This window comes from Balaenoptera ricei, chromosome X (assembly GCF_028023285.1).
Source record: "Balaenoptera ricei isolate mBalRic1 chromosome X, mBalRic1.hap2, whole genome shotgun sequence".
In the NCBI taxonomy this organism is placed as follows: domain Eukaryota; kingdom Metazoa; phylum Chordata; class Mammalia; order Artiodactyla; family Balaenopteridae; genus Balaenoptera; species Balaenoptera ricei.
In genome coordinates this window covers 34,391,692-34,680,049 of record NC_082660.1, presented here as the reverse complement: position 1 = coordinate 34,680,049, position 288,358 = coordinate 34,391,692, and the positions used below count along the sequence as shown (strand labels likewise).

Sequence of the window (288,358 nt, the reverse complement as noted above, 5' to 3'; positions counted from 1 at the left end):
AGCTACATTCACAGATTCACTTTTTTGTTATCTGAAAGGAGAAAATGAATGCAGTAGTGCAGTTAAGAGCTCACATGTTAGGTATGAAAAGGAAAAGTGCCGATGGTGATATTTGATTTGTTGCATGTGTGGGAGAATGTTTGATTTTATTTCTGAGAATAGAGTTTAAATAGTAAGGTTGGTCATTTCATTTCATAATTATGTGATTTTTTACATGGGTTTGGGCATCTACATTAAGAATCTCAAAGCATTTTTTAAAATATATTTTCTTGGCTGCTGCGCCGCTCAGCACGTGCAGTCTTAGCTCCCCGACCAGGGATCCAACCTACGCCCCTTGCGTTGGAAGCACGGAGTCTTAACCACTGGACCACCAGGGAAGTCCCTCAAAGCATTTTAAAAAGTGGGTTCATTGGCTCATTCATATTGGGGAACGAATTAGGGACAACCAGTTGTCAACCATCACCTGCAAAAGCTGTTCACATAAAAATAGCAAAAATTGGGAACTCCCTGGCGCCCCAGTGGTTAGGACTCAGTGGTTTCACTGCCGAGGGCGTGAGTTCAGTCCCTGGTCGGGGAACTAAGGTCCCACAAGGCACACACAGCAAGGCCGGGAAAAAAAAAAAAAAAGCAGAAATTGTAGAAGAGGGAAAAGCCTAAAGAAAACACACAGTGACTGCGGAGGGGACAAAGATGTAAAAAACTGGGGTATTGTGTGATGTTGGGACAATGCAAATCACTGGACTTTTGTATCCCATTTATTTTATCACAGGTCCCTTGGTTAAGAAACTCTTTGCACACGGTCACTTCTATCTCAGTGTGCGTTCTTCAGACAGTGACCAACCACCAGGCAAGTCTTGAAAGGAGCAGTTGCACAAATTAGTTACATTCAAGGACTTTCATTTCTTCAGTTTAGCCCAAGGCTCTTAATCTCAGCAACAAAGTATATCTGAGACTGGCGCACTCAAGGAGTGTGTCATCTCAAGACAAAAAAGCAGAGTGCCATTCATCCATTGCTTTCTGTGCCACTGCCCACCTTCTAGGTCTTAATACCTTTGGCCCATGGCCAGGGCTCCTTATCTGGTTGACTTCCCTTTAGTCTCTTTCTCACCCCTCCAATAAATCCTCCATACTGACTCTAATTGTGCATCTTTCCAGAACCAAGACCCAGCATGGCATTCTTCCTTCATTGGATTTCTGCAGCTAGAAAAAAACCCAGCTTCTCAGCTGGCCATTTGAAAGCTTCCCCAGTCTTCTCCTGACCTGCCTTTTCTACTTTGTCTTCTTTACTCCCTGCGTCCTGTACAACTCCACGCTGTTGTAGCTACGGTTTCTGAATGCATCCTGCCCGCATCCACCTTCTGGGTCAAGCTCAAGCTTGCTTCTCAGCCTTGCTGCTAACCGCATCCCTTTACTGCCATTCTGGCAATGGAGTCCTACCCGTCCTCCATGACCTTGTTCAAATAGTTCCCTAGAGAACCCTCCTAGATGTCTGCAGTTGGAAGCAACCTACCTTTTGCTTATATTCCCAGAACACTTTGCACCTTTTTCAGAAAACTCTTCAACAGCTGGCCTTTTTGTCAATTACTACCACTGCCTCCCTCTCGCTAGATGATGAGCGCCTTTGGGGCAAAGCCTGTGCTCTAATCATCATTGTGTCCCTGATAGTACCTAGCACAGTATGAATATTTGATGGGCATTCAGGAAACATTTGGTGACAACCTAAGATAAGATTACAGTATGAATATTTGTTGGGCATTCAGGAAACATTTGCTGGCAACCTAAGATAAGATTACAGCAAGAATATCACACAAGTAATATCCAGGAGGTAATACTGAACATCCTGTTAGTTTTAATGGTAACTTTATCTCTGGCCCTATTTGTAAAGACTGTTAGGCAATAAAGAACTTGGTAGATAAAACATTTCTATCCCCTTTACTGAAGATTGTCATTCTGTCTATTTATGCTAAATCTTTATTAGAGGGGTCAAAGTCAAATAGCAGAAACAGTTGAGATTGGCATTTTAAATAGAATTTGGTGTTACCCAGGTGTAACGAAAATTTCTAGTGTATGATTATTGAAAGTCAGTTCTCCTGCCATTGTGTAATATATTTTTTAGCTCATTGGTCAAGTGTTCTTCCTTGTTTGTTTTTAGAACCCTCTCCCTCCCGTGTACCGTGGCAGACAGACCAGAGAGAGTTCGTAAAGAGTACTGATAACTATCACTTATATATCTTTTTATCATGTTCTGAGCACTTTACTGTATTTTAGGTTATTTAAACTTTCTAAAATCTCTTCAAGGAAGGACTTGTTTCCTTTCTATGAATGATGAATATTAGGCTCAAAGAGCTTAAAATTTCTTGTCTCAGATCTAACAGTCAGCAAATGGCAGAACCAGGTTCCGGTCCAGATTTTCTGACTCAGGATAGCCTACTCGACCTTGGACGAGAGAACGAAGAAGAGTTGGTCTATAGAAATATCATTTGCAGTCCATCCCCAGACCCAGCCAATATTCCCAGAATATATCTAACCTCGAAAAAATCCTTGTAATGACTAGATTTCCCTGTATAACCAAGCTTATCTATTTGTGTTTCAGCAATACCTGTATTACACTAAAAAATATCTGTGACCATTTTCCAAGATGAGTGTGGTTTGTTCTCTGAAAGAAAGAAAAAGTTATACCAGAGCTTATTAGAGCTCCAAAATGGGGAAGATGGGGTTAATGCAAGTCTTTTTTGTAAATTATCAAATTGTCTTGACCTTCAAGAAAAGTTCAGAAGGAGCTTCCTTCATTCTCTCTTTCTCTTATTTTACATTTTCACCTTTTTCTCAATACCAAAGAAGTGTTCCTAAGGAGCTCCACTCTTGAGAACAGCCTGTCCAGGTCCTTTTGCTCCGTCTTCTCCTGTATTCAGAGCCATCCATATCTTTGCCTTCATGATGCTCAAATTCAGTATTTCTTCAGTATTTCTCTCTTTTTGTTCTTCTCCTGACGGGACCAGCAGGTCATTAGATGCCCTCTCTGTGTGTCTGCCAACCTAGCTGTATTTCCCAAGTCAGAATTGGGCTGTGTGGGTTGACAAATACAAGCGTGCTCTTCGAGATAAGGGAAAAGGATATTAAAATTGAGATTGTCCCAAATCCTTTGGATGTATGGCACCATACCTATCTATGTATATTTTGTGTTCCTTTATTCTGTAGCTGTAACTTACCTTCACATGAGAGCAGAGAGGGACTTGGATACCTCCATTCCTGACTAGATGTGCGATTTAATTCTGTTATTTCTTCTAATTTGCAACACCTCTCCACAGATTCCCTTGGAAAATAGAGACTGGCTAATTTAGAAGTGTTTCACGGATATGTCATCCCTCTCTCTAGAGTGATCTTACTCCAAATTCTTGCACATAGCATTCAATAAATATTGTTGAATGAATGAATGAACGAATTGAAATGAAACTGAGTTTATTTTAACTGTGGCACACAGGTACTCTTTGTGGTTAACATTCTCCTGTTGTCCATTCTCTGATTCTTGGCATGTGCCGCAAAGGTGAGGCAAAAGCTAAGCCAGACTCTGAATTTTCCTGATAGTGTCTCTGATAAGGTTGGACTACTTAGTGACATTAGTGAGATGTAAAAATCTCAGATGCTTCTGATCTGCATACCTCTCCCTCATCACCACAGATGATTCAGCCCCAGTTTTATTTGATCGAGACCCCTTGGATGTTGGGAATTTCCCCACTATGCATCTTTATCACTGCAGACTTACACCAAGACTCAAGGTGCTTTTGTTTTATGACTTAAATCTGTAATATCCAGCTCCTGACATATTCTTCTCTGCACTAAGTGAGCTCAGACTTGCCCTGAAACTCAAGATATGACCCTAGAAATGTAAAAGAGCCTTTATGAGAGGCAAAAACACATCTTCATTCTGCTGCCTGCCCATCAAATTCATTAGCTTGTTCCCAAGTCTAAAAGGAGGGTAAATGCTGAAGGCAGATGATTCACTGTGAAGCGTGAAGTTAATCGAAGTCGTTGGTAGATGTTATATGACAACAGGGGACTCTGTGGAGTCTTAGTACCTACTCAGTACCTTTCATGTGTCTTGTGGTTGGGTGACCAGACATGATGCAGCCGAAACTTGAGTTGTCTCTTGCTCCTTTTCATTTCTTCCCATGGTCATGCAAGATGGTTAATGTTGTTTTCAAAGAAATTCTAGATCGGTTACTTATACCACTGAATTAAACTAGCTGGAGATCATGATCCTTTTGCTTTCCCTCGTCAGCGATGTTACGACTGGGCCCGAGGCTCACAGTTTTCAGTCTTCGCCGTCTCAGGACGTCTTTATGCCACGTTCCTTCCTTAGGTGTTTGTGTGAGCCTCACGTGATGGTGAGGAGATGGCCAAGATGAAGGGAAGCCGAAGGGGGTCAGGAGTGGGCATTCTAAGCTAAGCGAGGAGCATAAACAAAGGTGTCAGGGAGGAACAGCACAGGATGCTTGGGAAACTGCAAACAGTTGCGTGACTTCTGTAATAAGTCAAGAAATGGGAGGAGATGAAGCCGGACAGGTCGGCAAAGCCAGGTGGGGAGGGACAAGGCCAGGTGGGGAGGGACAAGGACGCAATGCGGTGCTGCGTTGGGGCCTCCGCACCTGGTACAGGAGCCCCCCAGGGGTGAGCCAGGAGCGATGGTGTTAGACTTACACTTACAAAAAAAAATTAATTAATTAATTAAAAAAACAGGGAATTCCCTGGCTGTCCAGTGGTTAGGACTCTGTGCTCCCACTGCAGGGGGCCCCGGGTTCTATTCCTGGTCGGGGAGCTAAGATCCCGCAAGCCGCGCGGTGCAGCAAAAAAAGAAAAAAAAACATTACACTTACATGTGTGACTCGGGCAGCTGTGTGTGTGGGGGGACTTTGAAAAGCACAGGCCTGGAAGAAGGAAGTCAGATTGGGAGGGAGCATGGAAGCCCAGGAAAGAGATGATAAGGGCCTACAGGAGGGTAGTAGAAATGGGGAGGATGGGCTGAATCTGAGCGATATTGTAGGGGAGGGGCGGGGCTGTCTGGCTGGCTGGTGGGGTGGATCTGGGGAGGGAAGGAGTGAACCCCAGTTCTGGCGGGTGCAGGGCGAGGCCACGGTTGTTGGCAGCTGGGACTGACAGCTCAGGAGGAGCGGCAGCTGGGTCGCCCTTCAGTTCAGCAGGATTGACAGGGGGCCTTCCTCAAGGTCAGGCAGCTGGAAGATGGTGAGTGGGGTGCAGGGGACGTTGGGTTTGAGGTTCTGGTGACATTCCCACGGACAAACGTCTGACGGTGGGAAATGGAACTCTGAAGCTCGAAGGAGGGGTGTGGGCCAGAGATGACAGATCTGGGAGTCACCAGCTCATAACTGGTAGTTGAAACTGAGAGTCAATTTATCTACCCAGGGAGCACGTGGCAGAAGGAGAACACGGGGCTTGGTAAAACTCTAGAAGATGTAAACATTAAAATGTCTATACAGTTCCCTTTATTGTTTAGTAGGTAATCCATGCACATTGTATGAAATCCAAAGGGTCCGAAAGGCACGTAGAGAAAAGTGAGTCTCCGACCTTGTCCCCTGGCTGTAGTGCTCCCAGCGCTGGGGGCTGCCACCTTTATTGGTTTCTTGTGTATCGTTTCAAAGATATTCTCTACATATGCAAATATTTGCAAATGTGTTTGTGGTTGTTGGGATTATTTCACACAGTGCCGTCTAGTGTTCAGTCTGGTCGAGCTGCGGTCCTGGGGACCCACCCGTGTGCAGATGTCTAACAGTTAGTGAGAAATAGACCTTCGAGGCTTGCAGGAGAGGTGTCAGCCAGAGATAACAGACTTACAAGTCATCAGCTCACAGGTGGTAGTTGAAACAGTGAGAGTGGATTATCTAGTCACGGAGTGTTTATTTCCTCCTAGAAATGCAACAGAGAGGGGAAGAGAGGAGTGAGCAATAGAAAGAAAAAGGGGGAGAGAAAGGGTGTGAACCTGAGGAGAAGGGAAGACGAGGAGGGACGTTATTGCTTTTCAGAAAATAAATTATTAGAGGAAAAAAGAGAACAGTTCAAGTTGTGTTTTGTTCCAGGTAGGTAAGGGGGTGGGAGAAATAAAGCATTATGATAAAACGGAAAGCATAGGGCTTTTGGAAGAGGTGGAGGGACACCCCAGAGACACACTTTCTCTGCTTGTTTAATTTCCTTAAGACTTACATTCTGGGAAGTCTCGCGAAGCCTTAAAAACTAGAGGCCTCTGAGTAGTATGCACTGAAAATACATGGGACGTTTTCCTTCTAGAAACATTCTAGCAGCGTCTTCCTCCTTTTGAACGAACCGGCCTCGTGATGTCAGAAGCAGCGCACTCCAGCTCGGAGGTTCTCGGCTGTGGCTTGCTGGCCTCTAGTGGCCAGGAAGGAACCTCGCCGCTCCGGCTCCGCCTGGCTTCACTGTGACTTCAGCGAGGAGGGGGGGATGTGGACAGGGGTTTATGCTAAGGGTCTTAGTTACTAACCACGTGGAGGGCTTCCTGGGAATACTGGAGACTATTGGCTTCTTTATCCAAACCCCCATTTACCTGGATAACAAACTTGCTTTGGCCCAGAACAGAGGCAGCATTTAGGCCCAGACTCGAATTCCTTGTTTCTAAGATGTAGATAATATTCTAAAGGTAGTGCTTTCCAGTTTCTCTGGTGAAAGGTGCCAAAGTAGATGGCAGGTAAGATAGGTTTGGAGCAGACTCGTGAGCATGTGAGGAGGAAAATCAAATGGAAATAACGTAAAGCAAACAAGTGTGTAAACACCAGAGGAGGATATACATAGACAGCATTATTCTGGGGAAAGCTCAGTGATCACGTGGCCTCCGTAATAGTTTCTTGAGCAACCTTTGCAACTTCTCCGAGCTTCAGCTTGCCCATCTGGGAATAACGGTCCATCCCGCGTGTATGCGTAGCCGAGATGACACGAGTCAGAATGTGAAGGGCTTACTTTACCTTTCACTGTGCACGAGTGACACTTATTAAAGTTCTAATAAATTTAGCTATCATCATTATTTTACTGTTTTAGTCTTATTATTCTCTAAGGGATACAGTCCCATCTTCAGTTCTATGACAGACCGGGAGAATCTTTCCCTAAATTGAAATTCTGCTTGACAGTTTATACAGGTCTTCAAGTACATGTTGATCCCACTTAATTAAGGCAGCGCCTAAAATTCCTCATAAAGTTCTCCTCAAATAGATGGAATGCTCCTTCTTCTGAGGGGAAAGATGCACTTGAATGGCCTCTTGATATGAAGATAGTACAGAAGGGATCTAAGTGGACTTTGAGGGGGTTGACAAAATGGACTTCAAAGCCCTTGCAGGCCTAACATTTTAAATCACATGACTCTCTGACCTGCTTATTGCCTGCAAATTCATGAGCGGAGGTAGACAGCAGAGGAGACCGAGAGACACATCTCCGCACAAGCCCGTGGTTGACCCCGCCCTCCACTCTGGAGGGAAACTCCATTCTTTCCTCCTCAGAGACGGGCACCCCGGTCCCTCCCAGGCACACAGGGATGCTCCTGCAATGGCACAGAGGATGCCCGTGACAGCAGCCCCCCTCCCAGCGTCACGCGCCAAGCATGCTTTCCAAGTGGAGGAAAGATGGGCGTCAGGCTGAAGTAAATCAAAATAGTAAGACTTTGCAGGATGACTGGAAAAACGAAGAGACCTAAGTAAATAACTGATAGTAGAAACTGGCAAGGATGATTTAGATGTCAGTCTGATCTTTGCATGATATAAACATTATAACTTCTAGTGTCTTGGCAGAAAACAATACCAATAATGTCGCATAATTTGTCAGTTCTGTCTGATGGCAATAGCGGTAATAGAACGCTGTGATTAGTGTGCACAGGGAGAAACTATACGTGCTTGTATTGTGACATAGAACCCACATATACCTCATTCTTCTTTATGGAAGGGTAGACTAACAAGTTGGTGAATTGACTGTAGTAAACAATAATAATGGACTATGAGTTCCTAAGGAGAATCCATCACTGTAAATCAGCAAACATTTCAATATAGAAGATATTAGAGGCTGGAATTACAGGGCAGAATCATAATGATATCAAAAGAGCTCATATTATTGAGCATTTACTGAACACCGGATGCTGTGCCAAGTGCTTTCCATGCATTATCTCATTTACTCCTTGAGACTTAGAGCACATTTTCATATTTTACAGATGTGGATACTGGGGTTCTTTAGAGAATGTCTTTCTTTCCCTTCCTATAATTTAGCACAGTTCATAACTGTATATTTATTTGTTTGGGTATTTGATTGGCGTCCAACATTATAATGGCGATGTAAGTGAAGCCTTTTCGTGTGCCATGTAGCTGGGTCCATTTTCCTGGCTGGGGAGGTGGGGGAAGCAACACAGGTGTTTGCACCAAGTTTGACCCCTGCTCAGAGCAGCGCTGGCCTGGGTTTTGCTGTCCGCAGGCTGAGGACTGTCTGCCCCTCCCGGTTCCCAAGTGCTGCCTCTGAACACTAACTGCACTGCAGTCTAATGGCCTCTCCCTCCCCCACCTCTACCCTCGCCCTCAAGAAGAACAGAAGAGCTTCCTCTTCAGCAGCCATTCTTCTCATACGGTCAAGTCCAAGAAGAACATCCCTGAAGGAGCTCATCAGTACGAACACTTAAAACCTGCAGAAGCACCGTAGGAAGTGGGAACATGAAGGGAGCTGTCATGTTGTCCTCAGGAAGAGGACCTGAGTCAGTGGATGACAGTTAACACTGTGGATTTCTTCAGCCAGATCAGAACTGCACTGAAACAAGCTGTCTAGTCACGGCTGCAGGTCCAAGATCGGAATGTCATTAGGAAGATGGTACTAATTTTGACACCAGGCACATGTTCTGCTCCAAAATATATCGACCCTTTGATGATTTGAGTTCAGGATGAACTTGATTGTGCAGCTCTTTTTCCTTCTAAGATTGGTGTCGCATTTCCCCCAAGTCTTGTATCGGTGGTAAAGACTATTCTAAAGCATCTGTTCAAAGTTTACTACCCATCTTTCTTACCAGCACTGTGATTCTGTGATGCAGCTGCCTGAAAAGGCCCACCATAACGTGTCCTTTAAGTACTTTATTTTATTGGTTCAAGAGTTCAATTTGATTGATAGATGAGAGTTGGCACCACTTCAGCAATTCATTGAGAAGCTTGCATTGAAAGACAGATTTCTTTAACACAGTTACCCTCTTGCTTCATGTACTGCTAGAGTTACCTTATTGTCAATCTGTCCTAGACTTGTGTTAGAGGTTGAATTGCATCCCCCCCCTCCCCCCGCAAAAGCACATGTTGCAGTCCTAACCCCCAGTAGCTCAGAATGTGACCTTATTTGCAAATAGGGTACTTGCAGATGTAATTGAGTTAAGATGAGGTCATTAGGACAGGTCCTAGTCCAGTACGACTCGTGTCACGTAAAGGGGAAATTTGGACATATAGACGTGCACAAAGGGAGACTATCCTGTGGCCATGAAGACGGAGAACAGGGTGATGTGTCTACAAGTCCAGGAGGGAAGCCATAACAGATCCTTCCCTCACAGCTCTCAGAAGGAACCAACCCGGCCCATACCTCGATTTTGAACTTCCAGCCTCCAGAATTGTGAGACGATGCATTTCTGTTTTTCTAAGCCATCTGGTTTGTGGTACTTTGTGTCCTGGCAGCCCTAGCTAATACAACTGGTGATACAGACTTTGAGAAAACAAAGACACCCATTGTCTGTGTTTACTGATAAAAGTATTCCCAAGGCAGGTTGGCTTCAAAGCAAGAACTGAAGAGCATAGCTAACTTTGACGTACTCTAAGACCTGTTATTTCACGAAATCACACTTGGTTGTAATACGTGGTGACTAACCTGTACTTTATTCGTTTACCCGTTGTTCCTTTGCTGAAGAAATTGATTGACTCTGTTTCAGGTGACAACATAATGGATAATGAGCATTTCGGCCAGTAATTTATTAGTTTCCAAAAGTTTCCAAACCAAATTTCCTAACAATGCAGTCACACAATCAGATAGGTTTTTATTGCACTTCAATTTAGACATTAAAAAAGAGACATTTTTAGGTTTTCTTAACATTTAGAACATTTGTATTATTTTGTATTTTACTTTCAAGTTTGTATGGCAGTGCTTTTATAGATAAGAATCTACCTATTTATCTCTGTCTCTCTAGTATCTATCTTAAAAAAAAAAATCCATGCTTGCCATTTTTTTTTAACATCTTTATTGGAGTATAATTGCTTTACAATGGTGTGTCAGTTTCTGCTTTATAACAAAGTGAATCAGTTCTACATATACATATGTTCCCATATCTCTTCCCTCTAATAATCATCCTATGGCATGTATGGTGTAGGAGCAACCAAAATTTTTTCCTAAAATTCCTTTTTTATTTTATAATCTTTATTTGAGATTTGTATCAATATAAACCTATCTAAATTGTTAGGAGGCCGTATATGTATATATCAGAAATGCTATCTTTTACGTCTTCTAAGGATCATCTTATAGATTTTTATTTTGAAATGCCTCGTTCAAATTAATTTTAACATATGAAGAGTTTGGTTAAGAAAAAAAATCTTCCAAAAAATTATCACAAACATAGTTTGTCAAACAATAGCTTGTCATAGCGTCAAAGCTACTATTTTCATTCATGTTGTAGTGTGGGAGTCCACAAGCTTTATCCCAATAAAGATAAATTAAGGAAAACCACAGGAAAAGTCATGAAGGTGTGCAAAACTCATAGCACAGCTAAAGTGTTTATTTATAGAAGAAGAATAAGTAAAATATCTTCCTTCATGTTGGTAATATAAAAAGGCTGAATTGAGCCCTCATAGGAGGGTTCTTCTTTTCTAACTGTTTTTTGTATCCAGAGCCAACTTACTTTATTTCAGTTGAGATGAAAAGGATCTTCCCCTTTAATAAGAAAACACCTACTTTTCATTTGGGTCCTAGGACTTGGTAAACTCCAGCTAACTGTTTCGAATATATTGAGGCACAGCAAGTGTACTGGAAGATGTGCCAGACGGAAGAAGCTTTAAATTCCCCTACGTTCTCTATTTCAGAGCTGTGATTTTTGTATTCACTCACGGACCTCCTTGATGGCTTTGGTGAAGATTAGATTTGATAGTATTTTTTGTTATTTATTTTTATTATCCCACTAGACTATAAAGAAAATGGTTGTTTAGAAAACTCCATTTTTAATAACTCAATTTTAATAAATTCTCAAATACATATGGACTTTAAAGGAAAAACTTTTCATCTAACTTATATCGTTATTTGTGGAGGTAAAGAGTGGGTTATCAATTGTGAAAAAAGAGAAAAGCCCTACCTGAAACATTCCACGATGAACGTTGAAGCTAATCCAAGGTTCCCTGTCAGCCATTCTGTAGGGTTCCTTTGGTCACTTAGGAGCAAGAAAGCGAGTGTCTGGATACTGTTTAGAATGTTACTGCCTTTCGGGACTTCCCTGGCGGTCCAGTGGTTAAGACTCCGCCCTTCCAACGCAGGGGGCGTGGGTTCGCTCGCTGGTTGGGGAACTAGGATCCTGTATGCTGTGTGGCGTGGCCAAAAAATAAAAAATAACTAAAAGAAGAATGCTACTGCCTCTCAACTTTAAATAAAGCTTGTTAATTACCTTTATTTTTCCAGAAGAAATTAACTTATATTTTTCAACTAGCGTTGCATTTTCATCTTCATTTCTAATATTTCCGGTATTCTCAAACACAAGGGTCCTCACTTTTCTGCATGTCTTTTCAGAATAGAAATCCTCTCTCTCCTCATGACTAAGCTTCAAACGACACGTCATCATATCCCAAAGACAGATTCATTCCTAGTTAGACACAAATCAAAGGTTTGTTAGTAATTTGACACTTATAATGTCCTTAATTATTTTTAATAAGTACATTATCACCAGGTACACCGAAACACTGATATTAACGTTACTTGCTTGCATTCAAGGCCACGGGACCAAGAGTAGGACGAAAACTGGAAGTGGAGAGAATGGGAGAGGATGACATCTTCCTGACTTGGCTAAGGAGCCAAACTTGGAGGAGTCGCCAGAAATGCGGCTGTCTTTGACTCCTGTCTCACTTTCCATGTATCTCCCAGTGCCCTAAGCCAGAGTTTCTTGTTCCCCAACTCACACTCCCCTGCCCCCTTCAAATCAGAAGTCCTCTGGTCTCAGTATCTGCGATCTTTGCTCCTTGTACCTAATCACACGCGTGGGGTGGATAGTGCTTGCTACACTGTGCAGTTAATCTATGGTGCTTTAATCTTCAGGCCTTTAGAAGAAAAACAAAAACTTGTGGGTAATGATGCCATCGTGGATCTTTGTTTGAACCTGGGCAATTCCTTGTGCTACAGTGTTTGTTTTGGCAGCCAAATGTATCTTATTCTTCTTCAGACTGTGAATAACTCTGGAGCTTTTGCAGGGCTGCTAGCTCACGAAGTGTTTCACGTTAGACTTGTAGAGTCCTCGCTCAGGTAACTTCCTAGTTACCCTAGAAAAGCAAATCTGCGCTCACAGTGACTTTCATGACAACAAAGGGAAAGTTTTTCTAGTATGGCAGAGGCCACAGGGACAATTCTACTGGTGATTTTAAGTTTTCCGAACAAGCACTGTTGAGTTTTCCTTATTATTCTCTTGGCCTTCTCTCTGAGTGGTGAGGTTAAACTAGAAGTGGAGCTTCTTAATCATAACCTCACTGCCTCATTAGCAGAAACAAATCAGGCCCAAAGAGTGTAAGTCCTAGGAACTTGTTTCCAAGCCGCCTCGGTAGTGGTGCCGCTGCTCCTGCGTCTCCGTGTAGAAGCCCAGCCGGAGAAGTCCTGGCCTGGACGGGAAATTAAACCAGGAGGCCACTGGGCTGAGGGGGCTCTAAGGCCACTCTCAGTAAGGTTCACTTCTAAGGAAGTGAACTAAAGTCTAAGCCTGCCTATGCCTCAAGGCTACTAAATTGAGACCTAAGGGCAACCAATCACAACAAGCCAGCTAGGCTTTAAGCTGTAACCCATCGAAGCATTTCCTTTCTTTGCTTCCACACTTCTCTGTATAATCTTTCAGCAGAGCACCCCTAACAACTTCCGGTTTGGCACTGTGCCACTGGAATCAATTTTTGCTCAGGTAAGCTCTTAAAATTTTTAATATACCTCAGTTTATCTTTTGACAACCCCAAACACTGAACACCTTCAGACAGCGACATTTATTTCCTCCCAAACATTCAGTTCAGTGAGCAGATTTGATTTCTGCTACGGTTCAATTCAGGCAAACAGGGAGAATAATCATCCTCTGTTATCAGTCTTTCTATGTTTTGCATTATATTTTGATATACCCAGGGCGTAGAAGTCTTCCAACAGTAATAGGGACATTACATGAGGTGGCAGTAATTTTACTGAAGCAAGTGCATTGAAATTCACTTGAGGTTTTTCTCATTATCAAATTCTATGCTAAATGAATATTCCATAACTCCAAATGGATTACCAGTGGGATAGACACTTGTTATAGAACAACATTGCATATTTGGTCTACATCAGAAATAGTAAGCCTTGTTTGCCATCGAAAATATCTTTAAATGTTCTTTTTTAAACTTTTTAAACCATTTTTAATTGAAGTATAGTTAATTTACAATGTTGTGCTAGTTTCAAGTGTACAGCAGAGTGATTCAGTTATTCATATATATATACATATACTTTTTCAGATTCTTTTCCCTTATAGGTTATTACAAGATATTGAGTATAGTTCCCTGTGCTGTACAGTCGGTCCTTGTTCGTTATCTATTTGATACATAGTAGTGTATGTATGTTAATCCCAACCTCCTAATTTATCTCGCCCCCCCACCCCCCCATCCCCTTTGGTAACCATAAGTTTGTTTTCTATGTCTGTGAGTTTATTTCTGTTTTGTAAATAAGTTCATTTGTATCATTTTTGTAGATTCCACGTATAAGTGATATCATATGATAGTTGTCTTTCTTTGTCTGACTTACTTAATATGATAATCTCTAGGTCCATCCATGTTGCTGCAGATGGCATCATTTCATTCTTTTCTGTGGCTGAGTGGTGTTCCACTGTGTGTGTGTATGTATATATCTACATACACACATACACACATACCACATCTGCTTTATCCATTCCTCTGTCGATGAACATTTAGTTTGCTTCCATGTCTTGGCTGTTGTAAATAGTGCAGCTCTGAACATTGGGGTGCATGTATCTTTTCAAGTTAGGGTTTTGCCTGGATATATGCCCAGGAGTGGGATTGCTGGATCATATGGCAACTCTATTTTCAGTTTTTTTGAGGAACCTCCATACTGTTTTCCATAGTGGCTGCACCAATTTACGTTCCCACCCACAGTGCAAGAGGGTTCCCTTTTCTACACATCCTCTCCAGCATTTGTTATTTGTACACTTTTTAATGATGGCCATTCTGACTGGTGTGAGGTGGTACCTCATTGTAGTTTTGATTTGCATTTCTCTAATAATTAGCGATGTTGATCATCTTTTCATGTGCCTGTTGGTCACCTGTATGTCTTGTTTGGAGAAATGTCTATTTAGGTCTGTTCTTCCCGAGATGTGCGTCTTAACTATCTAGGGCCCATTTTTCCAAAGCGCACAATGCCTCATCCTGTTTTCTCATCCTGAATTCCCCTCAGGGTGCGCTGTCGGTGGGCGACTGCAGTGCGTTGTGTGTTAAACCTGGTATAATGGATGATGAGCTACACTCTTTGTTCTTTTTTGTTGTTCACGGTCTCTTCACCAGAATAAAATACACTGTAAGAAAAAGCTTGCTAATATATGCTTCTTGAGAACAGCGGCTATTACTGTTTTGCTAATCTACGTACTCAGCGCATAGCAATAAATACTTATTGAGTGAATGAGACTCGGAGAATCAAGTGAAGTGCTCATCGTGGACCCGAATTTGCCACCCGAAAATGTGCCTCTTTAGCATAAGGATTATCTTGAGCTGATTATTTTTAAGAAATGGCAGGCACAGGAGAATCTCAGAAAACAGAGTAGAAGTTATCCTTTTGTAACAGACATTTCCGTTTGTAAGGGAAACGTCCATTTCTAGGGGTGTCTCCCTCACTGTACCAGGAAGAGGAGGATAGCTAAACCTCTAGAAACTCTCATGAAAGGAGACGGCATGGACTGAAGTCTGCATGACAACCTTACCCTGGTTTACTGTGCTTTTCCTGATAGCCTCCAGAAACTGGCTCCCCTGCCCCTCCAGTAACTTCTTTTGTCTCTAGCTGGAGATGCTATTTAAGGTGGTGGCTTGGGCCATTTCAGGGAGCTGTTCAGTTCTCCTGGGTCTCTCCCATGTATACAGGAGGTATCCATGTTATTAAACTTCTGTTTTGTTTGTCTCCTGTTAATCTGTCTTTTATTATATGGCGGTTCTCAGCCAAGAACCTAAAAGGGTAGAGGGGAGATTAATTTCCTCCCCTACGTCACTTAGCTTTGAGAAACCTTGTCTTGGGAACCATTAACTTTTGGATCCTCTCTTTATACCACCTTGGGTCAGCAAAATATGTGGAGCTGGGGCACCATCTTATCATCACAGGAGTCGACCAGGAGCAAAAAGTCAAATGAGTACGGGAGGCTGGTTCTGAAATTGTCCAGTTTCTGGATCAAGGCCAGCAGTTACATACCTTCAGACTCTCTGTCATGGGAGAAAAATAAACTTCATCTTTGTTTAAGCCACTGTAAGACAGGCTTTGTGCTGCTTGCAGCTTGACGTACCGATGGACTCGCCTTTCCCCAGGCGAGCCGCAGCTCTCGCTCGTTTAGCTGCTCACACGGAGAGAAGGAGTCCGGAGCGCTGGCTTGGAACAACCATACCGTTCCTACGTGGTCAGGACAAAATGGTTTCACGTGACAGGGAACTAGAGGGCTCCTTGCTCTGTGTGCTTTTAAGATCAGGAGGCAGGGAGGGAGGAGGGAAGGGATGGAGATATTCTAGATCAAGGTTTAGGACTCATCTCTAAAGACTGAGACGTAAAACTCCCAGGTGTATTCCAAAATCTCCAGTGCAGCGCTAGATTGACCAAGTGTTGACTCAACACAGAGCCGGGAGGAGTACGGAGAAAAAGAGACGTGAGGGAGGTACATACAAGGGGACGTGGAATTTGCCTGGAGATGAGGCATTTACTGTCCAGCTGAGTGGCTTGATTGGCGTGGGCGCCATCGGGGGTCGAGACAGTGAGGGGTGATGTCCCAGTGCCGGTCAGAAACAGGAAGGAGTGCGAGCGGTGAGCCAGACGAGCCGGTGTCCCTTGGCGCCTGAGCCCCAGGAAGCCGGCTTCATCATTTGTACGCGTGAGGTGTGTCCACGTGCGTGTGCGCGTCGCGCTGAGGACTGGCTCCACCTGGAACCGCACAGACTTTCAAAGGGATCTGGGACCCAAAACGTGGTGCAGACTCCTGATCTGGTCAGCCCGACGGACTACAGAACGCAGGGGCGCGGTCATTTCAGCCACAAGGGGGTGCCGCCCAGAAAACACAATCAAGGCTCAATTATGGAACTACCACCAGTCGCAGACGACCGTAACCTTTTGGTGTACGTGAAGCTTTGGATTCCTACCCTGCTCTTATACCTGTGTCACTTGAACTTGGGATTTGTGTCTGCAGGGTGGTCAACGTGTTAACTAGGTGCTGGTTAGGATTGCTCCTGCCTCCTGTTTTAACCGGAATTGGGGGTGTTCAGGGTCCCTCCTCCGTTTCTGCGGTCAATAAAGTGTGGATTCTGTGGTACCGGCAGAGCTCACATGGACCCAGAGCCACAGGTTGAGAGAAGACCTTAAAGGCAAATCTCCCGTTTCCCACGTGAATAAACTGAGGCCCAGAATTGTTACAAAGCTAATTTGAGTGCAGACCAACAGCGTGTGTCTCTGCAGCGCTGTGCTTATATCACATTCTGCCTCTCCTGGCAGGAAATGATCCCTGTTCAGCGTTGTCTAAGAGGCCCCTTATTGGATTGCACCAACCCACGGTTGTAGGAAGCTTTGGTGACATATGGGATTGTCATGCTCCTTGTCACTGCAAGTGACCCCTTGGGAGGCAGCAGTGACGGGAATCAGTCAGTTAGCTGAAAGGAGGTGGCTTGGCAGTGCAGTCATTTGGAAAGCCATTTCATTTCACTTGCTGCTAACTTCAGATAAGAAGCACGTACACAATCACCTAAGACAGGAGTACCGCTTAATATGTTTTCCAAGTGTTTAAATATCACCACTGAGTGGTGATGACCTCTTTGTCATGTTTGTGAGAAAACACACAATCAGATGTGTTACTGAGCTATTAAATGGGATTGTGTTATAAGGGTTTTAAAATAAATTGGATATTTTAGTGTATCAATTATGTTGTTTCTCTTCAGTTTTCAAATATGATTGTTTAAAACAATAATAGGTTTGTGATCATTGTTTTGATTAATAGCAAAATCACTAAAGTACTGAAAGAAAATGATTTCCCGCAAAATAAAATTTTTATTTAACTAATTAAATAATTTCCCATGTTATACTAAGAGAAGAAAAGAGAGGTAGAAAATAGCTTTGAGGTTTGTAACATGAGCAACTCAGAAGATGAGTTCCTATAATTAGAAATACCATAATAGTTATGGAAGATTACAGGCATACCTCATTTTCTTGTGTTCTCTTTTTATGGGGCTTCTCAGATACTGCATTTTTTACAAATTGAAGTGATGTGACAACCCTGCATCGAGCACGTCTGTCGGCGCCATTTTTCCAACAGCGTTTGCTCACTTCCTGTCTCTGTGTCATCTCTTGGTAATTCTGACAATCTTTCATACTTTTTCATTATTATATTTGTGATAACTGATCTGTGATCAGTGATCTTTGATGTTGCTACTGTGACCTGCTGAAGGTTCAGTTGACGGTTGGCAGTTTTTAGCAGTAAAGTATTTTTAATTAAGGTATGTACACTGCTTTTTAGACGTAATGCTGTTGCATACTTGGTAGACGCCAGCATAGCGTAAACGTAACTTTCGTATGCGTGGGGAAACCAAAAAATGTGTGTGACTGACTCTATTGCAATATTGGCTTCATTGCAGAGGTCTGGAACTGAACCTGCAACATCTTCGAGGTATGCCTGTGTTTGTAAAAAAGACTGCAGTAATAGCCTCCCACTGTCCATACCCATGAGCACTTCCCTCCCACACTGGCTCTGTGCTTGCCCGCGTGACTTAACTTTGGTTAAGGGGACAATAGCAAATGTGACCTAAACGGAGACTTGAAAAGTGCTTGCCCTCTTTTGCTGCTCTTGGGAACCCTGTAATCACCACCATGGAACAGGCCCAGACTAGCCTGCTGGATGATGAGGGACACATGGCCAAGTCATCCCCTGCCTCACCTGACATAGAGCCAACAATCAGACACGTGAAGGAGGCCATCTGGAACTAACCAGAGAAAGAAAAGTTAAGATAAGATCTGAAGCCTAATAGGAGTTAGCCAGCAAGTCTCTCTGTGCCAACCAGTGCCCAGTGTCAAGCCAGGAACTGCCTCTCCAATCAGGTGGGCTGGTGTCAGACGTGTAACAAGACCCTCCTCAGGAGGATAATAGTTATGTATAATGCCTGCACTAAAAGATCCTGGTAGATAACCTTTGATCAAGTGGCCGCCTGGCACAGTCATGTGTGTAATACTCATGTGATAAACTGTATTCAGCATTTGAAGCTGTAGTAAAATGATAGCCCCAAATTAACTTAAATTTGACATACTTTATTTATTCTTTAATAAAAACACAGGATCATGCTATAAAGAATTTAAATATGCGTGAATCTGAACAATTTCTTTTATCACAGTGAGCATGCAAGTGTCTACAGGATGAGCACTCTTAAAATTAGGGCCAGATGATGGCTTCAATTAGCTGGTTCCAAGTTTCTTTTAACTCTTAATGTCTTGGAATAGAATCTCGAGGGAAGAAGTCCTATATTTGGCCATATCTTAACACATTTATTTCTATCCCAAGAGATCTAGTTACTACTACAGATGTGAATAATTCTAAACAGCAGTACATGATTTACTTAGCTTCTGTACTTGTAAACTGGGAAAGGGAAGAAAAACAAAAAATATGGAATCATTTTAACATCATTAATTGTTGGTTCTTAGTAAAATATGGCCAGAAATATGCATGGGATACAAGAACAGTAAGAAAAAGACCTGCATCTTATTCCACTTAATCATCACACACGTAACAAATAATTGTAACTTTTATTGATATTTCATAAAACCAACTCTTTCACTCCCTTTTAAGTCCTCAACTTCATTTTCTTTTTTTTTTTTTTTAAGGGAACTTTATTTATTTATTTATAAACATCTTTATTGGAGTATAATTGCTTTACAATGGTGTGTTAGTTTCTGCTATATAACAAAGTGAATCAGCTCTACGCATACATATATCCCCATATCCCTTCCCTCTTGAGCCTCCCTCCCCCCTCCCCCATCCCACCCCTCTAGGTGGACACAAAGCATCGAGCTGATCTCCCTGTGCTATGTGGCTGCTTCCCACTAGCTATCTATTTTACATTTGGTAGTGTATATATGGAACTTTATTTTTATTTATTTATTTATTTTTGGCTGCGTTGGGTCTTCGTTGCTGCACGCAGGCTTTCTCTAGTTACGGCGAGCAGGGGCTACTCTTCGTGGCAGTGTGCGGGCTTCACATTGCGGTCGGTGGCTTCTCTTGTTGTGGAGCACGGGCTCTCGGCGCGCGGGCTGCAGTAGTTGTGGCTCGCGGGCTCTAGAGCACAGGCTCACTAGTTGTGGCGCACGGGCTTAGTTGCTCCACGGCATGTGGGATCTTCCCGGACCAGGGCTCGAACCCGTGTCCCCTGCATCGGCAGGCACATTCGTAACCACTGAGCCACCAGGGAAGCCGTCAACTTTATTTTCAATCCCTGCTGTTAGCTTCATGCTTGGGACTTGCCAGGTTAATAACTTTATAACCATAATCTTCTCAGAATGAATTGTGATTAATTTTGGTAGATTGTATAGTGGATTACCACCATCTTTATTTCCTCTCCCCTACCGTTTAATTTCAGTTAGGCCATAAAGCTTGTGAAGGATATGTTTGCTATTTCTTTTTTGGCCTCTTCAGCGCTTAATACAGTGTTTGGTAGGAGCTTAGTAAATGATTGTTGAATACTCAGATGAAGTACCTAATCTGTCCCTTCTTTTCCCTGACTTCCTCTTAGTCCTCAGTAAGTTTTGGCGAATATGACTAAGACATGCTCAGAATCTGCGAGGGGTTTTAAATAGGGATGCTTTAATGTCTCTGCACTTTGTCTCCATATTTTACTGGCTGTAATTCCATGACTAGTGATACTCCCCTAGAGATCTGGACAGTATGCTTTCGTCTTGCTATTTCTCATGCTCTCTCTGTGAATCCCCATCCATCGCATGCACCAGGGCCAGGGCTGAATAACGTGTGTATCTTTACCTGGGTCGATTTTGCAAATGGTAAGGAATTTGTTGCTTCAGTGATTTGGACCAATCAATTCAGGTGGTTTCATGCACACATTCGAAACTGTGCCCAAGTAATCATTGGAAAGGGTTAGCAAGGAAGGAGGCAAGCCTGGGAGAGATGGAATGCACTTAAATTTCTCATTTCCCTCGGCATAAATACATTTCATAAATACATTTTCTAAAATTTCTCTTGAGACTTCCTCTTTCACTGGATTGTTTAGAAGTGTGGTGTTTAACTTCCAAATGATTGGAGATTTTCCTTTCTGTTAATGATTTCTAGTTCAATTCCATTACGGTCAGAGATTTTAATTCTTTTAAATTTGTTTATGTTTTATTTATGACCCAGGATGTGGCCTATCTTAGTGAATATTCCCTGTGTGCTTGAGAGGAATGGGTATTCTGTTGTTATTGGGTAGAATGTTCTGTAGATGTCAGGTGGATCCCATTTGTTGATGTTGTTCGGTTCTTTTATATACTGGCTGGTTTTTTATCTAGTAGTTCTATCAGTTACTGAAAGAGAGGTGTTGAAATTGTCAGCTATAATGTGGATTTGCCTATTTCTCTTTCAGTCATGTCAGTTTTGGTTTTGTGTATTTTGCAGCTCTGTTGTTTGGGGTATGCATATATGTAGGATTGTATATCCTCCTGGTACACTGATCTTTTTATCATTATATAATGTCCCACTTTATCCCTGGTGATTTTTTTTTCCTCTGAAGTCTACTTTGTCTGATATTAGTAGGTCACTTCTGCTTTCTTTTGAATGGTGTTTGTATGATATATCATTTTGCATCCTTGTATTTTTAACCTACCTATATCATTATATTTGAAGTGAATTTCTTGTAGACAGCATGTATTTGGGTTTGGGGAAATTTTAATTATTCTTTATTCTGCTCTTCCTTCCTGTTCATAATCTCTCAATCTCCTGTTTTCCCATTGTACTTTATTTGTACTTATGGTATAGCAGTTTATCACATTTTGTCTTATGTACGTATTCGAATGTGATTATAGAAGCAGTTTCTTATGTACGTGAATGCGATTATAGAAGCAGTTTCTTATATCTTTGATCCCCCATATGGAAGACAGGCAAATTTTGGTGACTAGAGTTCTGTATAGTACTATTTTGAAATTCGCTGTGCTCTATTACCTGGTTTTCCTTCATTGAAGTGCAGTTGATTTACAATGTTGTGTTAGTTTCTGGTGTACAGCAAAGTGATTCAGTTATACATATATATATATATACATTCTTTTTCATATTCATTTCCATTATGGTTTATCACAGGATGTTGAATATAGTTCGGTGTGCTATACATCAGGACCTTGTTGTTTATCTCTCTTACCTGTTAATGGTAAACTTAAAGTGTAAAATCCATGAAAGAAATGAGATTTTACATTTTGAAAAATCTCATCCTTAGTTTACTTTAGGAGGGCATATTGATGTCTGGTTGCTACACATAAAAATGCTTATGTAAAAGATTTAAAACTTTATTTTTAATTCCATCAAAGGGAAATATTATATCAGAGAGTCATAGTCTCGAATTCTGAAATCTGGGAAATCTAAATTTAAGAAAATACAAACTAGAGTGTATTTGACATGAGAACTTCTTGGGTGAAGTAACGTAAGATTGTTAGAGGATGAAGAACTGTGGTGAAGGAGGGGAGTAGGTGGGAAGAAGCAAGTGAAAACTCCTTTCATTGCCAATTCATACCCATTCTCTGCAGCAAATCAAATATTCTTACTCCCTAATTTAATGTCAATGCTAACATTGCCCCTCATATATTTAAAAAAAACTTTTTTTTGGAGTGTAGTTGACTTACAATGCTGTGTTAGTTTCAGGTGTACAGCCCTCATATATTAATAATAGCGAAATATAGGGATTTCTGTTGGCTCATAAAATAATAGCCTCATTGATGAGAATTAATAATTTTCGCAGAAGTGTCTTAGCAACATGTAGACTATGGTTACATCAGGGAACATTTTGCTTTTAGTTCAAGGGTTACAAACTCCACCGCCCACCTGGGTCAGGGAGGTCATTTAAATGTGTGAAATGGGTCAAGGGTTTACCAAGGAATGTCGAGGACTGTGGTAAAGTAGCAAGCGCACGCCCATTATAAAGGCATTCCACTTAAAACATTTAAAAAATATTATGAAGGACATACAAAACATGTCTCCTGGCCAAGGCACCTTGGTGCGACCTCCAGTTAAATTACTTAGCCATTTCAATGGAGAAGAAAACTAGTCTGTCTTTATCACGTTCAGGGTGCCTTTACCTCACCTGTAACTCTCTCGTTTTGGAGTCATGTGGAATCTCTGAATATGGAATCATCATATGGGGAGATTTTACAGTACGCAGTGACTATAAGACATGATGCTATGCCTCAGGAATTTCTGACCCCTAGAATCTTAAAATCAAGAGGCAGATTTAAAAAATCAGGGTTCCAAAAAGGTCTAAATAAATAGTCATTTTTACTTTAAAACTTATTTTGTATATGAACATGTATAACCTTTCTTTAAAATTAAGAATGGGACTTCCCTGGCGGTCCAGTGGTTAAGACTCCATGCTCCCCCTGCAGGGGGTACACATTTGATCCCTGATCAGAGAACTAAGATCCCACATGCTGCGTGATGCGGTCAAAAAAAAAAAAAAAAAAAAAAAAAAAAAACACCTTAGGCTAAAACAGCAGATAATTAAAACACTTAGCAAAACAAACAAGCAAACAAGAGAATAACAATTATTTTTAAAAATTAAATTAAATTAAGAATGGCATCACTAATTCAATATATATTTTGCTCTAGATCAGGGGCCAGCAAAATTTTTCTGTAAAGGTCCAGATAGTAAATATTTTAGGCTTGCAGGCCACATGATCTCTGTCACGAATAGTAAATTCTCTCATGGTAGTACAGAAGTAGCCACAGACAATATATGTGTGTGACTGTGTTCCAATAAAAGTTACTCATGGATTTTGTGATAGTTTCAAAGAAAAAAATTGGGGAACTAGTTTTTTAAAAACAAATGGGTAAAGCCATTAATAGTTACCCAGACCTTTAATGCTCAGCCACCATTAAGTTGATACGAATCTTGTTTCTGCACTCTAAAGTGAGCTCAATTTACTATCAAAATCGCACAGGATATTTTCCAGTTGTTTTGGAAAGAAGGCAATATCATGTCTCAGAGCCAGCCCAGTGGCGTACACTGACCAGGCAGTGGGAGTGTCTGCCCACATGGGAAGGCTTATGACTTGCACTGTTTTGCTGTGCATAGTGATAATAAAGTGCAGACAGATTTTAGTCAGGTCTTTTATTATTCTTGAAATTGTCTGTAGTCAGTGAACCCTATTGTTGGCTGTACTCATTGCCTGCACCGAGGGGCAGACCGCATCCACTGGCCCATCCTTGGACTGCCACATGGGGCCAGCCTACATGATGTTTGCCCACGTGGTATCATTGGAGGGCTGTAGGAAAGCCTCAGACAAGTCTACCATAAAACACCTGAAATTCTGCCATTCATAACAGAAATAATAATGATAGAAGTGGAGAATTGCCATTCATTGACTGTCTACCATGTGCCAGAAATTATGTGTTAAATGCTTTATTTATATTTGAAAGATGAGGAAATGGAGTTTCTGAGAGGCGAAATAACTTATCCAAGGCCACAGAAGGGGGCCAGATTCGGGGGGATTCGGGACTGGGTGCAGGGAGTGAGTAGGGTGGAGAAGGCGATGTGAGAAACCTCAGGAAAGAGGATGCGTAAAGTCATGAGAAGAAATGGTTCTGAAGGACCTAGGGGCAGGACAGGAATAAAGACGCAGACGTAGAGAACGGACTTGAGGACACGGGGAGGGGGAAGGGTAACCTGGGACGAAGTGAGAGAGCGGCATGGACACATATACACTACCAAATGTAAAATAGATAGCTAGTGGGAAGCAGCCGCATGGCACAGGGAGATCAGCTCGGTGCTTTGTGACCACCTAGAGGGGTGGGATAGGGAGGGTGGGAGGGAGGGAGGGAGACGCAAGAGGGAGGGGATATGGGGATATATGTATACATATAGCTGATTCACTTTGTTATAAAGCAGAAACTACACACCACTGTAAAGCAGTTATACTCCAATAAAGACGTTAAAAAAGAAAAAAAGAAGTGTATGTGAACAAACAGCTCATGAGACGGGAACTTGAAGTGGCTATTAAAAATTTGGGGGAAAAAAAAAGAAAAAAAGTCATGAGAAGAGAGAGTTGCATGAAAGGAGAAAAATATGAAAGGATAGGGTTGAAATGAACGAGTGTGTCACAAGTTTCCCATGGCTGCCTTTGTTCCCCAGTGTGTCCTTTCTCCTCATCTTGAGCAGTTTATTTACAGCTAACAATATGCAGAATGCTTCCAGATTGCTGCTGTCGCAGGAGCCAGAGTTTTCTGTGTCAGCTGAGCCTGCGGAATGCTCACTTGTTCAGTTTGTCAGCTATGCTGCAAACAAAGACTATGAATCATGAGACCAATCGTCATATAGAATTGCTCGAAAAGACAACTTACTCCATACACATTTGTAAAGAAGCTTAAGTAATCATTCAAGCCTTCTTCCTAGCACGTTGACACAATATTAAAAAAAACAAACAAAAAAACAACGACACTGAAACAGCATTCACAAGCATCACCATATTGTAGAATAATTAATTACCATAGTTTGATTGTTATATAAGATCACCTTTTCTAACCCCTGAAAACTATTTAACACCTTTTGAAAAGTGAGGTGATTGCGTAAGATGTAAAGGTAGTTTTGGTCTCATAGAAAGATCTCAGCATTGAACAGGCTCAGGGCCTTCCTCGTTCAAAAGAGGTGTGTCTTGTTTTGGCAACCCAGATCTTTTTCCCACGGCTCTGTAAACATTTTAAGTATGGCCATAGCTGTCATGTAGTAAAAGACCTCAACTAAGATGAATACTAAAAGCACCTCTAGTGAGAAAAAGAAAAAGAAAAGAACAGAAAAAATAAGATGAAAAGCATGCCTACAATTGGTAGAAAAGGAAGGGAGAGACAGGGAAGTTCTCATCCTATTCCCCGAAATTGAAAGCTAATGTAAAATGGTTAGAAAGTTTTAAAGTTAGGAGACTAAAAGTGGTCCTGCGACTTCCGTGTGCATCTCTATCACCTGGAGGGTTTGTTAAAACACAGATCACAAGTCCTCACCCTGAAAGTCTCTGATTCAGAAGGTCTGAGGTGAGGCCTGATAATCTGCATTTTTAGCAAGTTTCCAGGTAATGCTGATGATGCAGGTGTGGGGACCACCCTTTAAGAACGTTTGGACCAGAGCAATGCTGCTTACTCTTTCCAAACTAACTACTCCTGATAGCAGAGGAGAGCAGGCAACCACGGGCTGCACGTGTGAATCCTGTATCTACCGTTCACCAATTGTATGACCTTGGCCTAGGTACTTGACCGCTCTGTGAATTTTGCATTCTACTCTGTGACATATCCCTGTTTCTTTTCGTATAAGAATGGCACCCCCTTAATTCTTCCGAGTAAAATGTTAAGTTCTAGGGTAAGGCACTGATCTTCAAACCCCACAGCACGCTAGAATCACCATGGAGACTCGAAAAAATACCGATGGCTGGTACCCATCCCCAGAGACTCTAACGTAGTAAGTATAGGGTTAGCTTGGGAAGAGGCATTTTAAGAAAGTGGTTGGTGTAGTTATAACAGTTCACGGTATATAGATCAGTGAAAATATATAAGCCGAGGCTACATGCATCTACGTGGAGAAATAAACCCTCAAAAAAGCAACAGGAAATAATCACATTATAACCCAATAATACTTCTGTAAGGATCAAACACATTTAAAACAATTCCACATACATAGATGGTAAAAGTGTGAGAACTTGGACAGGAAACATAACCTACACCCCCAAGGTAATATTTACCTCTTGTTAGGAAGGGGCTTGGAGGATGCCACTGAAGCGGCATACAAAAGAAACTTCTGGTGCAAAAATATTTAGTTACTTTTAAAAAAAGAACGGGAGCCAGTGTGACAAAATGTTAACATCTAATACGTCTAGGTGGGAGTTAGATGAGTAATTTTTATATCGTTATATACATTTCTGTTGTGTACTTGCAAGTCCTAGAAAGGGAAGCTACATCTTCTATGCTCAGGGGGTGTGTCAGTTGTGGACCCTGCTGTGTGGTACTGAAAAAGACAGAGGGGAATCCATTGCACTGAGAATTCTCAAAAGTACTTGACGTGGGGCCCTTTTATTCAAGGAGAGTCTTGTAGGATGAGAGCTGTCAGAACACATTTGGGAAGCGCTGCTTTATTGAACGGTGGACGCCATCATCCAACATTCGGTGTCATTATATGTCACCCCCAATGAGTGAAGACACAGACTTAAGCTTGTAAAGGATGGGCTGTCATAGTCATGCTTGAGCTCCCACCCCTGCTTGACAGTAGGAACCCGGCAATTTAGATCTGCAAGTAGTTCAGAGTCAGGAGGTAGGTCACGGGTCCTCAGTGTTGCACCCACGTTCAGAGATTCACTAGGATTCCTGGAAAAGGATTCTTGGGAATCAGCATATAGTTGCAGTCGGGGCTGAGATTTACCACAGCCATGTGGTTAAGGATACAGAGCCAGATCCTAAGGGGACAAACACAGGCGGAGTCTGGAGGAATCCACGTGTACGCCTCCCATGAGGGGCCACACACAACGTCCTCTTCCCCCAGAAATTAAAATGCAGCATCATGTGCGCAATGCTTTTGCCCAGCGAAGCCCTTTGAGACTCAGTTTAGGGTTGTTTTTTGTTTTTTCACTGGAGGCTGGTCACATAGGTACCCTCTGCCTATCATGTAGCAGAAGCCCAGACTTCCAGAAGGAAAGTAGGTGTCAGAATAAAAGACGTTGTTTGTATACAGTCCAGGCACAGTAAAAATTCGTATCGATTAGGGAGTATTAAGTACCCCCGCCCCGAAATCGAAGCTCCCAGACACCAGCCAAGGGCCAAGTTTGCAAACAGGCCTTTCTGAGGGTACCAGTCTCAGGACTGCTACGTTCTTGTTTCTGCAGAGGACAGTTGGCGGAAAACCCAGATACTACCATCGGTAGTATTAAGGAACCCTACAGGATAGAATGATGGGGTGAAACCAACAAGGTGAAGCCTATTAAGGGAAAACAAGAGCTTTGCCTTAAAGTCCAAAAGATCAATTCCGAGTACTGGCTGGAGGAGACCCAGCTTGACAGCAATTAATGTGAAAAACCCCCAGGGGGTTTTGCTGCTCAATATCAATTAACAGTGTTGACTGAGCCATTGGAAAAACTAATTGAAAGTTATTCTAAATTAATGGGCGTGTCACGTCCAGAGCAATGGATGTAGAACTCCCATGGTATTCTGAAACGACCAAACATCAATTGGAAGATGTGTGCACTTCTAAGGCTTTTATTCTAATACATGGATGAATAAATAAAAGATGTGCAGTAGGTAGTGCGGGCCGCTAGAGTGACACTGATATATGAGCAGCCTTATCATTTTTGAAATGAGGTTTTGAAAATTTTGAAATGAGTCTGGGAGATTCTCTTTTGCTCCATTTGGCAGAATTGAGACCAGTGGAGGCAGCTTTAGGAGACAGATACGGAGACAATATAAAAAGGGATGAGAACAGCCCAGCTACGGAATTAGCTGACTTGGGCAAGAATGTCTTCCCCAGTAATGGAAGCATACACACAGCTGGATGAACATGTGTCTCTCGACTGGATGAGGCATTGAAACTGAAGATCTATAGAATCGCTTTCTATTCTAAAATGCTTGACCCTGCGGTCCTGTTAATTTAGACGTTTCCACTGTGCCCGTGGCTGAGAGGCTGCTGAATGGACGGTCGAAGGAAGAACAGGAGTCATGACCTTTGCCCGCTGTCGCAATCTCATTTTGAGGGTTGCCGCAGGAACCCCGGGGATGCTGCCAGGCCCTGGGGGCTCATTTCATAACATTGCCTCACACAGGCAGGCCCGAAATTTGGAGACAAAACTTTTCACTGGCAAGACTCATGCCTGAAATTCCCACCTCTAGGATTAATCTTCTAAGGATTCTGTGACAGACATCAAGACACTACCTCAGTGAAGGACTCTGTTAAATTTTAGATGCAATTTCAGCGTACACCAGGAAGTTCCTTAGTCCCAACTGACCAGAGCGCCTCACGTTATACCATTAAACATTCATTTTTCTGCATCTTACTAATATGTCAACTTTCACAAAACACCCACTAAAAATAAATACCCCTGGGTGAAGTAGTGCTTTCGCTAATCTCATGTAAATCAGGGTTCTCTAAATGTTTCGTATTATGTAAAAAATACTGATTTCTATCAGGAAAAATTCAGTTGTATCAGAAAAAAAAAAAAAAAAAAAAAAAAAATTGTGTCCCCACCATGCCTATATCTATTTTATTTCCTCACATACTTGACTCCCTGGGCTCAGTCTCATTCAAACATACTTCCTTGAAACAAGCAGAACCCTAGTCACAGCCAGCTCTCTGCCTGCCCTGCAGCTGTATGTACCCTGCTAGTGCCTTTGGCTGGAGTAAAACTCACCGCCATGCAGACGGGTCTCTCTTGAAATTCAGAGTGCAAACCTCACGTGGGCCCTTAATGCAGCCGGACCCTCAGACTCTTCTTCCCCAACCTAGTCGCTCTCCCGAAAGTATATCTCAAACTTGAGTGTGCTGTCAGTCACCCGGGGGCCTTGATAAATACACTTCCTGATCTTGCCATTGAGTATGAGAGCCTGTGTTTCTAACAGGCCTCCAGGTAAGGTGCAACACTGGTGCCCCTCGAGTAGCAAAGTCCTAGATGACTATTTCATACTGTATTATCTCTCTTCAAGCTTCTAGCACTTGCTCCCCGACCCCTACAACCAGCTAGTGACCTGCTTCTTACCGTACCGAGAAAGGGGTAGGAATCAGAAGAGGGCATCACAGACTCTGTCACGTCACCTACTGACCCGCCAGCACCTGGACCCACACCTTCTGCCTTCCCGTCTGTTAACAGACATCTCAGACATACCTTGCTCAAGAGTGAACTTCTGATGTTGTCCCTACTATCTCTTCTACCAAGTTCCAGGCACCCATCTCTCCGGATGTCCTTGTCATTTCTCCAGTTGCTGAAATCAAAAGCCTTGAAGTAATCCTTTCTCATGTTTCTTTCCTTCATACCCTGTATCCAGTCCTATTTGCTTTACCTTCAAAATACATCCATAGTCTGACCACTTCTCACTACCTGTACTGTTACCACCCCCTCCGGGATATCTGGATCACCATAATCATCTGGCAAATGGCCTCCCTGCTTCTAACCTTGCCCCATTAGGGTCTATTTCAAACTAAGCAGTGAGAGTGATCTTATTAAACTTACCATATGTTATTGAATCTAAGATGCCATCCATTGTAGGAAGCAGCCTTATTTTATGTATAAGTAAGTAAAGTAAGGGACATTGCCATGAACTAAACTATGACGCTTTGCCTTAATAATAATCTTGTGCAGAACATCACTTAGTCTCACCAGAATCTGTCTGCTTTGAAGATACTTCGCAATTCCAGGATATTTGACACTTTTTACTGCATCCAGATTCATTCGTTGCTTGATGGAATGGTAGGCAATCCTTTCGGATGTATATCACGAACAAAAGAAAACCCAAGTCCATCTACTCACTGATACATTTTTAAAGCACTTACTTGGTAATTGCTTTGCGAGAAATTATGGACTTTCAATCATTCCTCCAACAATGAACATTCATTTCACTAGTATCCAATTTTTACGCTGCTGCTGTGTTTCCCTGACTTTCTGTTGCACCTTAACTTTTTGTTTCAGTCCCAAATCATCATATAATCTTTTGGAAGGCACTTGAGAAAGCAATTAGACTCAACATGGGTAGTACGGATAATGCACAGAACTCGCCTAAAGGGAGGAAAATGAGAACTTTCCTGAACAAGTTCCTCTGTGCAGGCAATGACAGCTATGCCTGAACTGCCACTTGCCAGACAAGTATTCTAATACAGTTTCTACAAGGATAATCCCGATAACCCCAGTGATAAAATGTAGGGGGAAAGTGATAAAATTCAGTACGTCAGATCATGTCCCTCCTATACTCAAAACTATCAAAGGCTGTCCATTGCATTTACCAGCATCCGTACCGTACCCTACAGGGTGTTATGCGTGAGCTCCCTGGCCCCCGCCGCAAGCACCTGGGTCTTTGCCCTCGAGGGGGTTTGCCATTAGAGTAACCAGGTGGGTGTTGGGAATCTAGCCACGAGGATACTGAGTTGAGGATATATTTAGTTTGGATTTCTGAGCTGTATTTCACTGGTTCACAGTCCTACCTAGAGGTAAGCTACTGCTAGCTTTCCCACGTACGGAACGGCTTCCAGAAATTCTCCTCATGTGCCCTGTGCTGACTCACCTGTGTTGGGACATGAGGATGCGAGGCCAAAGGCTGTTGGGTAACCTAACCACGTGCTCTGGCTCCTGGCACCTGGAAGAAGGGACGGACTGGCAGAGAAACAATTATTGAAATGGACGGTGCCAGAAGCTAGACCGTGGGAAACTCTTCTAATCACTAGCATATAAAATTGTAGGCAGAGTGGTTTACTCACATCAATGCTTGTCGAAACAGAAGTTCTCTCCTACCAGGAGCATACATGAAACTGCAGCCATAAACGCCACCCCATACTTCAGGATTCTCCATGTGTGTGGTGTTGGTTGGCTTTTTAAGGTCTGTAATATATTGCAGTTTCCTTTTTCATTCTACATAAATCTTTGATTTTGTGCCTAATTTTGTATTTCTGCCTTTGAATTCTTTTTTTTTTCTAACACCTTTATTGGAGTATAATTGCTTTACAATGGTGTGTTAGTTTCTGCTTTATAACAAAGTGAATCAGCTATACATACATACACATATATCCCCATATCCCCTCCATCTTGCGTCTCCCTCCCACCCTCCCTATCCCACCCCTCTAGGTGGTCACAAAGCACCGAGCTGATCTCCCTGTGCTATGTGGCTGCTTCCCACTACCTATGTATTTTACATTTGGTAGTATACATAAGTCCATGCCACTCTCTCACTTTGTCCCAGCTTACCCTTCCCACTCCCTGTGTCCTCAAGTCCATTCTCTAGTAGGTCTGCATCTTTAGGATTCTCTGTGTATAACATCATGTCATCTGCAAACAGTGACAGCTTTACTTCTTCTTTTCCAATTTGGATTCCTTTTATTTCTTTTTCTTCTCTGATTGCTGTGGCTAAAACTTCCAAAAGTATGTTGAATAATAGTGGTGAGAGTGGGCAACCTTGTCTTGTTCCTGATCTTAGTGGAAATGGTTTCAGTTTTTCACCATTGAGCACGATGTTGGCTGTGGGTTTGTCATACATGGCCTTTATTATTGTTGAGGTAAGTTCCCTCTCTGCCTACTTTCTGCAGGGCTTTTATCATAAATGGGTGTTGAATTTTGTCGAAAGCTTTTTCTGCATCTATTGAGATGATCATTTGGTTTTTATCCTTCAGTTTGTTACTATCGTGTATCAGATTGATTGATTTGTGTATATTGAAGAATCCTTGCATTCCTGGGATAAACCCCACTTGTTCATGGTGTATGATCCTTTTAATGTGCTGTTGGATTCTGTTTGCTAGTATTTTGTTGAGGATCTTTGCATGTATGTTCATCAGTGATATTGGCCTGTAGTTTTCTTTCTTTGTGACATCTTTGTCTGGTTTTGGTATCAGGGTGATGTTGGCCTCGTAGAATGAGTTTAGGTGTGTTCCTCCCTCTGCATATTTTGGAAGAGTCTGAGAAGGATAGGTGTTAGCTCTTCTCTAAATGTTTGATAGAATTCGCCTGTGAAGCCATCCGGTCCTGGGCTTCTGTTTCTTGGAAGATTTTTAATCACAGTTTCAATTTCAGTGCTTCTGATTGGTCTGTTTATATTTTCTGTTTCTTCCTGGTTCCGTCTCAGAAGGTTGTGCTTTTCTAAGAATTTGTCCATTTCTTCCAGGTTGTCCATTTTATTGGCATAGAGTTGCTTGTAGTAATCTCTCATGATCCTTTGTACTTCTGCAGTGTCAGTTGTTACTTCTCCTTTTTCATTTCTAATTCCATTGATTTGAGTCTTCTCCCTTTTTCTCTTGTTGAGTCTGGCTAATGGTTTATCAATTTTCTTTATCTTCTCAAAGAACCAGCTTTTAAGTTTTACTGATCTTTGCTATTGTTTCTTTCATTTCTTTTTCATTGATTTCTGATCTGATCTTTATGATTTCTTTCCTTCTGCTAACTTTGGGGTTTTTTTGTTCTTCTTTCTCTAATTGTTTTAGGTGTAAGGTTAGGTTATTTATTTGAGATGTTTCTTGTTTCTGAGGTAAGATTGTATTGGTATAAACTTCCCTCTTAGAACTGCTTTTGCTGCATCCCATAGGTTTTGGGTCGTCGTGTTTTCATTTTCGTTTGTTTCTAGGTATTTTTTGATTTCCTCTTTGATTTCTTCATGATCTCTTGGTTATTTAGTAGCGTATTGTTTAGCCTCCATGTGTTTGTATTTTTACGGTATTTTTCCTGGAACTGATATCTAGTCTCGTAGCATTGTGGTCTGAAAAGATACTTGATGTGAACAACCAAACCAAAAAAGAAATCCACCAATGATAACAAGTGCTAAAAACTATACTAAGAAGAGAAAAAAAAAGAAAAAAGGACAGACAGAACCCTAGGACAAATGGTAAAAGCAAAGCTATACAGACAAAATCACACAAAGAAGCATAAACTTACACACTCACAAAAAGAGAAAAAGGAAAAAAATAAAATATATATAAAAGGAAGAGAGCAACCAAAGCAATAAACAAATGTACCAATGATAATAAGCTCTAAATACTAAACTAAAATAAACATAAAACCAGAAACAAATTAGATGCAGAAAGCAAACCCCAAGTGTACAGTTGCTCCCAAAGTCTACTGCCTCAATTTGGGGATGATTCGTTGTCTATTCAGGTATTCCACAGATGCAGGGTACATCAAGGTGATTGTGTAGATTTAATCTGCTGCTGCTGAGGCTGCTGGGAGAGATTTCCCTTTCTCGTCTTTGTTCGCACAGCTCCCGGGGTTCAGCTTTGGATTAGCCCCGCCTCTGCGTGTAGGTCACCTGTGGGCATCTTTCGGGAAGTCTGAGGTCTTCTGCCCACATTCAGTAGGTGTTCTGTAGGAGTTGTTCCACACATAGATGTATTTTTGATGTATTTGTGGGGAGGAAGGTGATCTCCACGTCTTACTCCTCCACCATCTTGAAGGTCCCTCCCAATTCTTTCTTTTAATTGTGCAAGATTCAGGCCCCACGAAACCTAGATCTGTCCATGCTCTGACATGTATACCATTACCCTTGGGCCCCAGTCCCCACACACTTGCCCTGAGCTCCTGCCATGCTGGCCTTCTCACCATTCCTCAGACAATTCTGTCATTCCCTGGTCTCTGCACTGGTCCCCCTGCCTGGAGCCCTCTTCCTCCAAACATCCACATTGCTTGCTTCTTCCCCTTTCAGAAGTCTTTTCTCAAGATTCTCATTCCCAGGGAACTATATTCAATATCCTGAGGTAAACTGTAATGGAAAAGAGTATTTTTAAAATGTATATGTATAACTGAATCACTTTGCTGTACAGCAGAAACTAACAAAACATTGTAAATCAACTATACTTCAGTGAAGATGAAAGAAAAAATATTCACCTTCTCCGTAAGGCCCTCCCTGTCCTGTCCTCCTCTCCTTTTGGATATGAAGTCCATATCTATACACACTCCTGAAACTTCTTATTCCACTTTTGTTGTCTCCTTTTTGTAGCATCTTTCACACTCTAAAGTAGATAGATTGGTAATGATTGATCAAGGAATAGATAGATGATAGACACTATCAACAAACAATCAGGTTATTATGCTTCAAGCTAATTGCCTGCCCCTCCACAAGAATGTACTCAATAAATATTTGTTAAATGAATGAAACACTCCTTATATCAAAACCTGTGAATCATTTACTTAGGTCACACACACACACACACACACACACACACACACACTGCTCTTCTAAACCAAAAGGATAACAACTTCTAGGACCTTAAGTGAAATGAAAATCAAGATGGAGTCACTATTGGTAAGAGAGCTCTCTATAATGGAGCCGGGAGGCCATTAAGGAAGTGTGACTTATGCATTTCTCAGCCTGGATGGAATCTGATCTTTTGACCTGATGAAGCCTCCCAGAACACCTGCCAGAAACTCAAGATACTTATCCGACCGTGACCCTAAAATAACTCGTGACGGTCTGTCTATTAACGGACCCCTACCCTAAAACAACTTGTGTTCCTTAAGGACAAATATTTTCTGGCTCAAGTCAGAGTCAGTCACCGTTCTCTCCAGGCAACTTTTAACCAACCATCGTGTGGCTTTTTGTCTCTATAAGCCCCTGACTCTTTCTCTTCCCCAGAACATTCTTTAGGGGTTACCCGAATGTGGGGGTCTCCCAAATTGCAACTCTTAAGACCCCAGATAAACACTTTTCTTATCTGCAGCCTCCTGCATTATTATTATTACTTTTTTTGGTTGACACCCTTTACTGTGCCTTGTAGAGACTTAATATCAACATGATCCTCTGTGCCCCAAAATGTGAAAGTGTGGAGAAAATGTGACTGTTTGATTGAAAAGGCCCAGGGAAATATTGTAGGGTCTAGTTGTAGTTGGTGGACGCATATTCTTCTTTTTGGATTGTGTGAGGATTTTTCTTTTAAGACGATTTTTTTAGAGCAGTTTTAGGTTCGCAGAAAAATTGAGAAAGGTACAGACTTTTCCCATATACCCCCTGCCCAGAGGTTGCAGGTTCTTCCTACAGAAAAAGGACAGGATGATTTTTATAGTTGAATGACTGCAGGACAAAAGACAAAAGCTGCCTTTGAAATAAAGCTTCTCAGACGCATGGCTCTCGGTTCAGGGAACCAGAGAATTCTATGGTGGTCATTATTTAGAACAGTGAGGAAAATGAGTACAGCAGAAAATGTGGAATGCTGTGAGCATTGGATAGAAGCCAAACGTTTGAAATGATTATTTATTAACTTCTTTTCTGCCTGAATTTGTTTAGCTATTTTTTTTCTTTTTCTTCTTTTCTCACCTGAGAAGTGAGGATCATTTTTCCACACCTGCATGATAGGGTAGCACCCAGGGCTCCATTTCCATCACGGTGCAGGAGGGGATGGCGGCAGGATCCTGACAGATGTTAATTTCGCTTCTGTCTCAGAACTTCACGTTTCAGGAAAAATCTTCCTCCTTGTCAACAGCAAATTAAGTTAGAGTTAATAGCTATGTTTCTTGTGTCTTCCCCCGGCTGTGGGCGGCTTCGAGCAACTTCTGTCACTGTGTGAGAGGCTGGATGAGAGGTCACGCTTCTCCTTCTCGCTGAAACAAAAGAAAGATTCAGTCATGATGTTTTCTGCTTGGCTTAGCACGTACCCTGGGATGCTTACATATTTTGCACGGCAATTCTAGGGAAATTTTAATGTCCAGAGTAGGTATCCCCTGTGAGGATCAGCTGTCGGGGTGGTTAACCATGTTTGTTCTTCATTTATATTTTACAGACCTATTTGTAGCTTTGGTTCATGTCTGATACTGAGCCTTGCCAGTTGTCAGAGAGCTGTAGCTTTCTGTTCACAGCGTGCTGAACTGGCAGGAGGGGGCCTCCAATGGGCGCTGATGGCTTGTGGGGGCCGAGGGAGGGGCCACACGTGCCAGGGCCTATGAGGGCTTATGAGGTTTGTTACTTTGTTATCCAAGTGAATAAGACACTAGTCTTACTGCCTTTGTCCTGGCGCCCACACAGCAGGCCGAGGGACCCTGTTGAAACCGGAATCAGATCATGTCACGCCACGGCTTCGCACGTTCCGTTGGGTTCTCATTTCACTCAGAGGAAAGACAGAGTCTTCACAATGGCCCCCAAAGCCCTCCTCGATCGGACCCATGCCCGCCTCTTACCTCTCCAGCCTCTTCTATTACTCTCCACCCCCCTCGCTCCATCCACTTGGACCACACTGGTCTTCTTGCTGGGCCTAGGACACACCAAGCCCATACCCTCCTCTGGTCCCTTGCATTGGCTGTCTCTTCTGCCTGGAATTCTCTTCCCCCAGATTTCCTCAAGGCACCCTCCCTCGTCTTCCACAAATCTCTGCTAGAAGTCACCTTCTCACGGAGGCTTACCCTGACTGCTACATTTTAATTAGCACCCTCCAGACACCGCACTCACACATATATACCTATATATATGCACTCACACATGTATGCCTATGTATAACTTTTCTCTGCTTTCATTGTCCCATAGCCCTCTGTCATCATTTAACATTCTAGATTATCTTTCTTGATTGTCGTATCGTCTGTCTTTCCTACTGTGTACAACGTAAGCTCCAAGAAGGCATTGAGTTTTACCTTGATATGCTGTTCACCGCTCGAGTCCAAGCCCCTGGAATAGCACTTGGAATATAGCCAGGTTGAGCATCCATTACTGGTTTGCCAGGACCGTCCCAGTTATGCCTGAGGTCCTGGTGTGATTATTAACGGCACTCCCTTCACTGTGCAAAGTGTTAGATGATTAGATTTATGGTCACTGTACACAGAGGAGAGGCTCAGTAACTGTATCTTAATTGAGAGGCTGCTCCCTCACGGGTAGAACCTTTTCTAGTTGTGGTTCAGGCAAATCGTCAGGACTGGGGAAAAAATCAGAGCGCTCACCAGGATAAAGCAGCTGAGGCTCAGAAATGGTGGTATAGAAGAGCAGCTGGCAGCTGGAAGGTCAGTCTTTGGGCTACAGTCCATCAGTCTCTGATATGCAGGAGCAGGGTACCAGTTTCCTACAAAGAGCACAGTGGAGTCACTGCTCCTGCAAGAAGCCTTGGGGACTAGAAAGTTGACCAGAGCAGAAATGTTGAATAGCATCCAAAACAGAAATCTAGCTTTAGAAACTGGGGTAGCAGCCAGGTAATCACACGTTCAGTTAAAAACTCAGCTAATGAAAAGGATCCTTGGGACTTCCCTGGCGGTCCAGCGGTTAAGACTTCATCTTCCCACGCAGGGGGTGCGGCTTCGATCCCTGGTCGGGGAGCTAAGATCCCACATGCCTCGTGGTCAAAAAACATAAAACAGAAGCAATATTGTAACAAATTCAATAAAGACTTTATTTTTTTAGTATTTATTTACTTATTTAATTTTATTTATTTTTGGCCGCGTTGGGTCTTCGTTGCTGCACGTGGGCTCTTCTCTAGTTGCGACGAGCGGGGGCTACTCTTCGTTGCGGTGCGCGGGCTTCTCACTGCGGTGGTTTCTCTTGTTGCGGAGCAGGGGCTCTTGGCAAGTGGGCTTCAGTAGCTGTGGCACGTGGGCTCAGTAGTTGTGGCTTGTGGGCTCAGTAGTTGTGGCTCGTGGGCTCTAGAGCACAGGCTCAGTAGTTGTGGCGCACGGGCTTGGTTGCTCCATGGCATGTGTGATCTTCCCGGACCAGAGCTCGAACCTGTGTCTCCTGCAGTGGCGGGCGGATTCTTAACCACTGCGCCACCAGGGAAGCCCTCAGTAAAGACTTTTAAAATGGTCCACATCAAAAAAAAAAAAAAAAAAAGGATCCTTAATGCTTTACTCTCTTGAATGAACCCTTTGAAGCCTTTACGTATATTCAGAATCATCCTTTTCTTAATGGAGACTGTGGCTCCCCTTCTCTTTGCCTTGTTAATCTGTGACTTTCCCTTGTTTCAGAATATATTCTTGAATATCTTTTTAAATATATCTTTCACTTTGATTTCTCTTATTCCCTGTATTAGTTTTCTATTGCTGACCTAGCAGCTGGCCACAAGCTTAGCAGCTCAAAACAACACAAATTCATCATCTCACAGTTCTGCAGGTCAAAAGTATGGGTTGGATCAGCGGGTTTTTCTACTCTGGGTCCCACAAAGCTGAAATCAAAGTATTGGCTGGCCTGGGCACTTAGGTGGAGGCTCTGAGAGCTATTCCCCTGCCAGGCACATTCAGGTTTTTAGAGGGATTCAGTTCCATGCTGCTTTAGGACTGACGCCCCCATTTCCTTGCCGGCTGTTGTCTGGGAGTCGTTTACAGCTCCTGGAAGCTGCCCGCATTCCTTGGTTTGTGGTCCCTTTTTACCTTCAAAGCCAGCAAGAGTGGGTCGACTTCCTCTCCCAATTGGAATCTCCCTGACCTGTCCCTCCCTAGCGTCTCTCCTCCATTCTCCTCTGCTGCTGCACCTGTCTGACTGACTTTTCAGCCTTCCTCTTTTGTTTCTCTGGATTCATTTGTTTATAATGGGCCCACGGAGATAGCCCAGCATATTCTCCGTATTGTAATCGCTGTTAATCAGTTATTGACGAAGTGGTAATTGTAATAAACTGTAATAACTGTAATAAGCAGGTTAACTACATCTGCAAAGCCCCTTCACGGCAGCACCTAGATTAGTATTGGGTTGAATAACCAGGCAAGGGGACTCTTGGGGGAGTCACCTGTAAGAATTCTGCCTGTCACACTCCTCCTGCTTTTGAAAGTGTATATTTGAATCTCTCTTCAAAATGTTTACTGTCAGGCACTTGAGGTGTTTTTACTTGTGAGTATGAGGGCCTCCCTGCCCTGCAGCTCCCCAAATGATGCCTGCGAAGGTGGTAGAATGGGTGGGCAGAACCTTGGGCTGGACTTAAAAAGTAAACTCATTTGGTGAGAACTGATTTGTGAGGGGCCTCCGGCTCCTGGCTGGTACACAGTAGCTTCATTCCTTCCTACCAGCAGAGTGTTTAGTAAATAGCAAAATTCGATGTCAACAGTATGTCTCCAAGTCTCTGATTTGCAAGACGGGGGAAATGGGTAGGAGGACGTGCACAGGGCTTAGAAAACTCCCGCACGGGAGCATAATTATCGAAACGGTGCACCCGGGAAGTGGAGGTGGGAGGATCCCACGTAACTGAGGCCCGCCAGATAGATGTGAATTGTGACAAGGGACATGTGGGTGATGATTCTGAAACTGCCGCAGTAACTCCTCTCTGGAGCTAGGATAGGTCAAAGGCGGTGGTTCTCCAAGTGTGAGTCCTAGGCCCATCAGCGTCACCTGGGAACTTGTTAGAAGCGTCAGTTCTTGGGCCCCATTCCCGACCTATTGAATCAGAAACGCTAGGGATAGGGCCCAGGTGTGTCCGTGTTTTAACATGCCCTCCAGGTGATTCTGATGCAGGCTGGAAGGAGTCCAAAAGGGATTTCAAAGGGATTCCAAGTGGTTCCCCTTTCTGAAGATTAGGCTGCTCTCAAGATAATGGAGAGAAAGGAAACGGGCTTGCTCCCTGGTTGGGGTCCCCTTCTGTTTAGCCATCACACTGCACAAGAAACGGAAAGAGACGCATTATCTGCAGGAGGTAAGGGCGTAAGGTTGAAATATCACGGACGTTCTCAATTACCTTTCACGCATAACACCGTGATTTTCTAAGAAGACGTGAGCACAGAATTGTTTCCTCTGGAAATTTATACGCAAGACGCAGTTCCTTAACACATCATACTTGAACATTTCCTCTAGAATGGGAGTTTTTGTTGCCCGGAACCTCTGGGAACATTTTCCAACTTCAGTAATCTAGGGCTATACTTAGTGCCCAGGGGCAAGAATATTTAAAATTTGAAAAGCATTCCCCAAGAGATTCTGATCAAGTTCAGCGTTTCTCTGGTCCTGGTGAAAGCCACGGAGGAAAGAGCGTTCACTTCACGGTCCCAGCCTGAGCTGAATGTATTCCTAAGTCGTTCAGCTGAAGCCCTTCAGGTCTGTCAGCGTTTCACTCATGACCCAGGGTGTGGAGGGCCGAGTTACCAATTTGGCTGCTAAATGGCTGGTGCTGAATAAGAGTAAGGGTCTAAACAGCCACAGTGAGCCCTGTCTCTCTACAGTGAGCTTCTCCTTTGATTGAACTTGGATGTGGGGCTGGCAAGTGGCCCAGACCATCAGAGAGTGAAAGAATTTATTGTGAGTAAATGCTTGAGGCGGAGGGAGTGGAAAAGGTCAAGGACACGGTTGAACTCAGACATTGGCTGGGCTTCATAAAGAGAGGCGTGGGCCCTGTTAAAGGAATTGAGGCTTTGTCCTCTTTTTCTTTCTTTGCTAAATGCTGATTGACTCCCTTTTCACCGAGGCGGTATGCTTTGGCTTTTGTTTTCCTTTGTTTTGTTCTTTGGTTGGCCTGGAAGCCCCATGACCAAAAGAAATGGCTTTTCTTGATGTTTTGTCTTCAAGTTTTGACATACCCAAGTAGCAACTCCTGAAACTTGTTCCTTGAGAGCTGCCTGCCCGCCCAGCTCTGCCGTTTCCAGACTCTGTAAGCTTGGGCAGGTCGCTTAGCACCTCAGCGTCTCATCTGCAACATACAGATATAATAGTCCTTAGCTCACTGGGTGGCTCTAAGGGCTGACTGAGTTCGTAAATGGCAAGTGCTTACAACCGCGCCCCACCTAGAAGAGGCACACAGCAGATATGAAAATTCTTATTGCTGTTGTGGTGGCTGTTTGCCCTGCCCTGGATCTCTTACTTCTCACACTTCCCGTCCTTCACCCAGTATGTACCACATGCCTGGTGGCCATAACTAGGGGAGAAGACAGACGCCATGGATCGGAGGTGAAGTAGTTCCCCAGAGGCCACATCCCATCTGCATTCATAGTGTACCTCCTTGTCTTCTCTGACTGACCGTGAGTTCCTTAATGAAATGGTAGGAGAGTGAAAGAATAGCAAAGAATTACCTTAATGACCTGAAAATGTGGCCTTTTAGCATCTAGAAATGTAAACAGTAGAAACCAGCACAAACAAATTTTAAATCATTCCAACATAACGTACAGACCGTGTCAGTCAGTTAGGCAACGTCTTGTGCAGGGAAGCCCAGCATTGTAAGAATGTATGACAACAAGGCCTTATTCCTTGCTCACATAACCAGTCTGTCCTGGGGAAGCTGGGTCCTTCCTCCATAGCTCTCTTCTCTGGCCGACTTGGGCTGTGAGGGCAGCCAGCATCTGGAGGGTTGCTGTATTGTCACTATGGCACATGAAGAAGGTCACGAGGGACTTCCCTGGGGGTCCAGTGGTTAAGACTCCGGGCTCCCAATGCAGGGGGCCTGGGTTTGATCCCACATGCTGGGAACTAGATCCCACATACTGCAACTAAGAGCCCACACACACGCTGCAAATAAAGATCCCTCCTGCCGCAACGAAGATCCCATGTGCCGCGCTAAGACCTGGCACAGCCAAATAAATAAATAGATAAAATAAATATTAAAAGAAAAAAAAAGAAAAGTAAAGCTTAAAAATAGGATAAACAAAATAAAGAAAAAGGTCAGGAGGCAAATCATGTACTCGCTCTTAAAGCTGCAGCCCAGAAATCAGCCACTTCTCCTCACATTCCTTTGGCTAAAGCAAGTCAGCTGTCTATGTTTAACTTCCACAGGGTACATTTAATCTTTGAAGTAATATCCTAAAAACTATAAACATTGTAAACTATTGCTTCAAAAGAAATAATGAAAAATATTTCATATTTAACAGTACAAGTACACAAATCAACCCGAAGTGAATCATCTCAACCCCAAGTGCAAGTTATATCAAGTCAGTTTTTTCAGTCTTAACTCCCTTTTTTTTTGGCCGCACCGTGTGGCATGCGGGACCTCAGTTCTTCGACCAGGGATCAGACATGTGCCCCTGCATTGGGAGCATGCAGTCTTAACCACTGGACCACCGGGGAAGTCCTTCATGTAATATTTACATGATTAGTATACTTTTTCAAAACCGTCACCATAAGCAGAATGATACAATTTTCAGACACTTCAATTGTCTAAGAAAGAACTGCATAGAAAGATCAGTCTTGGGCTCCCCTGGTGGCGCAGTGGTTGAGAATCTGCCTGCCAATGCAGGGGACACGGATTCGAGTCCTGGTCTGGGAAGACCCCACATGCCACGGAGCAACTGGGCCCGTGAGCCACAACTACTTAGCCTGCGCGTCTGGAGCCTGTGCTCCGCAACGGGAGAGGCCGCGATAGTGAGAGGCCCACGCACCGCGATGAAGAGTGGCCCCCGCTCGCCGCAACTAGAGAAAGCCCTTGCGCGGAAACGAAGACCCAACACAGCCAAAAAAAAAAAAAAAAAAAGTCTCATTTTGATTTTAGGACAATAGATAAGTGGAATTTTTCTCCCTGAGTTATTTGTATTATCCTACATTTGTAGATATATAATTCCTAAAGTGTATTTTTCTGTAATGTCTTTTGTTCCTGGTGTTCAGTGTATGCATATATGTATTCCAATTGCTTTAATTCAAAGTAACTACTTAAAATTTAACTAAGGAAATATATTTTTGAGAAAGTCTATCAAGTTTACTAGGTGGTAAGCATGGACTACAGTCGTTTTTCTTTTAAGTTAACCTTGGTAATTCCAGCTGTATAATTCAGTGTTTGCATTTAAAGCCAACTCTGAATTATCCACAGCCATGAAATGAGAATAATAATAAACAATATCTTAAGTTACTAAGTTTTGTATACTTATTTAATCCTTTCAATGCTCAGAAGGAGGTGCTATTATCCCCCGCCACCCCGCATTTTACAATTTTAGAGATTGAGGAGAGGCTAAGAGACTTAACCAGGGTCACACAGTAAGTGGCAGAGAGAGCATGCAAATCCTAGTCTCCCTGGGCACCAGAGTCGGTGCTCCTAATACCACTCTATGCTCAGGTGCTGACCAAGCCCCCCCAAAGTGAAATAAGACCATTTTGATTATCGAACTGAACCTATCCACATGGAATCCCTGAATATATAAAACAAAAACAGGATTACTTAGGGCCAGATAAAAATACATCCCAATGAGTTAAGAGTAGGTATAATTTACCCAAAAGCATAATGATCACCTACCCGCACTAGTAGAATGAGTCCAATACGACGATATCTATGTTTAAAGTATATAAGTAGGGAGTAGCAGGCTTCTGTAGGCTAAACGGATGAAGAAAACAGTTGTGCTTGTAGATAAGCAGCTGAATTCTTAATATTAAAGGAAAAACAACTATTTAAAAAATTGGGTTAAACTGGTAGGTATGTCAAAGGCTTCTTTAGTAAAAGTAGAGATGAACAGCAAGGAATGTGCAATAGCTTCAACTCACCTATTAACACATGAACCTCCAGGCCTGCCGAGAGACTTAGAGTGGCCAAACGTGTCATAATAGGCTTTTAGTTTTCAACAGGATCAGAGAGAAATCCCATTTTAACTCTGATTAATTCCAACATCCTGTTAATTGAATACCTTGACAAGCTGGTTGATGAGACCGTGGACGGGAGAATGTAAGATCACTTGTTTCTTATTGTGGCTTTTCAGTTTACATTTCCTTCATAAAGAAAGGCTGATAAATTACATTGGAAAATCTATATTTGTAACCAGAAAATAAATTGCTATTACAGTAACTTTGCTGCGGTAGGTAGGCTACAGTATAAAGGGCATTTATTTTTAGGTAGGTTGCTGGTGTTCAAAAATGTTCTATTTGCAAGGCTAGCTTGGTTAGCCACTATGCAGAAAAGAGTTAAGATAACATGCCTGAGACTGCTTTCCTAAGAATGGTCTGTTAGTAAGGTTGGACCTTGCCTGGCATCTGGGAACGTGGATTTTGGGAGGGTTCCCACCAGTCGCAGAACTGATAAGGGTGACTCACTGTGTCTAAGTGGTTTGTGCAGTGTAGTTCCTGCTGAACTCTGCTTTCCTTCTGGGGGGAATTTTGATATATGATTGACAGAGGGTACCTATGTGACCAGCCCCCAGTGAAAAGCCCAAATGCTAAGTCTCTAATGGGCGTCCCAGGGCAGTAACATCACACACGTGTTGCTGCATTTTTGTTGCTGGGGGAAGAGTGCGCTCTGAGTGACCCGTCGTGGGAGGAATGAAACCAAGTAGGACCCTGTGGGCGCTCCCTGGTAGAAAAGCCTCTCTGTGTCCCCCATTTCTTGTCTGTAGAAAAAGGCTTTAGCCTCCTAGACCCTTCTTGAGTTCCAAAGAGCAGACTCAAACATTTGCTAATTAGTGAAGTGAGGGAATGCAGAAACAAAGGAAAAGTAGTCAAGCAAGAAAAGTAATGACAGCTTAAGCAGTAGTTCAGCAATAAAACAGAGTCTTAGTTCCTCCTCAAGAGATCCACATAATAATAATCTGACGTATACGTTTGAGTTGTTCTGCGAAAACTAAGACTCCCCACCCAGGCGGAGGATGGTGACTACACGCTGACCACAAGCAAGTAGACCTCAGACTGACTGGAACCAGAAGTTTGATGATTGATTAAGGTTACCGAAACATCACCCTGTTACCTCACCGCCAACCAATCAGAAGAAAGTCTTGCATCCTGCAGCCCTCACCCCAAATGTTGCCTTCAAAAACCCTCCCCTGAAAGCCACCAAGGAGTTCTGGTCTTTTGAGCATGAGCTGCCCATTCTCCTTGCTTGGTGTCCTGCAAATAAATGCTGTACTTTCCTTTACCACAGCTGGTGTCAGTAGACTGGCTTTGCTGCTCAGTGGGCACGCGGACCCAAATTTGGTTTAGTAACAGGAAGAGAGTAAAAGGAAGCCTGCATGTGGATTCCTCTAGACTCTGCTTGTGTCTTTTCCCCTCGTGATCTGGCTGTATATCCATACTGTATCAGCGTAATAAATCTTAGCCACGTGTGCCACTATATGCTGAGTCCCGTGAGCCCTTCTAGTGAAACTCTGAATGTGGGGATGGTCTTGGAAACCTTTCAGCACAGCTACTTTCTACAGGCATTTTACATCCACAGGCTTTAGTTTGAAAAGCAGTACTAAGTACATGTGTTTCATCAGAAGGTTGTAGAAAGATGATGTCTTGCCCCTGTTCTGACCAGATAAATAAAACTCCAAATGTATTTGCAATCTTTGATTTCAATACATCAGCCCGCAACAAACATTTTACACAGTAAGAAGCTCTGGAAGAGAATCAGGAAGGCAGTGAATGCACACAGCAGAAACAATAGTTCACTTTTAAAGAAAAGTAAGCAGAAATGTCATTGTTCCTTTAGCCTTGGGGCACAATTATTCTTTGTTCTGAGATTTGTGACAAAAAGAAAAAAAAAATCCAAGAAGCCATATGACGATCTCCTGTGGACTTTTAAAAATATCAGCCAAGGGAGAAAGTGGGCAGAGATAGAGGGATCATGTTATTAACAAATGTTGTCTTTTTTGCTTGTTTGTTATTTTTTAATGGTTTTTTCTTCTTTTAAAAATTTTTTGCGCTTTGTGCTTTGTGAATGTTGTCTTTTAAAATTACAATAACATTACCTTCACTACAATAACAGTATGTGTTTTATCTACTCTTCTTTTTAGGTACTGGAGGGCTGTTAAATATTTGTGAACAAAGGAAGAAAAAACATTCACACAGTATGTTTTGAAATGGAATTGAAAACAAAAGAAAAGAACAAAGCAGAGCGTTCACTGAGATCATCACATGAAAAGAAAAGATGCCTGACAGGATTAAAATGCCAATGCCTGGCATCAGGTACGATTGAAATGTCAATTTCATAATAAATATGTCATGAAGAGATCCTGTAACACAGTATGAAATGTTAGAAAACGACAACGCAGTGCCATGTACATCTTCTAAGCATCACTGTAGTTTTTTTCCTCATCCTTTAAAGCAGTGTGATTTTTCAGAATGCATGAAATACAATGTTAAGACAGCGTTTAACACGTTTCATATAGTTTCACAGGGTATTTCCAGAATATGAGTAATAATTTAAGAAAGATATTTCATCTATTGAGAGTATGGTTTGAAACGCTCTTCCTTTCCGCTACGATTCCTGTAACATTTATGCATCTTCAGCATCGGCCTCCCTTGTTTTCCCGCTTGCCACCCACTGACTACTTTGTAATTAACTTTACTTTTTTCTCCACAAACTGAAGATTTCTTAATGGAAGAAATGGTAAAAGACTGGCCTTAAGGGGCAATGGGTTTTGCCAGAAAGTTGCAAGAGGATAAGGTTAAACAGAAGAAAGAGAGTGAGAGTAATGAACAGTTTGAGGACTAGAGATGGCATGGAGTTACTCTCATTGCAACGTGAAGCCTATTGAAATGATCTGTCATTAAAATAGAAGTGATGTGACAAGTAACTATGTCTATCAAAGAACTTTAATATTGTCTCAAAAAGGATTATTTTCCAATACTCTCGGTCCAGTTAGAGTATATAAATCATTTGTAACAAAGGTATTTTTATTTCTGTTACATTCCTCATGATAAAGGTGAGTAGATTTGGCTTCACAAAATTATTTCTAAGACTATAAACTCCTTTAAGGAAGGGAAGTGAATCCATTATTCCTTACTTATATTTTTCTCCCCACACCCTCAGGCTCTTCTCAATGCTTACTTCATAAAAGGAATTTGGAGAAAAGTGGAGGGGGTGATGGGGGCACTTTGCTCCTTTTGTTGATAGGCCGACTTGAAGAAAAATGCACCATATAAGGGTTGTGAGTTTGGTGTTTGTTTTTAACTTTTTATTTTATACTGGGGTATAGTTGATTAACAATGTTGTGTTAGTTTCAGGTGTACAACAGAGTGATTCAGTTATAGATATTACGTGTATCTGTTCTTTTTCAAATTTTTCTTCCCAATTAGGTTGTTACAAAATATTGAGCAGAGTTCCCTGTGCTACAGAGCAGGTCCTTGTTGGTTATCCATTTTAAATATAGCAGTGTGTACATGTCAAGACCTTACTGGGGACGGTTGCCCAGGAGACAGCCTCTCAGTAGTTCTGAGGGAACTGCTCTGAAGAGGAAGAGGAAGAAGCCTAGTTTATATATGATTTTTGGCTAGGGAATCTGTGCAGTCAAGCATGCATCTTGGTAAGAGATGACTGCTATTCACAAAGAACAGGTATCTCAGGTTAATGATTTTAGTGCTTTTCTATGTATGGGTCTAACTATCTAAGGGGCTTGGTTTTTTCCAAAGCACAGACTGCCTCATCCTGTTTTTCATCCTGAATTCTCCTCAGGGTACACTGTCAGGCAGTAACGACTTGGAGCTGGGTGCTGAGCAATGCTCTTTGTTCTTCTTTGTTTACAGCTGTGTTATAAAAAATTAATTTTACTTTGTAATTCGTAATGGAGAGGTGGACTGCAACTCTATCTGATTTCAGTTCTAGAATTTCCACTGGGTTCTATTTATAGTTCGTACTTCTTTGCTGAGAGTCCCTGTCTGTATATTCATTGTGAGGGTATTTTTATTTACTTCCCTGAGCATAATGAAAATAGCTCCTTTAATATCCTTGCCTAATAATTTGGACAGCTGAGTCATCGCAGGATTGATCTCTGTTGATTATCTGTTCTCCTAAAAATTGGGCCACGTTCTCCTGTTTTGTTGTGTAATTTTGGATTTTACCCTGGATATTGTGAATGTTATATCATGGAGTCTCTGGATTCTGCTATAGTCTCCTGAAGAGTTGATTTTGATATTTTGCTTGTTTGTTTTTAAGTCGGGTATGTCATTTGGTTGGTTTCAGACTTCATGGTCTGAATCTCCTGAGGTGGCAACATCTCAGATTTCAGCTCTCTTAGATATAGCTGTGTTAATTTGAGCCTACCCTAGCACCTGTGCAGTTCAGGGGTCAGCCGCAGAACTGAGCAAAATTTGTAGAGAGAAATCGATGCACCGCCCCCCCCTTGTCTCCTTTATTTTTTATTTTATTTTTTTAAACATCTTTATTGGAGTATAATTGCTTTACAATGGTGTGCCAGTTTCTGCTTTATAACAAAGTGAATCAGTTATACATATACATATGTTCCCATATCTCTTCCCTCTTGCATCTCCCTCCGTCCCACCCTCCCTATCCCACCCCTCTAGGTGGTCACAAAGCACGGAGCTGATCTCCCTGTGCCATGCGGTTGCTTCCCACTAGCTATCTATTTTACGTTTGGTAGTGTATATATGTACATGCCACTCTCTCACTTTGTCACAGCTTACCCTTCCCCCTCCCCATATCCTCAAGTCCATTCTCTAGCAGGTCTGTGTCTTTATTCCCGTCTTGCCACTAGGTTCTTCATGACCTTTTTTTTTTTTTTTCCCCTTAGATTCCATATATATGTGTTAGCATACTGTATTTGTTTTTCTCTTTCTGACTTACTTCACTCTGTATGACGGACTCTAACTCCATCCACCTCACTACAAATAACTCAATTTCGTTTCTTTTTCTCCTTTACATTGTCACTCCCTTGCTTTCCAGTGGCTGTGGTTGCCCTGGATTCTATCCTCTATTTCTTCAGGCCAGAAATTCTGCAGATTTTCTGAGTTTTAGCCACTCCAGGTAGAGATATCTTTGTTTTTTCCTCAGTCTAATGGATGGAAAACTGGTACTGTGCTCTGTTCCTTCTTCCGAGTTTTGAATTCCCTCCAGGATCTACTGTTTTTGTTTATTCTCCTATGCCTCCCAGTCACTGTTTGTCTTATATTATTTTTGGTATTTTTTTTCCAGCATCTTATATTGTTTCCTGTGGCAGGGTTGGATCTAGTAGGGCTACTCAGCTGTACTAATAGCAAAACTGATAGCTCTATGTGATTTCAAATATGACAACTATAAAATGAACTTTGTGACTGTAAAAGTTTCTATGGTGTTTTTGCTAGTGGGATATTATAATAAAAATAGTCGGCCTAGCTTTTAAAAGTGGGCCTACCAAATATAACTTTTCTATAAGCTATTTAAATATTTTAAAAAGAGAATTTTCAAAAGAAAGCAAAATAAAACTAAGAAGTAAATAGAACAATAATTACTTGGAAATTCATATTATAAATTAAGGATATTTGAAGGAAGAATAAGTGGCATAACAGAAGACATAAGGTGAGAAGTAAACACAAAGGCTGTGACCTTGATTCTAAGTCATTATAGATAAAGACATTGGACTACAGTATAGGTTTTCTCCCTCAAAGTCTGGTGTGGGTTGGCAGGGGCTCTCGTCCATTTAGTGACTCAGGGATCCGGGTTCCCACCATCTTGTGATGTTGCCATGTAAACACGTGGCTTGCATGACCTCTGCTATAAGGAGAGAAAGAGCCAGAGAGTCGCTTGCACACAGGCTTTTTATAGCCGGACTTGGAAATGGCGTGCCATTTTTGTCTCCATTCCATTGGCAAGAACTCAGTGAAATGCTCCCCATCCATCTGCAAGGGAGGTTGGGAATGTTGTCTTTCTGTGTGTGTCCAAGAAGAGGAAATGGTACGGTGAACACATGGCACCGTATGTGCGACGCTCTCCTTTTAATCGAGGCTACAAGAGGGAAAAAAGAGATACGGTTTTTAGTCCACATTTCTCTTCTTAATGGGCAAGAAAGTTGCTACTTCTTGCATATTACAAGAATACTGATAGGATCAAGATTACCTCAGAAAAGTATTTATGCAGTTGATCCAAAAGGAGCAAAGGGGCCCACTTACAGTAAAGAGTGATATCTTTAGTTATAGACAGACTGGTATTTGCGTGCGGGGGCGGTGTTTTAGAAGATGTTCTTTCTGCTCCCTCTTCTCAGTAGTTTTAGCAACCTGCTCTATATTATAAGGGCAATACGGAGTCTGTAGTTCTTGTACGATAAGAGATATAGGATATGTAGCTTTTATATACAAGAAGGTAGTCTACGGCCTATATGGAGGGTAGGAGCACTGAGAGCTTGCCACTGAGGGTTGGTGCAGCTGGGGCTACCCTCATGCTGATTGTCCTTCAACCCCAGGGAGGCCGGTGGGCTGGGCTTTGACCTTTCTCTCGTGGGGCTCTCTGCCCTGACATGTGGGAGTGGCCTACATGTAATCCATTCAGGAATCCCAAAGCTTGAAAAGTTCTCCATTGATTACTGATTGTCCCTTCAAAAGTATTCCCTATGTCAGATTTGGGACTTACTGTGCATGGTTTGTTTCATTGTTACAGTTGGGTTTTAATTTTTTTTTTTTTAACTTAGACTATCTTAGCTGATCTTTCATAGTTTCTCTGGTGGGGTTCTTTGTATTATTGTAACGAACTTTAACCTCTTTCCTCAGTTTTACTGAGTAAATGTTTGACACAGGTTTTTTTAGCTCCTTTCATACCTATATACAGAGAGGGAGAGAAGTGGAGCGAGGAGCCAAAAGATATAGGAATAGATGGCAATTTCTGTATACGATACAGGATTTTTGTGCAGAAATGATCAAAAACTATTTTCTGAAAGAGCCAATATCTCTGTCACAATCATTTCATGAAGAAATTATTTTATTATTTTAATACAGTACATAATATTTTCTGGAATTTATAATATATATTATAATAATATATTTCTAGAATTATAATACATTAATATATTATTGTATACTAGTATATTATATATCATATTTTCTAGAATTTATACAACATAAAGTGTACGGAAAATGCCCCAAAAGATCAAAAAGAAAAACGCTGCTCAGCCCCATCATTCAGTCACTGTTTACAATTTAGAAAATGCATGCACTGAAAACTTGATGATATTTGTAAGGAGATAGAGGGCAAACCCGTTACAAAATCATGAACAGCTGGTTAGCTGAGGAGGCAGTCTGTAGACATGGAGAGAATGGAAGATTTGAGACAGTGATATTAGAAGAGCATGAAGCAACTAAATGAATGAAGAGGCGTCAGAGAGGAAAAATTTTTCCTCTACCCTTCTGAGTTCTTCTGGCTGGTCTAAGAATTAATCTGACATGAGACAGATTAGCAGCAGAAAGTCAAACAAAAATTGAGTAACATGTAGACATGGGAGAGACCCAGGAAAATTGAGTAACTTGCCGACATGTCTGAAGCCCTCGCCTTAACTACCATCTTCAGCTAAAGACAAAAGAGGATGTTGGGGGCAGTGGTTTGGAACTTCAACGGGGAGGAAGGCAATTCACACAGGGATGGAAAAGCAAATGTTTGCTAAACAAATGTTTGCTGGGCCTTGCAGAGATGATGCAGAAACAGAGTGGACCCTGATCTCTAGGCCCTGCTGAGTTTCCCCACTACATCTAGCCTGTGTTCTTTAGATATCTCTAGTGATAGCTCTATTCTGGGAACAGGACTTCTGTCTAAATTCTTCTAGGCAGTGAGGTGGAAGGTCAAAGATTCTTCCTGAGTCTTTTGGGCCTTGATGGTTTTCAGCTTGAAATAATCCGCATGTCAAAGAGACACATTTTGGTGTGGGGAATTTTGTTCCCCTATAGAGTAAAAGTGTTAAAAAGGTATAGTGTTAATATTTTTAAGGGAAAGAAAGCAAGTGATAAGCCATAAGCAGAAATCTCTTAGAGCAAGAAAAATCCCAAATGCTAGTTCCCTGATAGAAAAAAAAGCTAGAGATAGCTCATAAGCCCCCAATGTAGAAAAACTAATGTCACCCCAAAGACTGATAACATTAGCCCTAAAAGCCCTGTGGGACTTCAGAGTAGCCAAAATGCTCCAGAAATAAACAGGATGAGGTGAAACTAATTAATCTAATGTATGGCCCACGTTGGGAAAGAGCAATCTGGCAACTTCCTCACTGGATGCAAGAAAAATAAATTATTCTGTTTATATTTATTTTGGTTATATATTTTATATGTAAGTCTAGCATCTTTTTTCAAGTAAGTACTGCCCTTCCATTTAGGACTGATAACAGAGTAAATCAAGCTGGGGCTTTATTTCTTATTGAGTTCAAACCTGAACAAGAAATGACTATAAAAGCTCAAGAACTTACAGTATAGACTCATGAAATAAGTTACAGAGGCGTGTAACTGAGAAAAGGAAGGGGAGAAGAGTGAGAAGAAGATAAGAGCAAGGAGGGAAAGAGGGAAGGCAGAAGAGAGGGAGGATTGTTTTCTTAAGTTTTAAATAGATTTTGTTTTTAAAAGAAATGAGCCACATACGCTACAAGTTCTCGAGTTCAATCTGAGACTCTCCGTTACCAAAATTCTTAAATTGCTTTTAAAAGTTAAATTAGCTGTTTAATTCTTCACAGCTTAGGCGTTCTAGACATCCCTGTTGAGAACATTGACCTGATTAGTTTTTCAGTTTACTTTTGGAAATTAGTTCTTTAGTCTGTAATTAAGCCACGTGTCGTAGACTGAATAAAGAACCCCAAAGGTATTCACATCGCAATCCCTGGAACCCGTGAACATATGACCTAACATAGTGAAAGGGTCTTCGCAGACGTGATTACTTTCAGGACCTTGAGGAGGGGACATGAGCCTGTGTTATTTAAGTGGGGCCTTAAATGTGATCGCAAGGGTTCTTACGGGGGAGAGGCGGCGGGAGGTGTGGCAACAGAAGAGGGAATGCAACAATGGAAGCAAAAGGTTGGAGTGATGTGAGGAAGGGGATGAAAGGGACCACTAGCCAAGTGATACAGGAGACTTCTGAAGATTGGAGAAAGCAAGGAGACAAATTCTCCCCTGAAGTCTCCAGAAAGAACACACCCTTGCCAACACCTTGATTTTAGACTTTTGCAGATTTTAGACATTTCTGACCCTCCAGAACTATAAGAAAATAAGTATATGTTGTTTTCAGTCAGTAAATTGTGGTACTTTGTTACAGCAACAATAGGAAACTAATATAGCAAGCTGGTTTGAATGGATCTGAAAGTAAAAAACAAAACAAAGAAAAACAAGGCTCTATATAATGTATATATATGTGTGTGTGCGTGTATACATGCATATATATGTTCATATTCATATATACATATATAAACTTACATATTAAAAAGCTATTGATATATATCCATATATAAAAGGCTATTCATATACACACACACACACACACACACACACACACACACACACACATGTATGGAATCAAGTATCTGACATGTTAGACTTTTAATAAAAATGGAAAATACAACACATTCCTCTGGAATCATGTGAAGGTGATGTGCATAATCACTGTACCACTTTTACTACACTTCATCTCAGCCAAACAACCGAGAAGCAATTACTATACTGCTTGTGACTGTAGTGAAGCACAGATGAGATTTAAATATGGCAGAAACTCTCTTCACTGACCTCCTCCCGAAGGAGTTGTGGATGAATTGATGACCATTTTAACTGTAAAACATACTAACCCACGTCCACAGCACAATGAATACTCTTGGGCAATAATACTCATGCCTACTTCTATCCCACCAGTTAAGTGGTCTGCTCTTCGTTGGGTTTGTTCCCAAACCTATTTATTTCAAGTACACATCCGTAACTTGATCCCAAATATTGTAATTCTGTATGTACAATTTAAATTCCAGAATTTGACTAAACATTTCATAAAACGGATGAAATATAAATTGGAATTCATGAAATTCCAATTGTTGTTTCCATGAAAGTACTTTGGAAAGATTTAGTGCAGATGAAGAGCTCATAAAATTGCTGTTAAAATATGCATGGGGGAGACAACTTAAAAGTTTTGGATAAAAATCATAAAAGTCTAGGATTCTGTACTTAGACTGCTTCACAAATGCCTTTAGTTTCTTAAAAGCTCTTCTCTAAGGACACCCAGAAGTGGAAATTAGAGACGATGTTGTGCTGGTTAAGAGTGTAAACTTGGAAGACAGACAACATGTGTTTTAATCTCATCTCTACCATTTACTGACTGCGTAATCTTAGGCAAGTTTCTTAACCTCAAATGTAAAATGAGGATGATAATAATTGCTACCTCAGAAAGATACTGGGAGGACTAAAAGTACATGACACGTTGTAAGTGCTCAAATGTTATTATTAATACTGTTACTGCTACTATGTATATGGTCTATTCAAGAATGACTACGGGGACCGTCTATTGATGGAGCCATACTCAAAGAAGACCCCTGGGCTTTAAGTCAAAAGACTGATAAATAAATGTACATATAGCTGTATGTTAAAACGAAGTTTCCAGTTCTCCACTTTAGCCAGCTTTGCCAATTACCAAACCAATTCCAATCCTAACTGCTTTTGATGAGGGAATTCTCCTACAAGTTGGTTTATTTGTCTGCAAATTATTAGCTTGAAAACACAAAAATAAGACCCAAATCCTATGAAAATACAAAGCTCCCATGACAGGTACGTATCACTTCACTCAACCCTTCCTTCCATAGTTTTTTAAAGATTCAGAGTTTAAAACAGTAAAGCCGTGTGCCTGTGGCCCGTGGCATCCTGTACCAGTCCGGCTCCACCCTTCTGTCCCTATGCAACATTCATCTTATAAAACAAGGGCCAAGGTCTTTTCAAGCTGAGGTTGCCTTCTGTAGCTGGTGCAGGATTCCCGTTGCACCTTGCTTTCGAACATTTCAATGTTGCATCTCTCTTGTTACCTTACCTTAACAAAAGTCATATTGAAGTAAATGGTGTCAGAACCATCCTGAGACCTAGCCTGTTGTATTGCCCTAGGTCACCCAGAGGGGTCTACCCACGAGAAATGAGGGAAATTAATCACTACCTCCTGACAAAATAAACAGAATTTCCTTTTTCTCATTCAGGATCATAGTAATAACTACTTCTGGTTAGACTATAAAGGGCTCAAGTGAAGAGGGCAATGGAATCCCAGGTTGCTTCTGATAGAATCATCTCAATGTTTTAGTAATTAGCAATTGGGCTTTTCTCAAATGTCTTATATGGAAAATTTGTAATTATTTGGGGGAAAAATGTTCCCTATTTTGGGGGTCAGATTGGGAAAAGATACCCCAAAGTCTACAGCTATTGATCCAAAGGGAAGACAAATAAGAAGGAAGCAAATATCATTCAGTAATATTTATTAAGGTAGGGCTCTGTTGGGCTTCTTCCCAAAGGTAAAAAGAGACTCGGCCCCTCTTCTCCCGGTGATAATAGATTTAAGAAAATCAACTCAGATTGTGATGAATTAAAAGACGTATTAGAGCTGAAGACAAAATGGCCAACAAACACTCAGACCAAACAGAGAGCAAATACAGAATCACTGGATTTTTCTGTCTGAAAGCTGGATATGTGTTTGACTATAGGGTTTCAGAATTCAATCAAACGTCTTAGATTAAGAATCGTAACTTTTCGCCTTAAAAGGGATACTCATGATTTAGAGGCAAGAGCACAAAATGAGGTTTCAGAAGACCTGAATTCTAGTCCCAACTCCATTCTGTATTTAGGTGAAGACACTTAACCTCTCAGAGCTGAGTGAATTAAGATCAGACACTTATTGGATTCTAGTCTAGTCCTTGACCCTTAGCAGCCATGACCTTGGGCACAGGGCTTAACCTTCCCTAGCCTTGGATGGGCTATTTGCAAAACAGGGATAATAATAGAACTACACTGTAGTAGGTAGAAGTGATGATTACATGGAATAAACATACGTAAAGAGCATAGCACTGTGGCCAGCATAAAAGTGCTCAACAAATATTAGCTGGGATTTACTTATTCACTTGTCTGGGAGGTGGTTAGAGAGACTGGCAGGAAGGAATGAGTGTCAGAATCGGGGGCGTTAGCTCATTGAAAGGGAGCTATTTTTTTTTCTTAATTATTTACAATTTTTCAGCCTCTAAAGAAATGCTGGTACCCTAAGGCATAGTCCTGGGTGACCACACCCTAGTCAAATCTCTCATAACAGATCTTGCTCTTTTGCATGAAGATCCAGGGTCTGTGAATGCCTTCTGTGCAGTACTCATTCTGTTTAACCAGAAACTAGACAATTAGCCTGGGGAATAAAAGAGTATGCAGAAGTACAATTTATATTTATAGTAATTATTTTAGCTCTTATGCCAGTATTGACAATGCCATATTAATAGTATCCTTTTCCAACAATTGAGAACTGTTTAGCCACCAAAAAGATGATCCAAATTTAATGCACTTAGGGCTTAGAGAGCGCCTGTTTGGGACCTCCAGGAAGTCAACTCTGAGACAATCAGGATTAAAAGAGGTTTGGGGGAAGGATGGAGAAGTAACATCTCTGAAAGGCAAATGGCGGGGGAAGGCTTGGGCAGAGAAAACCTTGATCCTGAGATGCTGATTTGACACTCCTGAAAGGAAAGCTGAGGAGCTTCAGACCAAAATGCAGATGTGATCGGGTTTCAGCCAACCCAAGAGGGAGCTCCAGAACGAAGATTGCTCCTGAGAGGAGCCCCACGTTGGGCAGGAAGGGCCAGGTACCAGTGACCCACCATGCTCATTCACATGGTGGGGATTGCCCATCAAGCATGCGTAGCCTCTGCCCCCACCTCCAAAGTTGAGGCGCATCCTGAAGGTGATATAGCTGGAGGCTGCCCGCTCAGCCAACTGTTTGTAGCTGAGCAACAGTTTTCTTTCTTGAAGGAAGATCTGAGAGGCATACCTGAATGGCTGCCAAAGAGAGTTCCCATAATATACACACACCTCAATATATTTTATTAGAATACAAATTTTCCCTATTTTTATACCTTACATCATTTCATGTTTTGTAACTTAAATCTTTATATTTTTTCTCGAAAAATTTTTACCAAATTCTTGAGTAGTTAAATTGAAATAGCAAATTACAAATTATAGTAAAGGACTTTAAAATATCTATTTAAAAATTGATTTATTTTATTTTTAGAGGCAACTAAGTGCATATTCATTCCTGTGTTCCCAAGTATACCGATAGAGTTGGCATTTAAAATGCTGAGGTACCTAACCCTAAAATTCCATTTATATTTTGTATTGAATTAAAATTTATACTTTTGAAGTCATATTTTTGATATTACAAGCACATGTTAGATGCAAAAACAGCATTCTCTTTTAGTCTTCAGGTTCTTTGAGGATAGGCATTGTATCCATATTGCCAAGTATTTTCCAGGAGGTTCTGTAGCTCAATTATAATGAACAGAGAATCACCTCACTTCTTGAATGTGATGAAGGATTATTTAAAATAGACCTTTAACATTTGTGAGATATATTAAAACATTCATTGAGGATGAAATATGTTTTTTACGTAACCTTACCTTTTACTGAATTCAGGAGGATGATGGACTATGCTTTTGGATTACTCTGTGATACAATGAAAGTTGTAAACAAAATGAGCCATGGACATTAGAAATGAAAAGCCGTACTCTCTCCATCATGACAGTAAACCAGAGGATATTCTTTCATATATATTTTTACAGACATGTATGGACAGACAGATTGAATTCTGTAGATATACGTTGGAATTTCCAATGTACTTTAAGACCTTTTAAAAAATGTGAATATTGGCTCCCTGGATTATCTAAAGATTTAAATAAGTTAACCTGTACATATATGGCAGTCATAATTATTATGTAACTAACTTTTGTATTCTGCAGCCAAAAGAAATTCCTGTATTCTGATGAGACTCAGTAAATATGGATAGAAAAAAATGTTTATTTATTTAACATCTCCTAATTATATCACATTTTGCTGAGTATTTTTCCAATATTTTACTATAAAAATTTTCAATGATACAGAAAAGTGGGAAGGATTGTACAGTGAACACTCACCAAATAGATTCTACAAATAACATTTAACTTTACTTGCGTTTATCTGTCCATCTATCCAGTACTTCGTCCTTGCATCAGTCCAAATGATTTTCAACACATTTGAAAGTAGATCGTACACGTCAGTATATTCCCCCTAAAATACATTAGAATTCATTAGAGTTTAATATTTGGTTGTATTTTTTTCTTTTGAGGTAAAATTTCGATACAATGTAATGCAAATGTCTTGAGTGTGCCATTCAGTGAGGTTCCACAGATGCACAGATCTGTGCACCCAGAATACAGAATGTTAATATCATCCCATAAAGTTTTCTCATGCCCGCGTACCACTTCCCAGTCAATCTCCCAACACCCCACAGGGAAATACCATTGTCTTTTTTTTCCACCATAGATGAGTTTTGCCTGCTCTAGAAATTCATGTCAATGGTATCATACACATTCTTTCCTTTCTTTTCTTTTCTTTTCTTTTTTTTTGGTTTGGTTTTGTATTTTTTAAATTAATTTTTATTGGCGTATAGTTGATTTACAATGTTGTGTTGGTTTCTGCTGTACAGCAAAGTGAATCAGTTATACATATACATGTGTTCACTCTTTTTTTAGATTTTATTCCCCTATAGGTCATTGCAGAGTATTGAGTAGAGTTCCCTGTGCTATACAATAGGTTCTTATTAGTTTTCTATTTTATATATAGTAGTGTATATATGTCAATCCCAGTCTCCCAACTGATCCACCCCCCCCCCCTTCCCCCTTGGTAACCATAAGTTTGTTTTCTACATCTGTGACTATTTCTGTTTTGTAAATAGGTACGTTTGTACCGTGTTTTTAGATTCCACATGTAAGCAATATCATATGATATTTGTCTTTCTCTGTCTGACTTACTTCACTCAGTATGATAATCTCCAGGTCCATCCATGTTGCTGCAAATGGCATTATTTCATTCTTTTTAATGGCTGAGTAATATTCCATTGTATATATGTATATATGAGGAGTACAGGGTGGCAGTGCCGACCTTCTGTGCAGGTTACTCTCTGTTTTGCCTTCCGCAAACCAGTTGCTGTACTCTCCTCCTAGGCTCTGAAGCTCCCCCTCTGTCTAGGCTGATCTCCCTGCTGGTGAGGAGACTTCCCAGAGTGCAGGAACCTTTCCTCCTTCACAGCTCCCTCCCTGGGGCACAGGGCCCGTCCCAATTCCTTTATTTTTCTTTTTCCTTTGTCCTACCCAGTTACATGGAGGTTTTCTTGCCCTTTCAGAAGTCTGAGGTCTTCTGTCGGCATTCAGTAGATGTTCTGTGTGAATCGTTCTACTTGTAGATGTATTTTTAATGTTTTTATAGGAGAAGGTGAGTTCCACATTCCTACTCCTCCACCATCTTGATCCCCTTCAGCATTAATTTTTTAAATGTCTGGTAAAATTCAACTGTGAAGCCATCTCGTCCTGGGCTTTTCTTCTCTGGGAGATTTTTGATTACTGATCCAGTCTCCTTACTAGTAATTGGATTGTTCAGTTTCTATTTTCTTCCTGATTCAGTCATGGTAGATTTTATTTTTCCAAGAATTTTTCCATTTCTTCTAGGTTGTCCTGTTTGTTGGCATATAGTTACAGTAGCTTCTTAACATTCTTTGTATTTCTGTGGTATCTGTTGTAATGTCTACATTTTCATTTATAATTTTGTTGATTTAGATCTTCTCTCTTTTTTCCTTGTTTAGTCTAGCTAAAGGTATGCCAATTTTGTTTATACTTTTAAAAAAACTACTCTTAGTTTGCTTAATTGTTTGTATTGTTTTCCTGTTCTTAATTTCATTTATTTCTTCTCTAATATTATTTTCCATTGTCTGCAAACTTTGGGCTTAGCTTTCTTCTTCTTCTAGTTCCTTAAGGCATAGAGTTAGGTTGTTTATTTGAAATTTTTCTAGTTTCTTAATGTAGGTATTTATTGCTATGAACATCCTCTTAGAACTGCTTTTGCTATATCCCACAAATTTTGATATGCTGTGTTTCCATTTTCATTTGTCTCAAGTTACTTTTTATTTCCTCTGTAATTTCTTTGATCCATTGGATGTTCAGGAAAATGTTTTTAAACTTCCATGTATTTGTGAATTTTCCAGTTTTCCTCCTGTTATTAATTTCTAGTTTCATACAGTTGTGGTCAGAGAAGATATTTGGTATGATTTCAATCTTCTTGAATTTTCTAAGACAGCTAAACATATGGTATGTCCTAGAAAATGTTCCATGCATGCTTGAGAAGAATGTGTATTCTGCTGTTGTCAGATAGAATGTTCTGTTTTTATCTGTTAGGTTCATTTGCTGTATGTTGTTCTCATCCAGTGGTTCCTTATTGATTCTCTGTTTGGACGATCTATCCATTGTTGAGAGTGGATAATTAAAGTCGCAATTATTATATTGTTGTTTATTTCTTCTTTTAACTTTGTTAGTTCTTGCTTTATATACTTGGGTACACCAATGTTGGATGTATAAATACTTAAAATTGTTATATGTTCTTTGTCTCTTTTTACCATTTTTAGTGTAAAGTCAATTAGGTATTCTTGCTTTTTCTGGATACCATTTGCTGAAATATCTTCTTCTATCCCTTCACTCTTAGTGTGTTTGTAAGGCTAAAGTGAGTCTCTTGTAAGCAGCATATCACTGGATCTTGTTTTTCTTTTTATCGTTCTATGGATTTTTTAAAATTTTAACATCTTTATTAGAGTATAATTGCTTTACAATGGTGTGTCAGTTTCTACTTTATAAAAAAGTGAATCAGTTATGCATATACATATGTGGCCATATCTCTTCCCTCTTGCATCTCCCTCCCTCCCACCCTCCCTATCCCACCCCTCTAGGTGGTCACAAAGCACCGAGCTGATCTCCCTGTGCTATGCGGCTGCTTCCCACTAGCTACCTATTTTACGTTTGGTAGTGTGTATATGTCCATGCCATTCTCTCACTTTGTGCCTGTTTACCCTTCCCCCTCCCCGTATCCTCAAGTCCATTCTCTCCTAGGTCTGCATCTTTATTCCCATCTTGCCCCTATGTTCTTCTGACCATTTTCTTTTCTTTTTTTTTTTTTTTTAGATTCCATATATATGTGTTAGCATACGGTATTTGTTTTTCTCTTTCTGACTTACTTCACTCTGTATGATAGTCTCTAGGTCCATCCACCTCACTACAAATAACTCAATTTCATTCCTTTTTATGGCTAATATTCCATTGTATATATGTGCCACATCTTCTTTATCCATTCATCTGTCGATGGACACTTAGGTTGCTTCCATGTCCTGGCTATTGTAAATAGAGCTGCAATGAACATTGTGGTCCATGACTCTGTTTGAATTATGGTTTTCTCAGGGTATATGCCGAGTAGTGGGATTGCTGGATCATATGGTAGTTCTATTTTTAGTTTTTTAAGGAACCTCCATACTGTTCTCCATAGTGGCTGTATCAGTTTACATTCCCATCAACAGTGCAAGAGGGTTCCCTTTTCTCCACACCCTCTCCAGCATTTATTGTTTGTAGATTTTTTGATGATGGCCATTCTGACTGGTGTGAGATAATATCTCATTGTAGTTTTGATTTGCATTTCTCTAATGATTAATGATGTTGAGCATTCTTTCATGTGTTTGTTGGCAATCTGTATATCTTCTTTGGAGAAATGTCTATTTAGGTCTTCTGCCCATTTTTGGATTGGGTTGTTTGTTTTCTTGATATTGAGCTGCATGAGTTGCTTGTATGTTTTGGAGATTAATCCTTTGTCAGTTGCTTCATTTGCAAATATTTTCTCCCATTCTGAGGGTTGTCTTTTCGTCTTGTTTATGGTTTCCTTTCCTGTGCAAAAGCTTTTAAGTTTCATTAGGTCCCATTTATTTATTTTTGTTTTTATTTCCATTTCTCTAGGAGGTGGGTCAAAAACGATCTTGCTGTGATTTATGTCATAGAGTGTTCTGCCTATGTTTTCCTCTAACAGTTTGATGGTGTCTGGACTTACATTTAGGTCTTTAATCCACTCTGAGTTTATTTTTGTGTATGGTGTTAGGGAGTGTTCTAATTTCATTCTTTTACATGTAGCTGTCCAGTTTTCCCAGCACCACTTATTGAAGAGGCTGTCTTTTCTCCACTGTATATTCTTGCCTCCTTTATCAAAGATAAGGTGACCATAGGTGCGTGGGTTTATCTCTGGGCTTTCTATCCTGTTCCATTGATCTATATTTCTGTTTTTGTGCCAGTACCATACTATCTTGATTACTGTAGCTCTGTAGTATAGTCTGAAGTCAGAGAGCCTGATGCCTTGAGCTCCATTTTTCTTTTTCAAGATTGCTTTGGCTATTCGGGGTCTTTTGTGTTTCCATACAAATTGTGAATTTTTTTATTCTAGTTCTGTGAAAAATGCCATTAGTAGTTTGATAGGGATTGCATTGAATCTATAGATTGCTTTGGGTAGTAGAGTCATTTTCACAGTGTTGATTCTTCCAATCCAAGAACATGGTATATCTCTCCATCTGTTTGTATCATCTTTAATTTCTTTCATCAGTGTCTTATAATTTTCTGCATACAGGTCTTTTGTCTCCTTAGGTAGGTTTATTCCTAGATATTTTATTCTTTTTGTTGCAGTGGTAAACGGGAGTGTTTCCTTAATTTCTCTTTCAGATTTTTCATCATTAGTGTATAGGAATGCAAGAGATTTCTGTGCATTAATTTTGTATCCTGCTACTTTACCAAATTCATTGAATAGCTCTAGTAGTTTTCTGGTGCCAGTTTTAGGATTCTCTATGTATAGTATCGTGTCATCTGCAAACAGTGACAGCTTTACTTCTTCTTTTCTGATTTGGATTCCTTTTATTTCTTTTTCTTCTCTGATTGTTGTGGCTAAAACTTCCAAAACTAGGTTGAATAATAGTGGTGAGAGTGGGGAACCTTGTCTTATTCCTGATCTTAGTGGAAATGGTTTCAGTTTTTCACCATTGAGGACGATGTTGGCTGTGGGTTTGTCATATATGGCCTTTATTATTTTGAGGAAAGTTCCCTCTATGCCTACTTTCTGGAGGGTTTTTATCATAAATGGGTGTTGAATTTTGTCGAAAGCTTTCTCTGCATCTATTGAGATGATCATATGGTTTTTCTCCTTCAATTTGTTAATATGGTTTATCACGTTGATTGATTTGCATATATTGAAGAATCCTTGCATTCCTGGAATAAACCCCACTTGATCATGGTGTATGATCCTTTTAATGTGCTGTTGGATTCTGTTTGCTAGTATTTTATTGAGGATTTTTGCATCTATGTTCATCAGTGATATTGGCCTGTAGTTTTCTTTCTTTGTGACATCTTTGTCTGGTTTTGGTATCAGAGTGATGGTGGCCTCGTAGAATGAGTTTGGGAGTGTTCCTCCCTCTGCTATATTTTGGAAGAGTTTGAGAAGGATAGGTGTTAACTCTTCTCTAAATGTTTGATAGAATTCGCCTGTTAAGCCATCTGGTCCTGGGCTTTTGTTTGTTGGAAGATTTTTAATCACAGTTTCAATTTCAGTGCTTGTGATTGGTCTGTTCATATTTTCTATTTCTTCCTGGTTCAGTCTCGGAAGGGTGTGCATTTCTAAGAATCTGTCCATTTCTTCCAGGTTGTCCATTTTATTGGCATATAGTTGCTTGTAGTAATCTCTCATGATCCTTTGTATTTCTGCAGTGTCAGTTGTTACTTCTCCTTTTTCATTTCTAATTCTATTGATTTGAGTCTTCTCCCTTTTTTTCTTGATACGTCTGGCCAATGGTTTATCAATTTTGTTTATCTTCTCAAAGAACCAGCTTTTAGTTTTATTTATCTTTGCTATCGTTCCTTCATTTCTTTTTCATTTATTTCTGATCTGATCTTTATGATTTCTTTCCTTCTGCTAACTTTGGGGTTTTTTTTGTCTTCTTTCTCTAATTGCTTTAGGTGTAAGATTAGGTTGTTTATTTGAGATGTTTCTTGCTTCTTAAGGTAGGCTTGTATAGCTATAAACTTCCCTCTAAGAACTGCTTTTGCTGCATCCCATAGGTTTTGGGTCATTGTGTTTTCATTGTCATTTGTTTCTAGGTATTTTTTGATTTCCTCTTTGATTTCTTCAGTGATCTCTTGGTTATTAAGTAGTGTGTTGTTTAGCCTCCATGTGTTTGTATTTCTTACCAATTTTTTCCTGTAATTGATATCTAGTCTCATAGCGTTGTGGTCGGAAAAGACACTTGATAAGATTTCAATTTTCTTAAGTTTACCAAGGCTTGATTTGTGACCCAAGATATGATCTATCCTGGAGAATGTTCCATGAGCACTTGGGAAGAAAGTGTATTATGTTATTTTTGCATGGAATGCCCTATAAATATCAATTAAGTCCATCTTGTTTAATGTATCATTTAAAGCTTGTGTGTCCTTATTTATTTTCATTTTGGATGATCTGTCCATTGGTGAAAGTGGGGTGTTAAAGTCCCCTACTATGATTGTGTTACTGTCGATTTCCCCTTTTACGGCTGTTAGTACTTGCCTTATGTATTGAGGTGCTCATATGTTGGCTGCATAAATATTTACAATTGTTATATCTTCTTCTTGGATTGATTCCTTGATCATTATGTAGTGTCCTTCTTTGTCTCTTGTAATAGTTTTGGTTTTAAAGTCTATTTCGTCTGATTTGAGAATTGCTGCTCCAGCTTTCTTTGATTTCCATTTGCATGGAATATCTTTTTCCATCCCCTGACTTTCAGTCTGTATGTGTCTCTAGGTCTGAAGTGGGTCTCTTCTAGACTGCATATATACAGGTCTTGTTTTTGTATCCATTCAGCCAGTCTGTGTCTTTTGGTTGGAGCATTTAATCCATTTACATTTAAGGTAATTATCGATATGTATGTTCCTATTCCCATTTTCTTAATTGTTTTGGGTTTGTTATTGTAGGTCTTTTCCTTCTCCTGTGTTTCCTGCCTAGAGACGTTCCTTTAGCATTTGTTGTAAAGCTGGTTTGGTGGTGCTGAACTCTCTCAGCTTTTGCTTGTCTGTAAAGGTTTTAATTTCTCCATCAAATCTGCATGAGATCCTTGCTGGGTAGAGTAATCTTGGTTGTAGGTTTTTCACTTTGATCGCTTTACATATGTCCTGCCACTCCCTTCTGGCTTGCAGAATTTCTGCTGAAAGATCAGCTGTTAACCTTATGGGGATTCCCTTATGTGTTACTTGTTTTTCCCTTACTGCTTTTAATATTGGTTCTTTGTATTTAATTTTTGGTAGTTTGATTAATATGTGTCTTGGCGTGTTTCTCCTTGGATTTATCCTGTATGGGACTCTCTGTGCTTCCTGGACTTGATTAACTATTTCCTTTCCCATATTAGGGAAGTTTCCAACTATAATCTCTTGAAATATTTTCTCAGTCCCTTTCTTTTTCTCTCCTTCTTCTTGGACCCCTATAATTCGAATGTTGGTGAGTTTAATGTTGTCCCAGAGGTATCTGAGACTGTCCTCAATTCTTTTCATTCTGTTTTCTTTATTCTGCTCTGCAGTAGTTATTTCCACTATTTTATCTTCCAGGTCACTTATCCGTTCTTCTGCCTCAGTTATTCTGCTACTGATCCCTTCTAGAGAATTTTTAATTTCATTTATTGTGTTGTTCATCATTGTTTGTTTGCTCTTTATTTCTTCTAGGTCCTTGTTAAACGTTTCTTGTATTTTCTCCATTCTATTTCCAAGATTTTGGATCATCTTTACTATCATTATTCTGAATTCTTTTTCAGGTAGACTGCCTATTTCCTCTTCATTTGTTAGGTCTGGTGGGTTTTTACCTTGCTCCTTCATCTGCTGTGTGTTTCTCTGTCTTCTCATTTTGCTTAACTTACTGTGTTTGGGGTGTCCTTTTCGTAGGCTGCAGGTTTGTAGTTTCCGTTGCTTTTGGTGTCTGTCCCCAGTGGCTAAGGTTGGTTCAGTGGGTTGTGTAGGCTTCCTGGTGGAGGGAGCTAGTGCCTGTGTTCTGGTGGATGAGGCTGGATCTTGTCTTTCTGGTGGGCAGGTCCACTTCTGGTGGTGTGTTTTGGGGTGTCTGTGGCTTTATTATGATTTTAGGCAGCCTCTGTGCTAATGGATGGGGTTGTGTTCCTGTCTTGCTAGTTGTTTGGCATAGGGTGTCCTTCCCTGTAGCTTGCTGGTCGTTGAGTAGAGCTGGGTCTTGGCGTTGAGATGGAGATCTCTGGGAGATTTTCACCGTTTGATATTATGTGGAGCTGGGAGGTCTCTAGTGGACCAGTGTCCTGAACTTGGCTCTCCCACCTCAGTGACACAGCCCTGACGCCTGGCTGGAGCACCAAGAGCCTGTCCTCCACATGGCTCAGAATAAAAGGGAGAAAAAAAAGAAAGAAAGAAAGAAAGAAAGAAGAAGGTAAAGTAAAATAAAATAAAGTTATTAAAATAAAAAATAATTATTAAGAAAAAAAATTTTTCAAGTAATAAAAAAAAAAAGACAGAACCCTAGGACAAATGGTAAAAGCAAAGCTATACAGGCAAAATCACACACAGAAGCATACACATACACCCTCACACAAAGAAGAGAAGGGAAAATATATATATATATATATATCATTGCTCCCAAAGTCTACTTCCTCAATTTGTGATGATTCGTTGTCTATTCAGGTATTCCACAGATGCAGGGTACATCAAGTCGATTGTGGAGATTTAATCTGCTGCTCCTGGAGCTGCTGGGAGAGATTTTCCTTTCTCTTCTTTGTTCACACAGCTCCTGGGGTTCACCTTTGGATTTTGACCCGCCTCTGCGTGTAGGTCGCCTGAGGGCATCTGTTCTTCACTCAGACACGCTGCGGTTAAAGGTGCAGCTGATTCGGGGGCTCTGGCTCACTCAGGCTGGCGGGGAGGGAGGGGTACGGATTCGGGGCGAGCCTGCGGCGGCAGAGGCCAGCATGACGTTGCACCAGCCTGAGGCGCGCTGTGCGTTCTCCCGGGGAAGTTGTCCCTGGATCACGGGACCCTGGCAGTGGCAGGCTGCACAGGCTCCCAGGAGGGGAGGTGTGGATAGTGAGCTGTGCTTGCACACAGGCTTCTTGGTGGCGGCAGCAGCAGCCTTAGCGTCTCATGCCCGTCTCTGGGGTCCGCGCTGATCGCCGCGGCTCGTGCCCGTCTCTGGAGCTCCTTTAAGCGGCACTCTTAATCCCCTCTCCTCGTGCACCAAGAAACAACGAGGCAAGAAAAAGTCTGTTGTCTCTTTGGCAGTTCCAGACTTTTTCCCGGACTCCCTCCCGGCTAGCTGTGGTGCACTAGCCCCCTTCAGGCTGTGTTCACGCAGCCAACCCTAGTCCTCTCCCTGGGATCCGACTGCAGCCTGAGCCTCAGCTCCCAGCCCCCGCCCGCCCCGGCTGGGGAGCAGACAAGCCTCTCGGGCTGGTGAGTGCTGCTCGGCGCCGAGCCTCTGTGCGGGAATCTCTCCGCTTTGCCCTCCGCATCCCTGTTGCTGTGCTCTCCTCCGTGGCTCTGAAGCTCCCCCCTCCGCCCCCCGCAGTTTCCACCTGCGAAGGGGGTTCCTTGTTTGTGGAAACCTTTCCTCCTTCACGGCTCCCTCCCACTGGTGCATGTCACGTCCCTATTCTTTGCCTCTGTTTTTTCTTTTTTCTTTTACCCTACTGGGGTACATGGGGAGTTTCTTGCCTTTTGGGAGGTCTGAGGTCTTCTGCCAGCGTTCAGTAGGTGTTCTGTAGGAGTTGTTCCACATGTAGATGTATTTCTGATGTATTTGTGGGGAGGAAGGTGATCTCCACGTCTTACTCTTCCGCCATCTTGAAGCTCCTCTCTGGATCTTGTTTTTTAATCCATTCATTTATTTTATGTCTTGTGATTGGAGAATTTAATCCATTTACATTTAAAGTAATTATTGATAGGTAAAGACTTGCTATTGTCATTTTTTAAATTGTTTTCTGGCTGTTATGTAGATCCATTGTTCCTGCTGTCTTTTTGTGTGTGTGTGTTTTGATGTCTTTTGGTATCTATGCTTTGAATTCTTTATCATCTTCTTTTGTGTAACTCTAAAGGTTTTTTCCTTGTCACCATGAGGCTCACATGAAATAGCTTAAAATTATAACACCCTGTGTTACACTGATAACAACTTAACTTCAACTGAATTTCTAAGCTTTACATTTTTACTTCTCCTTCCCCTTACATTTTTGGTTATTGATATTACAGTTTACATATTATTGTGTAACTAATAACAGAGTATTATAGTTATGGTAATTTTTACATTTGCTTTTTAACTTTTAAACTAGAGTTGTAAGTGAATTATGCACCACCATTATCATATTAAAGAGTCTAACTTTGACTATATATTTGCCATGATCAGTGAGTTTTACTCTACCTTCTTACGTTTTTATGATGTTTATTATTGTCCTTTTACTTCCACTCAGAGAACTCCCTTTAGCATTTCTTGTAAGGCAGGTCTAGTGGTGATGAACTCCCTCAGCTTTTGTTTGTTTGAGAAAGTCTTTATCCCTCCTTCATTTCTGAAGGACAGCTTTGCTGGGTATAGGAATCTTGGTAAACAGGTATTTTTTTTCCTTACAATATTTTGAATATATCATGCTAATCTCTCCTGACCTGAAACGTTTCTGTTGAGAAATCCATTGATAGTGTTATGGGGGTTCCCTTGTACATAACTTCTCTTCTTTTGCTGCTTTCAAAATTCCGCCTTTGTGTCTGACGTTTGACAATTTAATTATAATGTATTTTGGAGTAGCTCTCTTTGAGTTCAAGCTATTTGGGATCCTTTAAAGACTCATGGATCTGGATGTCAATTTCTCTCCCCTGGTTTGGGAATTTTTTCAGCCATTATTGCTTTAAATATACTTTCTGGCCCTTTGTCTTTTTCTTCCCCTTCTGAAATTCCTATAACGTGGATATCGTTTCTTTTCATCGTGTCCCATATGTCCCATCAACTTTCTTTACTCTTTTTATTCTTTTTTCTCCTCTGACTGGATAATTTCAATACTCCTGTCTTCTCAGTCACTGATTCCTTCTTTGGTATGGTTGAGTCTGCTTTTGAAGCTCCCTACTGAATTCTTCAGTTTACTCATTATATTTTTATATTTTTTAGCTCTAGGATTTGTTTTTATTTTTTGTTTTTGATGGTTTTTATTTCTTTGAAGTTTTATTTTTGTTCATGTATTGTTTTACTGATTTCATTGAGTTGTCTGTGTGTTCTTGTAGTTCACTAAACTTCTTTGAAAGGATTTTTCTGAATTCTTTGTCTGACAGTTCGTAATTTATTTCTTTAGGGTTAGTAATTGGAGTTTTCTTAGTTTCCTTTGGTTTCATATTTACTTGGTTTTTTATGATCTTTGATTCCTTACATTGGTATCTGCACATTTGAGTAAGTGGTTGGTTTCCTCTTCCAGACTTAACAGGTTTGCTTTGTCAGAGACAGTTCTTCACCAGTCAGCTGTTGGGTTCCTGTACATGTGTGCTGGTAACATCCTTGGGCCACTGGGGCTTGCTGGGTCTATTTTGGGGTGAGGCCACTACATGAGCTCAAAGGTTGGGGGTGTGTGTTGCTGGCTGAGAACTGTTGGATAGGACTGTTGGCTTTGTACCCTGCCCACATGAGGCTGTAGGAAGGGCTCCACAGTTGCCTGAGTTTTCTCGTCAGGCTTCCTAGATGGTGGGGACTGGGTACTATAGTGAGCAGTAAGGTGGAGCTATGAATTAATATTAAAGGATAGCAACTCTGGAAATCAGATTCTTCCCCCTCCTCAGGGTTTGTTTTTGCTACTTGTTTTAGTTGTTGTTTGTTGTTTTAGTAACATTTTAAACTCATTTTGTAAAGTCTGTATTCTTTGTCATATGTGGTTGAAGTCGTATGTGGCTGAAGTCTGTACTCTTTGTCATGTGATAGAAGTCTTGTTTCTGTTATTGTAGTGGTCAGCTAGTGACTTGACAGAGTTCCCTAAATGCCTAGAATGCCCCCCCCCCCAAAAAAAGTGTCCTAGTTTTGGCAGATTGGCTCTTTGTGTTGGAGGAAACCTTCAACTGTCAGCCAAATAATATACAACTCTATCATAACCTTCACTTCTTGCTTATGGAGAACCTGAAGATCAGACAAAGGTGAGAGTTTAAAGCCTCTCAGATTTTGTTTTAATTGATTGATTGATTGATTGATTTTTGGCTGTGTTGGGTCTTTGTTGCTGTTCGCGGGCTTTCTTTATAGTTGTGGTGAGTGGGGGCCACTCTTTTGCAGTGTGCAGGCTTCTCATTGTGGTGGCTTCTCTTGTTGTGGAGCACAGGCTCTAGGTGCTCAGGCTTCAGTAGTTGTGGCATGTGGGCTCAGTAGTGGTGGCTCATGGGCTCTAGAGCGCAGGCTCAGTAGTTGTGGCACATGGGCTTAGTTGCTCTGCGGCATGTGGGATCTTCCTGGACCAGGGCTCGAACCCATGTCCCCTGCATTGGCAGGCGGATTCTTAACCACTGCGCCACCAGGGAAGCCCCAGCCTCTCAGATTTTTTAGAGCATGTACTCAGCTTTGGATATGTGCTTGGCCTTCTATTAATAGATTCCTAAGACTATGTGGGAGTTTTTCAAAGTCCTTATTCTCTTCATTCCCTAGCCTTTCCTCCCAAGTTTTTCAGTTTGTCTCTTGTTTATCCCAACTGTTACTCCTTGTCCAGCAGGTAGCAGCTAATGCTTTTACCTTTTAAGTATTTTTGAATGTCCCCACCCGACCCTGGTAGCTGCTCCATCTTGGGAAAGTTCCAAATGAGGTGAAATAAACATAAGCCCTTTGAGCTGGTACTTCAGGAAGCCAAAATAAAGGGCTAAACAACCAATCTCAATTCTTTGAGAATAAGGTTCATTTTTCTCCTTCTGGTACTAGGAACCTATACCTGGAATGTGAGCTGTTGTCTTCCAAGATGCCACCGAGAAGGGAAGCAGGGGATAAGGGCAGGGTAAGTTAAAGTTTTTTTCTTGATTGGTTGCTATAAACTTTATTTCCAGAGTTCTAATGAAGTTGATTCTGACAGTTTTTGGCAGTTTATTTGCTGCTTTTGTGGAAGAACAGGCTTTTGGAGTACCCTGTCCATACTATTTTCATTGACATTACTCTGTGCTTATTTAAAGATATGGTCTGTGGATACAATCAAACTGTCATTTCCACAAATACAAAAGGACTGAGTATTGAAAATGTGGCAAAAAGTATGGTGATGATGGAAATGATGTAACCAAAGAATCAGAACTATTAACATTACATGGTGCTCTCCTCTGACAAAATTTTGATAGTGTTTGTTGGTGGCCAGTGCAGTATGCTAGGAACAGTTGGACCAGAAAGAACATTTTGAACCCTAAGCAGTGTGTTAGTGGAGGAGATTCTGTAGATTGCTTTTTTGCGTGTGTGGAAAAATGAGGGACTAAGAAATTGGACATCAATAGGAGACGTTATAGTGGTTTTCCAAGGAGATGTTATAGTGGTTTTCCAGTTATGTTCATCAAATTCTAATGTTTGCAGAGGGAACTTGGACTGACTTGAAGTAAGGGGGATTGACAAGGAAGGTCACAGATGGTGAGGTTCCAAGCTTCCCACTTCTGTAGTCAACCACAATAGTCTCATCTGTTTAATATATTAGGGCTCTATGAAAAAAAATTTCAAACTTAGTTTCCATTGTTAAAAACTTATAAAAATCACAACATAGCCTGATATAAAGGACTACATGATAAAGATGACTGATTATAAATACCATAGAACTTTGGGCAAAAAGAATCTCTGTGAGATGGGGTAGAATTAGGGTTGCACTAAATTAGAAGATTAGAAAGTTAGCTCAGTCTAATCCCCAGGGAGAAGGGCTATAGGCACCATTGCCTTCTAATCCCATTAGTGTCTAACACAAGGTAGGTACTTTTGTAAATATCTATCATCTGAGCTATGGAAGGAAATAAGGTTGGATAAGCCTGTGGGGCCAGATTATAGCAGGTTTTGATCTAAAGGAAAAAAAAGCAGTAGATAAATAAAATTCCTGAGAACAAAATGTCATCATACAAAGTTTAAGGAAATGGCATGTGATAAGAATTTTAGGACGAAGACAAGCATTAAGGGGACCAGCCAGAAAGGTACTGATGGTTTGGTCAATTTATAGTGTTAGAAGAGTCCTCACTTTTAGGTATTTGGTGTATTTGTGGAAGGGAGTTAAAAGCATTAAACATAATTTTGGCCCTCAAAGAGCTTCAGGGATGTAGAAAAGGCTGAGAATGAGTAGGTGATTTCAAGGAGGGCCAAGAGATGGAAGAGCAGCTCTGGAACTTCTAGCTTGAAGTTTTTGGAAATTCTTTAAAAAAGGAAAAGGGGCAAGTCCATATGGCCACAGACAAGTATGAAATTTTAAAAACTGATCTTTTATGATCAAAGTGAGAATAGCGTTCTCTTTGAGGAGGGGGCGGGGTAAGAGGGAGCCTTCTGGGGTGCTGGAAATGTCTGGATCCAGGTGTTGGGTTTCATGGATGTGTTAAGATGTAAGTTATGTAATTTTTAGAAATTGCTATATGTTTTTAAAAGTACCTTTCTATGACATTTTGGACAATTCTCTGAAAACTTATGCTTATAAAATGTATATTTAGACTTATAATTTATACTTAAAATTCTTCCTTGGCTATAAGTAAATAGTTTAAATTTTTTTATACCATAAAGCTTGGTTAATGACATGGCACATCAGCTTTTAGTCTTTGAGGTAACTGCACTTAGGGAGATGCCCTGTGGTCACATATGTTTCTACCCTTTGCTTTCCTTTCTCATTTTCTCCTGTCAAATGCAAGCTATTCTGCTAAGGAGGAAAACCCAGCTCCTTTGTATCTGCAGACAACACTATTCCCAGTAATTGACAAACTACACTATAGCAGGGAACTCAGTGTATCCCTTTGGAGCAAGTGTTCCCATTTTGTATCATTCCAGCATCATTCACAACTAGTACAGATGGTTCTTTCTTATGCTGAGAACAGCCTGAAGTTTTCACCAGGTAATTTTTGATTTCTTTACTGACCAATATTCCCTAAATTCATAAGAAAAAATGTAATAATTTTACCATGTTAAAAAGATCACAATTAATAAGAGCTTATACAGCATGTTTATCACCTAACCATAATATAGTTAACACATGGCAGAAGAAATTGCTTGGGTTTAAAAATAGCTTTATTTAGCATACCAAAAACACAGAAACATAAGAAAAACCTTACCTAGAATAAACATAAAAATAGTTAAATACCATAATTTAATGTAAACCAAGTGTTTAAAAATGTGTAATATTATAAAATACATGCTATTTACACAGAACCAAGTTAAAGCTACCTCCACAGTTAATCCTATCAGATCATCAATCTTGAAGTCATCAGTAACAATGAATCAAACACAGCATCTGTATTTGTACTGGTCAATAGGAAAACAAGAAATCATTTAATTTACTTTAAACAGATACAGTTCATTGTAACATTCAAAGCAGGGAGGCAGAAAAGTGCCAGTTCTAGAATTCCAGACACAAGCAGTACATGTGGAGGCCTGGAAACGGGTCCACTGGAAGACCCGGAAGCCCATTCTTTCATTTAAATGCACATTGGTTGATTCAGTTTAGTTACTGCTTAAGGAAAGTACTAAATATATCTGTAAAAATAAACCTTTATTAAAAATAATCAAAGGTGAATGTAATAGTCAGGTAAGAAAGGCCAAAGCATAAAAAATGTTATTCCAGATAAGCCCCTTTAATTATAACAAATGTTAAGAAACGCAGTTTATAAAACCAGATGGGGTAGCAAAAGGGTTTCTAAAAATGTCAAACCCAAACCAATAGCAAACAAAACAAAGTAACCGAAGAGACTGTTTCTTGAAGAAAGTATTTATTCTGTTTATCTTAAAAATTTACTTATCTTGTCATTATCACCTGAATGCTGCCAGGAGACCTGTGGCTGATGCCAGTTATCACTGTGGAGTAGTGTGGTCTGTGACCAACAGTCTAAAAAGCTGTAGTCATTGATCAGTTTAATCATTTGGCTTTTCCTTCAAGGATCAACATTCATTCTTATACTGAAATTCGGGTATCTCTAAGAGGCAGCATTAAGTCCAATACCAGGAGTTTAGAATGTAAAATAAAATTGCAAGAATACATACTTAGTAATAGAACATCCTGCTTCTTTGTCTAATCCTGTAATTCTCAAACTTTTGGTCTCCAAACCCTTTTATACTCAACATTTGTTGGGGATCCGGACACCAAAGAGCTTTTGTTTATGGAGTTTATATCTACCAGTATTTGCCATCTATGAAAGTAAAACAAAAAATTTTTAAGTATTTATTCATTTAAAAAGTAAAAAGTCCATTACATGCTAACATAAATAACACTTTAAAGAAAATAGTTATATTTTCTAAAACAAAAAAAAATTCATGGGAAGATGGCTTTTACATTTTTAACTACTTTTTGAGAGAGAGAGAGTGGAAAGACAATTAATGTCTTGGTTATTATTATGAGAATACTTTTGATCCCACAGATCCCCTCAAAGGTGTCTCAAGGACACCCAGGGGTTCATTGGCCACACTTTGAAAACTGCTGGTTTAATCTAAGGCCTGTTATTAATGACAAAAAAGAAGTCCACACAAAAGGAGCCTTACTTTTGCTTTAAAAATAAACCAAAATACATACCTACACACATGCACACAAATCACTGGCTCAAACACTCCCACTCTCAGCTTTAAATAGAAGCCACAGATCACCATGTACTCATGACCAAATTCAAAATAATATTGTCATTTCTGCTGAGACCAGGTTCAAGATTTATTCATTTTTAGTCCATGAAAGCTATAAAACCTATTATCTAAACATAGACATCTTAGTTCCCTTTCCAACATTTGCTTAATCCTGTTTGTGCTGAGCTGGCAGTCGTCATTAAGTAGGCCCAGCATTGGTAGAGACCAGAGAATGACAGGTGTTTAACTAAGAGCCCACAGACTCAGATTAGGAGCACGTTAGCCATTTACGGAGCCGCCTACTCTACTTCCTCACTATGTGAAAACACATACATTTTAGGGAAACGGGGAGAAAATTCTCCCTTCACAGGAGCAATGGGGACAATGCTATGACCTTTCACCTAGAGAGCTCTTCACGTCTTACAAATGACTTTCATGCACACCATCTCATTAGATACTTTTAAAGCCCCAGGAGAAAGGCAGGGCACACCATACTATTGCTGTTTCAGAGGGGAGGAATTTGAGGGTCAGATGTGGGTCTTTGCCAAGTTAGCCTGGCAAGTGTATGGCAGAGCGGAATTCGAATTCAGGTCATCTGACTCCTTAGTTCAGGGTCCTCCTTCCTTTGGTTTGGGGGAGTCTGGGTGGGCTGGAGATGGAGGCAGCAGGGTATGACACTTCCGAAACCTGCATTCCTTCTGCCTGCTCAACCATTTTATCCAACACTACGCAGTCATGGGAGTGGCACAGACATTTCCCTGACCGATATAATGAATTTTCCATCAGTGCATGTATAAGTTTTATTTTTCCTTTCTGAGCCAGTTTATGTTGGCAGTTCATTCACAGCCTGTTCCCCCTGCTCCAAGGGAAAAGTAAAAATCCTGCAGTTAAAAAAAAAATCTGATGAAAATACAAAATGAAATAGCAACAATGAATGAGGTCTGTGTGCAGGTATCACTAGATTTATTGTGCACCTGGCACAGCACAGACTTTGCAATCTTCCTCCACCAACTGGAGAACAATATAAAAATCACAGCTCTTAATTTAATGGAAAATTGCCTCCTAAACATCTTGAGACAAAGGCTTCACTCTATATAAAAACATTAAGAAAATAATTTCAGGAATTTTAACTAAATTCTTAGGTGCTTGAAGATTCTGTGGTGGTAGGAGAAGGAGAGTAAGGTAGAGTAAAGGGCAATGAAACAACGAGAAAAAAATACTGTCGCCAATGGGCAAAGGAGAAATCTGCATCTGTTCCCTGTCATTAATACGTGTATCTACTTGAGAAATTATTCTTTTGCCAGGAAATCCACTCCATCAAGATGTTAATACAAATAGCATGAGACATGCAAAGATACTGAGCAAATACTGTTTTTTTTTTTTTTAGAATTTTTTTTTTTTTAAGGCATTGTTTTACTTTGTTTATTTATTTATTTTTGGCTGTGTTGGGTCTTCGTTTCTCTGCGAGGGCTTTCTCTAGTTGTGGCAAGCGGGGGCCACTCTTCATCGCGGTGCGCGGGCCTCTCACCATCGCGGCCCCTCCCGTTGCGGGGCACAGGCTCCAGACGCGCAGGCTCAGTAATTGTGGCTCACGGGCCTAGTTGCTCCGTGGCATGTGGGATCTTCCCAGACCAGGGCTCGAACCCGTGTGCCCTGCATTGGCAAGCAGATTCTCAACCACTGCGCCACCAGGGAAGCCCGCAAATACTGTTTAATTTTTGTGGGGGAGGCAGTCAATAACAAACAGCAACAAAAATCCCTCCTACAAAACTAGCCCAATGCCACTAAGGACCCATGATTTTCTTGCTGTCCACTGTTAATAAGCAAGGTATTATTTATTGTACCTTCCTTCTCTGTCGCCTTCTGAGATGTTCCTAAAGTCAAGATTGACTACATGCATTTTTTTTTTCCTTTTAAGGTAGTTGAAGAAGGTTAACAAAAGCCTGTAAGAATTAGAAAACATGCTAAGTTCATCTTATTTTCAAAATTCAACAGCATGTTGCTACCTGTTACACAACTTGTTGGTGCCTTCTCCCCTACCCCGATTTTGGTGAGTAATGTTCTAACTTTACAGGTGATTTAGATAGATGTTAATGACTTTTTAAGACAGTTGCCCATATACTGGGCTGATGTACAAACACATATATGTGCATGTACATATATACATAAACATATATGCGTACACACATGTACATCTCCTCACATGAAGACCTCCACTAGTATTTTTCCCTCAACATATTTCCATTAGCAAAAATGAGCATAGATAATGAATTTATAGTAGGAAACAAAACTAATGAAAATCAAATCAGAGGATGTGAAGTGGTATGCTGTCAGAATCCAATAAGTCAAATGCACATTTATGTAGTGGTAAAGTGCTAGAAAGTTCTTTCATTAGTATTTTAAAAATGATTATAATAAAAAGAAGTGTGCAGTTTCATTTGATGGTGGTGACCACAGGCACCATAGCAATGGCACTGGCTGAGTTGGAGTTGATGATGTCCTCATACTCCGGGGGTGGATCTAAATGAGGTTCTGTTTCACTCCTCCGCAGGTTCACCTGACCAGTGGCTTCCTCGTAGGTCGGTGGGGGATCGCAGTTGGACAGGCGAGTGGAGACGGAATCTGAGCGCCCAACTACATATTCCAGAAAGCCTGGCGACAATCCGCTGCTATCAAAGACTTCATCTGGTGGGGGAGGCGGAGTGATAATATTGAGGTGCTGAGGGAAAGGAATATGGCCTTCAGTCACCGTCTGTCTGCGAGTTTTGTTTCTTAGGAAGCATCTCCAGATGAGGAAAATGACAAGGAGGATAATGAAGAGGCCAAAGATTAATGGAAAGGTAAGGTAAAACTGAAACCAGTCACTTCCTCTGTTACTCTCTCCTTGTTGTGCTTTTGTGTAAGTGTTCCAAAACTCCTTCTGAAAATACAAGACAAAATGAATTGAAAATCAGTGTAATCAAAAGATAGGAGATAGCAAATGAACACATATCTGGGTTCTATTAACATGATGAAAACAAAACCCAAAACCAGACTCGCTGGTTCAGATGACCTACAGCCTATATTTTCCCTGACAAGAAATTACAAATCATGGTGCTCACTCTGGATCCTCCCCTTAAAATGGTCAGTCAGAACCAAAAGTCTTCAAGACTTGGTGTTATTTGTATTTTCAGTTATGACATATTAGAAGGGGAAAAAAAGCATAAGGGATTTTCCTTTTTCCAAATATACCACATAATCTTCCCTTTAAAATATAAGTTAAATACCATTTTCCATGTACCAATTACGAGGTTCTCATTCATGGATCCCATCATCATTGTGCTATTTCAGGCTGTTGTAGGCTCTTAGTATTCAAATGCTTCACAGATGAATGCCCTGTTTTCTAATGGTTCTGTTTGTTTGGGATCCTCTTCTACCAGATATTCCTCCCCAGCCCCAAAGTACACAGCTCTAATGCATCTAAGTAAGTCCCTAGCGTATAAACATTCAATAAGTAGTAGTGATTATAATGAATTCTTGTATATCATAATCAAGCCTCTGCTTCAAATTGACTGATTAATCTATATCCCAAACCTTGGTACAAACACCACCCCCAGTGCTATTGACTTTGTTTTCAAGGCTTAAACTTAGCCAATAATAGCTTTTTTTTTTTGTTAAACAATATTTGCAGGCACTACAGGTCACTGATACTATTTAAATATCTGGCAGAAAGTAAGACGGTGGGCACTATAAAGCTGCTTGTTTTATAGTACTATATTTTATTAGTCATAAAGGCTTTTAAAATACTCTGTGGGTATAACAAATGACCCACAGTCATCAATGTTCCACCCCTAAACTCAGTCTCCTATAAGGTACATTATTATTCCAACATTCTGTGATTCTAAGATAAAATATGCTATAAGAAATATGGTATTTACTAAAGGCTATGTACAGATGAAAATACACAAGGTGCAATATTAAAACAAGCCAAGAGTAGAGGCAGTATAATCCCAAATCATACAGCATTTATTTTTATTAGTGAAACAATCACTTGATAATCACAGGTTGAAAACTCATGAAACACAGATACATGAAGCTTTTTTAAACAATAAAACTGTACACTATTAACTTTTTGTATAACCGTTACTTTTAGGATTGCCAACTTTATTACAGAAAATATATACTACGTAAAAATTTACTAATGCAGAAACATCTAAAAAAGAAAACCAGTCATCTGCAATTAATTACATTGCAAAGATATAATCACTATTAACATTTTTGGTTTACATCTACTCTTACTTCCAACTCATGTTCGAATCCTTACACACATACACATTCTTTAGAAATTTGGAATCAAACTGTACTAAACCACAATAAACTTTTTAATAATGTACTTATAGAGACCTACCAAGTATCTGATTTGTAGTCGATTTTCTTTACCTATATAGATGAGGATTTCTCCTCTCTTCCTAATCTCTCAGATCACCATCTCCTTCCCCTCTCCCCCGCCCTGCATTTAATCTTAACCACAAAACACAATAAATATGTGATTTCAGATAATTATCTAATGCTAATCTTAGATAAACACAATAAAATGTGGCTTTTTAATCTTGTCCAGTCACTTTGGGATAATCAAGCATCAATGATGCACATGAAAATGATTCTTTTTTTTCATGCTTGGCTTGTGCGATTCAATTTCTGTGGTTTCTTTGGCATGCTCAGAAATCTACAGACTAGTAATTTTTTTTCTTTGGGAGAAAAAAACTTTAAAACAAAGTCACACTTTTACTTTCCAGGGTTAAAAATAAAGCTTAGTCAAAAATGGAATTACAACACTGATTTTTACTTTACCTATAGCAACTCAATTCTTAAGCCACATCCAATAATGAAGGTATAATTATCATCCCTACTTGCAGATGAGGAAATGGAGGCTCAGAGATGTTACCGAATAATAAAACCAAGGTCATTTAACACACAAATGTTGGGGCTGGGATTTGAATGCCACAGGCCTGGTGACAGAGCAAACCAAGAAGCAATCTGCCCTGATGTATAAGGTATTTTAAACCTGGACACTTTCCTGGTAAATTCAATCTTCTCATCATGTTAAATGTGGAGTTGAAAGCAAGTAACATTGATCTGAATGAAAGGTACTGACAGATTTATTTCTTGGGAAACTAGCCTTACTTTGTCTTTGAGGCAAGAGAATTGGAGAAATAGTCACATGGAATCAAGTAAAATACTATAACTGCCATTCAAACAAGTAAAATATTATAACTAACTGTCATTCAAACAAATAAACCCAGTTTATGTCTTTCTAAGCTCTTTAGATTAGATTATTCTCTATCTACCTTACTGAAAACAGCCAGAAGATATTCAGAAAGAGCAAATAAATGATTTCAAGACTTGGTAAAAACCCTTAATCTTTACTGCAGAAGGTATTCACATGGATTAAGACTTGCCCACCAGGTGAGTGGCAAGCAGCCTGCTTTATGAAGAAGATATTATTGATCTCCAACGTGAGGTAACACAGGTTTTGTTGTTACTGATGCTTCTGTTTTGTTTTGTTCCTTCTTTCCATGATGGCTTTTACTTTTGTCATTTCTTAACCCTGGGTCTGGATCGTTCAGATTACATGTAAGGATCAAATTTAACTTGCATGGAAAATAATTTATAACTAAATGTAATATAATAATAATGATATATTACAATGTGATATTATAACTAATAAAAATATAATAATATAAAAAAAGACTTGGTAAAACAATGCTTTAGAGGGAATGAAAATTTGTTTAATGAAGAAAAAATTTTAATGAAAAAGATTAAAGGGATTCAGTAGTTTTAGATAAGGCTAAAATTACACAGATAATAAATGTAATCTGAAGGGACCAGACAGGTCTGACAATCATTTCAGATACGGAAAAACCCTTGCATCCCTGGGATAAATCCCACTTGATGGTGGTGTATGATCCTTTTAATGTATTGTTGGACTCAGTTTGCCAGTATTTTGTTGAGGATTTTTGCATCTGTATTCATCAGTGATATTGGTCTGTAATTTTCTTTTTTTGTAGTATCTTTGTCTGGTTTTGGTATCAGGGTGATGGTGGCCTCATAGAATGAGTTTGGGAGTGTTCCTCCCTCTGCTATATTTTGGAAGAGTTTGAGAAGGATAGGTATTAGCTCTTCTCTAAATGTTTGATAGAAGTTGACTGTGAAGCCATCTGGTCCTGGACTTTTGTTTCTTGGGAGTTTTTAAATCACAGTTTCAATTTCAGTACTTATGATTGGTCTGTTCGTTATTTTCTACTTCTTCCTGGTTCAGTCATGTCAGATTGTGCCTTTCTAAGAATCTGTCCATCTTATTGGCATAGAGTTGCTTGTAGTAATCTTTCATGATCCTTTGTATTTCTGTGGCATGTGCTGTAACTTCTCCTTTTTCATTTCTAATTTTATTGATTTGAGCCCTCTCCCTTTTTTTCTTGATGAATCTGGCTAAAGGTTTATCAATTTTGTTTGTCTTCTCAAAGAACCAGTTTTAGTTTCATTGATCTTTTCTCGTTTTCTTCATCTCTATTTCATTTATTTCTACTCTGATATCTATGATTTCTTTCCTTCTAATAACTTTGGGTTTTGTTTCTTCTTTCTCTATTTGCTTTAGGCATAAGGTTAGGTTGTTTATTTGAGATTTTTCCTGTTTCCTGAGGTAAGATTGTATTGCTATAAACTTCCTTCTTAGAACTGCTTTTGCTGCATCCCATAGGTTTTGGATTGTCATGCTTTCATTTGTCTCTAGGTATTGATTTCTTCAGTGATCCATTGGTTATTTAGTAGCATATTTTTTAGCCTCCATGTGCTTGTGTTTTTTTACACATTTTTCCTTGTAGTTGATTTCTAATCTCATAGCATTGTGGTTGGAAAAGATGCTTGATATGATTTCAATTTTCTTAATTTTAAACCGAGGTTTGCTTTGTGGCCCAGAATGTGATCTATTCTGGAGAATGTTCCATGTGCACTTGAGAAGAATGTGTATTCTGCTGCTTTTGGATGGAATGCTCTATAAATTTCAATTAAGTCCATCTGGTCTAGTGTGTCATTTAAGGCCTGTGTTTCCTTATTGATTTTTCTATCATCTGGATGATGTCTACTGATGAAAGTGGGGTGTTAATTTCCCCTTTTATGGCTGTTAGTATTTATTTGCCTTATATATTGAGATGCTCCTATGTTGGGTGCATATATATTTACAATTGTTATATCTTCTTCTTGGATCGAGCCCTTGATCATTATGTAGTGTCCTTCTTTGTCTCTTGTAACAGTCTTTAAAGTCTATTTTGTCTGATATGAGTATTGCTACTGCAGCTGTCTTTTGACTTCCACCCCCTCACTTTCAGTCTGAATGTGTCCCTAGATCTGAGGTGGGTCTCTTGTAGACAGCATATATACAGGTCTTGTTTTTGGATCCATTCAGCTAGTCTGTGTCTTTTGGTTGGAGCATTTAGTCCTTTACATTTAAGGTAATTATCGATATGTATGTTCTTATTGCCATTTTGTTAATTGTTTTGGATTTTGTGGTGAAGGTCTTTTTTTCTTCCCTTCCTCTTTTGGTCTCTCCTCTTGTGATTTGATGACTGTCTATCTATCTATCTTCAGTGTTGTGTTAGGATTCCTTTTTCTTTTTTTGTGTGTGTATCCATCTATCTATCTATTGTACATTTTTGGTTTGTGGTTCCCATGAGGTTTTGATATAGCAGTCTATATATAAACAAGATTGTTTTAAAAGTTACTGGTCTTTAATTTCAAATGCATTTCCAATATCCTGCATTTGTACTCTCCTCATGATTGCTGGTTGTGATATCACATTTGTGTGGTTTGAGAGACAGACAACCAAGAGCTAGGGCAGGGTTGAATGATAAGGTTCATCTCCTACATGAGGCTACTCCTTCAAGACTGAGAGAGGTGGTTGTTTCATCTACTGTATAGAAACCAATACAAAGAGTCAAGGAAAATGAAGAAACAAACAGAGGAATGTGTTGCAAATGAAACGATAAAACCTCAGAAAAAAATCCTTAATGAAACTGAGGTAAGTGACTTACTTATCTGATAAAGAGTTCAAAATAAATAATGGTCATAAAGATGTTGCTGTAGTCAGGAACATCAGGAAAGGAATGGATAAACTCAGTGATGATAACTTCAAAAGGAAGTCAGTCAGTCACAGAGCTGCAGGATACAGTAACTGTACTGAAGAATACACTAGTGGGGTTCAACAGCAGCCTAGATGAAGCAAAAAAGGTCAGTGAAACTCACCCAGTCAGAGCAGCAAAAAGAAAAAAAGAATGAAGATGATAGCTTAAGGGACTGTGGGGACAACATCAAGCTGACTTAACATTCACATTTTAGGGAGGTGCCAGGAGGAGGAAAGAGAGAGAAAGGGATGGAAAGATATTTTGAAGACATAATGGCTCAAACTTCCCTAACCTGGGGAAAGAAACAGGCCTCCAGATTGGGAAGCCTAGGGAGTTCCAAACTAACAAGATGAACCCAAAGAGACGCACAACAAGACACATTATAATTAAAAAGTTAGTTAGTTAGTTAAGGAGAGACTTTTAAAAGCAGCAAGAGAAAAACAATTTGTAACATACAAGGGAACCCCCATAAGACCATCAGGTTTTTTAGCTGAAATGCTGCAGGCCAGAAGGGAGTGGCATGATATAGTCAAAGCACTGAAAGAAAAACTTCCAACCAAGAATACTCTCCCCATCTCAAAGTATTGATGATAGTTATTCAGAGTTGGAGACAGAAAGAGTTTTCTGGACAAGCAAAAGGTAAAGGAGTTCATCATCAGCCTTACAAGAAATGTTAAAGGAATTTCTTTAAGCTGAAAAAAAAAGGGTACTAAGTAGTAACAAGAAAACAAACATGAAAGGATAAATCTCACTGGTAAATATATAGTAAAATGGTGGATTAAAGCTAGTATGAATGTTAAAGGACAAAAGTAGTAAAAATAACTAACTACAGACATTATAGTTGACCCTTGAACAACACAGGGGTTAAGTGTGCTGACCCTCCTCCCACTTGAAAATTCGCATATACCAGTTCCACATCTGTGGAGTCAACCAACTGTACATTGTGTAGTACTATAGTACATATTTAGTGGAAAAAAATCCATGTGTAAGTGGACCTGGGCAGTTCAAACCCATGTTATTCAAGGGTCAACGGTATGTAAGGGATATACAAGATAGAGAGACGTAAAATGTGATATGAAAAAATAACGTGGAGGGGGGAGGAGTAAGAATGTAGAACTTCAGAATGTGCTCAAAGTTTAAATATAGACTGTTAAGATGTTATAAGTTGATAAGTTGCTATATGTAAGCCTCATGGTAGACACAAAGCAAAAACCTATAGTAGACACACAAAATGAAGAAAATCACAAAGGAAAAGAACAACAGAAGAAATGAATAGAGAACTATAAAACGGTAAGAAAACAACAAAACAGCAATAAGTATATACCTATAATTCATTACTTTAAATGTAAATGGACTAAAGTCTGTAATCAAAAGACACAGAGTGGCTGCATGCATTAAAAAAAATAAAAGACCTATCTATCTATATGCTTGCCTTCAAGAGACTCACCTTGCATGTAAGGACACACAGATTGGTGAAGGGATGGAAAAAGATACTTCATGCAAATAGGAACCAAAAGAAAGCTGGGGTAGCTATACTTAAACCAGACAAAATAGACTTTAAAACAAAGACTGTAATTAATAAGAGAGAAAGAAGGGCATTACATAAAGGGGTCAGTCCAACAAGAGTACATACCATTTGTAAATATTTATGCACCCAACATAGGAGGACCTCAATATATAAAGCAAAGATTAACAGCCCTAAAGGGAGAAATAGCAGTACCATGATAGTAGGGGACTTTTATACCTCACTTTCATCAATGGATAGATCAACCAGACAGAACATCAATAAGGAAACATCAGCCTTAAATGATACATTAGAACAGATGGACTTAAGAGATATATACATACAGATCATTCCATCCAAAAACAGTAGACTACACATTCTTGTTAAATGCACATATAATTAATTTCTTCCAGAATAGTTCATAGGTTAGGCCACAAAACAAACCTTAATATATTAAGAAGATTGAAAGCTGCTATCAAGCATCTTTTCCAACCACAGTGGGATGAAACCAGAAGTCCGTTACAAGAAGAAAACTGGAAAATTCAGAAATAGGTAGAGATTAAACAAACAACATATGAACAACCAATGGGTCAACGAAGAAATCAAAGAGAAAAAAAATTCCTGGGACAAATGAAATGGTAATAAAACATACCAAAACATATGGGATGCAGCAAAAGCAGTTCTAAAGGGAAGTTCATTGCAATAAATTCCTACATCAAGAAACAAAAATTGTAAACAATCTAATTTTATACCTCAGTGAACTAGAAAAAGAAGGAAAAACTAAGGCCAAAGTTAGTAGAAGGAAGGACATAACAAAGATCAGAGTGGAAATACATGAAATAGGGACTAAAGAGACAATAGAAAAATCAGTGAAACTGAGAGCTGGTTCTTTGAAAAGATAAAGTTGACAAGCCTTTAGACTCACCAAGAAAAAGGGAGGACTAAAATAAAATCAGAAATGAAACAGGAGACATAACAACTGGTACCACAGAAACACAAAGTATGTAAGAGACTACTATGAACAATTACCTGCCAACAAATTTGACAACCTAGAAGAAATGGATAAATTCCTAGAAACGTACAACCACCAAGACAGGATCATAAAGAAATAGAAAATCTGAACAGACCAATTACTAGTAATTAAATTAGAGATTATTAAATTAGAGATTATTAAACAAAAAACCTCCCAGCAAAAGACAAGGACCAGACAGTTTCACTGGTGAAGTATACAAAACATTCAAAGAAGAGTCAGTACCAATCCTTCTCAAAGGCTTCCAAAAAAGGAGAGGGAACACTTTCAAACTCATTTTACAAGGTGAGCATAACCCTGACTCCAAAACCAGACAAGGATGCTACAAGAAAAGAAAGTTACAGGCCAATATCCCTGATGAACACAGATGCAAAAATCCTCGACAAAATACGAGCAAACTGATTTCAACAATATATTATAAAAGGATCACACACCATGATCTAACCAACTCAGGTGGGTAACTCCATCTGAGAAAGGGCACTGCTTACCTGAGGTCTGTTGAGCTGCTATGTGCTTTCACATACTGCCTCTGTTGCATGTTGCTTGCGTATCATGGCTGCTATAATAACTCAACAATATACCCAGAGCAGTGTGATCAAGGGCATATGGTCTAATAGGGTGATTAGACCACTAACTAACTGTAGAGGCTTTAATTGACTATGAATGTGTGTGAGGGTACTCCATACCTCAAGGCCAAGGAGAACTTAGGAAGGTGGACTGGATCACCAGGCTATTGTCACTGACCAAGGAGAGGCTCTGGGTTAAAGGCAGGATGAAAAGATTCCTATAGGTAAGGACGATAGGAGACTTCTTGTGAAAACTGAGTTGGTGGGTCATGCTTAGACTGTGAGCCTTAACCCAGAACAGTGAAATAGCCTCCTGACAGGAAACTGATGGCACCACAAAAGGGAAAATACAACAGAGGCCTACAGTCTCTGTGTCACTGCTTCACTCACTACTACTGCTCTTTGCCTCCCAGACCTGATGAGATAATCATCCCTGCCATGATGTTGCTAAACAATTAATGGACAAATATTTATAAATGTCCTGTCCTGAACACCTGGTGCCAGCACCTCCTAACAACTCTAAGGAGGTGTACCAGCTCCTTGATAAATGTAAAACCCCATGGAAGCTTCCAGGGCATTACTCAGTGCCAGCATACCAACACGCCAAGATTGTGGTATTTTGCTCCGGAGGCTTTTTCCAAAGACCTTGTGCATATCATGCTAGTGGAGGCACACCCTGGAAAGGAAAGCAGCTGCCCACAACAAGGGCTCACAGTGATGTCATTCAAAATTTTCCAATAATAATACTTAAGACTGAGGCAATAGGAAAAAATCAAGAAGTACAATAGAAACAAACAGATCAGAAACTATACCTTAACTAAATTCAAACCTTTCTTAAAGATTTTACGCAGCAGGAAGAAGAAGGGGAAGCTAACTGGCCATTGCAGGTTTTCGTGTTTTTTTGGGGGGGGGAAAGCTCTGAATTGTTACTCATGGCTGCCAAAACGTGTTAACTGGTTGGTATCTCTGAAGATCCTAAAATCTATAACCTGCTCCTCTCCTCTATGATACCACAGATCCTGAGCCCCTCAGCTTTCCCCTGAATGAGGCAGAATGGAGAAACATGCCTCATGAGACATTGCTGCCACCAAAAGAAAAGCTGACGAGATTATCAGGGCCTCTATTGAGGAGGAGGAGGGAGAAAGGAAGGCAAAGTTTCCTAGAGCCACCAATATCTGTACCAGGGCCACCAAAAGAAAAGCTGATGAGATTGTCAGGGCCTCGATTGAGGAGGAGGAGGGAGAAGAGAAGGCAAAGGTTCCTAGAGCCACCTATACCTGTACCAGGGCCGTCCCTCTCCTTACTTGGATATTTACTGCCTAGCACCACCCCCATCCTTCCACCACAGTGATCACTGCTAAGCATCACAGTGAATGGAAAACATTAAGACGAGAACCATCTCCTGCTGCACAAAATTGGCACAGTCCAATGGGTTGATGGTTTCCATGACCACAGTGACCCAAATGACCCCTTCTTCATTTCCAACCCTGAATGGGCCCCCTTTGATCCTGAGTCCAGAGAATTCTTTTTACAGGGTGCATCCCCCTAATTAACGGGGGGGGGGGGGGTGCCACTACCTTTTATTGGGATTCCTGAAATGATCCAAAGGGCACTAAAACTCCTAGGAGAAAACTTACAATCTTTCTCTATCCCTTGAAGATGTAAATCTTAGCTCCTGGGGAGATTATATTTCAAAGACATGGTAACTAAAACACTGCTCATAATCACCTAAGACTGAAAAAAAAGAGGGTGGGGGGGATGCTTTTAATAATGCAACTGCCTTAAAAGCTCCGTTGCACAAAATCTAGTCCATAGCCTCCATAATATTACTTGTCAAGGACAAATACAAACCTTTAAAGTCTTCTCCAAAAATATTAGTAAAAAGCTTTAGCCACTGGAGCAGATAATCCTAACTTGCTCCATCTGCCAGACACAATATGAGTTTTGTATTGTTGTATCTTATTCATGGCTAAAATTTTGGGTCTCTGTGGGTCTATGTATGTCTATGGATGCATGTTATGTATATGTGACCTTTTTTCTACCTCTGGACTATATTGCCAAAATTAATTTGTTTAAAAAAGCTCTATAACATCACCTCACACTGGTCAGAATGGCCATCAAAAATCTTACAAACAGAAAAGATGAACCAAGATGGCGGAGTAGAAGGACATGCTCTCACTCCCTCTTGAGAGAACACCAGAGTCACGGCTAGCTGCTGGACAATCATCGACAGGAAGACACTGGAGCCCACCAGAAAGGGTACCCCACATCCAAAGACAAAGGAGAAGCCACAAAGAGATGGTAGGAGGGGCGCAATCACAGTAAGATCAAATCCCATAACTGCTGGGTGGGTGACTCACAAACTGGAGAACACTTATACCACAGAAGTCCACCCACTGGAGTGAAGGTTCTGAGCCACACGTCAGGCTTCCCAAGCTGGGGGTCCGGCAACAGGAGGAGGAATTCCTAGAGAACCAGACTTTGAAGCCTAGTGGGATTTGATTGCAGGACTTCGACAGGACTGGGGGAAACAGAGACTCCACTCTTGGAGGGCACACACAAAGTAGCGTGCGCATGAGGACCCAGGGGAAGGAGCAGTGACCCCAGGGGAGACTGAACCAGACCTACCTGCTAGTGTTGGAGGGTCTCCTGCAGAGGTGGGGGTGGCTGTGGCTCACCTTGGGGACAAGGACACTGGCAGTAGAAGTTCTGGGAAGCACTCCTTGGCATGAGCCCTCCCAGGGTCTGTCCTTAGCCCCACCAAAGAGCCCAGGTAGGCTCCAGTGTTGGGTTGCCTCAGGCCAAACAACCAACAGGGAGGGAACCCAGCCCCACCCATCAGCAGTCAAATGGATTAAAGTTTAACTGAGCTCTGCCCACCAGAGCAACAGTCAGCTCTACCCACCACCAGTCCCTCCCATCAGGACACTTACACAAGCCTCTCAGATAGCCTCATCCACCAGAGGGCAGACAGCAGAAGCAAGAAGAACTACAATCCTGCAGCCTGTGGAACAAAAACCACATTCACAGGAAGATAGACAAGGTGAAAAGGCAGAGGGCTATGTACCAGATGAACGAACAAGATAAAACCCTAGAAAAACAACTAAAGGAAGTGGAGATAGGCAACCTTCCAGACAAAGAATTCAGAATAATGATAGTGAAGATGATCCAGGAACTTGGAAAAAGAATGGAGGCAAAGATTGAGAAGATGCAAGAAATGATTAACAAAGACCTAGAAGAATTAAAGAACAAATAGAGATGACCAATACAATAACTGAAATGAAAACTACACTAGAAGGAATCAATAGCAGAAAAACTGAGGCAGAAGAACGGATAAGTGACCTGGAAGACAGAATGGTGGAATTCACTGCTGCGGAACAGACTAAAGAAAAAAGAATGAAAAGAAATGAAGACAGCCTAAGAGACCACTGGGACAACATGAAACGCAACAACATTCGCATTATAGGGGTCCCAGGAGGAGAAGAGAGAGAGAAAGGACCAGAGAAAATATTTGAAGAGATTATAGTCGAAAACTTCGGAACATGGGAAAGGAAACAGCCACCCAAGTCCAGGAAGAGCAGCGAGTCCCATACAGGATAAACCCAAGGAGAAACACGCCGAGACACACAGTAATCAAATTGGCAAACATTAAAGACAAAGAAAAATTATTGAAAGCAACAAGAGAGAAACGAAAAATAACATACAAGGGAACTCCCATAAGGTTAACAGCTGATTTCTCAGCAGAAACTCTACAAGCCAGAAGGGAGTGGCATGATACACTTAAAGTGATGAAAGGGAAGAACCTACAGCCTAGATTACTCTACCCGGCAAGGATCTCATTCAGATTCGATGGAGAAATCAAAAGCTTTACAGACAAGCAAAACCTAAGAGAATTCAGGACCACCAAACCAGCTCTACAACAAATGCTAAAGGAACTTCTCTAAGTGGGAAACACAAGAGAAGAAAAGGACCTATAAAAACAAAACCCAAAACAATTAAGAAAATGGTCATAGGAACATACATATCGATAATTACCTTAAACGTGAATGGATTAAATGCTCCAACCAAAAGACACAGGCTTGCTGAATGGATACAAAAACAAGACCCATATATATGCTGTCTACAAGAGACCCACTTCAGACCTAGGGACACATACAGACTGATAGTGAGGGGATGGAAAAAGATATTCCATGCAAATGGAAATGAAAAGAAAGCTGGAGTAGCAATACTCACATCAGATAAAATAGACTTTAAAATTAAGAATGTTACAAGACACAAGGAAGGACACTACGTAATGAGCAAGGGATCAATCCAAGAAGAAGATATAACAATTATAACTATATATGCACCCAACATAGGAGCACCTCAATACATAAGGCAACTGCTACCAGCTATAAAAGAGGAAATCGACAGTAACACAATAATAGTGGGGGACTTTAACACCTCACTTAACAACAATGGACAGATCATCCACAATGAAAAAAAATAAGGAAACAGAAGCTTTAAATGACACAATAGACCAGTTAGACTTAATTGCTATTTATAGGACATTCCATCCCAAAACAGCAGATTACACTTTCTTCTCAAGTGCGCACAGAACATTCTCCAGGATAGATCACATCTTGGGCCACAAATCAAGCCTCAGTAAATTTAAGAAAATTGAAATCATATCAAGCATCTTTTCTGACCACAACACTATGAGATTAGAAATGAATTACAGGGAAAAAATGTAAAAAACACAAATATATGGAGGCTAAACAATATGTTACTAGATAACCAAGAGATCACTGAAGAAATCAAAGAGGAAATCAAAAAATACCTAGAGACAAGTGACAACGAAAACACGACGATCCAAAACCTATGGGATGCAGCAAAAGCAGTTCTAAGAGGGAAGTTTATAGCTATCCAAGCCTACCTCAAGAAACAAGAAACATCTCAAATAAACAAGCTAACCTTACACCTAAAGCAATTAGAGAAAGAAGAACAAACAAAACCCAAAGTTAGCAGAAGGAAAGAAATCATAAAGATCAGAGCAGAAATAAATGAAATAGAAACAAAGAAAACAATAGCAAAGATCAATAAAAGTAAAAGCTGGTTCTTTGAGAAGATAAACAAAATTGATAAACCATTAGCCAGACTCATCAAGAAAAACAGGGAGAGGACTCAAATCAATAAAATTAGAAATGAAAAAGGAGAAGTTACAAGAGACACCACAGAAATACAAAGCATCCTAAGAGACTACTACAAGCAACTCTATGCCAATAATGCCAATAAAATGGACAACGTGGAAGAAATGGACACATTCCTGGAAAGGTATAACCTTCCAAGACTGAACCAGGAAGAAGTAGAAAATATGAGCAGACCAATCACAAGTAATGAAACTGAAACTGTGATTAAAAATCTTCCAACAAACAAAAGTCCAGGACCAGATGGCTTCACAGGTGAATTCTATCAAACATTTAGAGACGAGCTAACACCCATCCTTCTCAAACTCTTCCAGAAAACTGCAGAGGAAGGAACACTCCCCAACTCATTCTATGAGGCCACCATCACCCTGATACCAAAACCAGACAAAGATACTACAAAAAAAGAAAATTACAGACCAATATCACTGATGAATACAGATGCAAAAATCCTCAACAAAATACTAGCAAACAAATTCCAACAACACATTAAAAGGATCATACACCATGATCAAGTGGGATTTATCCCAGGGATGCAAGGATTCTTCAATATATGCAAATCAATCAATGTGATACACCATATTAACAAATTGAAGAATAAAAACCATAGGATCATCTCAATAGATGCAGAAAAAGCTTTTGACAAAAGTCAGCACCCATTTATGATAAAAACTCTCCAGAAAGTGGGCATAGAGGGAACCTACTTCAACATAATAAAGGCCATATACGACAAACCCACAGCAAACATCATTCTCAATGGTGAAAAACTGAAAGCATTTCCTCTAAGATCAGGAATGAGACAAGGATGTCCACTCTCACCACTATTATTCAACATAGTTTTGGAAGTCCTAGCCACAGCAATCAGAGAAGAAAAAGAAATAAAAGGAATCCAAATTGGAAAAGAAGAAGTAAAACTGTCACTGTTTGCAGATGACATGATACTATACATAGAGAATCCTAAAACTGCCACCAGAAAACTGCTAGAGCTAATTAATGAATTTGGTAAAGTTGCAGGATACAAAATTAATGCACAGAAATCTCTTGCATTCCTATACACTAATGATGAAAAATCTGAAAGAGAAATTAAGGAAACACTCCCATTTACCATTGCAACAAAAAGAACAAAATACCTAGGAATAAACCTACCTAGGGAGACAAAAGACCTGTATGCAGAAAACTATAAGACACTGATGAAAGAAATTAAAGATGATACCAACAGATGGAGAGATATACCATGTTCCTGGATTGGAAGAGTCAATATTGTGAAAATGACTGTACTACCCAAAGCAATCTACAGATTCAATGCAATCCCTATCAAATTACCAATGGCATTTTTTACAGAAGTAGAACAAAAAATCTTAAAATTTGTATGGAGACACAAAAGACCCCAAACAGGCAAAGCAGTCTTGAGGGAAAAAAACGGAGCTGGAGGAATCAGACTCCCTGACTTCAGACTATACTACAAAGCTACAGTAATCAAGACAATATGGTACTGGCACAAAAACAGAAACATAGATCAATGGAACAAGATAGAAAGCCCAGAGATAAACCCACGCACCTGTGGTCAACTAATCTATGACAAAGGAGGCAAGGATATACAATGGAGAAAAGACAGTCTCTTCAATAAGTGGTGCTGGGAAAAGTGGACAGCTACATGTAAAAGAATGAAATTAGAACAGTCCCTAACACCAAACACAGAAATAAACTCAAAATGGATTAAAGACCTAAATGTAAGACCGAACACTATAAAACTCTTAGAGGAAAACATGGGAAGAACACTCTTTGACATAAATCACAGCAAGATCTTTTTTGATCCACCTCATAGAGTAGTGGAAATAAAAACAAAAATAAACAAATGGGACCTAATGAAACTTCAAAGCTTTTGCACAGCAAAGGAAACCATAAACAAGACGAAAAGACAACCCTCAGAATGGGCGAAAATATTTGCAAACGAATCAATGGACAATGGATTAATCTCCAAAATATATAAACAGCTCATGCAGTTCAATATTAAAGAAACAAACAACCCAATCCAAAAATGCGTGGAAGACCTAATTAGACATTTCTCCAAAGAAGACATACAGATGGCCAAGAAGCACATGAAAAGCTGCTCAACGTCACTAATTATTAGAGAAATGCAAATCAGAACTACAATTAGGTACCACCTCACACCAGTTAGAATGGGCATCATCAGAAAATCTACAAACAACAAATGCTGGAGAGGGTGTGGAGAAAAGGGAACCCTCTTGCACTGTTGGTGGGAACGTAAATTAATACAGCCACTATGGAGAACAGTATGGAGGTTCCTTAAAAAACTAAAAATAGAATTACCATATGATCCAGCAATCCCACTACTGGGCATATACCCAGAGAAAACCATAATTCAAAAAGACACATGCACCCCAGTGTTCATTGCAGCACTATTTACAATAGCCAGGTCATGGAAGCAACCTAAATGCCCATCGACAGACGAATGGATAAAGAAGATGTGGTACATATATACAATGGAATATTACTCAGCCATAAAAAGGAACGAAATTGGGTCATTTGTTGAAACGTGGATGGATCTAGAGTCTGTCATACAGAGTGAAGTAAGTCAGAAAGAGAAAAACAAATCTCGTATATTAACGCATGTATGTGGAACCTAGAAAAATGGTACAGATGAACCGGTTTGCAGGGCAGAAGTTGAGACACAGATGTAGAGAACAAACGTATGGACACCAAGGGAGGAAAGCCGTGGTGGGGTGGGGGTGGTGGTGGTGTGATGAACCGGGCAATTGGGATCGACATGTATACACTGATGTGTATAAAACTGATGACTAATAAGAACCTACTGTATAAAAAAGTAAATATAATAAAATTCAAAAATTCAAAAAAAGAAAAACAAACAAAAAATCATACAAACAATAAATGCTGGAGAGGGTGTGGAGAAAAGGGAACCCTTCTACACTGTTGGTGGGAATGTAAATTGGTACAGCCACTATGGAGAAGAGTATGGAGGTTCCTTAAAAAACTAAAAGTAGAACTACCATGTGACCCAGCAATCCCACTACTGGGCATATACCCTGAGAAAACTGTAATTCAAAAAGACACATGTACCACAATGTTCACTGCAGCACTATTTACAGTAGCCAGGACATGGAAGCAACCTAGGTGTCCATGGACAGAGGAACGGATAAAGAAGATGTGGTACATACATATAACAGAATATTACTCAGCCATTAAATAGAATGAAATAATGCCATTTGCAGCAACATGGGTGGACCTAGAGATTATCATACTAAGTGAAGTAAGTCAGAAAGGGAAAGACAAATACCATATGATATATCACTCATATGTGGAATCTAAAAAAAATGGTGCAAATGAACTTATGTACAAAACAGAAACAGACTCACAGACTTTGAAAACAAAATTATGGTTACCAAAGGGGAAAGGTGGGGGGAGGGATAAATTAGGAGTCTGGGATAAATGTATACATACTTCTATATATAAAATAATTGACAACAACCTACTGTATAGCACAGGGAACTCTACTCAGTATTCTGTAATAACCTATATGGGAAAATAATCTGAAAAAGGATGGATATCTGTATATGTATAACTGATTCACTTTGCTGTACACCTGAAACTAAGACAACATTGTAAATCAACTCTACTCCAATATAAAAAAAAATTTTTTTAAAGCTCACATTCCCTGTCTTAAAAATCTGTCATTATGGCTAGCTTTTTAAATGTTTCATGAAATTTTCATGAGTAATCTGAATATGATTGTTAAGAAGAGGTAAATTACGACTTCCCTGGTGGTGCAGTGGTTAGGAATCTGCCCGCCAATGCAGGGGACATGAGTTAGAGCCCTGGTACGGGAAGATCCCACATGCCATGGAGCAACTAAGCACATGTGCCACAACTACTGAGCCTGCGCTCTAGAGCCTGCTAGCCACAACTACTGAAGCCCATGTGCCTAGAGCCCGTGCTCTGCAACAAGAGAAGCCACCGCAATGAGAAGCCCGTGCACCACAACAAAGAGTAGCCCCCGCTCACCACAACTAGAGAAAGCCCGCATGCAGCAACAAAGATCCAGTGCAGCCAAAAACAAACAAATAAATAAATAAATTTATTTAAAAAAAAGAAAATGGAAAAAAATAAAAATAAATTTTAAAAAGTAAATTAAGTAGACATAAGTGGGATAAACATTAAGTGAACTTTTTCTACAGTAATTATGTTTTATGGTATGTCTACTTAAAAAGTTACTCAAATCCTTTTGGAACCTGAAACCTTAGAGTTTTTCTAAGTTAAGATAAATGATGGAAATTCAATGAATATCTGCATCATTTCCAAATAAGATAAAATACTGAAAGATTAATTACCAAACATAGGTTTATTCACCCTTGACTTCTCACTACAGAGAAACTAAAGATACTTGGATCTGTCAGCAGACATGTACCACATTAAAAAAATTATACTACGAGAAAGCATATGCTTCTAGAAATTGTGAAATGTATTCAGAAATTTTCCAACCTACAGAATACTTGTATAACAATTCACAATTGCTTACATCTTAGTTTTCACTAGAAGTTAAGGTTTTTAAGGGTTAAGAATTCTAATGAAAATATGTAATTAAAACTACTTAGAAAAACTAAGGGAAACATCACTATGCAAGGCAAGCTGGATGTTTTGGCTAAGAAAAGGTATGATGTATGGAGATGCATTTTTTAAAAGGGAAATGAAAGTAATTTTGTCCTAAAGTAGAACTGTTTGTTTCATAATGAAACAAGAAGAATAAAGGTCAAAATGAATGGATATAGAAAGTTGGGGGCAGGGAGAGAGAACTTTACCTTGGGTAGTCAAGTTAGCTAAAAATGGGATAAATTTATCATAAGGTTTTTTTTTTAAATAAGCTTTAGTAAGTAGTGTATGTACGTGAATCTAAAACTTAATTTTCTTTCATCTGCTAAAAGGACAAAATTTTCGTGGGCTATTAGTCTGCTCCTGATAAGACTGTAAAAGGTTTTTCTTTACCTTTTAATAAATTTGCCTAGAAAACAAAGATGGTGTGTTTTATCAAGATAATTTCCTGTGCTTCATGTTGTCTTTATCAGGTCTTTGGCAACTTAAGAAAACTGAGTCTTCTCTATTAAAAGAGCTAAGTTGTTGTTTTTACAATTTTGTAACTTTCTCTATTTGCCTGCTAAGTCTTTGTCACTTTGATTAAATGGATAACCAAGTATTGTTTCAGAGAGACCTATGATCCTATTTGTTCTAATATTTTTGATATTTTTTAACAAACTTTCCAAAAATCAAATTCTAAATGACATCTTTTTGACCTTGAACTAATTTTGGGACTTTCCAGAAGGTCCCTGGAACATGTCAAAAGATTTGTTGTCTCTCCTTATAAAAAGAGAGACTTTACTTAGGTTTATTTGATATGCTAAATTACATGGTAGACATTAATAAATAAGTAGTAATGCTTAAACCTTCTTTAGGTTATATTTGATACATATATGTTACTAATATAATAGTAACATATAAAACTTGCAGAAGTTTTATAAAATTCCTAAAAATCTGATATGTCCTAGTAGAATGTTATTAGTTGTATATCTAATTATTATCTTAAAATGTTCTATGTGACAGGAATAACCAGCTATCCATGTGAACTGCATTAAATGAACTCTCATCACATTTTTAATGATGGACATTTCTGTCTTTTTGTCATTACAGATAGTTATTGCTGATTGCTTTTGCCAGAGTATTCCTATACAAAGTGCTTCATCTTCAAGGACACTCATGGAAAGCACTCTAACTAGTAGAGGTTTCTGATAACTTTCAGGTCTTTAAAAAAAAACGGGAGGGAGAAAGGAAATCAAGATGGCAGAGTAGGAGGAGGCTGAGATCACCTCCCCCCATGAACACCTCAAAAATACATCCATATGTTGAGCAATTCTCACTGAAAACAAACTGGAAACTGGCAGAAAGGCTCTTCTACAACCAAGGCTGTAAAAAAAGATCCACACAGAGTTGGTTAGGAACAGAGGAGAAGCAATCAGGTTGGGACCCACGTCCCTAGGAGGGAACACAGAAGGGGAGTGGAATATCATGGGATTGGAGATTCTCCCTGGGAGTGAGGGGTTTGAATCACTTATTGGGCACCCCAGCCCTGGGGTCCAACACCAGGAAGATGAGTCCCGTTAGCTGGTTTGAAAACCAGTGGGCTGTAAAGAAATTGAGACTTCACTCCTGAAGAACACACGCACAAGCTTGCTTACTCCTGAAACAAGGAAGAGGAAGCAGATTGAAACTGCCTGGGGCTCTGGTCGGTTTCCTGTGACTGCCTTGGCCTGTGATGAATGCCTGCTGCAGCCGCTCTAACTCTGGTACAGCTCCCCACTAGGGCAAAGGCTGCCATTGCCGAGAAGAGTGCATACTTGTGGAGGATGCAGCCGGCTTGGACCCAGCACCGCATGTGAATGGGGTGAAAGCAGCCATTGCTGGTGCTTGGTGGAGGCAGTGGATTGGTAGCTGTCTGGAGCTCTGACTGGCATGTGGGGACCATCCCATTATGCACTCCAGCCTTCACAGAGCACCCACTCCAGCCCCTCTTGCTTCAGTGCTGCTCCCCTCTGGGGTGAAGGTGCCATTGCTGGGAGCAGGGAGAATATATACTTAGAGGGAATAGAACTAGCTTGGACCCGACCCTCAGGGCTTCTGTTCCAGCACCTTGGGACCTGCCCCCACCCCCAACAGGGCAGTTATGGCCACTGAGCTTAGGAGAAGCCCTGGCTCACACCTGGCACTGGCTCTAGCCCCTCCATCTCCAGCCCACCGCCCACCAACGTGATAACTGCCAGCACTCCATAGGCAAAGATTTGACCTGTGCTCACTTTAGATCCAGCTCTCCCACCAAAGCCACTGGGCACATGCAGACTGCATAGGGACACTGCCACACAAGGACACCCCTTTAAGACTGGGATAGGTAACTATTTCACCTAATTTCATAGAGACAGAGAAAGTTACTTCAAATGAAAGAAGGAAAAAACCATGAAAAAACAACTAGTGATAGAGAACTAATTTACAAGATAAAGAGTTCAAAGCATTAGTAATAAGACTTGCCAACTGAAATTAGGAAAAGAATAGATGACCACAGTGAGAATTTTAGCAAGGAACTAGAAAATATAAAAAAAAACCAGTCCAGCTGAAGAATACAATAACTGAAATGAAAAACACTCTAGAGGAATTAACAGCAGACTGGGTGATACAGAAGAACACAGAAGTGATCTGGAAGATAGAATAATGGAAATTACTCAATTAGAACAGCAAAAAGAAAAACAAATTTTAAAAAATGAGAGTTTACGGGACCTCTTAGATAACATCAAATGTCCTAACATTGTCCTAACATTCACATTATAAGGGTCACAGGAGAAGGAAGAGAGAAAGGGGTCAGAAATGTATTTGATGATTTCATGGCTGAAAATTTCCTGAACCTGAAGATGGAAACAGATATCCAGGTATAGGAAGCACAGAGGGTTGCAAACAAGAGGAATCCAAAGAGACCCATTCCAAGACATATCATAATTAAAATGGCCAAAGTTAAAGATGAAGAGAGAATTCTGAAGGCAACAAGAGAAAAATAGGGTCATATACCCTAAGGCTATAAGCTGATTTTGGGTGGAATGACATAAGGCTATAAGCTGATTTGAGGTGGAATGACAATGTGCCCAGTTACTGGTGATAAGTCATAATTATTCTACATCAATCACGGCCGTTATGTTCTCCTTACAATAAATGGTTCTGGGAAAACTGGACCACTATCTTACACCATGCAAAAATTATCTCAAAATGGGTTAAAGACTTGAAGTATGACCTGAAACCATAAAACTCTTAGAAGAAAACATAGGTGGTAGGTAAGCTCCTTGACATCAGTTTTGGTGATGATTTTTTTGGATTTGACACCAAAAAATGGGCAACAAAAGCAAAAATAAACAAGTGGGACTACATCAAACTAAAAAGCTTCTGTACAACAAAGCAAGCTATCAACAAAATGAAAAGGCAACCCTACTGAATGGGAGAAAATATTTGCAAATCATATATCTGATAAGGGGTTAATATCCAAAATATTCAAGGAACTCATACAATTCAATAGCAAAAAACTACAAATCTGAAAAACCATCCAGTTAAAACATGGATGGAGGATCTGAATAGATATTATTAAAAGAAGACATAGATGCCCAACAGGTACATGAAAAGGTGCTCACCACTCATCAGGGAAACACAAAGCAAAACCATAAAGAGATATCACCTCACACCTGTTAGAATGGCTATTACCAAAAGGATAAGAAATAACAAGTGTTGGCAAAGATATGGAGAAAAGAGAACACTTGTGCACTGTTGGTGAGAATGTAAATTGGTGTACCCACTATGGAAAACAGTATGGAGGCTCCTCAAAATATTAAAATTATAACTACCGTATGACCCAGCAATCCCTCCACTGGGTATTTATCTAAAAGAAATGAAAACAGGATCTCAGAGAGGTATCTGCACCCCCATGTTCATCTGCAACATTATTCACAATAACTCAGATATGGAAACAGTCTAAGTGTCCATCAACAGATGAATAGATAACGAAGATGTGGTATGTATACACAACAGAACATTATCCAGCCATAGAAAAGAAGGAAATCTTGCCATTTGCGACAACATGGATGCACTTTGAGGGCATTATGCTAAGTGAAATAAGTCAGACAGAGAAAGACAAATATATGATCTCACTTATATGTGGAACCTAAACAATCAAAATAAAACAACAAATAACTGAGCTCAGAGATACAGAGAACAGATTGCTGGTTACCACAGGTGGGGAGTAGGGTGGGCAGAATGCTTAAAGGGAGTTAAATGGTACAAACTTCCAGTTATAAAATAAGTCATGGGGATGTAATGTACAACATGGTTACTATAGTTAATAATACTGTATTGTGTATTTGTAAGAGAAAAGATCTTAAAAGGTCTCATCACAGGAAAAAATATTTTGTAACTATGTATGGTGATGAATTTTTTTAACATCTTTATTGGAGTATAATTGCTTTCATTGTTGTGTTAGTTTCTGTTGTATAACAAAGTGAATCAGCTATACGTATACATATATCCCCATATCCCCTCCTTCCCACCCTCCCTATCCCACCCCTCTAGGTGGACACAAAGCACTGAGCTGATCTCCCTGTGCTATGTGGCTGCTTCCCACTAGCTATCTATTTTACATTTGGTAGTATATATATGTCCATGCAACTCTCTCACTTCCTCCCAGCTTACCCTTCCCCCTCCCCATGTCCTCAAGTCCATTCACTATATCTGTGTCTTTATTCCTGTCCCCTAGCAGTGGTCTTAGCTCTACTTTCTATCTCTTTTATCAATGGGAGGTAAGGAGCAGGAGTCTGTATATATACTTATAATTGTTATATCTTCTTCTTGGATTGATCCCTTGATCATTACGTAGTGTCCTTCTTTGTCTCTTGTAACATTCTTTATTTAAAAGTCTATTTTTTCTGATATGAGAATTGTTACTCCAGCTTTCTTTTGATTTCCATTTGCATGGAATATCTTTTTCCCCCCCTCACTTTCAGTCTGTATGTGTCCCTAGGTCTGAAGTGGGTCTCTTGTAGACCACATATATACGGGTCTTGTTTTTGTATCCATTCAGCCACTCTATGTCTTTTGGTTGGAGCATTTAATCCACTTACATTTAAGGTAATTATCAATATGTATGTTCCTATTCCCATTTTCTTAATTGTTTTGGGTTTGTTATTTTTGGTCTTTTCCTTTCTTGTGTTTCCTGCCTAGAGAAGTTCCTTTAGCATTTGTTGTAAAGCTGGTTTGGTGGTGCTGAACTCTCTTAGCTTTTGCTTGTCTGTAAAGGTTTTAATTTCTCCGTCGAATCTGAATGAGATCCTTGCTGGGTAGAGTAATCTTGGTTGTAAGTTTTCCCCTTTCATCACTGTAAATATGTCCTGCCACTCCCTTCTGGCTTGCAGAGTTTCTGCTGAAAGATCAGCTGTTAACCTTATGGGGATTCCCTTGTATGTTATTTGTTGCTTTTCCCTTGCTGCTTTTAATATTTTTTCTTTGAATTTAATTTTTGATAGTTTGAATAATATGTGTCTTGGTGTGTTTCTCCTTGGATTTATCCTGTATGGGACTCTCTGTGCTTCCTGGACTTGATTGACTATTTCCTTTCCCATATTACAGAAGTTTTCAACTATAATCTCTTCAAATATTTTCTCAGTCCCTTTCTTTTTCTCTTCTTCTGGGACCCCTGTAATTCGAATGTTGGTGCGTTTAATGTTGTTCTAGAGGTCTCTGAGACTGTCCTCAATTCTTTTCATTCTGTTTTCTTTATTCTGCTCTGCAGTAGTTATTTCCACTATTTTATCTTCCAGGTCACTTATCCGTTCTTCTGCCTCAGTTATCCTGCTATTGATTCCTTCTAGAGAAATTTTAATTTCATTTATTGTGTTGTTCATCATTGTTTGTTTGCTCTTTAGTTCTTCTAGGTCCTTGTTAAACGTTTCTTGTATTTTCTTCATTCTATTTTCAAGATTTTGGATCATCTTTACTATCATTACTCTGAATTCTTTTTCAGGTAGACTGCCTATTTCCTCTTCCTTTGTTTGGTCTGGTGGGTTTTTACCTTGCTCCTTCATCTGCTGTGTGTTTCTCTGTTTTCTCATTTTGCTTAACTTACTGTGTTTGGGGTACCTTTTCACAGGCATCAGGTTCGTAGTTTCTGTTGATTTTGGCATCTGCCCCCAGTGGCTAAGATTGTTTCAGTGGGTTGTGTAGGCTTCCTGGTGGAGGGGACTAGTGCCTGTGTTCTGGTGGATGAGGCTGGATCTTGTATTTCTGGTGGACAGGACCGAGGCTGGTGGTATGTTTTGGGGTGTCTGTGAACTTAGTATGATTTTAGGCAGCCTCTCTGCTAGTGGGTGGGGCTGTGTTCCTGTCTTGCTAGTGGTTTGGCATAGGGTGTCCAGCACTGGAGCTTGCTGGTTGTTGAATAGAGCTGGGTCTTAGTGTTGAAATGGAGATCTCTGGGAGAGCTTCGCCAATTGATATTATGCGGGGCCAGGAAGTTTCTGGTGGTCCGATGCCCTGAACTCAGCTCTCCCACCTCAGAGGCTCAGGCCTGACACCCAGCCAGAGCACCAAGACCCTGTCAGCCACACGACTCAGAAGAAAAGTGAGAAAAAAAAGAAATAAATAAAATAAAATAAAAGTTATTAAAATAAAAAATTTAAATTGTTAAAACAAAAAAATTAAAAAAAAGAGCAACCAAACCAATTAACAAATCCACCAATGATAACAAGAACTAAAAACTATACTAAGATAAACATAAAAATCAGAAACTAGTCAGTCGCAGACAGCAAACCCCAAGTCTACAGTTGCTCCCAATGTCCACCGCCTAAACTTTGGGATGATTGATTCGTTGTCTATTCAGGTATTCCAGAGATGCAGGGTACATCAAGTTGATTGTGGAGATTTAATCAGCTGCTCCTGAGGCTGCTGGGAGAGATTTCCTTTCTCTCCTTTGTTCGCACAGCTCCCAGGGTTCAGCTTTGGATTTGGCCCCACCTCTGCTTATAGATCGCCTGAGGGCATCTGTTCCCGCCCAGACAGGATGGGGTTAAAGGAGCAGCTGATTAGAGGTCTCTGGCTCACTCAGGCCGGGGGGAGGGAGGGGTGCGGAATGCCGGACAAGCCTGCAGGGGCAGAGGCCAGCGTGACGTTGCACCAGCCTGAGGCGTGCCATGTGTTCTCCCGGGGAGGTTGTCCCTGGATCACAGGACCCTGGCAGTGGCGGGCTGCACGGGCTCCCAGGAGGGGAGGTGTGGATAGTGACCTGTGCTTGCTCACAGGCTTCTTGGTGGCTGCAGCAGCAGCCTTGGCGTCCCATGCCCGTCTCTGGGGTCCGCGCTGTTAGCCACGGATCACGCCCGTCTCTGGAGCTCATTTAGGCAGTGCTCTGAATCTCCTCTCCTCATACACCCCAAAACAATGGTCTCTTGCCTCTTCGGCAGCTCCAGACTTTTTCCAGGACTCCCTCCCGGCTAGCTGTGGCGCACTAGCCCCCTTCAGGCTGTGTTCACACAGACAACCCCAGTCCTCTCCCTGGGATCCGACCTCCGAAGCCCGAGCCTCAGCTCCCAGCCCCCGCCCGCCCCGGCGGGTGAGCAGACAAGCCTCTCGGGCTGTTGAGTGCAGGTCGGCACCACTCCTCCGTGCGGGAATCTCTCCGCTTTGCCCTCCGCACCCCTGTTGCTGCGCTCTCCTCCGTGGCTCCGAGGCTTCCCCTCCTTCATTGACCAGACCTCCCACTGGTGCAGGTCCCGTCCCTATTCTTTTGTCTCTGGTTTTTCTTTTTTCTTTTGCCCTACCCAAGTACGTGGGGAGTTTCTTGCCTTTTGGGAGGTCTGAAGTCTTCTGCCAGCATTCAGTAGGTGTTCTGTAGGAGTTGTTCCACATGTAGATGTTATTTCTGATGTATCTGTGGGGAGGAAGGTGATCTCCATGTCTTACTCTTCCGCCATCTTTGGTGATGGATGTTAAATAGACTTATTGTGGTGATCATTTTGCAATATATATAAATATCAAATCATATTGTATACCTGAAACTAATGAAATGTTATGCCAATTATATCTCAAATAAAAAATTCCTTCTTTTATATTGTTAAGGATGGGGAAAAAATCAAGATGCAGGATCCTTTGAATTATGCTACTATTTAGGTTGGAGGGGAGGTATAAATCCTTATATGCTGAAATATACATGAAACAAATGTAAATAAGGATATTACAGAAAACTCCCAGGAAAAGCTTCCCTTCAGGGAGCAGGGGAGGAACAATTGAGAGCCTGGGGATAGGAAAAGGAGGAAGGCTTTCACATAAATCATTTTATATGTTTTATTTCTAAATCTTGTGGAAGTAATACTAAGAAATTCCTCCTTTTAAGAAAGTCAACAGATACAGGTAAACCTTTCTAGAAGCCTGGCTATGAATTAAAGGTTGAGATAGCAGTTAGTTTGAGATGCAGATGAGGTTTAGGGACCTGTGTTTTTAATGAATATTGAACATTGAGGGAGAGAGAGGTCATTCAGGGCTGGGTGTGACAAGGAGAGAATGAACTCTAGGTCTGAACTCCTGGAAGGGATATGCAAACACTGCCCATAAACCAAACTGCATTACTTTTTATTTAAAAATAGAGGTAAAGCGACTCATTTCACAGGGCTACTGCTTAAATAAAATCACCTGTGTAATAAGGATCATATAGCACAAGGAATTGAGATGATAGCAAAGTAGAAGTGATGCAAAGACATTACCCTCCCTTGAAACCAGATGATTCTGGCTCTATCACTTTGTAGGTGTGTGGTTTTAGAAAATGACATCACTCTGAACCCATTTTCTCATCAAATAAGATCCATACCAAACAGGATTGTTGTTAACAACAACACAGAAAATGTCTGGAGAGCACCTGAAACAGGTGCTGTATCTGAAACCTCACATATAACACACATTTACAATACTGCTTATTTAAAAAGGGAAGGAAAAGGTAGATTTAATTTTGAGTGAGGCTAAACAATGCCTTGCCCCTATAGTCATCTTACGTCTGTTAGATTAGCCGCAAGTAACAGAATACACACAAAGTACTTAAACAATAATGTCAATTGTGTTTTCTTATCAAGAAGCCTGGGTGATAGAAAATGCTAGGGTTGATGACTCTGGCGAAAGTATGACATGGTCTACACTGGTGTCCTGCAATTCTCTCAGCCTTTCCTCATGGTTACAAGGTGGCTCTCTCTGCTTCTGGCATAACATCCTCATACAAGCATCCCAACAAGGATGATCGGAATGGTGGCAAAATGCTTTCTTTTCTCAAAACTCTGTCTCTTTTATCAGGGGAGCAAACTTTTCCCAGGCGGCCAGAAATCATTCACATGGCTGGCCCTAGCAGCAGGAGAGAACAAAAAGCAAATACCTTGTGAGGAGAACATAAGTGCCATGATTGATATAGACTAATTATGACTTATCACCAGTAACTGGGGACACTGTCATTCCCCCCAAATTAGTGTTGCCTTAGCAGGGAAGGAGGAGTGAAATGGCCATTGGATAGGTAACCAGCAATGTCTGCCATATTTCTCTTGGCTGGAGATGCTATATTAAATCATTAGCCTCCTAGATTCAACGTATACTGTACATGGCTTTCCTTTCTGCCAGAGGGTGACGATTAGACTGCAATGTGAGTATGCTAGAGGTATAAAGACAGTTGAAAGTTTTTAAATATTTAGCATTTAAAATATTTTAAATATTCAGGGCCTGTGACAAGTTAGTATAAAACGGGTTGGCAAAATTTTCTGTTAAGAATAAGATAGTATTTTAGACTTCGTGGGACATACAGTCTTTGTCGTATCTACTAATTGTGTAAGCAGCTTTTGGCAGAAAAGAGCATTTTGCAGGAAAGAGCTCTCTACAGGAGGCACCTTTTGTCTTGTCACTTTAGCAAAGCTATACTTTAACCTCCGGCTCAAGCACACCCTTCAAATCTTTTGATCACACAAAGCCTTGCCTAACCTGTTGGTTCCTTCCTTAGATCAAAGAAGTAGAAATGAAGAATAAGTAAATTAACAGATGACCAGGTCTCTTCCCCAGCTTCCCCTTCATTAATCTCTCAAACAAGCTGTGTGAATGAGACAGCATCTAAAGAAAGACCACAAGGAATTGACAAGCCTGCATGCAGTGGGAGATGGCGATGAGTCTGACCCCCTATCTATCTCAATGATTAACTGAGATTACTTCCCTTTTTACCCTTTAGAAAGTTTCATGGCCGAGCAGAATCTTTAGAGTTGGTTTTGGGACACTAGTCAGCCTTCTCCCCAGATTGATGGCAACTTTTTTAAAGCAACTTTTCTGTTCCTACCAACATTTGTCTCTCCAGTGGCAAGCAGCCGGACCTGAGTTTGCTAACAATTGTACCACTGTAGCACGAACCCAGTAACAAGCAATATGTAATCAAATGGTCATGCATTTGTTCCAATAAAACTTTATTACAAAAGTAGATGGTGGGCTGGATCTGGTTTGTATGCCACAGTTTCCGATCCATGTTTGTGATAAAACATATGGGTTGCCAACCCATTTATAAAACAGAATGCTTAAAGGTGTGTGTGTATGTGCATGTGCAAGTATGCAACATCAATGGAAATGAGAGGTTTCAAAGTCTTTTTTTTTTTTTCTTTAATTATTTATTTTTGGCTGCACTGGGTCTTCGTTGCTGCGTGCGGGCCTTCTCTAGTTGTGGCAAGCAGGGGCCACTATTCGTTGCGGCGGTGCGCGGGCTTCTCATTGCGATGGCCTCTCTTGTTGCGGAGCATGGGCTCCAGGCGCGCGGGCTTCAGTATTTGTGGCACGTGGGCTCAGTAGTTGTGGCACGCGGGCTCTAGAGTGGAGGCCCAGTAGCTGTGGCTCACGGGCTCAGCCGCTCCGTGACATGTGGGATCCTCCCAGACCAGGGCTCGAACCCGTGTCCTCTGCATTGGCAGGCGGACTCCCAACCACTGCGCCACCAGGGAAGCCCTCAAAGTCTTGTTTAATATTTGTCAATTCAACAATTGTTGAAGTTACAGTAAGTTTTTAGCGTGTTTGGTCTCGTACGTGCATAAGGATATACCTGGATGAGTTGTTTAAATTTGAGCATCAGTAGATTTTCCAGCATCCCAGATCATCCCAAGGTACAGCCATCATTGAGAACTAGGATGCTAAAACAGTGCTTCAAAAACTTCAGTGTGCATATGCATTACCTGGACTCTTATTCAAATGTAGATTCTGGGACTTCCCTGGTAGCACAGTGGTTAAGAATCTGCCTGCCAATAGAGGGGACACTGGTTGGATCCCTGGTCGGGGAAGATCCCACATGCCGCGGAGCAACTAAGGTTGTGCACCACAACTACTGAGCCTGCGCTCTAGAGTCCACGAGCCACAACTGCTGAAGCCCGTGCGCCCTAGAGCCCGTGCTCCGCAACAAGAGAAGCCACCACAATGAGAAGCCCGCGCACTGCAACGAAGGGTAGCCTTCGCTCGCCACAACTAGAGAAAGCCCACACACAGCGACGAAGACCCAACGCAGCCAAAAATTAAAAAAAATAAAATGTAGATTCTGATTCAGTAAGTCTGGGGTAGTGCTTAAGACTACTGAGTTTCTAACAAGCTCTCAGGTGAGGTTGCTGCTGCTGCTCTACAGACCACACTTGAAGTAGCAAGGTGCTCATGCTGGTTTGACTGCCTGGGATGCCTAGGTCCCGCCCCCAGAGACTGATATAATTGGTCTGGGATGTACCCTGGAGGTAATTCTAACGTGCAACAAAGCTTGAGAACCCCCATGGCAAAGTGTGTGGTGATTTATCAATTTTAGTTATTATTTTGTTAGTAGCTCTAATGTGATCCTGTTTGCCTACTCCTCAGCCCCCCATTTGCGCCCACCCATTCCTCTCCTTTTCAGATCCCAACCTCCAGATGACAGTGGGGATTACGATTAACGATTAGCACTTCATCCTTTTGCTGTTTTCCATCTCTGAGAAGTGAGAGGTAGTTCAGGACGGAAAAAACAGACTTGGGCAACCTGGAATTGGGAAGAATAAGCAAAAAGTGTTCTACGGGGTGATTTAGAAGGGAAGCTCATTGAGACAGAATGGGGAGGATTACCAGGGAAAACTGTCATAGCAAAATTCGCCTGTAGTCTTGGGCCTGAGTTTGGGGCAGTGAAACTAGCAATCTACCCTCCTGAATCCTGGCAACACCTGACAACTTAAGCAGCTACAAAGAGTTTTTCCTTCTAAATATGCAGGGTAATGAATGTTGCTCAAAATGCAAGAGACCCACCAGTGGCAAAGTACAGACATGAAAATCCTCTCCCCAAAGCATAAACAGCACAAAAAAACTTAGAAGTGGGTGGACGATGAGGATGGTGATGATAAATGATGACTAACACATAATGCACCTACTATATACCAGACACTGTTCAAAATGATTTACATATAACTCATTTAAATTGCAAAACCCCAATGGGATTGACACTTTTATTATCTCTATTTTACATGTGAGGAAACTGAGGCACAGAGAAGTTAAATAACTTGGCCAAGTTCACCCAAGATAAGTAAGTGGATAAACTGGGATTTGAAGCCAGGTAATCTGAGCTTAAGAAATCAGTACAGCAAACTGCCTCTCCAAATCAGGAAAATAAGGATCCTCAGTCAATTTACAGTTATAAACACAAACAGCTGCTTACATTGTGCTTCCTCATATCTAGAGGAGTACAGTTAATAGGTAGGATCTGAGTCGAGGTCAGAGAGAGGAGAGGTCCTCCAAGCAAGCAGAGAAAGAAAAGTAAAAAGACCAACTTTGACTAAGAAGAGGTAAATGACAGTAGCATTTTCTGGAAACTGAACTCACAGGGCCATAATTTTCATTTTTAAAAAAAGTGTTAAAATGCAGTGATGAATTGTGGATGGTAATTACTATGTAGATAAACTTATTCACATTTTATTAGATGTTCAAAGCAATCTGCTAGCTTTAAAAAGACTCACACTATTCCTGTAACCTTGAATACTGCATACAAAAATCTGTAATTTTTAACTTTTATCTTTGTAACACACAGGCGGCTCAGAAGAAACAAAATATTTTGAGAATTTTTTTCCCAGACATGGACAACCTTAGAGTTTACATGGGTACAGATTTCATCTGGTCAAACACAGCGGACTGAGTGAGAGACTGAGGTTTTGTAAGGGAACAGAAAAAAAGATATGGAAAAGGAGATCATTTCCTTGGGGAATCTTCTTTTAACTGGGAAATAATTTCTTTCTATCCATAGCCCTGAAGACAACGTAAAGAGCTAACTCTTTTTCACATCCTGAAAGGAGAAACCAGAAGCCAGGCAGATTTGGGGACACTGGGTGTGGACACAGGTGGTCACAGTCTGGAATGAGGTTATGGTCCAGGTGGGGCCAGCAGCTCTCTAATGTTAGCTGCCCTGGGGGTGCGGCAGGCTGCACCATACTCTCTCTCCACTCTCTTTCTGGTAAGCTTCTCCAGTCGCTTGACCTCAACATCATCTATAGCTGATGCCTCCCATATGTATATTTCAAAACAAGACCTCCTCCTGAGCTCCAGATTCATTTTTCTGGCTACCTGCATGACAATTCCACTTGGATGTCTAAATATGCATCTCAGATTTTTTTTAGGTGACATGCCTTCCCCACCCTTCCACCTCCAATGTATCCCCAGCAAAAGTCCCCAGATTAATAAACAGCACTACCATCAACCCAGGTGCTCAAGTCCAAATCTCTGAATCTAGATTTTCTCCATTTCTTATTTCTCACTTCCAAATCCATGAACAAATCCTATCAGCTTATCCAAAATCCATGTGAATCTGCCTATATCTCATTTCCTTAGCCACCCCTGTTGTTCCAACTACCATGGTCTTTCACCTGGACCTCTGCAATACCTCTTACCTGGTCCTCTTGCTTCAACTCTTCCCCAAACCCAACATCCTTCACAACAGCCAGAATCATTTGCCTGCTTAAACCCCTTTACAGCCTTGCCGTTGCACTTGGAATATAATTTGGACTACTCTAATAATGCTTACAAGACCCTACATCTCCACCTTACCTTGTGCAACTCCACCTCAATTCATTATGGTTCAGTGACATACACCTCCTCCTTTCTGATACCCTAACACCTAAAATGCCTTCCCTTGGCTATTATATGCTGACTCTCACTTACCCTTTGGCCTTCAATATAACATCAACCCACAGAAGTATCCCTGATCACCTTATTCAAAATAATGTCTCCTCCAGCAGTAGCTATTCTCTATCACAGTAAACTGAATATTTATCTATGGTTTTAATCCCAATTGAAATTAATCATATTTATTTACTTATTTATTTTTAGGTTTTAAGTTCCTTGAAGACAAGGGCCATTGTCTGACCATGCTATATCCTCATTGATGAGTATAGTGCGTGATACACAGTAGGCATGCAATAAATACTTGTTAAATGAATAATGAACAAAGAAATGAATGAAATTAGGGCAATTATATTCTCACTCTATATCATATACAATTAGAAATTAGCAAAAAGTGGTAATCCCAAACATCTGTTTTAAATTTTATAAACATCTTTCTAAATTTCTTGAGTTAAAGGGAAAATAAAATTTGATGTTCTAAGCTATTTAGAAATTAAAAGCAGTAAGAGAATTACATATTAAAATATGTTAGGATGGCCAAAATGGTATGTAGTGGCAATTAATATCTTGAAATCTAAGTTAGGAAGAATCTTGATAGATTGCTAAGTATAATAAATAAGATTATCTATTTTTACTTTTCATTTATTCAACAGATATTTACAAGGCATCTATTACAAGTGATTTATTATTGTGGTAGAAAACATGTAACACGATATCTACCCTCTTAATTAAAATTGAAGTGTGCAATACAGTACCTTTAACTGTAATCACAATATTGTATAGCAGGATATCTAGAACTTTTTTATTGTGCATAACTGAAACTCTATACACATTGAACAGCAAATTCCCAGTTTTCCCTGCCCCCCAGCCCCTGGAAATCTCCATCCAACCTTCTTTTTATGAGCTTGACTACTTTGTATATCTTCTATTAGTGGAATAATGCAGTATGTGTCCTTCTGTGATTGGCTTATTTCACTTATCATAGTGTCCTCAAGGTTCATACATATTGTAGCATATGAGAGGATTTCTTTCTTTCCTATTTGTATTTTCTTCACTGCTTCTTCCTTATCCATTCATCCATCAAGGGACACTTGGATCATTTCCACCTCTTGGCTACTGTGAATAATGCTGCAGTGAACATGGCAGTGCAATTCTCTCTTTGAGATCCTAATTTCAGTTCTTTTGGATAAATACTCAGAAGTGATATTCCTGGATCATATGGTAGTCCTATTTTTAAGTTTTTGAGGAATGTCCACACAGTTTTCAATAGTGGCTGCACTATTTTACATTCCCCAAAACAGTGCACTAGGGTTCCAATTTCTCCACATTCTTACAAACACTTGTTATTTTCTGATTTTTGGATAATGGCCATCCTAACAGGTGTGAGGTGATATCTCATTGTGGTTTTGGTCTGCACTTCCCTGATGATTAGTGATATTAAACAACTTTTCATGTACCTGTTAGCCATTTGTATGTCTTCTTTGGAGAAATGTCAATAAGTCCTTTCCACATTTTTTTAATTGGGTTATTTCTTTTTCTGCTATTGAGTTATATATGTTCCTCCTATATTTTAGATATTAACCCTTTATCTGATATATGGTTTGCAAATATTTTCTCCCATTCCGTAGGTTACCTTTCCATCTTGTCGATTGTTTCTTTTGCTGTGCAGAAGCTTTTTAGTTTGATGTAGTCCCACTTGTCTATTTTTGCCTTTGTTGCCTCTGTTTTTGGTATCCAAGAAACAATTGACAAGACCAATGTCATGAAGTCTTTCCCCTATATTTTCTTCTGCAAATTTTATAGTTTCATGTCTTATGTTAAAGTCTTTAATCCATTTCGAGTTGATTTTTGCATTTCGTGTAATGTAAGGTTCCAGATTCATTCTTATGCATGTAGATATCTGCCTTTCCCAACACCATTTGGTGAACAGACTATCCATTTCCCATTTTTGGCACCCTTGTTGAAGATTACTTGACCATATATGTGTGGGCTTATTTCTATTCAGTCCTAATGGTCTATGTGTCGTCTGTCTTTATGCCAGTACCATACTCCTTTTATTACTGTAACTTTGTAATATTTTTCAAAATCAGGAAGTGTGAGGCCTCCAGCTCTGTTCTTTTTACTCAAGATTGTTTTGGCTATTGGAGTCCTTTGTGGTTCCATGTGAATTTAAGAAAAATTAATACTAATCCTTCTCAAACTCTTCCAAGAAACTGAAGAGGAGGAAACACTTCTAAACTCATTTTATGTGGCCAGTATTACACTACCTCCAAAGTCAGAAAAATAAATTACAAGAAAAGGAAACTACAGGCCAATATCTCTGATGAATATAGATGCAAAAAACCTCAACAAAATACTAGGCAAACGAAATTCAACAGCACATTAAAGGGATCATATATCATGACCAAGTGGGATTTATCCCTGGGATACAAGGATAGTTGAATGTATGAAAATCAATCAATGTGACACAAAACATTGCTGAAAGAAATTTAAAAAGAAACAAATAAATGAAAAGACATACCATTTCATGGATTAGAAGACTTAATAGTGTTAAAATATCCATACTACCCAAAGCAATCCACAGATTCAATGCAATCTCTATCAAAATCCCAAAGGCACTTTTTTTCACAGAAATAAACGTATCTATCTTAACAAAAAAGAGAGCAAATCCAGATAATGTTAATGGGAATTCTACTAAACCTTCTAAAAACAAAAAACCTATGATACGAAAACTATTCCAGAGCATATAAAAATGGAGAAAATTTCCCAATTTGTTTTACAAGGGCAGAATAATCCTAACACCAAAGCAGGACAGGGATGTTACTCACACATATTTTTAAAAAATCTACATGTTAAAGTATGAACACAGATGAAAAATCATAAGTAGAAATATTAGCAAGAGTAATGTCAGCATCATGGTGAAATAAGAGATTTATTGTTTTCGTCCCCCCTCAACAACAGTTTGGCATCCATTCACAGACAACAGTGCCTTTGTGGGAGCTGTGGGATGATGCAGCTCCATATGCTAAATGTCCCAGAAGGAGTCTCAAGCACCCACACACTGGGTAAAGGGCATATTGACTTGGTCCCAGGTATGGCTCCTGGGGTAGCCTGTGAACCAGTTCCAGCTTCTCTTGGCCACCGTCCAGGAGCCCCTGGAAAACACTGTCTTAGACAATCACCCACAGATGTGAGAACCTTTGTGGAAGTCCAGGTTTCCAGAGGAAAAGTTCCAACACACCACTGGAAAAAATAATACAAATTTCAGACACATTGGAGAGGAATACTGAATTGTGAACTTCATGACTGGGGGCCAAGAAGAAGCTGAGAGAGTGGCAGATAGGCCTCTTAGAGGGTATTAAAGGGACATGGATCCTAATAATTGTGTCTTGGACTCCATCAAGAAGCCTGCCCACAAGCACTGGTAATGCCTTGCTCATGGATGACCCCAATTGACCCGTGGGTACCCTCAGTACTCAGCATGTCTCCTCTACACACACACCCCCCACACTTTGGTCAGCTCCCTGTGTGTGCTCCCAGTGGTGGTGGCAGGGTGAGCTTTGGAAAATGGCTAGTGAGCACGTGCAGAAAATCACCCAAATCTGCAGGCTAGGGAAACACCACAAACTTGAGATTTAGTGCCACTTCTTGGAAAACAAAAGTGAGACTGTCAACAACTGGACTGGTGCAGTGCAGGAACAAGAGAAGGCATAAGAGAAAGCTTAAGACTTCTGCCACAAGAGGGAGGAAGAAGTGTGGAGCAGCTATATCCATAGAAGGTCTGAGAAAGCCTCAGAATCACTACCAGGGCTCACAGCAGGTATATCTCTCCTGAAGGCAATTAGTAAAGACTGTAGGAGGTGACTACTGCTTCAAATGAAAAGACAGCAATGCAAAACTTCAAGGAACATGAAAAACATCAAGGAAACATGACATGACCAAAGGATCACAATAATCATCAGTAACCAACCCCAAAGACGCAAGGGAAAAACCTGTGTTAGATACAAAAAAAGATTATAATAAAGGAATCAAAGCATACCACTACAAAAAGTCATCAAATCACAAAGAAAGATGGCAAGAGAGAAGAAAAAGGAACAAAGGATGTACAAAACAGTCAGAAAACAATGAACAAAATGGCAATAGTAAGTCCTTACCTATCAATAATTATTTTAAACATAAAAGGATTAAATTCTCCAATCAAAAGACATAAGATGGCTGAATGGATAAAAAAACAAGATCCAATTTTAAGTTGCCTACAAGAGAATTACTTTAGCTTTAAGGACATACACATAGAGAGAGTGTAGGGGTGGAAAAAGGTATTTCTAGCAATTATAACCAAAAGAAAGCAGAGGTAGCTATGCATCTATCACACAAAATAGACTTAAAGCTAAATATGGCAAAAGACACAAAGTCATTATGATAAAGGAGTCAATTCATCAAGAAGATATAACAAGTGTAAATATTTAGGCACCCAACACAGAATGCCTAAGTAATATAAAGCAAATACTAAGAGAAGTAAAAGGAGAAATAAATAGCAATACAATAATAGTTGGGGCCTTTAATACTCCACTCTCAACACAGATCATCCAGACAGAAAATCAATGAGGAAAGGTTGGACTTTACTGTACTTTAGGTCAAAGGGGTCAAACAGATATATACAGATATCCCATCCAACAGCAGGAGAATACACACATTCTTCTCAAGCACACGAGAAACATTCTCCCGGACAGATCACATGATAAGTCTCAGAAAAATTCTTAGCAAATTTAAGAAGACTGAAATCATACCAAGTAGCTTTCCTGAGCACAACGGTATGAAACTAGAAGTCAGTAATGGAAGGAAAGCTGGAAAAATCACCAATATGTGGAAATTAAAAAAAACATACTCCTGAACAACCAAAGGGTCACAGACAATTCAAAAGGGAAATAGAATATTATCTTGAGGCAAACAAAAATGGAAACACAGCATATGAAAACAAATGGGATGCACAAACAACAGTTCTAAGAGGGAAATGCATAGTGACAAATGCATACATCAAGAAAAAAATTAATGAAATTGACAACCTTTGGCTAGACTAAGAAAAAAAAAGACTCAAAATCAGAAATGAAAGAGGAGACATTACAACTGATACCACAGAAATACAAAGGATCATAAGAGATACTATAAACAACTATACACCAACATATTGGAACCTAGAAGAAATGGATAAATTCTGAGAAACATGCAACTACCAAGACTTTATCAGGAAAAAACAGAAAATCTGAACAGAACAATAATGAGTAGGGTAATTGAATCACTAATGAAAAAGCTCTCCCAAAGAAAAGCCAGGACCAGACGGTTTCCCTGAATTCTACCAAACATTTAAAAAAGAATTAATACCAATCCTTCTCAAACACTTCCAAAAAATTAGAGAGGAGGGAACACTCCAAAAATCATCTTACAAGGCTAGCATTACCCTAATACCAAAGCCAGATAAGGACACTACAAGAAAAAAAACTACAGGTCAATATCCCTATTCAGTATAGATGCAAATATCCTCAACATAACCTTTGCAAACTGAACTGAGCAGCACATTAAAAAGGTCATGTTCTATGATCAAGTGGGATTTATCACTGGGATGGAAGGATAGTTTAACATATGCAAATCAAAAACTGATCCACTACATTAATGGAAAGGAAGATAAAAATCATATCACCTTGATGAAGAAAAATAATTTAATAAAATACAACATTCTTTCATCATAAAAATTCTTAAATTGGGTATAGAGAGAAGACACCTCAACATAATACAAGCCATATAGAGCAAGTCCACAGCTAACATCATCCACAATGATGAAAAGTTGAAAGCTTTTCCTCTAAGATCAGGAACAAGACAAGAATCCCACTCTCACCACTCCTATTCAACATAGTACTGGAAGTCCCAGCCATAGCAATCAGGCAAGAAAGAGAAATAAAAGGCATCCATATTGGAAAGGAAGAAGTCAGAATGTCTTTGCAGATGATATGATTTTATATACAGTAAGTCCTAAAGACTCCACCAAAAACCTGTTATAACTAATCGAGGAATTCAGGAAAATTGCAGGATACAAAATTAACGTAGAGTAAACAGTTGTATTTTCTATATACTAACAAGACATCTGAAAAATAAAGAAAACAATCTTATTCACAATAAAATCAAAAGCAATAAAATACTTAAGAATAAACGGAACCAAGAAGGTGAAAGATACGTACACTGAAAATTTTAAGACTTTGATAAAAAAATGGAAGACCCAATAAAATGAAAGATATACTGTGTTCACTGAGGAAAAGAATTGATATGGTTAAAAGGTCCATACTAGCCAAAGCCACCTACAGATGGAGTGCAATTCCTATCAAAATTTCAATGGGATTTTTTACAGAAATAGAAAAACAATCCTAAAATTCCTAAGGAGGCACAAAACACCCCAAATAACCAAAGGAATCTTGAGAAATAAGAACAGAGCTGGAGGCATCATACTTCCTGATTTTGAACTGTAATACAAAGCTTTAGTAATCAAAACAGTATGGTACTGGCATAAAAATCACACGTAGTCTGATGGAACATAATCAAGAGCTCTGATACAAACCCATACATAGGGCCAACTAATATTTGACAAGGGAGCCAAGAATATTCAATGAGGAAAGGATAATCTCTTTGTTAAATGGTGTTGGGAAAACTAGATAACCACATTCAGATGAATGAAACTGGACTCCTATCTTACACCCCTCAAAAAATTAACTCAAAAAGGATTAAGGACTTAAACATAAGGTCTGAAGTCATACAACTCCTAGAAGATAACATAGGAGAAAACTTCTTTGACTTTGGTCCTGGCAACAATTTTGTGGATATGACACTAAACGTACAAGCAGCAAAAGCAAAAATAAGTAAGTAGGACTACATCAAACTAAAAAAAGGTCTGTATGGCAAAAGAAACGATCAATAAAGCAAACAGGTAAATCATATATCTGATAAAAATATCCTAAATATATAAAGAACTCACACAATTCACTAGCAAAAAAGCCAAATAACCTAATTAAAAAGTGGTCAAGGCATCTGAATAGACATTTTTCCAAAAAAGACATACAAATGGCCAACAGGCACATACAAAGGTGTTCAACATCACTAATTATCTGGGAAATGCGAATCAAAACCACAACGAGATATCACCTCACACCTATTAGAATGGCTATCATTAAAAACAAAAGAGATAACAAGTGTTGGCGAGGATGTAGAGAAAACAGATCCCTTGTGTACTGTTGTTGGGAATGTAAATTGATACAGCCAGTATGAAAATCAGTATGGGTGCTCCTCAAAAAATTAAAAGTAGAACTACCATATGATCTTGCAATCCCTTCTCTGGGTATTTATCTAAAAGAAATGAAAACAGGATCTTAAAGAGATATCTGCATCTCCATGTTCAATGCAACATTATTCACAAGAACCCACATATGAAAATAACCTAAGTGTCCATCAGTGGATGAATGGATAAAGATGATGTGATATATATATATATATATATATATATATATATATATATATATATATATATATATATATATATATATATAACACACACACATACACAATGGAGTATTATTCAGCCATGGGAAAGAAGGAAATCCTGGTGTTTTTAACAACTAGAATGAACCTTGAGGGTATTATGCTAAGTAAAATAAGTTAGACAAATATTGTATTCTATCACTTATATGTGGAATTTAAAAAAGCAAAACTCAGAGAGTAAAATGGTGGTTACCAGAGGCTTGGGGTCGGGGAAAGGGGGTGACGTTAATCAAAGGGTACAAACTTTGGGGATCTAATGTACAGCATGGTCATTATAGTTAACAATATTGTATTATATACTTGGATGTCGCTAAGATTGTAAATCTTAAATATGCTGACTACCAAAAAGAAATGGTAATTATGTGAAGTGATGGAGGTTTCAGCTTAGGCTTTGGTGGCAATCATTTCACAATACATGTGTATCAAATCAACACATTGTACATCTTAATATTATACAATGTTATAGCTCAAAAAAATTATACTAAGACAAACCAAGCGACCAAATATCATTCCAGGAATAATAATTCCACATAGGGAGATCTATTAATCTAATTTAGAGTGTTGGTATAATTAAAGGAGAAAAATGTATGATAATAGTATTTGGATGTAGTTAGCATTTTAAAAATATTTCTTGCTTATTGTGTCCCCTTCTACACAACCCTCTATTTTCTCCTTCTGAAATTTCTATTGGTGGCTATTAGTTATTGTACAAGGTTCTTCTATGACTCTTAATTATTTCTCTGACGGAGATTCAATCTACTATATATTCACTATCAAAAATTTGATGTTCAGCAACTGTGTTAAATTTTCAACGCTTGTACTGAGTAGCATTTTCTTTTTGTACTAAATTATTAGTAGAATTCGTACAAAGAAAAGAAAACAAAGGCAGAGGTTTTATAACAGCAGCATGCATGCCTGGCACTGCTAACTATATGAAGTCATACCTGTGTCTATGGAGAAGCCAGCCTAAGGCACAGTTCCCATAATCACTGACAAGGGCAAGCCTGCCACATAGGTACTCCACTATGCCAGTTTTCAAGGCCCCAGATTGTTACTGAGAAGTAATAAACATTAACACTTGCATAATTTAATAAGCTAAAATACTTCAGATAAAGTTGAAGACTCCATTTATTTAATCCCTGCCCAATCCCATTTTTCACTTCTTCCTGGGAGGCAACCGCTATGATGCATTACAGAACATGTTTTTATCCACATTTTTACCATACACATGCAGCCACAGACACCAGAGCTCCAAACCACCCCTCTCACCTCACCCCACATAACCACACTGTTTATAAGGGGAAAGTAGAGGTTTTCTAAGGACAACTGCATGTCCTGCATAGGGGACCAGAGGAAGTCACCCTAACATCTATGGGGAAGACAGGCTAAGGCTCAGTTTCCCTTAACACTGTAGCGCAGGGTGGGCTTTTCAAAGAGGGACTCTGCCGTGTTGGCTTCCAGGGCCCCCATCTTGCTAACCCAGAATTAACCATTAACATTTCAAATAAAGTGAAGACCCCCTTTATTTCAACCCCTGCCCAATCCCATTCCCTTCACTCTTTCCCCTGATCAACCCCAATCATGATTTTCAGGCCATGTTTTTATACTTTAACTATTTAGAGACATCCACATTCACCAGGGCCCCAGGCCACCCCCACATTGTTTATTAGGGGAAGACAGATTTTGTGTTTTCCAGGGTCCCATGGAACACCTTCTCCCTCCCTCTGTGGAGATCCTGAGCTACATGTGGACCGGGCATGGGTAGCTGGAGAGACTCCTGGATACTTGTTTTAAAACCTAAAAGGTAAGAGAGTTGCACACACGAATCAACCGGGCAATTGTTCTTATTTGATCCCTTCCACCCTTGATCCTTTTTCCTTTCAGTGGACTCTGTAGTAGGGATAAAGAGAAAAATGTAATTTACTACCCTAGAAGAGCTATTTACTCTACTGTAAATACAGTGGAGGCTGGTAAAAGTGTGTTGATAATAAGACATATTAGCTTAGGTTCTCTTGGTAGCAAATAACAAAAACTAAATCAAAGTTGGATATATGAAACCCAAGGGCAGAAATACAGCCAGGCTCGGGAAAGGTCTAGGAAGCAGCTATATCATTTCCAGTAATGTGATCGCCGAACTGCTTTTCAACAAAGGGCGTCTTCCTAAGCAAACATTCAGAATCTAGTCTAGAGATTCAAAATGAACTCTGCTGCTGGTTGGAATTAAAAAAAATATATATATATATACATACACACATATATATACACACACACATACGCATGCATATATACATATGATACAAAGGAAAGAAAACATATATAAGTGGATGTTTTGTTATTACAATATGCATGCCAGGCATTGGTGACCATGGGAAGTCACCCCCGTGTTTCTGAGCAAGACAGCCTAACACTCATTTTGCCATTATCACTGTTGCCCAGAGTGAACTTGTCAAAGAGACAATTCAGTCCACCATTCAGACTTCCAAACCCCTCCACCCCCCATCTTGCTACTCATACTTAACCATTAGTATTTGCATAATTAATGAACATAAACATTTCAGGTGAAACTGAAGACTCCCTTTATTTTAAACCCTGCCCAATCCCATTCCCTTCACTTCTTCCCCAGAGGCAACTGCAATCATGATTTTCAGGCTATGGTTCTACACTTTTACTATGCACATGCACCCACATTCACCAGGGACCCCTACCTCACCCCACCCCGCCCCAGTCTACCCCCATATACCCACATTGTTTATAAGGGGAAGATTGATTTTGTGTTTTCCAGGGCCCCATGGAACGCCTTCTCCCTCCCACTGTGGAGATCCTGAGCTGCATATGGTTGGGGTATGGCTGTGTTCAGAGACTCCTGGATACCTGTTTTAAAACTTAAAAAATGAGAGATTTGCCCACATGAATCAACCAGAGACCTTTATTTATTTATGAACCAATAACTTTACTGGAAGAAACGGAAAAACTGGAAGAAAAAAACTTAAGTGATAAAATAAAGTCCAGGAAAAGAGAGTCCTGCACTTGTTGCAAAAAAAACAAACAAAAAAACTTAAGGGAACTTCTTCTGCAAGGGCACTATTGCCGTCTGCATGGCAGGCACGGTGACCAGGGCTCTGGTCACCCCGTGGCTCTGGGGAAGTCCAGGCTCAGTTCTTCTTGTCGCTGTCGCCCAGGGTGAGCTTGTCAAAGAGGTACCCTGCCAGGTCGGCGTCCGGGGCCCCCATCATGCTCAGGGTGGTGACATGACCCTCCAGCTCTCTGATGAACGCCACCTGCTGGCCGAGGTAGTGAGTTGCCAGGAAGAGACGCAGGTGGGGGTCGCTCTTGTCGGTGGCCAGCTGGTGCAGGTCGAGCAGGCTCCGGTTCACGCGCTTCTCCAGGCACAAGGTGTACCACATGGCCTTGAGGCCGCTCTTCCACTCGTCACTGGCTGGCTTCCTGATGTCTTGGAAGTGGAGGCGGCCCCCGCGCTGGTTCTGCAGGCGCATCAGGCCCTGGGCCCGCTCGCTGTGCTCGTGGGAGCGGCGCAGGAAGAACCCGGTGAAGTGCTTCAAGGCCTCGTTGTCGCGGTTGAGGTAAAAGGCCACGGCCAGGCACACGGAGGAGGCGTGGCGCTCCAGGGTGAAATGGCTGTTGACGGCGGCCTCGCAGTCGGGCTGGTAGGTCTGGCGCACCTTCGGGGGCGGCGCGGGCAGCATGGTGGGCGGCGCGGGCAGCATGGTGGGTGGCGCAGGCAGCATGGCGGGTAGCCTGGTGGGCGGCGTGGGCAGCCTGGCGGGCAGCATGGCGGGCGGCGCGGGCAGCCTGGCGGGTAGCATGGCGGGCGGCGCGGGCAGCATGGCGGGCGGCGCGGGCAGCCTGGTGGGCGGTGCGGGCAGCCTGGTGGGCGGCACGGGCAGCATGGCGGACCTGAAGGCCAAGGTGAAGGTGAAGCCACGGGGCCTGCGGTAGCTGCCTCGGAGGGCTCTCATGTGGTCGAAGAGGGCGGCCGCTCTGGGATGGACCGAAAGGCGGGTCCATTACCCGGGTTTGGGAGTGGGGAGTGGGGAGAGGAGGTTCCGGTTCCGTTACAGGGGGGATGGGAGGGGGGATGTGCACGGAGGGCGGGGCACGGACGCTGTGTCCCAGGTTCCATCCAGGCCTGGGTGAGGCAGGCCGCCTGCGCTGAGCACCTGGCATCTATTAATCTTTAAATTTTGCAATAATATTTCTATCTTCCAAGGACTTTCTCTTGTTCTCTAATTGCTCCTTCTTATAGCACCCTGTTCTCATTTTACAAACCCACTATCTGCCTTAAAATTCTGAGAATATGAATTTGGATTTACTCTGTTTCCTGTATTATATTTGCTTTTTCTTCAGAAATAGTTGTGTTTGTTCATCATGATCTTCTCTTTTACTTTCCTCAATTTCTGGCAAGCCTTTCTGTTCATTTAAACTTAGGAAGAAAGGACTCATTTGATTAGCCTCGGTTATTAGCATGGATCAGCTCTAGAGTTGTGACATCCATTGCACTTATAGTCTCCTCCTTGGAATGGGAGGGCAGAGCGTGTCAATTATTCAGTGGCCTCCTTTGCGGGAACATGGCATGGAGCTTTCAGGTAGGCTAGAGACCCTCACTGTTGCCAAAAGAAAGATGTAATTTCTCACATCAGAAGACAAATGTTTTTCCCTTCGAGGTAGCTGTGTCCTGATGTTCCCCTTCTGTGCAGGTCTACAGGTATCTTAAGCTCATTCACTGTCTTTGGAGTGCAGTTTTGGGAGATTAAAGGTTGTCAAATGGCACAGGTGCTTATGCCCAATGGAAGCAGGGGTGGGGGAGGCTCAGGGCAGAATGAAACATGTACTGTTCACAGATCAGCTCTTTCATCTCACTGCTGACCTAGGACTCTGTACAATGCTTCAGTTTTGGTGAGTGTTCTGAAGTGTGTCTGAATGGCCTCAGTTTTCTACTGCAGATGTTTCAAATTCTCCGAATTAACTAATTTGACTGCATCTGCCGTTTCCTATCTTCCAAGAATTCCTCATATTTCTGGTGTGCTAATGATACCCTTTAGTGTGTGTGTGTGTGTGTGTGTGCGCGCGCGCGCACGCACGTAGATGTTTTTGGTGTGTTTAACCACTACCATGATTCAATTATCATTTTTTAAAAATTTCTAAAACTGTAAATAATTTTCTGAATAGGTAATATAGTCACATGGTTCAAAGCCACACTGGTGTCCTTTCTGCAGGCAACCAGTACGGTATTACTTCTTATAAATCAGGAGGAGAAAAGGAAAAGAGGAAGAAATAATACTCACGAAACAGAAGAGAAGAAACTTTTAAATATATTCTTTAGAAGCACATTCTTCTCAAGTACACATAGAATATTTACCAAGATAAATCATATTCTGGGCCATAACCAAGTCTCAATAAATTTCAAAGGATTCAAATCACACAAGATTAGAAAAGAAAAAACATGTAAAATCAAAAATCTAACCATCTCCCTTAAGGAACAAGAAAAAGAAGAGCAATAAATACCCAAATCAAGCAGAAGTCAGGAACAATCAAGAAAGGAAAATTCAGTGAAATAGAAAATAAACAAAAAATAGAGAAAATAAATAAAACCAAACACAGACTCTTTAGGATTAAAGAAAAGATAAATTTCTAGACTGACTGATCAGGAAAAAAGAGAGAAGGCAAATTACCAATATCAAGAATGAGGGAGAAGACATTACTACAGATTATGAAAAGGGAACAATATTGCTGTGATTAGTCATGGCAATGACCAGACTAGACCAGAACCATGATTAGACTAATTATGATTCACCTCTAGCACCTGGGTATGTTATTACTCCCCCAAATTGGGGTTCTCTTAGCAAGGAAGAAGGGGGTAAAATGGTTCTTAGATCAACTATCTGCCACACAGATTGCAACTTAGAATACATTAATTCAGGCAATTACTTTCTTTTCTCACCAAGAATGTTGGTGGTAGGACAATTCAGACCAAACTGCAATGAGCACAGGAGTTCTAGTATAATGGAAATGAGTAATACAAGAGGTGGTAGAGTGGAGAAGGCAAATAGAATGGCATACACTGGAACAAAGTATCTCTTTATAGTAAGTTGAAGAGATATTACAATTCCTAGTAAATAATTATTTATCTCTGTTTCGTCTAAAGTTTACCCTGGGTTATTTTTCTTTTTTTTTTTTTTTTGAAGTATAGTTGATTTACAGTGTTGTGTTAGTTTCTGGATTTTAATACTTTAAAATACAAAACAGCAAAATGGAACAGTTTTAATGAAAAACTAATATAAATTCTAGATTTGCGGGGAATTATTGTTCTTACTACTTTATCTCATTTTAGTTATTAGTATGTACCTGGATCTTTATAATGTAATCTGTCTTTCAAAGTAATAAAAATGAATCTCTATAGAACTGAAAAGTTTCACTAACTTTAAATAGAATTCTTTATCATCTCTTCTACCTCTTCAGACATTACTCTAGAATTATAATGAAACCTCATCAGTTTATTTAGCTTAAAGACAGCTCCCTTGAAAATGATCTCACCATTAAACCAAACAAGTTCAAAACTGTCTAAGAGTTCAGGTTGCCACTTCTCAGATAGTAACAGGAAATTTCAGCCAACCTCTGTATTCTTTCCCAATTGGCCCTATTATATTGCACGTTCTATTAGGTTTTCTTTTCCTTTTCTTCCTGCCTTGTGCTCCGACTGTGTCAGCTACATGGTATGATGCTCAGGAGTACTTGATTAGGAATCAAAAGCCACGAGTTCCAACTCCAGTCAGAAATCAGGTGCATCATTGGTCTTTTTGGCACTCCCAATATTGGTCTACAGATGCAAAGAATGTCACCCGCTTTGCCTGTTCTAACGCATTTTAAAACAGTAAAAATAAAAATACAGCTAAGAGTATGAACCAGCCACCAGTTTTTCCATTTCAATCATATCTGGGCTTGATTAAGCATATTGTGATGTGCCTTTACTAATGGCCTAATAAGAACTGGCATAAGAAGCCTAGAGGTAAATTGTTCCATTGTGAAACCCCAGCATAACCATCACCCATTAAATTAGGAGGGAATTGTGTTCAACGCAGAGGGAGGGGAGGGCAGGGAGACCTGGGTCCTGCTTGGGGCTGCACCAATCAATATCTTGCTGTGGGGAAATGAGCAAACTGACAACTTCTCTGAGGCTGTTATTTCCGTGTGAAATGAAGAGCTTGACCTATTTGGTTTTCCTGGACGCTATCAGTTATAACAATGATTGGAGCCTATTCCATGAGTCTTTCTTCAATAATAGAATGGAGAGAAAAATCAGGCTTCAGTCTATTCATGATGAGCAGTGATTGGTATCAAATATTAGCTTTGGGAATGGGGTAATATTTTAACATTCAAATAATAATGCTATGTTAAGTTATGTCATTAGTGCAACCCTCTGAAGCATACAATTCAAGAAAAGGTGGAGCCCTCTTTGCTCTGCAGGTGGCTGTGTGTGCACTAGGGGAACAGATGCCCTGTTTCAGCTTGATGGTACTTAAGACCTATGGCTGACAATATAGGGCTATTGCAAAGTTCTAATTTCCTTTGCCACTGATTTTATTGTACCTTGGAAGTGGCTAAACTGAATCTTTTTTTAATCAATAGTTTATTTATTTATTTATTTCTTACATCTTTATTGGAGTATAATTGCTTTACAATGGTGTGTTAGTTTCTGCTGTATAACAAAGTGAATCAGCTATACGTATACATATATCCCCATATCCCCTCCCTCTTGAGCCTCCCTCCCACCCTCCCTATCCCACTAAACTGAATCTTATTTCTACAGTTGCTGATATTCCAACCATGAGAACCATGGTCAGAAGTCTTGCCCTGGGGGAGCTGCACCCTAACACTAGAGGAACTGTGCCCTCACACTGGGGGAAGGAACCAGTTGCCACCCCCAATATTAAATCAGCAGCCACCCGCTGTAACAGAAATTGATTTACAGCAGTGGCCCCATCCAGATGGGGATCTCTGAGGAGTGGGCAGGGGTGGTGATTGGCTGCTGTATTTTATCAAATATACCATGAACTGAAAAGCACACTTTTTTTCTGTATTAAAAAAGAAAAAAACATGCTTTCAACCACATGTCATTGATTGTAAGCTGCACCTCAATTTCACAGAAGTTAAAATGTGAATAAATGATTAGAGAATTGATGAAATATGGTAAAACATATTGGGTTTTGTCATCCACTTGCCTTAGTATATTTATCAAAGTAGCTACTTTTTTAAACTATTCATAATTGTTTAAACTTTTTGGTAATTTATTTGTGGCCCTAATGGTCCACAGTATTATGTATAAAGATAGAAAACATTAATTTAAAAAAAACTGGCATTTTCTGTTGGATATTGTATCATTTTACAACACTTCAGCCTCATCCTAGAATGGGTGGTTTCTGACTTTTTTCTTCTTTCTTTTACTTCTTTGGAGAGAGAGGTTTAATGTATTAGGCTAAGGAATATAATTCCTTGGGTAACAGGTAAACCCCTGTTCTCTGAACTCATAGCTAACCTCCTCCTAGCATGCCATGGGAGGCATGTGACACCATCTTTCAGATGAAATAATAGGTGCGTTAAACATTTACCAAGCAAAGTTGCTGATGTAGGGTTCTACTCAAATCCCAATTTGAATGTGAAAGTTTCATTCTCATCAATTCCACTGACTGAATGCCACTCACTATTGGATAATGTGAGCCGTTTCTAACAGTGACAGTACCGCCTAGCAAGCCATCAGGCACTCCAAAGCAGTGGCACGGTGGCTGACGGGGCCACTAGGACCACCACTGCACGTGCTAGGTTGGTTTGTCACACTTTCATAAATTCAAAGTTACTGTTTAGACCCCAAGATCCTGAACTACTAAGGGGAGCTCCAAGAAAGCCACATGGAGGGTACCTGCAAGAGGAGAACACTAACAACCATTCCCCAAGTGGACATCTGCTTAAGCAGTAGAATGGCCGATGTGCCCCACTCCTGCCCCCTGTGCCCATAGGAAGGGCAGGGTGGATATGAGGAAAAGCAAGGTGGGGAACAGGGGCAGCAACAGAGCAGGGTCCTTCCAAGGATTAAAATGAGGGTGTAAGTACTCCCCATAAGTTAGGTGGATACTGTGGAAAACTTGAGCTTGTTGCTGCTACTCGGCCCCAGAGGGCTGTTTGCCAGGCAGAGGGCCTCAACGAAGAAGTGAGGTGTGCATACCAGGATAGGAGCCAGGTGGGGAAGGGGGCAAAAGAGGCCAGTGCAGAGTCATGACTCCTATTCTTGGAACTGTGTTGTGGGGAGGCTTCTTCTAGGAGCCCTTGAAGAACACTGTGCATCTCCCACCCAACTTATAATTAGGCCCACCAAAGAATTAGTGACAGCCAAGAGGGGGTGACAGCAATACCAGTTAAGTTACAGACATCTGTCCCCTTTCCCCTTCCTTCTCCCAGGTCCTCAAAATACCAGAGGAGAGAGAAATGGGAAGGGGCAAGGGTTAAAGAGCAGATCATGACCCTCTCCTTACTCCACGATCTTCAGGTCAAGGTCTAGCAGAAGCTGAAGGAGCAGAGGAAAAGGTGAGCCTAAAGCGAATCCAACACTCAAGTTTCAAGTGGAAGAGAATGGATAGGAATTTTTATGCCCCAAAGTGCCTAGAAAGATATGAGATCTGCCTGTCTTCAAGGAACAAGAGTCTAGACTGTCAAACTAGAGTGGTCATGCAAGGCAGGGTCTTTTCAGACACCTGATTCATCACTTATGTGACCTTAAACTCTGGTGGGATATTCCCATGGAGCCCTTGAATTTCCACCAGCTCTATTAGGAGAACTCCTTCTGGCAAACTAATTCTAATGAGTACTGATGAGTTCTGAAATTCCACATGTGTCTTGAGGGTAATCATGGGTAAATAGCAGCATATTTGGAAGTTAAACAGGGCATCACTAACTGGACATTGCTGCCTAAGATACACAGAGTTATATTAAATCTATGGTGCAGATGATTCTACAAATGACAGAAAAATGGACCCCTCAGCCCCACCAGTACCCAGTCTCTGAGGGGAGGTCTGAAAAAAGATTAACTGGCATTAAGACAGGAAACGTGCTGAGGTAACTTCAGGTCAAGGTTAACAGACTGCTGGCATGGGCAGGAGAGACCCACACTGGAGCAAGTCCACTGCTTTGTTAATACGCAGGCTGAAACCCTCCAAATTAAGTTACTACCATAACCTGAAAAGAATAACTGAGACTACATAGGGTTTATAATCTACAAAAGGGCCCAACTGCCAGAGAATAAAGTTCACCACAAATTTAAAGACAACATCGACAATATAATCAATAAAAACTTACCTTAAATGATCATATAATGGACAACGTGCTGTCAGACCTTCCTGATCTTTCTGGTAGCTCAGAATACCAATTCCACAAAATAACAGACTTCGGTCCTGTTTAAGTTATTCTCAAGAGATCCCAAAAGAAACAGTGACAAAGCCCATGGGAGCCCCAGGAAACTACCCTTTGTAGCTGAAAGGGAACTTCATATTTGGCTCCTCCAAGAGGGTCTGGGATGGGTCCAGGGAAGGTGTGGAAAGATCTGGATGGAAATGCATGGAGTATGACTGGGAGACAGCCACAGTGATGCCCCCTGTTTGCCCCCTATATGTCTATGCCCAGACTCGACTCCCTACCTTCCTAAATTCCCTCAGCTCTCAAAGGGCAAAGCTCTGAATCAGTGGCTCAAGTGCCATCAGTGGATCATGAGAAGCTAAGTGAAATAGGAGTGCCCCTAACAATGTCAAAGAATCCAAGTTTCTGCCTGTAGGTGTGACAAGTAATCTCCAGGGAACTAGTGACCAACTGTTAAATACCTCAGACTCTGAGCACTTCTTGTTAATCACCATCTTCACCCACAAGTGTCTACATGCTGCGTACGTCCTGCCGTGGGCTCTGAATCCAGAGATCCCCTATGTAGCTTTTGTAGCATATCCTAGTATGAAGGGGCACTGCATATCTCTTTCTTCAATTTCTCTTTTAATAATTTCCACACAAGACAAATTTAAGGCAACACTTTGGAATGAGAGGTATTATCCAAAAAGTAATAGCTGGACTTAGACTAAAATCCTTGGACTCAGTTTCTAAATTGCAGACATAGCTTGGGGGAGGAGTGGAGCATGGAGTGCACAGGGCATGGGATAGCCCCAGACAGGACAATCGTCCACACCCCCAGAAATACTACCCACTGCAAAGCTTTCTGAGTATTCCAACTAAGCAGTTTTAGTTAAACCATTTGCTTTACAATCTAACAAAATGTAATCTGCTGATCACCTACCTTAGAATCCCCAGGACTGCTCATTAAAGCAGATTCCCTGGCCCTATGGAGACCTGTGGACCCTGGACTGTGCATTCTTAAAATAAATTTTTTTTTAAATTTTGGAGTAACTTTAGATTTACAGCAAAATCACAAAGATAGTACAGAGCATCCCTCTGTACCCCTCACCCAGTATCCCCTCATGTTAGCATCGTACATTAGGATGGCACATTTGTTATAATTAATTAACTAATATTGGTCCATTACTATTAGCAATGGATTTGGATTTCACTGGTTTTCCCACTAATGACCTTTCTGTTCCAGAATCCAATCCACATTGCACCTAATCGTCATATATCTTTAGTCTCATCTGTTCTGTGACAGTTTCTCAGTCTTTTCTTCTTTTTCATGACCTTGACAGTTTTGAGGGGTCAGGTATTTTGTAGAATATATCTCAATTTGGATGTCTTTGGTAATTTTCTCATAATTCCACTGGGGTTATTGGTTTGGGGGGAAAGTATCACAGAGGTGAAGTCCCTTCTCATAACATGCTATATATGACTTATCACTGATGATGCTAACTTTGATCACCCTGTCAAGGTAGTGGTTTGCCAGGTTTCTCCACTGGCAAAGTAAGTGGAGAAGTAAGGTATTTCCCCCCACTTTCCATACTCTAATCTTTGGAAGCAGATCGTTAAGACCAAGCAACCCTCAAGACAGGCAGAGAATTAAGCTCTGCCTCCTGGAGAGGGGGGTATTTACATACACAGTTTGGAATTCTTGTGTACTGTAGATTTGTCTCTTCTCACCTATTTATTCATTTATTTGTATCATTATGGACTCAAGCATTTATTATATGCTTTAGGTTATAATCCAACACTACATCACTTATTTTGTTATTCAAATTTTTCTGGCTTTGGCCACTGACAGCTCCTTCAGGTTGGCTCCTGTGCCCCTTGGACATGCTCTCATCTGCTCTTTGAGTACTTCCTTACTTTCTGTTACTGCAGTACACTTCAGCTCATCTTGTATTCTCCCTGCTCCAGCCCTCGAATCAGCCATTTCCCCCAAAGAGTCCTGATTTCTTTTGCTGTGGTATAGTATGAGAGACCCAGATCTGGGCATTGAGGGGGACTGTGCAGTTTTGAGAAGCAACCAAGCCGATTCTTAATGCACTCTCAAGTTTGAGGACAGCCATTTTGGAAAGTCAAGCACAAATAAACTAGAAATAATTTGTCAAGAAAAGTTCTGAAGTAGTTGTTTTAAAGAATTACTACTATTTTCCTCATGTTAGTTCAAGATTAAAACTTCCAAAATGCAAAAGCACCCTGGGGGACCTGTAGAGAGGAAAAGAGAGAAAACAATGGTAGAGATCGAATAATGATTCTGAAATAAAGTGATTATAATTCAGCACCTAAAAACTAGAATAAAATATATTTATCAAAGGCTTTCTCTGTGCCAGGCACTAAGCTAAGTGCACAGCTCCAAACCTAATGCTGAGGGTGTAATTTCTCCTTTTTTAAAGGTACAGAAATTGAGGCCTAGAAAGGTGAAATGTTTGCACAAAGCAATACAGTCAGTAGGTGGCAGAGCTGAGACACCAAATCAGGTCCATGTGATCTTCCAAGCAGAGGATTTGCACACGGCATTCTGTTAACTACTGCTTATGTGAGTATGCAGGCTGTTTCTCCCAGATCTCAAGTGCCAGGAGGGAGGGTCAGCTTATTCACTGTTGTATGTCCTGTGTCTGTTATACAGTAGGCACTCAGCAGATAACATCCGAGTAAATCTGACCAAATTTCTACATTGGTGAAGAGGAGGACCATGAAGTATAACACATGTTCTTCTATTGTATCTTATAATTAGACTTATGTTCCAAATTAGGTAAGAAATTACCAAAAAAGAATTTTTACTGAAAGCATACTTCTAACTTCACACAGTTCAGATTTGGGGATGATGAAAATTAAGTATGAGTAAAACTGTCCTGAGTGATAAATTTTAGTAAACAAAAAGATAGTATGTAGTCTAAGACTAGAAAGCAAATGCCAAAAGTCAATAATTTTCTTCTCTGCCTGGATTAATCAAGTGAACTTCAAAGATGATACTTTGTTATTCAAATGCTTCTTAACACAGAGCAGATCCTTCTTAACATATAACAAACAATATTCTGAAATAGATGTTCTGAAATAGATCAAGGATCAGAATACCATTTCTATTACACTTACTAGACCAAAATCCCCTGATTACACCTTTTTGTAAATGGTATGGTTTCAATGGCATAAGCAAACTCAGATGACAGGCCTTAAACCATAAAGAAGGAAAGGAACCTAACACCAACATAATAAAAAATACATTTTAAATTAAGTCCACATCTATCAGCTAACTTGTGAACAAGTTTCAGATCACTACTGCCTATGAATAAATGTACTTCATAATATGCCAATCCATTCGTTCATTCCTTCATCAAATATTTATTTAATTCCCATTATGTGCCAGCACTGTCTCATATGCTAAAGACCATAGCTATGAACAAAACAGAAGAGAAACACTGCTGTCATAGAGCTAACAGTTCTGGGGGGAGAGCAACAATAAACAAATACAACAAATAGATGTCAAATGGTGGTAAGTGCTGGGAAGAAAAATAATTCCCAGAAGGGGCAAGAGGTTGCAATTTAAAGTAGGATACTTCCTCACTGAGAAAGTGAACTTGACGGGGAGTGATGAGGGAGCTCAGAAACATCCATGTGGAAGAGGAAAGAGCAAGCGCCAAAGCCCTGAGGCAGGACACGTGCTATGTGTGTGTAAGGAATCCACAGGAAAGTGATTAAGGGGTGATGTGTCATAGGAGATGAGATAAAGAAGTACCTGCAGCCATAGTGGAGGTGTGGAGTGGAGAGGGATAAGGACTGATCGTTTAGTGCCTTGTGGGTGATTCTGAGCACTTGGATGTGTACTGAGGAAGACAGGAAGCCGTTACAGAGAAGACACTTTAAAGGATCACTCTAGCCTGCTCTTTTGAGAATGACCTATGAGGAGGGGGCCAAGAAATCATACGAATGAGAGAGTGATGGTGGCTTGGATGTAAAGTGGTAACAAGCAGAGAGACTGAGAGGTGGCTCTATTCTGAATATACTTTCATGTTAGAACCAACACTGTTGGCAGATGGAGTGGGGATATGAAAAAGAGAGAAGAGTCAGGGATGGCAACAAGGTTTGGGGCTTAGCAAAGAGATGGATGGATGCGTTACTACCGCATACTGAGATCAGAAAGGCTGTGGCAGAAGCAGATTTGGAGGGAAGGGACACAAATTTGTCTATGTTTAGTTTGAGAAACGTATCCAATTCCAAGAGGAGATGTTAAGTAGGCAGTTAGTCACTCAGGTCTGCAGTTCAAGGTAACCCTCCAGCATATAAATTTGGGAGTTACTAGCATTTCAAGCCACAAACTAGGAAAGCTCACCAGGGGAGTGAGTACAGACAGAGCAGAGTTTCAAGAAATGAGGTGATTGCTGAAGGGAGATGTAGGGTGAAGAGAGTTTTTTTTCCTAAGAGGTGTGTAGGCTAATGAGAATGATTCTATAGAGAGGAAGAGGTGATGCTGGTGAGTGCGGAGAATTGCTTGAGCAATTGCTGAAAGAGTTTCTTCTTCTATTTGCTTCGAAGATTGCTGAAATGCAGTATCCAAAGGATACAGAGAAGCACTGACACGCATAAGGGCCAGAGAGGGAAGCAATAAAAACATCATCATTCACCTTGAAAGCAATAAAAGAGGTCGGTAAGGTAGTAAGGTATACAATTAACACATAAAAATCAATAGCCTACAAAACACATACCTGACAATGGATTTGTATCTAGAATATACAGAAAACTCTCAAAACTCAAAAATACAAGACAACAAACAATCCAATTAGAAAAAACCCAAAAGACAGGAAAGGAGATTTCACAGAAGAGAATATATAAATGGAAAGCATATGAAAAGATGTTCAACATTACTGGCCATTAAGGAAATGGAAATTAAAACCACAATGTGGTATCACTACACATCTATCAGAATGACTAAAAAAGGAAACACAGTAACAGCACCAAGTGCTGGCAAGTATGAAGAGAAACTGGATCACTCAAACACTGCTGGTGGGAATTTAAAACGGTAATTTATACAATAACAACTTAGTCTGTCAGTATCCTAAAGAACTATACTTATACTTAGCATACAACAATTATACTCCAGAGAAATAAAAACTTATGTTCACACAAAAACCTGTACACAAATATTCATAGCAGCTTTATTTAAAATAGCCCCAAACTGGAAACAACCCAGATGTCCCTCAACGAGTGAATGGTTCAACAAACTGTGATACAGCCATACCATGGAATACTACTCAGCAACAAAAAAGAATGAACTATTGATATACACACAACTTGGGTGAACTCAAGAGCATCATGTTGAGTGTAAACAGGCAATATTAAAAGCTTCCATATATATGATTCCATTTATATAACATTCTTGCAATGACAGAATTACAGAGGTGGGGAACAGATTAGTGATTACCACAGGTTAGGGATGGAGGTGGTGGTGGTGGTGGTGGGGGGGGGGGTGCGACTATTAAGGGAGATTTTGTGCAAATGAAAGAATTCTGCATCTTAACTGTAGTGGTGGTTACAGGAGTCTACACAAGTGATAAAATGGCACAGAACTATACACACGGATTGTACCAATGTCAGTTTCCTGGTTTTGATACTGTACTACAATTATGTAAGATGTAATGACTGGGGGAAACTGGGTAAAGGCTACATGGAACCTCTCTGTATTATCTTTGCAATTTTCTGAGAATCTATAATTATCTCAAAAGTTTTTAAAAACCTAATGCATCCTTGCAAGTATAACTTGGACCACAGGATTTCTTAGAACTCAAGTCAAAATAAATATATGGTTTATTAATTTAAAAAAATCAATAACCTAGTACATGAGTGTTCATAGCAGCTTCATTTGTAATAACCCCACACTGGAAACAACCCAAATGTCCATATATGTATAATGATATACTACTCAGCAATAAAAATGAATAACTATTGATATGTGCACTATGGACATCTGAACATAATCACGCTGAGTAAAAGAAGTCAGACAAAAGAGTGCATAATGTATGATTTCACTTATAGAAAACTCTAGAAAATATAAACTAATCTACAGTGACAGAAGTCAGATGAATCATTGCCTTGGGGTGCTCTTGATCATGGGGAGAGGTGGGAAGGAGGAATTACAATGGGGCAAGAAGGACCTTTTGGGAATGATGAATCTGTTCACTATCTCGACTGTGGTAATGGTTTCATAGGTGTATGCATATGTTAAAACTTACCAAGTTGTATACTTTATATATGTGTCGTTAATTGTATGTCAATTATAACTCAATAAGGTTTAAAAAAATCAATAGCTTACACATTCACAAATAATAACCAGTTAGAATATATCATGGAAAAGAACCCATGTACAATAGCAACAAAGAAATAGTTAGGGACCAACCTAAGAACCGTGCAAAACTTATATGATGAAAACAATAAAACATTCCTGAAAGGGAGAAATACTGATTTCAACAAATAGAAAGAAATCTCTTCTTGTAGAGGGTGATTTAATATCTTAAAGATGTTAGTTCTCCCTAAATTAATTTACAAACTGAAAGAAATCCCAATAAAAATACTGACAAATGATTTTTTTCTGTGCTAGACAAATTAATACTAAAATTTATATGGAAAAATAGGCATGTAAGAATAGCTCACAAAACACTGAAAAAGAAGAGCTTATAAGGAGAACTAGTTCTAATTTATACTAAGTATACTAAAAATCTTCTATAAATAAAACAGTGTGGCACTGGCATTTGAGCAGAAGGATGGACCAATGGACCAGAATATAAAATCCTGAAATTGACTAGGCACATACTGAAATTAGGTATATGATAAAGGGTAATTAAATCACTGGGGCAAAGAGAGATTTCATAATAAAGTGTGTTTGGACAACTGGATAGCTATGTGAAAAAAATCAGATCCATAACTCACACCACACCCAAGAATAAACTGTAAGTGAATCAGAGATCTAAATGTAAAAACTCAAATATGTTAGAAGAAATTGGGTGAATTCCTCTATAACCAGGGCATAAGAGGATGGTTTTCTACTATGATTAAAAATCTGGATTTAATAAAAATATTTCTTTAATTTATGGCTACAATGAAAATGAAAAAAAACTGCATGAGAAAAATCCATAAGCAAAGTCAAAATATAAATGACAACTGTAAGCAAATATTTGAAATATGTCACCAATAAAAGCTAGTATCTCTAATATACTTATTAAAAATTCAGGGAAAAAAAGACCATAAATCTGATACAAAAATGGGCAAAAGGCAAAGACAATTCACAAGACAGATATAAAAATGGCCCATAAACACATGGCAAAATACACAACTTCACTCATAAGAGAAATGTAAATTGAAACACCACAAGATACCACGTCACACCCAAAAGATTGAAAAGAATGTCAACACTTTTAAAATACACTCTGCTGGTCAGACTGTGAGGAAATAGGCACTCTCAAATATCTGGTGGGAATGTAAAATAGTACAAGCTTTACAGAGGGTACTCTTGCAATATCTAACAAAAGTACATATGCACCAATCCTTGACGAGCAATCCACTTCTAAGAATTTACCCTGAAGATATACTTCCAATAATGCAAAATTATTTACTACAGCATTATCTGTAATTGCAAAAATACTGGAAACTACTTAATGCCTAAATACAGTAGACTGGTTGAATAAACTGTGACACATCCTTACAAGGAAGTACTATACAGATTTTTAAAAATAGGATAATCCCTGTGAATACATATGGAGTGACTTCCAGAATGGATAGATGGATAGATGAATATAAATGTTTTTCCCCTCCCTATTACGATATGGGTATTAAAATTCTGAAACCACTGTATGTGTGTTGTAGAACTGGACAAATGAGTTAATATATTGATGTTATTGAAGGTCAGGGCCCTCGTTGTGGAAGAATATCTACAAAGAATATCTACATCGCACCTACAAATACAGAATGGGGAAAACAAAGAAGAACCCTGAGGGGTACTGGAATCGGAGATCAGCAGGATGAATATGCAAGTCCATACACCACACACACGCACATACACACATTTATATGCATATATGTGTGTAATTATTTTCCTAGCTCTGTTGCTGGAAGGCCCAGAAGCAATGATACTCTGATAGCAATGAGAACACTCTAGCTCCCAGATCTTGGTTTCTAAATATTATTCCTAACTATAAGTAAGAAAGGCTCCTCAGAGAAACAGCCAATTCCAAGACTGGGGCAGAGAAAGTACAAGATTATCCTGGAACACCTTGTTGGGCCAAAAAGTAAAAAAGTGCTAGAAAAACTGATAGGGACATGTCAAAGAGACAGAGAAGCCAGTTTGAAGAAACTTCCATTAACCAAATTTGAGACATTTTGATCAAAACACTGACAGCAATGAATTATAACTCACTGAATAAAATGATCTATGAAAGATAGATAAAGGGCAAGTTCCTGCCCATAGTGGAATGCCAACTAACAAACGTACACAGAATGATGGAGTCAGAAATCTACCATTTAGCGTTATATTAAACTAGAATTTAATTGATTCAGTCAAGAACTATCAACAGCAGACATTAAAACTAGTGGGTAAGGTTGGAACTCATTTGAAAATACAAAATAAGGGAAACAACATATAAAAAAGCTGTGGACTGATTGCACTCAAGATCAACTCTAGGAAAGAGTGGAAGGAGAAATTCTACTGAAAAGGAAAAAAAAAGTTGATTTCTACTTGTATCTCACAAATCTTAGGACTTTTAATAATCCCGTTATACATATTTCTATGATAATCTGAACTTAAACTTAGCTGAGGGGGGAAATGTATGTGAGAGCAAAATGCCATGTAAGGTGGGCAGAAATCATGTCTGATTAATGTGTACGATCCACAGCCAGTGTATATTTACAAAGTTTACTTAAGTCCTGACATATTCCATAGTTCAATCTCAAAGTATTATACTTCATGTAGTACTAAGAATGCTGTTTGATGATCATAAGAATACTAGTACCTGGAGAAAAGCCTAATGACATTTAAAGATGCTTGTTTTTAATAATGTTCTGGATTCAGAAGGGAAATTCAGGCTCAAAATTCTATATGCAATCAAAAGACTAAACACTAAAAAAAAAACACACACAAAAACTAGTAGGTAGAAGTTTGGTGGAGAACAGAAATATTTACATAGTTTCAAAGTATCTTCCCACTAAAGTTCTTACCTTTCCTTTAAAGGAGAATGATAAAGCAGGATGAAAAGTCATTAGCTTTATGAAAACCACAGCAGAATATCTAAAATTTGTATTTTTTGAAAAATCACAATATCAAAAACTAAGTTCCATTTAAGTACATGAGCTAGTTTTTCATTAAAAACTGCATGCTACAAAGCACCATTTATACTATAATCCTATTGTCCTTATTAAAAATTATATACTAAAAATAGGCTAGAATGATAAATACCAAAATTATAAAACTGATGGTGCTAAGAATTCAAGTGATTTTATTCATTTTATGTTTTACTACATTTTCAATTTCTCTACAATTAACATATATTAATAAGAAGAAAAAATATGTAAAAAAACCCTGCAAGAAGTAAGCAGATACAGAAGAAAAAAGCTGGAAAGAAATTAAAAAGCCAACAGTGCTTTGTGATTGCATAATGGCATCATGGGTGATGTATTCTTTTCCCTGTTTTTAACTGTGGGACTTAAGATTTAAAAACCATGATGCTCACAGCTTATCACTTTATAAACTGATTTTACCTTTGCTGTGCACACTGGAATCTAGCAATGCTGCCTCTCTGATAACCTCTCCTTGAACTCCTTCCTCTTACGCCCTGGATCTTTCTCTACCTAACAAGAGAACAAATCCTCTTTCTTTAAAACTTCTGCATCCACTGCTCCTGAGATTATTTGATGTCCCTTTATAACATCTAACATCACTTGTTTTGCATGTAGTGTTATTTTCATGGTGAGCGTACAGGAATGGATCTTTATATAATGGCAACCACTGGTAATGTCATTTCCTACCATAAAGCAGTTCCAGAGAATATATACCACTGCCTTGTGCTTTCTCATCCCTGTTCTCCTTGCATAGCAATTGGTCTAGAGTACGGAGAGGTGAAGAGGTATCTTGTCAGAGGGAGGAGGGGAGTTCTGATATGTCTCTTCTTTTGTAGAAGTAAAACATTTAATTTTATTATTTTTTATAACATCTTTATTGGAGTATAATTGCTTTACAATGGTGTGTTAGTTTCTGCTTTATAACAAATTGAATCAGCTATAGGTATACATGTATCTATCCCCATATCTCCTCCCTCTTGTGCGTGCCTCCCTCCCACCCCTCTAGGTGGTCACAAAGCACTGAGCTGATCTCCCTGTGCTATGTGGCTGCTTCCTACTAGTTACCTATTTTACATTTGGTAGTGTATATATGCCCATGCCACTCTCTCACTTCGTTCCAGCTTCCCCTTCCCCTTCCCCGTGTCCTCAAGTCCATTCTCTACACCTGCGTCTTTATTCCTGTCCTGCTCCTAGGTTCTTCAGAACCATTTTTTTTTAGATTCCATATATATATGTTAGCATACGGTATTTGTTTTTCTCTTTCTGACTTACTTCACTCTGTATGACAGACTCTAGGCCCATCCACCTCACTACAAATAACTCAATTTTGTTTCTTTTTATGGCTGAGTAATATTCCATTGTATATATGTGCCACATCTTCTTTATCCATTCATCTGTTGATGGACACTTAGGTTGCTTCCATGTCGTGGCTATCGTAAATAGAGCTGCAATAAACATTGTGGTACATGACTCTTTTTGAGTTATGGTTTTCTCAGGGTATATGCCCAGTAGTGGGATTGCTGGGTCGTATGGTAGTTCTATTTTTAGTTTTTAAGGAACCTCCATACTGTTCTCCATAGTGGCTGTATCAATTTACATTCCCACCAACAGGGCAAGAGGGTCCCCTTTTCTCCATACCCTCTCCAGCATTTATTGTTTGTAGATTTTTTGATGATGGCCATTCTGACCTGTGTGAGGTGATACCTCATTGTAGTTTTGATTTGCATTCCTCTAATGATTAGTGATGTTGAGAATCCTTTCATGTGTTTGTTGGCAATCTGTATATCTTCTTTGGAGAAATGTCTATTTAGGTCTTCTGCCCATTTTTGGGTTGGGTTGTTTGTTTTTTTGATATTGAGCTGCATGAGCTGTTTGTAAATTTGGTAATTAAAAAAAATTAATCCTTTGTCAGTTGCTTCATTTGCAAATATTTGCTCCCATTCTGAGGGTTGTCTTTTCATCGTTTATGGTTTCCTTTGCTGTGCAAAAGCTTTGAAGTTTCATTCGGTCCCATTTGTTTATTTTTGTTTTTATTTCCATTTCTCTAGGAGGTGGGTCAAAAAGGATCTTGCTGTGATTTATGTCATAGTGTTCTGCCTATGTTTTCCTCTAAGAGTTTTTTAGTGTCTGGCCTTACATTTAGGTCTTTAATCCATTTTGAGTTTATTTTTGTGTATGGTGTTAGGGAGTGTTCTAATTTCTTTCCTTTACATGTAGCTGTCCAGTTTTCCCAGCACCACTTATTGAAGAGGCTGTCTTTTCTCCATTGTATATCCTTGCCTCCTTCATCACAGATTAGTTGACCACAGGTGCGTGGGTTTATCTCTGGGCTTTCTATCCTGTTCCATTGATCTATATTTCTGTTTTTGTGCCAGTACCATACTGTCTTGATTACGTAGCTTTGTAGTATAGTGTGAAGTCCAGGAGCCTGATTCCTCCATCTCCATTTTTCTTTCTCAAGATTGCTTTGGCTATTCGGGGTCTTTTGTGTTTCCATACAAATTGTGAAATTTTTTGTTCTAGTTCTGTGAAAAATGCCGTTGGTAGTTTGATAGGGATTGCATTGAATCTGTAGATTGCTTTGGGTAGTATAGTCATTTTCACAATGTTGATTTTTCCAATCCAAGAACATGGTATGTCTCTCCATCTGTTTGTACCATTTTTAATTTCTTTCATCAGTGTCTTATAGTTTTCTGCATAGAGGTCTTTTATTCAACCTAGTTTTGGAAGTTTTAGCCACAGCAATCAGAGAAGAAAAAGAAATAAAAGAAATCCAAATCGGAAAAGAAGAAGTAAAGCTGTCACTGTTTGCAGATGACATGATACTATACATAGAGAATCCTAAAGAGGCTACCAGAAAACTACTACAGCTAATCAATGAATGTGGTAAAGTAGCAGGATACAAAATTAATGCACAGAAATCTCTTGCATTCCTATACACTAATGATGAACAATCTGAAAGAGAAATTAAGGAAACACTCCCATTTACCATTGCAACAGAAAGAATAAAATACCTAGGAATAAACCTACCTAAGGAGTAAAACATTTTAAAACAGCATCACTATATGTTAGCTTCCTCTGCACTTTCTCCATGATTTAGCACGGTATGGTCATAATGGTATCTATAACTTTCCCGAACAAAGCCTTGTGTAAAACATGCTTCCCCCTTGCTCAGATGATCGATCTCAACTCAGCAGGGTCCTATGGCAATGGAGCCCTCAAAGACAGATCAGCACACAGGGAAGTGAAACTAGACCTCCGACCCGCAGAGTCGGGTGGCTTAGTTAGAGGCCCCGTTCAGAGTTAGTTCTTTGGGAGGGTAGTTTTTAAATGATAGCAATGCACACAATTTGGGAATGCAGGTTTCAAATATACATCACAAAGGTAGGCAAATCTGTGAACATTTAAAAAAGATTGCCAGTATACTTACAGTTTTTTCATTATTTTCAAAAGCTTCTCTTGCTTCTTCAAATGTGCAGACTTCTTCTTTGCATTCACGTTCAATATTGCCCTGCCTTATCTCTTCAAAAAGTCCATTAGCTCTTGGGTAGCGTTTTAATACTGAATTGGCTTTTTCTCCTGTGAGGAAAACTAAAAAGAGATATAATAATAAGCATAAAATGGTAATTAAAAAAATGTGGAAAGTTAATATACAAGATGAAATCTGCTAGATACTCTTTAGAGAACATAGCCAACACCCTAAACCTCTTTCTCTAGGTCAGCAATGAAGTGACTTTCAGCTCTCAACCACCAATCTGCTGTCTTCCTCATCATGTGAGTGTGTCCTTTCAGTAGCAGTTGCCCTGGGCAGGGACAGTGACATGATTAACGATGTTACATCCAGACTTTAGCACATTCCTGCCAACCATGGGTGTTTAAATATAGCAATAATGATACCAGTACTTATACTCATAACTGTAAGAGGATGCCCCCAGGCGTTCTGCTGTTGGACAGCAGCAGTGAAATCAAAATCCAGTCTGTGGGCTATCAGTCTTTGTCCCCCTAACTAAAAATAAATAAAACTCCAGTTGACCTAATATAAACCCAGAGAACACTTACTTGTATGAAAGGAAGAGTTGACAAAATAATATCAAGAAATTAAGACAAATTTGGCCATAATTCATTCCAAGGAATATTAGTAATAGTTTTGTTCTAAATGCACTTAAATATATTTTGACACTTTAATATATTTAACCCCATTTCAATGTCCTTCAGAAAAAGAAAATTGTTCCGCATGACTTATAGGGGCATTTCATATAAACATTCAAAATGCATATTTATGATACCCAGTAAAATAAGGCAATGGTTATATGCATACTCATGGGGAATTATTTTTTTTTTATGTACAGATTCATTTTAAACTATACTTCAATTACATTTTTCTAAAACTGTCCTGCTTGTTTGGAGAGATAAATAGAATGCTACCAGAATTTAATCTCTGCTAATGCAAATTAGAAAATTTCCTAATCTTAAAGACCTCTGACATGAGAGAAGGCACATTACAGATCCTTCAAGATGTATTTTAAAAAAAAAAAAGGTCTACATTTTGCAAAAAACATTTTGAAGTAAAATGAAAAACGGTAAATGCTCTTTTAAAAATGGCCACAAGAGCAATGAATTTAAGGTTTACCTCATTTGAGAAATGTGTATTTCACTTCATAGAAGATACGGATTCATTACTTAGGATTCTTTAAAGTATCCAAATTGATACCAATTAGATGGCTACATTGAAAACTACAGTAGGCCTTCCATAAGTGTTTCCTTCCTTCTGTACTTCAGAAGGGTAACCATCGATAAAAATTAATCACACAGTCATAAAATATCGTTAGAAGAAATCTTAAAAAATAAAAAAATAAAAGGATGCTGTTGAGTTGGAGAGTAATAGTAGAATTTTCTATCAGTGCTTTTCACAGTTTAGCAGCATCAGAATCCCCTGCTGGACTTATTATCACACATATTGCTGGGCCTCCCTCCCAGATTCTCTGATTCCATAGGTCTGGGGTAGGGCCAAGAAGCTGCATTTCTAGTAAGATCCCAGGTAACGCTGGTGCTGCTGGTGCCACTCCCACAGTTTGAAACCACTACTCAAATGGGAGCTCCTTAGAAAACTAGTTCTGAGGAAGGTGTTTATGGAATGCTGGGATTAACAAATTTAAAAAAGATCTTTTACTGCATGACTTTTCAGGACCCTTAATATGCATTTAATATATATTTTAAATCTCCAGAAAACGAACATGACACAGGCATGTGTCATATTTATTTGACTGTGGAGCCCTTTTTCAAGGAACATTTCACTGAATTAACAACTTCCTAGCCATTGGTTTTATTTATGCCATGACAAACAATTCTCTTCCATATAATAGGCCAACTAATTCACAAAGACAGTAACTGATTTCTCTCGAGGCTTCTCTTTTCTAGGATAAACATGTCTAGTTCCTTCGTCTGTTGGTCATATAAAATAGACAGACGTCTCCGTACCGTCTTTACCTCATAAAATATTGTATTCTACACTGAGTGTGGCCTGACAAGTACAAAACTGATCAGGGCTATTGGCTTCCTTGTTTCTAAACACAATAGATATGTCAATAAAGTCGAACGCATCTTTGGCTTTTGGGACAGTTTTCTTGAAAATAAACCAATCAGTAATAATGTATTTTAAGCTTTTAAGAGGAAAAAAGAAACCTAAATTCTCCTAAGAGAAAATGTTATATACACTATCTCCATAAAGGGGTCAAGGAAAGCAGCTAACTCTTGAAACCAGAAAGCAGGCTAATTCAGAAGGTTAAGCAACTATAAGGTAATGTACAGCAAGACACAGCCCTTCTTATTCCAGCCTAATCAAATTACCAAGAGCACTCCACAAACACCTCCTGTGTATTTTCTTGTACTGGAAGGCAACATGATATAATACTGAGAACTCTAGATGGAATAAGCTGGCAAGTAGATTTTATCTCACCTGCCAAATGTGCTCAATTAGAAGATACCACCTAGAGTAAGAGTCCGACCAGTAGGAAAGATATTGTTACAGATTAGTTCCGTCTGCCATATATTAGGGAATAGGAAGTTGTGGCAGAGTATTTGCTGTTCCTCATCAAGGTAATTTGGAAATGTCACGGGTGATACCAGAATCGGGATTCTTTCTATGTGGAAACAAAATAAAGGGGAAGGTGGCAGCTTGGACCTATAGGATAAGATCAGACTATTTCTTCCTAAAACACTGGGCAATTTCCACGATGCTAGGGCTTATGTTTGGACTTAATGTTTGAAACTAAAGATGATTACTTCCCTCTACCTCCTTCTCATCAAAATGTGTGAGTTACCCCACAGCTGTCCAGAATCATGTGTATGCCTTCATCAGAGATTACATGATGTGGCAAGTATACAGAATGTAAATTTACTTTGAGAACACAACACTGAGGTATTAATCAAACATGTTCTTTTCTCATTAAAGGACATAAAGAAAAACCTAAGCTGTTTTCTTTAGATTCAGTTAGGAAACACCCTTACTAAAGAAAATATTTAAACTCTAAGACTGGTAAACACATAAATGACCACAAAATAAGTATATTAATTCAAAAAACGTAACTACTTTTTCATAATTTCAAAATAAATAGCTCTCACCCATGCTTTCTCTTCAAAAGAAAAGAATAAAAATAAATGAAATAAGATAGCTTCTCAAGTAACTCTCTAAATTACTGCCTTAAACCGAAATATGTAGTCGTGTTATATATTTTTAATGCATTGCAGCATACTAAAACTGACATTCTAATGCCAAAAATCTTTATCTAGGTAAAATCATGTCCGTACATTTGCTGAAAAACAGCAGATGTTAAGGCCTGAAAATTAACAGCCCACGTGGAAAATCTCTACTCCACTTATCTAATCAGTTCTCTAATCTTGGGTCTGGATTCATTGAAACAGCCATTATTTAAAGTTGCAAATGTTTACATTTTTCTTTTAAGTGAACAAAATTCCTTCTTTAGGACATATTTACTGAACACAGACTATGTACATTGAGATCATGACAAGTCACAAAGATGAGTAGGAGACTGCCTTTGACCTCAAGGTTCTTCAGTGCAAGAGATAATGAAGATAAAAGAGATACACAAACAGCTCTAACGCAAGATGAACAAGGTAGATGCTCTTTGAGGTCAGCAGGCAGGCGTACTTCTACTGGGTAGGTGTGTTTCGGGATGGGAGAGGGACCTGGAGAAGGGCAAGTGAAAAGTATATTTGGGCTGGCCTTTTAAAAATTGGCAGGATTGGGGCATGCAAAGATGGTGAGGAAAGACATCCTAGGAAAACAAAATAGTGAGTGAGGGCCTGAAATCGAATAAACCTATGGCCACAGATGAGGAATATGAGCTGGTCAGTAGGGCCAGAGTACACGATTCAAAAGAGGAAGAGAGGGAAATGAAACCGGAAAGGGGCCTGATAGCCATGTCATGGAGGCATTTAATGTTAGGCTAAGATATTTAAACTATTTGACAGCATTCAAGAGTTTAGACCGATACTTCGTGGAGAATAACCTAGAAAAATGTACAAGTACAACAGATTTGGGGGTAGGATGAAGAGAAAATGGAGGGATAAAGGCCAGGAAAAAGGCTACTTACAACAGACCAGGTTAAGAAATAATGAGATCATGCATTAGAATGGTGGCAATAGGAAGGGAAAGAAAGGGACAGATGTGAAATATGGGTGATCTCTTTGGCCACTACACCCATCATGTACCTTATTCCTCAGTCAAACCAAATCTTACCATCCTTCATATAGGTTCTTTTATGCCTCCATAATTCTGTACCTAATATTTCCTCTGCCTAGCAAACTCCTATTCCATTCAGATGTAACATCCTCTAAAAACCTTCCCCAGATTCTACTCCCCACTTCGTTAGACAGAGCTGCTACAGACTCTCAGTATTTACGTATACTTCAATTATAGCAATTAACTAAAGTATATTGTAATTTTATTATAATTTTTGGTATGCCTGTCTGGTTCCCCCTCAAGACTTGAGGGCAGGGCCCATGTATTATTAATATTTTGATCCAACATCTGTCTTTCATAATACCTAGTAAAGACCTTGGTACAGAACATGATTCAATAAGCGTGGAATAAAGGAAAAGGCAGAATGGGAGAAACTTGGTATCTGAATGACTAGAAGCTGGGAAGCCATGGACCATGCCTCTAATTATGAGGCAGCATCGTAAACGTAATATATGATTATGAAATCAGTACATTTACTGCAAAGTTTCTAGTGAGACAGCACTTGAATATCCTTCTGCAAGAGAAACTACCTTTTGAAATTTGTACAGTACTTCTGTTTGGGCTCCGCTTGGAGCACAATTTTTGTTGTTCTGAAAGAACCATTGATTTGCCATAATACTTATGTAGAGGGAGAGTAGCTGGACAACTACTGTTGTGGGAAGAGGGCACAGCCAGATGCTTTTTGGCTTGGCAAGGAACTAGCACCTTGGCTCCCCAGGGTGCGGCAGTGAATTCATGAAGAATGTGCAGGATAGTTTACATTTTTGGAGAAATGCATTGATACTTAACATCTGTTGGACACCACACAAACTATGAGCTTAAGGTAATTCACAGTTTCATTATTAGATAGTTCTACATTCCTTTCCTTTGTGAAACTGGATTTTCGGCTATGATTTAAAAAAAAAAAAGTGCTGTGTTTGACAAGAAGTGAGAAGGTTTGAGAAGTTGTGCGGTGCCCAACAGGTACACACATCCAATTAGTAAGTAACTGCATGGCTATTTAAGATAGAAATATTGAAACAAAGCGAGTCACATGAGTTTTTTGGTTTCCTAGTGCATTTATAAACGTTATGTTTACACTATACTATAGACTATTAAGTATGCAATAGCATTATGTCTTTAAAAAGCAATGTACATACCTTAATTAGAAAATACTTTATTGCTAAAAATGCTAACTATTACCTGACAACACAGGGTTGCCACAAACCTTCAGTTTGTAAAAAACCACAATATTTGCAAAGTGCAATAAAAGGAGGTATGCCTGTATTATTTTTTCAAATGGCTACCAAGCTGTCAGGATATAAATACCTATTAAGTTGTTTGGACCTAATTACTTAATAAATGGAACTATTAGGCATTTCTTTTGGCCTATAGCTGCTGTGAAAAAGTCACTGCAATAACTAAGGGCGCCTTAAACTCAGAAAGTTTGGGAACCTCTGACCTAGGGGTTCTAGAGGCTGATGGAGTCCTGCCACTGCTCTCCCAAACACATCTGGCACACCATGCTTGAATGGGCTGGGAAGTTCCTTCTCTGAGGAAGGAAACTGAGATCCCTTCTGAAAGTTTACAGTTACTGAAACCTGTCACATGGGTTACTGTGGCCCTGATAAGAGCCAGCAGGAAAAGAATATAGTATAGTCCCCCCCCATCCAGTCACACCCCTCAATTGTAGGTTATCCTAAGGTCTCCCTCAATTAGCCACTCTGGTTCTGTGAGCTTGCCTGGGAAAGAGGCCAGGGAGATGAAAATGAAACAACAGGGTCACTAGGTAGCCGGAACACTGGGCAATGGGGCCTCCTGTGTTATGGAGCGAGCACAGGTGAGTGAAATGCTGGGTAGAAAGGTGCCCTCCTCTTTTCCCAGCGCTGCTGGTAATTACTACCAGCCCAGCAAAGGCAACGTGTGCCACAGTTCACAAAGTGACTCCTCTATTGTCCTTGGAATTGTCCTGGGTACCAGAAAGCCTGGTTTTTTGTTTTTTTTTTTTTAAATAAAGCCATTTCTTTAGTTTTAATTTATTTATTTATGGCTGTGTTGGGTCTTCGTCTCTGTGCAAAGGCTTTCTCCAGTTGTGGCAAGCGGGGGCCACTCTTCATCGCGGTGCGCAGGCCTCTCACTGTCGCGGCCTCTCTTGTTGCGGAGCACAGGCTCCAGACGCGCAGGCTCAGTAGTTGTGGCTCACGGGCCCAGTTGCTCCGCGGCATGTGGGATCCTCCCAGACCAGGGCTCGAACCCGTGTCCCCTGCATCGGCAGGCAGATTCCCAACCACTGCGCCACCAGGGAAGCCCCAGAAAGCCTGGTTTGATTGCCCTGGTTTTAATGTAAGACTATACGCCGGCAACAACAGCAAGAACATGAAGAGCAAGAGAGGATGGGGACTTCCTACAAATGCACCTAGCATTCCATTATCTTTCTTCAGTGCAGGAGGCGGGGCATACTCCTCTATCTGTGGGAGAAGGCGAGCTTCATGTCCTACTACTCCGCCATCTTGATTGCTCCTCCCAGGGCGTACTCCTCTAGACCTAAGGTGCAACCCTAGAGTTCTTCAATTTCCCATGGGAATAGGGTTGGTCAGGGAAGGAAGACAGACATTCTCATATTTCCAGGGGCTGTGGCTGTTTAATCTGAGTAACGAATGTGACCTCATTGGTATTCCAAGCTTGTTAAATGGTACACATCAGTTACGCATTTAGAAAGTAAGAAAAAGTTGTTAAAGCAAACAGCTATGAGAGGAAAGCAAAAACCCTACGCTTTCCTTCCTCATCCGTAAAATTGGAATAACAGCACCGACGTCATAGTTATAAATGAGGTAATGGACATAAAGTGCTTTGCTCAGAGCTTGGCAAAAAATGGAGCTCAATAAACAAGAGTGTGATTTGTTGTCACCATGACAGCTGTCATGGTGGCAGTTATTCCATTAAAGGAAAAACAAGAGATTTACCAAGACGATAAAAAAAAAATACACTTAGAAAATAAAAGAATAGGTGATCAAGGATAGGGTTAACTTTCAGTGAGTCTGTATGTTGAACTCCAGGGATGCCTAGAAGTTTGGTCCCCTTGGTCAAGATTGGGATGAAATGTACTAGCTTTATAAAGTGCTGTTTAAAGCCCTTGGAGGCACTCTGTACTAGCTTGTCTACAATGTTTATTGAAAAGGTATAGATTGATGGTTTGCACTGACGGTATGCAGCCCAATTTCATCTGTATGACCACTGGGTATCAAAGATTCTCAGTAAACATGTGCCTTGGCTCCCCTGAGACCAAGGTTATCTTGCATGTATCTCGACTGTTCACAATTAGAAGAAAAAGCATGCCCTGTGTGACTAAAAATGGCCTTAGGAGCCATCTTTCTCCGGCTGCACCATACCTTTAGCCATTATTAAAGCCTTATGAGAGTCTCATAGGTCCTTTCAATTAGCTAATGTTGAGTAGTGCCTACTTTGATGATTCATAACTAGTTTGAGGATATCATGAGATTTAAAAATTTCAGAAATTCTTCAGAATGTAAATTAAGGACTATTTCTGGTCCTTATTTAGAAGGACTTGATTCTGTAAGAAACTCATAAGCAAGTATCCTTTACCATACCTTATATGTTTACTAACTTCAGTTTTGATCAAATGTATGCTGATAGTCTATCATCATGAGAATTTTAATAATAGATCACAAAGAAGCTCTTAAGAAGGACAGATTAAGAAATGAAAATCATACACATGACAGATATATATGTTCAGCGAATCATGAATGAGTAGCTACAACAAAATATACTAAATAAATTATTTTCCATTGATACTTGGGTTATTTGATAGTTCAGGTAGCTATTCAATATTTGACATAATCACTGTGGATATTAAGGACAGTAAGACATTATTTATGCAGAAGTCACTCAAATAAATCCAGTCTCATAAACTTAGAAACAAAAGATGACCAAGGTCATGCATTATAACTTATCTTATGTTTTACCTACAGGGGAGCCTCAGCTCCCTTAGACTAATCAAGGATCAATTTACTCAACCCTCATCCACGAGCCTGGCTATAAGACTTGAAAGCCTCATTGCACATTAAAGAAGTAGAAGTAGAAGGGACTAGGGGTGGGCTGAACTGGATCAACACACTGACAGCAACAAGAAGTGAAAGCTGATGAATCTGAAGACAAGAGGACAGACAGACAGAAGGCTCTTTGAGGGTTATTTAGAGTAGGTCCTAACCCTGCTCACACTAACAGCTCCCAAAGCTGGGATTATGTTTATGATGGTGAACCTGAGTCACCAAGAAAGGACCACATGATGTTCACGATATTGTTTAAGAAGGCAGTAAGGTATATGATCTATTTTAGAACTATTTCCATAAAAATAGTTTTTAAAAAGTTTTTTTAACAATTTAAAAAGGTGAGCATGAGCAATCTGCAAAATGTATTTATTCAAATGGAAAGTTCATTCCTAGACAGTGTTGTGTAAATGTTGGTGTGCCACAGACTGAAACTATAATGAGTCCACATGCTAACCAGGAAGCTATGTTTCTTTTCTGAATAAATCTCTAATATCTTGTTTAGTTGTGAATTTCTCATAAAAGACTGCATAAGATGCTAAGCCATCCACTTACTTGAGCCTTCTGTTAGTCATATGAAAACTGCCTTTTGAGGCTATCTTGTTGAAGTCTGAGAAAGCCAATATCCGTTCACCACTTTCACTAGCCCTTTACTGAAACAAATAAAACTGCAGGCAAAGAGAAGAGTATGGTAGGGTGAAAAGGTCCCGAATTTGTAGTCAGGTATGCGGATTCCTGTCCAGCTCTGGCACTAACCTGGCTGCATGATTCTGCATTTGTTGCTTAATTTATCTGGGCCTGTCTCCTAATTTGTGAACCTAAGATGTTGTATATATATGATTTCTTAGGTCCTTTGAGTTGTGACTGTGAAGTTTTATACTTGGAAAGATTTTTGTTACGTGGGAGTAGTGTATCACATCCAAATTCTTTGGGTATATGAATACACTATTTTTCAGCCAAGCAACCACCATCCCCCAAACCAACAACAACAACAAAAAACAAACAAGAAGCAAAAATCAACAAGGAGCACACCAAATCCTGCGCTCAGATTTATATACTATAAAAGAAAATCTTATGAAGTGTCATACTCATAATTCTTTGTTTTCTTGCTTCTAAGCCATTTTGATACCATCATTTACTCAGTTGTGCATGCATACGATGCCTTCAAGGTTTTTTTCTGCTGAAATGGGTATTAAATAGGCATTTCTTATCACAGACTGACGGATATAACTTTCCCTAGAAAAACAAAGTCTCACTAGAATTCTAAAGTGACATTTCACCTCCTAAAAACCAGTATTATGCAAAATAAAAAGATCCTATTTGGATTATCTTCCTATTAGTTAGGGAGGTGGAAAAACCAGATTATTTCCCAATTGTATTTCACCACTGTAACCTATTTGTGGAAATTAAAGGTTAATTTTTTCATAGCAGGTAGGTTTATAATTCAGAATTTGTTGTACAGTGGTGCTCATGTGCCCAAACAGGTTGTCACAAACTTATAGCTTAGTTAGAATGGCATGTAGTATATGTATTCACAGGAACTAGGAAGCTGAAACCCACTCAAGGACTGAGATATTTGAAAAATAATGTGAAGTTACAGGACTGAGCTAGTGAGAGTGGGGAGTCTCAGGGTTTGAGAGAAGAAGTAATTAATATCTTTAATATCCTGAACCTGCTTCTTAAGGACAATGTAGTGGTTATGATCACTACCTAAGACTTTAAAAAAAGATATCTTTGTGCTACCGGAGGTATGTAATGAAGCGCCAGATGATAACAGGCAGGTTTCCTGGAATAAGTGTGGAGAAAATGCCAGAAATGGATTTCTATAAGAGAGAAGACAAAACAGGTAACGTACGTCTATAAAGTCAATATTTTTTAAAAACAAAACAAATATGGTTCCCCCCTGCCGAGTGAGTCTTGCTAACTCAATATGGTTTTCTTAAAAGCCAAATTTTACATCAAATATTCAGATGTCTCTTGTCTAACAATTTTATGCTTTGTAAAGAATAACGAGATACAGAGAAAAGATCTAATAGATTCTCCCACAAAGGAAGGTAAAAGGCCAAATTTTCTTTGAAGGAGTTCTACAATTCATAATGCCTTATCAAACAGAATTCTTCATGAAATAAGGATGACAGCAATCAAGTTACTAGCAATTGCTAGTAATTGCAATAATTGGTTTAAATGTATGGTATGGTACTCTAACACATGATATTTATAGACTAGGGGCTGTGCCTTACCCACAGGAAACAAACAAATATGGAATTAGAAAAAGGTCTAATTTGCACAAAATTAAGCACACAATCAGGTGGAATCATGAAAATACGGGAATTCCAAAGATAGGTATTTCTCCTATCACTAGGGCCTCAACTATTATCAACAAGAATATCATTAGTCTTAGAGTTTATAGTTGTCACAGCCATAAAACTTTGTTTTTAGCTTATGGATCTGATTTACACTGATTACAGTTCTGTCCCATATGGAAGAAAATGGAAACAACTATAACAATCACCATTTAATGGGGGGAAAGGCATGTAGAGAGACTCAGCAAATATGAAATATAGTTTTAAATATATAACTCTATGTTATAATGAATGCTTCACAATCTGTCAACATAGACAGTATGGTATTATCTATGTGACAGTTAGCTGTAATCTAGATGTTAGGAGTGAATAACTGTCCTAATAGAACACATACTACATTTAATCAAAAAGCCACATTTCAGAGGTGGTTGTTCAGACAGCACTCAAAGATAGTATTCAGCTATCTTTCTCTTCTGTGCACAAACAGCAGAGCATGATGGATTTCAGAAATGGAGTCTCATTGACAAATTAGTGCCTTTGTTAATTAGCACATGGATTTCAGAAATGACTTTTTGCTGGTGAAATCAATGTTATTTATATGTGAATTTGCTCTAGAAATGATATAATTCAAACTTTCGCTTGCTCTGTCTGAAGGGGAGGTACTACATACCAGGAGTGCTCTCTTTTCCTCCCCTTCTCTCATAGTGGCTCCTCAGGGACCCCTTTAGAAAACCTGGCACTTCACTGAGCAACACTGGAAACCACTGATCCATCTCAATCCCTTCATTTTACTGACAAGAAAACTGAAATCCAGAGGTTAAGTGACTTATCCAAGGACACAGCTGCTTGATTATAGGACCAGGACTACACCTTGGTTTCTAGAACCATAATGGAAGAAAATTTCACATACTGCGGTATGGGAAAGTCATTCTGGCTTATATATGATTTAACTCGAACTTTATGCTAACTAAAACAGCCTGTTTGTGGCCTGTCAAACATGCATTGTACATCTGCCTTAATCCTTAAAGAAAAGGGTGCATTGGCCAGAAGTAAAAAATGTCCATGTTAAAAATAAAGATAAAATGCCTCCCTTCCTGGGTCACCAATGCTGGTATGCCTTCAATGATAAGACTCCCTTCCCAGGTGCGAAGGCCATACTGAGTCCCTGTGTATATGCTGATTTGTTGTGGCTGTTGTTTTGAAATCTTGAAGGAATGGATCCCTGACTTCTTTGATGTTCTTTGTTCTGACAAGATATAAAACTGTGCTCAAAACCATGCTTCTCCAGACTAGTTCCTCAGAGTTATCTGAGCTGCTGTCTACTGGGCTACAGTTCTTAGTTTGGCTCAAATAAAACTTCTTTCTATTCCTATCATAGATCAGTTTATTGATTATTTCTGTTGACAACCATATACATTTGTCCCTCGGTAGCCATGGGGGATTCATTCCAGGACCCCCTATGGATACCAAATTCTGCAGATGCTCAAGTCCCTTATGTGAAATGGCATAGTATTTGCATATAACCTATGCACATCCTCTCATATACTATAAATCATCTCTATATTACTTATAATAACTAATACAATGTAAGTGATACATAAATAGTTGGAAACACAATGTAAATTCTATGTAAATAGTTGCTGGCATGCAGCAAATTCAAGTTTCACTTTTTTGAACTTTCTGGAATTTTTACTTTTTTCCAATATTTTTGATCCATGGTTGGTTGAATCCATGGATGTGGAACCCGTGGATACCTGCAGACACAGAGGGCCAACTCTAGTGCTCTCCTTTAGATTTGAATTACTTCTATGAAAATCATAATATGTTAATTATGGCTTATCTCTAAAGATTTCCTTCCCTTTATTCTAAATCAGTGGTTTTCAATCTTGGGAGACATTGCACCCCAGGGAACATTTGGCAGTGTCTGGATACATTTTTGATTCTCACAACTTGGGGGGGTAGGTGCCACTGGCATGTAGTGGGGAGAGGCCCCACGACAAAGACTTACCTGGTCCCAAATGTCAATAGTCATGCCTACATGTATACCCCAAAGAACTGAGAACAGATACTCAAAAACTTGTACATCGAGGTTCACAGTAGCACTACTTAGAATAGCCAAAGGGTGGAAACAACACAAATGTCCACCAACTGATGAATGACTAATCACATTGTAGTATATTCATACAATGGGATATTATTCAGCCATAAAAAGGAATAAGGTACTTATACAACATGGATAAACCTAAAAACCATTATGCTAAGTGAAAAAAGCCAGACACAACAAAAGGGCACATATTGTATTATTCCATTTAAATGAAATATCTAGCATAGGTAAATCCATAGAGCTAGAAGTCAGATCACAGGTTGCCAGGGCCTGGGAAGGGAGAAATAGAGACTGACTGTTTAATGGGTAGAGGGTCTCCCTTGGAGGTGATGGAAATGTTTTGGTACAAGATAGTTGTACAACATTGTGACTGTACAAATGCCACTAAACTGTACACTTTAAAATGGTCAATTCTATGTTATGTGAATTGTTTTGCCTACATTATGTGTTTTGCCTCAATTTTTTAAAAAAAAGTCAGTAGTGCTAAGGTTGAGAAACCATTCTAAACTTCCGTACCAAAGTTATTTTCTTCTTGAATAGGTAAAAGGCAGAGAGGATTGCATCAAAGACAAAAAGCATCAAGCACTATAATGAGTTTAAAAAAAAAAAAAAAAAGCAGCCTGACCCTTAAATAGTAAGCTCATTTTTTTTCTGATGGGAAAACTTGCCAGGAAAAAATAATGGCTGTTGTCAGCCCCAAACAGATTTGTTTTACTGTTATAAAATTATGAAGCTAGACAAGGGTTTACGATAAATTGGTGACATCATCTGAACTGCAGAGGCATGAATATGCTACCATAATAGAGAGACTCTCAGATTTAATATAGGCCAGAAAATGAAATAATTGTCTTTAAATGTGTGCCTTCACTTGAACTGTAAACCTGGGAGCTGTCAAATAAAATTAGGCACTACATTACGAGACAGTCACTTTACAAGGCTTGTCAGTTTGAACACTCATTCCCTGTTTGAAAACATGGAGCTGTATGCTCAGAATGAAAGTTTAGGATTGGCCTCAACTGAACAGTAGTTTAGCAGTGACTCAAAGAGCTTAGAAATTTACTGTGGTAGCTATAAACCATCTTTCCTTCCATTAAGTCTTAGTAAGTGGAGGGGACATGTTTGGGTTCTTTGAACTAAAGGAGCCAAGTACGTCCAGTGACCCAAAGGAATGATGCTGCTATGTTTCAATAATAATAAAAAAAGAGTGTAACTGGTAGCACTGTCTCTGTTTCTCTACAGCACAACAATATGTTCATGTATACTAGGACATCAAGGGCATGTTACCATTAAGCATGGAAAATGAAGATGGAAACTGACTTTGCAGATTAAGAATTTATAGACCTAGGGTTACCTCCTAAGCTAGGTAAAAGCTATCTCCAAAGATTAAATACTGAAAGAGGAGAAACAGAAAAAATGCTAAGGTATCTTTATATTTTTATGTTAATTATTCTTCACAAATAAGACCTGTCTGCCTGCTATCATTCAGCTATTCCAGATATTGTTTTCTATACAACAAAGCAAAATTAATCAGTTTGAAGATTCATGGCTAAATATTATTCCTATTTTGTAAAAGACAAGTAGGAACATCTTGTGGTTTGCTATGATTGAGGAAACATGATGAATTTCTTCCAGAAGCTTTGTTATTAAGGTAAAGACAGTGAAATTAGCCATCATAACTGCATATTAGAGTAATAAATACCATAAATTGCTGCTATAGCACTTAAAATATGCAGTAAGAGAAGTGTGTTCTGACAGAAAAAAATCAGATGGAAAATAGGTGTGATTCAAAGTCAAATTCTACTCAAACATTGTAACAAAAACAACCCCCAAATTTTTTAGCAAGACAACTCCCAAGAAATTGCTTTGTGGAATACTGAGACTTCTGTCATTTTATCGTGAATGTACCAGTTATTCAGGGGGGTAGGGGGAGGGGCGGGGATGAAAAGGTAGGATAAAGTTTTACTTTCCATCTGAAGATGATTACTGATAAATACTCTCTAGTATTATGTACATAATATTTGGTAAGCCTATATATACATATTTGCAAAATCCTTACATTCTCTTCTTTGTGAAAACGTTAATTCTCTACTAAAATCTTACACATAATTTTATTTATACATGCTGTTGTTTTTTTGTAACAGCATCTCCCCTTGTTGTCTACATGCTGTTCTGGTATTCCATGCTGTATTTTATTCTTTGTGTTATGAAGAACCACAAATATAAAAACCTATCAATCAAGAAGGGTGACTTTCACCACAGAAGTGGTGTCTTACGCCCCTTACTTTGGGCACCTCCCACTGTGGGCAGTGTACAGCAAGCGTCTGAGTTGAATTATCTTGTTATCTAGCTTGGTGACTGCCAATCACTGCTGCTGCCTTTGAATTACTGCAGCCATGGACCACCGCTGCTCAGAGGATTTTGATATTTGAGGCACTCCACTATCTGACACACGTGTTTTAGCTGTTACCATAAATGTTGATGAACACTGAGCCATTTCTCTTTTCCTATCTGCTCACTCCCCCATGCTGTGAGAAACATGAATATCATCGTAGTTCTAAGAAAATATTTTCTTCCATACCTTTCACAGCATCAGATAGCTCCTAAGTTTTTAATCAACTTTATACACTGATGACTAGGGTGTTCAGAATACAATTTGTTGGAAGAAAATAAAAACTGGATATGACATAAGGAGACCTAGGTTTGTCTTCTGACTCTTCATTTATAAACTGTGGACTTTAGATAAGACTCTCTCATGACCCTCAGTTTTATAATACATAAAATGAAGATAATAATCCCTATTTACATTATAGGGTTCTCTTACAACTCAAATAAGATAATGAAGGAGAAATATGTACGAGTTATGAAATGCTCTACAGATACTTGTTAATATCAAAATAATTATATATTCATAAAAGTCCTAAATACTAAATTCTAGCTAAATACTAAATCCCTATATAGTAAATGGGATTTCAATGCCACATACAACGGACACAATTTGTAAGAATTTGTTTATGAATTTTTTCATATCACATAAATAAAAGAATGAGTCCTTTAACACATATTTATAAATAATTTCTTCATCCAGTATCAAAGAATACTAAAAGAAATTCACCTCAATTTCATTTTAATTTTTCATCTATACTGTATGGTTTCCCAGCTGTGTTCTTTGTTTTCATGGCTCCTTAATTAATGAGGCTAGTGCCATGTCTTTGTGATATTTTCCTCTGCTGTCCCTTTGTATGACACATTGAGCTATGTTTGTGAGAATCTTTGCCAAATCCACTAAAAACTCCATTGTACACTGCCAGAAAAGGAAAAAAAGAGCCCACAGAAGCACCTCTTTTTTCACTAAGCATCCTTTTTTTCAGCAATTAACAAGTATAATCAGACAAACTAAGTAAAGCTTAGAGTGTAAAGGATAGATTCTTTGAGATTCAGGATTCTAAGGATGTTTTTAAAGTGCTTAACACAGTCAAAATGCTGCTATTACAGGCTTCCATGTGTTTGTAAAAGTAGTATTTCTTTTGAAGCACTTCCCTTATCTCATCTCCAGGTTGGAAACATGCCCATCTTTGCAGATTACAGTACCATGCCCTGTCCTTTAGCAAGAACTCTATTAATTACCTGACCATTTAAACAAATACTTGGTGGGGCGCCTTTTAAAGCAAGCACCGAATGATCTCCCTGCTAATAACCTGATGACCATTCTGAAAAGGAAGAATGAAAACAAGAAGGAATGTGTTGCCCTGTCTCAGCGCAGCTTTCTTCGCCATATGGCCATGATGAAATCCAATCATCACAACATTCTCCAAATTCACTTGAAGCTTGGAGAAAGTGAGGATCAAACCATGATGAGTCACTCTGGAAGGTTCTGTTGACAGCTGACTTGGAGTTAGGATGTGGTATGGATTAGTCCCAGAACTTTGACCAGTTTTTTTTATTTAGTCATTTTTTAAAAATTTCTAAACTATCAGAGATTGGTATCTTTTGTGAAGGTTGGGAAAGAACCAGAATACCCAGGGAAGCACTGGAGAAAACACACAAAAGCTGGCTCATCAAGGTTCACGAAGATATTTTCTATCTATAATCCTTGGGGCTGCCTACCAGGGCCCATACTGACATGGGGCGAGAAAGATGCCTAGAGCATAAACATAAGGAAGCACTCTCTGTCACTTGCACAACCCTAGTCCCAGCCCTGCTGCCTACAGAGGCATCTGATCAAATAACTTCATTTTAACTACTGAAAAGACATAACCAATGAAGATATACTTATTCAGTAAGGACAGCAATGAGCATACCACTGCACTCTTCCATTATACTTCAGAGTTCTCAACATGCTTTCATATATATTATCACATTATGACAACCACAGTCTCCTGAGGCTAATAGTGCAGAATGTTATTAATCCCACCTCAGAGATGAACAAACAAGTTTAGGGGAACGGTAGGATTTGATCAAGATAGTAGAGGTAGAACTTGAATTCAGGTCTTTGACCTATGTCCAGTACTCTTCTTATTATACTTACCCAACACCAAGTCTTCCTCTGAGGTCCTTTATAGCATCAGATTTTTATGGTCTACATTGATTAGAATTATTTATGAAGTCACTGCAGTGGCTGGTTATTAATAACTTAACAAAGAAATGACCTTAAATTTGTCTATTGTTCACTGCCCATATAATAGCCTTATGAGAAAAGAAAAATAAAAAGGATTCATCTAATGCTTCTTAATGCCAGGCTTAAACATTTTAGGGGCAACCAAAGCCATTTATAAGTCAAGCTCACAGATGAATTTTTTACTACTATCATTGGTTGCATAGTACCATCATATTTTTGTTTATGTTATTATCAGCAAGGCTCAGAAACCATTAGCAGCATATGGGTTACTTTGCTAAGAGTTGTAAAGAAGCTGGGATTAGGGCAGGTTTATATAATATCATGTTTGAGCCTTCTCTCCCTGTACTGGAAGATGTCCAGAAAAGAGCAGGGGGAAAAAAAGACCCTTTCCAGTGAGCAACGTGTGATCTGTTGTCTTTTTCTGCACAGCCCTGCTTCAAACGAAACCTTTCTAACACTAACCAGAAATACGATTTAGGTGCCCACAAAAAAACAGACAAACAAACAAACCAAAAAAACCCAAATACAAGCCTTGAGTTGCAAATCTAATTTCCTGGATATAGTGGATTAATGTGGAGAGAATCTAAGTTATTTAAAAGTAAAGAGAAACTTACTTCTCCCCATGTTTTCTTGTGGTCTCTGGTAGGTCCTTGGATGATGATTCACTGTAAAAAACACAGCACACACACAGTCAGATTCAAGTTCCATTAAAACTTATGTTGTCAACATGAGCATTTCATTTCAGTGCATTCCAATCTTGCCCCCTTACCTAAATAAAACAGATATCTAACCTCAGAGGACAGAAACACAGTATTCTGGAAGCATGGGCCCTACATCAGCTTACTATGACCTTGTTTATCTGGCATTAGTTTCTGCCCTTGCCAAATAAAAGTCATCAAATTGGTCACATAGCTTATCTCTTAGGAAGGCAGTGATATCAACAAAAAATGGTGGACAAAAATGCCAAAAGGCCCAATTTTAATAACAAGGCTAGCATGTTATTAGTTTGCCTATCCCTGGTTTCTCTTCAATGTCACTCTGTGACAAATCCAATACCATTTATAGTGTAATGTTTTCCTGAATGGTGTCAAACAGCAGTACCTCTAATCAAATTATCCCTGCAGCAAAGCAGCCCACAGAGTTACTACCAATAAACAGTATGAATCAATAACTATGAGCTACTGACAACAGAAACTCTGGAGGAAAAAAATACATATTGCAAATGCAGGTGTGCATGGAGGAGCAGCAATTCTGTTTCTTTATGAAAATACATACACCGAAGCTAATTTATACTATAATGCTTTATTTTCTCACAGGCTTTAATCACAGAACTACCACACATCTATTGTTCACCTGCCACATTCCCAGTATGGAGCTAAGCACCAGAGAGGCAAAATTATAAGACATAATTTATCACTACGTTAAGGAATATATAATCCACTTGAAGTCAAGCATATAGAGGAGAGTGATGTCATCAAGATGGTCACATAGATCATTCCCAACTTCAGTCCCCCTCACAAGAAGACCACCTAGCAACTATGCATAGAGAAGACTCCATTGTGAAGATGTTAGAACCTGAGGGTAAGGCTGAAGCACCCTGCTGGACAACAGAGACTGAGAAGGAGCACATTAGAAGGGTGAGAGGACTGGATATACCCTGACCACATCACCCTCCTCCCTGTGGGGAGAAGTGGGAATATGGATTCCATAACGGGAAAAGAGAGCCCGAGGTGGACATCCAGCTCCCCCAGCATATGGGACACTTCCCAGGAGGCCCACTCAGGTCTTCCCTCATGGAGATCACCAGAGGAATCTGCTGGGCTTGACTACTGGGGATCAGAGAGAGATGGAGAAGGGGGGCGGGGCTTACAGCAAACAGTGCTCAGGCCCTGGCAAGTGGCATTCCTGCTCATATCAGTGCCTGAGCAAAGATCCCAGCCAGCAACTCTGGCCGTCTGCAGAGCTGAGCCAGTGGCCCCTTCTGGCTAGGGAGCTCAGTTGGTAGTTCTACCTGATTTGGACCCACAATCAATGGGCCAGACTGGAAATGAAGCCTGTTCTACCATCTAGCCTATGAAGGCAAGCAAATACTCAGCCTCGCCCAAGTGCTGAGCATAGCCTCCATTCTCTCCTTCCAGGAAGCCTGGCCAGGGAACTAGAGCAGCCACAAGCCCATCGTATAGCCCCACTTGATCAGGCAGCCAAGACAGCAGCCCTGACCAACTGCTGAGCATAGCTACTGGCCCTGCAAAACCAGAGAGCTGGAACAGTGACCCTGGGCAACAAGGGAACCCAGCCTATGGGACTGCTAGAGAGGGAGAGCCCAGCCTACAATCCCACTCAGCCATGGATCCTAGCCTTACAACCCTGATAAGCAGAGGAGCCCAGTCTATGGCCCTGCCCAATTGCTGAACACAGTCTGCGGCCTTGCCCAGGCAGGAAGCCCAGCCAGTAATCCTGTCCAACCAAGAAGCATAGCCTGTGATCCCACCCAACAAGGAAGCTCAGCCTAGCAGCAGAGCACAGTCTACTGATCAGGAACACCAGAATGCAGCCCTGCTCAACTTCAGGGCACAGTCTGCGGCCCCACCTAATCGCAGAGCACAGCCTGAGGCCACGTCGAACCAATACGTCCTGCCTGGGGCCCTACTTAAACATAAAATCCAGCCAGCGGTACCACTTGGTGGTGGAGCACAGTCTGAGACTCCCCACAACCAGGGGTGATTGCTAAACCCAACCCACAGCCCTGCTCAATCATGGAATCCAACCAGTGGCACCACCCTACCAGTGAACACAGCCTGGGACTTTACCCAACTGGAGGTGATTGCAGAAGCCAGCTAGTGGCCCCATCTGACTGCTGAGCAAAACCAGTAGCCCCACCCAAACAGGGAGATGGTCACCCAGTGGTCCTGCTTGAACATGGAGCCCAGCCAATAGGCCTACCCAACTGTGGAGCCCAGCCAGTGGCATCCCCCCAACCTCAGAGCACAAGCAATTGCTTCATCCAACTAGAGACCCCAACAGCAAGCCCTGCTGACTGTGAAGGCTACCAGCTGACCTGTCCAGTAGCCTCAAGCTATCATGACTGGTGAAGGTCTTTCCCTACAGAAGTGAACCTGTAAAGTCTGGAGGAGGAGACTGTTTAAACAACACAAGGAATCAAAGATCACGAAGAAAAGAGGTAAACATAACATAACACCACCAAAAGAAACTAATAAAGCTCCAATAACTGACCCTAAAGTAACAGAGGTCTATAAGCTGTCTGAGAAAGAATTCAGAATAATCCTCTTAAAGAACTTCAGTGAACTACAAGAACACATAGACATCTAAAGAAAATTAGGAAAACAGTACACAAACAAAACAAAAAGTTCAAGAAAGAAATGGAAACTATCAAAAAAAAAAAAAAACCAGAAATCTTAGAGCTGAAGAATACAATGGCTGAAGAATTCAATAGAACAAAATGGCAATACCTATCAAAAATTACTTTAAACATAAATGGATTAAATTCTCCAATCAAAAGACAGAATGGCTGAATGGATAAAAAACAAGATCCAAATGATATGCTGTCTACAAAAGACTCAACTTTAGTTTAAAGGACACATATAGGATGAAGTGATAGATATTCCAAGCAAGTGGTAACTGAAAGAAAGCAGGGATAGCTATACTAATATCAGACAAGGTAGACTTTAAGCTAAATATAGTCATGAGAGACAAAGAAGGTCATTATATAATGAAAATGGGGTCAATTCATCAAGAAGATATAACAATTGTAAATCTTTTTGCATCCAACACTGGAGCACCTAAATATATAAAGCAAATACTAATACAAATAAAACGAGAAACAGCAATACAATAACACCTGTTGACTTTAATATCCCACTCTCAGCAATGGATAGATCATCCAGACAGAGAATCAATCAGGAAACAGTGGATTTCAATAACACTATAGACTAAATGGATCAAACAGACATATATAGAACATTCCATCCAACAGCAACAGAATACACATTCTTCTCAAGCACAGAGAAAATTTTTCTAGGATTGATCATATGGTAGGCCACAAAATAAGTCTCAACAAATTCAAGAAGACAGAAATTTTATCAAGCATCTTTTACAAACACTATGTTATGAAGGCAGAAATCAATAACTGGAGGAAAGCCAGAAAAATTTCAAATACATGGAAATTAAACAACACACTCCTGACCAACCAATGGACCAAAGAAGAAATCAAAAGGTAAATAAAACAAGTTTTGAGACATACAAAAATAGAGAAAACCTTCAAGATGGCAGAAGAGTAAGACGTGGAGATCCCCTTCCTCCCCACAAATACATCAGAAATACATCTACACGTGGAACAACTCCTACAGAACACCTACTGAACGCTGGCAGAAGACCTCAGACCTCCCAAAAGGCAAGAAACTCCCCACATACCCGGGCAGGGCAAAAGAAAAAAGAAAAAACAGAGACAAAACAATAGGGACAGGACCTGCACCAGTGGGAGGGAGCTGTGAAGGAGGAAGGGTTTCCACACACTAGGAAGCCCCTTCACTGGCGGAGACGGGGGATGGCGGGAAGGGGGGGAGGAGCTTCGGAGCCACGGAGGGGAGCGCGGTAACAGGGGCGCGGAGGGCAAAGCAGAGAAGTTCCCTCACAGAGAAGCGGTGCCGACCAGCACTCACCAGCCCGAGAGGGTTGTCTGCTCACCTGCCGGGGCGGGCGGGGGCTGGGACCTGAGGCTCTGGCTTCGGAGGTCAGGCCCCAGGGAGAGGACTGGGGTTGGCGGCGTGAACACAGCCTGAAAGGGGCTAGAGCGCCACGGCTAGCTGGGAGGGAGTCCGGGAAAAGGTCTGGAGCTGCCGAACAGGCAAGAGACTTTTTCTTGCCTCTTTGTTTCCTGGTGCGTGAGGAGAGGGAATTCAGAGCGCCACCTAAACAAGCTCCAGAGACGGGTGCGAGCCGCGGCTATCAGTGTGGGCCCCAGAAACGGGCATGAGATGCTAAGGCTGCTGCTGCCGCCACCAAGAAGCCTGTGTGCAAGCATAGCTCACTCTCCACACTGCCCTTCCTGGGAGCCTGTGCAGCCCGCGACTGCCAGGGTCCCGTGATCCAGGGACAACCTCCCCGGGAGAACGCACGGCGCGCCTCAGGCTAGTGCAATGTCTTGCCGGCCTCTGCTGCTCCATACCCCTCCCTCCCCCGGGCCTGAGTGAGCCAGAGCCCCCAAAGCAGCTGCTCCTTTAACCCAGTCCTGTCTGAGCAGAAGAAAAGACGCCCTCAGGCGATCTACAGGCAGAGGCAGGGCCAAATCCAAAGAAGACCCCCAGGAGCTGTGCAAACAAAGAAGAGAAAGGGAAATCTCTCCCAGCAGCCTCAGAAGCAGCGGATTAAATCTCCACAATCAATTTGATGTACCCTGCAGCTGTGGAATACCTGAATAGACAACGAATCATCACAAATTGAGACGGTGGACATCGGAAGCAACTATATATATATATTTTTCCTTTTTCTCTTTCTGTGAGTGTGTATGTATATGCTTCTGTGTGTGACTTTGCCTGTATAGCTGTGCTCTTACCATCTGTCCTCGGGTTCTTTCTGTCCGTTTCTTTTTTTTTTTTTTAGTATAGTTTCTAGCACTTGTTACCACTGGTGGATTTGTTTTTTGGTTTGGTTGCTCTCTTTCTTTCTTTTTTTCTCCCTTTTATTCTGAGCCGTGTGGATGACAGGGTCTTGGTGCTCCGGCTGGGCGTCAGGCCTGTGCCTCTGAGGTGGGAGAGCCAAGTTCAGGACATTGGTCCACCAGAGACCTCCCAGGTGCACGTAATATCAGACGGCGAAAATCTCCCAGAGATCTCCATCTCAACGCCAAGACCCAGCTCCATTCAACGACCAGCAAGCTACAGTGCTGGACACGCTATGCCAAACAACTAGTAAGACAGGAACACAGCCCCACCGATTAGCAGAGAGGCTACCTAAAATCATAATAAGGTCACAGACATCCCAAACCACACCACCGGACGTGGACCTGCCCACCAGAAAGACAAGATCCAGCCTCATCCACCAGAACACAGGCACTAGTCCCCTCCACCAGGAAGCCTACACAACCCACTGAACCAACCTTAGCCACTGGGGACAGACACCAAAAACAATGGGAACTACGAACCTGCAGCCTGCAAAAAGGAGACCGCGAACACAGTAAGTTAAGCAAAATGAGAAAACAGAAGCACACAGCAGATGAAGGAGCAAGGTAAAAACCCACCAGACCAAACAAAGGAAGAGGAAATAGGCAGTCTACCTGAAAAAGAATTCAGAGTAATGATAGTAAAGATGATCCAAAATCTTGGAAATAAAATGGAGAAAATACAAGAAACGTTTAACAAGGACCTAGAAGAACTAAAGAGCAAACAAACAATGATGAACAACACAATAAATGAAATTAAAATTTCTCTAGAAGGAATCAATAGCAGGATAACTGAGGCAGAAGAACGGATAAGTGACCTGGAAGATAAAATAGTGGAAATAACTACTGCAGAGCAGAATAAAGAAAACAGAATGAAAAGAATTGAGGACAGTCTCAGAGACCTCTAGAACAACATTAAACACACCAACATTCGAATTATAGGGGTCCCAGAAGAAGAAGAGAAAAAGAAAGGGACTGAGAAAATATTTGAAGAGAATATAGTTGAAAACTTCCCTAATACTGGAAAGGAAATAGTTAATCAAGTCCAGGAAGCGTAGAGAGTCCCATACAGCATAAACCCAAGGAGAAAAATGACAAGACACATACTAATCAAACTATCAAAAATTAAATACAAAGAAAAAATATTAAAAGCAGCAAGGGAAAAACAACAAATGACATACAAGGGAAGCCCCATAAGGTTAAGAGCTGATATTTCAGCAGAAACTCTGCAAGCCAGAAGGGAGTGGCAGGACATATGTAAAGCAATCAAAGTCAAAAACCTACAACCAAGATTACTCTACCCAGCAAGGATCTCATTCAGATTCGATGGAGACATTAAAACATTTAGAGACAAGCAAAAGCTAAGAGAATTCAGCACCACCAAACCAGCTTTACAACAAATGCTAAAGGAACTTCTCTAGGCAGGAAACACAAGAGAAAAGACCTACAATAACAAACCCAAAACAATTAAGAAAATGGGAACAGGAACATACATATCGATAACTACCTTAAATGTAAATGGATTAAAGGCTCCCACCAAAAGACACAGACTGGCTGAATGGATACAAAAACAAGACCCGTATATATGCGGTCTACAAGAGACCCACTTCAGACCTAGGGACACATACAGACTGAAAGTCAGGGGATGGAAAAAGATATTCCATGTAAATGGAAATCAAAAGAAAGCTGGAGTAGCAATTCTCATATCAGACAAAATACACTTTAAAACAAAGACTATTACAAGAGACAAAGAAGGACTTTACATAATGATCAAGGGATCAATCCAAGAAGAAGATATAACAATTGTAAATATTTACGCACCCAACATAGGAGCACCTCAATACATAAGGCAAATGCTAACAGCCATAAAAGGGGAAATGTACAGTAACACAATCATAGTAGGGGGCTTTAAGACCCCACTTTCACCAAGGGACAGATCATCCAAAGGAAAATAAATAAGGAAACACAAGCTTTAAATGATACATTAAACAAGATGGACTTAATTGATATTTATAGGACATTCCATCCAAAAACAACAGAATACACTTTCTTCTCAAGTGCTCATGGAACATTCTCCAGGACAGATCATATCTTGGGTCACAAATCAAGCCTTGATAAATTTAAGAAAACTGAAATCGTATCAAGTATCTTTTCTGACCACAATGCTATGAGACTAAATATCAAGTACAGGAAAAAATCTGTAAAAAATACAAACACATGGAGGCTAAACAATACACTAAATAATAACCAAGAGATCACCGAAGAAATCAAAGAGGAAATAAAAAAATACCTAGAAACAAATGACAATGAAAACACAACGACCCAAAACCTATGGGATGCAGCAAAAGCAGTTCTAAGAGGGAAGTTTATAGCAATACAATCCTACCTCAAGAAACAAGAAACATCTCAAATAAACAACCTAACCTTACACCTAAAGCAATTAGAGAAAGAAGAACAAAAAAACCCCAAAGTTAGCAGAAGAAAAGAAATTGTAAAGATCAGATCAGAAATAAATGAAAAAGAAATGAAGGAAACAATAGCAAAGACCAATAAAACTAAAAGCTGGTTCTTTGAGAAGATAAACAAAATTGATAAACCATTAGCCAGACTCATCAAGAAAAAAAGGGAGAAGACTCAAATCAAGAGAATTAGAAATGAAAAAGAAGTAACAACTGACATTGCAGAAATACAAAGGATCATGAGAGATTGCTACAAGCAACTCTATGTCAATAAAATGGACAACCTGGAAGAAATAGACAAATTCTTAGAAAAGGACAACCTTCTGAGACTGAACCAGGAAGAAACAGAAAATATAAACAGACAAATCACAAGCACTGACACTGAAACTGTGATTAAAAACCTACCAAAAAACAAAAGCCCAGGACAAGATGGCTTCACAGGCGAATTCTATCAAACATTTAGAGAAGAGCTAACACCTATTCTTCTCAAACTCTTCCAAAGTATGCAGAGGGAGAAACACGCCCAAACTCATTCTACGAGGCCACCATCACCCTGATACCAAAACCAGACAAAGATGTCACAAAGAAAGAAAACTACAGGCCAATATCACTGATGAACATAGATGCAAAAATCCTCAACAAAATACTAGCAAACAGAATCCAACAGCACATTAAAAGGATCATACACCATGATCAAGTGGGGTTTATCCCAGGAATGCAAGGATTCTTCAATATACGCAAATCAATCAATGTGATACACCATGTTAACAAATTGAAGAAGGAAAAACCATATGATCATCTCAATAGATGCAGAAAAAGCTTTTGACAAAAATCAACACCCATTTATGATAAAATCCCTCCAGAAAGTAGGCATAGAGGGAACTTACCTCAACATAATAAAGGCCATATATGACAAACCCACAGCCAACATTGTCCTCAACAGTGAAAACCTGAAACCATTTCCACTAACATCAGGAAGAAGGCAAGGTTGCCCACTCTCACCACTATTATTCAACATAGTTTTGGAAGTTTTAGCCACAGCAATCAGAGAAGAAGAAGAAATAAAAGGAAACCGAATTGGAAAAGTAGAAGTAAAACTGTCAGTGTTTGCAGATGACATGATACTATACATACAGAATCCTAAAGATGCTACCAGAAAACTACTGGAGCTAATCAATGAATTTGGTAAAGTAGCAGGATACAAAATTAAGGCACAGAAATATCTTGCATTCCTATACATTAATGATGAAAAATCTGAAAGTGAAATTAAGGAAACACTCCCATTTACCACTGCAACAAAAAGAATAAAATACCAAGGAATAAACCTACCTAAGGAGACAAAAGACCTGTATGAGGAAAACTATAAGACACTGATGAAAGAAATTAAAGATGATACAAGCAGATGGAGAGATACACCATGTTCTTGGATCAGAAGAATCAACACTGTGAAAATGACTACCGTACGCAAAGCAAACTACAGATTCAATGCAATCCCTTTCAAACTACCAATGGCATTTTTCACAGAACTAGAACAAAAAAGTTCACAATCTGTATGGAAACACAAAAGACCCCGAATAGCCAAAGCAATCTTGAGAAGGAAAAACGGAGCTGGAGGAATCAGGCTCCTGGACCTCCGACTATACTACAAAGCTACAGTAATCAAGACAGTACGGGACTGGCACAAAAACAGAAATATAGATCAATGGAACAGGATAGAAAGCCCAGAGATAAACCCACGCACATATGGTCACCTTATTTTGATAAAGGAGGCAAGAATATACAATGGAGAAAAGACAGCCTCTTCAATAAGCGGTGCTGGGAAAACTGGACAGCTACATGTAAAAGAATGAAATTAGAACACTCCCTAACACCACATACAAAAATAAACTCAAAATGGATTAAAGACCTAAATGTAAGGCCAGACACTATAACACCCTGAGAGGAAAACATAGGCAGAACACTCTATGACATACATCACAGCAAGATCCTTTTTGACCCACCTCCTACAGAAATGGAAATAAAAACAAAAATAAACACATGGGACCTAATGAGACTTAAAAGCTTTTGCACAGCAAAGGAAACCATAAACAAGATGAAAAGACAACCCTCAGAATGGGAGAAAATATTTGCAAATGAAGCAACTGACAAAGGATTAATCTCCAAAATTTACAAGCAGCTCATGCAGCTCAGTATCGAAAAAACAAACAACCCAATCCAAAAATGGGCAGAAGACCTAAATAGACATTTCTCCAAAGAAGATATACAGATTGCCAACAAACACATGAAAGGATGCTCAACATCACTAATCATTAGAGAAATGCAAATCAAAACTACAATGAGGTACCACCTCACACCGGTCAGAATGGCCATCATCAAAAAATCTACAAACAATAAATGCTGGAGAGGGTGTGGAGAAAAGGGAACCCTCTTGCACTGTTGGTGGGAAGGTACATTGATACAGCCACTATGGAGAACATTATGGAGGTTCCTTAAAAAACTAAAAATAGAACTACCATACGACCCAGCAATCCCACTACTGGGCATATACCCTGCAAAAACCATAATTCAAACAGAGTCATGTACCACAATGTTCACTGCAGCTCTATTTACAATAGCCAGGACATGGAAGCAACCTAAGTGTCCACCGACAGATGAATGGATAAAGAAGATGTGGCACAAATATACAATGGAATATTACTCAGCCATAAAAAGAATCAAAATTGAGTCATTTGTAGTGAGGTGGATGGACCTAGAGTCTGTCATACAGAGTGAAGTAAGTCAGAAAGAGAAAAACAAATACTGTATGCTAACATATATATATGGAATCTAAAAAAGAAAAAAAAATGGTCATGAAGAACCTAGGGAGGAAGGGAATAAAGATGCACACCTACTAGAGAAGGGACTTGAGGACACCGGGATGGGGAAGGGTAAGCTGGGACAAAGTGAGAGAGTGGCATGGACATATATACACTACCAAATGTAAAACCGATAGCTAGTGGGAAGCAGCCCCATAGCACAGGGAGATCAGCTCGGTGCTTTGTGACCACCTAGAGGGGTGGGATAGGGAGGGTGGGAGGGAGGGAGATGCAAGCGGGAAGAGATATGGGGATATATGTATATGTATAGCTGATTCACTTTGTTATAAAGCAGAAACTAACACACCATTGTAAAGTAATTATACTCCAATAAAGATGTTTAAAAAAAGCTACTAAAAATAAATGAAACCAAAAAAAAAAAGAAAAAAGAAAACAAAAGGAGAAACACAACACAAGAAACCCAATGTGATGCAACAAAGCATCTCATTGCTTTTGAGAGGAATGAGTTCTAAGAGGAAGTTTATAGCAGTAAACCTTTAAGAGAAAAGAAGGATCTCAAAAGAACAACGGAACTTTACCCCTCAAGGAATTAGTAAAAGAAGAAAAAAATAAGCCCAAAGTTAGTAGAGGAAGGAAATACTAAGTATCAGAGCAGAAATAAATGAAATAAAAAATAGGAAAACAATAGAAAAGATTAACGAAACTAAAAGTTGGTTCATTGAGAAGATGAACAAAATTTACAAATTTTTAGCTAGACCAAGAAAAAAAAGGACCCAAATAAATAAGATCAGAAATGAAAGAGGAGGCATTACAACTAATACCACAAAAATACAAAGGATCATGAGACTACTATGAACAATTATACACCAACAAATTAAACAACCTAGAAGTATTAGCATAGGAAAAAAACAAAACAAAACAAAACAGATAGACCAAAAGAACAGAATCCAGAATCCGGAAATAAACCCAAGCATATAAGGTCAACTAATATTTGACAAGGGAGCCAAGAACACTCAATGGGGAAAAGACAGTCTCTTCAATAAACGATTCTGGGAAAACTAGATATTCACATGCAAAAAAATGAAAGTGGACCACCTACCTTAACGCCATCGACAAAAATTAACTTGAAATGAATTAAAGACTTAAATGTAAGACTTGAACTCATAAAAGTCCTAGAAGAAAACAAAGGGAAACAACACGGGCAAGAGAAAGCACAAATAAATGAGACTACACCAAACTAAAAAGCTTCTGCATAGCAAAAGAAATGATCAACAAAATGAAGAGGTAATCAAAGGAATGGGAGAGTTTATTTGCAAACCACATATCCAATAAAGGGTTAATATCCAAAATATACAATGAACTTACACAACTCAACAGCCAAAAAACAACCAAATTTTAAAATAGGCAATGAATCTAAGTAAACATTTTTCAAAAGAAAACATACAAATGGCCAACAGGTATATGAAAAGGTGCTCAACATCACTAATCATGAGAGAAATGCAAATCAAAACCACAACGATACATCACATCTCACACCTGTTACTATGTCTATTATCAAAGACAAGAGATAATAAATGCTAGTGAGAACATGGAGAAAGGGGAACCCTTGGCATTGTAACCAATGTAACCTACTACAGCCACTGTGGAAAGGAGTACGGAAGTTCCTCAAGAAAATAAAAAAACAGAAATACCATGTGATCCAGCAATTCCTCTTTGGGGTATATAGCTGAAGGAAATGAAATCACTATCTGGAAGAGATTTCTGTACCACTATGTTCACTGCAGCATCATTTACAATAGTCAAGACATGGAAACACCTAAATGCCTACCAACAGAAAATGGATAAACACACACACACACACACACACACACACTGGAATATTATTCAGCCATAAAACAGGAAATTCTGCCACTTGTGACAAGATGGATGAATCTTAAAGCATTAGGCTAAGTGAAATAAGTCAGATACTGAAAGACAAATACTGTATAATCTCACTTATATGTGGAATCTGAAGAGAACCAAACTCATAAAAATAGAGAGTAGCCTGGTGGTTGCCAGGAGCGGGGGCAGGGAGTGGTGGTGAGAATGGGTGAAGATGGTCAAAAGGTACAAACTTCCAATTTTAAGATGAGTAAGTTCTGGGGATGTAATATAGAGCATGATTATAGTTATCAATAGTTACTGTATATTTGAAAGATGCTAAGCAAGTAGACCTTAAAAGTTCTCAACACACCACACAAAAAATTATAACTATGTGAGGTGATGGATCCGCTAACTAACCTTATTGTGGTGATGGATATATTAAGTAACATTATTGTGGCAATCATTTCACAATATATCTATGTATCAAATCATCACATTGTACACCTTAAACTTATACAATGTTATATATCAATTATATCTCAAATAAAGCTGGGAAAGAAAGAAATTAAGCATATATGAAATAGAGACAATCAGGGAATAAATATGCGACTGAAACCTGAGAACTAGTTGTGTAACACTGGAAAATTTTCTATCTCAAGTTCTTTGCAAAAGGAGGGAGCAGAACTAGATGAGTGTTTCCCAAATTGATGTCCACAGGATGTTAAAAGGTGCATTATTCAGAAATAGGGCTCTGATCAAATAAATGTAAGACATGCTGTCTTAAGGTTAAACAGGTTTCTTTATTATAAAACTTTTCAGAGCCTTAAAAATGCTAATAAGCAATGTGACAAAAGTATAGTCTCTCAATGTATTTGGCTAGACAATCCTTTTTGTGAGCAATCAGTATTTCTTAGGAGCTCTATTCTTGGGAGCTCAGTTTGGGAAACCGGACAAGATAACTGCTAAAACCTCTTGCAGCTCTGAAATTTCATTACTTTCTAACAAGGCATTAATTGTATGGAACAAAATTAACATAAGGTGAATCAAGAAAGAAGTCAAGGGGGCTTGATTCTCAGAGAATTTTGGAGCCAAAAGGAACTTGAGAAATCATCTAATGATTTCTCATCACCTCACCTTTTATTTAAAGCAGCAGACCTACTCTCAAAAACTCTTATGCAGAACACTAATATATAAAACGGGTTAGGGCCAAAGTGTTCAGGTTGAATTGAAGTGGAGGGCTGTAGTCCCACTCACTGGGATTTCTCCTTGAGGCAGCCTAGAAAGACCTCGTCGGAAAGCAAGAGTTTAGTGAGCCCTGACCCTTCAGATGAAGCTATTCTGGGAAGGCTTTAGGAAAGAGCTGGAACTCTCATACATATTCACGGGAAGGTCCTTCACCCTTCCCAGTATCATCTCAATTTTCACTGTCACCCCTCCAAATCAGATAAGTAAAATAAGCATTATGTAAAGAGAATTATACAACCTCTTTGACTCCAAGAAAAAAACAAAAGAAAGTCAATACACTAAAATGCAATCCCTGTACAAACGAGACGCTATGAAAGAGTTAAGCCAGGGAGTCCACATGGCTAAATTTGGATTTTAAGAAGTTCTCTGTGGTGGCAGCAGGGAAAGAAGATTTGACTGGCAAGGCTTCTTGTATTTTATTTCTTGTTTATTCTTTAATATTTAATAGTCTTTTTGAAAAGAATCAAGTCATTCTCAGTTGTGTTAGGGGAACCACAAAGGAAAGGGTTGTCAGGCATAGTCCAGGAGTTTCAAGAGGACTTGCCTCTCCAGAGGTCAACAAGGTGGAGAGAACAGGCTTCAGAGGCAGCTCTCTTCCAGGTGAAGACAAAACCAAGGAGGTAAAGATCAATATTACCCGTCAGCTGACTCACCTAGTGTTCCAGTAGTAAACTTGCAAAGATCCGAATCTTGTTTTAAAGAAGACAGTTTCCTTACAGAGGTATGGCGTTTAAGGCCTACTGCCAATATTGCCCCCAAAACCCCGTATTCCCCCAGTCCCAGGTTACTACCCTGCTTCTTCTCCTGTTGCCAGGGTTTAGCTTTTTCTTTCTACTCTGATCCCCTCTTGCTTTATTCTCTTCTTTCAGCTGCTGTGTGTGTGTGTGTATTTAAGTCTGTATACCTCTCTAAGCAGCAGTATTCATCAATCTTGACTCTTAGTCAGATCCTCATCCCAAACTAAGTATCACTTCTAAAGTAATGGCAACACACTTAAAAACAACACCAAAGCAGCTTTTAGCCAGACATTAGGAAATCTAAATAAAAATCACTGTTCCATGGACTTACCCAGCCTGGCATTAAACATTCTCAACAAGCAGCTTCCACCTTCATCAGCAGTCACCCTACATTGCAGCCAAAGTGGCCTCTACTCATCCCTTAAGTATGCTTTAAGTTGTTCCAGCTCTATTCCTCTGCACTTTTTCTCTGCAATGTCCATACCTACTAAGATTCCATTCATCCTTCACTATCAGTAGTGTAGCCTTTCCTCATCACACGAACAGGAAGAAATCTTTGTTTCCTTTGAACTCTCATACAATATGGAACTTAGGTGCCATGTCATACAGATGTGCATACCTTACAGTATCCATCAGACTGTCCAGTTTTCAGAGGGTAATCAATTTGTCTTCAACATCTGTGTCTAGGTTGTACAGGACACCAGATCATTCCCAATGAGGGCTCTAGTGGCTGGACTTAGAGGAGGCTCTCATACCTGGTATATTCAGGACACACTGTTTGCCTAAGTTTCCCTTAGTATAGAGCAATGCATCAAACTCCAGTCATTTACATACCACCTTAATCAATTTTATGATTTTTGCTAAATGCATTTATTGTCTACACTTAATGTTTCCTTCAATTAAGCCATTTTTTTAACTTCAGTATCCACTTTAGCCTTGTCCTGTAAAATACTATGTGAAATCATGGGTTCAAAATGTTATCTTTTTCTAATGCATATAAAAATGCATAACTATTAAAGTTCTAGAACTTTTTCAAGGTTCCCTCTAGTTATCTTGCATATCACAAGCAGTATACTTTCTGGAACACCATTCACTCCTGTCTTCAGTCAATTAAAAAAATACTGGGGGTCTTTTACTTGCCAGGCACTGTTCTATTCTTTAAAAGGGCATTTGTTCTCAACTGGAGGCAATTTTCTCCCCAAAAGACGTTTAGCAATGTCTAGAGAGATTTTTGCTTGTCACAACTGGGGAGGGGTGTTACTAACCTCTAGTGGGTTGAGGCCAGAGATACTGGTAAACATCCTACAATTCACAGAACAGTCCCCCACAACAAAGAATTACCTGGTCCAAAATGTCAACAGTGTCAAAGTTGAGAAACCCTGCTTCAGAGAAACATGGCAAACAAAAGAGAGACAAATTCTCTGCTTTTTTGGAGCTTACAATCCAGTAACAACGTTACGGATGCTACTGTCTTCTAGTACATTCAAGTAACATTCATCAGTCTACAGTTTTTAGGATTTCTTCTCTGTGGTGTGTATTTCTTATATACGGAAGGCATGCTGGTACTGAGCAAATTTCCAGAACTGTGGCCTCTTAAATAATGGCAGGTTACGTACATCCCGACAAGAGTTCCCCCACCAGGTCAGAGTGTGGGCTTTGCCACCACATGTACCAGGGTTTGAGGCCTGCCTTGCCAATCACTAGCTATGTGGCCTTGGGCAAGTTATTTAACTCTCTAAGTCTCAGTTTCTCCATCCATAATGGAGTTATTATTGGTAGCCCTGATTTCACAGACTTTGAGGGAAGATTAAATGAGAACAGCTAGAACAGTTCTTGATTACAATAAATAAACAGTGAGCAGGACCTGTGAGGATCATAACAAAGACTTCCTTTTCCCAAAATGTCTTGGTTCAATGTAGTGCTGGTGGTCAATCTGGTTCACTACATTAAGTGTAAATATTACTACTTAAGACAGAGGGTAGAATAATATATATTTTATGACCTGAATTTTTAAAAATAAAATTTGATTTTAAAGTTTTACCTTCAGTTGCATGTCCTATTTAAGTTTGAAATGTGTGCCCTCAGTTCTTTAAGAGCCTCCTTTGCCGGTTTTGATGTCCTTACACACGCTTGCCTCTCTCTTCCCAGCCTTCCAGTGACAATCACAGCCTGGAAACTCCTAATCCCAGTAGTGATTCTTCTTCCAGTAATCCTCTGAGATTCAATTATATCTAGCTCTTTATTAGTTCTGAAACACTGCAGGGTACATTTTAATTTGTAGAGAAGCACTTCAATGATGGTTTTATTTTTTAGCCACATGGCTCTCTCATGGTTGATTAGGTAGGTCAATCACTTCACTGTCCTCCACTGTGGAGGACACAGATATGCACTTGCATTAGTTTCTGGCCACCTTACTAAAGGCTTTGCCAGTCCTAGTCTCCTGCTCTTCCCCAAGCCCCAAAGTCCTTCCAATTTTTAAGAGTAAGAGGGCCTAAGGGCCCTGTGGCATACACCAGAGACAGATGAAGTCCACTGTCTCCTAATGGTGTCTCTTAAAGCCCCAGCTCTCTTCAGCTGCCTAAGGGCCCTTCTGTAAGAGATGGGTTTATTCTACTAGGTTTCTCAGAGCTTCCTCTCTGTACCTTCTCCACTTCCACATCCTTCAAATAATAAAGATTCAACTGGTATACGATGAATATCTACAACAGTAAGACCGTTTCACATGCATCATCTTATCAGTGCTCACAACAACCTGATGAGATAGGTACAACGATACGTCTTGATAACTGATAAAACTAAATTTCAAAGAAATTGACTCACTCATGTTCACATCATCAGTAAGCAGGGGCATCCCAGGATTGTTGTTTTTAACTCATCAACACATCTGCATCAAAACTGCTCGTAAGTGTACAGCTCAACGACTTCACAAACACACCTGTCTAACTGGCATCCAGATTAAGATTCAGAACACATTCCAAAGGATTTTAACCTAGGGGTTCTGACACCAAGTCTAGCGCTCTTTAAATCATATATGTAGTCATTCAACAAATATTTACTTACTGCTTACTAAACGTCAGAAATTTGGTAAGCACTGCGGACTTGATGGTGAATAAGACAGACTTGATCCCTGCCTTAATAGAGCTTAGAGTCTATAGGGGGCCATAATAATTAAAAAACAAAACAAACAAAAAAAAAACCTATACATCGGGACTTCCCTGGTGGCGCAGTGGATAAGAGTTCACATGCCACAACTAAAGAGCCCTCGAGCCACAACTAAGGAGCCCACCTGCTGCATCTAAGACCCAGCACAACCAAATAAATAAATAATAAAATAAATAAATATTACCAAAAAAAAACTATACATAAAGGAACTTATGTTATTAAAGGAATTTAAAGAAGCTCAGTATGGCTTCAGCATGGCAAGCAAGAGAGAAGAGGTTGGAGAAAGAGATAAACAGTCAAATCATACAAGGATTTACTGGTTGAAAAATAGTTTGGATTCTAAATGTAGTGGAAGACCGCTAAAGAATACCCCTGCATTCATAAAACAACCTATTCCTAAAGAGCTTGCTTAATTCTTCAATTACTCTAACCTTTGGGTATTTACTCCACGCCATTCACTTCACTAGGCCCATCGACCTCAATGTATAAATATAATAACTGACATAAAGGCTTTGTTTCGGTCTGTTCTCCAGTTATCCTCAGATTTGGGTAGAGTAATAAGTAGCCAATTCAGCACAATCATTTCTTCAATTCTGCAAATATATCCTATGTGACTACTCAAATACATATTGTCTTTCTACCACATGCCTAGGTACTGGGGAGACAGCAGTAAATAAAAAAGGCAAAAATCCCTGCCCTCATGAAAGTTACAACCTAGATGGGAACCTGTGCTTGTTTATTGAAACAAGCAAAACATATAGCATACTAAATCGTGATAAATAGCGGTGCATACAAAGGATAAAAAAATAAAGCAGCAAAGGAAGACGGGGATTATTAAAATGACTATCTGTGTAAACAAGCACTTCTTTTTGAATACTTGTCTTTTAGTAGCTTATCAATGACACAACTGTTGGTGGTGTATACCAGGGGTCAGCAAACTTTTTCCGTAAAGGGCCAGAGAGTAAATATTTCGAGCTTTGCGGGCTAATTGGTCTCTGCTACAACGATTTGACTTTGCTTGACAAAAGCAAGCACAGAAATACATTTGTGTGTGGCTGTGTTCTAATGAAACTTCATTTATGGATACTGAAATTAGAACTCTATATCATTTTCATGTGTCATGAAATTTCCTTTTAAAATTTTTCAACCATTTAAAAATGTAAAAACGATTCTCAGTTCACGGGCCACACAAAACAGGAAGCAAGCCATTATTTGCCAACCCCAGGAGTATACCGTGAAATGGCTTACTGAATTTCCATAAATCAACAAGTCAAAAGAAATACAAGTAGGCCCAGGATAAATATTATTGAAACATAAAGATCTAGCACTATCAATAACAACAGTTAGAAAATTCTCTAATAACTTTTAAGTTAGAGATATTAATTTTATATGATAGTGGGACTTATATTTCAAGTACAGAATAAAATATTAAAGACAATGGTGTAACTATCTAAATAAATCATGCTAATGCTATAGAAGTACCTCAGTGAATAAAAAGAAGTCATCACAACTTACATCAAATAATCTAGATGCCCTATAAATCACTTGATGAAGTCATCGGTATTTCCTAACAGAAACCATTTATTTCATCCACAGTAATGTTTCAATTATCACTTCCACCCCAATAAAATACAAAGCCATATATTCAGCCTTGACCTTTCCCCTAACTTCCATAATTCCAAATGCCGCAGAGAAATCTACACCTGGATATCGTGCCACCACCTGAAACATCACGGATCTAAAACCAAGTATTTTCTCCACCACATATATAAAGTAGCTTCCCCTCTAAATTCCATAACTACATTATTGATATCGTCATTATCTCATTCAACCCAAGTGTTGTGGGATTGACATTTTAAGATATTTAAAGTTTTATTTCTCCCAAGAGTTCATTTTTTTCCTTTTCTTTCACCCTTACTTACTACTGCCTCCACAAGTAGCTAAGCCATTCTGTGCTCACTGCTTCAAATGGAAGATAAGCTTGGGTCAGAAAAAGAGAAAAAAAAAATTCCTAACTTTGTTTTCCAAAGTACAGCAGAGACAATATGACTGAAGAATGTAATGAGAGCATGGGTTCCCCCTTCAATCCCATCCATTCATTCCCCCATCCCAGGCTAGAAAAGCTCCCTTAGGCTAAAGGGAGGACAGAAGTCAGTGGGCCATAGGACAGAAGGGCCAGATCTGCAGGGACCAAACAGGTGAGTAACGCTGGGCCATTTTAGTGAGGGGCATTACTTGAATGCCCAAGAGTCCCTTAGGAGTGGTTTTAGCATCAACAGACCACAAGTGCAAGCATATGGACAGAATCTTTCCTGGTGGTGCACGGTGAGGGCTTCTCTCGGATGGTGCTCATCCCCTTGCTGATGACCTCCCTGCTAGAAGGATGCCTACCTATGCCTGAGGCTTTATTCAGTTCCCATCCAATCTGCCATGTAGACAGCCCACTCTGCAACTTCCCTGGACCATAAATCCTGAAGAAGAACAGACCCCGATCACTCCTTGGAGGCGATGGTGGTAATGGTGGTTACGGTGATCAGGGCAAGCCCTGTACTCTGAGTTAGCAAGGTGAGGAAAGTGGGGGTGGAGGGGTAGGCACCTGTAACTGCTAACCTGATTTCTTACACCATAAATGAGTTTTGCGTGTTTTTTGATCTTCATTTAAATGGAATCATAGTGTATACTTTGGGAGTTAGCTTCTTCCACTCAACTTCATGTTTGTGAACATCTATACTGTTGCATGTGGTTGTAGTACATTCATCCTCACTACCCACTCCCTATTAGTTATACATTCCTATTTATTTATTCATTCTATCACTGATGGAAATTTGGGTTGTTTCCAGTTTAGGGGAAGTAGTAAAACACACCCCTGTTACATGGTTTACAGCAGTGGCAGTATCCTTGGCTCAATCTAACATAAACAATCAGTAAGACCTACTCACTCTTCCTTTGCTGTATCTCTAATACCTGATCCCAGTCTTTCCACACTCACTACTTCAAAATATAATCTTATTTCTTCAAGTTGATAGTAAGCTTCCCAAGGACAAAAAATATCTTAATTCTTTGGATCTTTCACAGGATATATACTTAGTATATATTCAAGGAATAATTATTGTACATGTATAACCACTACTCTCAAAGTGACCACTAGCAACTTTTAATGTAGAAATGCAAGTGGCATTCTGACATCTTGACTCATAAGGTCTTGGGATTTTTAAAGCATCCTATTTTGGGTATCTCTCAGCAAATTAAATGTCCCTAAGACATCACCTAAATACCAAAAGAGCCTGGCATTAAATACATACCTTTCCTCATCTTTAGTAAGGAGGTCAGAGGGAGGTGATACAGAAGAAATAGGAGTGAAAGGAAGAAGTAGGTGCCAGTAATATATTTGAAGGTAGGACACTATCAACTCACAGCTTTAATATCATCAGGAGAAACTGAGAACCCAGGCTTTTAGCATAGCAACCCAAGAAAACAATAACAACAGAAGACAATAACATAGTGCTTTGTCATCAGATCATTATGTATATTAATTCCTTTAATCTTTGTAATCCTATGAGTTAGGTATAGTACTAGCATTAGCACGAGAGGTACAGATAAGGAATCTGATGCAGAATAATTAAGCAATTTGTCCAAGGTCATACAGTGTGCAAAGTGGCAGAGCTCAAATTCTAACCCAGGCAATCTGGCTTACATGTTCTTGACTGGGAGAGGGGGATTTCTTCCTCCAAATGGGGTGAGAGTTCTACAATTTAAACAAAAAATCAGATTGAGCTACCTGTGAGCATACCTAAGTGTGGGTTTTAAAGATGCTTTACATATATAAATAAAACTTTTCAGCCATTAAAAAGAATGAGAGGAGGGATTATGATAAAGAGACAGGAGGAAACTTTTTGGGGTGAGAAGTTACTCATTATCTTGATTGTGATGACAATTTCATGGGTGTATACATGCACAAAAAATTATCCAGTTGTACACTTTAATTATGTGCATGTATGTCAACCGTATATCAATTATACCTCAGTAAAACTATATGCAAAAATGATGAAATAGATCTATAGATGAGCCAGTCATAAAAAAAATGGATGTCCACAATGTATTGAGTGGAGAAAAAAATTATGACAGTATTCATTATAATTCATTAAATACATTTAAACGTGTAAAAACATTATACACACATATATGTATATAAATAAATAAATGAGCAAATAAATGTTATCTGTGGGGTTTTTCTTTTTTCCCGTCTGTGGTAATATAAGGAGCTTTCAGTGAGGCCTCTGTCAACAGGTAGGTGACTGAGCCACCTTGAAGCAGATCCTCCAGCCCCATTCGAGCTGTCACATGACTGCAGGCCCCAGCTGACATGTTGTTAGCAACCTTGTGAGAGACCCTGAGCTAAAACCGCCCAGCTTAGCTACTGCTGGATCACTAACGCTCAGAAACTGTGGGAGATAATTATTATTTTAAACTGCTAAGTTTTGAGGTAATTTGTTATGCAGCAGTAGATAAATAATACAGTACTTATTATTCGTTTATATAAAACATTATTAAAATAAAGCATACATACATAAAAGTGTCAAATCATAAGTATATTCCTTGTTGAATTTTCATAAAGTGAGCACAACCCATGTAACCAGTACCCAGACCAGAACACCGAACAGAATACTGGCACCCCAGAAGCCTCCCCCACCCCCCACCCCCATCTAGTCACTACCTCACAGCAAGGGTAGCCACCAGCCTGATTTCTTACATCACAGATGAAGTTTGAGTGTTTCTGAACTTCATATAAGTAGAATCACAGTGTATACTCTTCTGGATCTAGCTTCTTCTGCTCAACATAATGTTTATAAGATTCATCCATATTGTTCCATGTAGTTATGGTTCATTCATTCTCACTACCAATTCCATGTTAGGTGTATATCCCCGTTAATGTATTCATTTTACTACTGATGGACATTTGGGTTTTCTCAAGTTTAGGTCTACTACAAATAGTGCTATGAACATTCTTGTACATGTTTTTTTATGAATGTATGTAACTGTTTCTGCATCTATGCCTAAAAACGGAATTAATGGGTTCATAGGCATGCCTATATTCAGCTCTACTCATTACTTGATCAACACTTTTCCACTGTGGTTGGACCAATACACACTATCAGCAGCACTAGAGCAGAGTTCCAGTTGCTCCACATTTTCACAGACTCTTGGTATTGTCTTTTTCATCTTTCCTACTCTGGTGGGTGTTAATGGTATCATATCATATATTTTCCTGATGAGTGATGAAGCTGAACACCTTTTTGAACATTAATTGGCCACTTGGACATCTTATGTGAAGTGCCTGATTCAAATCTTTTGCCCATTTAAGCAAATATTACTTTAAAGATGAGGAAAATGCCATAATTTTCTAAACTAATAGGTTCTCTGTGGTATTGTGAAAACAAGTACCTTTGAGCAGAAGAGAGCCATCAAAAATAAAAGGAAAGTTAGAACTAACAGCAGGAATATGGTTAGGTACTTCTTCTAAATCTAGAAATGTTTTGAAAAGAGAAACAAGAAAAGCAGTAAGTCAGAAAGAACCTTCAACGTGGAAATGAGACAAAAAGGGAGAGGCTATTATGAAGATGATACATGTGGGTAGGATTTGCTTCGTTTTGGCGGATGGGAAGTGCAGCACACACAGGACATAACTCAAGAACCATGTTAGCCATAGTCACTGTCCAGAAAGGCTTTTCTGAGGAAAACAAGGGGCACAGATGGGCTTTACCCCTATTATATAGCGCTATATAATTCAGAGCAGTTCAGTGCTAGTAGGGAAAACAGTAAATATCTGCAAGTGGAAAAGTGTATCACCTACAAGTGTGGTCCCATTATATCACACTTCTCAGAGAGAAAAAATGGTAATTTATATATATATCCTTGAATAGCCAATAAATACATACTCACCTTCCTTTAACCTCACAAGCCCACATTAGGTTTTACTTTCTTTTTCTCTTTTATGAGTTACCAGAATGCACTATGGCATTAGCTGCTTATTTTTAGTTTACTGATTAAATTTTAATAAGACTCTTCAGATAGAAGAACAATCAGTTAAAGAAAGTTAATACTGCTGGACAAGATCAATGCATAATGGACACCATGTGTGAGTGAAAAAGTAGAAGAATAAACAATGTGGCTTTGGTTGTATTACCTTAGGCAAACCACAGCACAAAATCTTAGCCCTAAATGCAACAGTACTGGTGCTTTAAATGTGATCATATAAGTAATTCAGGTTTATAATTTTTTTAAATAAATGAGGTCAGATATACTAAATAACTTCAAGAGCTCAACATTTACAATTCAACCAGAAAAAAAATCCATTCTCACATTTTTAACATTCCCACTATCCTACTGTGTATGCACATGACAAAAATGGCATTGAAATATCATAACAAATAGTATATCGAACAAATCTGATATACCTCTAAGGCTTTAGAAGGAAGAGCTCTTTCTATGACATGTAATAAGTTGCATCACTATTTAACAAAGCGTATCATTGTAGTGAATATGTTCAAGGATATTACAGTAAAGCTACTGGGAGAACCAAAATTTAATGGTTTGACATGGACCATTAAACATTAAATTAAAACATTAACCTCAATTCTAAAGAAGGTTTATTTTGCAGCATGACTTTCCTAAATAAATAAGATTTATAGCTTCTTCAATAAAAACTATTTCTGAGTAAGGGTCCATTTCCTATTAAGTATCATTCAAATTGCTTTAAAGGAAATTTGTCTCAAGAACAAAATTAAGTTCATAATGCTACCCAACAATAAGAATCACATTCTATAAAGGCTCGTGTCAGGTAAAACTAAAAAAATGTTTTTTTCCTTTGCAAACTAATATCTTCTCCTGCAGAAGTAGCCCACACAAACTCACAAGGATAGATTTCTAGGAGAAGCTATTATACTGATGTCATTGGGCAACACTGACCACATAGGTTAAAAAAAATAAAAATCTCAAGATGATGGGGAATGTTAGGCTTGAATTGTCTGTTGCTATTATTTTTAAATTCTACCACTCAATCTAATTGAACTGGAGAGCTATGCATTCCCAGACAAAAAGCAGAAGAGAAATGAAACCAAGGTCCTGGAGAATCCACAAACTAGAAAATGAGCTTAATCACATTTGACTACAAATCACCAATCCCCAAAGGGAGATTTAATTTCATAATCATGCCCTATTTTGTTTAATGCTGGCAGGGATCATGCATATCTTGTTTGATTCTATATCCTCACACTCATCACTCTACTTGACACACACTAGACATGCAAAATTTATTGAATAAAAAATTTATTGAATAAATAAAATTGTATTTTAACAAGTTGAGCTCATATGATACTCCATTTTGTGTCCAACTTTTTTCATTCATACATCATAATAATCTTCCTATGAAATTAAATATTTCATAAACATGATTCTTGACAGCTACATTATATTCATGTACCATAACTTAATCATTCCCTAAATGTTCTACCATTCAGAAATAAACTTTGTTACATTCATACAATAAAAATTTATGCAGCCATTAAGAACTGATTCTATTCTTTGCTGTCATAAATAATGTAGCAATGTATATTTTTAAATATAAACTGTTATTCTCATTTCTGATTATTGCCTTGGGACAGATAAATGGGAGAACCTGGATTTAGATATCTAGAGACAGAGCTATCTTATCCTTTGGGGCAAACCAGCATATATTACTAGGAAAATCAGAGGGAGTTATCAACTCTTCACACATGTGTAAATTAATCAGCTTGCTTCTTAATACCTAGCTGAAATAGACTACAAAAATTGGAGTTTTCCCATGGTAAAATAGAGATGGTATGGCAATGAAAGAGTTGGATCATATAGGGTGGGCATGGGAGAATTGATCCTGATCAAGGAACGTGCACTGTGCTAGTCCTTTGTTCTTGTTACTTAGTGAGTTGTGAGAAATATCTGGGACTCGGTTTCCTCTTCTATAAAAGGCTTCCTGGTGAAATGAACTGAGACTTGAGAAGCTTGACAGGAAAGGGCAGATATAACTTGTGCATACCTTGAGGTATTCACTGCAGGGGTTATTGTAGGCATATGATCATTTGTTGCTTTACCTCTCATGCTATCTTATCTAAAAGTTCAATTGTTATATACTTCAGTATATCACCTACGTTGGCACCCTACATCACCACCAAGTCATAATAAATAACAAAAGCAAAACAGACACCATTTCAACACATTAAACTTAAAATTTCAGTATCAAATTAATTTTATTTACTCATACCCTACCTAGTTCTGGAAAGAATTAAAGATGATCTATATAAAATCAGATAATAAAAGAAGATAAAATAAAATTAAAAAACAAAAAGCATTTGAGGAAAATGTGACAAAGGGAAAAATCAAGAATAGAAGAGTTTCAGGATAATATAGCCTCAAGAGAGAGAACTGAGATTTGTATACAAAAAACTTGCTGAAAGGTTCTGTATCTTTGTTAAAGAAAGAGATAAACCTCTTAGTAGCCAATGCCAAGAGAAAAACACTATTAGTTACATAAGCCATGGCATCCCTACGATAAAAACAAACCAATTGCCTAGAAGCCTTATCACTTATGATTTTGAGATTAGAGAGAAAAATTATCCCTAGTGTCATATTGTAATGAACAATATCTTCAACATCCATATAGTAAATACTATAAGGCTTTTTTCTTTTTTTTTTTTTTTTTAACTTTTTGGCTGCACCACATGGCATGTGGGATCTTAGTTTCCCGACCAGGGATTGAACCGGTGTCCCCTTGCAACAGAAGCACAGAGTCTCAACTGCTGGAGCGCCAGGGAAGTCCCTACTATAAGGCATTTTACAACACAATTTCAATAGTTTCTTTGTTATAAGTAGGCCAATGGCAAGATAGCACAGAAGCAGTGTACTCTACATTTGTATAATATATTTAGAAATGGACCCACTCAAATGGCTTCCTAAAACTTCCTAGATACAATCAAAAACACACCAGGCCCAGAGGAATGTCCATGCCAAAGGAAACTCACTGCACCTGGCTGATTCTGACAAATATCCTGATGGCCACTCTATAAACAAATCCTAAATGATCTGACTCACTCTGCTGGCCCTTAGCCAAAAAAGAGTGGCAGCCCTGAAAAAAATGCCAATAAGCAAACCCATGGGCCAAGAGAATTCAGAATATCATTCTACACTAAATAATTAAGGATGAGGGACTATAGTTCATCTGGGGGTAGCCTTGGGTCCCTAAGAATTACTACACCTCGGAAATACATTGTGAATGCCTGTCAAGTGAGTTTACCAAATCAGTATAGCCCTGGGATCAACTGGCCAAAACAAAAGAGGATGTTTGTTACAATATAATCATGGCTAAAAAGCAACCCCCAAATCTATACTGGAGTCCAACTGTCTGGGGACAATGTACTAAAGATTCTGGTATTGGGTGGGGGAACATTCTTCTGGACTACTGTCATGTCAGTACTCAATTTTCAGGTGGGTTCAAATTTCTCTATAAATCCTTTATTTCCCTTAGTTACATACCTTTTCATCAGAGTTGAAGCTGAGGGAGCAGAGGGTACAGAGGGAGTTCCGTCTGAAGATTTTTTTTGCCCCTCCAACACTGCGTCAAGAAGAATCTTTATATCATTTTACTTGATCTGCACATTAGAAACCCTATGAATTCAGTAAGGCGAATAATATCATACTTGTCTTACAGATGAGGAAACCAAGGCTTGGTTTGGTTGTAACCAAACTCTGCAGAGTTGCTGCTTGGTAGACCCTGTAGCACATCCTAGATCTGCTTCTCACTCTAATGCTGTCCCCACTATAGTAGTGAACCAAGAATGGAAAATTTTCAGCTCTCAGCTTAATTTCATATGTCCTACAGTGGATTTTCTAATACTAAAATGGACATTTTTGTGACTTGCAATTAAAAGCAACAAACACAACTACATGCAAAGCTGAATCAGAGGTCTGAAGACAAGGGTGACATTCTAGGCTGAGTACTGCTCCCTGTTAATTGTTTTTCCACTCCAACAAGAATCCTACAAATCAAGTCAAGCCAGCTCTCTACAAATGCTATATACTTTCCCACTTCCAAGCCTTTGTTCATACCATTCCCCTTCATTTAAATATGATGTCCCTTCCTTTTGGCATTTTTGAATCCAAACGCCATTATTAATGACAGTATAATTTCCTGCCTCCTTAGAAATGCATCTCTATCAGCCCAGCAGGACATAATCTCTCTGTCCTCTGAATTTCTATAGCATTCAAATCTGTAGTACTCATTTGTCAAATATTACTGTCTCTTGTTTGTTCACCAATTTTCTGTGTATTATCTCCCCCAGATCACAAGCTGCTTGAGGGATGAGGCCATCACTTGGCCTTTCTGCACCCAGGTGACACAGAGAAAAAACACTCAATAACTGATGGCTAAGACACCAAGTCCCCTGAACAGCCTAAACAAACCAGCTGCCGACTTCACTTTCTTTCATTATAAACTCAACCGATCTTTTAATTTTCCATTTTCCCCTTTACCTTTCTTTTTCTACTTTAACTGTTCATAACACAAAACCAAATTATATGTTTTACCATTGCACTGACTACCGATTCTTGCATGATATGTATGGGAAATATTTTCTACTCAATAATATATACATAGGGCAGACAACTTGGAACACACATAAATTTTCATCACTACTTCATAATCCATTATATGAAAATTTATCGTTTATGTAACCAGTGCTTTAGTGGTGTTCATTTAGGATGGTTCTGTTTCTTTATTATAAATAATGTTGACATGTACCCACCTATATTTTTATGCACATCTCATTGTTTTCTGAGATTAAATTCCTAGGTTGATTGATACATGTTGCTAACTTGCCCTCCAGAAAGTTTGAAGCAATTTCATTTTTACCACCAGTATACGAGGATGCTTGTTTACAGAAAGTGGCTGCCTCAGGTTGGCTTTAGGGAGGTTGACAGTGAAGGAAGGAGGGAGGAAGAAAGGGAACCAGATTAGGGAGGATTAGGCCTTTAAAAAAAGATCCAAAATAAATAAAATAGTAGACACAGAAGTTTTCATCATATTGGCTTCTCTACTTTTCAGTATGCCTAACCTTTTATAATTAAAAAAAAACTTTTAAAGACTATTTCTCACACTTGTCAGCAATGAGTACGAGCATTTTGTTTCTCAAATTTGTGAATTCGATAGATTAAAAATGGTATCTCATTACTTTAGTTTACAATTCCTTGATCACAATCAGGTTGAACAGATTATATATAATGTATATATGAGCTAGCTGTATTTCTTCTTTTATAAACCTATAGCTTTTGGTTAAAATTTTGTGCTCTCTGCTCTTTTGGGGCATTTACGCTCTGTTTTTAATTGCAAAAGCATGCATGAAGAACATTTTCTCTCAAAAATAAAACTTCTACCCAAAAGAACTACCTTCTAAGTAGGATCTTTACATGTGTGGCCCTTATTTGATCTCTTCCTCCTTATATATGTGGCCTTCGAAGGAAAAAAATTTGTCCACTACCAATACGGATATAAATTTCCTAGAAGCAACTTAAAAACTGCTTCAGAAAACCTCCAGAAAACCGCCTGCCTTTCCTAGAACAACTAAAGGGAAGGACTGTGGAGGAAAGCTTGGTCTCTGAGGGAGGGGATTTGTCTAATAGATATGACTGTAGTGTTTCCCTGTTGCTGCCGTAAGTAAGGACAAGGGAATTTCTGGCTGAAAAAAACGTTATGTATTTGGATAAAGAAAGAGACATTACAATTCACAACTATCTAGAGAACACAGTAAGGAATGCAAATAAAGTCACGAATCACAGGAAGGAGTGCCCTAAGAAGGCAGTAGAGAATAGGAGTGGGGGCAGCAGCAGCAAGAAGTAGAGGTCCTAAGGGTTCCCAGATGCCCTCAGTTTCATTCCAACCAGTTTAAAGAGGACACCCAGAAACTATTTGTTGATACAGAAATTAAATATCCTCACACTACAAATAAGGGGACCCATCAAGTGCTGCAGCCCCTCCCTCTGTCAAATGCAATTCATAAAAGGAGAAAGGAATTGAAGGACATCTAGAAATCACAGAACCCTAGGAAGCAGATAGACTATTTATGGAGTCCATCACTTACAGGGAAATGGTTTCCATACTGCTGGGGCCAAGTTCCTAGAACCACATTCTCTTGTACTACTGCTTATTTCCATCTCTGACCATACCCTTCATCTTGAAAATGGCCAAAGAAAGTTTAATTTGAAACCAAGAGCCAGACCACACTTTTAAAATAGATGCAAAGAATCTGAAGAAATAGCAAAGAAACGGATTTTGTTCTTGAGATTTAAGATGGTAAGCCTACTACTAAAATATGTTCAATATGTGACATAATTGATTGGACATGTGCCAGGACATTTTTGAGGGAGACCCCAATCATCAGCAGGAAATTGTAGACTACCTACACAAATGCCATCCACAATACCTTTGCCCCCCAGCCTTTCTGTAGGAGGAGGGCTGGAAAAGTTCTCAGACTCCCTTGTAACTAAGGGTGTACATGTGACCCAGTTCTAGCCAATGTGATGTAAGCGGAGAGTCTTGTTTTCAAGAGGACATACCTCTGCAAACCCTTCTGCCATTTGCCCTCTTTCTTCCTGCATGGAATACGGATGTGAGGTGTGGAGTACAGCCATGGTACAATCATGCAAATGAGAACCACATGCTAAACTTAATGCGTTGGAAAAACAGAAAGGTATGTGTCCTTGAAGACATCCACCCTGAATTGCCTACTTCCAAACTAATTATGTGAGATAACTACACCCTTATCTAAGCCTCTATTAATTGCATCTCTGCTAATTGCAGCCAAACTCATTCCTACTAATATACCAAGGGTAAACAAACAAACTGTAATTGAGCTCCCCACTGTGGTATAAAGAGGCAGATACACATCAAAAATGAAATTAAAATGTCATAGATGCTATAAAAGAAGTAAAGGATACATTAAGGGAAGAATGGTCAGGTTAGTGGTAACCAGAAAAGATATGAAGGCTTCACAGACCAGGCAACACTTGAGAGTCCTGAAAAATGACCTGTTTGCCAGGGGCAGGAGGGAAAGTCTACACGTCAAGCAACCTAGGACATTGCAACACAACAGACTTCCCATTCTTCTAACAAAAATGTATCAGGATCTACCACAGCCAAGTGTCGTGCCAGGAGTCTGATTACCAAAATAACATAAAACCTGCCTTCATGTTGCTTAGTCTAATTGACCTTTTTCAAGGCTCTCTCAATAAAACAAGTAGTCACAACTCCGTGGCTGCATAACTGTATCACAGATATACTGCTGTGTTTGGCCTACAAGAAGTCTGGTTTTCCAAATCTTCCAAACTAAAACCTACACTTTGTTCCTTATCACCGAGGAATCGACTCCCTCCTAGAACAAAGGGAAAGACATCGTGTTGTCATCTGTTTTCATTAAAAATCTCGGTGCAATTATGAAGCTGGCAAATATCCCCAGGAGATCAAATCAGTCTATTTTGTAACTCACAGTTTCAAAGCCTCTGGAGACAATCAGGATCCAAGTGCTTAAGAAAATTACCTCACCATCTAGTCACCTCCTTGGAAACTGCTTCTGAAATGTCTGCAATGTCTTGCTTTAGCTACCAAGGAACACCAATCTTAAGGAAGGTTCCTCCCACAAACCAATTTGATAGCTACTAATTTGAGGAGAAAATTCTCTTTGGAAAAGCATTTCACCAAACTTCATAATAAGCGTCATAGGATTCTAACACCTCATGCAGTTTATTCTAAAACAGATTTTCTTCCTGTCCTTCTTATCACACAGACACTGTGAAACACAAGGAAAGTCCCGGGAAAATACAGCCCCTTACCACCCGGTGAACTGAAGCATTCATCTACCTCAGAGATGGGTAAGACAAAGGGACATAAAATGATGTGGTCTGATACAGAACCAATAGGAATGTAACTGGGTGCTCCGAAGAATCAAATATAAATTCATTAAATTATAAGCAAATCTTTCAGAATCATCTGGAAAAAAATTGAATCCTGCTGGCAACATGCATGAATATCCATAAAAACATTCTTTGGCCTTACCTTGTTATTCTGGTCTGTAATTGTTTTCACATTTTGAGTGCTCACTCATGCAATTCAGGCCTCAAAGCAGCTTTGGGGCACTGGATTTCAACCCCAGAAAAGGGGTGCATACAGGGGGATCCAGAGCTACAGGTCATTAGAGCCAACAGCAAGATAGCTACCACAGCCCCTCCAAAGTCCTAAGCCTTCTCAGGGTTCACCAATCTGCCTACAGCACTGAGTAAATGGAGACCTAGGGCAGAGAACTGAATGAGTTTCTGAGTTATGATGCTGAATACTTGGATTAATCTTAGGAAATAGCTCCATACTGCATCTCTTTTACAATAACCACACTGACAAGTCAATGCCAAATCTCTCATTTTAGTGACAGGCCAACATGGCTGCTTTGATCTCATTCCCATTCAATAGTGAGTAGCACCTACAGCACAGCCTGTGATTTACCATAATGCTATCAAGACCCCACATAATCTCTTACATGTGAATTTACAAGAGGGTAATGAGCCAAAAGTATTGTGAGTTGTATTTTGATGAATTTTATACTTTGTATGTGTGCAGACATACATGCAGAACACTTTAACCCCATCATCAGAGAAACCTTAATTCTTTGCTCTTCTATCATTGTAAATTCCTTGATGATTTCTATAAGCCTTCTAATTACTGTATGCATTCTTAAGGTGTTCAAGTTAATAATCTCATTTACTCTGGCTGTCATATAAGGTAGAAACTACAAAACGAACTTTATTTAATTATCTAGCTCACTATTCCCTACAGTCCTTCAGCAAATGAGTTAGAAGAAATAACCATTACAGGGACTTCCTCCCAAACGCTTCATTTATATAGCACTATATAACAAAGTATATCATGGACAAAGTAATCTTATTTAAAATGGCTTGAAATATACCAGCTGCGTATCTACATGAGTACAAGAAGAAAAATATACAAACATATTTCTTTAATTTTCTTATTTCTGAGATAATCAAAATGCTCACTCTTAGTTAATTTATTAATGGTGAGTAATTTATTATGGTGAAATAACATTTACTGAATACCTACTACAAGCATTGTACTAAGCAGAGTAGAATCTAGCATTTGACTTAAAACAGCTCTAAATAGGTTTTTTAAAAATCTCCAGGCTTGGTGAAAAGTTATTCTATTTTCAATACAACTTAGTGAGGTGGGATTATATTGGTTGCTCATAGCCCTTAAAGGATTCTGCTTATCTCTAAAATGTCTCTGCCCCCTACTCCCTTCTGTATGGAAAACAAGAGGCTAGGATATCACAGGATTCTGTCTTACCAACATTCATTAAAGGAACACATGGTCTTGGTTTCTAAGAGGTTATTCAGTAAAGTAAATTGGTTTTTTGCCCTCATGGAAATATTCCTCAAAACTTTCCATTTCTGGATATGATAAACTCAGAACTCTCTCTGTCCCCCGCACGCATACACACAAAAAACAACCACAAAAGCTAGGTATCATAGAAAGAGAAATGAACTTAAGGTACTGGACAGTGAGCAAAAGCATACCGACTCTCACAGGCAACTCAGAACTGCTGGCAGGAATAGAGACAGGGAACTATATAAATAAGTTTCAGTCACCATGGCTTTTAGCCTGGGGCTAAGGGCAGCATTTGTGATGAGCAGCAGCTAGTGGAGGCCAGGGCACACATAGAAAAAACCCGACATTATCCTGGCGTAGGGAACCAGAAAAGGTGAGTTGGGAAAATGCTGAAGAAGTGAGGGAATCCCAGAAGGAAGACAGCCAGAGAGGGAACCCCCAAACTCTGTATTCAATTACATCTGTAATTGAATCCTAACTATGATGGTATGGAATAAATGCAAAGCAAAAGAACAAATTTTGAACTGAGACTGTAACTGCCACCCAGAAGGTGCTGATGAGTGAAGAGAAGCAGACAGACACTGGCAGATTGTACACTCAGTTGAAGGAGAGGAGATGATGTGCCTTTTAGTCTGGATTTAGGTGAAGTCCAAGTGCTCACAGCAGAAGTATAAGCATGTGTGAAAAACCCAGTCATTCAGACCTGAAAAACCAGATAAAAAGAATCCAGGAAATCATGAGCATTGAAGAGAAAGACCCAAAGAGGAGATCCCTAATCCCTGATTACCCACATCTCTGACTAAACCCTGAACAACACTTGCCCAGGCTAGACTATTAACAGCCCATCCAAAAACAGCAGATCTGAACAAAGACAAGAGCTACTACACAAGAGTTAGCTGTTCAAGCCCAGCCAAGAAAACTGGCTGCTAAAATAAATAGTACTTATTGGATAAAAATAACAAGGTCCAGAATCTCCTCAACTTAACATTCATAACATCCAAGATATAATCCCAAAGTACCCAGCACACAAACAATCAAGAAAATACCACACACACACACACAAACACACAAAATATAACACATTATCAGGAGAAAAGAAAATCTTCCTAGTCCAACTCCAAGATGAACCAGAACTAACAGACAAGGATGTTAAAGTGGCTATCCTCAATGAAATACAAGAAGACATGTTTTCAATTCATAAAAACCTGACTTCCGACCTTGGTATAGAAGGACTTTGGAATTTATCACTCCCATTCTCACAACAAGAAAAAAGGTGAACAAACTGAAAATCAACAACTCTTTCTAGATCCAGCAGAGCACTGAGCTCACAGGGCAAAACACTGCCCCCAAAACTGTAGAGACAGACAGGTGCATACAGAAAATCCAACTTACCAAAGCAGAGGCCCAGGAACAGAAAACTCCAGAACCAGTACCAGAGTAGAAAACCTAAACTGTAGTTGATTGCTAGAAGCTCAGTGTGGACAAGTTTGAGAGTTAAAAACTTCAGGGGGCCTTGATCTTAGGGGCACCCTCATACTTTTTTGAGTTTTACCACCAGGAGCCCTGCCAAGTTCTCACAGTGAAGATCAGAGAAAAATTCCCTCAGGCTTCCAGAAGTGGGAGGGGGGAAAGTAGCCACTTTGTAATATGCCCAGAACATTCTCTACCTCTTAACAAGGTCTGCCCTCAAGAGAAACTATTTAACAGAGCCTAATCAACCTTGGGGAAGTGAAATACTCAAATTGGCTCAAAATACCCAAATACCCAGTTGGTATTACCCCCTTTAGCCTTCCACATGGGGGAAGGAAATCACCCAATTCCAGCCCCCATCTAGCCTTCTTATTTCACCTAAGGGGGAAAAACAAATGCTGAGAAGCAGTCGTGAAGGTCACAGCCCAGGGGTACAGGCTCACTAAAAGACTGAGACCCAGTCTTAGGATTATAAAACACTTCCTCTCTCCCCACACCTTCCCACTACATCAGTAGAACTCTTGTATAATGACAGGGGAATAAAACTGAACGAATAGCTCATCCCAGACCTTATTTAAGAACAAGTCCCTAGGAGAACCTGAAGACAATAGGGGAGTGAAAAACAAAGACACCAGCAGAAGGTCTATCCTCTGTCACCTACAGCTACAGTACATACTACACACAGTCTAACTTCTAGCCAGATAAACATCAAACTTCACACTAAAGGCCTATTTACCTCAGTTCCTATTACTCAGTACATGATGTCCAGTTTTCAACAAAAAATTTCAAAGCATAATAAAACAAAACAACCTAGTTAGATGAGACAAAGAAAGCATGAGAACTAGACTCAATTATGGCAGAGATGTTGGAATGATCAATTGATGAAAACTTCAGCAGAGAAACTGGAAGTCTCAGCAGAGAAACAGAAACAATAAAAATGAAATTTTAGAACAACAAAGAAATATAATTTCTGAAAAAAATCACTAGATTGACTAACATCCAAATGGATATGACAGAGGAATGAGTAAGTGAACTTAAAGACAAATCAATAGAAATTACAGAAGGTGAAGAATAGAGAGAAAAAATTAAACAAAATGAACAGAAGCTAAGAGACCTGTTAAATGATATTATACAGTCATAAATAAATGTAAATAGAATAGATGAAGAGAGAAAAAATATTTGAAGAAATAATGGATAAAAATTTCCCAAAATTGATGAAAGAAATTCGCAGATACAAAATACATGAATCAAAGCAGGATAAACACAGAGAAACCCAGCCAAAGTACATAATAAACCATTGTAAGGCAAAGATAAAGAGCAAACCTTGTAAGCAGCCAGAGAAAAATGACATATCACCATCAAGAGAACAATGATCTGATTAATGCTTAACTTCTCATCAGAAACCATGGAAGGCAGAAAGACTGGACCATCTTTAAAGTCTTGGGGGGGAAAAAAAAGAAATGTTAACCCAGAATTCTGTATCCAGAAAACATATCCCTGAAGAGTGAAAACAAAATAAAGATACTTTCAGATAAAAGAAAACTAAAAGCATTTGTCACTGGCAGATCACTATAAGAAGTGCATTTGCTAGCAGCAGACTTGCACTGTAAGAAATGCTAGAAGTTATTTGGATGTAAGGCAAATGATACTAGATGGAATTGGGACACTCAAAAATGAATAAAGAACATCAGAAGTGATAAATGGAGGAATAAATACAGAGGACTTTATTTTGCTTTTTTCCTCTGAATTTCTTTATAAATCAAATAACTGTCTAAAACTAAAATGGCAAGTGTCTTGTGGAGTGTGTGTGTGTGTGTGTGTGTGTATGTGTGTGTGTTTACATGTAACAACTATAACAAAAAGGACAGAGGTGTGGACCTATAAGTTTGTAAGATTTCGATGTTTTACTTGAAGTAGTACATTATTAACTAATGTACTAAGTAGTACATTATTAACTAATTAAGTGGACTGTGAAAAGTTATTTTTGTATATTATAATCCCTAGGGCAGCCGCTATAAAAATAGTACGAAAAAGAATAGCTAAAATATCAAAAGACAAAATAAAAGAGAATTCTGAACACATATTCAAATCCTCTACAAACAAGGCAGGATGAAGAGAGGAAGGAAAAACAGAGATGTGTAGAAAATAAAAAATATTAGGCCTAAGCCCAATCATGTCAATAATTACATTAAAGATCATTGAACTAAACACTCCAATTAAGAAGCAGAAATTGTCAGAAGGCAAAAATAAAACAAACTACACAAGTCTACACTGTTTACAAGACACTCATTTTAAATATAAATACACAGACAGGTTAAAAATGAGCAGATGAAAAGCATACCTTGCAAAGAGTAATAAGCAAAAGGCTGCAATGGCCGTTAACATCACAAGACAAATTTCAAAACCAAATGAATTACCAGAGATAAAGGAGAATGATAAAAGAGTCAATAATGATAAAAGAGTCAACTGAACAGGAAGGGATCAACCCAAATGTGTATGCATCCCATAACAGAGTTTCAAAATATATGAAACAAGAATTGACAGAATTAAAGGGAGAAATAGACAATTCTCCAATCATAGTTGATGACTTTAACACTCCTGTCTCAGCAATGGATTGAACTAGAAAAAAAAAGATCAACAAAGCCATAGAAGACACGCACAACATTATCAGCCACTTTGACCTAATATATATTTATAGAATGATATACCCCAAAATGGCAGAATACACATTCTTTTCAGATTTACATGGTATAGTTACCAGGAGAGATCATATTCTAGGTTATAAAACAAGCCTCAATAATTCTTTTCTTAAAAAAATCAAACCTGAAATCATATGGAGTATGTTCTCTGCCCACAAAAGAATCAAATGAGAATACCAATTTAGGGCACGCAGGACCACCCTCAAGTTTGTGATTCACCACGAAAGAGTCAACAGTAGGTTGTACTCATGGCTAAGATTTATCACAGTCTAGGGTACAGAGTAAAAGCAGGAGGAAAAAGATACGCATTGGGTAGAACCCAGAGAGGTCACAAACCTTTTTATACATACTCTCTCTAGAAGCAAAATATAGGGATATATGCAAAATACCTCTGCCCAGGGAAGAGCAGAAAGAGCAATTGAGTCTCAGCTTTCATGGCTTGTACGAAAGGCTGGTCATACAGGCATATCCTGCTACTTGACCGCCATGGTAATTGAAACTCAGGACCCCAACAATGAAACTAGGTACACTTCATCAATCTGGATGTTTGTACAAAGCAGTTCTGACAAACAGGTACAGCATGGTCTATTGCTCCTGGTGTTCAAAACTAAATCAACCATTAACATAAAAACATGTAGAAGGCCACATTCCCAGGGGTTAACCAAGAGTCAATCATGGTTCCAGGTTCCCTTAGAGACATGAAGGAGTCAGCAACCAGACCCTCTGTTTTAACATTTTCCTCACAAATACCAATATGTAAACCAGGAAAACACTACATATTTGGAAAGTAAACAATAAAACTCTAAATAATCACTGGATCAAAAAATAAATTACACATATGCTAACTTCTCTTATGAAAGGGATCTGATAAATTGAAGGAGTATTACTGTATTAGAATAAAAATTATAGTAGTATGTAGTGAAATGTATGTGACTGCATTTGGATGAAAAGCTTTCAACAAAGGGAAACACACAAAAAAACAAAAAATAAATTACAAGAGAAATTAGACAATATTTTGAACTAAATGGTAATGAAAATACAACATAAAGTCTGTGGAATGCAGTTAAAGTTGTGCTTAGAAGGAAAGTTATAGCCTTAAATGTCTAAATTAAAAAAGATCATAATGCAAAATCAACAAGTACTATATAGAAAAATTTTCAAAAATATGTAAGTAGAAATTACCCTCCATGTTGTCTTCCATTTTTCCCAGATCTAATGTCAGAATAGAAATGTTTGTAGGTGCTTGTAGGGTGAAACATTTGGCTTCTTTGGAAACCAAAATATCACAAAATCTATGAGCAAGAGGGAACCACCTCCTGAGTAGGAATGTACCATTTAAAGTACACCCTAACCCTAACCCTGGTGGTCCAGTGGTAGAGAATCCACCTTCCAATGCAGGGGACGCGGGTTCAATCCCTCATCAGGGAACTAAGGTCCCACATGCCACGGGGCAACTAAGGCCACGCGCCACAACTACTGAGCTCGCGCACCTCAACTAGAGCCCACGTGCCGCAAACTACAGAGCCCACGCGCCCTGGAACCCGCGTGCCACAACTAGAGAGAGAGAACCTGCATGCCACAACTAGAGAGAAGACTGTATGCCGCAATGAAGAGCCTGCTCGCTGCAATGAAAAGATCCCGTGTGCCGCAACGAAGATCCCACGTGCTGTAACTAAGACCCGACGCAGCCAAAATAAAATAAAAATAAAAAAATAAAGTACACCATTCTGAGTAGGCCCAAACACTGTGATTATTCTTTGTTTCCTACCACACTTAGAGAGATGTAGAGGCTGGGGGCGGGGAGGGAGGGAGGGAGGCGGGGGGCAGGTGTTAGGGGTCAGCTTCAGAATTTGTGTGGTCCTTCCAGTTGTATAAAAAGACTTTCTGATGAGCATATTTTAGTATTTTTGTTGGCCTGGCAATGTGAGAATAGGGTAATTCCAGTAGGGGCCTCACTCTGCCCAGAGACAAGTACAAAGGCTCAAAGGGTAACCTATGGTACATATAGGAGCCGAGTGTTTGGCCAATGAGAGCCCCACTGCCCCACTGCGTCACACAGTCAAACATTCCCAAAGCAGCAACTCAGTGGCTCACAGGGCCACAAGTATTACTAGTACAGCTATTAGGTTGGCTTGCCACACTTCCACAGATTAGTCTGGTAAGGAGACAATGAGCTCAAATGGATTCAGACAATTTATTACTTAAACACACAGCAAAAGCAAAATCAGCACGGTGTCAGTGTACCAAGCCCTTAATCCCACATGCTGACATCAAACAGGAAGGGCCAGATGACAGATATTCAAGCGATGTGTCACGCTGCTGTCAAGGAGCCACCTCTAAACTAAATCCAAGCAGTTTTGCAGACTTACAGAGACACCTGAAGGGTACAAGGTACAAGGTGGAGACCCCTGCACTCAGCTGAACGAGGAGACGGATGAGAAATGGACTTAGGACAGTTTCCCACAAGGTACGTCAAGAGAAACCACCCAGTGACAGCTCCTCACCAAGCCGCTGATCTCCCCTTGCTCCGGGAGGAGCCACAGGGCATTTCGCCAAGACTTGAGTCAGACTGTGGTGAAGCACTGCCCACGTGGCCTGAATGAAGACGTGCAAGGTGGGCAGGGTGCTGCACAGAGAAGCTTTTCTACAATATGCTGATTTTATGTGCTTCTACTAGAGTGATATTCAATGCCAAGATTTCTGAAGCACTCACTAAGAGGTGATACTGAGCATTTCAGCTGGGCCCTGAATTAACTGAAAGAAAGTCATGGAGGAGGACAGTAAGTGTGAAGTTTTTAACAGAATATCCTCTGTCACCTACCCATACAGGCTAATGGAATTAACCACTCCAAATACAAGCACCCTTGAAGCAGGGGGCCTATTTGTGGGAGATATGTGTAGGGTACAATGAAGGAAGCTGTGTACCAGCTATATGACTTCCCTAACCACTCACTCTTGGTCCTACAGAAGGATACTCTCAGGGTCTTGTAATACTCTGTGGAATTAATGCTGCTACTTCTGGTCAAACAGAATAAGGTCAGATCAAAGGCTGTGGTTCTAAAACAACCAGCGCACTATAATCAGCAACATCTACACCAGACAGCGTTAGAACCTTAGGCTGTAAACAAACCCATCTCAGAGCTCTCTGAGACAGTCTGCCTTAGTCCTGGCTAGCTGGGGAACCTACAACAAAATGAGGTTTTTTTTTTTTTTGAGCCAATGAATTAGACAAGCTTTATGTTGATTAAAGACAAGATAAGATGCTAAGCGGTGAACCAAAATCAAAACAAACACTGATGCACAGTTTTTCTAAGAGAGCTCTCTCTCTAGTAAGTTTAGAAAATGAACACTACGGTTATATACCCTTAAAATAAACAGTGAACTTAATCATTATAGGTAGCTTAAAAATATTGATTGTGATCAGTGATCACACACTGTATGAAACAACTAACAAATTATTTAATATTCTCATTTTTTCAAAAAATGTAGAAAACAAAGGTATTTAATTATGTTTGTGTCCCAACCGCTTACTGACAAATTTTCATCTTACAGTGAAATAACATATACTATAAAAATGATAATAACATCAAACAACTTTCACCTCTCACCAGACAATCTAACACTACATTTAACCTTTTTTTTAACGTTTTTATTGGCGTATAATTGCTTTACAATGGTGTGTTAGTTTCTGCTTTATAACAAAGTGAATCAGTTATACGTATACACATATCCCCATATCTCTTCCCTCTTGCGTCTCCCTCCCACCCTCCCTATCCCACCGCTCTAGGTGGACATAAAGCACCTGATCTCCCTGTGCTATGCGGCTGCTTCCCACTAGCTACCTATTTTACATTTGGTAGTGTATATATGTCCACATATACACTACCACTCTCTCACTTCAACAAAATGAGTGTGAATTACGTTTCTTCAAATACAGATATGGACAGACAGACAGTAGATGGTCACATAGCAACTAAGATTTACCTATGCCAAAGTGGAGGCTAGATGTGCATTAACTTTTGGTCATCTTATAGTAAATATTTTGTAATATAAAGAATAAAATACTCCTTATAAATTTCTCTTTAATATGACTAAATGTAGGAAGGAAATGCTTAAGATTTCTTTGCCAACATTATACACAGACAGCGTCTGAATTGATTAAAGCTGTTTGAAGACATTTCATATACAGTTTTAGACAAATGGGTCCCACACAAATGTGATGAAGGAAAAAAGAGAAGCAAAACCACATGCCATTGTAGTAATGTAACAGGAAAAAACATAACACTATCAGCTGAAGTCCAGTGACTCTAGCACAAGAAGGGGAAACCATGAATAGGCCCAGAGAAATAGGTAAGAGTTAACCGCACCGTGTCACTGGGCAGGCCTCCTGTGAGGACTGCAAGTAACAGGAAAAATAACTCACAAAACAACTTATGGTCTATTATCCAGCCAGGAAAGAAACAGACAATGGGGGAAAAATCTACACAAACCTTGAGAGAGTTCTGTGGATGTGATAATCAGAGTACATTCTCTCACACATCATGCTTGAGAAAGGAATGTAATGAGAAAGAGGCCTCACTCTCCTGTCATCCCTGCTTGCATCGGCAAGGAGGAATAGAAGGTCAGTGGCACAGAAAAGTACCAAAAGACAAAACTTGTGTGGAGGGGGTGATGTAGACCACTGTTAGCCCCTTAAGTTAGGGGGTCTTAACTCTAGGTCAAGACTGATTTCTCCAAAGCAGTGGCTAAGGGAACCCCATGTGGTCACATTCGTGATTATACTGAGGCTGCTTCTTACCCAGAGGTCTCTGTCCTGAACACAGAGCTTCCTCCCCTTTAACAATATGAGACACAAAGGAGAAGCAGCAGATATATACACGGGGTAGTGGGCATGGGGGGAAAGTTCTAAGACATTTTAGTTTAAGGTAGACTGTCATTTACATGACCCTGGATCGTCAAGGAAAAATTCTGCCTAAAAAATTCTGATATAGCTGTGGTAATTGTCAGTGTGCAGAATGTAGCTGGTTATGAGAATTAATGGCATTATCCAAGGGCAAGGGCCAAAGTCAAGGAAGGAGTTTTAAGGAGTGAATAAGTGAGAGGTTGAGTAAGATGAAGTAGGTAAATGAAGCCTTCTACTGGAAGTGGAGCTCATCATAGGATATCAACTACTCTTTGAGGGATACAAAGGAAAAAAACATCCATTAAAACCCATCTTTTCTTCACCAGAAGACTAGATCTATCACTCAAATACTTACATTCATCATCATGTTTTAATAGAAGGGTGCACTGGATAATCTCATTAATTCAACAATATTTGAATGAATAATCTCATTAATTCAAATACTTTTGAGCACCTACTGCATGCCTGCCACTGTGTTAAGCACAAAGAGATTACCCTTTCTAACAAATTTACATAGTATCCTCTCATTCATTCATTCAACAATTCATTCAACAATCATTAAGCACCTAATGCTTGCTAGACCATAATGTTTGATGCTTGAAATGCATGCATAGTAAGTGTTCAATATATTATTTTCTCTTCCTGAACACAAGAGTTTTACTGTATAAAGCTGAGAATGGAAAGAGGCAGCCCAAAAGCATGCTTCATGCACTGGGGCCTCCTGAAAAAAGCTCCAAGATTTAGTGTCAGAGAGCTGGACTGGAATTCCAGCTCTACCACATACCCCAAAGTGACCTTGAGCTCTTAACGTCTCTGAACTGCAGTGTCCTCAGTATATAGTGGGGGTAAATGTCATATCCCCTACAAGGCAACAAAAATAATAAAAGTAAAATGTCTGGTACAACACAGAGGGGTTGTCATTGCTGTTATTATCATTATTAAGGAAGATAATCTGTGCGGTCAGGAGTTGCTTGAGAGATGAGAAGAAAAAATAATGTGGGCAACCTTCTGAATAATGAACTCACTATACTCCTGTGAAGGACAGGGTTGCTAAGAGTGTGTTTGGGTCCCAGAGGAAAAAACAAAATCCCATTCTAAGCAGGATTTACCCCAGTGCCCTTCCTGGTCTTCTGAAGGCCCTGATTATCTTCTTCCTCTTATCAGCCCCGATGAAGTACACTAGAGGCCACCCACTCTAGTGGCAAGGAGTCGCGGGGTGTTCAGAATCCTGATTCCCAACCCTAACCAGGCAGAGACCAAGTAGTCAAAGACAACAGAGATGGTCTGACCCCTGGCTAATGAGGCTGAGATTCTGGCAGAGAACTAGCACCAGTTCATTAGTTAAGAACTGAAATGCAAATGAGGAATTCAGACAGAAAAAGCAGAAGCCAACTCAGAAAGGTTAGGCATATACAACCTTTTAAGAAAGGAAAGAAGTCAGTCTTTAGGGGTGGGTGGGGCTTTCTAGAAGCACTGTGAAGGGTGGTACCTGTAGGCGGGAGGCTTTCAGTATCTGTGGATGGGCAGATCTGTGTTAAGCACTGGTAAGAAATGACTGAGGAGACTAGTAAAAAGGATATGATTACAGTGTTAGGAAAGAAGTAATGAACCCTGAACAAGGACAACAGAGTGGGGATGGACTATTGAAAACTTTGCAAAGGTCAATTCTGTAAACTACGTGAACATTCAGAGTTGAGAGAATGAAATATAAAGAAGATGCTAATAATAAATATTAATGTCTACCATTTGCATTTTAAGTTAAAGGAACTTTAAAATACAAGGAACACTAAATTTTGTATAGTTCATATTAATGCAACAGAAACATTTGTATTTTCAGACTAACTGCTTATGAGCCTAAAGAAAGAATTTTATTTTTACTCCTCTATATAACAATGTTTTCTTGATAAATCCTAGGGAAAATATGAGTGAGATACTGAAGTATGATAAAATTACACAGGAAAGTAAATATACTCTTGCCAAAATCATTATTCTGGTCCCATGAGTAATACTAACACAGAGGAAAAAACTAGGACTATATTCCATTAACTTTTTTTCTGCAGTGACAGCAAATTTTAAACTAGGCATGTGTTTCTAACTTTGCCAGCTTTCTCCCTGAAGCAAACGTGTCAGAGAGGATTACTGTGGCAAGTTAGTCATATGGACTTTTTTTTGTTGTTTACAAAATGGTAATGCATAACATTAGAAACCAAACCACAAAGAACAGGCTCTCTAGAGCCAGACTGGAGCACATACACAGAACATACAGTGCTTTGAGTAACAAGGTTTTGTCACTCAAAAAGGAGGAGTTTGGTTACCTAGGATTCCAGGAAATAACACATATCTTCTAAGACACAAAGGAGGGAAAAAACAGAATGCAAGGAACTTATTCCAAGGCAGGAATATAAAATAGAATACATTTTCCTAAAGAAATCCTAGATTCTAAATTCTGAGGCACTGAAAAAAACGTACCTAAGAAGCTCAAATTGTTATTTAAATTCTGGCCCATTTAACTGCCAAGACTTTCAAGAAGATAATGAATGCTATCAAAAATTCATCATAAGTATGTGAATGAGCTTGAAAAGAAGTATACTAGCTATTTCCATACAATAATAGAGAAAGCAAAGCAACCACTGAGCATTTTTAAGAGCTCTGATTATCTCTGCCTTGTGGAACTTTATTCGACTCTCACTTCATTATGCTCAATAACATTCTTGAGAAATATTTATGTTTCTGCTTTACAAAGGGTAAAGCATACCCCTTTCACAGCAAAGGTGTTCAATAAATGCTAAATAAAAGTTTGACATACGTTGTATAAAGCCATTTCTTTAAGAGACTCTAAAAGTCAACTTGCACTGACATTATTATTTCAAGGTTTTCAGGATAACCCAATCACTTTGCCATTGTAGGAAAGGTATTGCAATACCAAGAGGCTGTCTTCTAAACCCTGTGAAAAGGGAGAAAAATCAAAACAAAACCAGAGTCAGATATGGCAGGAATGTTGGAATTATCAGACCAGGAATTTTAAAATACTAAGAATAACATGCTATAGGCTTTAATGGAAAAAGTAAACAACATGCAAGAAAAGATGGATAATGTAAGCAGAGAGATGGACATTCTAAGAAAGTATCAAAAAGAAATGCTACCAATCAAAAATGCTGTAACTGAAATAAAGAATGCCTTTGATGGGCTCATTAGTAGAATGGACACAGCTGAGTAAAGAATCTCTAAGCTTGAAAATATGACAATAAAAACTTACCAAAACTGAAAAGAATATCCAAGAACTCTGAGACAACTACAAAAGATGTAACATATGTGTAATGAGAATACCAGAAAGAGGAAACAGAGAAAAGAACAGAAGCAATATCTGAAGCAATAGTGAGTGAGAATTTCCCCAATAAGTGTCAGATACCAAACCACAGATCCAGGAAGCTCAGAGAACACCAAGCAGGATAAATGCTTAAAAACAAAACAAAACAAAGAAACAGGGCTTCCCTGGTGGCACAGTGGTTAAGAATCCGCCTGCCAATGCAGGGTACATGGGTTCGAGCCCTGGTCCAGGAAGATCCCACATGCTGCGGAGCAACTAAGCCCGTGCGTCACAGCTACTGAGCCTGCGCTCTAGAGCCTGCGAGCCACAACTACTGAGCCCGCGTGCCTACAGCCCATGCTCCGCAACAAGAGGAGCCACTGCAATGAGAAGCCCACGCACAGCAACGAAGAGTAGCCCCCACTTGCTGCAACTAGAGAAAGCCCATGTGCAGCAACAAAGACCCAACGCAGCCAAAAAATAAACAAATTAATTAATTTAAAAAACCAAAAACAAAAAGTTAAAAAAAAACAAAAAGAAACAAAAAAAAGCTATGTCTAGGCATGTTATATTCAAATTGCAGAAAACCAAAGACAAAAAAATCTGGAAAAAAGCTGAAGGGGGAGAAAAAAAACTTACCTATAGAGGAACAAAGGTAAGTTGATCCTTGAACAACCTGGGTTTGAACTGCCCGGGCTCACTTATATGCAGATATTTTTCAATAGTAAATACTGAAGTACTACACAGCCCATGGTTGGTTGATTTTGCAGATGCAGAGGATGCAGATGCAGAGGGATGACTGTAAGTTATACTCACTTGGATTAATCCCCACATTGTGCAAGGCTTAACTGTACATCTGACTTTCCCTCAGAAACCAAGCAAGCAAGAAGGGAGTGAAGAGACGTATTTACAGTGTTGCGATTTAAAAAATCCACCAATTCAGAATTTTGTACTCTGAGAAATTATCTTTCAAAAGGGAAGGAGAAATAAAGACTTTCTCAGACAAACAAAAACTGAGGAAACTTTTAGGCAGTAGATCTGCCTGACAAGATATGTTAAAAGAAGTTCTTCAGAGAGAAGGAAAATAATATGTCAGAAATAAGGATCTACATAAAGAAAGGAAGAGCATCAAAAAATGAATAACTAAACGTAATATAAAAACTTTGATTTTTCTTATTCTTAAATGATCTAAAAGATAACAATTTGTTAAAATAATAGCAACAATGTATTCAATTATGAATGCTTATATATGTAATATGCTTTTGTATAAGTGAAATGAATGATAACAATCATACAAGGAATAGGAGGGAGGAATTTGGAATATTTTTTTATTATTCAGTACTTGTATTACCCACGAAGTGATACAGTATTATTTGAAAGTGGAATTGGATTAGTTGGAAATGTATATTTAGCAAATGCTAGGGCAACCATTAAAAGTTTTTTAAAAAAGCATAACTGATACACTAATGAGAGAAAATGGAATCATATAAAGTACTCAAAACCACAAAAAGGCAGAAAAAGTATGAAAGACAAAAACAGGAACAAAGAACAAGGGCAACAAATAGAAAACAGTAACAAATATGGTAGTTATTAATCCAACTATATCAATAATCCCTTTAAAATGTCAAAGATCTAAATACACCAATGAAAAGACAGATTGTCAAAGAGGATGAAAAAAACAAAACCCAAATATATGTTGTCTACAACAGGGGTCCCCAACTCCCAGGCCGCAGACCGGAACCAGTCTGTGGCCTGTTAGGAACCAGGCCGCACAGCAGGAGGTGAGTGGTGGGCAAGTGAGCGAAGCTGCATCTGCCGCTCCCCGTCACTCGCATTACCACCTGAACCGTCATCCTCCTCCCACCCCTGTCCGTGGAAAAATTGTCTTCCACGAAACCGGTCCCTGATACCAAAAAGGTTGGGGACCGCTGGTCTACAAGAAACTCATTTTATTATTTTTTTTAACTTTTTACTTTATATTGGAGTATAGCTGATTAACAATGTTGTGATAGTCTGAGGTGCACAGCAAAGCAACTCAGCCATACATATGCATGTATCCATTCTCCCCCAAACTCCCCTCCCATCCAGGCTGCCACATAACATTGAGCAGAGTTCCCTGTGCTATACAGAAGGTCCTTGTTGATTATCTACTTTAAAGATAGCAGTGTGTACCTGTCAATCCCAAACTCCCTAACTAACCCTTCCCCCCACTCTTCCCCCCGGGGAACCATATGTTCTTTCTCTAAGTCTGTGAGTCTGTTTCTGTTTTGTAAATAAGTTCATTTGTATCATTTCTTTTTAGATTCCACATATATGTGGTATCATACGATGTTTCTCTTTCTCTGTCTGACTTACTTCACTCAGTATGACAATCTCTAGGTCCATCCACGTTGCTGCAAATATTCAGAAACGCATTTTAAATATAAAGACACATATAGATGAAAAGTAAAGACAGAGAAAGATACACCATGCTATTAATTAATCAAAAGAAAGGAGAAGCAGCTGCATCAATTTCAGACAGAGCTACTTCAGGGCAAGGAAAGTTGTCAGAGCTAAGAGGATAATACCATAACATAATGATAAAGGGGTCGATCCTCCAAGAAGACGTAACAATCCTCAATGTGCATGCACATAACAACAAAGTGTTAAAATATATTTGGCAAAACCTGACAGAACTGCAAGGAAAAGTAGATGAATCCCCTATTATAGTTGCAGACTTTAACACTCCTCTAACAGAAATGGACAGACCCAGCAGGCAGAAATTCAGTAAGTACATAGTCAAACCCTACAGCACCATCAATCAATTGGATATAATTGGTATCTAAAGACTACTTCATCCAACAACAGCAGAATTCACAATTTTCTCTAGCTTGATGGAATATGCACCAAAATAAACCACATTCTGGAACATAAAACACAACCTTAACAAATTTAAAAGAATAGAAATCATACAATGTCTGCTCTCAGACCACAATGGAATTACACTAGAAATCAGTTAACAGTAAGATAACTGCAAAATCCCAAAATATATGCTGATTAAACAACTCACTTCTAAACACCACATGGGTCAATGAAGAACTCTCAAAATAAATTTTAAAATATTTTGAACTAAATGAAAATGAAAATGCAACTTACCAGACACTATGGAATGCAGTGAAAGCGGTGCTTAGAGGGAAATTTATAGCATTGAATGCATATATTAAAAAAGAAGATCTAAAATTAACAATCTAAGGTTCCACCTTAGGAAGCCAGAAAAGAGCAAATTAAATTCAAAGTAAGCAAAAGAAGAGAAATAATAAAAATTAGAGCAGATAACAAGAAATCAACAGAGAAAGTAAAACCTAAACCTGATTCTTTGAAAAGATCTTTAAAATTGGTAAACTTCTAGCCAAGCTAAGAAAAAAAAAGACGAATTACAATATGAGAAATGAAATAAAAGACATCACAACAGATCGCATGGAGACATTAAAAGGTTAGTAAAAGATTATTATGAACAAATCCATGCCCACAAATTTTATAAGCTAGATTAAACAAACCACTTCTCTGAAAGAGTCAATCTGCCAAAACTTACACAAGAATAGACAGTATGAAGAGGCCTATATATATTAAAGAAATTAAATCAAAAATTAATAATCTTCCAAAACAGAAAGCAACAGGCCCAGATGGGCTCACTTGAGAATTCTATCAAACCCCTAAGGAGAAATTATACCAATTTTCTACAGTCTCTTCCAGAAGATAGAAACCAAACCAAGGGAATACTTCCTAACTCATGAAGCCAGAATTACCCTAATACCAAAACCAAAGACATTACAGGAAAAGAAAACTACAGACTAGTATCTCTCATGAACATACATGCAAAAATCCTCAAGAAAAGATTAGCAAATCAAATGCAACAATGTATAAAAAAGATTACACACCATAACCAAGAGAGATTTATCCCATGTATGCAAGGCTGTTTCAACATTTGAAAATCAATTAATGTAATCCATCACATCAATAGGCTAAAGAAGAAAAATAACATGATCTTATCAGTAGATGCAGAAAAAGGACTTGACAAAATCCAACACCTATTCATGATTAAGAACTCTCAGAAAATTAAGAATAGAGGGGAACTTCCTCAATGTGTTAAGGATATCTACAAACAACCTACAGCTAACATCATACTTAATAAGGAGGAACTCAAAGCTTTCCAACTAAGATAAGGAAGAAAGAAATAATGTCCCCTTTCACCACTCCTTTCCAAGTTATACAGACTGGTAAGTAAGAAATCAAATGTTCACAGATGGCATTATCATCAATGTAGAAAATCCAAAAGAATCAACAACAGCAACAACAAAAAACCTCCTGGAACTAATAAGCAATGACAGAAATGTTACAAGATACAACATTAATATGCAAAAGTTAATCAATTTCCTATATACCAGCAATAAATAAGTGGAATTTGAAATTAAAAATATATTACCATTTACATTAGCACTCCCCCCCTAAAATGAATTACTTAGGTGTAAATCTAAAAAATTTGTACAAAATCTATATGAGGAAAATTCCTCATAACTGTGACAAAAGATATCAAAGAACTAAATAAATGGAGAATTATTCCATGTTCATGGACAGAAAGACTCAATAGTGTCAAGATGTCAGTTTTTCCCAAGTTGATCAATAGATTCAACACAATCTCCGTCAAAATCTAGCAAGTTATTTTGTGGATATCAACAAACTTATTCCAAAATTTATATGGAGAGGCAAAAGACCTAAAAGAGTCAACTCAATACTGAAGGAGAAGAACAAAGTCAGAAGACTGACTCGACCCCATTTACAGAATTACAATAAAGGTACAGTAATCAAGAGAGTGTGGTATTGAGAAAGAACACAAATAGATCAATGAAATAAAACAGAGAGTCCAGAAAAAAGACCCAAATAAATATAGTCAACTGATTGTTAACAAAGGAGCAAAGGCAACATAACGGGGCAAAGATAGTCTTTTCACCAAATGGTGCTATAACAACTGAACATCCACCTACAAAGAAAAAAAATGAATCTAGACACAGAGTTTACACCCTTCACAAAATTTAACTCAAAATGGATCAAAGACCAAATGTAAAATACAAAACTATAAAACTCCTGGAAGATAACATAGGAGAAAACCTAATTGGCCTTGGATATGGCAATGACTTTTAGATACAACACTAAAGGCATGATCTGTGGAAGAAATAAATTGATAAGCTGGATTTCATTAAAATTAAAAACTTCTGCTCTGTGAAAGACAATGTTAAAAGGATGAGAAGACAAGCCACAGTCTGAGAGGAAATACTTGCAAAATAGACATCTGATAAAGGAGTGTTATCCAAAGTATACCAAAAAACTCTTAAAACTCAATAAGAAAATTAACAACCTGATTTAAAAAATGGGCAAGAGATCTGAACAGACACCTCAAGAAAGAAAATATACAGATAGCAAGTAAGCATATGAAAAGATGTTTAATATCCTATATCATTGGTGAATTCCAAATTAAAGCAATGAGATATTACTACACACCTATTTGAATGACCAAAATCCAAAACACTGACAAAACCAAATGCTAGTGAAGATGTGGAGCAACAGGAATTCTCATCCACTGTAGGTGGAGATGCAGAATGGTACAGCCTCTTTGGAATACAAACTGGCAGTTTCTTACAAAGTTAAACATACTCTTATCATATGATCCAGCAATTGTGTCCACAAAAAAACCTACACATAGATGTTTACAGCAGCTTTATTCACAATTGCCAAAACATGGAAGCAACCAAGATGTCCTTCAGTAAGTTAACAGATAAATAAATTGTGATATATCCAGAAAAATTGAATATTATTCAGCACTGAAAAGAAATGAGCTACCAAGCCATGAAAAGACATGGATGAAAAGTAACGCATATTGCTACATGAAAGAAGCCAATGTAAAAAGTTCACACACTGTGGAATTCCAACGATATGACATTCTAGAAAAGGTAAATCTATGGAAACAGTAAGACGACCAGGGTTGCCAGGGATCAATAGGCAGAGCACAGAGGATTTTTAGGGCAGCAAAACTATTCTGTATGATGTTACAATGGTAGATGCATGTCATTGAACATTTATCCAAACCCACACAATGTACAACACCAAGAGTGAACTCTAACGTAAACTATGGACTTTAGGGGATAATGATGTGTCAGGCAGGTTCACTGCTTATAACAAAGGTACCACTATGTTGCAGGATGTTCATAGTGGAAGAGTTCGTGTGTGTTTGGGGGTATATGGGAACTCTGTATTTTCTGCTCAATTTTGCTGTGACCCTAAAATGCTCTAAAAAACAGTTCACTAATGTTTTTAAAGCAAAGGAGTAACCCCTTCTCTTTCCTTGTAATGATTTGCTCCATTCCCAGAGCTTCCTGTTCACCCATGCCACTCTCCTGAATTCCACCTGGATATCAAACAGTCATCTCAGACTCCGCGTGCCTAGTACTGAATTCTTAGTCTTCCTTCTCTCAAATTTTCTTCTCCAACAATCTTCTATATCTCACTAAATGGCTACTCCATCCTTCTAGTTGTTCAGATCAAAATCCTTGGCATCATCCCTGACTCTCATGCTTCGTCACACTCCCCTTCCAATTCCACTTCCAATAAGTGAGCAGGAAATCTGATCACTTATCATACCTCCAGCATTATAGTGTCTTGGTCCGAGCCACCACAACCTCTCCTCGAATTGGTCTCTTCTGTTCTTGCTCCCCTTACAATCTATTCTCCACAAAGCACTTAGATTGATCCTTGCAAAAAAGAAATCAGATCACATCATTTCACTCTTCAAACGCTTCATGGCTTTCCTTCTCACTCAGTAACCTTACAGTGTCCTCTCACAATGAGCTGAATAGCCCTACATGCTCTTCCCACCCTCCAACACACCTTCTTACTTATCTGACCCTGTTTCTTATTATTCATCCCCACTCATTCATGCTGCTCTAACCACAAGGACTGTTTTGTGATTCCTAGCAAAAAGGTCTCAAAAAGGTACCACCTCAGGACCTCTATACTTGCTGTTCTCTGTGCCCAGAAAAGCTCTTCCTCCAAATAAATGGTTTTCTCATCTCTTACAAGTCTTTGCTGACAGCAAAGTCTTCCCTGATCACCACCCTCCAACAGACTCTATTCACCTATTGGTGAATACCTATAGATGTTCCACTATTCACTTTCCCTACTTTGTATTTCTCCAAAGAATGCAACACTTTATAACTTTACATACATACACACATATACATATGCATGTATGTATATACACACACACACACACACAGAGCGCACATGCACACTTATATTTTACTTATTTATTTTGTTTATTATCTTCCTCCCTCAAATAGGATGTGAGCTCCTTGAGGACAGAAATTTCCAATAAAATACAAATATTTTATTCACTGCTGTATCCTTAGTTCTTAGAACAATGCCTGGCAATTGAGAGGCACACAAACATTTGTTGAATAATAATCATATAAATACTTATGATATGTCATCTTATGGCAAGGGCTGGGGCAACAGCATTACAGCACAGCATGTCTAGACTTAATTTCAAAAAATTCTTCTAAATGAGAAAAGTCGTGAAAAAACACAACTGTGTAACCATTAGAGGTAGCTGGAGTAGCTGAACTGACTAGTTTATTGACCAGCACTACTAACCTTGAAAAATCCACAGAGTTCATGGACTATTTAAGTTCCACTGAACAGTAGTGTGCAAACAACCTCCCTTAAGGAGTGTTCCTTCAACTTCTCCCCTCTCTACCTTTAGATTTATTTTTCTTCACTCATTCTTTTCCCCTCTATTCTCTTGGTGCCCAATTCTATTCCCTCCTGCCCTCTGGATCCAGTTCTCTATTTCATCAATTATATTCCCTTAGCATTACACCTTCAAACACTCAAGCAGGCTTTCTACCTCTTTTTACGAATTCCTATTTTCTTGATCCCTTAAAATTCTCAAACTCCAGTTTTTTTCTTCCCTTCTCACTTCATCAACAATTTACCAAAAACTTGGTTTATTTTCACTGCTTCTACTTCCTGACCATCATTGTTCAAAGAAGTGGTTCTTAACCAGGGTGTACATAAAAATCTCCTGGAATTTTTTCATGCCCAGGTTCCATACTCTGAAATTCTGACTTGATGAGTTTGCATGGGGGGGAAGGGCACTAAACGTAAGTATGCTGGTGAAAACAACTCCCTAACAGAGTCTAATGCACATCCCAGATTAAGAACCATTACCTCAAATACCTGACATATGTTTTTTCTGGTCGTAATAATGATAATATTCCACCAACTGAGGAGTATAATTAAATCAACCCTCTGTATCTGACACACATGGAAGACAAACAAAAAGGCTCCTGGTCACCAAATCCAACTGTGTTCTCTTAGTTTTATCCTTTCCAAACTTTACAAGATATTTGATACCACCAGCTTTAAGAACGCTCCTCTCTTCGATAACTTTCTGGTCTTTTTTTTTTTTTTTTTGGTCTCCTTTCCTCCCTGCCAATTTGTCTTAATCCATCTAGATCAGTGCCTCTCAATGTGATCCAAGGGTCAGCAGCATCACTATCATTTGCAAACTTGTAAGGAATGAAAACTCCTCAGGCCCCATCCCAGACATCAGAAACTCTAGGGATGGGGCCCAGAAATCTACGCATTCTTGTGATTATTATGCATGTTGATGTTTGGGAACCACTGTGCTAAGCCACCTGTTTTGGAAATATGGGAGGAATCTACAATCACAGGACTGAAGCTCGAACAGAGTAGATGTCAATATATCCATATTTTGAAGTTAACTGCTAGTGAAATTATAGTACTTGTCATAAGAAATGGCAATTAGAAATAACGATAGCTACCATTATTAGGGCAATTAGTATGTGCTAGATATTATGATAAGCTGTTAATACACTTGATCTCACTTATCAGGTGTTATAATTATCATTTTTACAGATGAGGAAACTGACACTTAGAGAAAGATTTTTAACATCTTGCCTCCAAATTTCACGCCCTTGACCACCATATTATTGTCTCCTGCAAAGAGTGGGAAAGGAGTCTGGGACAGAATCCTAAGAAGAAGACTCAGTGGAAGTGACTGAGGTTGACTGGTCAAAGAATGAGAGGAAAAACCAGAAATAAGGGAGGAAGTCTAGGTGAGGAAAGTTTTAAGTAGGAAGCCTTAATCACAGTAGTTGGGAATTTTTTTTTTTTTTCAGTGAATCTACAGACCACAGAGGATGTAGAACTTTTTTAGAAAATGTTTTATGGCGGCTACTCATTCTCTCTGATTCCCAAGTTTTACTGACAAAAACCAGACACTAACTTGGAGTGTTTTGGGAGGAACAGTGGTTAATATTACATATATTTTAAAAAAGTGACATGAAGAAAAAGAGCTTTTACATATAGGTGGAGAGGGGATAAATTAAGTGAGGGAAGAAACCTTACAAGTTTACTAAGAGCCAGAATAGGTTTTCTGCTTTGCAGGCACAGAAGCCTGGAGTAACCAAGTAGTCAATCCTGACTCATTTTTAAAACTAAAGTATCAATTTTCTTCACTTATAAATTGAGTAAACATTTGCTCTCGGTATTCTCTCCAATGGGTAAATCCATCTAGCAGATGAAAGCTAGGTGTAGGGGTGATGAGCTTGAGTGGTAAGGAGCAAGAGAAAGATAATCCCTGTTATGAGCCAGAGGTGACTAGAAGGCCAGTGATGCTGGTGGAGTTAAGAGAACTGGCCGGCAGAAATAGGACAAGCCTATTGAGGGCACTCTAAAGTGAAGAGACTCATTAGCCAAATACTCAAATCACCTTACAGTTTAGGAGGCGTATAATGTAATTGACTAGTCTCTCTAATTGGTCTAATAGGTTACAGCTTCTTTAGTTACATTAGCTTTCCTAAGATACCATCTGGCCAGCTTAATCCACTTACAAATTTCCTAAATTCCAGCAGCACCCTATTTGTGTCTTTCTACAAATGATTAATCTTCGTTTCATGTTGACTTTTCACTTGTTTCAGTGTCAGAAGTTGACCTTTTAAAAGAATTGGCGTTTTTCTGATGTCTATTTTGTCTATATCCGCAAAGCTTTTGCACCTCTTTTAGAAGGATAATCCACAGACTAATACATGGGAACATATTTCCATACTTGTTTCTTATCCATATTCCAAATAATGTTGTTCAAATACTAAATATAATTTCAGCATTCTGAATTTCTTCCATTACCCCATGAACTTTATGTGATACGAATTACTATCTTTCCAACAGCACTTATTAACATCTAACTGTATTCATTAGGCACTTAGTACCTACCCAGCAGCCCTAGGTACTGGGATAACACAGAAGACTGAAGTTCCAGTAGCAAGAGAGAAATAAGGCCAGTAGTATCAGTTTAGCAGAAAGGGGGGGGTGACTAATTCATTCTGATGGATCTGGCAATTTTTCCAAGTGGTGAATTGGGCTGAGTCTGAAGGGATGAATAGGAGTTCATTAGCCACTGGAAAAGGGAAGTATCCCTAACACCTTCCTCCCCAAATCTGGTACTGTTAGTGGCATTTAACTTAAAATAACAGTAAAAGAAAGAATAAAATGACAATAACACAAGAAGAAATCATGCTCACTTCATGATTTGGGGGTTGGAAGGGGGACTGAGCCTTTAAACACACTTCAGATCTGAAAGTAAATGTTTATAAAACAGGATTCACAATCGAGGGAAAGGGGTGGAGGAGGAAGAAGTTCAGTTTGTTTTATTGTATTAAGTTAAACAAATGAGTAAAAATATCAACATCTATGCTTGGGAACACATACTACTTTCCATAAAGATCCTAAGCTTGAAAATGAAAGCCTCAGAACCTTATCTAAAATTACAATATTTGCCCCAGTGTTTTATATCCCCAATATCATTTTTAAGGGTTCTAAAGTGAATCTGAAGAACTTAGCAGCATCTACACTCACTCACTAACACACACACACACACAATAATCCACTCTTGATTGAAACAATCAACCACACCCTAACCAACTTCCACTTACTCTGACTTTCACACCTCCACATCCTTCAAAGTTTGGCTTAATTTATACTATGACTATCTCAAAGCATTAATTTAGCTCTAAGTTTTGACACTCCACCTCTTCATCCTTCCGTTCAATTATTTCCTCTTAAATTCCATTAGTTTCGCCATTCTCCTTAAGGGACACTTAGAAAATACATCAACAGCACAATTACAAAACCAATGGCTGCAGCCAGTCTGAACACACACACTAATTTCCACTCATATCCCTCTCGAGGCTGTTTCTACCACTGATCAAAATCAGCGGACCAGGAAGGAGGAAAAAGCTGAGCCAGGAGGGTTGTTCCCTTCCTTCCACTCCCCCCAAGCCTGCCCCCCCCGCTCCCCCTTCCCCCAGGGCCGCATCGCGACCTCGTGCGCCCCCCCTCCACCGACCCGCCCCCGCTGTTACCAGCCACTGCCTAGAAAACAGTCATAGCCTTTGTTAAAACGTCCACGAGCACAATGTACCAGAAGACGGACACATTCCCGGGGGCGGGGTGAAGAAAGTCACACGAATGCCACGCCCTCCTTGGCACAAGCTTGGGGCGACAGCCCACCGCCTCCAAATCCTCTCCCCCCGCGATGCGGAATGTTCCTGGCAACTCTGCACTCCGAGACGGCAGCGCGGGGGAAGGGACAGGCCCGGGACGCCCGCCGCTCAGGGGCACCAAGCGGGGGTACTGAACTTGAAGCTGGGACACCCTCCAGCGCCCTTGGCGAGGCTCCCGGTTCTGCCAAGCCTGAGTCCGGACTTCCAGCCTCTGGAGCCCTTTCCTTCAATTTCTCCTCACACATACCCTCTCCCGCTCCCGCCACCACGCACTCAGCTCCCCACGCGGCCGGGGCCGGACACTGTCCGGCAGCGCGGCCAGCCCCGCTGCCGCACGTCTGGTAGGTTTCTCCTTATGGGGCCGACGTCTCCCCGGGCCGCCACCCGCACACGCTCCGAACCCTCCCCGGACGCCCGCCCAAACCACATTCCCCGGCTGCGAGCCCCGCGCCGCCACCGCACTCACCGCGCGCCCCGCGCCACTACTCTGCGCTCTGCCGGCCGCCAACCGCGCCTGCGCCTTCCCACCGCCGCCGAGCCCAGGAGGAGCCAGGAGCCAGGAGCCGACGGGAAGGGCGGTGGGAAGCGGCGGGGGCGGGGCCCGGGCGGAGTTAGGAAGGAGAGGGGAGGGGCCAGGCAGGGTGGGAAACAGAGGGGCGGGGCATCCGCCGCCTAGGTTCGGAAGACTTAGCGCTCAGGGCACCGAGTTAGAGCTTTCCACTCTTGAGATCTGTTATAAATAACACTGGCAAGAGAAGTCGTCGAGGCCCCTGGGTGCACCCCACGCACATTCACACTCCAGAAACCCCAGCTTGGCGCGGGGCCAAACTAGCCAGCCCCCTGCGTCAGCACGCCTCTCCCTGGACCCACCCTAGATCCTCGCGAGCCTTTCACCCTCTTACATGCCTACCTCCCCACACACTATTCCGCCCACTGGCCTCTCTCCTCATCGCGCGCTGTCCTCAGCCCATGGTAAGCGGCATGGAAATTTCTCATCCACAAACCGCCTGTGCAGGGCACCCTAGTTAACATGTCTCTGCTGTGTGAGCCCAGAACGTGGTTGGTGACTTTCCAACCGTTGCCCACTGTTACAGTTCAGCCCTTTCCCTGAGAACAAACTCTTCTGCTGTTCTGGCCTTTTGCTGACAACATCTGCTTTTTCTTAAAAAAAAAAAAAAAAAAAAAAAAAAAGTCTTGAACAAACCTACCCGAATATCTTGGGGAGAAGAACACATGTTGTCAAATAAGACCCATTATTGACCCTGCTTTTTAGGGAGCTACCTCAGAATTTGAGCCTTCTTAAAAGCCCCTCTGAGAAACAGAATATTCAGCCTGTGTTGTCCTGTGAATTTTGCTCTATTGGTTTCAGGTTTTCTGGCAGTTAGCATTTTAAGAAGCCTAACTTGATTATTATTCCATGCTGCATGCGTGCTTAGTTTTAAGTTCTGTACTTTTCTGTTTAAAATCTGGTAAGCTGTGGTATCTCACATGCCTTCAGATCAGCTATTAAAATAAACACACCTGAGTGAATCCAAAGTGAATTGGCCTGTGGGCCTGAAGTGATTTATTCCAAATTACTTTTCCTTTCTTCTTTTTACTTTAGTTATGATGGAACTAAGAAACATTTGGCTTATTAAGAATAATAGAATTGCCACAGGGCCACACCAATAGTCCTTCCCAGCAAGTATTTTGACCGAAAAGGGAAAGGAACATTTTTGGGGAGAGACTGGTCATTGCCCTTAGAGATCTGAATATCCTGAAATTCTTCCCATTAACCTTTGTGATTCTTCCGTTTCTGTATTTTACAAATCAGACTTTCTGAACTCATTTCTGTTTTGCCTTTGTCAAATAAGCATAGGGGGACTGCAGTAAGAACAGACTGCAAGAGGGTATGTATACTGGTAAATGTAGACACAGACTCTGTAGGCTGAATAAATCTGTAAGTGCCTGAAGTAGGACCTTGTCCTAGTTACTTCACTGGTAAAATGTTTTACATACAGAAGGTGCTAAGAGAAAAAAACAACAATAACACTGTGTTAATAAAGACAATTTTTGCATCTTTAATAGATGCAGATATATGTTTGTTCACTTTCATTTGATTATGGATTTATTTTCTTGTTTTATGTCTGAATTTGTCTGAATATTTTGATTGAAGTGACGAAAACTAAAATGAAGTAGCTTAGGCAAAAAGAGAAAGTTATTGTGTAACCCAAGTTGCGAAAGGGTAAGTCTATGACTGGCCTTAAGAATAAATGGAACCAGTAACTGAATGCTTCAAATTCCAGATTAGGCTCTCAACCCTGCCTCTCTTGGAAGGGGTCACTCTTCAGAACCTCCAAGTCATGTTCTGTACACTTGGAACCATGGCTTCGGACAAATTGTGGGCTCACATCTACCAAGCTGTCAGCAGACAGAAAGTACCTCTCTTCCCGAAGTTTCAATTTTTAGAACACCAGATAAAGAGCATGATTGGGTGAGGCTGAGTCATATAACCATTCTTGGAGAGAAAGCGCAGGTAGGACATAAGAATGGTACCCCCCAGTAGAACCTCAGAGTTGGAGGAAAAAAATGAAGAGAAAATTTCTAAATGAAAACAAAAGGTAGAAGGAGATGCTGTCTTCAGAAGAGAAGTGCTAGAGAGACCAAAAAAAAAAAAGTTCAATATTCACCATGGAACAACTGTATTTAAGGAATACAGCCTTGGAATTATCTTTGATCTCTCTCTCTTTTATTCAAGTGGTAACCAGTCTTCTCAATAATGTCTCTGTATTGGTTTTCTATGGCTGCTGTTAAAAAAATCACCACAGGGGCTTCCCTGGTGGCGCAGTGGTTGAGAGTCTGCCTGCAAATGCAGGGGACACGAGTTCGAGCCCTGGTCTGGCAAGATCCCACATGCCGCGGAGCAACTAGGCCCGTGAGCCACAACTACTGAGCCTGCGCGTCTGGAGCCTGTGCTCCGCAACGGGAGAGGCCGCAATAGTGAGAGGTCCGCGCACCGCGATGAAGAGTGGCCCCCACTTGCCACAACTAGAGAAAGCCCTCGCACAGAAACGAAGACCCAACACAGCCAAAAATAAAATAAATAAACTAAAAAAAAAATCACCACAAACTTCATGGCTTAAAACAACACAAATGTATTACAGCTCTAGAGGTCAGAAGTCTGAAAAGCGTCACACTGGGCTAAAATCAAGGTGCCAGATGGGTTGAGTTCCTTTATGGAGGTTCTAAGGGAGAATGATTTTTCTTGACTTTTCCACTTTCCAGACGCCACCCACATGCCCTGGATAATGGCCCTTTCCTTTCCATTGCTGTAAAGCCAGCAATGACATTACTCTCTCACACTGACAATTCTGCTTACCTCTTCCACATTTAAGGACCCTTGTGATTATATCAGTCCCACCCAGATAATCCAAAACAATCTCCTGATTTTAAGGTCAGTTTTTTAGCAACCTCAATTCCATCTGAAACTTTAATTCCCCTTTGCCATTTAACATAATATTTCCACAGGTTCTGGCTACTAGCACATGGACATGGTGGGGGCATTATTAACCCTACGATAGTCTTTATTTTCATAAAAATAACAGAGCCTAAGGCATTGGTTCCCAAACTGGGACACTTCTAACAGATACTGATGTCTGGATACCACCCCCAGATCTTATGATTAACTGGCCTGGAGTCCATTGGCCCTTAAACACACACACACACACGCACACGCACACACACACACACATGCACACACACACACACACACACGCACACACGCACACACATGCACACACACACACACACACACACACACGATTAGATCAGGATGGACCCTCTCACCCATGCTGGCCCAATCAGAGAACTTGCCTGGGGATTTAGAATGGGGAGGGGAAATTAGTAACACTGGGTGTCTGGAGCTATAGTATCAATTTAGGACCTATGGCATCCGGAGAAAGATAAAAAACAAGTCAAGAAAGGGAAGAGACACAAAGAGAAAGGAGGTAAACAGAGTGGACCCAAGCCTGGATTCTCAGTCTGCCTCCTGGTTACGTGGCATTCTTACCCTTGGCTGCTATGAGGCACCCCTGCATTCTCATAAGAAAATCTTATTTTGCTGAAGCTAGCTCAAACTGGTTTCTCTTGCATAAACCCCCAAATGTTCTCATTAATACATGATGTGAGCTTAATTTCCCCCAATTGCTTATTTATGAGATGCCTCTTGTTTAAGAAATGAAGCAAATTTCAGAACCAAACTGTCAGAGTTGGTATTCCAGAGCTGTCTACTTCACTAGTACCCCACCTCCTGGTTACCCTCCTTCCTCTTAATAGTTACTCAAAGGCCCAGAAGGGGACTCACAAGTTATCTCAGCCTTTTTCTCATTCAGTAGTCCAGTCTCCACAAGACACACCAGGTGGATGTAGTTCTAGTTCTCTGCTTGACTGCTGGCAAGTAAATATTAATGACTTGTAAATCAAATCTCTGGCCTCCCCTTCTCCTAATCTTCAGTTCTATAGTTAAAACTGACTAATGGATCTTTTCTCCTCAATTGATAAGAAATGAAACTCAGTTTTTCTTCCAAATTCTGCTTTTGTTCTGCAATTTCTTTCCTTGTTAATGAAACCCCTACGCACCCCATCACGCATTAGAAATGGGAAAGTCACCCATGACCCCTTCTTTTCCAGCCTCAGTTGTCTACTCATTCTACCTCCTGCATGTCTCACATATTAATGCCTCTTTCCTGCATCACATCAGGTTAATCATCAATCACCTGACCTAAGATGCTCTCCCAACTCGTTTCCCTGTCTTTAGTTTCTCCCAAATCCAATCCACCCTGCTCAATTATGCCAGATATGTTAATAAACACAAACATGATCAAGCCATTGTACTTCTTAAAAGCATTTTGACTCCCAGGCACTTTAACAAAAAATACAAACTCCTTAAGCACAATCAAATTTTCTAATTACTGGCACTAGTGCTCCTTTGCAAACTCATTCCCTCTACCCTCTACCTAAGCTGCTCTCTGTATTTGTCTTATACTTTCAAGCTGCTAGGACTTCTCTATTCTCTCTGTATGGCAGACACATTCTTAAAGACCCCGCTCCAAAGACACCCACAGTGTAAGGTCTTCCTGGTGCCACTCCATGCAAAGTAAATTAGTTATTGCTACTCCCCTTGCTCTCCTAGTACATGCATCCCCCTCTTCTTTATGCCTGAATCTTTCTCTTCACCCAGACCTCTGAGGCAGGGGAACAATGTAGCTCTGGCATTAATTACAAAGCCTGACACATACAAGGTTAGAAAAAATTCTTGTGGGAAAAAAAGAAAGAACACAAGGAAATAAGATTCCATGCTGTCTTCTGCTCATGACTTGCCAGATCCTTTTTTCATCCCTTAATCATTTCACTCATTAGTTCTCCAACTTCCAATCTAATAGTTTGCACCCAGCACTTGTTTCAAGAATTGGCTTAAACACTCATGTCCAGAAAGAGTGGAGGGGTGCAAACCCTGTTGTGCCCCTACTCTGATAAATCCTTTCCTTTAGGACTTTTCATCACTTATGTGGTTAATCCCTACTGATGATATAATTTAGTTTTTCCTGACTTTGTCGTATTGTTCCATGTATTTACATTTCTAACTCCCATGTGGTTGGGAAACTGCAAGAAAGCAGAGTTTAATTTTTGTATTTCTTTTGTATCATCTCAAACAATCTTGGTAAACATACAGGTAGCATGGAAGACCATAGGATGTGCCATAAAACTAAGGTCAATAAACTTAAAAGGACTGAAATGAAACAGAGTATGCACTCTGACTACAATGAGATTAAATTAGAAATAAGTACAATAGGGACTTCCCTGGTGGTCCAGTGACTAAGACTGGCACTCCCAATGCAGGGGGCACGGGTTCAATCCCTGGTCAGGGAACTAGATCCCACATGCTGCAACTAAGAGTTCACATGCCACAACTAAAAGATCCCGCATGCCACAACGAAGATCCCGCACGGGGCAACTAACCGCAACTAAGACCGGGCACAGCCAAATAAATAAATTAATTAATTAAAAATACTAAAAAATAAAATTATCAAAACATTAAAAAAAGAAATAAGTACAAGAGATATTTAGACAAAATCCATATATTTGGAAATAAAATAATATAAAAGTCAATCATGTTTTATATGCTAGCACACAATTAGAAAATAAAATTGGAAACAGTTTAATTTATGATAACATCAGAAACTATAAAGTGGTTAGGAATAAATTTCACAAAGGATATGCAAGACCTCTTTATTATTAATTATAAAAAACTGCTGATAGAAATTCAGAAAGACCTAACTAAATGGAAAGATACACCATGCTAATGTATTGGAAAACTCAATGTTAAGATATATTTCTCCCAGTTTTGATTTTAGACTCATCACATTCCCAATCATAATCCCAGCAGACCTAAAAAATAATCACACTGATTATAAAAGGCATATAGGAAAATAAAGCCATATAGGAATGTAAAGGAAGAATCCAAATTATCCGAAGCAATTTTGAAAAAGAAAAACAAACTTAGAGGACTTACAATAACTGACTTTTAAGACCTACTATAACGTCATAGACAGCCTGGCATACAGACCAATAGAAATATCAATAGATTAAAAAGAGAGCCCAGAAGTGTCCCACTTATATGGTCATTTGATTTCTGACAAAGTAGCCAAGGCAATCTGTTAGGGACAGGAGAGCCTTTTCCATGAATAATGCTGGAATAACGGGTACCCATATGCAAAAAAATTGAAACTTGATTCCTACCTCGCACAATAAAAACTTAATCTGAGATAGAACATAGACCTAAATGTACGAAGTAAAACTATAAATCTTTTATGTGGGGGACTTCCCTGGTGGCACAGTGGTTAAGAATCCACCTGCCAATGCAGGGGACACGGGTTTGAGCCCTGGTCCAGGAAGATCCCACATGCCGTGGAACAACTAAGCCCGTGCACCATAACTACTGAGCCTTCGCTCTAGAGCCCGCAAGCCACTACTACTGAAGCCCACGCACCTAGAGCCTGTGCTCTGCAACAAGAGAAGCCACCGCAATAAGAAGCCCGCGCACCACAACGAAGAGTAGCCCCTGCTCGCCGCAACTAGAGAAAGCCTGTGCGCAGCAACGAAGACCCAATGCAGCCAAAAATTAATTAATTAATTAATTTTAAAAAATAAAGTAAAATAAAATAAAATAAATCATTTATGTGGAAACAGAATATTTTTGTGACTTGGAGGTAGGCAAAGATTTCTAAGACAACAAAGAAAGCAATAACCATAAACGAAAATAATGATGAATTAGACTTCATGAAAATTTAAAACTTTTGTTCATCAAATGATATCATTTAGAAAATTAATGAAAAACCTTCAGACTGGGAGAAAACTCTGCATAACATATATCTCACAAAATACTGGTATCAATATACAAACAGAATTTCTGAAACTCAATAATAAAAAGAAAAAAGCAATTTAAAAATGAACAAAAAAGTTGAGTAGAAGTCTCACAAAGGAAGAGATACGAATGGTCAATGAGCACATGACAATGTGCCCAACATCATCAGTCATCAGGGAAATGCAAAATAAAACCACAATTAGCTCACAAAACATACCCACCAGTTTGGCTAAAATTGAAAAGATCAACACCACCAAATGTTAGTGAAGATATGGAGCCATCAGAACATTCATACATTGTTGCTGGGAGTGAAACACCATACAACTACTTTGGAGAAAGATCTGGCAGTTTCTTCTAAAATTAGACATATGCCTACTCTATAACCAAACAATTCCCCTCATCAATATTTACTCAAGAGAAATGATAACAAATGTGTACAAAAAAGACTAGTATGAAAAGGTTCTTAACAGCTTTATTTACAGTAGTCTGAAATTGGAAACAGAGTTGCCCATCAGTAAGACAATGGATAAACAAACTGAGATTTTCACACAATGAGGTATAACTCAGCAAAATAAAAATAAAAAGAAATGAACTACTGAAACAAGTAACAATGTGGATGAATCTAAAAAAATGTGCTGAGTGAAGAAACCCTTACATGAAAGAGTATGTAGGAACAAAATGAAAACACAACCCACAGAATGGGAGAAAATATTTGCAAACGATGTGACCAACAAGGGATTAATCTCCAAAATATACAAACAGCTCATGCAGCTCATTATCAAAAAAACAAACAATCCAATCAAAAAATGGGCAGAAGACCTAAATAGACATTTCTCCAAGGAAGACATACAGATGGCCAACAAACACATGAAAAGATGCTCAACATCATTAATCATTAGAGAAATGCAAATCAAAACTACAATGAGGTATCTCCTCACACAGGTCAGAATGGCCATCATCAAAAAATCTACAAACAATAAATGCTGGAGAGGGTGTGGAGAAAAGGGAACCCTCTTGCACTGTTGGTGGGAATGTAAATTGATACAGCCACTATGGAGAACAGTATGGAGGTTCCTTAAAAAACTAAAAACAGAACTACCATATGACCCAGCAATCCCACTACTGGGCATATACCCTGAGAAAACCATAATTCAAAAAGAGTCATGTACCACAATGTTCATTGCAGCACTATTTACAATAGCCAGGACATGGAAGCAACCTAAGTGTCCATCAACAGATGAATGGATAAAGAAGATGTGGCACATATATATAATGGAATATTACTCAGCCATAAAAAGAAACGAAATTGAGTTATTTGTAGTGAGGTGGATGGACCTAGAATCTGTCATACAGAGTGAAGTAAATCAGAAAGAGAAAAATACTGTATGCTAACATATATATATGGAATCTAACAAAAAAAAAAAGGTCATGAAGAACCTAGGGGCAAGACAGGAATAAAGATGCAGACTTACTAGAGAATGGACTTGAGGACATGGGGAGGGGGAAGGCTAAGCTGGGACAAAGTGAGAGAGTGGCATGGACATATATACACTACCAAATGTAAAACCGATAGCTAGTGGGAAGCAGCCCCATAGCACAGGGAGATCAGCTTGGTGCTTTGTGACCACCTAGAGGGGTGGGATAGGGAGGGTGGGAGGGAGGGAGACGCAAGAGGGAAGAGATATGGGGATATATGTATATGTATAGCTGATTCACTTTGTTATAAAGCAGAAACTAACACACCATTGTAAAGCAATTATACTCCAATAAAGGTGTTAAAAAAAAACAAAACTAAAAATAGAGCTACCATATGATCCAGTAATCCCACTCCTGGGCATATATCCAGAGAAAAACATGGTTTGAAAGGATACATGCACACCAATTTTCATTGCAGCACTGTTTACAATAGCCAAGACATGGAAGCAACCTAAATGTCCATTGACAGATGAATGGATAAAGAAGATGTGGTACATATATACAATGGAATGTTACTCAGCCATTAAAAAGAATGAAATAATGCCATTTGCAGCAACATGGATGGACCTGGAGATTATCATACTGAGTGAAGTAAGTCAGACAGAGAAAGACAAATATCATATGATATTGCTTACATGTGGAATCTAAAAACACGGTACAAACGTACCTATTTACAAAACAGAAATAGTCACAGATGTAGAAAACAAACTTATGGTTACCAAGGGGGAAGGGGGGGGGGGTGGATCAGTTGGGAGACTGGGATTGACATATATACACTACTATATATAAAATAGAAAACTAATAAGAACCTATTGTATAGCACAGGGAACTCTACTCAATACTCTGCAATGACCTATAGGGGAATAAAATCTAAAAAAAGAGTGAACACATGTATATGTATAACTGATTCACTTTGCTGTACAGCAGAAACCAACACAACATTGTAAATCAACTATACGCCAATAAAAATTAATTTAAAAAATACAAAACCAAACCAAAAAAAAAGAAAAGAAAAGAAAAGAAAGGAAAGAATGTGTATGATACCATTGACATGAATTTCTAGAGCAGGCAAAACTCATCTATGGTGGAAAAAAAAGACAATGGTATTTCCCTGTGGGGTGTTGGGAGATTGACTGGGAAGTGGTACGCGGGCATGAGAAAACTTTATGGGATGATATTAACATTCTGTATTCTGGGTGCACAGATCTGTGCATCTGTGGAACCTCACTGAATGGCACACTCAAGACATTTGCATTACATTGTATCGAAATTTTACCTCAAAAGAAAAAAATACAACCAAATATTAAACTCTAATGAATTCTAATGTATTTTAGGGGGAATATACTGACGTGTACGATCTACTTTCAAATGTGTTGAAAATCATTTGGACTGATGCAAGGACGAAGTACTGGATAGATGGACAGATAAACGCAAGTAAAGTTAAATGTTATTTGTAGAATCTATTTGGTGAGTGTTCACTGTACAATCCTTCCCACTTTTCTGTATCATTGAAAATTTTTATAGTAAAATATTGGAAAAATACTCAGCAAAATGTGATATAATTAGGAGATGTTAAATAAATAAACATTTTTTTCTATCCATATTTACTGAGTCTCATCAGAATACAGGAATTTCTTTTGGCTGCAGAATACAAAAGTTAGTTACATAATAATTATGACTGCCATATATGTACAGGTTAACTTATTTAAATCTTTAGATAATCCAGGGAGCCAATATTCACATTTTTTAAAAGGTCTTAAAGTACATTGGAAATTCCAACGTATATCTACAGAATTCAATCTGTCTGTCCATACATGTCTGTAAAAATATATATGAAAGAATATCCTCTGGTTTACTGTCATGATGGAGAGAGTACGGCTTTTCATTTCTAATGTCCATGGCTCATTTTGTTTACAACTTTCATTGTATCACAGAGTAATCCAAAAGCATAGTCCATCATCCTCCTGAATTCAGTAAAAGGTAAGGTTACGTAAAAAACATATTTCATCCTCAATGAATGTTTTAATATATCTCACAAATGTTAAAGGTCTATTTTAAATAATCCTTCATCACATTCAAGAAGTGAGGTGATTCTCTGTTCATTATAATTGAGCTACAGAACCTCCTGGAAAATACTTGGCAATATGGATACAATGCCTATCCTCAAAGAACCTGAAGACTAAAAGAGAATGCTGTTTTTGCATCTAACATGTGCTTGTAATATCAAAAATATGACTTCAAAAGTATAAATTTTAATTCAATACAAAATATAAATGGAATTTTAGGGTTAGGTACCTCAGCATTTTAAATGCCAACTCTATCGGTATACTTGGGAACACAGGAATGAATATGCACTTAGTTGCCTCTAAAAATAAAATAAATCAATTTTTAAATAGATATTTTAAAGTCCTTTACTATAATTTGTAATTTGCTATTTCAATTTAACTACTCAAGAATTTGGTAAAAATTTTTCGAGAAAAAATATAAAGATTTAAGTTACAAAACATGAAATGATGTAAGGTATAAAAATAGGGAAAATTTGTATTCTAATAAAATATATTGAGGTGTGTGTATATTATGGGAACTCTCTTTGGCAGCCATTCAGGTATGCCTCTCAGATCTTCCTTCAAGAAAGAAAACTGTTGCTCAGCTACAAACAGTTGGCTGAGCGGGCAGCCTCCAGCTATATCACCTTCAGGATGCGCCTCAACTTTGGAGGTGGGGGCAGAGGCTACGCATGCTTGATGGGCAATCCCCACCATGTGAATGAGCATGGTGGGTCACTGGTACCTGGCCCTTCCTGCCCAACGTGGGGCTCCTCTCAGGAGCAATCTTCGTTCTGGAGCTCCCTCTTGGGTTGGCTGAAACCCGATCACATCTGCATTTTGGTCTGAAGCTCCTCAGCTTTCCTTTCAGGAGTGTCAAATCAGCATCTCAGGATCAAGGTTTTCTCTGCCCAAGCCTTCCCCCGCCATTTGCCTTTCAGAGATGTTACTTCTCCATCCTTCCCCCAAACCTCTTTTAATCCTGATTGTCTCAGAGTTGACTTCCTGGAGGTCCCAAACAGGCGCTCTCTAAGCCCTAAGTGCATTAAATTTGGATCATCTTTTTGGTGGCTAAACAGTTCTCAATTGTTGGAAAAGGATACTATTAATATGGCATTGTCAATACTGGCATAAGAGCTAAAATAATTACTATAAATATAAATTGTACTTCTGCATACTCTTTTATTCCCCAGGCTAATTGTCTAGTTTCTGGTTAAACAGAATGAGTACTGCACAGAAGGCATTCACAGACCCTGGATCTTCATGCAAAAGAGCAAGATCTGTTATGAGAGATTTGACTAGGGTGTGGTCACCCAGGACTATGCCTTAGGGTACCAGCATTTCTTTAGAGGCTGAAAAATTGTAAATAATTAAGAAAAAAAAATAGCTCCCTTTCAATGAGCTAACGCCCCCGATTCTGACACTCATTCCTTCCTGCCAGTCTCTCTAACCACCTCCCAGACAAGTGAATAAGTAAATCCCAGCTAATATTTGTTGAGCACTTTTATGCTGGCCACAGTGCTATGCTCTTTACGTATGTTTATTCCATGTAATCATCACTTCTACCTACTACAGTGTAGTTCTATTATTATCCCTGTTTTGCAAATAGCCCATCCAAGGCTAGGGAAGGTTAAGCCCTGTGCCCAAGGTCATGGCTGCTAAGGGTCAAGGACTAGACTAGAATCCAATAAGTGTCTGATCTTAATTCACTCAGCTCTGAGAGGTTAAGTGTCTTCACCTAAATACAGAATGGAGTTGGGACTAGAATTCAGGTCTTCTGAAACCTCATTTTGTGCTCTTGCCTCTAAATCATGAGTATCCCTTTTAAGGCGAAAAGTTACGATTCTTAATCTAAGACGTTTGATTGAATTCTGAAACCCTATAGTCAAACACATATCCAGCTTTCAGACAGAAAAATCCAGTGATTCTGTATTTGCTCTCTGTTTGGTCTGAGTGTTTGTTGGCCATTTTGTCTTCAGCTCTAATACGTCTTTTAATTCATCACAATCTGAGTTGATTTTCTTAAATCTATTATCACCGGGAGAAGAGGGGCCGAGTCTCTTTTTACCTTTGGGAAGAAGCCCAACAGAGCCCTACCTTAATAAATATTACTGAATGATATTTGCTTCCTTCTTATTTGTCTTCCCTTTGGATCAATAGCTGTAGACTTTGGGGTATCTTTTCCCAATCTGACCCCCAAAATAGGGAACATTTTTCCCCCAAATAATTACAAATTTTCCATATAAGACATTTGAGAAAAGCCCAATTGCTAATTACTAAAACATTGAGATGATTCTATCAGAAGCAACCTGGGATTCCATTGCCCTCTTCACTTGAGCCCTTTATAGTCTAACCAGAAGTAGTTATTACTATGATCCTGAATGAGAAAAAGGAAATTCTGTTTATTTTGTCAGGAGGTAGTGATTAATTTCCCTCATTTCTCGTGGGTAGACCCCTCTGGGTGACCTAGGGCAATACAACAGGCTAGGTCTCAGGATGGTTCTGACACCATTTACTTCAATATGACTTTTGTTAAGGTAAGGTAACAAGAGAGATGCAACATTGAAATGTTCGAAAGCAAGGTGCAACGGGAATCCTGCACCAGCTACAGAAGGCAACCTCAGCTTGAAAAGACCTTGGCCCTTGTTTTATAAGATGCATGTTGCATAGGGACAGAAGGGTGGAGCCGGACTGGTACAGGATGCCACGGGCCACAGGCACACGGCTTTACTGTTTTAAACTCTGAATCTTTAAAAAACTATGGAAGGAAGGGTTGAGTGAAGTGATACGTACCTGTCATGGGAGCTTTGTATTTTCATAGGATTTGGGTCTTATTTTTGTGTTTTCAAGCTAATAATTTGCAGACAAATAAACCAACTTGTAGGAGAATTCCCTCATCAAAAGCAGTTAGGATTGGAATTGGTTTGGTAATTGGCAAAGCTGGCTAAAGTGGAGAACTGAAAACTTCGTTTTAACATACAGCTATATGTACATTTATTTATCAGTCTTTTGACTTAAAGCCCAGGGGTCTTCTTTGAGTATGGCTCCATCAATAGACGGTCCCCGTAGTCATTCTTGAATAGACCATATACATAGTAGCAGTAACAGTATTAATAATAACATTTGAGCACTTACAACGTGTCATGTACTTTTAGTCCTCCCAGTATCTTTCTGAGGTAGCAATTATTATCATCCTCATTTTACATTTGAGGTTAAGAAACTTGCCTAAGATTACGCAGTCAGTAAATGGTAGAGATGAGATTAAAACACATGTTGTCTGTCTTCCAAGTTTACACTCTTAACCAGCACAACATCGTCTCTAATTTCCACTTCTGGGTGTCCTTAGAGAAGAGCTTTTAAGAAACTAAAGGCATTTGTGAAGCAGTCTAAGTACAGAATCCTAGACTTTTATGATTTTTATCCAAAACTTTTAAGTTGTCTCCCCCATGCATATTTTAACAGCAATTTTATGAGCTCTTCATCTGCACTAAATCTTTCCAAAGTACTTTCATGAAAACAACAATTGGAATTTCATGAATTCCAATTTATATTTCATCCGTTTTATGAAATGTTTAGTCAAATTCTGGAATTTAAATTGTACATACAGAATTACAATATTTGGGATCAAGTTACGGATGTGTACTTGAAATAAATAGGTTTGGGAACAAACCCAACGAAGAGCAGACCACTTAACTGGTGGGATAGAAGTAGGCATGAGTATTATTGCCCAAGAGTATTCATTGTGCTGTGGACGTGGGTTAGTATGTTTTACAGTTAAAATGGTCATCAATTCATCCACAACTCCTTCGGGAGGAGGTCAGTGAAGAGAGTTTCTGCCATATTTAAATCTCATCTGTGCTTCACTACAGTCACAAGCAGTATAGTAATTGCTTCTCGGTTGTTTGGCTGAGATGAAGTGTAGTAAAAGTGGTACAGTGATTATGCACATCACCTTCACATGATTCCAGAGGAATGTGTTGTATTTTCCATTTTTATTAAAAGTCTAACATGTCAGATACTTGATTCCATACATGTGTGTGTGTGTGTGTGTGTGTGTGTGTGTGTGTGTGTGTATATGAATAGCCTTTTATATATGGATATATATCAATAGCTTTTTAATATGTAAGTTTATATATGTATATATGAATATGAACATATATATGCATGTATACACGCACACACACATATATATACATTATATAGAGCCTTGTTTTTCTTTGTTTTGTTTTTTACTTTCAGATCCATTCAAACCAGCTTGCTATATTAGTTTCCTATTGTTGCTGTAACAAAGTACCACAATTTACTGACTGAAAACAACATATACTTATTTTCTTATAGTTCTGGAGGGTCAGAAATGTCTAAAATCTGCAAAAGTCTAAAATCAAGGTGTTGGCAAGGGTGTGTTCTTTCTGGAGACTTCAGGGGAGAATTTGTCTCCTTGCCTTCTCCAATCTTCAGAAGTCTCCTGTATCACTTGGCTAGTGGTCCCTTTCATCCCCTTCCTCACATCACTCCAACCTTTTGCTTCCATTGTTGCATTCCCTCTTCTGTTGCCACACCTCCCGCCGCCTCTCCCCCGTAAGAACCCTTGCGATCACATTTAAGGCCCCACTTAAATAACACAGGCTCATGTCCCCTCCTCAAGGTCCTGAAAGTAATCACGTCTGCGAAGACCCTTTCACTATGTTAGGTCATATGTTCACGGGTTCCAGGGATTGCGATGTGAATACCTTTGGGGTTCTTTATTCAGTCTACGACACGTGGCTTAATTACAGACTAAAGAACTAATTTCCAAAAGTAAACTGAAAAACTAATCAGGTCAATGTTCTCAACAGGGATGTCTAGAACGCCTAAGCTGTGAAGAATTAAACAGCTAATTTAACTTTTAAAAGCAATTTAAGAATTTTGGTAACGGAGAGTCTCAGATTGAACTCGAGAACTTGTAGCGTATGTGGCTCATTTCTTTTAAAAACAAAATCTATTTAAAACTTAAGAAAACAATCCTCCCTCTCTTCTGCCTTCCCTCTTTCCCTCCTTGCTCTTATCTTCTTCTCACTCTTCTCCCCTTCCTTTTCTCAGTTACACGCCTCTGTAACTTATTTCATGAGTCTATACTGTAAGTTCTTGAGCTTTTATAGTCATTTCTTGTTCAGGTTTGAACTCAATAAGAAATAAAGCCCCAGCTTGATTTACTCTGTTATCAGTCCTAAATGGAAGGGCAGTACTTACTTGAAAAAAGATGCTAGACTTACATATAAAATATATAACCAAAATAAATATAAACAGAATAATTTATTTTTCTTGCATCCAGTGAGGAAGTTGCCAGATTGCTCTTTCCCAACGTGGGCCATACATTAGATTAATTAGTTTCACCTCATCCTGTTTATTTCTGGAGCATTTTGGCTACTCTGAAGTCCCACAGGGCTTTTAGGGCTAATGTTATCAGTCTTTGGGGTGACATTAGTTTTTCTACATTGGGGGCTTATGAGCTATCTCTAGCTTTTTTTTCTATCAGGGAACTAGCATTTGGGATTTTTCTTGCTCTAAGAGATTTCTGCTTATGGCTTATCACTTGCTTTCTTTCCCTTAAAAATATTAACACTATACCTTTTTAACACTTTTACTCTATAGGGGAACAAAATTCCCCACACCAAAATGTGTCTCTTTGACATGCGGATTATTTCAAGCTGAAAACCATCAAGGCCCAAAAGACTCAGGAAGAATCTTTGACCTTCCACCTCACTGCCTAGAAGAATTTAGACAGAAGTCCTGTTCCCAGAATAGAGCTATCACTAGAGATATCTAAAGAACACAGGCTAGATGTAGTGGGGAAACTCAGCAGGGCCTAGAGATCAGGGTCCACTCTGTTTCTGCATCATCTCTGCAAGGCCCAGCAAACATTTGTTTAGCAAACATTTGCTTTTCCATCCCTGTGTGAATTGCCTTCCTCCCCGTTGAAGTTCCAAACCACTGCCCCCAACATCCTCTTTTGTCTTTAGCTGAAGATGGTAGTTAAGGCGAGGGCTTCAGACATGTCGGCAAGTTACTCAATTTTCCTGGGTCTCTCCCATGTCTACATGTTACTCAATTTTTGTTTGACTTTCTGCTGCTAATCTGTCTCATGTCAGATTAATTCTTAGACCAGCCAGAAGAACTCAGAAGGGTAGAGGAAAAATTTTTCCTCTCTGACGCCTCTTCATTCATTTAGTTGCTTCATGCTCTTCTAATATCACTGTCTCAAATCTTCCATTCTCTCCATGTCTACAGACTGCCTCCTCAGCTAACCAGCTGTTCATGATTTTGTAACGGGTTTGCCCTCTATCTCCTTACAAATATCATCAAGTTTTCAGTGCATGCATTTTCTAAATTGTAAACAGTGACTGAATGATGGGGCTGAGCAGCGTTTTTCTTTTTGATCTTTTGGGGCATTTTCCGTACACTTTATGTTGTATAAATTCTAGAAAATATGATATATAATATACTAGTATACAATAATATATTAATGTATTATAATTCTAGAAATATATTATTATAATATATATTATAAATTCCAGAAAATATTATGTACTGTATTAAAATAATAAAATAATTTCTTCATGAAATGATTGTGACAGAGATATTGGCTCTTTCAGAAAATAGTTTTTGATCATTTCTGCACAAAAATCCTGTATCGTATACAGAAATTGCCATCTATTCCTATATCTTTTGGCTCCTCGCTCCACTTCTCTCCCTCTCTGTATATAGGTATGAAAGGAGCTAAAAAAACCTGTGTCAAACATTTACTCAGTAAAACTGAGGAAAGAGGTTAAAGTTCGTTACAATAATACAAAGAACCCCACCAGAGAAACTATGAAAGATCAGCTAAGATAGTCTAAGTTAAAAAAAAAAAAATTAAAACCCAACTGTAACAATGAAACAAACCATGCACAGTAAGTCCCAAATCTGACATAGGGAATACTTTTGAAGGGACAATCAGTAATCAATGGAGAACTTTTCAAGCTTTGGGATTCCTGAATGGATTACATGTAGGCCACTCCCACATGTCAGGGCAGAGAGCCCCACGAGAGAAAGGTCAAAGCCCAGCCCACCGGCCTCCCTGGGGTTGAAGGACAATCAGCATGAGGGTAGCCCCAGCTGCACCAACCCTCAGTGGCAAGCTCTCAGTGCTCCTACCCTCCATATAGGCCGTAGACTACCTTCTTGTATATAAAAGCTACATATCCTATATCTCTTATCGTACAAGAACTACAGACTCCGTATTGCCCTTATAATATAGAGCAGGTTGCTAAAACTACTGAGAAGAGGGAGCAGAAAGAACATCTTCTAAAACACCGCCCCCGCACGCAAATACCAGTCTGTCTATAACTAAAGATATCACTCTTTACTGTAAGTGGGCCCCTTTGCTCCTTTTGGATCAACTGCATAAATACTTTTCTGAGGTAATCTTGATCCTATCAGTATTCTTGTAATATGCAAGAAGTAGCAACTTTCTTGCCCATTAAGAAGAGAAATGTGGACTAAAAACCGTATCTCTTTTTTCCCTCTTGTAGCCTCGATTAAAAGGAGAGCGTCGCACATACGGTGCCATGTGTTCACCGTACCATTTCCTCTTCTTGGACACACACAGAAAGACAACATTCCCAACCTCCCTTGCAGATGGATGGGGAGCATTTCACTGAGTTCTTGCCAATGGAATGGAGACAAAAATGGCACGCCATTTCCAAGTCCGGCTATAAAAAGCCTGTGTGCAAGCGACTCTCTGGCTCTTTCTCTCCTTATAGCAGAGGTCATGCAAGCCACGTGTTTACATGGCAACATCACAAGATGGTGGGAACCCGGATCCCTGAGTCACTAAATGGACGAGAGCCCCTGCCAACCCACACCAGACTTTGAGGGAGAAAACCTATACTGTAGTCCAATGTCTTTATCTATAATGACTTAGAATCAAGGTCACAGCCTTTGTGTTTACTTCTCACCTTATGTCTTCTGTTATGCCACTTATTCTTCCTTCAAATATCCTTAATTTATAATATGAATTTCCAAGTAATTATTGTTCTATTTACTTCTTAGTTTTATTTTGCTTTCTTTTGAAAATTCTCTTTTTAAAATATTTAAATAGCTTATAGAAAAGTTATATTTGGTAGGCCCACTTTTAAAAGCTAGGCCGACTATTTTTATTATAATATCCCACTAGCAAAAACACCATAGAAACTTTTACAGTCACAAAGTTCATTTTATAGTTGTCATATTTGAAATCACATAGAGCTATCAGTTTTGCTATTAGTACAGCTGAGTAGCCCTACTAGATCCAACCCTGCCACAGGAAACAATTTAAGATGCTGGAAAAAAAATACCAAAAATAATATAAGACAAACAGTGACTGGGAGGCATAGGAGAATAAACAAAAACAGTAGATCCTGGAGGGAATTCGAAACTCGGAAGAAGGAACAGAGCACAGTACCAGTTTTCCATCCATTAGACTGAGGAAAAAACAAAGATATCTCTACCTGGAGTGGCTAAAACTCAGAAAATCTGCAGAATTTCTGGCCTGAAGAAATAGAGGATAGAATCCAGGGCAACCACAGCCACTGGAAAGCAAGGGAGTGACAATGTAAAGGAGAAAAAGAAACGAAATTGAGTTATTTGTAGTGAGGTGGATGGAGTTAGAGTCCGTCATACAGAGTGAAGTAAGTCAGAAAGAGAAAAACAAATACAGTATGCTAACACATATATATGGAATCTAAGGGGAAAAAAAAAAAAAAAGGTCATGAAGAACCTAGTGGCAAGATGGGAATAAAGACACAGACCTGCTAGAGAATGGACTTGAGGATATGGGGAGGGGGAAGGGTAAGCTGTGACAAAGTGAGAGAGTGGCATGTACATATATACACTACCAAACGTAAAATAGATAGCTAGTGGGAAGCAACCGCATGGCACAGGGAGATCAGCTCCGTGCTTTGTGACCACCTAGAGGGGTGGGATAGGGAGGGTGGGACGGAGGGAGATGCAAGAGGGAAGAGATATGGGAACATATGTATATGTATAACTGATTCACTTTGTTATAAAGCAGAAACTGGCACACCATTGTAAAGCAATTATACTCCAATAAAGATGTTTAAAAAAATAAAATAAAAAATAAAGGAGACAAGGGGGGGGCGGTGCATCGATTTCTCTCTACAAATTTTGCTCAGTTCTGCGGCTGACCCCTGAACTGCACAGGTGCTAGGGTAGGCTCAAATTAACACAGCTATATCTAAGAGAGCTGAAATCTGAGATGTTGCCACCTCAGGAGATTCAGACCATGAAGTCTGAAACCAACCAAATGACATACCCGACTTAAAAACAAACAAACAAGCAAAATATCAAAATCAACTCTTCAGGAGACTATAGCAGAATCCAGAGACTCCATGATATAACATTCACAATATCCAGGGTAAAATCCAAAATTACACAACAAAACAGGAGAACGTGGCCCAATTTTTAGGAGAACAGATAATCAACAGAGATCAATCCTGCGATGACTCAGCTGTCCAAATTATTAGGCAAGGATATTAAAGGAGCTATTTTCATTATGCTCAGGGAAGTAAATAAAAATACCCTCACAATGAATATACAGACAGGGACTCTCAGCAAAGAAGTACGAACTATAAATAGAACCCAGTGGAAATTCTAGAACTGAAATCAGATAGAGTTGCAGTCCACCTCTCCATTACGAATTACAAAGTAAAATTAATTTTTTATAACACAGCTGTAAACAAAGAAGAACAAAGAGCATTGCTCAGCACCCAGCTCCAAGTCGTTACTGCCTGACAGTGTACCCTGAGGAGAATTCAGGATGAAAAACAGGATGAGGCAGTCTGTGCTTTGGAAAAAACCAAGCCCCTTAGATAGTTAGACCCATACATAGAAAAGCACTAAAATCATTAACCTGAGATACCTGTTCTTTGTGAATAGCAGTCATCTCTTACCAAGATGCATGCTTGACTGCACAGATTCCCTAGCCAAAAATCATATATAAACTAGGCTTCTTCCTCTTCCTCTTCAGAGCAGTTCCCTCAGAACTACTGAGAGGCTGTCTCCTGGGCAACCGTCCCCAGTAAGGTCTTGACATGTACACACTGCTATATTTAAAATGGATAACCAACAAGGACCTGCTCTGTAGCACAGGGAACTCTGCTCAATATTTTGTAACAACCTAATTGGGAAGAAAAATTTGAAAAAGAACAGATACACGTAATATCTATAACTGAATCACTCTGTTGTACACCTGAAACTAACACAACATTGTTAATCAACTATACCCCAGTATAAAATAAAAAGTTAAAAACAAACACCAAACTCACAACCCTTATATGGTGCATTTTTCTTCAAGTCGGCCTATCAACAAAAGGAGCAAAGTGCCCCCATCACCCCCTCCACTTTTCTCCAAATTCCTTTTATGAAGTAAGCATTGAGAAGAGCCTGAGGGTGTGGGGAGAAAAATATAAGTAAGGAATAATGGATTCACTTCCCTTCCTTAAAGGAGTTTATAGTCTTAGAAATAATTTTGTGAAGCCAAATCTACTCACCTTTATCATGAGGAATGTAACAGAAATAAAAATACCTTTGTTACAAATGATTTATATACTCTAACTGGACCGAGAGTATTGGAAAATAATCCTTTTTGAGACAATATTAAAGTTCTTTGATAGACATAGTTACTTGTCACATCACTTCTATTTTAATGACAGATCATTTCAATAGGCTTCACGTTGCAATGAGAGTAACTCCATGCCATCTCTAGTCCTCAAACTGTTCATTACTCTCACTCTCTTTCTTCTGTTTAACCTTATCCTCTTGCAACTTTCTGGCAAAACCCATTGCCCCTTAAGGCCAGTCTTTTACCATTTCTTCCATTAAGAAATCTTCAGTTTGTGGAGAAAAAAGTAAAGTTAATTACAAAGTAGTCAGTGGGTGGCAAGCGGGAAAACAAGGGAGGCCGATGCTGAAGATGCATAAATGTTACAGGAATCGTAGCGGAAAGGAAGAGCGTTTCAAACCATACTCTCAATAGATGAAATATCTTTCTTAAATTATTACTCATATTCTGGAAATACCCTGTGAAACTATATGAAACGTGTTAAACGCTGTCTTAACATTGTATTTCATGCATTCTGAAAAATCACACTGCTTTAAAGGATGAGGAAAAAAACTACAGTGATGCTTAGAAGATGTACATGGCACTGCGTTGTCGTTTTCTAACATTTCATACTGTGTTACAGGATCTCTTCATGACATATTTATTATGAAATTGACATTTCAATCGTACCTGATGCCAGGCATTGGCATTTTAATCCTGTCAGGCATCTTTTCTTTTCATGTGATGATCTCAGTGAACGCTCTGCTTTGTTCTTTTCTTTTGTTTTCAATTCCATTTCAAAACATACTGTGTGAATGTTTTTTCTTCCTTTGTTCACAAATATTTAACAGCCCTCCAGTACCTAAAAAGAAGAGTAGATAAAACACATACTGTTATTGTAGTGAAGGTAATGTTATTGTAATTTTAAAAGACAACATTCACAAAGCACAAAGCGCAAAAAATTTTTAAAAGAAGAAAAAACCATTAAAAAATAACAAACAAGCAAAAAAGACAACATTTGTTAATAACATGATCCCTCTATCTCTGCCCACTTTCTCCCTTGGCTGATATTTTTAAAAGTCCACAGGAGATCGTCATATGGCTTCTTGGATTTTTTTTTTCTTTTTGTCACAAATCTCAGAACAAAGAATAATTGTGCCCCAAGGCTAAAGGAACAATGACATTTCTGCTTACTTTTCTTTAAAAGTGAACTATTGTTTCTGCTGTGTGCATTCACTGCCTTCCTGATTCTCTTCCAGAGCTTCTTACTGTGTAAAATGTTTGTTGCGGGCTGATGTATTGAAATCAAAGATTGCAAATACATTTGGAGTTTTATTTATCTGGTCAGAACAGGGGCAAGACATCATCTTTCTACAACCTTCTGATGAAACACATGTACTTAGTACTGCTTTTCAAACTAAAGCCTGTGGATGTAAAATGCCTGTAGAAAGTAGCTGTGCTGAAAGGTTTCCAAGACCATCCCCACATTCAGAGTTTCACTAGAAGGGCTCACGGGACTCAGCATATAGTGGCACACGTGGCTAAGATTTATTACGCTGATACAGTATGGATATACAGCCAGATCACGAGGGGAAAAGACACAAGCAGAGTCTAGAGGAATCCACATGCAGGCTTCCTTTTACTCTCTTCCTGTTACTAAACCAAATTTGGGTCCGCGTGCCCACTGAGCAGCAAAGCCAGTCTACTGACACCAGCTGTGGTAAAGGAAAGTACAGCATTTATTTGCAGGACACCAAGCAAGGAGAATGGGCAGCTCATGCTCAAAAGACCAGAACTCCTTGGTGGCTTTCAGGGGAGGGTTTTTGAAGGCAACATTTGGGGTGAGGGCTGCAGGATGCAAGACTTTCTTCTGATTGGTTGGCGGTGAGGTAACAGGGTGATGTTTCGGTAACCTTAATCAATCATCAAACTTCTGGTTCCAGTCAGTCTGAGGTCTACTTGCTTGTGGTCAGCGTGTAGTCACCATCCTCCGCCTGGGTGGGGAGTCTTAGTTTTCGCAGAACAACTCAAACGTATACGTCAGATTATTATTATGTGGATCTCTTGAGGAGGAACTAAGACTCTGTTTTATTGCTGAACTACTGCTTAAGCTGTCATTACTTTTCTTGCTTGACTACTTTTCCTTTGTTTCTGCATTCCCTCACTTCACTAATTAGCAAATGTTTGAGTCTGCTCTTTGGAACTCAAGAAGGGTCTAGGAGGCTAAAGCCTTTTTCTACAGACAAGAAATGGGGGACACAGAGAGGCTTTTCTACCAGGGAGCGCCCACAGGGTCCTACTTGGTTTCATTCCTCCCACGACGGGTCACTCAGAGCGCACTCTTCCCCCAGCAACAAAAATGCAGCAACACGTGTGTGATGTTACTGCCCTGGGACGCCCATTAGAGACTTAGCATTTGGGCTTTTCACTGGGGGCTGGTCACATAGGTACCCTCTGTCAATCATATATCAAAATTCCCCCCAGAAGGAAAGCAGAGTTCAGCAGGAACTACACTGCACAAACCACTTAGACACAGTGAGTCACCCTTATCAGTTCTGCGACTGGTGGGAACCCTCCCAAAATCCACGTTCCCAGATGCCAGGCAAGGTCCAACCTTACTAACAGACCATTCTTAGGAAAGCAGTCTCAGGCATGTTATCTTAACTCTTTTCTGCATAGTGGCTAACCAAGCTAGCCTTGCAAATAGAACATTTTTGAACACCAGCAACCTACCTAAAAATAAATGCCCTTTATACTGTAGCCTACCTACCGCAGCAAAGTTACTGTAATAGCAATTTATTTTCTGGTTACAAATATAGATTTTCCAATGTAATTTATCAGCCTTTCTTTATGAAGGAAATGTAAACTGAAAAGCCACAATAAGAAACAAGTGATCTTACATTCTCCCGTCCACGGTCTCATCAACCAGCTTGTCAAGGTATTCAATTAACAGGATGTTGGAATTAATCAGAGTTAAAATGGGATTTCTCTCTGATCCTGTTGAAAACTAAAAGCCTATTATGACACGTTTGGCCACTCTAAGTCTCTCGGCAGGCCTGGAGGTTCATGTGTTAATAGGTGAGTTGAAGCTATTGCACATTCCTTGCTGTTCATCTCTACTTTTACTAAAGAAGCCTTTGACATACCTACCAGTTTAACCCAATTTTTTAAATAGTTGTTTTTCCTTTAATATTAAGAATTCAGCTGCTTATCTACAAGCACAACTGTTTTCTTCATCCGTTTAGCCTACAGAAGCCTGCTACTCCCTACTTATATACTTTAAACATAGATATCGTCGTATTGGACTCATTCTACTAGTGCGGGTAGGTGATCATTATGCTTTTGGGTAAATTATACCTACTCTTAACTCATTGGGATGTATTTTTATCTGGCCCTAAGTAATCCTGTTTTTGTTTTATATATTCAGGGATTCCATGTGGATAGGTTCAGTTCGATAATCAAAATGGTCTTATTTCACTTTGGGGGGGCTTGGTCAGCACCTGAGCATAGAGTGGTATTAGGAGCACCGACTCTGGTGCCCAGGGAGACTAGGATTTGCATGCTCTCTCTGCCACTTACTGTGTGACCCTGGTTAAGTCTCTTAGCCTCTCCTCAATCTCTAAAATTGTAAAATGCGGGGTGGCGGGGGATAATAGCACCTCCTTCTGAGCATTGAAAGGATTAAATAAGTATACAAAACTTAGTAACTTAAGATATTGTTTATTATTATTCTCATTTCATGGCTGTGGATAATTCAGAGTTGGCTTTAAATGCAAACACTGAATTATACAGCTGGAATTACCAAGGTTAACTTAAAAGAAAAACGACTGTAGTCCATGCTTACCACCTAGTAAACTTGATAGACTTTCTCAAAAATATATTTCCTTAGTTAAATTTTAAGTAGTTACTTTGAATTAAAGCAATTGGAATACATATATGCATACACTGAACACCAGGAACAAAAGACATTACAGAAAAATACACTTTAGGAATTATATATCTACAAATGTAGGATAATACAAATAACTCAGGGAGAAAAATTCCACTTATCTATTGTCCTAAAATCAAAATGAGACTTATTTTTTTTTTTTTTTTTGGCTGTGTTGGGTCTTCGTTTCCGCGCAAGGGCTTTCTCTAGTTGCGGCGAGCGGGGGCCACTCTTCAGCGCGGTGCGTGGGCCTCTCACTATCGCGGCCTCTCCCGTTGCGGAGCACAGGCTCCAGACGCGCAGGCTAAGTAGTTGTGGCTCACGGGCCCAGTTGCTCCGTGGCATGTGGGGTCTTCCCAGACCAGGGCTCGAATCCGTGTCCCCTGCATTGGCAGGCAGATTCTCAACCACTGCGCCACCAGGGGAGCCCAAGACTGATCTTTCTATGCAGTTCTTTCTTAGACAATTGAAGTGTCTGAAAATTGTATCATTCTGCTTATGGTGACGGTTTTGAAAAAGTATACTAATCATGTAAATATTACATGAAGGACTTCCCCGGTGGTCCAGTGGTTAAGACTGCATGCTCCCAATGCAGGGGCACATGTCTGATCCCTGGTCGAAGAACTGAGGTCCCGCATGCCACACGGTGCGGCCAAAAAAAAAGGGAGTTAAGACTGAAAAAACTGACTTGATATAACTTGCACTTGGGGTTGAGATGATTCACTTCGGGTTGATTTGTGTACTTGTACTGTTAAATATGAAATATTTTTCATTATTTCTTTTGAAGCAATAGTTTACAATGTTTATAGTTTTTAGGATATTACTTCAAAGATTAAATGTACCCTGTGGAAGTTAAACATAGACAGCTGACTTGCTTTAGCCAAAGGAATGTGAAGAGAAGTGGCTGATTTCTGGGCTGCAGCTTTAAGAGCGAGTACATGATTTGCCTCCTGACCTTTTTCTTTATTTTGTTTATCCTATTTTTAAGCTTTACTTTTCTTTTTTTTTCTTTTAATATTTATTTTATCTATTTATTTATTTGGCTGTGCCAGGTCTTAGCGCGGCACATGGGATCTTCGTTGCGGCAGGAGGGATCTTTATTTGCAGCGTGTGTGTGGGCTCTTAGTTGCAGTATGTGGGATCTAGTTCCCAGCATGTGGGATCAAACCCAGGCCCCCTGCATTGGGAGCCCGGAGTCTTAACCACTGGACCCCCAGGGAAGTCCCTCGTGACCTTCTTCATGTGCCATAGTGACAATACAGCAACCCTCCAGATGCTGGCTGCCCTCACAGCCCAAGTCGGCCAGAGAAGAGAGCTATGGAGGAAGGACCCAGCTTCCCCAGGACAGACTGGTTATGTGAGCAAGGAATAAGGCCTTGTTGTCATACATTCTTACAATGCTGGGCTTCCCTGCACAAGACGTTGCCTAACTGACTGACACGGTCTGTACGTTATGTTGGAATGATTTAAAATTTGTTTGTGCTGGTTTCTACTGTTTACATTTCTAGATGCTAAAAGGCCACATTTTCAGGTCATTAAGGTAATTCTTTGCTATTCTTTCACTCTCCTACCATTTCATTAAGGAACTCACGGTCAGTCAGAGAAGACAAGGAGGTACACTATGAATGCAGATGGGATGTGGCCTCTGGGGAACTACTTCACCTCCGATCCATGGCGTCTGTCTTCTCCCCTAGTTATGGCCACCAGGCATGTGGTACATACTGGGTGAAGGACGGGAAGTGTGAGAAGTAAGAGATCCAGGGCAGGGCAAACAGCCACCACAACAGCAATAAGAATTTTCATATCTGCTGTGTGCCTCTTCTAGGTGGGGCGCGGTTGTAAGCACTTGCCATTTACGAACTCAGTCAGCCCTTAGAGCCACCCAGTGAGCTAAGGACTATTATATCTGTATGTTGCAGATGAGACGCTGAGGTGCTAAGCGACCTGCCCAAGCTTACAGAGTCTGGAAACGGCAGAGCTGGGCGGGCAGGCAGCTCTCAAGGAACAAGTTTCAGGAGTTGCTACTTGGGTATGTCAAAACTTGAAGACAAAACATCAAGAAAAGCCATTTCTTTTGGTCATGGGGCTTCCAGGCCAACCAAAGAACAAAACAAAGGAAAACAAAAGCCAAAGCATACCGCCTCGGTGAAAAGGGAGTCAATCAGCATTTAGCAAAGAAAGAAAAAGAGGACAAAGCCTCAATTCCTTTAACAGGGCCCACGCCTCTCTTTATGAAGCCCAGCCAATGTCTGAGTTCAACCGTGTCCTTGACCTTTTCCACTCCCTCCGCCTCAAGCATTTACTCACAATAAATTCTTTCACTCTCTGATGGTCTGGGCCACTTGCCAGCCCCACATCCAAGTTCAATCAAAGGAGAAGCTCACTGTAGAGAGACAGGGCTCACTGTGGCTGTTTAGACCCTTACTCTTATTCAGCACCAGCCATTTAGCAGCCAAATTGGTAACTCGGCCCTCCACACCCTGGGTCATGAGTGAAACGCTGACAGACCTGAAGGGCTTCAGCTGAACGACTTAGGAATACATTCAGCTCAGGCTGGGACCGTGAAGTGAACGCTCTTTCCTCCGTGGCTTTCACCAGGACCAGAGAAACGCTGAACTTGATCAGAATCTCTTGGGGAATGCTTTTCAAATTTTAAATATTCTTGCCCCTGGGCACTAAGTATAGCCCTAGATTACTGAAGTTGGAAAATGTTCCCAGAGGTTCCGGGCAACAAAAACTCCCATTCTAGAGGAAATGTTCAAGTATGATGTGTTAAGGAACTGCGTCTTGCGTATAAATTTCCAGAGGAAACAATTCTGTGCTCACGTCTTCTTAGAAAATCACGGTGTTATGCGTGAAAGGTAATTGAGAACGTCCGTGATATTTCAACCTTACGCCCTTACCTCCTGCAGATAATGCGTCTCTTTCCGTTTCTTGTGCAGTGTGATGGCTAAACAGAAGGGGACCCCAACCAGGGAGCAAGCCCGTTTCCTTTCTCTCCATTATCTTGAGAGCAGCCTAATCTTCAGAAAGGGGAACCACTTGGAATCCCTTTGAAATCCCTTTTGGACTCCTTCCAGCCTGCATCAGAATCACCTGGAGGGCATGTTAAAACACGGACACACCTGGGCCCTATCCCTAGCGTTTCTGATTCAATAGGTCGGGAATGGGGCCCAAGAACTGACGCTTCTAACAAGTTCCCAGGTGACGCTGATGGGCCTAGGACTCACACTTGGAGAACCACCGCCTTTGACCTATCCTAGCTCCAGAGAGGAGTTACTGCGGCAGTTTCAGAATCATCACCCACATGTCCCTTGTCACAATTCACATCTATCTGGCGGGCCTCAGTTACGTGGGATCCTCCCACCTCCACTTCCCGGGTGCACCGTTTCGATAATTATGCTCCCGTGCGGGAGTTTTCTAAGCCCTGTGCACGTCCTCCTACCCATTTCCCCCGTCTTGCAAATCAGAGACTTGGAGACATACTGTTGACATCGAATTTTGCTATTTACTAAACACTCTGCTGGTAGGAAGGAATGAAGCTACTGTGTACCAGCCAGGAGCCGGAGGCCCCTCACAAATCAGTTCTCACCAAATGAGTTTACTTTTTAAGTCCAGCCCAAGGTTCTGCCCACCCATTCTACCACCTTCGCAGGCATCATTTGGGGAGCTGCAGGGCAGGGAGGCCCTCATACTCACAAGTAAAAACACCTCAAGTGCCTGACAGTAAACATTTTGAAGAGAGATTCAAATATACACTTTCAAAAGCAGGAGGAGTGTGACAGGCAGAATTCTTACAGGTGACTCCCCCAAGAGTCCCCTTGCCTGGTTATTCAACCCAATACTAATCTAGGTGCTGCCGTGAAGGGGCTTTGCAGATGTAGTTAACCTGCTTATTACAGTTATTACAGTTTATTACAATTACCACTTCGTCAATAACTGATTAACAGCGATTACAATACGGAGAATATGCTGGGCTATCTCCGTGGGCCCATTATAAACAAATGAATCCAGAGAAACAAAAGAGGAAGGCTGAAAAGTCAGTCAGACAGGTGCAGCAGCAGAGGAGAATGGAGGAGAGACGCTAGGGAGGGACAGGTCAGGGAGATTCCAATTGGGAGAGGAAGTCGACCCACTCTTGCTGGCTTTGAAGGTAAAAAGGGACCACAAACCAAGGAATGCGGGCAGCTTCCAGGAGCTGTAAACGACTCCCAGACAACAGCCGGCAAGGAAATGGGGGCGTCAGTCCTAAAGCAGCATGGAACTGAATCCCTCTAAAAACCTGAATGTGCCTGGCAGGGGAATAGCTCTCAGAGCCTCCACCTAAGTGCCCAGGCCAGCCAATACTTTGATTTCAGCTTTGTGGGACCCAGAGTAGAAAAACCCGCTGATCCAACCCATACTTTTGACCTGCAGAACTGTGAGATGATGAATTTGTGTTGTTTTGAGCTGCTAAGCTTGTGGCCAGCTGCTAGGTCAGCAATAGAAAACTAATACAGGGAATAAGAGAAATCAAAGTGAAAGATATATTTAAAAAGATATTCAAGAATATATTCTGAAACAAGGGAAAGTCACAGATTAACAAGGCAAAGAGAAGGGGAGCCACAGTCTCCATTAAGAAAAGGATGATTCTGAATATACGTAAAGGCTTCAAAGGGTTCATTCAAGAGAGTAAAGCATTAAGGATCCTTTTTTTTTTTTTTTTTTTGATGTGGACCATTTTAAAAGTCTTTACTGAGGGCTTCCCTGGTGGCGCAGTGGTTAAGAATCCGCCCGCCACTGCAGGAGACACAGGTTCGAGCTCTGGTCCGGGAAGATCACACATGCCATGGAGCAACCAAGCCCGTGCGCCACAACTACTGAGCCTGTGCTCTAGAGCCCACGAGCCACAACTACTGAGCCCACAAGCCACAACTACTGAGCCCACGTGCCACAGCTACTGAAGCCCACTTGCCAAGAGCCCCTGCTCCGCAACAAGAGAAACCACCGCAGTGAGAAGCCCGCGCACCGCAACGAAGAGTAGCCCCCGCTCGTCGCAACTAGAGAAGAGCCCACGTGCAGCAACGAAGACCCAACGCGGCCAAAAATAAATAAAATTAAATAAGTAAATAAATACTAAAAAAATAAAGTCTTTATTGAATTTGTTACAATATTGCTTCTGTTTTATGTTTTTTGACCACGAGGCATGTGGGATCTTAGCTCCCCGACCAGGGATCGAAGCCGCACCCCCTGCGTGGGAAGACGAAGTCTTAACCGCTGGACCGCCAGGGAAGTCCCAAGGATCCTTTTCATTAGCTGAGTTTTTAACTGAACGTGTGATTACCTGGCTGCTACCCCAGTTTCTAAAGCTAGATTTCTGTTTTGGATGCTATTCAACATTTCTGCTCTGGTCAACTTTCTAGTCCCCAAGGCTTCTTGCAGGAGCAGTGACTCCACTGTGCTCTTTGTAGGAAACTGGTACCCTGCTCCTGCATATCAGAGACTGATGGACTGTAGCCCAAAGACTGACCTTCCAGCTGCCAGCTGCTCTTCTATACCACCATTTCTGAGCCTCAGCTGCTTTATCCTGGTGAGCGCTCTGATTTTTTCCCCAGTCCTGACGATTTGCCTGAACCACAACTAGAAAAGGTTCTACCCGTGAGGGAGCAGCCTCTCAATTAAGATACAGTTACTGAGCCTCTCCTCTGTGTACAGTGACCATAAATCTAATCATCTAACACTTTGCACAGTGAAGGGAGTGCCGTTAATAATCACACCAGGACCTCAGGCATAACTGGGACGGTCCTGGCAAACCAGTAATGGATGCTCAACCTGGCTATATTCCAAGTGCTATTCCAGGGGCTTGGACTCGAGCGGTGAACAGCATATCAAGGTAAAACTCAATGCCTTCTTGGAGCTTACGTTGTACACAGTAGGAAAGACAGACGATACGACAATCAAGAAAGATAATCTAGAATGTTAAATGATGACAGAGGGCTATGGGACAATGAAAGCAGAGAAAAGTTATACATAGGCATACATGTGTGAGTGCATATATATAGGTATATATGTGTGAGTGCGGTGTCTGGAGGGTGCTAATTAAAATGTAGCAGTCAGGGTAAGCCTCCGTGAGAAGGTGACTTCTAGCAGAGATTTGTGGAAGACGAGGGAGGGTGCCTTGAGGAAATCTGGGGGAAGAGAATTCCAGGCAGAAGAGACAGCCAATGCAAGGGACCAGAGGAGGGTATGGGCTTGGTGTGTCCTAGGCCCAGCAAGAAGACCAGTGTGGTCCAAGTGGATGGAGCGAGGGGGGTGGAGAGTAATAGAAGAGGCTGGAGAGGTAAGAGGCGGGCATGGGTCCGATCGAGGAGGGCTTTGGGGGCCATTGTGAAGACTCTGTCTTTCCTCTGAGTGAAATGAGAACCCAACGGAACGTGCGAAGCCGTGGCGTGACATGATCTGATTCCGGTTTCAACAGGGTCCCTCGGCCTGCTGTGTGGGCGCCAGGACAAAGGCAGTAAGACTAGTGTCTTATTCACTTGGATAACAAAGTAACAAACCTCATAAGCCCTCATAGGCCCTGGCACGTGTGGCCCCTCCCTCGGCCCCCACAAGCCATCAGCGCCCATTGGAGGCCCCCTCCTGCCAGTTCAGCACGCTGTGAACAGAAAGCTACAGCTCTCTGACAACTGGCAAGGCTCAGTATCAGACATGAACCAAAGCTACAAATAGGTCTGTAAAATATAAATGAAGAACAAACATGGTTAACCACCCCGACAGCTGATCCTCACAGGGGATACCTACTCTGGACATTAAAATTTCCCTAGAATTGCCGTGCAAAATATGTAAGCATCCCAGGGTACGTGCTAAGCCAAGCAGAAAACATCATGACTGAATCTTTCTTTTGTTTCAGCGAGAAGGAGAAGCGTGACCTCTCATCCAGCCTCTCACACAGTGACAGAAGTTGCTCGAAGCCGCCCACAGCCGGGGGAAGACACAAGAAACATAGCTATTAACTCTAACTTAATTTGCTGTTGACAAGGAGGAAGATTTTTCCTGAAACGTGAAGTTCTGAGACAGAAGCGAAATTAACATCTGTCAGGATCCTGCCGCCATCCCCTCCTGCACCGTGATGGAAATGGAGCCCTGGGTGCTACCCTATCATGCAGGTGTGGAAAAATGATCCTCACTTCTCAGGTGAGAAAAGAAGAAAAAGAAAAAAAATAGCTAAACAAATTCAGGCAGAAAAGAAGTTAATAAATAATCATTTCAAACGTTTGGCTTCTATCCAATGCTCACAGCATTCCACATTTTCTGCTGTACTCATTTTCCTCACTGTTCTAAATAATGACCACCATAGAATTCTCTGGTTCCCTGAACCGAGAGCCATGCGTCTGAGAAGCTTTATTTCAAAGGCAGCTTTTGTCTTTTGTCCTGCAGTCATTCAACTATAAAAATCATCCTGTCCTTTTTCTGTAGGAAGAACCTGCAACCTCTGGGCAGGGGGTATATGGGAAAAGTCTGTACCTTTCTCAATTTTTCTGCGAACCTAAAACTGCTCTAAAAAAATCGTCTTAAAAGAAAAATCCTCACACAATCCAAAAAGAAGAATATGCGTCCACCAACTACAACTAGACCCTACAATATTTCCCTGGGCCTTTTCAATCAAACAGTCACATTTTCTCCACACTTTCACATTTTGGGGCACAGAGGATCATGTTGATATTAAGTCTCTACAAGGCACAGTAAAGGGTGTCAACCAAAAAAAGTAATAATAATAATGCAGGAGGCTGCAGATAAGAAAAGTGTTTATCTGGGGTCTTAAGAGTTGCAATTTGGGAGACCCCCACATTCGGGTAACCCCTAAAGAATGTTCTGGGGAAGAGAAAGAGTCAGGGGCTTATAGAGACAAAAAGCCACACGATGGTTGGTTAAAAGTTGCCTGGAGAGAACGGTGACTGACTCTGACTTGAGCCAGAAAATATTTGTCCTTAAGGAACACAAGTTGTTTTAGGGTAGGGGTCCGTTAATAGACAGACCGTCACGAGTTATTTTAGGGTCACGGTCGGATAAGTATCTTGAGTTTCTGGCAGGTGTTCTGGGAGGCTTCATCAGGTCAAAAGATCAGATTCCATCCAGGCTGAGAAATGCATAAGTCACACTTCCTTAATGGCCTCCCGGCTCCATTATAGAGAGCTCTCTTACCAATAGTGACTCCATCTTGATTTTCATTTCACTTAAGGTCCTAGAAGTTGTTATCCTTTTGGTTTAGAAGAGCAGTGTGTGTGTGTGTGTGTGTGTGTGTGTGTGTGACCTAAGTAAATGATTCACAGGTTTTGATATAAGGAGTGTTTCATTCATTTAACAAATATTTATTGAGTACATTCTTGTGGAGGGGCAGGCAATTAGCTTGAAGCATAATAACCTGATTGTTTGTTGATAGTGTCTATCATCTATCTATTCCTTGATCAATCATTACCAATCTATCTACTTTAGAGTGTGAAAGATGCTACAAAAAGGAGACAACGAAAGTGGAATAAGAAGTTTCAGGAGTGTGTATAGATATGGACTTCATATCCAAAAGGAGAGGAGGACAGGACAGGGAGGGCCTTACGGAGAAGGTGAATATTTTTTCTTTCATCTTCACTGAAGTATAGTTGATTTACAATGTTTTGTTAGTTTCTGCTGTACAGCAAAGTGATTCAGTTATACATATACATTTTAAAAATACTCTTTTCCATTACAGTTTACCTCAGGATATTGAATATAGTTCCCTGGGAATGAGAATCTTGAGAAAAGACTTCTGAAAGGGGAAGAAGCAAGCAATGTGGATGTTTGGAGGAAGAGGGCTCCAGGCAGGGGGACCAGTGCAGAGACCAGGGAATGACAGAATTGTCTGAGGAATGGTGAGAAGGCCAGCATGGCAGGAGCTCAGGGCAAGTGTGTGGGGACTGGGGCCCAAGGGTAATGGTATACATGTCAGAGCATGGACAGATCTAGGTTTCGTGGGGCCTGAATCTTGCACAATTAAAAGAAAGAATTGGGAGGGACCTTCAAGATGGTGGAGGAGTAAGACGTGGAGATCACCTTCCTCCCCACAAATACATCAAAAATACATCTATGTGTGGAACAACTCCTACAGAACACCTACTGAATGTGGGCAGAAGACCTCAGACTTCCCGAAAGATGCCCACAGGTGACCTACACGCAGAGGCGGGGCTAATCCAAAGCTGAACCCCGGGAGCTGTGCGAACAAAGACGAGAAAGGGAAATCTCTCCCAGCAGCCTCAGCAGCAGCAGATTAAATCTACACAATCACCTTGATGTACCCTGCATCTGTGGAATACCTGAATAGACAACGAATCATCCCCAAATTGAGGCAGTAGACTTTGGGAGCAACTGTACACTTGGGGTTTGCTTTCTGCATCTAATTTGTTTCTGGTTTTATGTTTATTTTAGTTTAGTATTTAGAGCTTATTATCATTGGTACATTTGTTTATTGCTTTGGTTGCTCTCTTCCTTTTATATATATTTTATTTTTTTCCTTTTTCTCTTTTTGTGAGTGTGTAAGTTTATGCTTCTTTGTGTGATTTTGTCTGTATAGCTTTGCTTTTACCATTTGTCCTAGGGTTCTGTCTGTCCTTTTTTCTTTTTTTTTCTCTTCTTAGTATAGTTTTTAGCACTTGTTATCATTGGTGGATTTCTTTTTTGGTTTGGTTGTTCACATCAAGTATCTTTTCAGACCACAATGCTACGAGACTAGATATCAGTTCCAGGAAAAATACCGTAAAAATACAAACACATGGAGGCTAAACAATACGCTACTAAATAACCAAGAGATCATGAAGAAATCAAAGAGGAAATCAAAAAATACCTAGAAACAAACGAAAATGAAAACACGACGACCCAAAACCTATGGGATGCAGCAAAAGCAGTTCTAAGAGGGAAGTTTATACCAATACAATCTTACCTCAGAAACAAGAAACATCTCAAATAAATAACCTAACCTTACACCTAAAACAATTAGAGAAAGAAGAACAAAAAAACCCCAAAGTTAGCAGAAGGAAAGAAATCATAAAGATCAGATCAGAAATCAATGAAAAAGAAATGAAAGAAACAATAGCAAAGATCAGTAAAACTTAAAAGCTGGTTCTTTGAGAAGATAAAGAAAATTGATAAACCATTAGCCAGACTCAACAAGAGAAAAAGGGAGAAGACTCAAATCAATGGAATTAGAAATGAAAAAGGAGAAGTAACAACTGACACTGCAGAAGTACAAAGGATCATGAGAGATTACTACAAGCAACTCTATGCCAATAAAATGGACAACCTGGAAGAAATGGACAAATTCTTAGAAAAGCACAACCTTCTGAGACGGAACCAGGAAGAAACAGAAAATATAAACAGACCAATCAGAAGCACTGAAATTGAAACTGTGATTAAAAATCTTCCAAGAAACAGAAGCCCAGGACCGGATGGCTTCACAGGCGAATTCTATCAAACATTTAGAGAAGAGCTAACACCTATCCTTCTCAGACTCTTCCAAAATATGCAGAGGGAGGAACACACCTAAACTCATTCTACGAGGCCAACATCACCCTGATACCAAAACCAGACAAAGATGTCACAAAGAAAGAAAACTACAGGCCAATATCACTGATGAACATACATGCAAAGATCCTCAACAAAATACTAGCAAACAGAATCCAACAGCACATTAAAAGGATCATACACCATGAACAAGTGGGGTTTATCCCAGGAATGCAAGGATTCTTCAATATACACAAATCAATCAATCTGATACACGATAGTAACAAACTGAAGGATAAAAACCAAATGATCATCTCAATAGATGCAGAAAAAGCTTTCGACAAAATTCAACACCCATTTATGATAAAAGCCCTGCAGAAAGTAGGCAGAGAGGGAACTTACCTCAACAATAATAAAGGCCATGTATGACAAACCCACAGCCAACATCGTGCTCAATGGTGAAAAACTGAAACCATTTCCACTAAGATCAGGAACAAGACAAGGTTGCCCACTCTCACCACTATTATTCAACATACTTTTGGAAGTTTTAGCCACAGCAATCAGAGAAGAAAAAGAAATAAAAGGAATCCAAATTGGAAAAGAAGAAGTAAAGCTGTCACTGTTTGCAGATGACATGATGTTATACACAGAGAATCCTAAAGATGCAGACCTACTAGAGAATGGACTTGAGGACACAGGGAGTGGGAAGGGTAAGCTGGGACAAAGTGAGAGAGTGGCATGGACTTATGTATACTACCAAATGTAAAATACATAGGTAGTGGGAAGCAGCCACATAGCACAGGGAGATCAGCTCGGTGCTTTGTGACCACCTAGAGGGGTGGGATAGGGAGGGTGGGAGGGAGACGCAAGATGGAGGGGATATGGGGATATATGTGTATGTATGTATAGCTGATTCACTTTGTTATAAAGCAGAAACTAACACACCATTGTAAAGCAATTATACTCCAATAAAGGTGTTAGAAAAAAAAAAGAATTCAAAGGCAGAAATACAAAATTAGGCACAAAATCAAAGATTTATGTAGAATGAAAAAGGAAACTGCAATATATTACAGACCTTAAAAAGCCAACCAACACCACACACATGGAGAATCCTGAAGTATGGGGTGGCGTTTATGGCTGCAGTTTCATGTATGCTCCTGGTAGGAGAGAACTTCTGTTTCGACAAGCATTGATGTGAGTAAACCACTCTGCCTACAATTTTATATGCTAGTGATTAGAAGAGTTTCCCACGGTCTAGCTTCTGGCACCGTCCATTTCAATAATTGTTTCTCTGCCAGTCCGTCCCTTCTTCCAGGTGCCAGGAGCCAGAGCACGTGGTTAGGTTACCCAACAGCCTTTGGCCTCGCATCCTCATGTCCCAACACAGGTGAGTCAGCACAGGGCACATGAGGAGAATTTCTGGAAGCCGTTCCGTACGTGGGAAAGCTAGCAGTAGCTTACCTCTAGGTAGGACTGTGAACCAGTGAAATACAGCTCAGAAATCCAAACTAAATATATCCTCAACTCAGTATCCTCGTGGCTAGATTCCCAACACCCACCTGGTTACTCTAATGGCAAACCCCCTCGAGGGCAAAGACCCAGGTGCTTGCGGCGGGGGCCAGGGAGCTCACGCATAACACCCTGTAGGGTACGGTACGGATGCTGGTAAATGCAATGGACAGCCTTTGATAGTTTTGAGTATAGGAGGGACATGATCTGACGTACTGAATTTTATCACTTTCCCCCTACATTTTATCACTGGGGTTATCGGGATTATCCTTGTAGAAACTGTATTAGAATACTTGTCTGGCAAGTGGCAGTTCAGGCATAGCTGTCATTGCCTGCACAGAGGAACTTGTTCAGGAAAGTTCTCATTTTCCTCCCTTTAGGCGAGTTCTGTGCATTATCCGTACTACCCATGTTGAGTCTAATTGCTTTCTCAAGTGCCTTCCAAAAGATTATATGATGATTTGGGACTGAAACAAAAAGTTAAGGTGCAACAGAAAGTCAGGGAAACACAGCAGCAGCGTAAAAATTGGATACTAGTGAAATGAATGTTCATTGTTGGAGGAATGATTGAAAGTCCATAATTTCTCGCAAAGCAATTACCAAGTAAGTGCTTTAAAAATGTATCAGTGAGTAGATGGACTTGGGTTTTCTTTTGTTCGTGATATACATCCGAAAGGATTGCCTACCATTCCATCAAGCAACGAATGAATCTGGATGCAGTAAAAAGTGTCAAATATCCTGGAATTGCGAAGTATCTTCAAAGCAGACAGATTCTGGTGAGACTAAGTGATGTTCTGCACAAGATTATTATTAAGGCAAAGCGTCATAGTTTAGTTCATGGCAATGTCCCTTACTTTACTTACTTATACATAAAATAAGGCTGCTTCCTACAATGGATGGCATCTTAGATTCAATAACATATGGTAAGTTTAATAAGATCACTCTCACTGCTTAGTTTGAAATAGACCCTAATGGGGCAAGGTTAGAAGCAGGGAGGCCATTTGCCAGATGATTATGGTGATCCAGATATCCCGGAGGGGGTGGTAACAGTACAGGTAGTGAGAAGTGGTCAGACTATGGATGTATTTTGAAGGTAAAGCAAATAGGACTGGATACAGGGTATGAAGGAAAGAAACATGAGAAAGGATTACTTCAAGGCTTTTGATTTCAGCAACTGGAGAAATGACAAGGACATCCGGAGAGATGGGTGCCTGGAACTTGGTAGAAGAGATAGTAGGGACAACATCAGAAGTTCACTCTTGAGCAAGGTATGTCTGAGATGTCTGTTAACAGACGGGAAGGCAGAAGGTGTGGGTCCAGGTGCTGGCGGGTCAGTAGGTGACGTGACAGAGTCTGTGATGCCCTCTTCTGATTCCTACCCCTTTCTCGGTACGGTAAGAAGCAGGTCACTAGCTGGTTGTAGGGGTCGGGGAGCAAGTGCTAGAAGCTTGAAGAGAGATAATACAGTATGAAATAGTCATCTAGGACTTTGCTACTCGAGGGGCACCAGTGTTGCACCTTACCTGGAGGCCTGTTAGAAACACAGGCTCTCATACTCAATGGCAAGATCAGGAAGTGTATTTATCAAGGCCCCCGGGTGACTGACAGCACACTCAAGTTTGAGATATACTTTCGGGAGAGCGACTAGGTTGGGGAAGAAGAGTCTGAGGGTCCGGCTGCATTAAGGGCCCACGTGAGGTTTGCACTCTGAATTTCAAGAGAGACCCGTCTGCATGGCGGTGAGTTTTACTCCAGCCAAAGGCACTAGCAGGGTACATACAGCTGCAGGGCAGGCAGAGAGCTGGCTGTGACTAGGGTTCTGCTTGTTTCAAGGAAGTATGTTTGAATGAGACTGAGCCCAGGGAGTCAAGTATGTGAGGAAATAAAATAGATATAGGCATGGTGGGGACACAATTTTTTTTTTTTTTTTTTTTTTTTTTCTGATACAACTGAATTTTTCCTGATAGAAATCAGTATTTTTTACATAATACGAAACATTTAGAGAACCCTGATTTACATGAGATTAGCGAAAGCACTACTTCACCCAGGGGTATTTATTTTTAGTGGGTGTTTTGTGAAAGTTGACATATTAGTAAGATGCAGAAAAATGAATGTTTAATGGTATAACGTGAGGCGCTCTGGTCAGTTGGGACTAAGGAACTTCCTGGTGTACGCTGAAATTGCATCTAAAATTTAACAGAGTCCTTCACTGAGGTAGTGTCTTGATGTCTGTCACAGAATCCTTAGAAGATTAATCCTAGAGGTGGGAATTTCAGGCATGAGTCTTGCCAGTGAAAAGTTTTGTCTCCAAATTTCGGGCCTGCCTGTGTGAGGCAATGTTATGAAATGAGCCCCCAGGGCCTGGCAGCATCCCCGGGGTTCCTGCGGCAACCCTCAAAATGAGATTGCGACAGCGGGCAAAGGTCATGACTCCTGTTCTTCCTTCGACCGTCCATTCAGCAGCCTCTCAGCCACGGGCACAGTGGAAACGTCTAAATTAACAGGACCGCAGGGTCAAGCATTTTAGAATAGAAAGCGATTCTATAGATCTTCAGTTTCAATGCCTCATCCAGTCGAGAGACACATGTTCATCCAGCTGTGTGTATGCTTCCATTACTGGGGAAGACATTCTTGCCCAAGTCAGCTAATTCCGTAGCTGGGCTGTTCTCATCCCTTTTTATATTGTCTCCGTATCTGTCTCCTAAAGCTGCCTCCACTGGTCTCAATTCTGCCAAATGGAGCAAAAGAGAATCTCCCAGACTCATTTCAAAATTTTCAAAACCTCATTTCAAAAATGATAAGGCTGCTCATATATCAGTGTCACTCTAGCGGCCCGCACTACCTACTGCACATCTTTTATTTATTCATCCATGTATTAGAATAAAAGCCTTAGAAGTGCACACATCTTCCAATTGATGTTTGGTCGTTTCAGAATACCATGGGAGTTCTACATCCATTGCTCTGGACGTGACACGCCCATTAATTTAGAATAACTTTCAATTAGTTTTTCCAATGGCTCAGTCAACACTGTTAATTGATATTGAGCAGCAAAACCCCCTGGGGGTTTTTCACATTAATTGCTGTCAAGCTGGGTCTCCTCCAGCCAGTACTCGGAATTGATCTTTTGGACTTTAAGGCAAAGCTCTTGTTTTCCCTTAATAGGCTTCACCTTGTTGGTTTCACCCCATCATTCTATCCTGTAGGGTTCCTTAATACTACCGATGGTAGTATCTGGGTTTTCCGCCAACTGTCCTCTGCAGAAACAAGAACGTAGCAGTCCTGAGACTGGTACCCTCAGAAAGGCCTGTTTGCAAACTTGGCCCTTGGCTGGTGTCTGGGAGCTTCGATTTCGGGGCGGGGGTACTTAATACTCCCTAATCGATACGAATTTTTACTGTGCCTGGACTGTATACAAACAACGTCTTTTATTCTGACACCTACTTTCCTTCTGGAAGTCTGGGCTTCTGCTACATGATAGGCAGAGGGTACCTATGTGACCAGCCTCCAGTGAAAAAACAAAAAACAACCCTAAACTGAGTCTCAAAGGGCTTCGCTGGGCAAAAGCATTGCGCACATGATGCTGCATTTTAATTTCTGGGGGAAGAGGACGTTGTGTGTGGCCCCTCATGGGAGGCGTACACGTGGATTCCTCCAGACTCCGCCTGTGTTTGTCCCCTTAGGATCTGGCTCTGTATCCTTAACCACATGGCTGTGGTAAATCTCAGCCCCGACTGCAACTATATGCTGATTCCCAAGAATCCTTTTCCAGGAATCCTAGTGAATCTCTGAACGTGGGTGCAACACTGAGGACCCGTGACCTACCTCCTGACTCTGAACTACTTGCAGATCTAAATTGCCGGGTTCCTACTGTCAAGCAGGGGTGGGAGCTCAAGCATGACTATGACAGCCCATCCTTTACAAGCTTAAGTCTGTGTCTTCACTCATTGGGGGTGACATATAATGACACCGAATGTTGGATGATGGCGTCCACCGTTCAATAAAGCAGCGCTTCCCAAATGTGTTCTGACAGCTCTCATCCTACAAGACTCTCCTTGAATAAAAGGGCCCCACGTCAAGTACTTTTGAGAATTCTCAGTGCAATGGATTCCCCTCTGTCTTTTTCAGTACCACACAGCAGGGTCCACAACTGACACACCCCCTGAGCATAGAAGATGTAGCTTCCCTTTCTAGGACTTGCAAGTACACAACAGAAATGTATATAACGATATAAAAATTACTCATCTAACTCCCACCTAGACGTATTAGATGTTAACATTTTGTCACACTGGCTCCCGTTCTTTTTTTAAAAGTAACTAAATATTTTTGCACCAGAAGTTTCTTTTGTATGCCGCTTCAGTGGCATCCTCCAAGCCCCTTCCTAACAAGAGGTAAATATTACCTTGGGGGTGTAGGTTATGTTTCCTGTCCAAGTTCTCACACTTTTACCATCTATGTATGTGGAATTGTTTTAAATGTGTTTGATCCTTACAGAAGTATTATTGGGTTATAATGTGATTATTTCCTGTTGCTTTTTTGAGGGTTTATTTCTCCACGTAGATGCATGTAGCCTCGGCTTATATATTTTCACTGATCTATATACCGTGAACTGTTATAACTACACCAACCACTTTCTTAAAATGCCTCTTCCCAAGCTAACCCTATACTTACTACGTTAGAGTCTCTGGGGATGGGTACCAGCCATCGGTATTTTTTCGAGTCTCCATGGTGATTCTAGCGTGCTGTGGGGTTTGAAGATCAGTGCCTTACCCTAGAACTTAACATTTTACTCGGAAGAATTAAGGGGGTGCCATTCTTATACGAAAAGAAACAGGGATATGTCACAGAGTAGAATGCAAAATTCACAGAGCGGTCAAGTACCTAGGCCAAGGTCATACAATTGGTGAACGGTAGATACAGGATTCACACGTGCAGCCCGTGGTTGCCTGCTCTCCTCTGCTATCAGGAGTAGTTAGTTTGGAAAGAGTAAGCAGCATTGCTCTGGTCCAAACGTTCTTAAAGGGTGGTCCCCACACCTGCATCATCAGCATTACCTGGAAACTTGCTAAAAATGCAGATTATCAGGCCTCACCTCAGACCTTCTGAATCAGAGACTTTCAGGGTGAGGACTTGTGATCTGTGTTTTAACAAACCCTCCAGGTGATAGAGATGCACACGGAAGTCGCAGGACCACTTTTAGTCTCCTAACTTTAAAACTTTCTAACCATTTTACATTAGCTTTCAATTTCGGGGAATAGGATGAGAACTTCCCTGTCTCTCCCTTCCTTTTCTACCAATTGTAGGCATGCTTTTCATCTTATTTTTTCTGTTCTTTTCTTTTTCTTTTTCTCACTAGAGGTGCTTTTAGTATTCATCTTAGTTGAGGTCTTTTACTACATGACAGCTATGGCCATACTTAAAATGTTTACAGAGCCGTGGGAAAAAGATCTGGGTTGCCAAAACAAGACACACCTCTTTTGAACGAGGAAGGCCCTGAGCCTGTTCAATGCTGAGATCTTTCTATGAGACCAAAACTACCTTTACATCTTACGCAATCACCTCACTTTTCAAAAGGTGTTAAATAGTTTTCAGGGGTTAGAAAAGGTGATCTTATATAACAATCAAACTATGGTAATTAATTATTCTACAATATGGTGATGCTTGTGAATGCTGTTTCAGTGTCGTTGTTTTTTTGTTTGTTTTTTTTAATATTGTGTCAACGTGCTAGGAAGAAGGCTTGAATGATTACTTAAGCTTCTTTACAAATGTGTATGGAGTAAGTTGTCTTTTCGAGCAATTCTACATGACGATTGGTCTCATGATTCATAGTCTTTGTTTGCAGCATAGCTGACAAACTGAACAAGTGAGCATTCCGCAGGCTCAGCTGACACAGAAAACTCTGGCTCCTGCGACAGCAGCAATCTGGAAGCATTCTGCATATTGTTAGCTGTAAATAAACTGCTCAAGATGAGGAGAAAGGACACACTGGGGAACAAAGGCAGCCATGGGAAACTTGTGACACACTCGTTCATTTCAACCCTATCCTTTCATATTTTTCTCCTTTCATGCAACTCTCTCTTCTCATGACTTTTTTTCTTTTTTTTTCCCCCAAATTTTTAATAGCCACTTCAAGTTCCCGTCTCATGAGCTGTTTGTTCACATACACTTCTTTTTTTCTTTTTTAACGTCTTTATTGGAGTATAACTGCTTTACAGTGGTGTGTAGTTTCTGCTTTATAACAAAGTGAATCAGCTATATGTATACATATATCCCCATATCCCCTCCCTCTTGCGTCTCCCTCCCTCCCTCCCACCCTCCCTATCCCACCCCTCTAGGTGGTCACAAAGCACCGAGCTGATCTCCCTGTGCCATGCGGCTGCTTCCCACTAGCTATCTATTTTACATTTGGTAGTGTATATGTGTCCATGCCGCTCTCTCACTTCGTCCCAGGTTACCCTTCCCCCTCCCCGTGTCCTCAAGTCCGTTCTCTACGTCTGCGTCTTTATTCCTGTCCTGCCCCTAGGTCCTTCAGAACCATTTCTTCTCATGACTTTACGCATCCTCTTTCCTGAGGTTTCTCACATCGCCTTCTCCACCCTACTCACTCCCTGCACCCAGTCCCGAATCCCCCCGAATCTGGCCCCCTTCTGTGGCCTTGGATAAGTTATTTCGCCTCTCAGAAACTCCATTTCCTCTTCTTTCAAATATAAATAAAGCATTTAACACATAATTTCTGGCACATGGTAGACAGTCAATGAATGGCAATTCTCCACTTCTATCATTATTATTTCTGTTATGAATGGCAGAATTTCAGGTGTTTTATGGTAGACTTGTCTGAGGCTTTCCTACAGCCCTCCAATGATACCACGTGGGCAAACATCATGTAGGCTGGCCCCATGTGGCAGTCCAAGGATGGGCCAGTGGATGCGGTCTGCCCCTCGGTGCAGGCAATGAGTACAGCCAACAATAGGGTTCACTGACTACAGACAATTTCAAGAATAATAAAAGACCTGACTAAAATCTGTCTGCACTTTATTATCACTATGCACAGCAAAACAGTGCAAGTCATAAGCCTTCCCATGTGGGCAGACACTCCCACTGCCTGGTCAGTGTACGCCACTGGGCTGGCTCTGAGACATGATATTGCCTTCTTTCCAAAACAACTGGAAAATATCCTGTGCGATTTTGATAGTAAATTGAGCTCACTTTAGAGTGCAGAAACAAGATTCGTATCAACTTAATGGTGGCTGAGCATTAAAGGTCTGGGTAACTATTAATGGCTTTACCCATTTGTTTTTAAAAAACTAGTTCCCCAATTTTTTTCTTTGAAACTATCACAAAATCCATGAGTAACTTTTATTGGAACACAGTCACACACAGATATTGTCTGTGGCTACTTCTGTACTACCATGAGAGAATTTACTATTCGTGACAGAGATCATGTGGCCTGCAAGCCTAAAATATTTACTATCTGGACCTTTACAGAAAAATTTTGCTGGCCCCTGATCTAGAGCAAAATATATATTGAATTAGTGATGCCATTCTTAATTTAATTTAATTTTTAAAAATAATTGTTATTCTCTTGTTTGCTTGTTTGTTTTGCTAAGTGTTTTAATTATCTGCTGTTTTAGCCTAAGGTGTTTTTTTTTTTTTTTTTTTTTTTTTTTTTTGACCGCATCACGCAGCATGTGGGATCTTAGTTCTCTGATCAGGGATCAAATGTGTACCCCCTGCAGGGGGAGCATGGAGTCTTAACCACTGGACCGCCAGGGAAGTCCCATTCTTAATTTTAAAGAAAGGTTATACATGTTCATATACAAAATAAGTTTTAAAGTAAAAATGACTATTTATTTAGACCTTTTTGGAACCCTGATTTTTTAAATCTGCCTCTTGATTTTAAGATTCTAGGGGTCAGAAATTCCTGAGGCATAGCATCATGTCTTATAGTCACTGCGTACTGTAAAATCTCCCCATATGATGATTCCATATTCAGAGATTCCACATGACTCCAAAACGAGAGAGTTACAGGTGAGGTAAAGGCACCCTGAACGTGATAAAGACAGACTAGTTTTCTTCTCCATTGAAATGGCTAAGTAATTTAACTGGAGGTCGCACCAAGGTGCCTTGGCCAGGAGACATGTTTTGTATGTCCTTCATAATATTTTTTAAATGTTTTAAGTGGAATGCCTTTATAATGGGCGTGCGCTTGCTACTTTACCACAGTCCTCGACATTCCTTGGTAAACCCTTGACCCATTTCACACATTTAAATGACCTCCCTGACCCAGGTGGGCGGTGGAGTTTGTAACCCTTGAACTAAAAGCAAAATGTTCCCTGATGTAACCATAGTCTACATGTTGCTAAGACACTTCTGCGAAAATTATTAATTCTCATCAATGAGGCTATTATTTTATGAGCCAACAGAAATCCCTATATTTCGCTATTATTAATATATGAGGGCTGTACACCTGAAACTAACACAGCATTGTAAGTCAACTACACTCCAAAAAAAAGTTTTTTTTAAATATATGAGGGGCAATGTTAGCATTGACATTAAATTAGGGAGTAAGAATATTTGATTTGCTGCAGAGAATGGGTATGAATTGGCAATGAAAGGAGTTTTCACTTGCTTCTTCCCACCTACTCCCCTCCTTCACCACAGTTCTTCATCCTCTAACAATCTTACGTTACTTCACCCAAGAAGTTCTCATGTCAAATACACTCTAGTTTGTATTTTCTTAAATTTAGATTTCCCAGATTTCAGAATTCGAGACTATGACTCTCTGATATAATATTTCCCTTTGATGGAATTAAAAATAAAGTTTTAAATCTTTTACATAAGCATTTTTATGTGTAGCAACCAGACATCAATATGCCCTCCTAAAGTAAACTAAGGATGAGATTTTTCAAAATGTAAAATCTCATTTCTTTCATGGATTTTACACTTTAAGTTTACCATTAACAGGTAAGAGAGATAAACAACAAGGTCCTGATGTATAGCACACCGAACTATATTCAACATCCTGTGATAAACCATAATGGAAATGAATATGAAAAAGAATGTGTATATATATATATATGTATAACTGAATCACTTTGCTGTACACCAGAAACTAACACAACATTGTAAATCAACTGCACTTCAATGAAGGAAAACCAGGTAATAGAGCACAGCGAATTTCAAAATAGTACTATACAGAACTCTAGTCACCAAAATTTGCCTGTCTTCCATATGGGGGATCAAAGATATAAGAAACTGCTTCTATAATCGCATTCACGTACATAAGAAACTGCTTCTATAATCACATTCGAATACGTACATAAGACAAAATGTGATAAACTGCTATACCATAAGTACAAATAAAGTACAATGGGAAAACAGGAGATTGAGAGATTATGAACAGGAAGGAAGAGCAGAATAAAGAATAATTAAAATTTCCCCAAACCCAAATACATGCTGTCTACAAGAAATTCACTTCAAATATAATGATATAGGTAGGTTAAAAATACAAGGATGCAAAATGATATATCATACAAACACCATTCAAAAGAAAGCAGAAGTGACCTACTAATATCAGACAAAGTAGACTTCAGAGGAAAAAAAAATCACCAGGGATAAAGTGGGACATTATATAATGATAAAAAGATCAGTGTACCAGGAGGATATACAATCCTACATATATGCATACCCCAAACAACAGAGCTGCAAAATACACAAAACCAAAACTGACATGACTGAAAGAGAAATAGGCAAATCCACATTATAGCTGACAATTTCAACACCTCTCTTTCAGTAACTGATAGAACTACTAGATAAAAAACCAGCCAGTATATAAAAGAACCGAACAACATCAACAAATGGGATCCACCTGACATCTACAGAACATTCTACCCAATAACAACAGAATACCCATTCCTCTCAAGCACACAGGGAATATTCACTAAGATAGGCCACATCCTGGGTCATAAATAAAACATAAACAAATTTAAAAGAATTAAAATCTCTGACCGTAATGGAATTGAACTAGAAATCATTAACAGAAAGGAAAATCTCCAATCATTTGGAAGTTAAACACCACACTTCTAAACAATCCAGTGAAAGAGGAAGTCTCAAGAGAAATTTTAGAAAATGTATTTATGAAATGTATTTATGCCGAGGGAAATGAGAAATTTAAGTGCATTCCATCTCTCCCAGGCTTGCCTCCTTCCTTGCTAACCCTTTCCAATGATTACTTGGGCACAGTTTCGAATGTGTGCATGAAACCACCTGAATTGATTGGTCCAAATCACTGAAGCAACAAATTCCTTACCATTTGCAAAATCGACCCAGGTAAAGATACACACGTTATTCAGCCCTGGCCCTGGTGCATGCGATGGATGGGGATTCACAGAGAGAGCATGAGAAATAGCAAGACGAAAGCATACTGTCCAGATCTCTAGGGGAGTATCACTAGTCATGGAATTACAGCCAGTAAAATATGGAGACAAAGTGCAGAGACATTAAAGCATCCCTATTTAAAACCCCTCGCAGATTCTGAGCATGTCTTAGTCATATTCGCCAAAACTTACTGAGGACTAAGAGGAAGTCAGGGAAAAGAAGGGACAGATTAGGTACTTCATCTGAGTATTCAACAATCATTTACTAAGCTCCTACCAAACACTGTATTAAGCGCTGAAGAGGCCAAAAAAGAAATAGCAAACATATCCTTCACAAGCTTTATGGCCTAACTGAAATTAAACGGTAGGGGAGAGGAAATAAAGATGGTGGTAATCCACTATACAATCTACCAAAATTAATCACAATTCATTCTGAGAAGATTATGGTTATAAAGTTATTAACCTGGCAAGTCCCAAGCATGAAGCTAACAGCAGGGATTGAAAATAAAGTTGACGGCTTCCCTGGTGGCTCAGTGGTTACGAATGTGCCTGCCGATGCAGGGGACACGGGTTCGAGCCCTGGTCCGGGAAGATCCCACATGCCGTGGAGCAACTAAGCCCGTGCGCCACAACTAGTGAGCCTGTGCTCTAGAGCCCGCGAGCCACAACTACTGCAGCCCGCGTGCCGAGAGCCCGTGCTCCACAACAAGAGAAGCCACCGACCGCAATGTGAAGCCCGCGCACTGCCACGAAGAGTAGCCCCTGCTCGCCGTAACTAGAGAAAGCCTGCGTGCAGCAACGAAGACCCAACGCAGCCAAAAATAAATAAATAAATAAAAATAAAGTTCCATATATACACTACCAAATGTAAAATAGATAGCTAGTGGGAAGCAGCCACATAGCACAGGGAGATCAGCTCGATGCTTTGTGTCCACCTAGAGGGGTGGGATGGGGGAGGGGGGAGGGAGGCTCAAGAGGGAAGGGATATGGGGATATATGTATGCGTAGAGCTGATTCACTTTGTTATATAGCAGAAACTAACACACCATTGTAAAGCAATTATACTCCAATAAAGATGTTTATAAATAAATAAATAAAGTTCCCTTAAAAAAAAAAAAAAAAGAAAATGAAGTTGAGGACTTAAAAGGGAGTGAAAGAGTTGGTTTTATGAAATATCAATAAAAGTTACAATTATTTGTTACGTGTGTGATGATTAAGTGGAATAAGATGCAGGTCTTTTTCTTACTGTTCTTGTATCCCATGCATATTTCTGGCCATATTTTACTAAGAACCAACAATTAATGATGTTAAAATGATTCCATATTTTTTGTTTTTCTTCCCTTTCCCAGTTTACAAGTACAGAAGCTAAGTAAATCATGTACTGCTGTTTAGAATTATTCACATCTGTAGTAGTAACTAGATCTCTTGGGATAGAAATAAATGTGTTAAGATATGGCCAAATATAGGACTTCTTCCCTCGAGATTCTATTCCAAGACATTAAGAGTTAAAAGAAACTTGGAACCAGCTAATTGAAGCCATCATCTGGCCCTAATTTTAAGAGTGCTCATCCTGTAGACACTTGCATGCTCACTGTGATAAAAGAAATTGTTCAGATTCACGCATATTTAAATTCTTTATAGCATGATCCTGTGTTTTTATTAAAGAATAAATAAAGTATGTCAAATTTAAGTTAATTTGGGGCTATCATTTTACTACAGCTTCAAATGCTGAATACAGTTTATCACATGAGTATTACACACATGACTGTGCCAGGCGGCCACTTGATCAAAGGTTATCTACCAGGATCTTTTAGTGCAGGCATTATACATAACTATTATCCTCCTGAGGAGGGTCTTGTTACACGTCTGACACCAGCCCACCTGATTGGAGAGGCAGTTCCTGGCTTGACACTGGGCACTGGTTGGCACAGAGAGACTTGCTGGCTAACTCCTATTAGGCTTCAGATCTTATCTTAACTTTTCTTTCTCTGGTTAGTTCCAGATGGCCTCCTTCACGTGTCTGATTGTTGGCTCTATGTCAGGTGAGGCAGGGGATGACTTGGCCATGTGTCCCTCATCATCCAGCAGGCTAGTCTGGGCCTGTTCCATGGTGGTGATTACAGGGTCCCCAAGAGCAGCAAAAGAGGGCAAGCACTTTTCAAGTCTCCGTTTAGGTCACATTTGCTATTGTCCCCTTAACCAAAGTTAAGTCACGCGGGCAAGCACAGAGCCAGTGTGGGAGGGAAGTGCTCATGGGTATGGACAGTGGGAGGCTATTACTGCAGTCTTTTTTACAAACACAGGCATACCTCGAAGATGTTGCAGGTTCAGTTCCAGACCTCTGCAATGAAGCCAATATTGCAATAGAGTCAGTCACACACATTTTTTGGTTTCCCCACGCATACGAAAGTTACGTTTACGCTATGCTGGCGTCTACCAAGTATGCAACAGCATTACGTCTAAAAAGCAGTGTACATACCTTAATTAAAAATACTTTACTGCTAAAAACTGCCAACCGTCAACTGAACCTTCAGCAGGTCACAGTAGCAACATCAAAGATCACTGATCACAGATCAGTTATCACAAATATAATAATGAAAAAGTATGAAAGATTGTCAGAATTACCAAGAGATGACACAGAGACAGGAAGTGAGCAAACGCTGTTGGAAAAATGGCGCCGACAGACGTGCTCGATGCAGGGTTGTCACATCACTTCAATTTGTAAAAAATGCAGTATCTGAGAAGCCCCATAAAAAGAGAACACAAGAAAATGAGGTATGCCTGTAATCTTCCATAACTATTATGGTATTTCTAATTATAGGAACTCATCTTCTGAGTTGCTCATGTTACAAACCTCAAAGCTATTTTCTACCTCTCTTTTCTTCTCTTAGTATAACATGGGAAATTATTTAATTAGTTAAATAAAAATTTTATTTTGCGGGAAATCATTTTCTTTCAGTACTTTAGTGATTTTGCTATTAATCAAAACAATGATCACAAACCTATTATTGTTTTAAACAATCATATTTGAAAACTGAAGAGAAACAACATAATTGATACACTAAAATATCCAATTTATTTTAAAACCCTTATAACACAATCCCATTTAATAGCTCAGTAACACATCTGATTGTGTGTTTTCTCACAAACATGACAAAGAGGTCATCACCACTCAGTGGTGATATTTAAACACTTGGAAAACATATTAAGCGGTACTCCTGTCTTAGGTGATTGTGTACGTGCTTCTTATCTGAAGTTAGCAGCAAGTGAAATGAAATGGCTTTCCAAATGACTGCACTGCCAAGCCACCTCCTTTCAGCTAACTGACTGATTCCCGTCACTGCTGCCTCCCAAGGGGTCACTTGCAGTGACAAGGAGCATGACAATCCCATATGTCACCAAAGCTTCCTACAACCGTGGGTTGGTGCAATCCAATAAGGGGCCTCTTAGACAACGCTGAACAGGGATCATTTCCTGCCAGGAGAGGCAGAATGTGATATAAGCACAGCGCTGCAGAGACACACGCTGTTGGTCTGCACTCAAATTAGCTTTGTAACAATTCTGGGCCTCAGTTTATTCACGTGGGAAACGGGAGATTTGCCTTTAAGGTCTTCTCTCAACCTGTGGCTCTGGGTCCATGTGAGCTCTGCCGGTACCACAGAATCCACACTTTATTGACCGCAGAAACGGAGGAGGGACCCTGAACACCCCCAATTCCGGTTAAAACAGGAGGCAGGAGCAATCCTAACCAGCACCTAGTTAACACGTTGACCACCCTGCAGACACAAATCCCAAGTTCAAGTGACACAGGTATAAGAGCAGGGTAGGAATCCAAAGCTTCACGTACACCAAAAGGTTACGGTCGTCTGCGACTGGTGGTAGTTCCATAATTGAGCCTTGATTGTGTTTTCTGGGCGGCACCCCCTTGTGGCTGAAATGACCGCGCCCCTGCGTTCTGTAGTCCGTCGGGCTGACCAGATCAGGAGTCTGCACCACGTTTTGGGTCCCAGATCCCTTTGAAAGTCTGTGCGGTTCCAGGTGGAGCCAGTCCTCAGCGCGACGCGCACACGCACGTGGACACACCTCACGCGTACAAATGATGAAGCCGGCTTCCTGGGGCTCAGGCGCCAAGGGACACCGGCTCGTCTGGCTCACCGCTCGCACTCCTTCCTGTTTCTGACCGGCACTGGGACATCACCCCTCACTGTCTCGACCCCCGATGGCGCCCACGCCAATCAAGCCACTCAGCTGGACAGTAAATGCCTCATCTCCAGGCAAATTCCACGTCCCCTTGTATGTACCTCCCTCACGTCTCTTTTTCTCCGTACTCCTCCCGGCTCTGTGTTGAGTCAACACTTGGTCAATCTAGCGCTGCACTGGAGATTTTGGAATACACCTGGGAGTTTTACGTCTCAGTCTTTAGAGATGAGTCCTAAACCTTGATCTAGAATATCTCCATCCCTTCCCTCCTCCCTCCCTGCCTCCTGATCTTAAAAGCACACAGAGCAAGGAGCCCTCTAGTTCCCTGTCACGTGAAACCATTTTGTCCTGACCACGTAGGAACGGTATGGTTGTTCCAAGCCAGCGCTCCGGACTCCTTCTCTCCGTGTGAGCAGCTAAACGAGCGAGAGCTGCGGCTCGCCTGGGGAAAGGCGAGTCCATCGGTACGTCAAGCTGCAAGCAGCACAAAGCCTGTCTTACAGTGGCTTAAACAAAGATGAAGTTTATTTTTCTCCCATGACAGAGAGTCTGAAGGTATGTAACTGCTGGCCTTGATCCAGAAACTGGACAATTTCAGAACCAGCCTCCCGTACTCATTTGACTTTTTGCTCCTGGTCGACTCCTGTGATGATAAGATGGTGCCCCAGCTCCACATATTTTGCTGACCCAAGGTGGTATAAAGAGAGGATCCAAAAGTTAATGGTTCCCAAGACAAGGTTTCTCAAAGCTAAGTGACGTAGGGGAGGAAATTAATCTCCCCTCTACCCTTTTAGGTTCTTGGCTGAGAACCGCCATATAATAAAAGACAGATTAACAGGAGACAAACAAAACAGAAGTTTAATAACATGGATACCTCCTGTATACATGGGAGAGACCCAGGAGAACTGAACAGCTCCCTGAAATGGCCCAAGCCACCACCTTAAATAGCATCTCCAGCTAGAGACAAAAGAAGTTACTGGAGGGGCAGGGGAGCCAGTTTCTGGAGGCTATCAGGAAAAGCACAGTAAACCAGGGTAAGGTTGTCATGCAGACTTCAGTCCATGCCGTCTCCTTTCATGAGAGTTTCTAGAGGTTTAGCTATCCTCCTCTTCCTGGTACAGTGAGGGAGACACCCCTAGAAATGGACGTTTCCCTTACAAACGGAAATGTCTGTTACAAAAGGATAACTTCTACTCTGTTTTCTGAGATTCTCCTGTGCCTGCCATTTCTTAAAAATAATCAGCTCAAGATAATCCTTATGCTAAAGAGGCACATTTTCGGGTGGCAAATTCGGGTCCACGATGAGCACTTCACTTGATTCTCCGAGTCTCATTCACTCAATAAGTATTTATTGCTATGCGCTGAGTACGTAGATTAGCAAAACAGTAATAGCCGCTGTTCTCAAGAAGCATATATTAGCAAGCTTTTTCTTACAGTGTATTTTATTCTGGTGAAGAGACCGTGAACAACAAAAAAGAACAAAGAGTGTAGCTCATCATCCATTATACCAGGTTTAACACACAACGCACTGCAGTCGCCCACCGACAGCGCACCCTGAGGGGAATTCAGGATGAGAAAACAGGATGAGGCATTGTGCGCTTTGGAAAAATGGGCCCTAGATAGTTAAGACGCACATCTCGGGAAGAACAGACCTAAATAGACATTTCTCCAAACAAGACATACAGGTGACCAACAGGCACATGAAAAGATGATCAACATCGCTAATTATTAGAGAAATGCAAATCAAAACTACAATGAGGTACCACCTCACACCAGTCAGAATGGCCATCATTAAAAAGTGTACAAATAACAAATGCTGGAGAGGATGTGTAGAAAAGGGAACCCTCTTGCACTGTGGGTGGGAACGTAAATTGGTGCAGCCACTATGGAAAACAGTATGGAGGTTCCTCAAAAAAACTGAAAATAGAGTTGCCATATGATCCAGCAATCCCACTCCTGGGCATATATCCAGGCAAAACCCTAACTTGAAAAGATACATGCACCCCAATGTTCAGAGCTGCACTATTTACAACAGCCAAGACATGGAAGCAAACTAAATGTTCATCGACAGAGGAATGGATAAAGCAGATGTGGTATGTGTGTATGTGTGTATGTAGATATATACATACACACACACAGTGGAACACCACTCAGCCACAGAAAAGAATGAAATGATGCCATCTGCAGCAACATGGATGGACCTAGAGATTATCATATTAAGTAAGTCAGACAAAGAAAGACAACTATCATATGATATCACTTATACGTGGAATCTACAAAAATGATACAAATGAACTTATTTACAAAACAGAAATAAACTCACAGACATAGAAAACAAACTTATGGTTACCAAAGGGGATGGGGGGGTGGGGGGGCGAGATAAATTAGGAGGTTGGGATTAACATACATACACTACTATGTATCAAATAGATAACGAACAAGGACCGACTGTACAGCACAGGGAACTATACTCAATATCTTGTAATAACCTATAAGGGAAAAGAATCTGAAAAAGTATATGTATATATATATGAATAACTGAATCACTCTGCTGTACACTTGAAACTAGCACAACATTGTAAATTAACTATACTTCAATTAAAAATGGTTTAAAAAGTTTAAAAAAGAACATTTAAAGATATTTTCGATGGCAAACAAGGCTTACTATTTCTGATGTAGACCAAATATGCAATGTTGTTCTATAACAAGTGTCTATCCCACTGGTAATCCATTTGGAGTTATGGAATATTCATTTAGCATAGAATTTGATAATGAGAAAAACCTCAAGTGAATTTCAATGCACTTGCTTCAGTAAAATTACTGCCACCTCATGTAATGTCCCTATTACTGTTGGAAGACTTCTACGCCCTGGGTATATCAAAATATAATGCAAAACATAGAAAGACTGATAACAGAGGATGATTATTCTCCCTGTTTGCCTGAATTGAACCGTAGCAGAAATCAAATCTGCTCACTGAACTGAATGTTTGGGAGGAAATAAATGTCGCTGTCTGAAGGTGTTCAGTGTTTGGGGTTGTCAAAAGATAAACTGAGGTATATTAAAAATTTTAAGAGCTTACCTGAGCAAAAATTGATTCCAGTGGCACAGTGCCAAACCGGAAGTTGTTAGGGGTGCTCTGCTGAAAGATTATACAGAGAAGTGTGGAAGCAAAGAAAGGAAATGCTTCGATGGGTTACAGCTTAAAGCCTAGCTGGCTTGTTGTGATTGGTTGCCCTTAGGTCTCAATTTAGTAGCCTTGAGGCATAGGCAGGCTTAGACTTTAGTTCACTTCCTTAGAAGTGAACCTTACTGAGAGTGGCCTTAGAGCCCCCTCAGCCCAGTGGCCTCCTGGTTTAATTTCCCGTCCAGGCCAGGACTTCTCCGGCTGGGCTTCTACACGGAGACGCAGGAGCAGCGGCACCACTACCGAGGCGGCTTGGAAACAAGTTCCTAGGACTTACACTCTTTGGGCCTGATTTGTTTCTGCTAATGAGGCAGTGAGGTTATGATTAAGAAGCTCCACTTCTAGTTTAACCTCACCACTCAGAGAGAAGGCCAAGAGAATAATAAGGAAAACTCAACAGTGCTTGTTCGGAAAACTTAAAATCACCAGTAGAATTGTCCCTGTGGCCTCTGCCATACTAGAAAAACTTTCCCTTTGTTGTCATGAAAGTCACTGTGAGCGCAGATTTGCTTTTCTAGGGTAACTAGGAAGTTACCTGAGCGAGGACTCTACAAGTCTAACGTGAAACACTTCGTGAGCTAGCAGCCCTGCAAAAGCTCCAGAGTTATTCACAGTCTGAAGAAGAATAAGATACATTTGGCTGCCAAAACAAACACTGTAGCACAAGGAATTGCCCAGGTTCAAACAAAGATCCACGATGGCATCATTACCCACAAGTTTTTGTTTTTCTTCTAAAGGCCTGAAGATTAAAGCACCATAGATTAACTGCACAGTGTAGCAAGCACTATCCACCCCACGCGTGTGATTAGGTACAAGGAGCAAAGATCGCAGATACTGAGACCAGAGGACTTCTGATTTGAAGGGGGCAGGGGAGTGTGAGTTGGGGAACAAGAAACTCTGGCTTAGGGCACTGGGAGATACATGGAAAGTGAGACAGGAGTCAAAGACAGCCGCATTTCTGGCGACTCCTCCAAGTTTGGCTCCTTAGCCAAGTCAGGAAGATGTCATCCTCTCCCATTCTCTCCACTTCCAGTTTTCGTCCTACTCTTGGTCCCGTGGCCTTGAATGCAAGCAAGTAACGTTAATATCAGTGTTTCGGTGTACCTGGTGATAATGTACTTATTAAAAATAATTAAGGACATTATAAGTGTCAAATTACTAACAAACCTTTGATTTGTGTCTAACTAGGAATGAATCTGTCTTTGGGATATGATGACGTGTCGTTTGAAGCTTAGTCATGAGGAGAGAGAGGATTTCTATTCTGAAAAGACATGCAGAAAAGTGAGGACCCTTGTGTTTGAGAATACCGGAAATATTAGAAATGAAGATGAAAATGCAACGCTAGTTGAAAAATATAAGTTAATTTCTTCTGGAAAAATAAAGGTAATTAACAAGCTTTATTTAAAGTTGAGAGGCAGTAGCATTCTTCTTTTAGTTATTTTTTATTTTTTGGCCACGCCACACAGCATACAGGATCCTAGTTCCCCAACCAGCGAGCGAACCCACGCCCCCTGCGTTGGAAGGGCGGAGTCTTAACCACTGGACCGCCAGGGAAGTCCCGAAAGGCAGTAACATTCTAAACAGTATCCAGACACTCGCTTTCTTGCTCCTAAGTGACCAAAGGAACCCTACAGAATGGCTGACAGGGAACCTTGGATTAGCTTCAACGTTCATCGTGGAATGTTTCAGGTAGGGCTTTTCTCTTTTTTCACAATTGATAACCCACTCTTTACCTCCACAAATAACGATATAAGTTAGATGAAAAGTTTTTCCTTTAAAGTCCATATGTATTTGAGAATTTATTAAAATTGAGTTATTAAAAATGGAGTTTTCTAAACAACCATTTTCTTTATAGTCTAGTGGGATAATAAAAATAAATAACAAAAAATACTATCAAATCTAATCTTCACCAAAGCCATCAAGGAGGTCCGTGAGTGAATACAAAAATCACAGCTCTGAAATAGAGAACGTAGGGGAATTTAAAGCTTCTTCCGTCTGGCACATCTTCCAGTACACTTGCTGTGCCTCAATATATTCGAAACAGTTAGCTGGAGTTTACCAAGTCCTAGGACCCAAATGAAAAGTAGGTGTTTTCTTATTAAAGGGGAAGATCCTTTTCATCTCAACTGAAATAAAGTAAGTTGGCTCTGGATACAAAAAACAGTTAGAAAAGAAGAACCCTCCTATGAGGGCTCAATTCAGCCTTTTTATATTACCAACATGAAGGAAGATATTTTACTTATTCTTCTTCTATAAATAAACACTTTAGCTGTGCTATGAGTTTTGCACACCTTCATGACTTTTCCTGTGGTTTTCCTTAATTTATCTTTATTGGGATAAAGCTTGTGGACTCCCACACTACAACATGAATGAAAATAGTAGCTTTGACGCTATGACAAGCTATTGTTTGACAAACTATGTTTGTGATAATTTTTTGGAAGATTTTTTTTCTTAACCAAACTCTTCATATGTTAAAATTAATTTGAACGAGGCATTTCAAAATAAAAATCTATAAGATGATCCTTAGAAGACGTAAAAGATAGCATTTCTGATATATACATATACGGCCTCCTAACAATTTAGATAGGTTTATATTGATACAAATCTCAAATAAAGATTATAAAATAAAAAAGGAATTTTAGGAAAAAATTTTGGTTGCTCCTACACCATACATGCCATAGGATGCTTATTAGAGGGAAGAGATATGGGAACATATGTATATGTAGAACTGATTCACTTTGTTATAAAGCAGAAACTGACACACCATTGTAAAGCAATTATACTCCAATAAAGATGTTAAAAAAAAATGGCAAGCATGGATTTTTTTTTTTAAGATAGATACTAGAGAGACAGAGATAAATAGGTAGATTCTTATCTATAAAAGCACTGCCATACAAACTTGAAAGTAAAATACAAAATAATACAAATGTTCTAAATGTTAAGAAAACCTAAAAATGTCTCTTTTTTAATGTCTAAATTGAAGTGCAATAAAAACCTATCTGATTGTGTGACTGCATTGTTAGGAAATTTGGTTTGGAAACTTTTGGAAACTAATAAATTACTGGCCGAAATGCTCATTATCCATTATGTTGTCACCTGAAACAGAGTCAATCAATTTCTTCAGCAAAGGAACAACGGGTAAACGAATAAAGTACAGGTTAGTCACCACGTATTACAACCAAGTGTGATTTCGTGAAATAACAGGTCTTAGAGTACGTCAAAGTTAGCTATGCTCTTCAGTTCTTGCTTTGAAGCCAACCTGCCTTGGGAATACTTTTATCAGTAAACACAGACAATGGGTGTCTTTGTTTTCTCAAAGTCTGTATCACCAGTTGTATTAGCTAGGGCTGCCAGGACACAAAGTACCACAAACCGGATGGCTTAGAAAAACAGAAATGCATCGTCTCACAATTCTGGAGGCTGGAAGTTCAAAATCGAGGTATGGGCCGGGTTGGTTCCTTCTGAGAGCTGTGAGGGAAGGATCTGTTATGGCTTCCCTCCTGGACTTGTAGACACATCACCCTGTTCTCCGTCTTCATGGCCACAGGATAGTCTCCCTTTGTGCACGTCTATATGTCCAAATTTCCCCTTTACGTGACACGAGTCGTACTGGACTAGGACCTGTCCTAATGACCTCATCTTAACTCAATTACATCTGCAAGTACCCTATTTGCAAATAAGGTCACATTCTGAGCTACTGGGGGTTAGGACTGCAACATGTGCTTTTGCGGGGGGAGGGGGGGGATGCAATTCAACCTCTAACACAAGTCTAGGACAGATTGACAATAAGGTAACTCTAGCAGTACATGAAGCAAGAGGGTAACTGTGTTAAAGAAATCTGTCTTTCAATGCAAGCTTCTCAATGAATTGCTGAAGTGGTGCCAACTCTCATCTATCAATCAAATTGAACTCTTGAACCAATAAAATAAAGTACTTAAAGGACACGTTATGGTGGGCCTTTTCAGGCAGCTGCATCACAGAATCACAGTGCTGGTAAGAAAGATGGGTAGTAAACTTTGAACAGATGCTTTAGAATAGTCTTTACCACCGATACAAGACTTGGGGGAAATGCGACACCAATCTTAGAAGGAAAAAGAGCTGCACAATCAAGTTCATCCTGAACTCAAATCATCAAAGGGTCGATATATTTTGGAGCAGAACATGTGCCTGGTGTCAAAATTAGTACCATCTTCCTAATGACATTCCGATCTTGGACCTGCAGCCGTGACTAGACAGCTTGTTTCAGTGCAGTTCTGATCTGGCTGAAGAAATCCACAGTGTTAACTGTCATCCACTGACTCAGGTCCTCTTCCTGAGGACAACATGACAGCTCCCTTCATGTTCCCACTTCCTACGGTGCTTCTGCAGGTTTTAAGTGTTCGTACTGATGAGCTCCTTCAGGGATGTTCTTCTTGGACTTGACCGTATGAGAAGAATGGCTGCTGAAGAGGAAGCTCTTCTGTTCTTCTTGAGGGCGAGGGTAGAGGTGGGGGAGGGAGAGGCCATTAGACTGCAGTGCAGTTAGTGTTCAGAGGCAGCACTTGGGAACCGGGAGGGGCAGACAGTCCTCAGCCTGCGGACAGCAAAACCCAGGCCAGCGCTGCTCTGAGCAGGGGTCAAACTTGGTGCAAACACCTGTGTTGCTTCCCCCACCTCCCCAGCCAGGAAAATGGACCCAGCTACATGGCACACGAAAAGGCTTCACTTACATCGCCATTATAATGTTGGACGCCAATCAAATACCCAAACAAATAAATATACAGTTATGAACTGTGCTAAATTATAGGAAGGGAAAGAAAGACATTCTCTAAAGAACCCCAGTATCCACATCTGTAAAATATGAAAATGTGCTCTAAGTCTCAAGGAGTAAATGAGATAATGCATGGAAAGCACTTGGCACAGCATCCGGTGTTCAGTAAATGCTCAATAATATGAGCTCTTTTGATATCATTATGATTCTGCCCTGTAATTCCAGCCTCTAATATCTTCTATATTGAAATGTTTGCTGATTTACAGTGATGGATTCTCCTTAGGAACTCATAGTCCATTATTATTGTTTACTACAGTCAATTCACCAACTTGTTAGTCTACCCTTCCATAAAGAAGAATGAGGTATATGTGGGTTCTATGTCACAATACAAGCACGTATAGTTTCTCCCTGTGCACACTAATCACAGCGTTCTATTACCGCTATTGCCATCAGACAGAACTGACAAATTATGCGACATTATTGGTATTGTTTTCTGCCAAGACACTAGAAGTTATAATGTTTATATCATGCAAAGATCAGACTGACATCTAAATCATCCTTGCCAGTTTCTACTATCAGTTATTTACTTAGGTCTCTTCGTTTTTCCAGTCATCCTGCAAAGTCTTACTATTTTGATTTACTTCAGCCTGACGCCCATCTTTCCTCCACTTGGAAAGCATGCTTGGCGCGTGACGCTGGGAGGGGGGCTGCTGTCACGGGCATCCTCTGTGCCATTGCAGGAGCATCCCTGTGTGCCTGGGAGGGACCGGGGTGCCCGTCTCTGAGGAGGAAAGAATGGAGTTTCCCTCCAGAGTGGAGGGCGGGGTCAACCACGGGCTTGTGCGGAGATGTGTCTCTCGGTCTCCTCTGCTGTCTACCTCCGCTCATGAATTTGCAGGCAATAAGCAGGTCAGAGAGTCATGTGATTTAAAATGTTAGGCCTGCAAGGGCTTTGAAGTCCATTTTGTCAACCCCCTCAAAGTCCACTTAGATCCCTTCTGTACTATCTTCATATCAAGAGGCCATTCAAGTGCATCTTTCCCCTCAGAAGAAGGAGCATTCCATCTATTTGAGGAGAACTTTATGAGGAATTTTAGGCGCTGCCTTAATTAAGTGGGATCAACATGTACTTGAAGACCTGTATAAACTGTCAAGCAGAATTTCAATTTAGGGAAAGATTCTCCCGGTCTGTCATAGAACTGAAGATGGGACTGTATCCCTTAGAGAATAATAAGACTAAAACAGTAAAATAATGATGATAGCTAAATTTATTAGAACTTTAATAAGTGTCACTCGTGCACAGTGAAAGGTAAAGTAAGCCCTTCACATTCTGACTCGTGTCATCTCGGCTACGCATACACGCGGGATGGACCGTTATTCCCAGATGGGCAAGCTGAAGCTCGGAGAAGTTGCAAAGGTTGCTCAAGAAACTATTACGGAGGCCACGTGATCACTGAGCTTTCCCCAGAATAATGCTGTCTATGTATATCCTCCTCTGGTGTTTACACACTTGTTTGCTTTACGTTATTTCCATTTGATTTTCCTCCTCACATGCTCACGAGTCTGCTCCAAACCTATCTTACCTGCCATCTACTTTGGCACCTTTCACCAGAGAAACTGGAAAGCACTACCTTTAGAATATTATCTACATCTTAGAAACAAGGAATTCGAGTCTGGGCCTAAATGCTGCCTCTGTTCTGGGCCAAAGCAAGTTTGTTATCCAGGTAAATGGGGGTTTGGATAAAGAAGCCAATAGTCTCCAGTATTCCCAGGAAGCCCTCCACGTGGTTAGTAACTAAGACCCTTAGCATAAACCCCTGTCCACATCCCCCCCTCCTCGCTGAAGTCACAGTGAAGCCAGGCGGAGCCGGAGCGGCGAGGTTCCTTCCTGGCCACTAGAGGCCAGCAAGCCACAGCCGAGAACCTCCGAGCTGGAGTGCGCTGCTTCTGACATCACGAGGCCGGTTCGTTCAAAAGGAGGAAGACGCTGCTAGAATGTTTCTAGAAGGAAAACGTCCCATGTATTTTCAGTGCATACTACTCAGAGGCCTCTAGTTTTTAAGGCTTCGCGAGACTTCCCAGAATGTAAGTCTTAAGGAAATTAAACAAGCAGAGAAAGTGTGTCTCTGGGGTGTCCCTCCACCTCTTCCAAAAGCCCTATGCTTTCCGTTTTATCATAATGCTTTATTTCTCCCACCCCCTTACCTACCTGGAACAAAACACAACTTGAACTGTTCTCTTTTTTCCTCTAATAATTTATTTTCTGAAAAGCAATAACGTCCCTCCTCGTCTTCCCTTCTCCTCAGGTTCACACCCTTTCTCTCCCCCTTTTTCTTTCTATTGCTCACTCCTCTCTTCCCCTCTCTGTTGCATTTCTAGGAGGAAATAAACACTCCGTGACTAGATAATCCACTCTCACTGTTTCAACTACCACCTGTGAGCTGATGACTTGTAAGTCTGTTATCTCTGGCTGACACCTCTCCTGCAAGCCTCGAAGGTCTATTTCTCACTAACTGTTAGACATCTGCACACGGGTGGGTCCCCAGGACCGCAGCTCGACCAGACTGAACACTAGACGGCACTGTGTGAAATAATCCCAACAACCACAAACACATTTGCAAATATTTGCATATGTAGAGAATATCTTTGAAACGATACACAAGAAACCAATAAAGGTGGCAGCCCCCAGCGCTGGGAGCACTACAGCCAGGGGACAAGGTCGGAGACTCACTTTTCTCTACGTGCCTTTCGGACCCTTTGGATTTCATACAATGTGCATGGATTACCTACTAAACAATAAAGGGAACTGTATAGACATTTTAATGTTTACATCTTCTAGAGTTTTACCAAGCCCCGTGTTCTCCTTCTGCCACGTGCTCCCTGGGTAGATAAATTGACTCTCAGTTTCAACTACCAGTTATGAGCTGGTGACTCCCAGATCTGTCATCTCTGGCCCACACCCCTCCTTCGAGCTTCAGAGTTCCATTTCCCACCGTCAGACGTTTGTCCGTGGGAATGTCACCAGAACCTCAAACCCAACGTCCCCTGCACCCCACTCACCATCTTCCAGCTGCCTGACCTTGAGGAAGGCCCCCTGTCAATCCTGCTGAACTGAAGGGCGACCCAGCTGCCGCTCCTCCTGAGCTGTCAGTCCCAGCTGCCAACAACCGTGGCCTCGCCCTGCACCCGCCAGAACTGGGGTTCACTCCTTCCCTCCCCAGATCCACCCCACCAGCCAGCCAGACAGCCCCGCCCCTCCCCTACAATATCGCTCAGATTCAGCCCATCCTCCCCATTTCTACTACCCTCCTGTAGGCCCTTATCATCTCTTTCCTGGGCTTCCATGCTCCCTCCCAATCTGACTTCCTTCTTCCAGGCCTGTGCTTTTCAAAGTCCCCCCACACACACAGCTGCCCGAGTCACACATGTAAGTGTAATGTTTTTTTTTTCTTTTTTTGCTGCACCGCGCGGCTTGCGGGATCTTAGCTCCCCGACCAGGAATAGAACCCGGGGCCCCCTGCAGTGGGAGCACAGAGTCCTAACCACTGGACAGCCAGGGAATTCCCTGTTTTTTTAATTAATTAATTAATTTTTTTTTGTAAGTGTAAGTCTAACACCATCGCTCCTGGCTCACCCCTGGGGGGCTCCTGTACCAGGTGCGGAGGCCCCAACGCAGCACCGCATTGCGTCCTTGTCCCTCCCCACCTGGCCTTGTCCCTCCCCACCTGGCTTTGCCGACCTGTCCGGCTTCATCTCCTCCCATTTCTTGACTTATTACAGAAGTCACGCAACTGTTTGCAGTTTCCCAAGCATCCTGTGCTGTTCCTCCCTGACACCTTTGTTTATGCTCCTCGCTTAGCTTAGAATGCCCACTCCTGACCCCCTTCGGCTTCCCTTCATCTTGGCCATCTCCTCACCATCACGTGAGACTCACACAAACACCTAAGGAAGGAACGTGGCATAAAGACGTCCTGAGACGGCGAAGACTGAAAACTGTGAGCCTCGGGCCCAGTCGTAACATCGCTGACGAGGGAAAGCAAAAGGATCATGATCTCCAGCTAGTTTAATTCAGTGGTATAAGTAACCGATCTAGAATTTCTTTGAAAACAACATTAACCATCTTGCATGACCATGGGAAGAAATGAAAAGGAGCAAGAGACAACTCAAGTTTCGGCTGCATCATGTCTGGTCACCCAACCACAAGACACATGAAAGGTACTGAGTAGGTACTAAGACTCCACAGAGTCCCCTGTTGTCATATAACATCTACCAACGACTTCGATTAACTTCACGCTTCACAGTGAATCATCTGCCTTCAGCATTTACCCTCCTTTTAGACTTGGGAACAAGCTAATGAATTTGATGGGCAGGCAGCAGAATGAAGATGTGTTTTTGCCTCTCATAAAGGCTCTTTTACATTTCTAGGGTCATATCTTGAGTTTCAGGGCAAGTCTGAGCTCACTTAGTGCAGAGAAGAATATGTCAGGAGCTGGATATTACAGATTTAAGTCATAAAACAAAAGCACCTTGAGTCTTGGTGTAAGTCTGCAGTGATAAAGATGCATAGTGGGGAAATTCCCAACATCCAAGGGGTCTCGATCAAATAAAACTGGGGCTGAATCATCTGTGGTGATGAGGGAGAGGTATGCAGATCAGAAGCATCTGAGATTTTTACATCTCACTAATGTCACTAAGTAGTCCAACCTTATCAGAGACACTATCAGGAAAATTCAGAGTCTGGCTTAGCTTTTGCCTCACCTTTGCGGCACATGCCAAGAATCAGAGAATGGACAACAGGAGAATGTTAACCACAAAGAGTACCTGTGTGCCACAGTTAAAATAAACTCAGTTTCATTTCAATTCGTTCATTCATTCATTCAACAATATTTATTGAATGCTATGTGCAAGAATTTGGAGTAAGATCACTCTAGAGAGAGGGATGACATATCCGTGAAACACTTCTAAATTAGCCACTCTCTATTTTCCAAGGGAATCTGTGGAGAGGTGTTGCAAATTAGAAGAAATAACAGAATTAAATCGCACATCTAGTCAGGAATGGAGGTATCCAAGTCCCTCTCTGCTCTCATGTGAAGGTAAGTTACAGCTACAGAATAAAGGAACACAAAATATACATAGATAGGTATGGTGCCATACATCCAAAGGATTTGGGACAATCTCAATTTTAATATCCTTTTCCCTTATCTCGAAGAGCACGCTTGTATTTGTCAACCCACACAGCCCAATTCTGACTTGGGAAATACAGCTAGGTTGGCAGACACACAGAGAGGGCATCTAATGACCTGCTGGTCCCGTCAGGAGAAGAACAAAAAGAGAGAAATACTGAAGAAATACTGAATTTGAGCATCATGAAGGCAAAGATATGGATGGCTCTGAATACAGGAGAAGACGGAGCAAAAGGACCTGGACAGGCTGTTCTCAAGAGTGGAGCTCCTTAGGAACACTTCTTTGGTATTGAGAAAAAGGTGAAAATGTAAAATAAGAGAAAGAGAGAATGAAGGAAGCTCCTTCTGAACTTTTCTTGAAGGTCAAGACAATTTGATAATTTACAAAAAAGACTTGCATTAACCCCATCTTCCCCATTTTGGAGCTCTAATAAGCTCTGGTATAACTTTTTCTTTCTTTCAGAGAACAAACCACACTCATCTTGGAAAATGGTCACAGATATTTTTTAGTGTAATACAGGTATTGCTGAAACACAAATAGATAAGCTTGGTTATACAGGGAAATCTAGTCATTACAAGGATTTTTTCGAGGTTAGATATATTCTGGGAATATTGGCTGGGTCTGGGGATGGACTGCAAATGATATTTCTATAGACCAACTCTTCTTCGTTCTCTCGTCCAAGGTCGAGTAGGCTATCCTGAGTCAGAAAATCTGGACCGGAACCTGGTTCTGCCATTTGCTGACTGTTAGATCTGAGACAAGAAATTTTAAGCTCTTTGAGCCTAATATTCATCATTCATAGAAAGGAAACAAGTCCTTCCTTGAAGAGATTTTAGAAAGTTTAAATAACCTAAAATACAGTAAAGTGCTCAGAACATGATAAAAAGATATATAAGTGATAGTTATCAGTACTCTTTACGAACTCTCTCTGGTCTGTCTGCCACGGTACACGGGAGGGAGAGGGTTCTAAAAACAAACAAGGAAGAACACTTGACCAATGAGCTAAAAAATATATTACACAATGGCAGGAGAACTGACTTTCAATAATCATACACTAGAAATTTTCGTTACACCTGGGTAACACCAAATTCTATTTAAAATGCCAATCTCAACTGTTTCTGCTATTTGACTTTGACCCCTCTAATAAAGATTTAGCATAAATAGACAGAATGACAATCTTCAGTAAAGGGGATAGAAATGTTTTATCTACCAAGTTCTTTATTGCCTAACAGTCTTTACAAATAGGGCCAGAGATAAAGTTACCATTAAAACTAACAGGATGTTCAGTATTACCTCCTGGATATTACTTGTGTGATATTCTTGCTGTAATCTTATCTTAGGTTGCCAGCAAATGTTTCCTGAATGCCCAACAAATATTCATACTGTAATCTTATCTTAGGTTGTCACCAAATGTTTCCTGAATGCCCATCAAATATTCATACTGTGCTAGGTACTATCAGGGACACAATGATGATTAGAGCACAGGCTTTGCCCCAAAGGCGCTCATCATCTAGCGAGAGGGAGGCAGTGGTAGTAATTGACAAAAAGGCCAGCTGTTGAAGAGTTTTCTGAAAAAGGTGCAAAGTGTTCTGGGAATATAAGCAAAAGGTAGGTTGCTTCCAACTGCAGACATCTAGGAGGGTTCTCTAGGGAACTATTTGAACAAGGTCATGGAGGACGGGTAGGACTCCATTGCCAGAATGGCAGTAAAGGGATGCGGTTAGCAGCAAGGCTGAGAAGCAAGCTTGAGCTTGACCCAGAAGGTGGATGCGGGCAGGATGCATTCAGAAACCGTAGCTACAACAGCGTGGAGTTGTACAGGACGCAGGGAGTAAAGAAGACAAAGTAGAAAAGGCAGGTCAGGAGAAGACTGGGGAAGCTTTCAAATGGCCAGCTGAGAAGCTGGGTTTTTTTCTAGCTGCAGAAATCCAATGAAGGAAGAATGCCATGCTGGGTCTTGGTTCTGGAAAGATGCACAATTAGAGTCAGTATGGAGGATTTATTGGAGGGGTGAGAAAGAGACTAAAGGGAAGTCAACCAGATAAGGAGCCCTGGCCATGGGCCAAAGGTATTAAGACCTAGAAGGTGGGCAGTGGCACAGAAAGCAATGGATGAATGGCACTCTGCTTTTTTGTCTTGAGATGACACACTCCTTGAGTGCGCCAGTCTCAGATATACTTTGTTGCTGAGATTAAGAGCCTTGGGCTAAACTGAAGAAATGAAAGTCCTTGAATGTAACTAATTTGTGCAACTGCTCCTTTCAAGACTTGCCTGGTGGTTGGTCACTGTCTGAAGAACGCACACTGAGATAGAAGTGACCGTGTGCAAAGAGTTTCTTAACCAAGGGACCTGTGATAAAATAAATGGGATACAAAAGTCCAGTGATTTGCATTGTCCCAACATCACACAATACCCCAGTTTTTTACATCTTTGTCCCCTCCGCAGTCACTGTGTGTTTTCTTTAGGCTTTTCCCTCTTCTACAATTTCTGCTTTTTTTTTTTTTTTCCCGGCCTTGCTGTGTGTGCCTTGTGGGACCTTAGTTCCCCGACCAGGGACTGAACTCACGCCCTCGGCAGTGAAACCACTGAGTCCTAACCACTGGGGCGCCAGGGAGTTCCCAATTTTTGCTATTTTTATGTGAACAGCTTTTGCAGGTGATGGTTGACAACTGGTTGTCCCTAATTCGTTCCCCAATATGAATGAGCCAATGAACCCACTTTTTAAAATGCTTTGAGGGACTTCCCTGGTGGTCCAGTGGTTAAGACTCCGTGCTTCCAACGCAAGGGGCGTAGGTTGGATCCCTGGTCGGGGAGCTAAGACTGCACGTGCTGAGCGGCGCAGCAGCCAAGAAAATATATTTTAAAAAATGCTTTGAGATTCTTAATGTAGATGCCCAAACCCATGTAAAAAATCACATAATTATGAAATGAAATGACCAACCTTACTATTTAAACTCTATTCTCAGAAATAAAATCAAACATTCTCCCACACATGCAACAAATCAAATATCACCATCGGCACTTTTCCTTTTCATACCTAACATGTGAGCTCTTAACTGCACTACTGCATTCATTTTCTCCTTTCAGATAACAAAAAAGTGAATCTGTGAATGTAGCTACACAGATTCCTTTAGAAAGCAATCAGACATAGAATGACTCTAAGTGAAGACTCTGGGCACTTTTCTATGTGTATAAATGCATGCACTCTGCATACCAGTGGCAAAACCAGAAAGAACATTCACTGGTTTTCTTCCTCCGGATCTGTTAGGATTCCTTCTAACTCCCATCTTTACTCACTCTCTAAGGAAATCAAGATCTGGGCAGCAATGCCAGGCTAGGGGGTCAGCGGGGACCAGGAACCGAGGAGTGTATTTAAAAACAGAAACATTGGGACTTCCCTGGTGGTGCAGTGGTTAACAATCCGCCTGCCAGTGCAGGGGACATGGGTTCCAGCCCTGGTCCGGGAAGATCCCACATGCCGCAGAGCAACCAAGCCCGTGTGCCACAACTACTGAGCCTGCGCTCTAGAGACCGTGAGCCACAACTACTGAGCTTGGATGCCACAACTACTGAAGCCCGTGTGCCTAGAGCCTGTGCTCCACAACAAGAGAAGCCACCGCAATGAGAAGCCTGCGCACCGCAACAAAGAGTAGGCCCCCGCTCGCCGCAACTAGAGAAAGCCCACGCACAGCAACAAAGACCCAACGCAGCCAAAAATAAATAAATAAAATAAATTTATTTTTTAAAAAACCAGAAACATTTATTAGTGTTTGACAATTAATTAGATCTTCTCTTCTTGCTTTTAAAGACAGTTTCATAATGTTAAAATGTAGTCTCTACCATTCTACTGGTGATAATTCAAAGTCCTTCTTGCTCACACTCTCTGACATAAATCATAGCAATATTTTTTGATCTGTCTCTTAAACCTAAGGAAATAAAATTTAAAAAAAAAAACAAATGGGACCTAATTAAACTTAAAAGCTTTTGCATAGCAAAGGAAACCATCGACAAAACAAAAAGACAACCTACTGAATGAGAAAATATTTGCAAATCATATGACTGATAAGGGGTTAATATCTAAAATATATAAATAGCTCATACAACTCAACATTAAAAAAACCCAACTAAAAAACAGACAGAAGGGCCTTCCCTGGCGGTCCAGTGGTTAACACTCTGCGCTTCCAATGCAGGGGACGCGGGTTCGATCCCTGGTCGGGGAACTAAGATCCCACATGCCGCACAGGCAAAAAATTGAAAAACAAAAACAAAATAAACAAACAAACAAGAAAACCAGGCAGAAGACCTGAATAGGCATTTTTCCGAAGAGGAAATGCAGATGGCCAATAGGAGAAGATGCTCAACAGCACTGCTCATCAGGGAAATACAAATCAAAACCACAATGAGATATCACCTCACGCCTGTCAGAATGGCTATCATCAAAAAGAACACAAATAACAAATGTTGTCAAGGATATGGAGACAAGGGAACTCTTGTACACTGTGGGAGGGAATGTAAATTGGTGCAGCTACTGTGGAAAATAGTATGGAGGTTTCTCAGAAAACTAAAACTAGAACTACCATATGACCCAGCAATTCCACTGGGAATTGCTGGGACATATGGTTTTAAAAAAAAAACCAAAAAACCAAAACCACTAATTCGAAAAGATACGTGCATCCCAATGTTCATAGCAGCGCTATTTACAATAGCCAAGACATGGAAGCAACCTAAGTGTCCATCAACAGAAGAACGGATAAAGAAGATGTAGTGTGTGTGTGTGTGTGTGTGTGTGTGTGTGTGTGTGTGTGTGTGTGTGTGTGTATACACCTACATACAGACACTCATACAATGGAATGTTACTCAGCCATAAAAAAGAATGAAAGTTTGCCATTTGGGGCAACATGGATGGACGCAGAGGGTATTATGCTAAGTGAAATAAGTCAGACAAAGACACATACTGTATGATATTACTTATATGTAGAGTCTAAAGAATACAACAAATTAGTGAACATAACAAAACAGAAGCAGACTCACAGACATAGAGAACACACTAGTGACACTACTGTTTACCAGTGGGGACAGGGAAGGGGGGAAGGAGTAACATAGGGATAGGGGAGTAGGAGGTACAAACTATTATGTATAAAAGAAGCTACAGGGATATACTGTACAGAGGGAATATAGCCAATATTCTATAATAACTATAGATGGAGTATAACCTTTAAAAATTGTGAATCACTATACTGTACACCTGTAACTTAAATAATATTGTACATCAATTATATTTCAATAAAAAGTGCTTTTTGTTCAAATTTTCCATTGAATTTGGTTGGTCCATTTACATGGGTAAGTGAAAGAATCACAGAGATACTGGGACACAACACTGACAAGCAATAGTTGATAAATATTAAAATATATATTAAGGGCTGTATAATACTTTTGCTATCAAGCCTATCGAGGTGTCCACTGACCCATGCCATTCTTGGTGTTGACTAGGAAAAAAAACTCCAGCCAGTCCTTAATACATAGAGTTAATATGTTCTGAGAGGGAGGGGGCAGTCAATGTAACCTTTTTCCCTAACAAAGTGCTGTTCCAGTAACCCATTTGAACATTGAAAACTCTTGGAGGCAAGATGGTAACGACAATTAAACTGCAGATAAATGAGTGCCTCATTCAATTACTGTTTGGATCGGAAAAAAAAAGAAAGAAAGAAACAATAAGGTGACTGTTTAAAAGGAGAGCAAACAACTCTTTCCTTAGAGCACTAATCTTGGGTGACAATGGGGCAAAAGGCTTATACTTTGGGAGGCAGCTGCACCCCTGCCTGGAAACCAGGAACTCTTTAACACAGAGGAGTAAATTATTTTCTAAATGCATTGATCCAATTCCTAAAAAGTCTGCTTACCTCCAAGGTAGAAGAACTTCATTTTGTTCTGAATGAAAGGATAAAGCTCTTTGTTTCTGGTTAGAGATCATTAAGATGATACTTTTATATTCTCCTCACACCGAGATTTTTCAGATATTTATGAAAAAATCTTCCTTTAAGTTATCTTGGTCCATTAAAAATTGTGAATCACTATATTGTACAACTATAACATATGTAATATTGTACAGCAACTATACTTCAATTAAAAAAAAAACCCAAATGAAAAGAAGAAATTATCTTGGTCCACAAAGCCAGATAATCTGCTTCAACCACTTCCTTTTACACATGAGAAAAGGACCCCAAAGGTTAAGGAAACAGTTCTAGATTATCTATTATTTTTTCAATGTATATGCTTAAAAGGGAGCACAAAAAGCATTTCTTATCAGTATACACAAGCTGTTTTTTGAAATCTTTTGGATCGTGAGCTTGTTTGGAGTGCTACAAGCTCTGATAGCTAAGTAAGGAGGGCCTACGTAGGACAGTGCCCAGATACCAAATCTTGAACTGAATTCTGAGCTGATCCACTGATAGCCACCCAAAAATACTGCGATAAATCCACACTCACATCTCCTCTGATAGCCTCGTTTTTTTCCTCCTCCATTTTTTATATTTTGGCATTGCACGTGCTTCCTCCTGTTAGATTCTGTGGCATACGTGAGCCGTATGGATTCACAGGTGCAGGTCAACATATTAGTAAAATGATAAAAACAAAAAAAAAAAACCCCAGAAAAGCCTATTAGCTTCTCAAGCCTCCTTAGCATGAAACTCATGTATTAGCTTTTGCTCATGTCAACTTATTACTCCCACAAGAGTTGGTTGATATGGATATGTATTTATTGGACATATGTTTAGGGTGCTATAGGAGAAAAAAAGAGAGTCAATTCTAGGCACTGGCTTTTTTTTTTTTTTTCACGTGATGCTGGCACCAGATGGAGTGTAGTAGGAGCATGGAGAGTGCCAAGTTCCTGTCCTTGACCCTGGTGGAGCAGCACCATAGTTTTAAAAGGTGGGGTTACAGGGTGGGCCCTCAAAGGGATGCTCTCATATTAGCCCTGTCCAGCTTGGCTCAGCCTCTCCAGCCTGGCAAGGGTAACTACACTTATATCAGACAAAATAGACTTTGAGTCTAAAACTGTCTTTGGAGACAAAGAAGGTCACTGCATAATGATAAAAGGGTCAATTCAACAGGGTGATATAACATTTATAAATATAGACACACCTAAATACATAAAGCAGATATTGATAGATCTTCATGTTGTATGTCTTAAACATACAAAATTTTTATTTGTCAATCATACATCAATTAAGTTGGAAAAAATATTGACAGATCTAAAGGCAGAAACTGACAGCAGTACAATAATAGTAGGAGACTTCAATAGTAGGAGACTTCTACTTATGATAGTACATAGACCATCCAGACAGAAAATCCAGAAGGAAACAGCTGATTTGAGAACACTATAGACCAAACTGACATAACAGACATATACAGTAGTTAGCATCCAAGAGTAGAAGACTACACATTCTTCTCGAGTGTATACAGAACCTTCTCCAGGATAGAACACGTTAGGTCGCAAAACAAATCTTAACAAATTTAAGACCCCAAATAGCCAAAGCAATCCTGAGAAATACGAATCACACTTCCTGATTTCAAAATATATTGCAAGGCTACAGTAATCAAAACAGCATGATACTGGCATGAAAAACAGACATAGAGACCAAAGGAACAGAACAGAGAGCCCAGAAATAAATCCATACATCTATGGTCAATTGATCTTTGACAAGGCTGCTAAGAACACCCAAC

The 288,358-nt window shown here is 40.1% G+C and overlaps 2 protein-coding genes and 2 pseudogenes across 2 annotated transcripts; 1 reads left to right on the top strand and 3 right to left on the bottom strand.

The window, feature by feature from the left end:
* Positions 1-7,823: 7,823 nt before the first annotated feature.
* On the top strand, positions 7,824-9,223 carry LOC132357048 (MOB kinase activator 1A-like; annotated as a pseudogene).
* A 63,898-nt stretch (positions 9,224-73,121) lies between these two features.
* Positions 73,122-216,019, bottom strand: PRRG1 (proline rich and Gla domain 1). Its single transcript, XM_059911288.1, has 4 exons — positions 215,924-216,019; positions 158,647-158,697; positions 140,633-140,793; positions 73,122-77,567 (listed from the first exon to the last, which is right to left on the bottom strand). Exons 2-4 carry the CDS (start codon positions 158,654-158,656, stop codon positions 77,082-77,084), a joined length of 657 nt encoding a protein of 218 aa, XP_059767271.1. The 5' UTR covers positions 158,657-158,697; positions 215,924-216,019; the 3' UTR covers positions 73,122-77,081.
* Positions 120,420-121,409, bottom strand: LOC132357646 (ferritin heavy chain-like). The gene is made up of 2 exons (XM_059911289.1): positions 121,355-121,409; positions 120,420-121,138 (listed from the first exon to the last, which is right to left on the bottom strand). The coding sequence occupies exons 1-2, from the start codon at positions 121,407-121,409 to the stop codon at positions 120,585-120,587; spliced, it is 609 nt and encodes a 202-aa protein (XP_059767272.1). The 3' UTR covers positions 120,420-120,584.
* Positions 216,020-274,530: 58,511 nt separating the features above from the next.
* On the bottom strand, positions 274,531-275,930 carry LOC132357047 (MOB kinase activator 1A-like; annotated as a pseudogene).
* Between the last annotated feature and the right edge of the window lie 12,428 nt (positions 275,931-288,358).

Coding starts and splice junctions, on each gene's coding strand:
- LOC132357646 (XM_059911289.1), bottom strand. CDS start 121,409: ATGAGAGCCCTCCGAGGCAGCTACCGCAGGCCCCGTGGCTTCACCTTC. Junction 121,139..121,354: donor TGGCTTCACCTTCACCTTGG/CCTTCAGGTCCG, acceptor CCGCGCCGCCCA/CCATGCTGCCCGCGCCGCCC.
- PRRG1 (XM_059911288.1), bottom strand. Junction 77,568..140,632: donor TTGAAAATAATGAAAAAACT/GTAAGTATACTG, acceptor TTGTATTTTCAG/AAGGAGTTTTGGAACACTTA.